This window comes from Callithrix jacchus, chromosome 10, assembly GCF_049354715.1.
Source record: "Callithrix jacchus isolate 240 chromosome 10, calJac240_pri, whole genome shotgun sequence".
Classification (NCBI taxonomy): domain Eukaryota; kingdom Metazoa; phylum Chordata; class Mammalia; order Primates; family Cebidae; genus Callithrix; species Callithrix jacchus.
The window spans coordinates 100,579,103-100,867,460 of NC_133511.1; the positions used below are offsets into that span (position 1 = coordinate 100,579,103).

Below are 288,358 nucleotides of genomic sequence, written 5' to 3' on the forward strand. Positions count from 1 at the left end.
AGAAGCTATTCGGGAAATGAAGGGGAAGATGAGCCTAAGATTAGGATAAGCTTAAAGTCTATGTAAGAAGCAGTTAGGGGCCGGGCGCCGTGGCTCACGCCTGTAATCCCAGCACCCACCTTTGGGAGGCCGAGGTGGGTGGATCACAAGGTCAAGAGATCGAGATCATCCTGGTCAACATGGTGAAACCCCGTCTCTACTAAAAATACAAAAAATTAGCTGGGCATGGTGGCGCGTGCCTGTAATCCCAGCTACTCGGGAGGCTGAGGCAGGAGAATTGCCTGAACCCAGGAGGCGGAGGTTGCGGTGAGCCGAGGTTGCGGTGAGCCGAGATCGCGCCATTGCACTCCAGCCTGGGTTACAAGAGTGAAACTCCATCTCAAAAAAAAAAAAAAGAAGAAGCAGTTAGAACTCCAGGTCCCCTTCCTTACTCTATGTAACTGAATACTGTCCTTTTCCAATCTCAACAAAAGACCAGAATTTATTTTCTGGAGATGAGGAGATAGTCTCTCTTTGAAGGGCAACAACAAGTACACAGTTGACATTAGAAATACCACACTGAGGGCCAGGCATGGTGATGCATGCCTGCAATTCTAGCACTTTGGGAGGTCGAGGAGGGCTGATTGCTTGAGCTCAGGAGTTAAACAGCCTGGTGAACATGGAAAAATCCTACCTTTATAAAAAATACAAAAATTAGCCAGGCTGGTGTTGTGTACCTGTGGTTCCAGATACTCAGGAGGCTGAGGTGATTTGAGCCTGGGAGGTCAAGGCTGCAGTGAGTTAAGATCACTTCACTACACTCCAGTTTGGGTGAAGAGTAAGACAGAGAGAGAGAGAGAGAGGAAAAGAAAAGAAAAAAGGAGAGAGAAAGAAAGAAAGAGAGAGAGAAAAAAAGAAAGAAGAAAGCAAGAAACGGAAGGAAGGAAGGAAAATCATACTGAAAAAGTGAAGCCATGCTTACGGTGCTGAGATTTCCTGTCCTCTCCCAGGTTGGCTCTCAGAATGCTGGCAACTAGGCATATGTTCTCCAGGCAGAAGCTCAGTGTTTCTGGGGAATCTTATAAGCCTGAGAGAAAATTCTAAAAATATTAACATGGTAGTTCCCCAAGGAAACGGCCCAACAAAGCAATCTGCAATGAAGATCGCATCTCAAGCCCCACCAGGCACCCGGGACTCTCAGTCAGCTTTCTGCAGCTTAACTCTCACACATGAACAGTCACCAAGGAGCACCAGGCATTTGGAGAAAACATCTAATGTTAAAGTCAGGGACTAAAAAAAACAGGAAAAAGTACCTTGACAGAAAAGAAACTGCTTAGAGGAGGAAACTTTTTCTAATAAAGTCACCGATACCCTCAGTAAGATAAGAGGAGATGGTATATCTATAAAGCAGAAACATAACGCCAGGATAAAAAGGAACGTATAGAGAACACCTAAAAAAGCAGCTTTTTAAAAATGTAAACCTGAGAGCACAAATTTAAAAATAAACCTCACAGAAGGTTTGCAAGATAACATTCAAGAAACACCCTCAGAAATAGAGCAAAGCAAAGAAATGGAAATAGATGGGGAACACACTGGGAAGACTGACAGTCCAGGAAATTTAACATATAAATGCTGTAATACAAGTCACAGGAAGAGAAAACAAATAGGAAGCAATTATCCAAGAAATAAATCAAGAAAATTTCCCAGAACTTTAAAACATGAATATCTTGACTAAGGACCAAGTGAGTACTTAGTAAAATGAATAAAAACAGACCCACAGTAATGCATATTATCTTAAAAATTCATGACCCCTGGGTCAAAGAGGTGATCCTATCTATGAGCTTCTAGAATCAGAATAGAATCAGACTTGGCAACAGCCACATTGGAAGATAGAAGACTATGAAACAGTGCCTCAAAAGTCTGAAGGAATTATTTCCAAGCTAGAATTCTAGCTTAGTTAAACTATAAATTAAGTATAAGGATAGAATAAAGACATTTTAGGAAAGCATAGTCTCCAAACTTGCTCACGCATTCCCAGGCAACTCCCAAAGGATGTACTCCATCAAAACAAGGGAGTTACCAAGAGAGGAGAAGACCTCAGTTTCAGGAAACAAAGTAAAGGGAGTTCTTAAGATGATGATAAGTGGAGATCCCAAGATGACGGCTGTATAGCAGGTCTAGAGAACAATCAAAGTTGGAGTACTGACTAATAATTAAAACACTCAATGTTTTGCCCCCATTGACCTCTAATTAAAAGGAAAATTATTTTTTGTTATATTCATTAACTACTGATGCATTAAAAACTGTTCCAAAATTAGTCACTTAAAATAACAAGCATGTATTTATTTCTTATGCGTCCACCAGTTAGCTGAGTGCTTCTGCCGATCGTGGCAGGACTCACTTAAGCATGACGGGACTCATGCATTTGTATGTAGCTAACAAACAGGTCAGCTAGAAGCTGTCTGATCTCATATGGCTTCATCTGGAATGACTGGGGCCTTTTCCCATCTGACTCTCACATGCCTCCAGCTGGCTGGTCCAGGCCTGGCAGGGTTCCAAGTAAGAGCACAATCTCACAGGTCCTTTTGAGGCCTAGGCTCAGAACTGGTGCTCATCATTCCACCATATTCTATTGACCAAAGCAAGTCACAAGAGCAGCCAGATTTTAAAAGCAGTAAAATAGATTCTATCTCCTAATGGGAGAAGCTGCAAAGTCACATTGCAAAGAGTATGGTTACAAAAAAGCCAACTATCAGGGTCATTAGTGCAATCAATCTATGATAGACATGTTGAAAGATTCTTGTGCACAAGGACACCTCTTGTGTTTATGCTTAAGATACACTCACCATTTGAGCCATGTTGGCAATAGCTTTAACTTAGAAAACCATAAACAACTTTATAAATCCCATGCTTATTGGAAAAGGAAGGAGCACAGTCTGTTTACATGTGTTTGGGAAAGTGCTTGGTATAGTAGAAACAGTATAAGCTTTGGGATCAGACAAACTTTGGGTTTTAACAGTGATTCTACCACTTACTTAACTATGCAACCCTGTTCACACATCTTAAATACTCTGAGTCAGTAAAGAGGTAGTAAAACCTTCATAGGGTGGCTGCGAGGATTAAATGTAATAAGTACGTGGCAGTGCTGGGGGTCTATTAGGTTCTCAAAACTAGTAATTCCTACCTGCCGTCGCCCACATACGCACAGTAGGTACTTAACTTCTTCCTTCACCATTTCCTCCAATGTTCTGAACTCCAGCTTTTACAAGTCGGTTACTATTAACTTACAGTGGCTGGAGACGATTTATTTCAGAATCTGAAGCTCCCCATGAAGAAAGCCCTTCAATTTCAGTCGAAAGGTTTCTGCTTTCACAGCAAGGCTAATAAGCAAGGAGTCCAGGAAGCAAATAGCTGGCATTCACTGATTAAACCTCGGCCATCCAAGTTGCGGCTGCAGGTTAACCGAAGTTGGGCATCCACCCACGGCTTTGATCACCACGTCCAGGATGTTGTCTTGCCCCAGCCCTACCCGAGATGAGCTCATTTTCCCCTTTCTGGGTAGACCTCTTTACCTCGTCCATGCGTCATTGTAGTTCTTACTCTGCTATTTCATTAATCTGCCTATGAGCCTGTCTCTTCTACTATACAATGAGCCTTTCAGTAGCAGGATCTGGCTTTGTGTATTCTATGCACAACAGAAAACCTATCTCAACAATAGCTTCAAAAGTTACCATCTACTGAGCACTTAATGAATGTCTAGGTTTACACATCTTTGAGTTTCCCTTACAACCAATGAAGAAGAAATTCCTATCCCATTTTTAACAGGCGAGTCACCTGAGGGTACAGAGAAATTCATTATGGTCCCCCAAACTTGATAAGTAGGAATGATAGAACCAGGAATAGAGCTCAGCTCTGTCCGAAGTCTCTGGCTTAACACGCCTGATTGTCTATTGGCAGAAGTCTGGTAAACTGAATTTGCTGAAGTTAAGACATCATCTCCAAATGTTGCAAACTAGGTCAGTATTCCGGCGCTCTCTGTGCCTGGTGGGGCCCAAGGAGGCTTTCAGAAACCACTGAAAACGATGAGTGCGCTCACCGTTTAGGCCACAATAGCAATGGAATTAATTTAGGAAACCATAAACAACTTCATAGATGCTGTGTTTATTGGAAAGGGAAGAATCAGTACCATGTAAATACGGCTTTTGCTGTGGTGCTCTGGGCAAAGGCTCAGTGGAGAAAAAAGTCTGGCTGGGCATCCGGCCTCAAGCCCCATTCCTTGCCTGTGTTGACACCTGGCCTTGAACACCAGTTGTTTGCCTCTCAGGGCTGCCCATAACCTGGCTCCTCAATCTCGCCCATTAGGCTTTCAGACTGCTGATCTCATTACGTGATGACTACTGTTTTCCAGAAGTCTCGTCTAAACCACTTCCTCCTTCCTCTCTCCCTAAAGAGGAATAACAGCAACCTCAGAAAAGGTGGCTAAAGTTTACTTTTAAAAAATAACCACCTTTTAAAATAAGACTCTCAGTTCAAATTCAACCTCAGCCACTTTTGTATGACATTACACAAATTATTGAACAGTTCTGTGCCTCAGTTTCCTTATCTGTAAAATGAGAATAATAATCTCTACCAAATGAGATTATATATGTAAAATGATGGAATATAGTAGGTGAATACAGGTTTCTCGCCCTCATTTCCGCCATCTTCAACACTTTCCTTGTGTGAATACACAGTAGGGATCTAGATGGAATATGAACCATGATTTGGGAGAAGTCAGAAGTATTCTACGAATTTCTAAATCTCTCCCAACCCCTTTTAAGCATTGGGGTCTGAAAAGCCTACCCTCTCCTGCCCTAAGTTTTCCAAATAGCATTAAAAAAAAAAAGACTCCCCCTCCTAATTTCTAGGGAAGGGTGGGATATGCAGGTTTATTATTACCAATATCTATTACAAAAAGGCTCTGCCAGAGCCAAGCTTCAGATAGGGAGAGAGAAGAAATGAGATTGAAATCCCAAGGGCCTAGCTCTGGAGATCCTGAAGGTCCCAGACCTTGGTAACTCACCCATGCAGAAGTGGAGAGACAGGTTTTCGGTAATCAAGGCTTAAGGGCTTCAAATTTCAGCTTGGGTTACTAGAGTTCAGTAAGAGCTTTATTTTCTATTTTCTCCTCCTCTAGGATTATTTAAATCTCATTAAGAAATGAGAAAAATGCCAAGAAAAATGTCAGAGGGGTAAAAATTGTCAGAGGGATGCAAAGAAGAGTAAGATTTCAAACAATTATTCTGAAAGAAAGTTAGTAGCTATTTAATAAGGGCTGTCTATGCAAATAGCAGGTATTTAAATCATCATAGGTATAAAGTAACCTCAAAAGTGTCTCAATAAAGACAGCATCTTTCCTCCAAACCTCCGTGGGTTTTGCTGGCTGCATTTCCAGAGCAGCTTTTCTTGGCCACACTTCTCTTCCACTCTCCGAACGGCTTTCACTGGGCTTGGAGGCACAGCAGCTCAGAAGTCCGAAGTCTGGCCTGAGGGACAGAGTCGTTGGCTGCGCTGCGCTTCCTCTCAGGGCAGTGGCACATCTGGGACCTCTCTCAACAGGCAAGGGACCTCCAACTCTCTCTTTTAGATCACTTCCCCCTTGGACAAAATTTAGACCTTGGTGTCAAAACTGATTGAGAAAAGTGTAATGTGCTCATCTGGCAAGCGAAGAGAGTAATGGACATTTTCCCATCTAGTTTCACGTCTTTTGCAAACACTTGGTTTTCTTTAGTATTATTGTTATTATACTTTAAGTTCTGGGATACATGTGCAGAATGTGCAGGTTTGCTACATAGTTACACGTGTTACAACCACACGTGCCACGGTGGTTTGCTGCACCCATCAACCTGTCATATACATTAGATATTCCTCCTAATGCTATGCCTCCCCTAGCCCCCCACTCTCCAACAGGCCCCCGTGTGTGATGCTCCCTGTCCATGTGTTTTCACTGTTCAACTTCCACTTATGAGTGAGAACATGTGGTGTTTGGTTTTCTGTTCCTGTGTTAGTTTGCAGAGAATGATGGTTTCCAGCTTCATCCATGTCCCTGCAAAGGACATGAACTCATCCTTTTTTATGGCTGCATAGTATTCCATGGTATATATGTACCCCGATTTCTTTATCCGGTCTATAATTGATGGGCATTTGGATTGGTTCCAACTCTTTGCTAAGATGAACAGTGCTGCAATAAATATATGTCTCTTTATAGTAGAATACATGTCTCTTTATAGTAGAATAATTTATAATCCTTTTGGTATATACCCAGTAAAGGAATTGTTGGATCAAATGGTATTTCTGGTCCTAGATCCTTGAGGAATCACCACACTGTTTTCCACAACAGTTGAACTAATTTACACTCCCAACAACAGAGTAAAAGTGTTCCTATTTCTCCACATCCTCTCTAGCATCTGTTATTTCCTGACTTTTTAATGATTACCATTCTAACTGGTGTGAGATGGTATCTCATTGTGGTTTTGATTTGCATTTCTCTAATGACCAGTGATGATGAGCTTTTATTCATATGTTTGCTGGCCACATAAATGTCTTCTTTTGAGAAGTGTCTGTTCATATCCTTTGCCCACTTTTTGATGGGAATTTACAAGAGAAAAACAAATTTTACAAGAAACTGTTTTCAACCATCTTGTTGGCAATCTCTGGCCTGTTAATAATGTGCCCCCTAGTGGATGTTTTAGAACATCCCCCTTTGTATCTGTAGAAATTGAGTCCCTCCACCTGGATTCAGTCATTGAATCCTCAAGGTAAAACCAGGAAGAAGAGGGTGAAGGTGGGTGCCCTTGCACTCAAGGCTTAGTGGGGATTGGGAATGGTGGTGGAACTGGGTTGCCTGAACTGGAACAAAGTGTTGGGGAACAACTAATGGTCCACGTTTTCTTTTTAATCAACATTTTGTGTTTTGAAAAGAATTTATAGATCATGAAGGAAACATTCATTAGTTGCAGTTTAAACATTTACTGAGTGTCCACTACATGCCGGACACTGTGCCATTGCTGCACTATAGATCCTTGTCTGAAGGACACAGATAATTGTAGCCAAAAACCTGCTATGACAGAGGGATATATAGAGTGTTGATCGATAATAGCTGAAATTGAGCATTTGCTATCTACTTGGGCACTGTCTTAAGCATGCTGCATGTGTTAACTAAGTTATTTAGCCTCTGTGGTTAAACAGGTACGGTAGAACATAGCTTACAGAGTTATCAGAACTAAACAAGGTAACATCTGAAAGATCTTAAAACAATGCCCGGTGCAGACATGCTAACATGAGAAAACTGAAATGATACTCTGCACAACCTTGTGAGATAAAGTGCCATACTATCTTGCATCTACAGATGGAGAAACCAAGGCAGAGGGAGCATAGTCACTCTGCTAGTAACCGGCAGAGCAGTCTGCCAATGTCAATGGCCCAGAGCTAAAATGGCATGCTCTCTTAACTCCTATGCCATTTTGCTTCTGCCTGAACATACTGACTCTTTTAAGAGGAATAGTTTTCATTCAGTTCTTAAAGAAGGCTGTCACCAACACTGGTGAGCTATTAAACAAGTGTCCAAATTATTGGGGACACTAAATCACTTTGTATCTCTTAGTCGATTCTAAGTGTGGTGCAGATTACTTGTTCATTTGGTGTTCGAGGAAAAGTTCAATAATACGCCAAAGCTTCGTTCTCAGTTTTCATTTATAATGAAGCTCTCAGCTAAATAAATGTACTAAAAGAATGTACAACTACTCAAAGAAGAGGCTGGTTTATTTGTTATCTTTTATGTTTCCTGAAAAAGAATTTAACATTAAAAATGCGAAAGTAATGGTGTACTTCATTTCTATAGAAAGGTAGACAACCAGACATCTGTTTCCTAGTAAATTCTTTCTTCCCAGAAATTGTATGCTGAAAATATTTTCTGTTCCAAAAAATATCATCTAATCTTGTTAACAAACCACACAAAGGGATTACATTTTAAGTCTTATCGTTATGACTGGATGAACTGAGATTTTCCCTCTGCCTACAGGGTTTAGGGAAGTGTGATTTGGAAAAGATATTTTTTATTGTCAAATAACAATGAGGTGTGTGATAAATTATGTCAGAGGCAAGGGGGGAGTGAATGCTTTTTTGGCATAATAAGTCCAGGGTATTTAATTCTGCTAGTAAGAGTGTCAAAATGAGTAGGAGAAAATGGTATATGTTACACAGGTTAGAACAGAGAGTTTCTGAAAGAAATTAATCCTGGAGGTGGTGAGATGTGCTTGATTTTAGGTAATCCAGGGGAAACCCAGTATCACCCAGGGTGGGAATCTCTCACCATGTTTTTCCTGCTGCCTATGCGCTCACCCTTGGGGATTCAAGTTATCCCTTCTCCCTGTGAAGTGACTATCACTTGAAGGAGAAAGAGTTGGCATCCAACATGGAAGGCTGGGAAAGCTGAGGGGGCTGACAAAGCTGAGACAGGCATAAGCTGATTACAGAGGTTCCTGGATATTTTTTGGAACAGAAAACATTTCCAGCATAACATTTTTGGGAAGAAAGAATTTTCCTAGAAAACACATCATAAGAAGTAAAGAATGAATATAATACTGGCATAAACCCATCATAAAGTCAAAACAATTTAAGTCACTGTTAAGTTGGAGGCTATCTGTATTTCTGTGGGAAGGGGTCTTGGGTATAAGGAGAAAGGAAGGGTTGTGGGGACACCATAGGTAGATGAGGTTAAAGGAAGAAAAATGAGGGACAAGAATTCAAAGGAGAAGGGCTGGGCATGGTGGCTCACGCCTGTAATCCCAACACTTTGGCAGACTGAGGCAGGTGGATCACTTGAGGCCAGGAGTTTGAGGCCAGTCTGGCAAACATGGCAAAATACCATCTCGACTAAAAATACAAAAATTAGCCAAGCATGGTGGTGCACATCTTTAATTCCAGCTACTTGGGAGGCTAAGGCACGAGAACTGCTTGAAGCTGGGATTCAGAGCTTGCAGTGAGCCAAAATTGTGCCACTTAACTCCAGCCTGGGCAACAGATTGAGACTGTCAAACACACACACACACACACACACACACACACACACACACACACGCGTGCACCAGCTTATGTGACTCAGGGGTAAGAAAACCTGGTCCCTTTCCCTCTATTTCACCATTACTATTATTATGCAAGGCTTTAAAAAATCAGTAGCTGAGTCTATAATTTTCACATTCAGCTTCACTTTTGCTGTAATGTCCTCTGCATCTAGAAGAGTGCCTGGCACATGGGTGCTCAGTCATGGATGTTGAATAAATGCACAAATAATAATAGTAAGAGACATGGTACATGACCCCCCCCCCCAAAATAAGAAGGCAATTAATTCACTGGTTTTGTTCCAGGGGCTCTTCCAGGGTATTTGGATTGGATAAAATGTCTGCTTACTTCCTATCTAAGTCAGCCTAGAACTGTAGCTGAGAATATATTCCTCAAGCCAGCTGCTAAACAGCTAGTAGAATGGCACCAAGGTGCCAAAGTGGATCTTGCCAGGGTGTATATGAGTTTCTTCTAATGAGACGGGGGTACTAGAGGCAGTTAAACACTGGCCTGGAGCTGCTCACTGGGAAGCAGCAAGAAGTGTTGCTTCCATTTGGAAATGAATATTCCATCCCACACTTCCAATTAAAGTCAACAGATTGAATACACTCATGTGTTTTCCTTCCTAATAGTTACTCAAATGATCATAAATGCATCACAGAGCGTAGACTCACAAAGAGATTGGAAGAAGGGACTTTAGCAGAAAAATATTTCAAGAGATTCTGGAAAACAGTAAATGGCAGAGGAATTCCTGATTTAGCAGGAAGATGTCACTTAAGTGTGAACAGAGTGAAAGCCTCTGAGTAGAGAACCAGTTGCTCCAGCAGAACCCTGGAGATGCTTATGAAGCAGCAGCTGGGCAGATACAGGGATGAGGAACACAAAGGATTCTCCTGCCCAGGACTTTGAATCTCCAGCAAATCATACACAGAGACAAGCAAGAGATGAAGAGAGATTCACAGCAGTAGTGACACGATGGCTGTGTCCAATGGCAGAGCTGGTGATGGCAGCTGTGGTGGATGCATCTGGCAAAACTAATCTGCCTCCCAACCTTTACATATCTAACAAAAATAAGTTTAAGGATGTGTCTTTCTGCCTCAAGCCTGACCGACCCAAGGTACCCACAATTAAGGCCAGCCTTTCTGCCCTGATACTTGCTTACTTGCTGGACATTATACCTGAGGGCATTGTAGTTGATATATTTAGACCTCAGTCTCTTCACTGGTAGAAATGCATATTAAGACATGTAAATACATATAAAAATACTCGTAGACCCATGCCTGGCACCTAATACATGTTCAATAACTGTTGCATAAGAGCATCCTCCACTAGGCATTTCCCCATTGCAAGAACCCAGTTGGACAATGGAGACTTCTGTCTCTTCGGGGGTAGCTAGAGATTCACGTCTTCAGGGGATAGCTAGACATCCATTCCGTGGGGGTGGAAATAAACATGTATGTTAGTTTTTGGTCATTTTTAATCAACCAGTCCATTGTTTAACTTCCAATAACATAGCTATTTAAAAATCTCACTTTTAATTTGAAATTGGTGCAAAAAAAAATAACGTTTTGTAAATCTGAAACTCTCCAGCCCCACTCCTAGGAAGCTATCATAACATTATATCTTCGGAGATCAACTTTACCTATTCTGGCATTTCCTTCATTCTGCCTTTGGTGGTCTTTTTTTTTTTTTTTTTTTGAGATGCAGTCTTGCTCTGTCTCCAGGCTGGAGTGCATTGGCACGATCTTGGCTCACTGCAACCTCCACCTGTCTGGTTCAAGCAATTCTCCTGCCTCAGCCTCCAAAGCAGCTGGGACTACAGGTGTGCACCACCACATCCAGCTAATTTTTGCATTCTTAGCAGAGATGGGGTTTCACCATGTTGGTCAGGATGGTCTCAACCTCTGGACCTCATGATCCACCTACCTTAGCCTGCCAAAGTGCTGGGGTTACAGGTGTGAGCCACCTCACCCAGTCAAAGTCTTCTTTAATGATCAAAGTCTTCTCTTTTCAGGACAGTTAAACATCATTTTCATAGGTACAATTTGTTACTAGCACATAAGAAGTGTTTTATTTTGTACCCAACTGAGGTTACACCAGAGAAGATACATCTAAGATGAAACACCAGAGCAGGAGATAAATTTGCTTAATGTGCTGGGCTCAATGGCTCACACCTGTAATCTCAGCACTTTGGGAGGCTGAGGCGGTGGATCACCTGAGGTCAGGAGTTTGGGACCAACCTGGCCAAGATAGTGAAACCCAGTCTCTATTAAAAATACAAAAGTTAGCTGGGCATGGTGGCACGTGCCTGTAATCCCAGCTACTCAGGAGGCTGAGGCAGGAGAATTGCTTGAACACAGGAGGCAGAGGTTGCTGTGAGTCAAGACTGCACCATTGTATTCCAGCCTGGGCAACAAGAGCAAAACTCTGTCTCAAAAAAAGAAAAAAAATTGCTTAATGTATCAGGCAGTTGTTTGCAGTACAAACAACTAAAAATTCTCAGTGGCCTAAAACGAATAAAAGTTTATTGCTCATTCATGCTATGTACTCCTCACGGGCCACAGACAGATTCTCTCATCATAGTCACTGAGAGACCCTGACTAATGGCACAATTGTGATCTAAAAATGTCTCTCTTACCTGCCAGAGGGAAAGAGCGATTTAAGAAACATAAATACTTGTAGAGCTGGAAGAGACAATTGCTTCTTAATCCCCAACAATACAAGATGAAATAGAGAGATGCTTTATGCAATAAAAGCCAACTCAGTCTCAGAGGTAAAATCAACTCAAGTGCTGCTTGGTCATCACATTCATTGTTAAAGCCTCTGCATGAGCTAATGTGGTATCCAGCATATTCTTTCACTTAAAAAAATAGCTAAGGGAAAAATCTAAGGATGTGTCTCCCTGCCTTAAGCCTGATTGACTCAAGGCACCCACAATTAAGAAAAAGGAACACGTTTTTAAAAAGGCTGTGGTTATGGCTGTTGGCATATATGTCTAATTAGAGTCAAAAGATAAAGGCCAGCAGAGATGTTGAGAGTTGTGATGCCCCAAAACTATAGAGCTTAATTAGAAAACTCTGTAACTGTTCAAGACTTAAAATGAACCTTAACTTTCTGTGAGTATAAAGCAGAGGGTCTTACTGAAGAGGAGATTATTTCCTAGTCTTCTCTTTAGATGCATCAACAAAGTATAATGGAAAAAGAAGGACTTCCTAGAAGGTGATATTAACAGCTATGGGGAGAGACAGGGAGATGAAATAGGGAAGCTCTCTCAGGGGCCAGGTCAGAATCTAATAAAAACATTTTCCTTATTGGCTGGATGCAGTGGCTCACACTTGTAATCTCAGCACTTTGGGAGGTCAAGGCATGTGGATCAGTTGAAGCCAGGAGTTCGAGACCAGCCAGGCCAACATGGAGAAACCCTGTCTTTACTAAAAATACAAAAAGTTAGCTTGATGTGGTGGCACACACTTGTAGTCTCAGCTATTTGGGAGGCTGAGGCATGAGAATCTCTTGAATCCAGGAGGTGGAAGTTGTAATGATCTGAGATCGTGCCACTACACTCCAGTCTGGGTGACAGTGAGACTCAGTCTCAAACAAACAAACACACAAACAGAAGAATTCCTTATTTATGGTGTAAGCGCTCTGTAATGTCTGCCCATCAGGATTTCTGAAATGCTATGGCTCAGTGACTTAAGTCTTTCAGGTTTCTCCTTTCCAGACAGGAGTATTTATGGTAACTGAACTGTCCCTGTTCCAACATTGGAGTGTGTGTGCCAGGGAAAGGAGGAAATGGGGCTGCAGAAAACACGTATTTTCGTTAATACATTTTTGAGTCAATAGAAGCCACATCTGTAGCACATGTGAAAACTTCCATGCCTCTTGCCAAGTTCTTAGACTGTGACCTTGATGTCATGACTGGATGAGACTTTCATGTGGACTCCCTTGAAGAAGTGAGTTCATTTTTCATGTGGGAAACAGAGTCAGCTAATCCGAGGTGACCAGAGAAGTAGACTGTGGTATCATATTTGTGCTGTTCACCAAATATTTCTGGATCTCTCTCTGCTCCCCAGCCCCCCATTAACCCCAACCCCCATTCTGAGAACATGGTGAAATTGCATTTTGTTATCCCTTGAAGCTGGGTGGGATTATGTGGCTAGATTTGACCAGGCCAGTGGGTTGTAAGCTGAGGTGACATTTAACCGCTCATGTAAATTTCTGGAGCTCTTTTTCCTCACCAGCACACCAACACAAGCCTGTTTAAAAACAGCTGCTGGTTGTCATCTGGGGTCCCTGTGTAACTACGGAGATCAGAGCCTTCTGTTGACCTGCAGTGGGACTGTGATGCGAGTCAATAATAAGCTTATCCTGTTGAGACCATTGAGATTTTGATATTGTTTGTTGCTGCAGCACTGCTCATCCCATCTTGACTGATAGCTATAGGACAAATATTAGTCACTCCCCCTTCCCTCTTCCTTTGCAGTCCTTTATAATCAATTTGGATTCTTTCCTAATCTGCCCAGATAGTGTCTAAGAAAATTCCTCACTCCCAGTTGATGAGAGTTGATACTCAAGATGACACTCCTTGGCCTGTTTACTTAGCAAATGCTTTAGGGAAGAGCATATGTTCTGCTTGGGGCCAACTAGTAATGGGTACATCTATGGGCTCCAGTTAGTTTTTGAGATCTCTCTACCATACATGGGTTGAATGATTCCAGGAGGCAGGCAAGTAGATGATGCAGGACCTATGAAATAACAAGCACGGCCAGTCTTCTTTGAATGCCCTAAAGTCCCACGCACAACTAAGACTTCAAAATTAGGTATCAAGGGAAGGTGCATGCAGCACAGAGGTTCAACCAGTATCAGAAACTGACAACGTGGCAATATACTTTCTGGGTTATTTGGGAAAACAGAAGGAGCAGAGTAGAAAGCATTGAAACTAGAAAGACTTCCAGGTCACCTTCTTCTTAGGTGTGTATGCTTCTTTCTCTGAATCTCAATTTCCTTATCTGCAAAATGGGGAGAGTGATAGCATCTGCCTCACAGACTTGTTATGAGGCTAAATAACCTACATAAGAGCCTGCCACATAGTGGGCACGTGGGGAATGGGATATTTAGGAGATGCTGGTGCACTGCCCAGATCCCCTTCCTGGATTGGTACACTCAGAGCCTAAATGCTGTGTTGACAGCTAACAACTCACAGCTGGCCCCTCTCCCGCAAATGGCTTTCTGCAGTTGGGAGCTGCCTCATCCTGGAGGTTACGCCTTCCTCCCATAGGTAGCCCACAGCCAATGGCTGACTGAAATGAGGGCTCAAAGATAAGCTTTGTTTCCTCAAGGGGTCAACTCAAAGTTAATTTCCCTGAGACTATCTTCCTGCTCAGCTCTTTCTCTTCCCTGTCCTGCTTCCCTCATGCCCTTTCAGAAGCCTCCTGAGAAGTACTCCCTCAAGAAAATCCTGTGAATTTGAATTTTGCCACAGGGATCCCAGCCTAAGAAAATGAATAACTATATTATTACTAATCTTATTATTAATCAATGATTTATTATTAATAGTAAATAGCAGAGTCTTAAGGTTGTGGTGATGCCCTGAGCTGCTGAAAACTACAGAGGGCACCATTTTGAGATGATTCTATCATAGCCACGGAGAAACTCCCTCAATCAAAAAATACCCAGAAGTTCCTCCTGAGATCTGCTCTTGAAAGTGCTGGGGGAGAAAGCAAGCATCATTTGTGAAGGAACACAGGGCAAAGAATAAAGGGATGATGGGAAAGAGCTGCGGGGAACTGATCAACTAAGGGCATTCTGGAGGGTTCTGCTGGGTGGGTACATTCCACAGAAATGGCCTTTCTCATGACATTTGTCTCAGCTAGTCCATGCAAGGCTGTGAGCTGGGGACTCCCTGAGGGACTCCTCCAACATGGAAAAGAATTGCTTCATTTCTGGATGTCCTGTTTCCCTTTGGGAGGACCAGCTCAGGCTCCCATCTCAGTGAGAGGCCACTTGGGTCAGGCTGAAACTCCCTTCCTTTCCCTGAAGAAATGCAGTGCCTTTTCTCACTGTTAAGCCTCAGAGACAAGACCAGTAACAGAAGATATCTGGAATATCACATAACGCAAACTGGTAATGCCCAAGAAGTTCCTCTAGAATAAAGGAGGGGTTATCCCAGGCTGGGTCAGGAAAGATCATGGTTTACTAACAAAGCTCAGATTTGGGGGAGGGCAGCTGAACTGTGGGTTACGTGCTGGTCTCCATGTGATATGGTTGGGAAAAAGGCCAAATTAGGAGAGAGGAGGCATGACTTCTTCCAGCTTGGTCACAAAAAGGTGATGATTGGTAATGCTAAGGAGGAAAATAGTGATGATGAGGATGATCGCGAGATGATGGTGGTAGCTGTCACTGACTGAACCCTTACTATGTGCCAAGTACAGTGCTAACTACTTTATGAATGTTCTCATATGAAAACCTCTGTCTCCTAGGCATGATTAGCCCCATTCTACAGATTGAGGCTAAGTTAACAATCCAATCACCCATAGGTAGGAAAGGGATGGAACCAGGACTTAACCTTGGTTTGTAACTGAGTTACCTCTAGTTCGTTAAAACTAGGGTATCTGTTTCCTCATTTGCAAAAAAGCATGGGCTAACGATCTGGCTTTATAATCTGGAATGATCTTTGTCCTCGTTGCCAAGATGAAAGGACAGTTTGGAATCCGGTGGAGAAGGAAGATGGTGTTCCAACGGAACTGTTCACTCAGAGGAGGCAGTTGGGAAATTCTATCACTCCTCCCTTTGTGAGCAGTGTGTTATTCAGGCCTGGAAAACATCTGAGAAGTGACAGAAGCTGTTGGAGAATTCCAGGGGAGCAAGGTCACTCAACAAAAGGAGTAAGGAACAGATGACTGCAATTCTAAATTTGCCTTTTTTCCCTTAACTGGAAGCCACTGGATTTTTCCAGACAATGTTTGGAAAGCTAAAATCTGATTACCCCAAATAACAGACACAAAAAGATGTTGAGGCTTTACATATTCATTTGGCTGGTAAAAAGGAAAGGGAGAACAGTGAAATAATGTTTCATTTATCTACTTTATGGAATTCTTCAGAGTTTGACGTCGCTACTTTTAAATGTTTGAGAGTAAAAACAGTATTTTCATTAGATGGCTTTACTCTTTTAATATTCTTTTTGGACAAGCTGTGTGGACCCAGTCCACACTCTGGAATTTGAGCCTGACTCTGTGGCTCAGTTTTTCTTAGGATAACATGGAAATTACATGTGATCTCTCACTGCCTCAGTGGAAGAATGAATTAATTGAACTTACCAGAAAGAAGAATTATTGAGCTAAAAACATTTGTGTTTTTGCCAGGGACTCCACAGTCTTCTCTCCATGCTCAACCCCTGTCAAACGTGTGGGCATCTCCACCCACACCTTCCTGTCTGGGCTGAGAGATGACAAGTGGGAAAGCTTCTCATGAAAGCTCTCCTGGAGGTGCCTGAACCCTCTGTCACCTGTGGTTCTTTGGCGTACAAAACACTGGCATTCTGTTTATGTCACTGTGCCTAGAAGGAGGTGCCCACTCTACATAGTGCACCCTCTTTACAGGCATCGCCCTTTGTGGTTCTACAATCCTCCATCACAGGGCAGGGGGTTGCAATGGACTGAATGCTTGTTTTTACCCCAAAATTGATAAGTTGAAATCCGAACCCTCAAGGTGATAGGATTGAGAGGGGGGCCTTTGGAAAGTGATTAGGTCATGAGGATAGAATTCTCACAAATGGGATTAGAGCCTTTATAAAAATGACCCCAGATAGCTCCCCTGCCCTCTTTCTGCCATGTGAGGATATAAGGAGAAGTGAAACCAGAAGAGGGCCCTCCCCAGAAAAGACCACGCTGCCACACTGATCTTAGACTTCTAGCCTCCTCAACCGCAAGGCACTGATTTCTGTGGTTGAAAAAGCACTCAGTCTATGGGGTTCTCACAGCCGGAACTAAATTGGGGGTGTAGCTGAAGGAGCTCCTGGCCGTTCTTGGGGTAGGTAGAAAGACTTTTTTGTGACTTCCTGTAATTTCTTCTGTCAAATCACAACTCACATTGAAGCAAACAGCCCACTGATGTCAGCTAGAGCCTGATGGGCCTCACACATTATATTGGTCCTTAAGAGATCAAAGATGAAGTAGGCTCTGTTTTGCTCCCATCGGATCTATGCTCAAAGGCCTCATCATTTGAGCCTGAGGAAAGAAGGCCTCAGCCTTGCATCTTATACTCCCCTCCTAAAAATGGTCTGATTTTGTTTATCTCAGTATCCCTGTTGGGAAGATGGACCCATAACACAGCCAGCAATGTATGGATCACCTGGGGATTACTAGCAGTGCATGGATCACCTGGGGATTACTAGCAGTGCATAGATCACCTGGGGATTACTAGCAGTGCATGGATCACCTGGAGATTATTACTAGCAGTGCATGGATCACCTGGGGATTACTAGCAGTACGTGAATCACTAGGGGATTATTAGCAGTGTGTGGATCACTTGGGGAATACTAACAGTGTATGAATTATTAGGGGTGCCAAATGGTTCACAAGTGGACTCACTGATGGGGCTATGGACAAATGGGCAGATTTGAACAGGAACTTTTCAGTCACATACACACAGGAGACATAGATGACAGTGTTCATAGAAGTCCCATTTGACATAGAAAAACACCTGGAAAAGAGCACATGTCCACTGTCCAAAAAAATGAATAAACAAGACATGGCATATTTCACATGCTATCATGCTGTTACACAACCATGTAATGAACAAACCACAGCTACTTGAAACAACACGGATGGACTGAGAAACACAATGCTGAATAGAAAAAGAGCCGTTCAAAAAGACTATATGTGGTATGGCACTCTTTATAAAGGTCAAAAATAAGCAAAGCTGGTTTGGATACACCTATGTGGGAAGTAGAAAAGAAAACAGGGAAATTATAAATACAAAATTGCAAGTAGCAGCTTCATCTGGAACGTAAAGCATGAGAACAAGGTAAAGGAGGAACACGGGGTGAAGGAATGATGTTGGCGATGCTCTGTAGCTCTTGCACTGGGTAACAGACTTGCGGGCTAGTATCTCATGCGGCATAAGACTGAGATACAGGTTACAGAGATTCTTTTGTAGATATGAGATATTACATTAAGATAGTAAGATTAGAAAATGGAAATAAATCTGTAGTCATGATGACTTACCTGGGTAAAATAATTCAAACTTCAGAGTTCAAAAGCTTAGAAGAGACCTAGTTGAAACCCCTCATTTTATGTATGGCAAGATGACTTCCAAATTGGAAATACATTCAGCCACAGCCACATGACCCTTCAGTGACTGGGTGGAGACAGAATTCCTGTGTCATCACTCTCAGTCCACAATTACCCTTTCCCTACTTACCCCTGTAAATTCCTTTTTATTTTTCCTTTTCATGAAATGGTAACTAAAAGCAACACTTAGCTGGCCCTCACAAGGGATGGATTAAACACCTCTGATCCAGAAGAACAGGGAAAGCATACTCCTTGAGCAAGCAAAGCCAAGTCTCTCTCTGGTTATGTTGCCTTTGGCAGGAGTGGGAGTGGCTGATTTGGACCTAACAGTGTACATACTAAAGCATTAAGAAGTTTAACTTAACTCTAATTTGTGGCTTTTTGCTATCTTAAAATAAAATGGTGGCTCAGAGATTTACTAGTGAGCATATTTTCTGCAATTATGATTTTAATAACATTTTGAATGTGGATGGGATGTAGACCTGGCTCTAAGGGAAGAAGAAAATGTGTCTTTTCAAATGAAGTGTCCATTTTCAATATTTTATTAAATTACTGACAGTGGTGAAAAGAATTGTGGTGTATCACATTTATGTATTTTACTTAAAATCAAGTATTTGCCTCCTTTCCCCCCCCAAAATAGAATGAGATAGAACAAGTCAATTAATCCAGTCCCTCTACTGTGGGTGCCCTAGAGTGTGGCCCAAGAGTCTGCCACCCTCTCTGTGGGTCTCTGTTGCTGGACCTGCACCTTTCAGTGCATTAGAACTCCACCATACTGAGTGCGATCCTGCTGTTGAAGAGCATGCATTTTATTTCTACAGCATCACCACCTAACGCTTGCCCCTTACTTCCATGGTCATCCTTCCAATACTGAGGGGAAAACTTGCTATGTTGAACTTGTTGAGAAATGAAATGTTTGTATACTATCCTTTATGAATGATTTAAAAGATTTCCATGGCCTGATAGTCATTAGAGCTATTCACCAACTATTTCTAATTTTCTTCCTGTAAATCTGTTGAAGTTGCACTTCCTTCCTTTCTTGAAGTTAGATGGAGCTTGTGAATTGCTTTGGCCCTTAAAATATGAGCAGAAGTGAGGTACATACATTCAGGGGAAGCTGTAAGAATCCACGTAAGATTTGACACGTTCCTCTTCCTGCACTGGCAGCTGCAGCAGCAGGGAGATGGAATCTTCCTCATACATCCTGAGTGAGGATAGCACAGAGCAGTCTCCCAGCCAACTGGTAATGGACATATCACATGAATAAGAAATATACTTTGGTTGTTTTAAGGCCCTGAGCTTTGGGGGCTACCCCATACTGGCTGATTCATTGATTATACAGCATTTAGTCCAACTCACTAACTTGAGATCACAAGACATAACTCCAGTATATATTCAGGCTTCCTAGAAAATATTCATTTTAACATTGTAGCCATCAATTCATATGTTTCCACAAAAGAAACACTACTACATAACCAACAATTAGTCTAAAATGGGAATTAAAGAAGAGGCAACAACCAAAGAAATTGGAATCCACATTTATTGATGAGAGATATATACACAGAAGTTAAAACACTTAGTGAAATATTGGATTCACAGGTTATTTCCAGTATATAAAGAATATCCAGTTATTTTACACATGAAATGTTACAGTAATCAGTCCACATTGTAAGAAAGCTTAGAAAGCTAAAGGCGAAAACAAAAGACCTCAACTACCCAAAATGTGCTTCATCAACAAGGCATTTTCTAGTACCATATATGAGAAACAATTCAAAAATTAGTTGAAGATTTTACCTGTTTGCATTCATTAGTCTTTGAACACTATGTGCTATAGATGCTCTGTGCTACGTGACTTCAGACCAATGGGGATCATGAATGTGAGGAATACAATTATTTTTATCTTTCGTTCTGGACATACAAGAATTTTCAAAGAGAATCCTGCATAAAGCCCAGTTTTCTTTCAGTGGGTATTCCATATTAAATTTGAAAAGAGTTGAAGAAGCCACATTTTCAAGGAAAAATTAGCCTGTCCACCGTATATCTTCATATGAAAAAGCCACTGCAAATTAATGTGCTTCGTGCCCCCCTGGTGACATCATAGGCTTTACCCTTCTTGTGAAAAGAGTAGGGCACTAGGAGTTCCCTATAGCACATGGCTATTTCTTCTCTTCCTGGGGGAGAAGAAAGGGGTTATAGGAACTATAGATCTCACAGCATTGTTTTTAGTGATAATTACACAGAATATGAGAACATGTGCTTTAATAGGCAAGTGTATATTTGCATTAGTTAATCCCATCTTCGGTCATTCAAAACATGCACACAGAACATATTAGGTAGAGGAGGTCATACTCCCTCACAAACGTGGGACCTGTGCTTCATCGGTTACCCCTCTACAACCCCCTAAGCTGTACACTGACTATTCCTGTGCTTCTAGTGCTCTACGTTTTTGCAGACAACTGTGAAGTTCACAGCCAGAACTGTGCTTCTGTGGGGTTTCACCTGCATGTCTATTTGCAGTTAGTTAGTCAGCAAATGTTTTTCCTGTACCCTGACTCAAAAAGCCAAGGGAGACAAGGCTCTTCAGAACTTTTCAGTCATGAGCATCATGATGAGTATTTGGCAACCAGAGAGGCCGACCTTTCTCTAAAGACATGATGCTAATATGAACAGGGGCAGACTAACTTTTTGTCTCTCTAAGCCCAATCCACCAAGCAAAGGAGGACTGTAGATGAATGTTCTCATTCTAAACCTACTTAAGCCTAGGTAATCAAAAGTTCTACAGTTGCATTCACCAGGTATTATATAGACATGAGATGACCTTTCACTAAGAACCAGGACATACACCCAGCCCATCCCTGCTCTGAATTGTGTATTTACAAAGGTGCTGGACACACACAGACTTTCAAACAATCATCAGTACAAAGGATTTATAGATAAATTCTTCACTCATATATATCCCCAAACCACACTGAGAAGGGGGAGAAATGCTTCACGGCTAGTTATCTAAGTAGGAAAAGAAAGGTTTGCAGATCACCGATCAACATGTCTACTGCATTTAGATGAATAGCCAAAAAATAACATATACATTAAATTACAATACATCTATACACCATTTCACTGAAATTACACCTAGATCCCTACATTATAGCTACACAAAGTGCATAGGCACTGTTCTTCATGCGTGAACCAAGTGTCAGTGTGTACACACAAGAGCTTCATGCTTTGACAGCTAGCTGTACTTGAAAATAGATACAATTATTGCCAGTTGAGGGTACATCTAATCTGCTTGTTTAATGAAGAGCAGGTTCAAATACATACCAATATGCTTTCTATGTAACTGACTACTTTTTGAGCCATGATAAAAATACTAGCCCTACCACCATCTCAGAAAGTATATTTGGCGGAAGGACCTCGTCTTTGCAGTGGCTATTGTTTTAACTTTCGGGGAAGTTACATAGTCTGTTATTCACGTGAGAACAGAAACTACCTGGGCTGCTTCTAAACAATTTCAATATGATTCTAAGCCCCCATTTCCAGCCCCCAGTGATACAGTATTGCCTCATAGCTGGTTCTAAAGAATTTTTAAACTTTCTTTAACAATGTGTGCTCAATTCACATAACAATGTGACATTTACTACCAATTTTCTAGGCAAGAATTAACTGCAACAAATCTGTCCTGATTTCATCTTGAGCACTGATCCTCAGTCTCTGCTATTCAAAGTTTTCCTAAGCCAATTTTCACATAAACATTTAGAAAGGTATGAAACATTCTGATCTAGAAATGATCCTACTATTAACACGTTGTCTTTGATAGTCTTAGAGAAAAGCAAAGTTAGAATGCTCCGCTGGAAAAACAAGGCCTGGTGTCAAAAATTTTAAAAATCAGCACCATTCCTTTAGTTAAGAAGATGAAGTGTTTAGATGCGTATCCTAACCAGCTAAGGGTTTTAAGCAATTCCTTGTTCTTAATGGTTCGTTTTGTTCATTGCATCACTAAGGACTGGGTTCTTAAATTTGTCAAATGTGACTACACAGTCAGGAAAGAATTGATAGCTCTAAATTGCTGAAGAAACTTCTTGTGCTCTAGTTATCATTCTACATGTCCGGTTATATAGAAAATACCATAAGAAAATATGTCTGCAAAATTACAGATACTAAATAGATTAGTTCAGTCTACACTGAGTTCTTCATAATTTCTGATGAATAGTTACAAACCTATAACAGTATTAAAGGATAAATTAATATTAAACATATAATATCCAGGTCTATAAATACATTTTCTAATGCTCTTTATAAATAATAGCAAACAAGCTAGGGGATTTGTTTAAAAAAATGTAAGACTGGGCTGGAGGAATTTGTGGTTTTAGGGTGCAATACTGATCAGAGGGCAATATGTTACCCCTGGTAACACAGACTCTTACCAGGAAGCCAAAATATATCTGCTGGCAACAAGATCAAGTTAGATTCACAGTTTGCCAGCTCTCTCCTCAAGCTGTAGAAAACAAATAGAAAAACAATATATAAAAATCCTCAAAAAAGTAGTTTTTTTATATACAAATCTCTATAGTGACCAGATAATCTGATCTGTGTTGTGCAACATGGAGATGCAATGCTGAGGTTTTTCCAAGAGAAGGACGAAGGGAGGGAGTTAAGGTGATTTGTAGAAAAATGTAGATGCCCAAGAATGAGTTTCTATAAGGGAAGTAACTCTCATGGAGTATCAAACCACCAGACAGCCAACTTTCTGATCATGTATCTCAGGGAATTTGCTCCATGAGTCCGCGGGGGAGAAACCTCAGAGATGTGCTGGACCAACTTCCTTGGCTAGTGTGTGTATTTGCCCCCCCACCAAAGGCAACAGGCTGTTTCCAGGCAGGCAAAATGGTTGCCATGAGAAGAAATAATGCCCCAGAGGGAGTGAGGCTCTGCCTGCATCATCTCCACCTCCACAGGAGATGATGACAAGGGTAACAGTCAGTTGTCTGGTTCTAACACTCACCTAAGGATTGGGGGTGTCTCCAGAGGAACTGAGGACCTGTTGCTACCCATTCTCTAGGTCAACTGCTGACTCTACAAAGCAGTGAGGTCTGTTCCAACAGCAGGTTTTATTCTCAGCACAAAAGGGCCCTGTGTAAAAACCAGAAGGACTTTGTAAAATAGCAAAACGAATATTTGGCCTGGAGGTTGGAAAGTGAAGCAAGGCTGGACATAGAAAACTGATATGGTTTAGGATAAATGAAATGGGGGCTTAGGGGCATCTCTCACTTTCTACAGGTTCTTATCTGGGTCAGTGAAGATATTATGCTCATCTTGCTGTCTTTGCATCAAGTTTTTTTGCACTAACGGAAAAAAAACAGCCAACAAACAAAACCCAATTCTTTTAGTCCTAGCTTTACATCTTGCCCCTGCAAATACTGAAGAGCTAAAGTCTTCTCTAGCAATAAAGGAGTTCACAACACAATAAATACCAACTCTTGTCTACTTAGCAGAAATTTGGGCAGAGAGCAAAGGTGCCAGCCATGGCCCATTGCAGCAGTCCCGGAAAGTGCAAGAGGTTGTTTAAAGATCATGGCTGGAGGCATGCAGCTTGTAGAGCATGCATTGTATCCCACTCACCCTCGAAACTCATCAGACCTTGAAGAGGGCAATGATAGTCAGAAAATTCCATTCTTCTAAGAGTGTCTCGTCCTGCAATGTGATGCCCAGGATAAAAACAAACCAAGAGGGAAATGTGAAAATGAATCTGGGCTTACTTATGAATGGATGTGCATATCTACATACTGGCAGAGAAGGGAAGATATTTACAAACAGTTGTGATTGTGTAAGTCTTGCACCAAATTTCATAAGTGTTCAAGGTTATTTGCCAAAGGCTCTCAAATCCCCATACTGGCTTGGCAGTTAGGACTGTTGGAGAAAAATGTGTTTTGGGTATTCAGAGTGGGCTCTGTTGCTACAGCAGGAATGATACGACAGCTTGAGTGAGGCTATAGGTTCATCCAGTCCTCTCATGGTGACCCTGGAAGCATTTTTCCCTGAGCCAAATCACTACTTCTATTAGGAAGATGAGTTTAGGTAAAGGAAACTTTTATTAAAAAATATTTATTGGTGTCTCAAAGCATCAAACTGTGAATGAACATGGCTATCTTCCAAGCTTGTTGTAAAACATCAAATGAATGAGGCTTGAATTTAATTTCTCCCAAAGGGGATGAGAAAAATCTAAATTGATTATTCATTGTTGTGGGCTTCTTCTACTTAAAATGTAAATAGGTCACATTTTATAGTAGGAAGCCTCTTAAGAAGGAAACAAAGCCAAGATCATAAAGCATTGGGCTCACAGGGCTGGAAAGGGATTTTAATCACTTAATCAAACCCCTTCACTTTTCATATGGGAGAAAATGAGGCTTGGACATAAAGTGACTTGTGTAAGTCACACAGCTAAAAATGGGCAGAGTCTAAATCAAATGTTCCCTCTACCAAACCATGTTGTTTCTTACCATCTCTGTATCATTGCCTGAATTAGCTGTGTTATGCTATGAAGTTGGATACTGTTTAATCAAAAGTCTCTTATCTATTCTAAAACCAAGCCTCTCACTAACTGTGTGATGGTTACTAAGCTGACTGGTGGTAAAGTAGCAACAATAAGTGGAATGATAGGAAAGGAGGAGGAGAAGTAGAAAATTCGGTTTTCTTTTAGGGAAAATCATAAGCAAATGTTTCATGAGCAGCTGGAAACTCACTCTATGCTTGCACAACAGTCTGCCTCTAGTGCCACCTGCCTGGATTGGCACTCAGTGATCCTTCTAGGCTTAACCAGAAATTACTACAGATACTGGGACCATTTATCTTCTTTGACAATTACAAAACTCTCACTCCAGAATTCTTTCAGGCTGTTTGCTTTTAACTTAGTCTTCTTATGCACCCAGACTCTAGCATTCTTTTTTTTTTTTTTTTTTTTTTTGACAGAGTTTCACTCTTGTTACCCAGGCTGGAGTTCAATGGTGTGATCTGGGCTCACCGCAACCTCCACCTCCTGGGTTCAGGCAATTCTCCTGCCTCAGCCTCCTGAATAGCTGGGATTACAGGCACATGCCACCATGCCCAGATAATTTTTTGTATTTTTAGTAGGAACGGGGTTTCACCATGTTGACCAGGATGGTCTCGATCTCTTGACCTCATGATCCACCCGCCTCGGCCTCCCAAAGTGCTGGGATTACAGGCGTGAGCCATCACTCCCGGCCGACTCTAGCATTCTTATTCGAAGAGCAAGTATGACAATAACTGAAAATTTCATTTGGTCCTTTCTCTTGGTGTGGAATGAGTTTGGTTACAGAGTAAGTAAAGCAAACCAGCAGCTCAGACAACTGGATAGCCCTAAAGTTAGTGAGCAGCTAAGTGAGAAGAACCACTTCTACTGGGGTATAACTGCTGTGCACTTTTATCATCAAACCAGTTGAGAGCTGATGAGACTTGTTTTTCAAGAGTCGGAACTATGGAGAATTCTCTCTGAGCGTGGATATACCTACTTGGATTTATTGCTGCATTCCATGAATATTGCACAGGTAGCTGAAATTTTGATTCTGAAAAAGTAAAAAACTATAACATAACTTTTGTTGTTGAGAGCAAAGGGATGTGTAGTATTTGCAAAAACATGGCAGAACTGGGTTTCCTTTGGAAAACACAGTAAATGAGATTCCCAAACACTTTACTCCAAAAGATCTTCTTGACTAGATACATTTGCAAATGACACATTTCTCCATGCACACGTGGAAATGACCAGAGATTCTCTAATCAACAGGTCATTGGGATGCCTGCCATCACCTATTAGGAATCTCCCCATGATTTGAATTTTCCCTAAGCCTTTCTCATATTCCTTGAGTCTAAATCCAGGATCTAGGCATTTTTTGGCACCCCTTCTTTCAGCTTTCACGAATATCCAGGCTGACTAGTGGTTCGAGAGGAGAAAGAACTATTTGTCTTTTACAGGGTACAGTAATGTCTGCAGGCAGCAAAATCACAGGTTGTGTGTCTATCCTCAGTAGGAAGTAAAAACTGAATCTGATAGCTATGTATTTCAGATCTCATCACCTAGAGTCCTATGTTGAAGATCTGTGGGATCTAGATGGTTGCCCTGATTTTCTGATGCTCTCTGTATGGGAAGCATGTCCCCGAAGATCTAAGGTAAAGCATTACCCTGCAAGGTAAGCTATTCTTCTCACTGGTTGGATTTGATTCATTGAATTTCAGTAAAGAATTAGGTGATGATTCCACTTGGGTTTCTCAAAAGACAAGTATGAGAAAGAGAAGGATTAAAGTCTATTTAGTTGGCTTTCTCTTGAAATGATCCTGACTTCTAAAAAAAGTGAATGAGTCTATAACAAAATGGCATTGCCAAAGCCCTGATTTACAGACCTTACAGGATGCAGTGTAAGTATGTTTCTGGCCTGCTGTAACTGTATATAAATATAACATTTATGCATTATCAAACAGTAATGGACTATTACAAGCATTCACATCTATGTTGAACAAATTAGAAAAAAATCTATACATATAATTGACAGGTTAAATGTATTCTATTTAGATAAAGGTTATTAGAGGTATACCCTGGATCCATTTGTTCTGTTTATGGCACATATGCTGGGCAAAGAAAATCCCAAATGGGCATAGCATGGGAGAAATAAATGAGGTCTAAAAGAAAAAAACAGAGGACATAGACATATGTCAACTCTACGTACATCTTGGATTTTCAGGCTAGTCCTGAGTTCAAGAAACTGTTTATTAATATGACTTATTGAATTTCCAGATGAATGCAATTTTCTAGAGACTTCCTGCATACAGTAAGTCTCAAACCAGAAAAACTTGCTTTGTGAAGTTGTGTACCTTGTTTCCTCTAAACACGTCTGCTGATATATTTACATGCTAATAGGATAGCTAGGAAAAAGTGGGAGACAAAACACACCGGAAAGGTTTTCAAGCAGAGTTTTGAGAAGACAATCCTGTGACCACTCCTTTGAGAAACATGCCCCTGTATAAATGCCAAAGTTGGCCTTCCACAGCAAAAACAATGAGCTCCTAGACACTTTGCCTAGAGCCTCCAACTTACCATAAAAAAGCTCTTGGGAGCACCACTTAAAGAAAATCCTAAACAGTTTCACAGCTAAACCCGGGAACTGTCCCCTTGGTCCACAGCGTTTGCTGTAGAGAATACATTTTCTGCTACTACACTTGAGCATATCCCTTGATCATCCTGTTAACTGCCCGTCTACTGATAATAAAGACCAATGTCACTTAAAAAGCAAAAATGAAAAGTTGCCTAATACTGTTCAGTAGTGATCCTTATCCAACAATAACTAGGGTTTAGGAGACAAACATACAAGACACATGGAATCTCATGTCTCTTGTATGTTTCAAAGGTATCTGATTTGGAAGAGAGAAGTCACAAGGAATAGATAAGAAACGGTATTTGAGGTCCATAAACACTCTCATCTCAGAGAATTTGGGTTCTATAAACCATGAATATCTCAGCATCCCTCTGCTGGTCTCATATAATACACCCTACTCTCTCCCTATAAACAAGGTTCTACATACTTCTTAGAGTCAAATATGCTTTATTTCTCAATGATTTAAGTCCCAAACTTACTCCCAAACCCAGCAACCTTAGGAAAATACTGTACGCTATTCAATAAAAAAGGATAGTAGGGACACTAAAAATTTAGCTTGTATAACCAATCATTAAGGATTTGTTGGCTGCCTACTGCATGAAAGGCACTGTGCTACACCAATTACATTATTTATTCCCTAAAACTTCACAGTCTTAAACAAGGTTCCATCTGCGAAGTGGTACAGAGCCATCCTTTGTTGCCACATCATGGTTCAAGGCTGCCTGGACTCTGCCACAGGAATGTCACATTTATAGGGCTTTGCACAGATGTTTGCTTTTTGTTCCTTTCCACTGAGAAGATGGAGGAGGAAGACTGACTCTGCTTCCAACTGTGTTCTATACCTGGTTTTATGTGCTTTGATAGAAGATAACAAAAACCTTTCTGCATATTAGATAAATACGTATTTTTGTTTCATCAAGAGATGACATTAAAAGAGGCACAGCCAACACAAGTGTCTTCCATGTGTGAGGACAGTAAAATGATCAGGCTTCCCAGGATGATGAGATGATGACTGAAATAATTTGCAGATTAAAAATGTCTTTTTCATTAGAAACTCAAAAAATAATCTTTTTGGTTAAACAAAGCAAAACATAGACCAAATAATCTCACTTGATTTTACTATACCAGGTGAAGGCAAACCAAATATAAATAAATTTGAATATTTAACTCTGGTTAAACTTTATGTTGACTGTGCTCTCTTAATTTTGTCAATATGTACAGTGGTTACATATAAAATACTTCCTAATCAATTATCAAATTTAGAGAGCATTATGAAACATACCTTGAAATTTAAACCATTGTTCTTACAGATTACATAGGGTAAGGCAGAGACATAGTAGGTTCTTTAATCAGCTGCCTTTAAGGGCATGGCTTCCTCAAAAATACTCTGAAACATTTTACTTAAAGAGTATATGGAAGATAAATTGTCAAAATTCCCTACGACAGGTGTTTGCTTTTAATCAACCTATGTCTAAACTCTACCAGACATTTTAAGGGGAGTTACTTCTAGAGGCTTTTTAACAGAATCTCTTGTGCGTAACAAGGCGAGGCATGGAGAACACTTTGAGGAATAACACACTGTGTGTTTGCTCATTATCCCAAGTCCCTGGAGTGTACCACACTGCTTTACACATGTCCCCTGGGAAAAGAGCATCCACATTTCTGCATCTTGGGAGAACAGGGAAGCTGGCAAGAACGTGTCTTCAATTCAAACTGATTCCTCCAGCAGCATCCATTCAAATAATAATACAAGTGAGAAAATTAGACGGTTATAAAGCATTATTTGGCAAAGACACAGCACCGTGCCTGTCATCACTGACTCACAAGAGCTCCTCTAAGCCTCAGCTAACAGATTAAATAAACATAGAAATAGATGCATTTTTTTCCTTTTTAAAGAAAGCTTGTTTATATCATCATTTACCATAGGATACGCTGGGGAGTTTATTCAAGAATTTGCTGAGACTCATCTCCTTATTTCTCACGTTTCCAAGGTTCTTCCTCAACACTGCAGTCGGCTGACTTTCCATTGGCTGCCAGAGTTACCTGAAAATAATTATCATCAACATCCAGCTTACAGGCCATGAACCAGAAAAAAGCCCTGTGCGTTATGTGGAGAAGCACCAAATCCAAGGTTATACTACATGACTGAAATATTAGTTTTAAACAGAGTTCTTTCAAAATTGAATTTGAATCTGTCTTGGGTTTCAACAGTGATCTGAGAATTTTAAAAATCCATATTTGCCTTGGGAGTATCAATGTATTAAAGCTACTTTGCAATTTGGGGAACAACTTCTATGTTTTTGATAGCTACCCAGTGATCCAGCACACAATAACACAGTCCTTAAAATATAGTGCCCATGTGCTACTCCATACAACCACAGAGGAAGAAATCCAGAACTAGGCATCTAGTTCTACTCATGCATGTGAAAGGTTCAGTTGCAATGGCACCAGGTAGATGGGCATACGTGTCCTATTTTTAAATCAGAAATCATGACGTTTCAGCTGTGCCAAATAAGCTATCCCAGCTTTAAAAATTAAAGAGAAAAGTTGGGGGAATTAAAAGTCTGAGATCAATGACAATGTTTATCTAAATGACTTCAATGCAGCCATTTAATAATCATATGTAATTACCAGACCATCTGTATTATGCATCCCTGGCTCAAAGTGAACTGAACCTTTATGCAGAATAGGAGGTTTTCTCCTCCATGTCTAAGTAGTTTTCCTAGCTTACCTTCTGTCTGACTGTCCTCAACGTCATGTGCAAACTTAAACCCACGACTGATATTCCACATAATGGAGAGACTGGATTTATGAAAGCATTAGAATATGGAGACATGACAAACACAGCAATGTTTGAAAGAAATCTTTCTTCTTACCCAAGTGGAAGTGAAATGCATGCATCATGACCACATACAACATGCTAGGAACAGAAAACCAAGTGCCCTTGAACGAATCAAGTAAAGGAAAATAAAACCATTTATCCAATCCCCATTAGCCCCCATTTTTTTTTTTCCAGAAAAACAGACCATGCAATTAACAATGACTGTTCCACATGCGGTTATTCTGATTAAACTTGAAAAAGTATTGTGTAACTTCAAACTACTATTACCAGGCAAGAGTTTGAATACACAGACCGACAAGACACAACAATGTTTGAAATGGTTAAAGTTTTGACCAGAGCTGCAGCAAATTTGTTTCCCTTTCAGTGAACTGTCAAGAAAGACTGCCAGGGACAGAATGTCTGCCTGGAGAAAGTTGCCTGTTCACTATGACCTTGAATGTGACTATTTGGCTCTCAGTGATGAACCACATCACTAATGGTACAAAATTATCAATCATAGTGTGGTGCCTTTGGAAGAGCCAGACAGCACTTGGTGGGAGGTGTTTTTGTTTTGTTTTTTTGTTTGTAAATACTGAGGCCTATGTTTCAAATGTATCTGGGACAGCAGCTTTTCTGTCATTTCCTTTCTTGGCTGGGCTAAAGAAAGCTAGGACTCCATTCCCCAACCTAGCCCATCCCACTCCTCTCTGCTCCAAATACTTGGGTAATAGAAAAGAAAAAGAGGAAGGCATTGGCAGCAAGCACTGACATCTCAGTTTTTAAAAAGTGGGAAATAGAATTAACCATAAGGAAGTTCAAAGGAATAAATAGATGTGACCCAGATATCCTCAGAAAGGGTGTAAATTCATCTCCATGGCTCTGGGTGTCTCCTTCCCACATCATCATCAACACAGTTAACTGATTTAGAGTGAGAAGAATCAACTTGCTTTACCTAGCGAAGGCTGAGATCAAATAGCTTTCACTGAGCTGAACCCAACCATTTCATTAAAAATGTAAACAGCTGAAATAGTTGATAAACCAACAGAGCTATATTCATCATCTTCAAGATATGCTCAGTTTGACCATTGCCCACCTAAATGCTAATTAACCAATGAGTTTGCAGGTGGTCAGCTGGCTAGCTATAGAGACTGAGTCACTATCTCCACGGAACTGTCCAGCAAAAAGATTATCTGAAATATAGCAAGGACTAAAGATGCTAAAATGATACATTCAACCAATATTTATTGAGCCCCCTACAACATGCCAGACACTGTTTTAGGTGCTGGGTCACAGTAGTATAACTGGGGACAAAGCCTTACTCCTAATGACCTTACTTTCTACTAATGTGGATAATTCACAAACATTTTCCTATAGGGCTTGAAATATTTTGCTTTAAAAAATGAAGCAAATTTATCCTGCTGTGCTTGATGTCCTTCAAAAACAAATACAGGAAGTCTGAAATCTAAAGATATCTCCATGCCCACACACCTCCTTTTTCAAAAAGTGTCCTACAAAATATTAAGAAGCCTCTTGAGAAACTCCAAAAGGACCATACACAATTAACTGCCAGGATTCTTCTCAAATATAATTATGAAATTTTTAAAAATTGTGATTTTTTTGTTATACATAATTTTCCTCATATGGCAATAATTTGAGTTCAAGTCTTATCACTATTACAACACTGTACATTCTTTTTCTTGTCCTCTAGTGCCTAATTTATGGCTTTATAGATAATAGACATTCAATAGATACTTGATGAATAATCAAAATATAGGATCTTACAGGAAGGAGACAGGGGCACTCAACCAAACCTTACTAGGCACACAATAAGTACTTAAATATAGTAGAACATGGAGCCATTCACAAGATTACTGACCCTTGCGGATTTAAACTAACATTTTGATGGGGAATAATCCAGCCCTTCACTCAGATATGGGAAACACTAGCTTTCCAGGAGAATGGTTTATGCCCTTTAGGTACATCTGAATTTCTAATAATTTGAATCATTTTCACTGAGGCAATTAATACACTTATGCAATTGCCTCTTGATGGGTAGCTTTCCTCCCTAATTTGTATCAGAGTCCTTGTTCTCCCACATATGTATCCTACATAGAGAGGACAAGCAAAGGCCTGTGCTAGTTCACTAGAATTCTGGACCTATGTTATAATCCAGCAAACAGAATTGCTTCTGTGACACCCTTCATTGCCCAGCAAGAGCCATGGTATGACATGTATTTGTAATGACCCAGAAATAATATAGGAAGAAATTAGTCATTAAATGTGACCTTGTCAACAGAAGTCAAAAAGGTACCAGAGATCTCTGGGTGGGTTCAGACTGTCCTCAGCTGCTGTGTGAAATCATCTTAGCAAACCAACCCCTAGACTTGATTCTGCTCACCTGCCAGGGTTTCTCCAAGTTTGCTTTACTCTGGTCATGACATTCTGACTTTGACAATGTCAGATTAGTTACAATGAAGGCTAGACAGAGCTCATCAGGCTTGAAGAATTAGCACCCAACAGCTTGGAGGAGAGCCCAGAACATCCATGCTGCAGAAAGATGGCGCGGCCAGGCAGTATATGAGATGTAATGTTTTTAAAATGACATTTCTGGATAATTGTCCTGAAGGATAGCTGTTCTTTACTTGAAATTGTTTACTCACTTTTGGAGCAAGGTACTCTCAGGTCAAAATTCACCCTTCCCACAAAAATAGTTAAGAAAAAGATAGTTGTGTAAAGTTATGTGGGCACATTTTTGACCAATATGTGATATATAGAAAGGAGGAATATCTGTCCTAGGTTCATCAGATGATGCTTGGGAGTTCTCTTGATGCTTCATCTGAGGAATCAAATATTTGAAAATCAGCAAAGCTCTACAAACCACAAATTCTTGGGCAAAATATTCAAGGTAACTGGTCAAATTAGTCAAGTGGGGTGGATGGGGAAGTCAGAATGGTTGTTGTACACCACATGGATAAAATAATCAACTGATTGACTCTTTCACTGTCAGACCTGTTGATTTCCTGCCAAGTTAGACACAGAATTAGATGATCTGGGACTCACAGAAGCTTGGGTTACATGATTCTTTAGGAAAATAAATGTGACAATAATACATGCAGGGCGTTATGGTTTTGTTTGTTTGTTTTAAAGAAATGAGCATGCACTACTATATACAGGTCTCAATATCCATGAATGGGAAATGTACCTTGCACTCATCTACTATGACAGAGTTGTGTGCAGCATAGACACACTGATTAGAGTTGCTTTCCCTGTGGTTCTTCATGTCATCATAAATGGATTGAGTCTTGGTCATTTCAATATCTTCATGCACTCGATGCTGGGAGTCAATGGTATCCAGCTCAGACTTGGAGAGGTGATAGACTATCCCAGCCCCAAATGAGTCACCTACAACATTGACTGAAGTTCTCATTCTGTCCCTGGGGACAAAGAACAGAAAAGATTCAGTGAGGAAGCAGTATTATATGGTAGTTGAGAAGTCAAGGTCTAGAGTCAGAGAGACATAGGGTTGAGTTCCAGCTCTACCTTTTGCCTCTGCCTGATCTGGGGCAAGTTACTTAACCTTCATGAGGCTTGACTTGCTTGTCACCTGGAGATGGTGCTTATACTTCTCTCATAGACGGTGTGAAAATTCAGTGAGTTAATGTACGTAAAGTGCTTAGCAAAATGTCTGGCAAATGGTAAACATCAATAACCAGTCGCAAGGGAAAAGTAGGAGGAGGAGGAGGAAAGAAAGGATGAAAGAAAAACAGTGTGTCCAAATCAGAATTAGTACACAGGCTCCAGACACACCTAGCTGAGTCCAGAAATCCCTCCTGATTTAAACTGTTCTGTTTTTGAAGACACTACACTATCTCTGCTTATCTTACTTATTAGTAGTATTGGAAAGACTAACCACCTGTGAACTTTCTCATAGTAGAAAATGTATTCATTTCTAGGAATGGAAACTAATTCTTCCTTTCTCCCTGCACCCCCTTCCCTCACACACAGACACAGCTGTTAGATAAGAAATCCAGTCATAACTTTCTCATTGAACACTATGTGTTATGACTGCATGTCCTGAAAAAAAAATACTTTATCTTGCTCTACTAACCTAAAAAATTTGAATCTTCCAGAGTGTTTCAGGAACCAGGGAATATTAAGAAAATCTTTTTCCCAATCTTGTGTTGCAAGTTTTGACTTGAAAGTATGATGGCTGATAACCCTCTCTCTTAGAAATACAGTGCCCGGAAAGAGTAGGTTTTGTCCTCTCAACTATCAGTTCAAGCCAAATCAGTGTGAAGAATCCTTTTGGCCATGTTTACCAGATATTCAAAGTCTTAAAAGGAAGGATGCTGGAAAACCACAAAAAATGTTTTTAAAATGTTTAAAATGAAGGAGTAGACGTAAAGATGCTGCTGAGGGCCGGGCGTGGTGGCTCAAGCCTGTAATCCCAGCACTTTGGGAGGCTGAGGTGGGTGGATCATAAGGTCAAGAGATCGAGACCATCCTGGTCAACATGGTGAGACCCCGTCTCTACTAAAAATACAAAAAATTAGCTGGGCATGGTGGCGTGTGCCTGTAATCCCAGCTACTCAGGAGGCTGAGGCAGGAGAATTGCCTGAACCCAGGAGGCGGAGGTTGCGGTGAGCCAAGATTACGCCATTGAACTCCAGCCTGGGTAACAAGCGCGAAACTCCGTCTCAAAAAAAAAAAAGATGCTGCTGAGACAGTCTTGGTCCAGGACATTCTAGCTTTCAATTCAAAGAGTATTCATTCCAGGCAGAGAAGAAACCTCAATTTGTTCTTGGAACAAAGACTCAAAATAAATTCTAGTTGCTATTATCAAATCTATTTCTTATTGGAGAATAAAAAGGACACTCCACTAGGAAGTCTGGCCTGGCTCCCTTGCAAGGCCAGTTGTTTGCAAGGTATAAGCTGGTGGTCTTTCTAATTTCAACTAGAAAGAAAATATGTAGGAAAAAATGTGCTCAGAGCTGGAGTTTAACTCTCATGGGCATCTTTCCATCTGAGAATGCTTTTGCGCCTCTTCTGCTTTGGAGAATCTGCCTCAGGGTGACTGGTCTACACCTGAATGAAGACTGGGTCTTGGAGGTTATCCATAAAATCGGCCACTTGGAATAGATTGCTAAGAAGCCCAGTATGTGGGTTTAGGAAGGAATGCATGATAGTAGCTAAGAAAAAGCATAGACGTTAGAGGCAGCCTGATTTGGATTCAAATGCTAGCTATGTCCCTTACCTGTGGGACAACCCTGATCATACTTGACATTTGTGAGCCTTAGTTGCCTCATTTATAAAATGAAAATAATAAAAATCTCCGAAAAATAAGGTTGTTGTGAAGATTAAATAAGATAAAGTGCTTACATGCTTCCAGAGATTTAATAAGAACTCAAAAAATTATTTCATCTATAATGTATGATTTTAATATTATAAATTATATCAAATCAATTCAAACACATTTGTGGCAGCTTCTAGGTAGCTCATCCAAATATGGCTAGTTAAGTTACTCTCTCCCTCTGAAAACATTAACCCTATTTATAGCACAACAACTTCCATGTCGAAACTCCCAACTAACTAGCTGACCTATGTGCCTGTTAGACGGTTGCGGTCTAGTTTGGAGCTACTCCACTATACTTTCATTCCCTCCTGGAATGAAAGTCATATATCAGTGAAAGGAAAGTAAACTCCAGACCCCCAATTTACTATGCCAAAATGAAAAAAAAAAATAAGCTGAAAGTTGAATTATGCAAGAAACTGCCTTTCCTTTTGTTCCTAATCTAATAGTTAAATATCTCCACCGGTAGCTACTACTCTTTGTTCACCTGATCTTCTGCAAAGCGCCGCCAATTTACTGAGCACAAGACAAATACATCATTGTCTATTCCTTACCAGCTTCTTTTCCCTGCCAACATGTGGATTCAGTAATGTGACCAGACTCTTCCTTTTTTCCCACCAGTCTGCTTTTCCACTTTAAATATGGAATCCCTCAGAATCATCATTGGAGAAAAGTACAGGCTGCAGACTATTTCTGTGATTCTGTATTTCTTTTTGGTCATGTCTTTAACCTTGGAAAAATAAACTTCTAAATGGATTGAGACCTGACTCAGATACTTTTTAGTTTACATATCCAATACCTTTGCCCCATTGCAAAATTCCAAAGAATGCCAAAGTCTTCCAGAGCAATACTCTGAGTACCCATTGATCTTATAGCCCAGAATAATCTGCATTATTGGCAAAAAAAAGAGCCCAAAGGTAATGGTGGTGATGGTGGTAGTGATAATGATGATATTTAAATTTATATCACACTTACTACGTATAAGAATATACTTTATAGGCTGGGCATGGTGGCTCATGCCTGTAATCGCAGCACTTTGGGAGGCCAAGGTGGGCAGATCACCTGAGGCCAGGCATTTGAGACCAGCTTGGCTAATGAGGTAAAACTCCATCTCTACTAAAAGTACAAAATAAGTTGGGCATGGTGGTATACACCTATAATCCCAGATGCTCAGGGGGCTGAGACAGGAGAATCACTTGAACTTGAGAGACAGAGATTACAGTGAGCCAAGATCATGCCACTGAACTCCAGCCTGGTGAGAGAGGTGAGATTCTGCCCAAAAATATATATATATACTTTATAGATACTACCTTATTTAATCCTCGCTATAACTCTGAAGAGGTCCTATTACTCATATTTACTAGGTAACAGAACTGAGGCCTGGAGAGATTAGTGGCTTCCCGAAGTCCCACATCCTAGTAAAGGCATACAACAAATGTGAACCCAGGCAGTACCATTCTGGAATCCTCCATCTGCCACATGTTGAGAAGCACCCTGGAACTACACAGCCCTGATTTTGAATCTAGCTTAGCCACTTACTAATTGTGTGATCTTGATGACTTACTGCTGTGATCTGAATGTTTGCATCCCTGCAAAATTCATATGATGAAACCTAATCTCCAAGGTGATGCTATTTGGAGGTGGAGCCATTGGGAGGTGATTAGGTCACATGGATGGAGCCTTCATGAGTGGGACCAGTGACTTCAGAAGAGAGGCCCAACAGAGACTCCTTGGCCCTTCTACCATGTGAGGTTAGAGTGATAAACATAGCTGTCTATGAGGAAGCAGGCCCTCACCAGACACAAAATCTGCCAGTGCCTTCATCTTGGACTTCCAAGCCTCCACAGAATTGTAAGAAATAAATTTTTGTTGTTTATAAGCTACCTGGTCTATGGTACCTTGTTATAGCAGTCTGGATAGATTAAGACACTTGCTCAACTATAATTTTTCTCATGTAGCCAAAATAACTATTAATACTTCATAGAATTTGGGGAAGTTCAGTTCCTAGCCCATGGTTGACACTCATTATGTGCTGGGTCGTTCCCTTATTGTGAATAACTCCACTCACAAACCATCTTCTGAACAAAAGAATAAAATACTATGCTAAAGGGTTAATGACATTTTCAGTTTGATACATCCATTTCCACTCAAATCGTTGATGTAGGTTTACAAACTACGGCTTCTTCAACCTTTGATATCAAATCCTTCCTCTCCAGAGGCACCCACTGAAGCGGCCAAGTTTTTGGAACAGGGTTTCTGAGTAAGCTTTCCTCACATTTTTTTTTTAACTACCACATCTCTTCCAGGCCATCAGATCTCCCCAAATTTGAAAAAGAACTCTTGCCAGTGAAATAGCCATTAGGACAGGAATGAATGGAAGACAGAGTTGTACAGACTAAAAACAGAATGGCCAGACGCAGTGACTCACGCCTGTAATTCCAACACTTTGGGAGGCTGAGGTGGGCAGATTACTTGAGGTCAGGAGTCTGAGATTAGCCTAATCTCTACTAAACTCAGTCTCTACTAAAAATACAAAAATTATCTGGGCATGGTGGTGCATGCCTATAATTCCAACTATTTTGAAGGCTGAGGCAGAAGAATCATTTAAGCCCATCAGGCAGAGGCTGCAGTGAGGTGGGATTGTGTCACTGCACTCCAGCCTGGGCTACAGAGCAAGACTTGGTCTCAAAAATGAATAAATGAATGAATGAATGCATGAATAAATAATAAATAATTTTTTAAAAAGAATAAAAGCATATTGATGCTTTTATTTATTTATTGATGCCAAATCAAGATGGAAAGGGCCCTGGACCTAGGGTGAGAATGCTAACCCAGGGCTTTTGATTCCCACTTGAGAAAATCACTTTTCACCTGAGCATGAAATAAGGATTGAGGCTTAACCCAACCTCACAGGAGGTTGTATTAAGTGAAATAAGAGAAATATTAGACATGCTTTAAGTACTTATTGTAGGTTACATTAATTGAACCTACATGAACATTAAAGTGTTCCTTTTCTTACACTGTCAATAGCTAAGTAGAAAGAAAAAGAAAACATCAACTCTAATGCTTTCTGAGTTCTTTGTTAGTGAATTTATTCATTCAACAGATGTTTAATGAGCATCTTAGAGTGTGCAAGGGCACTATGCCAATTGCCTGGGCAGTAAAAACCCTACTCACACTCCCTTTTCCCCAAGAACCCACATACTCTTTATTTGTCCATCTCCCCAACTAGAGTGAGATAAATGTTCAAACAGAAGTAAGTACGGAGTGCTACAGGGTCACGTAGGTAGAACACTTTATCACACTTGAGTCCTAAGAAAACGCTTCAAGTAGAAGTATTTTGAGTTAAGCCCTAAGGATGCCTCCAAGAAAATGAGCTAGAGAGATGAGAGAAATGATGTGCATAAAACCTAAGAGGTAAGAACACTTAGAGGAATTCAGGATGGCTAACAAGTATAGTGAGAGATGCAGAACATAAGAATTAACCAATTATGTATGGCCTTAGCCAAGTTCAGGAGTTAGTCATTGTCTCAAGCATAATGAAGAACCATTGAAAGAAAAGATCATGTTTGTTCCATTGTGAAGAACAAACTAAAAAAAGCCTGAAGGAGTGAAATCCAGTTCTTGAGGATACGGTGTGTTTGGAGAAAGACGGATTTGAGCAGGACTCAGGAGACAAAATTACAGGACTTGAAGACTGATTGGTTACAGGGAATAAAAAAGAGGCAAACATTCTTCTCAGGTTTCTGGTTTGGGCAACCAGTAGACAGTGTAACCATATGTAGGAAGCATGATGAGTAGAGTGGGAAAGATTCTGGCTTTGGCTTGGACATGTTGAGGGTGAAGCATGTGACTCAGTTATGAGCAGATGCCCTCCATATGGCTGGTAGTATGAATTGATGGTCAGGAAACACATCCTACATCTCAAATGCAGTGATAATAGGACTTATACCATAGAGGCAGCTGAGGATGCCACAGAGGTGCTTAGTTAACCCTTGGAGAGAAGGCAGAGTGAGAAAAGCAGACAATCTAGGCTGGAACACTGAGGTCAACCAACATTTAATGAATGGGTAAGATAAGAGCCTGCAAACGTGAAAGGAAACTAGAACAGTTTGGCATATTGTAAATAAATGGAAGTATCCTTCCAAAATAGGGGTGTGGCAAACAATGCTAATTATTATGCAGGGATCAAGTGAGATGAGGGTAAGAAAGTTCTTTTGATTTTAACAACAGAGGTCACTCTATTGGGCTGGCAAGGGCAGTTTCAATACAGAGGCAGTGATAGAAGCCAGCTCACTACGGGCGAAAAATTGAATGCGAGGTGAAGAAATGGAGACATTACCTATAATTAGCTTATTCAAGATGACTGATGGAGAAAGAAAGGAGAGGAAATGGCTGATAAAAATGGAAAGGAGATCAAATTTTTGTTTTAAGAGGTAGAAGATTTGAACATGTTTCAATCAACACGAGAAGATGTTGGTGGAGAAGAAGTGACTGAAGATACAGAGAAGAGGGAATAATTGATGAAGTTAGGTTCCCAGGAAGATCAGAGAGGTGGGAAGTCCAGAGTGGAGATAAAGGCCATTTCCTTTGGTGGAGGGACTGTATTGCATCACTACGGAAGGGAAGGAGTCAAAGGCAAGGTTTTGAAGATAGGTTTCTAAGTGAGAAGGCAGGAGGTTAAAGAGGATCTGTTAAACAGCAAGCTGTTAATTTGGATTAAGATTCTGGGAATCATCCCAGAATGCCCACCCAGGAGGTAGGTCATGGCTGTGCTGCATGGGTCTCCCTTTCTGAAAACGCTGCAAGGCAGAACATCCTTGAGGCTGCCAGGGGAATGTCTGACCAACTCTGGGGAAGTTTAACTCAGTCCCAGAGCAGGACATGAGAATTTGTGGCTCATGTGTGGGAAGTTCCTCCACAGGGAAAGTTTCATTTTCCCTAACAATCATCCCTGACCACTCAGGAAACCCTGGTCTTTCGTGTTGACCTCACTAGCTTCAAGCCTTGGTAAAAAACAATTTAGAGTGTGATGCCATCTTTGGGTCTGGATGATGTGTGTCAGGACTGAAAGAAGGGGATGGAGATGAAAGCAGACCTGAATTTCATGGGTTTTCTACAATGACATGGCTATGCTTTAGAGGTCACCAGGAACCAAAAATGAGAGAGGGCCTTCACTGAGTTATTTCACACTGAGTCACTGGGTCTGGTTGACTGGAAAAAAAAAAAAAAAGCATCAAGGTACTCTGTCTCATCTTCATCTCTCAGTCTAAATCCTCTAGCAGGGAAATGTGAAATCATCTGGAAGTCCTGGTTCACAGAGACGAACAGGGCTGAGGGAGCTGGGTCACCCATAATTCATCTGGTGTCTGGCATTGGGTAGAATCATATGAAATTGCCATTTATTTTGAAATAAAAAGGTCAAATACTGGCATTTTCATATGGTTCAACTTAGTATTGATGGAAACAAAACATAGCGCCTGCCTCTCAGGATGCAGGGTGCTGAAGGACTGTCTTTAGGGGCAGAGTGTGCGGCAGAGGGGTCACTTGAGGCCCCAAACCTGAGGAGGAAGGCTGGCACAGCTCTGGGCATTCAAGGGCTAAAGCCACATGGTGTTAGAAAAGGAGAGCCACATAAATACTGGCTAAGAGCGTAAAGTCAGATTCCAGCCTGGATGACAATCCTGGCTCCAGCAGAAGAGATTTCTTAGCCTGTCCTCTTCAGCTTTCTCATTTGTAACATATGAAGAGTGATACTTGTATGCAAGCATGTTGAGAAGATAATAACTGCTAACACGTATTGAGTGCTTGTCAACCAAGAGGTCCTCCACCAAGGCTCTGTCATATAAAAGGCTTATATGACCCAGAAGAAACTTCTCATTATATTACCATTTTTAGTCCAAGTTAAAAGGGGATCAGAGCATTCTCTCTTTATTCCTCCACTACACCTTATCCACACTCTTCTTTTTGCACCTAGCAGGCTCCACTGGGATTTCTTGACCCCATTACTAGACTGTAAGCTCCTTGAGGGCTGAAGCTATGTTCTACTTACTTATGACATGGGCTGGGCAGAGGAGAGTGGGGAGGTCGGTATGTGGAAGGAGAAGGACCAGGATGGATTGTGAGTTTAAGATTTAAAAGCATATTAGTTCTAGAGACACAATTGGTTTTTGTTTAGTAAACATCTGGTTGGATATTTTGGTGGTAAAAAGTCAGGTTGCAGGGTATGATCTAGAAGGTTGAGGAGTGAGGCACAGAGAGAGCAGATTACTTTATGGAAGAAAAGGAAAGGCGTGTCCAGAGAGCTGGGGAAAGATCCAAAGATGGAGAACAAGGAGGCCCAGGGGAAATTTCCAGGAGTGGGGAATGCTAAAAGATTTTTTTAAAAAAAGAAATGGCTAACATTAAATTTTTATTTTATTTCTGTGCTACCTGAAATTATTAACAGTGAAACAGCACTTGAGATTCAACAGTAGGTGAAGGGGAGATGACTTCTTTTTCATTTTATTACTCTTGAATTACATCCTTCCCTTTTCTATGGACACACATTTATTTTGTGATATATGAGAAAATGATTTTGCCGTGCAGAATTAGAGCCCTACCCCCATCCTGTTTTGATCTACAATTATACTGCCTTAAGTCAGAAACACCTTGGTGAGAGAGAAAGGACTTAGTGGAAAAGGGGCCACATACTATGGTGAGGTTGATGAAGACTGGAGATAAGATGTAAAAAAGAGAATTCAATGGAAGTGGGAATCAAAGCAAAAGACTAAGCGAAACATAAGCCCCTAAAATCATCAAATAAAACCTTAATGTCTCAAACAATCTCCTTAAATTGATAAGCAACTTCAGCAAAGTCTCAGGATACAAAATCAATGTGCAAAAATCACAAGCATTCCTATACACCAATAACAGACTAAAAGAGAGCCAAATCAAGAACAAACTGCCATTCATAATTGCTACAAAGAGAATAAAATACCTAGGAATACAACTACAAAAAGATGTAAAGGACCTCTTCAAGGAGAACTACAAACCACTGCTAAAGGAAATATGAGAGGAGACAAATAGATGGAAAAACATTCCATGCTCATGGTTAGGAAAAATCGATATTGTGAAAATGGCCATACTGCCCAAAGATTCAACACTATCCCCATCAAGTACCTATAACCTTTTTCACAGAACTAGAAAAAACCACCTTAAACTTCATAAGGAACCAAAAGAGAGCCCAAATAGCCAAGACAATTCTAAGCAAAAGAACAATGCTGGAGACATCACACTACCTGTCTTCAAACTATATTACAAGGCTGCAGTAATCAAAACAGCATGGTACTGGTACCAAAACAGAGATATGGACCATTGGAACAGAACAGAGGCCTCAGAGGCAATGCCACACATCTACAACCATGTGATCTTTGACAAACCTGACAAAAACAAGCAATGGGAAAAAGGGAAAGGATTCCCTTTTTAATAAATGGTGTTGGGAAAACTAGCTAGCCATGTGCAGAAAGCAGAAACTGGACCCCTTCCTGACACCTTACACTAAAATTAACTCCAGATGGATTAAAGACTTAAACATAAGACCTGGCACCATAAAAACCCTAGAAGAAAATCTAGACAAAACCATTCAGGACATAGGCATAGGCAAGGAGTTCATGAATAAAACACCAAAAGCATTGGCAACAAAAGCCAAAATAGACAAATGGGATGTATTTAAACTCCAGAGCTTCTGTACAGCAAAAGAAACAATAAGTAGAGTGAACTGGCAACCAACAGAATGGGAAAAAACTTTTGCAATCTACCCATCTGACAAAGGGCTAATATCCAGAATCTACAAAGAACTAAAACAGATTTATGAGAAAAAAACCAACAAACCCATTCAAAAGAGGGTGACAGACATGAACCAGACATTTTCAAAAGAAGACATATATGAGGTCAACAAACATATAAAAATATGCTCAACATCACTGGTCATTAGAGAGATGCAAATCAAAACCACATTGAAGTACCATCTCACACCAGTTAGTATGGTGATCATTAAAAAATCTGGAGACAACAGATGCTGGAGAGGATGTGGAGAAATAAAAACACTTTTACACTGTTGGTGGGAGTATAAATTAGTTCAACCATTGTGGAAGACAGGGTGGCAATTCCTCAAGGACCTAGAAATAGAAATTCCATTTGACCCAGCAATCCCATTAAATCCAAAGGATTATAAATAATTCTATCATAAAGACACATGGACACGTATGTTCACTGCGGCACTATTTACAATAGCAAAGACCTGGAACCAACCCAAATGCCCATTGATGATAGACTGGACAGGGAAAATGTGGCACATATACGCCATGGAGTACTACACAGCCGTAAGAAATGATGAGTTTGTGTCCTTTGTAGGGACATGGATGAATCTGGAAACCATCATTCTCAGCAAACTGACACAAGAACAGAAAATCAAACACCACATGTTCTCACTCATAGGTGGGTGTTGAACAATGAGAACATGTGGACACAAGGAGGGGAGCATCACACACTGGGGTCGGTTGGAGGGGAATAGGGGAGGGACAGCAGGGATTAGGGAGGTTGGAGAGGGATAACATGGGGAGAAATGCCAGATATAGGTGATGGGAGGATGGAGGCAGCAAAGCACATTGCCATGTGCATACCTATGCAACAATCCTGCATGATCTGCATATGTACCCCAGAACCTAAAGTGCAATAATATATATATATATATGTATATGAAAAGAAAAGCTTAATGTAGGAATTAGTTTTGTTTTCCACCAGACATGAGTGGAGGATAAGTCAGTCAGTTATGGGGGGGGTGTGTGTGTGTGTGCGCGCACATGCATGTGTGTAGGTGCACATGTATGTGTCTTAGATTTTCAAAACAGCAGAGCTCAGATTAGCACACCTGAAACACCCAAGGACATCCACATCATCTGGACTTGAATCCCAGTTCAGCCATTTAATATCCACTAAATTGAGATAAGCTCCTTCTTTCTGAACCTGTTAACTCAACTGTAAAGCAGTGATAATACTATTAGCTGCTTCACAATTTGCTGTGACTTTTAAAGAAGCCCATGTAAAGTGCTTAAAACAAAGTCTAACACTTAAGAGGCACTCACTAAGTATTAGCTGTTTGCATCTTACATCCTTTTAATCTGTTTTTTGAATGGATGCATGAACTGTCAACAGTTACTCAAAAAAAAGTAGAAGTGCTCACATACCCACAACCAGAAACCCCTGTTTTTCTTCCCTATCTCTAGTTCACTGCTTCTGAAAGGGGGAGTCCCTGAAGATTGCATCATCAGAATCACCTGGGAACTTGTTAGAAGTGCCAATTCTCTAGTCCTGCCTCAGATAAATTTCTGGGAGATGTTGGAGTTTGAGAACAAACGCTCTATTCCCTCCAGAGAGGAATACTAATGCGAGGAGCTTCAGAGCAGTCCTGGAGGGTGGAGGCCCTTTGAGGTCTTCCTTCTAAATGCCATCCCAACTATACTCCCTAATTAGCACATGTAAGTTCAGAAAAGATCTCACCAGCAGATTCTTATGTGGGAATTGGGCCATAGGTCTACTTGGATTTCACTTTATTTTGATTTTCCTTTTCCCTCCTGTAGCCAGTCCCAGTTATTTATTACCTCTTCCTGGTATTGGCTCCCATTTATCACTCCATCCTGCCTCCTTCAGAGACTCTGAGGTGTCAGCGACGTCTCTCATAAATATGTGCCAAGGGCTCCTGACACAAAGGGCTTCTTGGACCCAGGGGAAGGTTCTGGTTTTAAACAGTCCCACCCATCTGGTGCTCTAGGACTCGGCATTTTCAGCGCTCCGGAATCTTGGTTTTCACCATGACATTTACAGAGCAGCTAAGCCTCACTGTTGAGAACTATCCAGGGCTTAGAGGGCAGTAACGAAGTTGGCTGGCCTCCAGCAGTTGGCAAACACTGTAACACACTAAATGTCACTGTGGGCTTTGTTTGGTTTTAAATGGAAAAATTACTAGAGTTATGAAAGCTTACAAACCTTTGCTAAAGAGGAAAAAAAAATACCCCCTTTTCTTTTTCTCTGCTTTTCCTCCACGGATTACTTAACTAGGGAATGGCCAGGCTCCCATGCACCCCATCTCATCTTAGCCCCCACCACTTACTCACTAATGAGCACCCAATAGCCACAGAGCTCACAACCAAGAGCTAGTTTCCAGAACTCCTCTTGCTGTTGAGAATGTGCCACCATTACTAATTCAAAGCAGATCTGACCTAGCTACAAACTACGATGCACATTTTCCCAGGATCCTCTGCCCTTCCTGTTTCTTTTTCCTCTTAAAAGAAATGCTCATGCTTATTTGTATATAAATATTCATCCCCAGCAGAATTCTACTCTAGCTCTTAAAACTGGAAGGACACTCAAAGGCATTGAACTTAGACTCTTGCTTCCACACTGATAGGTTATTGTCCCCATTATACATATGATGTAGCTGAGGCTCAGAAAGTCACCTGCCCAAGGTCCTATAGAGTAACTGCAGAGCTCAGAGCCACAGCTCCTGCCTCTTAGACTCTCTTTTTCTTGATCACACTTCTACCGCCATCTAAGATCAGAGCCCCAGAACTGGAGAACAGCTCTTCATTTGCTCCTTTCTTCCCAGCTCCAGCCCAGGATAGGGTTTTCTCTTACATGATTTCATCAATATAGTTAATCCAAATGTATCATCCTTTTTAAAAACAATTCAGCCAACTCCTTCCTGCTGACACACTTCAGCCCTGGAATTAGGACACTCTGCTTTCCTTTGCAAGTGTAAGCGTGTGAGCACCTGCATGGGGTGATCTGGGAGGACCCGGCCCTCCTATTTCATTTACTAACATTTAGGTCAGAAGTAGGCAGGGTTTTGAATGTTTCATGAAGTGACTCGCATCCAACAGGCTTGAAAACAAATGCCAAGAAGGACCAGGGCCCACACTGGCAGACCCACTGGGGCTGGAGGACTTGAATTCTAAGAGTGGCCAAGACCTTGATTGTATTCCATTTGTCCCCATTGAGGCTATTTGTTTTATTTTCATGCAGAGAAAAGAAAACAATGGGTCAAAACAATTTCTCTGGTCAGCATGCAGAATCAGGTGTGTCTTAGTTTATGCTGCTAAACAAAATACCTGAGATTGAGTAATTTATAAAGAACAGAAATTTGCTCAGAGTTTGCTCAGTGTTTGCTCAGAGTTCGGGAGGTTGGAAAGTCCAAGGTCAAGACACTGGCATCTGGCAAGGGCCTTCTTTCTGCATCATGACATAGCAGAAGGCAGAAAGGCAAAGGCAAATAAAGAGAGGGCAAGAAGGGGCTGAACTCTCCCTTTCTTAGTGCGCCAACCCCACTCAGGTGGAGCCTTCATGGCATAATCACCTTTTAAAGATTTCACCTCTTAATACTGTTACAATGGAAATTAAACATCAACATGAGTTTTAGACTGGACAAATACTCAAACCATAGCCCAGTGGGTGGCCCTAATAAGTGTGTCTTCTCCAGCCTTTCCAACTCTGGGCCTCTCTGCTCCTCCTCCCCACTGTTAGAACTGCTTAGTACAAATTAGGAAGTTGCTTGGAGTTAGGTGAAGTACGCTGACCTGGCCATACAAGCTCAGGAAAGAGACTCAACCCTTCTGACTCCTGGTTTCCTCATCTGGAAATACAACATAGGGCACCTTAAGGATTAAATGGAGACAGATGCAAAGACATTATGGTACCCACCAAATATCAGCCCCTTTTCCTCATTCCTGATCATATTAGTACATTTTTTCCACTTAAGGGCATTTGGATTATAATGGTGGCGGGGGGCGACCTCTATAATAATAATTTTTCAAAAGATGAATCTCGGCCAGGTGCAGTGGCTCACGCCTGTAATCCCAGGACTTTGGGAGGTCAAGGCAGGCAGATCACGAGGTAAAGAGATCAAGACCATCCTGGCTAACATGGTGAAATCCCGTCTCGACTAAAAATACAAAAAATTAGCCGGGTGTGGTGGCACGCACTTGTAGTCCCAGCTACTCAGGAGGCTGAGGCAGGAGAATCACTTGAACCCAGGAGGTGGAGGTTGCAGTGAGCCAAGATCACGCCACTGCGCTTTAGCCTGGACGTCAGAGTGAGACACCATCTCAAAAAAAAAAAAAAAAAAAAGATGAATCTCTAATGGAGGTTTAAATAAGTCCAAGAAGAAACAAGGCAATATTGTTGCAGCAGGCGAGGGACCCTCAATGACGACACACATTGAAAAGACTTGAGAGGCAGAGTCAAGGGTTTAAGTAAGCAACAAGTCATGGGGAAAGCCAGCAGAATTTAAATGGCTTCCTTTGTCTTTTTTCTCACATGGAAGGACCCTAATTATCACACGGCAACAAGGTGGTTAAGAGTAGCACATGGTTATTGAGCCCCTACTATGTGCTGTATGTGGTTTCTGGCTCTTAAAATCAATGGCAATAAATGTCAGAAAATTTGTTACTGGCAAGTGAGGTAGTTTGAAAAATAAGCATGGGCACTTTAGCCTTGGGCCTCTGGGCCACCACTTGTCACTCTGTACCTCTAACATTGAAGGCTGTCATTGCTGGAGGACCTATCATTTAACTCCAACGCTGGACAGGAGGCATCAGTGTACATCTCACAGAACATCAGAACCCAGGTGGACACTTAGAGGGGATCCATTCTAACCCCCCTATCAAGGACCATCTGGTTAGACTTGCCCACCTTTGTGAATGGGCAGTGAGTCTTCTACATGAGGCAAATGTCCTTCACTGGGATAGGTAGCTGAACTGCCATACATGGCCAAGTTCATGTTTTTCTGAATGGGAGGCTATCCATCTTGCTCATCATCTTTTACCACCCCCTGCCTCCAAGAGTACCACGCATACATCCTTGCACTCCTGGTAGCCTCATTGCCTCTGTGAAGGCTGGCCTTGATTGTAATGTCATGTTTCCCCCTCTACTTACATATACCTGAGAAGCTTTTACCTACTGGTTATGGTTCAGCTTAGCTACACTGCTTTTAGATGCTTGAATGTGACCATAAACGAGAACTTGGCAGACTCCAGAAGCAGGCAGGTCCAGGGTTGACTCTCTGCCACTCCCAGGCCCCTTTACCTCTATAAACCTCAGTGTCCTCATCTATAAAGTGGGAATAATAATGTGGAAATTTCAAGGTTGTTAAAGAGGAAAATGTAAAGTGCTGGTCTAGTAGCTGGCACTTAGTGAACACTCAAATTCAGTTCCCATTTTCATGTTTCTTGATATTCTCTGTTCTGTCCTTCCCTTCTTGACTAGGATGAAGGCCTCTCTCTACCACTGTGCTTATATGTGTGTGCCATGTTTTAGTCACTTCATTGAAGTGTAATTTACATACAACAAAATGTACCCATTTTAAGTGCATGGTTTGAAGCATTTTGACAAATGTAGACACCTGTGCATATCTATGCATATGGAACATTTCTGTCACTCCCAAAGGTTTCCTTCTGAGTTAATCTCTATGCCCCTATACCTGGCCCTAAGAAACCCCTCATCTCTTTATTTTTATTTTATTTATTTATTTATTATTTTGAGACGAAGTCTCACTCTGTCCCCTAGGCTAGAGGGCAGTGGCACAGTCTCGCCTCACTGCAACCTCCACCTCCCAGGTTCAAGCCATTCTTCTGCCTCAGCCTCTCGAGTAGTTGGGATTACAGGTGCATGCCACCACTCCTGGCTAATTTTTTGTATTTTTAGTAGAGGCGGGGTTTCACCATGTTGGGCAGGGTGGTCTCCAAAGCCTGACCTCAGATGATCCACCTGCCTTGGCCTCCCAAAGTGCTGGGATTATAGGCATAAGCCACAGTGCCCAGCCCCAACTGATCTCTTTCTATTGCTATGTGTTACATTGTCTTTTCTTAGAGCTTCATATAAATGGAATCATACAGTACATATTCCTTAGTGTCTGGCGCCATTCATTCAATATAATGTTCTGAGATTCTTTGAATGCATCAGTAGCTGGTTCCTTATTATTGTGCTTTTAACTTTGCATCACAATTTATCTGATTCCTCCACTAGACTGTGAGGCCTTCAAAGATTTCATTTTTTTCTTCTTTGGTTCTCAAATAGGTATCCAGTAAATGTGAGAGGGAAGGAGCAAGGAAGAGTAAGGGCATTGCCATGGGGATTGGCTGCAACCTTTCCATCTGTCCATCCCTGGGAGGCAGTACTCTCAGTCCCAGCAGAACCCCATCCACAGGCACTTACAGCAGCCAGTCCACAGCCACCAGCAGGCTGATGTCCTCTGTTGGCAGGCCCACAGCTGTCAGAATGAGGAGCATGGTGACCAGCCCGGCACTGGGGATACTGGCCGCGCCGACGCTTGCCAGGGTGGCTGTGAGGCTACGAGAACAGAGAAGTCCAGGTCATGGGAATGGAAAGAATCTTAGCAAAACCAATTCTGGCAATTTTAAGCTCTAATTTTCCTGCAGCCATAAATTTCACCCCCCAAACCCCTCCCCTCCCCAACTCTCCACCAAGAAATAGAGGAATCTAAAGTAACAAGGCTCAGGAATTAGGGATTAAGGCCTATTTGGATTCTGCTCAATTATGATATAAGCTTATAAATTCATGGATTGGAGCCTTATTCCCATCATGCTATCCAATTAGTCTAATATATCACAGGGCTCAAATAAGGTAAGCATAACTCTAAAAGCAGGCAATGAAATATTAAAGAAGAAAAACAAATCACCCTTAATCCTCCCATGGAAATACAACTGCATTCATTTCTGCTTACACTTTTATGCCTCTGTGCGCACCAGAGACTACGTGGCAAGGGTCTGAGAAGGCCATTGCCAAGGTTAACATGAGAACTCAGAATAGCAAATATCCAGACCCAACCGAGTGGACATCAGGGGAAGAAATCAACAGATTCCAAATGACAGTAAGCATCAGGCACCTGGACGCCTCACCATGGGCTGCAAAATACATTATTCAGAAAGAGGATGCCAAGAAATGATAATGAAGGAGAAGGATGCTTTCTTTCTGAAGCATCTCATCAGTTCTTTCCAAGCAATGCCAGGGGCACACCCAGCACCATTCTGAAGTTTGTCTCTGGGAGAGCGTTAATCTAGAGTTCAAGTGCACTGTCTTGACACCAGGGAGCCTGCTGTGGTCCAGCAAAAAGCAATCACTCTTTTTTTCTTCTTTTCTGGATGCCATTTATACAAAGCTGTCATATCAAAATGTAAGATTACTTTGGAAATATGGATTCCTAAGTTTTTTTTGTGGGTTTCAAAAGGCAAGGGGGCCTGCTTTCTTTGTGATTGTGAAATCCTAGAAATTTTATAAGCTGAGAGGTAACCTTTCAAATTGTCTAAACTAAATCCACGCCATCAGTGTGATCAAGCACAGAATCCTGGGGTCTTATCATCGGGAGGGACCTGAATATACCTAGTCTTATGTGTACCTAGATGAAGTTCCCTGGAGAGCCTGTGGTTTGAGCTGTTTTTCCCGTATTGCCATCTTTCCCAGGTTTAGGCCCCTCCTTGCATAAACCCTTCCCTAGGTGTGATCTTCAGACCCCATCCATGACTTTGCCTCCCCCACCAATGTGGAGCTGGTGTCAGAGCTCAGATAACTCCAATTTCCTTGAATCCATCCGGGTCACTGGAGGTACAGTATGGAGTGCTCATCAGTGAAAGTTCTGCAACAACCTGAGTTCAAATTCTAGCTCTGCCACTTAATAACCACATGACTACTGCCAACTTAACCTCTCTGTGCTTGATTTCTCATCGGTAAAGAGGAGATAGTAATGGTATCTCGCTCATGGGGTGGTCAGAAGCTTTCAGGAGCTAATAAATTGAAAAGCACTTAGAAGAGGCCGGGCACATTGCACCCCCCCCCCTCCGCCCAGTAAATGTGAATTGTTTTTCTTATCAAGAAATCTGTACAGGACCAGGCTGCTTGCAATGAAAACTTTCCCTCAAGCCCCAAGAGCTGGAAGATGGGAATTCTCAACCATTTCCCAAACATACAGAACACCAGGGAAGGGGAACTCCCCAAGTTCCAACAGTCTTGACCTTGACTGTATTACTTACAGCATCAGTTGCTCTGAGTCACTCCTGCATATCCCTTTGCACTGTGGCCAATTATCTGGTTATCTTTTGGTTGTGTGAGACAAAGTCTTATAAAGATAATTCTTCCTAGAAGTTGCTTTCCCCTCTTTTCCTCCACCCTAATATTACCCTCACCCTGCCGTGGACATCGTGTCTGTCTGTGAAATTCTAAGCCCTGCCAGAGCTCCTTGGGCAGTGATTTTCTCTGCCTCGCCTCATTGCTTTCTGCTTTGCCTGGGCTTCTACTACCCTGGCTCACTTCTCTAGGGTTCCTGGAAGCTGTCAAGATACCAGACACAAAATATCAGATGAGACCCTCACAGTAGCCCTGCAAGGGAAATACATGGGAACACCTGCTTTCACCAGGAGGAAAACATAGATAGGATGGGTGGAGAAATTTAGGTCACACAGTTTGAACATGGTCTGCTGGGCTTTGAAGAGTGGTCTGCTTGATTTCAATGCCATGCTGGCCCTTCATGGCCTGGATCTCTCCCTATATTGAAATTCCATGAATTAATAATAATGCTGAGAATTCCTAATCACTATTTTCCTACATGCAGTGAAAGGAGAGGATGAAGAATTTACTTGGAAGTGCAGCACGAACACAGATTTGGCTATTTTCCTCCAAATAAACTGCAGGCATGAAGCATATACACCCGTAGTGTGTGGCCCAGAGGTAGTCCTTGAGGGGTCTACAATTTAGGAGGATTTAACTGAACTCACCCAGAGGCCAGAGATTTAAACGTGTATGGTAAAACTCATCTTTTTTCAAGTGAAAATGTTCAGTAGTATCGCTGTTAATATGAGAAAAACCCTGCATAGATAAATTTATATAATTTAAGCACAAATGCAATCACTCACTGGTCCATTCTCCCAACTCAAAGTTCCCATCTAATAGTGGGAACTTAATGGAAAACATGGTTACCATCTTGACCAAGAGTTGAGGGACAAGAAATTACCTTTGCTTGCAAAAGACTTCATTAAGAAGCCCTTTTCATCTTTGAGAATTAAAGTAAGGGAGGTTAGCAGTCTCATGTGATATCTGTTAGGACATAATGTAGAGAGGCTTGATCTTCTGACCTAAAGTACATTTTCCATTGTCAGTAACATCATGGTACTCATGATGTCACTGCCACCTTTTCCTTTAATATTCTAGGAGTATTTTGACATCATTAATAATAACATCAGAAGCTAACACTTATTGACAAGTGACGATGAGCCAGGCACCATGTTCTCAGCCACCCTAGAATTTGTTATTGTTCCCATTTTGCAGATGAGAAAACTGAGGATCCCTTATAGTATATAATTCATGGGGTAGTTGTGAAGATTGTATTATATATAAAAATTATTATTTTGCAACCCAACAGTATAGTATAGTGGAGGCAGTGTGTGTAATGGTTAAAAGCACAAACCCCAGAGTGAGGTGGCCTGGGTTCAAACCCCATTTCTGCCTCTTATAAACAGTGTGATCCTGGGCCAATTACCTCATCTTACTCTGCTTCATTTTCTCCATCTGTAAAATATAGAACCCAATCCCTACTTTTTAGGGCTGTTTCTAGGATCACAAATTAAAATTTTTAATTAAAGGAAGCATATGTCAGCATTTGGAAACTTGAATTGTAGTTGTTCCTCTAGATGGCTGTGTGTGATCTATTCTCTGAGCCTCTGTTTCCTTATCTACATATGAGGTGAGATGATTTAGCAAAAGAACCTCTAGGAGATGTTTCAGATGATACATTCTAGCTGATTGAATAAATGTGATTGTTATTTCATGTTTTCATATTATGTGTGTGTGTATGTATTAAACATGGTGAACCTTTTCTTTTCTCTATTTGCTGACTTAGTTGCTAAAGTGAACTCAGATGCATACGGGATATTCATGAAATCTTCTGGAATGGTTATAAGGTGAGAGGAGAAAGCTGTGTTTCTACAAAAATGTCTCTGAGCTGGTTGAATACCTCAGAGTTAGATCAAGCACAGGCTCTGAGGTGGCCATTCCATGGCAGTATCAGCCCCTAGAACACATAGAGGACATGATTAAAGGACACTGGGCAGTCCCTGACTTTGACTTTTTAGCAATCTGAGCATGTAGAGACATCAGACCCAAATGGGCACTGCCTTTTGCGAGAGATCGTTTCCTAAGAGAAGTGGGTCTTCTTAAGAGGGGGCCTGGCCCACTAAGGGCCTACAGGAGAATAGACTGTTGAATAACATGAGCCAACCAGGCATAAGCTTATTACCAAAGTTTCTAATATAGAGGTTGACAGTGCTGCCTGGGGTTTGAAGTGGGAGAAAGAGGCTAGTGCCTTAGCTGGAACCAAAATAATATTGCCTCTTCTAATGCCCAATGGAAAAAATATCAATAAAAACACTATTCTAATGTATTTTTTTTTGAGTCCCAGTTGGAAAGCAGAAATGACCTGTGGTTGAAAGAGGTAAATTTGACTTGTGTCTCTGGCACCCACAGCCATGAGACCTAGGTTTGTCAGATAATTTCTCTGAGCCTCACATGCCTCCTCTGTAAAATGAGGATAATGACTATCTCTTCTCTTCAGGACTGCTGGGCATGTTCAAAGTAATGTATGGAAATAGTCTGCCACCTCAGAGGAACCAAAAGAATGGAGTGGTTATCATCATGGAGGATGAAAGTATGTTCCAGTGTCTACCTCATTCATTTTCTGAAGTGAATCACCCAGGCCTGGGCTGTTCTAATATTTGGAATTCTCTTTCTACTACAAGTATATCTGTCACATGGAATGTGACCCACTTATTCCCTATGTTTTCTGATCCTACAGAATCTTAGAGGGAAAATAAAACTTATAAATTGTTGAGTCCAAGACTGACAAACTCCCATGTGCTAAAGGGCCAAGTTGTGGTGACAGGTGCAGCAGACTAGGCATAAGTAATAGGGAGCAGGGGAGACTGTAGGAAACTGAGGGGCAGCTATCTTATAAGAGGATAAATTTCTAATCTTTCACAACATACTTCAAGCAAACAAAGCAACACTCTGGGCTGGGAGTCCATCCATGAACTACCATCTTGCAGCCCCAAATTTGGAATACCTTCCTTATTTATAGATAAGGAAATTGAGACTGAGAGCAGGGATATGACATAAGTTAAGGCAGAAATTGGCTTCTGGCTTAATTGAAATGTTTCGATGGGTTGGGGGTGCTAATATTAAAGTGATGATTGCAAAAAGCTTCATTTCATGCTATAATGTCTATATAACGTTGAATGGGTTGAAGTCTGATATTTTCAATGACTTAACCTATAAATAAGAAACTGAAGTGTTGGCTTGGCTAATAGGTGTGGTCTTTATGGTGAAGCAATGCGTTTTTAATGATCTCTTAGGAAAATGTTCCTTCTGAATTTTTAAAATGATGAATGCACATAAAAATCACTTTAGTAAAAGCAAAACTATGTGCTATTTATTTGTAATAAAATCTTATATGTCATATTGAGGAACCTCTTCCAGTATTTTGTCATTTCTGCTATCACCCTCTGGTGATGGACTATTGAAGGGAGCATATTTTAGTGAAACAAAAATTGGATCCAGAGTCAGCTGATGTCGGCCTCAGTTACAGTCCTGCCAGATCATTACTGACGCTGACTTTACTCAGTCATGCTGTAGCCATGGACAAACTACCATGCCTCTTGGTGCCTGAGTTTCTTCATCTATTAAATGGGCAAATAAATTACCCTGTCTACATCACAGAATCACTAAAAATCAAATAATATCCAATTTCTAAAGCAAGTTGACATGTGCAATACAAACAGGCAGTAGTAATGAGTCTTTTTTCTTGTCACAATGTTTTCCCTTCGAAGGCGGCCAATAATTCCTCTAATTTTATTCCCTTCATTGTCTTCCACCAGCAGAACTGAAATTCAAGTGGCCTCTGTCACATGGAGTTAGTGTGGAGGGGGAGCAGGGTAGAAGGTTGTTTTTGTGTTTCACCCCACCCTCCTCACCTTACAGTCACAATCTGTCCTCCGTCCAGCACAACACCATTCATTTGGGCTATAAAGATGGCGGCCACGGCTTCGTAAAGGGCTGTACCATCCATGTTAATGGTTGCTCCAACAGGAAGGACAAATCTAGTCACACGCTTATCAATCCCCAGATTTTCTTCCAGGCAACGGAAGGTGACAGGCAATGTTCCAGCACTGAGACCAAAGAGAAAGAGAGAGACAGGGTGATGTCCACTTTAGAGGAGCAGGACAGGGCACAAACTGGAATGTCACTTCCAAGTTTTTCCTGTTTTGTTTCAGTCAAACAATGTAACATGCAGAAAAGCAGTATCTGGAGACAAATTAAAAACTGGTGAGTTGGAGGCTCAAATTCAATCTTATTAAGATGCTAATTGGCAGCAAAATATTTTCGTTGGTTCTAGTTTTAGAGATATACTCAGAATGTCAAGTTTTTTTCTTTTTGACACTGTTTACATCTTGGATTTGATATTGAAATGTATCTGATTGCCCACATTAATTGGGTTGCAAAAAAAAAAAAACAACACCCAAAACAAAAACCACCTATAACAGAAAAGAATCAGCTATCAGCAGTAAAGTGGGATGAGTGATTTTTGAGTAACCCATAATTTCGTGCTAGAAATGCTGTTTCCAATAAAATGACTACATGGATTGTATCCACTCCCTGGAAATTGCCCTGACCTGGGCTTACTAATTTTTACAACAATAAACATGTCCAGCACCCTTCAGCATGAACCTGAGCTTTGAGAAATTCACTGGGGAAACTCACAGATAGTCCAACTCCCCAATATAAGCTTGTGAGCCAATTCTACAGTCACTTCAATGGCATGGAGCAGGAAAGCATATGCTCGGTAGCAAAGCAAAGATTAAACATAAAGTGACTTCACTCCCCACTCCTCCCAGGCCCAGGTTGTGAATTCATGGCCACATGACCCAGCCTCAAAGGCCAGAATTCCTGACATGTTCATATGTTTTCAAAATTGAAGACCAACAAAAATAAGGGTTGCTAAAGGCCAGCAGAATATTATTTCCATGTGGATAGAAGTGCATGGGAGGGTGAGTGGATTTGCTGCAAAGTTTATGTAGAAAGCAATGCAGAACACTCAGACTGCCATGGGAGTCCTTCATGGTTCATCTGCTTGACTTTTTTCTGTTCAAATTTTAGCAAAGTGAATTAGAAAACATGCAATGCAGACAACATTTGGAGGTGTTTTCGCTCTTGCATTTACAGCTTTTGTCAAAGTTCCCTCCTTCTACTGGTCAGAATTAGTGACAAAGCTGGACATAGATCCCCGTAGAAGTCTTGGTTTCTCAAAGAGTCAGAGAAGACCATCTGCTTCATGGAAGCTAAATGAAATGAAGATTCCAGGGCCTATCCAGAACCAACGAATCAGAAGCCCTAAAATAAGGGATGCCCAGATGTGCATCTTATCAAACCACTGGCACACAAGCTCTTAAAACAACCCTAGGAGAGCCAGATTTATCTTACCAGAACATTCTTCGTGATTTCAGGACAGGGTCTGCCTCATTTCTCCTTCTTGGTTTTGGGTAGGAAGAAGAAATGTTTGTTGGGGGACATCTCATAACTAAAATCTTGTAAACCCAGGGCAAAGTTGGAGTCTGGCCTCATTCGCATGCAGGGGATGCCATCAGACCTGGCTTGTTGTCTCAATGAGAGGTCAGTGTCCCTTTCTTCCTCTTACCCAACCCTTTCCTGGGCCCTTTCGAAAGGTTGCCAGGACACCAGGTCTGGTCTGAGCTGATTGCTCAGTTATGGTTGGTGGCCAGGATTCTCAGGACACATCTGGGATTGCTGGAATACATGTATATTTATTATTGCATTCATTTTTCAAAAATGTCATCAAATGGTCTTTGGACAATTAAGTAGACTGGGGAAAATGATTGGTAAGGTATAAAAATATCTTCTATTTCTCTACTGGACAGGATCTCTTTGTGTCTTACAAAACCCACCCACCCGATCAAACTAGGACTTGAGGATTTGAATTTCAAGCTTTCCTGTGTGGATGGGCTGACATTCCACATTGTTTTTTTGACTTCTGCCTCCATGGACATGTGACCGTCTTCAAATGTTGCTAATAATAACTGTGAGATATTTGAAATGCTTATTTTTTTCCATATTAAACAGCCTGCACTGAAGTTGGAGGGATGAGGACAGTCAGTCTCAGGCCACCCCTCCATCTGTCCTCCCTGACACCAGCCTCTGGAACCATTGAGAAAAGCCTGTCAACTACCCACAACATCTTTATTCTATACAAGGGTCAAGGAGGCAGGAAGGATACTTAGTGGGCTGTCACTGGGTTTCGCATTTTTTCTTCTTTGTGACCACAATGGCAAAGAAACTTTGAGTTAATTCTTGGTATATGACTCATGACACACGGCCTTTTAAAAAAAGAAATTCCACATCCAGGCAAAAGCCACATTTTAACTAAATATTAAAACCACATTTTTTTTTTTCCCAAATGAAATACAGGGTTAGGAGAAGAAATTGGTCTCATATTTGCAGCCTTGGTTGGATAATCTGAGCATTTGTCTCTGATTTAAATACAAATTTGGGCCATCCAAATCCCCTTAAGATTCACCTTGTCTTATAAAGTTACTGAAACAATAGTCTAGTCATTCAAAAGAAAATAACAATAATGTTTTTGAAATAGTTTAAAGATCTAAACCATAAAGGTATTGGAAGAAAATAAAAAGTCATATTGTATTAACTTGGAAAAACTATTCCTAAGCAAAATCTAAATTCCAAATTCTAAAGAAAAGTATTGACAGCTTGACTAAGCACAAATTTAAAACTTCTAGAGGCAAAAAGCACAGTAAATTTTTAAGACAAATGTCAAGGGCAGAGGAGCATTATTGGCAAGAAGTGACACATGAGCTAATATTCTTATACAAAAAGAGAGCTTAAAAATCAATCAGGAAGGGACAAATACCCCAACAGGAAAATGACCAAGTTCACAAACAATTCTCAAGGCAGGGGAAAGGGGAGGGGAAAGAGAAGTAAAGATAGGCATATCTCATGAGATTACTTTTCACCAATAGGATTGAAAAGCATCAAAGTGACCAGTAGTATCCAGAGCTGGCAAGTAAGTGGGGAAGGGCACACCCTCAAACCCCAGTTAATGGGAACATACAATAATAAATTTTTCTGAATAGCAATCTGGCAACGTACTTCAAAATCGTCAATGTGCATACCATTTGACTCTGAAATTCCACTTATCCTGAGGGGATCATCAAACTTGCAGAGATGTGTGTGTAAGGATGTTTGTCACAGCTTTGTTTAATAGACATGCCTTAAATGTACAATATCACTGAGGTTGGGATGGGGTGGGGTTTGCACTGCAGTACATACAGAGGATTATTTTGCAGTTTAAAAAATAGTAGTAGAGTCTATTGCAGTAGATACAACTTTTATGATATGTTGACCAGTAAAAAAAAAAAAGCTGTTTGTAAAATTATACACACACACACACACACACACACACACACACACACACACATAAATAGTAAGAGCTGGAAAGGTATATAACTAATAAATAATTAAAAGGTTATGACCAGTTATCACCAGGTGATAGAATAATTGGCAAAGCTCATTTTCTTCTTCAAAATTGTATTCACTGCCTGAACTTTTTCACAATCAGCCTGCGGAAATTTAATTTAATTTTTGTTTTCTGGTTATGAGCCTCATATGAGATAAAGTATGAGATACGAGGCTCACAACCAGAAAACAAAAATACAATTAAAAACCAGGTTGTCCCCCCACTCCCCCTGATTTTTTTTTCCAAATGGAGAAGATCTGTATGGAGATACTTAGTCATGGGAAATTTATAAAACAAAGAAGGAAATTTTGAAGTATTTGCCTTCATCTTTGGAAACTGGGTGCAGAATCTAGATCCCTAAGATTGTATATATTCCAGCTTTGCCTGAAACCCCATTTTCTACTAGCGCCGAATCCTCATTGATTTGCAAGATGCAAATTTAATTTGACTTTCCAGGTAGTCACCATCATAGGTCTGTTAGGTTGCTTAAGGGAAACCTGACTGTCTGCTCAGTAGCTGGAGCAGCAGGCCCTGCTGTGTCACGGAGTGGCAGCTCACTGGAAGTGCATGGGCACAGGTTCTGCAGCAAGAACCTGATGATGAGCTACGGGTTTCAGAATTTGCTTGCCTCCCTGCCACCTGTTTCATGATTCAGTCTTAGTTTTGTGACCCAAGGACATGTGTGCAGAAATAAAGCAATGATTGCAAGCTGAAAATAAAACACTAGTCTTAAAAATTCTCAATTGTAAGGCTGGCCTGCCTTCCTTCCTTCCTTCCTTCCTTCCTTCCTTCCTTCCTTCCTTCCTTCCTTCCTTCCTTCCTTCCCTTCCTCCCTGCCTTCCTTCCCTCCCTCCCTGTCTTCCTTCCCTCCCTCCCTCTTTCTCTCTTTTTCCCTCTTCTCCTCTCTTCTCCTCTCCTCTCCTCTTCTCTCTCCCTCCCTCCCTTCCTTCTTTTCTTTCTTTCTTGATGGAACCTCACTTTGTTGCCCAGAGTGGAGTGCCGTGGCACAATCTCAGCTCACTGCAACCTCTGCCTCAAGCTATTCTCCTGCCACAGACTCCTGAGTATCTGGGACTACAGAAACCTGTCACTGCCCCCAGCTAATTGTTGTATTTTTAGTAGAGATGGGGTTTCACCATGTTAGCCAGACTGGTCTCAAACTCCTGACCTCAAGCGATCTGCCTGCCTCGGCCTCTCAAAGTGCTGGGATTACAGGCATGAGCCACAGTACCCAGCCCAGTTGTAAGCCATTTCTTACGTATTTCTTCTTGTTCATTTTCTGGGTTGTTTTTGTTAGATTCAGTCCAAGATAATATTCCAAAAAATGATTTTTCTCTGCATATCTCTGGGGTCCTCTTTGGCTTTCTAGGCACTGGAACTAGGTAATATATGGGGAACTGATTCTTCATCAATGCCAAGTTAACTCTGGAGAAAGATAATCCATTAGAGGTTCATATCGAGGTCAAAGACTTGGCTGAATTTTGTCAGAAAAATCTCACCTAACATACCATTTACTTTGTAAAAGCTATTCTCCTACTTCTGAAAATTTATTTGCCAAAATCTTCAGGGTAATATTCTGCGATAGCATTTTCCAAATCACAGGTGAAATATTAATTGAAAAGCATCCTGTTAAACTCCCTTTGGAAGACATTTAAAACTAAATTAATGATACAAGTGGAAAATTAGGCATGCAAACAAATAGCATGCATTTATCTGAAAAATTTAATGTGAGATCATATTTCCAATATAGTTGCAAAGCAGCAAAAATGTTCATCAGAAGGCTCAGAAGATCCTAGAAGGAGCCAAAAATTCAAAGCATTCACCTTTTCCAGAAGATCTTAGCAATGTGTGCCAAGTGTTCTTGTTGAACTTTGTGATGGGAGAGTTTTAAGAAACAAGAAGTGGCAAAGAGGGCAAAAGAGTGAACAAAGAGAAAGGTGATTTGTTCTCTACCTGGAAGCGGTGCCCAGAGCAGTGATCCAAGCTTGGAAAATGCCAGCAAAAAAGGAGAAGGGGTTTTTCCTGGTCACTACAAAGTAAATCAAGGGAAGAAAGATGCCCCCGTGGATGATGAGGCCTATGATCACTGTTACCATGTACATTCCCAGCTGCCTAGCAACCACTTCTAAGTCCTTGATTGCAATGATCTTCCCACAGATCAGGCAGGCGATACCCAGGGGAGAGTACCTGAAAAACACAAAAGAGAAAAACAGCAATGAAGAGATCATTATGGGATTCAGAACCTGGGCTTCCTCTGTACCTCACCCTGAGGAAAACACTTGGCTTTACTGTAGCAAAAAAAATAAAGAGTTTTGCTGAGAGAGAGGGTCATGAGATTTTACAGATGTTACTTTTTACTTTATCTCAACTTCCTTAACCAAAATCTGTTTTTTGAATCCAGTGGCACCTGCTCTGCTGAAAAGTCCAAAGGCAAACTCTGTTGCTACGGTGAATTCTACGAATAAAGGAGAGACCGTCTTTTAGCTTTGCTGTCAAGTTCACAGTGAGAGACCCAGGTGTGTCGCTGGGAATCTTGGTTTGATTTGGGTTCTTCAGTTCTTTCCTAGAAGTTTGGGAATGACTTTTGAGCTTTTTAGAAAGCTGTAAACTGGAATTTGTAAATTTGCATTGTTTTTGCCTTGGAAGATAGGGAATATATTAAAATGAGAGAAAGAGTAAGAGAGAGAGAGAGAGGGAGAGAGAGAGAGAGAGAAACAAGGAAACCATTTGAGCCAAAATATACATTTAGAGAAAGGTGGTTTTATGACTTCTAAGTCTGAAAGTATTTTTTCCATACAATGCCGGCGACTTTCATTGTGTTTTAAGCACTATGGTGAGAGCTGCTCACACAGTTCGTCACTTAATTCTTACCACAACTCGAAAATCTAGGTGTCATTATTGCTACTAGGCAAATAACGAAACTGAGGTTAAGAAAAGCTTAACCTCAGTTAAGTTAAGCTTAATCAGCCCAAGACCAGGAAACCAGGAAATGAGAGAACATCTCAGGTCTGTGAAACTCCCAACTGGGGGATTTTCCCAACCAAGATAAGCCACTTTCGCTTAGTGAGAAATCACAGCTCTTTGTAGATAAGCAATTTACCATATACTAATTCCTATATAAACTGATATTACAGTTCTATCTTATTATTACTTTATAAAGAGTTTGGAAACTACTCACTCTTGGGAAAGCTAACTATTTTCTCTCTCAATCCAAATATGTTCTTCCCATATTTGCTAAAATCCTTTATTATCCAGAATGGTGTTGTTAGGGCATTAATTTGTTCAGCCTGTGACAGTTTCTGGCTGACATGAAAATATTTGTGGGAAGGTTGATACCTTATTAAAAATTAACAAACTTAAGAGAAAGACTATGGGGAAAATGAAGTCCCAGATAAGGCTTCCAGCAGGGGTCAGGGAGTCAGGAAAGGCTGCTGTAATTGTAAGATCTGTACAGACTTGCAGTTGTGCCTGGAGAAAACACTTCCCTGGGTTAAAGAAAAAAACATGAGTAGTAGATGAGAGACACATGTGTGACGATTACATAAGACATGGTGCTCGTCTCATCACTTATCAGCTATTAGTATGTGACCATGGTTTGTGGCTTATTCTCATTTTACAGATATGGATGTCAAGGCTCAGAGAGGCTAACTCCAACCTTACGGATTTGTTGCGAGGATTAAAGATTTGAGTATGCATATATGTGTGCTGCTAAGAACCCCTCTCGCATCTCTGTCATTACCATTATTTCTCTGAGTCCCGACAAAGGAATTCTTTGTAGGTTCTGTTTTCACACATGTATCCCATGTCCTCTCCTCACTCATGCTTAATAAGTCTGAGTTAATGATGCTTTCTAGAACATCTCATGGGATACCCAATTGCAAGATGATTTTATAGCAAAATATTCTCTCAAGAGGAACCTAATCCTGAAGGAACTGATCTGTAACTGACACAAATTAGTTAAACATTGGTATAGCTGCTCTCTTCACATATGAGCACCTGGCCTGAAGCTTCCACATTTCCTTTCTGTGGGGTGCAGGCTGGCCAAGTTTGAGGATTGCTTCCCTAGACATTAGGGAGTCTGAGACAAACCTGTGCTCATGTCATTAAACCCTTGGCTCTCTCACCAGTTTATATTCTGCTGGTGTGCCCATAGTCACAACATCTCATATATTATCAAGGTAGTCTCAGGAACCAGCACTTTGTTCACCGAGACTGTAAATAACTAAGCAGAATGCACCTTCCTATAAAGCCAAAAAGCATTTATCTTCATAAACCAAGATATCAATTCTTTACTAAGCACCAAGCATCTTTTAGAGATGTCCAGAAAAACACAACTATAAGCTGTTCTGGGTGTCATTCAATTTTCCTTCTCTCCTGGGACAAGCAATTTGTAGAATGGAGAGAAAATGCTTTCAAGGCTCTTGGCTAAAAAAAGACTAGCTAGAGCATCTCCTGGAGAACGCATTTCAGCCACAGACAGATGGACTAGAGAGAGGTAACAATTTACCTCTGGGGTACTTAGCCAGCTGGGAAAAGCATGAGCTTCTATTGTAAGTGGAGAGTGTTAATCAAAGGCCAGAAAGTGAAGTGTTAGGGTTTATACATATGGCAAGCAGAAGCCCTTGCTAACTCAAACACCTCGATCTCTGGGACTGGTCTGAGCATTACGTAGAAGAAGGAAAGAGCCTTTGTTCTGTGAAGACTTTTAGGGTCATTACTTTCCTGTGCGTATTTTTGTTTTATTTATTGATTATTATTTTTTATTTCTATTTTCTTGCTCTGTTAGCCAGGCTGGAGCTCAGTAGTGCAATCATTTCTTGCTATACCTTGACCTCCTGTGCTCAAGCAATCCTGCCACCTCATCCTGAGAGTGGTGGCCATGTGTATGCCACCACTCTCAGCTAATTTTTGTTTATTTTTATTTTTGTAGAGATGGGGGTCTCACTATTTTTCTCAGGCTGGTCTCAAATTCCTGGCCTCAAGCAATCCTCCCGTCTCCGCCTCCCACAGAGCTGGAATTACAGGTGTGGCCGACCAACTGCACCCATTTTTAAAACAAATAACTTAGGTCTTCACTCTGAAACTGGAGCTTTCGGGTTTCTGGGTTTCCATTCAATGAATTATCTCATTGAAAATGGCATTCTATGGAAAAGGAAGGGCAAATGCCCAGCACCCAAGGCTACCACTCAAAGCTTCCGAGATGAAGCCAACAATCAAAACCACAAACTAAAGTGCATAAAGAGGCTGAGGGCTTCAAGGAGAGTTCTGAAGCCAAATAATGCCCAGTGATTGTTGGTCCAGTTTCCACATTAGAAGGAAACGGCTAGAGAGCTAGGGAGAGGAAATGGGTCCCATGCTGCTCTTAGGCTGGTCCTGTTCTCTGTTTTCAAGTCCACAGATTTATCCAGGACTGGCCTGTGGAATCTTTTTCCTACTGCTGTGTCCATTCTAACCTCCACCCACTTTGTCCCTCAGCCCTTGCCAGCCTAAGGGTCCCACCAAGATCCCCCTCCCAGGACTCCACAAACACCTACTCATCTATAGCAGGCAAGCTGCCTAGAATTCAATCCATGTCCTTGTGTCAGAAACTCCCAGCTTCCTGTTAACAATGTGATTCCCGGGGCTTACCACATACCTATGGAGTCAAAATGTCCTGGAGCTGGCCTTGGGGCATTCATAATTTAAACAAGCTTCCCAGGTAATTCTGATGTATTGGAAAACCAGTATTCCAAGAAAACAAAAATCTTGACTGCAACTGACGAAATGAGGATATTACTTGGTGACCTTTTGGAAACCATTTACCTTAGCTCCAATTTCTTCAGGATCTTTGAGGTCTTAACTGACTGGAATAATTCATTTAAGGTTTTCTGGTCTGGGACAGATGATGGGACAGGCATTTGGAGTGGAGGTAAGCTGAGGGACTTTCTCAGCCCTGCTGTGAAGCCCCTCTGGTTCTGTCCCACACATTTCCAAGAGCTTATCAACAGAACTAAACACATTCCCAGAGTTGCTGAAAGGTGCTGTCCATGGTCCGAAAATATCACAAATCTCCATTTTTCCCAATCCATTTAGGGATAGGTGTTCCAGCTACCCAAAAAGCGATTTTGTTAAAAGTTACCATTTGTGGGTTAGAATGCTTCATCAAGACAGAGTGAAAAGCAGTCTGTACAGCCACCAGGCTTATTATTCTTCCAGGGACTTGCTTTTGCAAGTAAATGAAATTTCAACCCATCAAGGTGCGCTGCAGGACCCTGAGGGATCTGCCTCCTGCCAACCTTTCCAACTTCACCTCCTTTTGCCCCCTTTCACCAACCACACTCCAGCCTCTCTAGACCTTTGTTCTGATCCTCAAAAGCCTTTCCCTGCCACTTCTTCTCCCTGGAACATCCTCCCCTCAGTTATTCACCAGGTTGCTTGGCTCACTCTGCAGGTCTTCATTAAAGGTCACCTTCCCAGACCGTACCATGTGGCCCATCACTTCTCCCCCCGTCACTATCGCTCACTATTTCATGCTATTTATTACTATTTGAATTAGTAATAAGTGTTACAAACACAATTTGCTCACACTTGCTCCCTTTTGGTTTTCCCTCTCCCCCTTCCCTAGAAATATAAGCTCCATGAGGGCCAGAACCTTTCTGTCTTATTCACCATTATATCACTAGTACCTACAATCATTGCCTGCACAGAATAGAATATTTATTGAATGAAAAAAATGGATGGATTGACAAAGATTCTTTGTTTGACTAAACTTCAGTTAGGCTTCTGAACCTTCTTCTGGGCTCTTTGCTAAACCTTATAAAATCCAGTTTATAAGGTTATCCCTTTGAAAGTCCCTCAAAAAACTCTGCTAAGTTCAGTTAGCAAGAACCTCCACCCTCAAAATCTGATCACCCTCAATATCTGATCAGGTTCTTCAGGTGATGTCTGGTCACTCTGTGGCCTTCAGCAAGAATCCTGTGGGTCTGGCTTAGCCGGAATCCCTCTTACTCCAGGACATGCACTGCCCCCACCGTGTTCCATGGCTATAAAGTCCCACTTGCTCATGTTGTACTTGCAAGTGAGCCCAATCTCTCTTCCCCACTGCAAAATTCCATTGCTGCAGTCCCTGTGATCATTGCAATGGTCTTGAATAACATCTGCCCTACTGTGCTTTAACAAGTGTCATTTAATAGTTTTTTTTCTTTAACAGTGTGGATTGATGGTGGTTTATTGGAAGAGTAGGCAGAGATTTTACTTCTTGTTTTATGTTTCTATAGGGGTAAGATCATGAAACATTTTACTTTCTGTGTAAGTTTTTCAAATTTTGAAAAAAAAGTTTTAAATAACTTCATAAGAAAATGAGGATATGAAAATCATACAAAAATTAAGGGGTTTTCAGGCTTCTGAAAGAATTCATGAAAACAGATACAAAGGATATGGATTGAAACTGATGATAATCAAATAACAGCAAACAGCTGTTACTATAATACCAATCCATGTAAAGTGCTTAGTTTCCAGCACAAAGAAGACACTTCATGACTGTTGGCCATTTTTTTTTTTGAGAAGGAGTCTCACTCTTTCCCCAGCTGGAGTGCAGTGGTGCAATCTCAGCTCACTGCAACCCCATCTTCCAGGTTCAAGCGAGTCTCCTGCCTCAGCCTCCTGAGTAGCTGGCATTACAGGTGTCTGTCACCATGCTCAGCTAATTTTTGTATTCTTAGTAGAGCTGGGGTTTCACCGTGTTGGTCAGGCTGGTCTTGAACTCCTGACATCGTGATTCTCTCGCCTTGGCCTCCCAAAGTGCTGGGATTACAGGGTGAGCCACTGCGTCCGGCCCTGGTCACAGTTTTAATTCTCACAGCAACCTATGCCATGGATGCTATAATCATCCCATTTTACAGATCAGAATCTTGAGGTTTAGAATGTGTCTAACTTGCCTAACATCATACAGCTTGCAGTAGGAGGATCCTGGATTCAATCTAGTCTGAAGTAAAAAAAAAAATTGATGTAGGTATCACTTCTGTACAGCTCCACAACATTGGACAAGTAAGCCTCTGTGCTTTGTTTTCTCATTTGGTAAATGGGTTAACAAAAGCACCTATTTTTGTTCAGTACTATTGTGAAGAATAGATGAGCTAATGCATGTGAAATAATTGGAATAATATTAAGTATTTAGCAGGAATTTGGTACATTTAAGTTATTTCATAACAATTTTCTCAAGAATAAATGGGTTAGTACATGTACTATAACTGAAATAGTATGGAACATATAGCAAGAAGTTAATTTTAACTTATATTATAAAAATTATTATATATTATTATATAATATAATAGATATCACAATATATATATTAATATGTAACATACTATAATATATTATAATTAATTATATCATATTTAATAATTACATTATATAATTATTATAGTCTTATATTTTGCTATTATTATTATTGTAACTGCTGCATAGAAAAGAATTCTGCTTTTTTAAGCTTTGAGGGGTCAAAGAGCAGTTGACCGTTTTATCCAGAACCTTGTTACATACATCATTAGCAAATACTGATTCTGACGAAGCGGCAAAAGAATTAAAGAAATGTGTACAATTGGCATCTCATGTCATGTGATATCCTCCTGACTATGAGCCTAGATGAGGTAACTAAACAGCTGTCAGAAATCATTCTAAGGTCTTATTCCTGCCTCACAACCACTTTTTACCTCCCAAGATGATAAGTATTTAGGAGTTCTGGTTTCAATGAATGGGAAGCTTCTTTTTTTTTTTTTTGAGATGGAGTTTCGCTCTTGTGACCCAGGCTGGAGTGCAATGGCGTGATCTCGGCTCACCGCAACCTCCGCCTCCTGGGTTCAGGCAATTCTCCTGCCTCAGCCTCCTGAGTAGCTGGGATTACAGGCACGTGCCACCATGCCCAGCTAATTTTTTATATTTTTAGTAGAGATGGGGTTTCACCATGTTGACCAGGATGGTCTCGATCTGTTGACCTTGTGATCCACCTGCATCGGCCTCCCAAGGAAGCTTCTTAATTCATACCACTACCCTCCATCCCTGGGTAGAAGGGAGGCTACACTTCATCCCACTGACTCATCTGATATCCTAGAAGATTCCCTTTCCTGCAAGGATTTAGTGGAAATCACATTGGTATGGATGTAGGAAGGACACACATTGCCCATGTTACTGGCATCATATTACAGAAATATCTGCTGCATATTTGGAGTAAGGATGCATAATCTGCTAGAAATTCTAGGAAAACAATGGAAGATCCTAATGTTTAAGCAAGATACTTACTCTGCGTTGCGTATTGTCACGAACTAAACTCTCTGAAGGACTAAAAATATGTTTTACTAAACTACCATATTACCAACTCTTCATACAAAAGAAATATTCAGAAATCTAGCATTGCCTGGGAAGCTGAAGAAATCAGTACAGTCATAAAAGAGAACATGTTATTTTACTAGCAACCTTCCTGTGTTTTAAAAGCACCCTAAAACAATGATCTGAACAAGCCAGGCCTGTTAAATATCATTCATGAAATAGTGAGGAGCATCTTCTTGATCTGAAATCTTGGAGCTTTCAGCTATTCCACTCATTCCTAATGTTTTAGTAACAATCAACTACGGGCACATTGCCATGTTTGCTTTGTGGAGATAAAAAATAGGAACGGATTTTTGCCCTTGTGAGGTGGGGTGGGAGACAAGGAAAGGAAGAAGAGAAAAAGCAGCTGGAATTTCCATGAAAGACACCTACAGAAAAGTGGAAAAGGATCAGAAGAGGTTTGGCAAAGAAGGTGGGTAGTCCTGTAACATGCAGAGAAGGGGAATCGGTAACCCAGAATTCCTGTGGAAAAGAGAACTCGGGTGTGACTCGGTCTAAGAGTGGTTTTACGTTTTTCTAGGCAGACATGCAGGACCATCCTAGGGATGTGAAACAAACGCAGGTAAAAAGCTTTCTGTCTGATGGATATGGGACACCAGACGTTTCCAGTAATCGAAGGTGATAGAGCTTCCATGATGAGAGAGAGTCGATGCTCATGCTCTCCTAGGCTCCCTAGATTTCAGAGTCACTGACTATAAACACATGTATAAAGAGGAAACAATATTGCTTAACAATTCAAACCAAAAAATCTACCTGCTTACGCATCAAGAATTTTGATACCAATATGAACTACAGCTCTTTCTCTACCTAGCCGTAATATTCTTAGGCAAGTTAATTATTAGGTTGGCACAAAAGTGAGTTTTTAAAGTAATGGCAAAAACTATAATTCATATGTTGAATTCATATGTCCCTCAGATTCATATGTTGAAACTTAATCCCCAGTGCAGTGGTGTTAAGAGGTAAACCATCTGGGAGGTGATTAGGTCATGAGTATGGAATTCCACTCTTCAATGCTCTTACTAACAGACATTTGAGGGAGCCTGTCTTCCCCTTCTACCACGTGAGGACACACCTGAAGTTGCCAACTAACAGGAATAGGCCCTCAACAGATACCAAATCTGTTAGTGTCTTGCTCTTGGACTTGCCAGCCTCCAGAAGGGTGCGAAGTAAATTCCTATTGTTTATAAATTACTCAGTCTAAGATATCTTGTTATATAGTACATGGAAAGGACTAAGACAATGCCTGTATAAAAGAGACCCCAGAAGGCTTTCTGAATCTCTTTCCATGCTGAGCGAGGTGGCTCATGTCTGTAATCTCAGCACTTTGAGAGGTCTAGGTGGGAAGATCACCTGAGCCGAGAAGTTTGAAATCAGCCTGAGTAATGTAGTAAAATCCTCATCTTTACAAAAAAAATTAAATTAGCTAGGCATAGTAGTGTGCTCCTGTAGTAGTTCCAGCTACTTGAGGCGCTGAGGTGGAAGGATCACTTGAGCTGCAATGAGGGAGGTTGAGGCTGTGGTGAGCCATGATCATACCACTGCACTCCAGTCTGGGTGACAGAGTAAGGCCCTGTCTCAAAAAAATTATAATAAAATAAAATTCAAACAAAAAAATAAATACCTTTCTAATTGAGGACACAATGAGAAGCTGGGCTGCAACCTGAAAGAGAGCCCTTATCAGACCCAACCATACTGGCACCCTGATCTTGGACTTCCAGCCTCCAGAACCATAAGAAAGAAATTTCTGTTGTTTCTAAGCCACCTAGTCTTTAGTACTTTGTTATAGCAGCCCTAACCAGGACAGTTACATAAAAATATACAACCTGCTCTCAACTTGCTGGCCATACAACAGAGACAGTAGGTTAGATTTAGCCCAAGGGGCATAATTAGCCTACTTTAGTTCTAGGGGAAGCTCTAAGAAAGATATTTGCAACCCTTTCTCCAGGCCTTTCTGGGAAGACATTTGATCACCCCATGCCAAGGTTTTTCTGCAGGGAGAGCGCCAATATCCTCTGGGGACCCCCAAGGCTTTCTCATCCCACTGCTGAGAAGTAAGAACAAGGCCACTTACCACATGATCATGATCACTAACTTCATTACAATCTCATTCAAAATGTTGAAGAATTCCACCATCAGCTTGGCCTGATCTCCCATCTTCCCCATAGCAATGCCAAAAGCAATGAAAAACCCTATCAGACCTGTTGGGTGAATCACATTACACAGAAGGACAAATTACAAAGAATGTATTTTTTTCTCCCTCATTCTTTACCATTCCCCAATATATAGAGCCATGTTCTCACTGCTGGTTACCCTATGAATTAGACATTTTTTTAAAAAGCATTATATTTCATACTGAGTGCAACTTTCCTCTGGATAATTATGGATTTCTTGAACATTTTCCACATGTGCAAGTTAAACTGCAAGCAGTGTTAGGTCCTGGAAGAAAATGAATTCATTTTCATTCCAAACTAAAAGGTGCTCTCTTCTTTCTCCCCTCACTTATGACATCATGTGTAAGCAGATTCCATTATTACACAGATTAACAAGAAAAAGCTTATTGGGACTTGGGGATTATCATGCAAACTTTGGAGCCAACATGGAAAGAGCAGAGGCCAATTAGCCAATAAAGTATTTGCTAGAGTTACATCTAGCTTGTTTTGGTGTTATCCCAAATCAATGCATGGCTGCTATGTTCCACTCTTATAAAATCCTAAATGTAAAATTATTTTTTATTACTACACACATAAAATGACAGGGAGAAAAAATATTGAAAATCAAATGGAAAGCAATAAGAAATATAAAATTCCAATGTATACAGTTTTTTAAAATGTAATCTGTTATTTATGAATTTGTCATAATTGTTTTCAAGACTGAAATGGTTAGAATGCTTTCTTTTTATTTTAGCTATTTTTTCAGGATTATAAAGACAGAATATAGATTCACTGTCAGATTTTGCTAGTTCCTAGTCCCTCAACTCTATTCTTCCTTCCCTTGACATTCTTGACTTGTATCTAAGTTCAGCCTCACATCAGCCTCCAGGATCAATCCTAACCCCATGAAGGACATAAGGAGCTTCATCTCTACCCTCTTCATGTCAGCATCACACTGCACTAGGTCTTGGACCAACTCCAATATCCAACTATGAGTCTTCTGTGTTGGCTTTACCTCATCCCCTGCACATGTGGTCCTGGGAGTCTGCTGTACACTTTAGTTCCTCCAAAAATAGGCCTGGCTTTGCTCCTCCTACCACTCATGTTGGTCCCTTCCACTCTGTTCCTCGGTATCTAATGCTCAGGCCTGGAGTCTCTCACCCCAATGCATCCAAGGACTGGGGCACACTGTGCAAGGCTTGCAGGTGTTTCCAGGACTGCCTGGGGGCTGTCTGGATTTCTCCCATCCAAGTACTAACCAGGTCCGACCCTGCTTAGCTTCTGAGAGCAGACGAGATCAGGCACATTCAGGGTGGTATGGCCATAGATGGCTGTCTGGATTTCTAATTGCTAATCCCCATGTGCTCCCTGACCTCTGACCCCTGATCTAGTATTGCCAGTCTCGAGGTCTCAATTCTGACTACTTGTATGTTCTATAAATCAATGTTGCTATACCCTTGGCTACAGGACTTTTCTTGCCCACCTGACTTGTTCTCTTACTTTGAAGTATAAGCCATCTTCTCTTTCCTCCTTTCCCCACACCTAACCTGCTCAATTTGGCAGTCCCAATTCCCAGTCCCTCCCTATTACATCCAGTTTCCAATGGCGTCCGGTTATGCCTGAAGTCTTAACCTGTACCTTGTAAAGTATAGCATTACAATTTGTTTCTCTTAGAAGGAAATTCCTTCTCTCTGAACCTTCGACTTTACTCTTTCCCTAGTCATCTAACACACTAACCCCTTTACAGCAAGCACATATCAACTCAGGTTGTCTAACTACCCTTTGATGGATCCTTTCTATCTTCAGCAAAAAGAATCCGGCACTTGCACTTGGGGTTGCTAATACTTCACATTTAGTATCTCCTCTTTTTGCTCTCAGCCAGAAAGCTTGACAAGTGACTTCACAAGTGAGTTATTGGCCTGGAAAGACAAAGGCTTAGGGAAGATGAGATTCAGGACAGGGGGAACTAGTTCTGCAGTAATGTACAAATGAATTTCAGGCCATTCCCAAGTCCTTCTCTCAAGCGCATGGAGAGAAGTCTGCTAGGTGGGTTGTGAGAAAGAATCAATCTGAATATTCTGGGTGAGAATAGCTCACATTACTCAGTTAATTTCATTTGAAATTAAGAGAGAATGCCCAAGGTATCAAGGTCCCAAAGAACTGGAGGAAAAAATAACTCCACTCAGTGTCAGCAGAAACTGGCCATATCTATGAGGGATAGATTTTTAAAGGAGCAGTTGGAATTGATTTAAGCAGTTGGGAGAAGGATAGAGCACAGAATTGTTTCTGGATTTTTTTTAGGAGGGAAATGGGTCCTTAAAGAAGTGAGAGGCCAGAGCTGGGGTTGTATCTTCACGTACTACAAGTGCTTAATCCTTGGGACTTTCCAAAGCCAAAAAACAGAAAGACAGCAAAACAAACAAATAAAAAAGCCACTGTCTCCACCCTCAGAAGACCATGGAAATAACCTTATTTCAGCCATGATTTGTAAATGGGAAGTTTCTCAACAACCTAACTTCCCTTGGCTTTCCAGAGCCTTGATCTGTACTTGGATGGAAACTGTATTCAGCTTGTAATTTTTCTCTGTAAACATTGCCTAATTGAAACAGCTCACTGGTATGGGGGTGTTACATTCCAACAAAGCCCTCTTAGACTTGGCCACTGAGGTTACAGAGCAGTGAGTTGTGTTGAAACTCCCCAGTAGAGCCAAAGGTCCTGTGACTTCCCAGAATCCACAACCAGGAAAGGCTTTGGAAACAACCAGGAGAGTCTTTGAATGATTCACTCCAAAGCTCTGGCCCCATTGTTCATGGGCCTCAAGCTCCTCCAGAGTATGGGAAAGACTGAAGAACACTTTGACAAAAGGGGATTGGGTGCCTTAAGTTGTGACCCACCAGAAAGGACCATGGGGGAGTTAGGAAGGTCCTGAAAGGGTCATAGATATCTTGGCAGTGGTGGAGAAGAGCTGCTTAGTGGTGGGTGCTGGGGATATTTGCAAAACCTCCCAAGAAGAACTCTCCTTCTTTCTCCTTCCTCCTTCCACCTCTCATCTCCCACTGGTTGTTAAACAATGTTTATTGATCTTCCATCAACTGCCAACCTAGTCAGTTCATCTCATTCTCACTCTCATTCACCCAACCTGCTTCCTGCCAGGCCAAACAAAAAAGATCCGCTTCTGCTTCTCAGTGACTATGCAATTCTGTTCCCTCTCTTTCCTCTTTCTCTCTGCCATTCTGGATGGCTAAGGAGTAGGCTTACCAGATTTGGAATGAAACAGACAAACAAGACACTCAATTACTTTTTGCATTTCAGGTAAGCATTGAATTTTTTTTTAGTATTATTATTTCCCATGCGATATTTGGGACATACACTAAAAAACTATTTGACTTTTATCCAAAATTCAAATTTAACTGGGCATTCTGTATTTTATCTGACAACCAAACTAAGAAGACAAGGTCATGTGATCTTTTAGATGACAATGTGAAAGGACTACTGAACTCATTCATCTCTAAACAGCTGTCATCCAAACCTTTAAAAACTGTGCTTGGATAAATAAAAATACTTCATCCATTCAGATTTACCATTTCTCCCAAGTTTTTGCCAAATGCCCTATTTCCTGTCTAGAGGACACCATTCTAATGGTGGAGGTTATGGAAGGAAGTGGACCCACTGAGTGGGAGGGGAGCAAACTGGGTAGATTAGAGCCGCTCACAGGGTAAGAAACCTCTGTCCCTCATGAAGGTATTTTCTTATTGAACTCGTCAGCTTTCCACCCACTTTGAATGATGATCAGAGCTCATAGGGATATAGCACATGGCATGTGCTACTGTGCCCTATTCACACAATCACATTTTATCCTCACAGTAATCTACAAAATAGATACCAATCCCATTTCCATTTTACAAATGAGGCTCAGAGAAATGGAGCAATTTGCCCAGGGTCAGATCACTGGTAAGTGGTCCATACTGGATCCAAACCCAGGTCTGACCAACTGCAGAGCCCAAAAACCTCTAGGATGGCATGCTTAGAGGGCACTGGGCTAGGAGAAAGGGCTCACTGGGATCCCAGAGAGTAAAATAAGATAATCTGTAAAGCTCCTTTGGTACCTACTCCAACACTTTACAGTCCTGGTAGCATTGCTTTGCTGGCAGACTATGAGAGCTGGGTGGTCCAGCCTCTGCACCTAGCACAGCACCAGCAGCTTTTAAAACATGCTTAAGAAACGAAAGCAATGGATGTGTCACTTAATATCCAGACAGTCAGAGAAAGTGATTTTCTAACACCATGCAGAGAGTCAGGGAATGTGCCCAATGGCGGTGAGCTCCCTCCTTTTTCCCACATCCATGCTGCCCTGTCCCTTGAAGGTCTTCTCTGCCCTTCTCCCTCTTCCTTAAATGGCTCAGCTCTCAGTCCCAGTGACCCTCAAATTGCTCCCGAGAGAGAGCCTCCTGCTCCTCCTAGAGGACAACTGAATCATCAGTTTTCTGAGAAGGGAGTGCAGGAGAGCCCAGCCATTGCCCGGGAAGCAGAATCCCGGGCCACCACCTTGCGTACCTAAGACATTCATCCCGTCCTTGAACTCCAGGCCCTTCTTAATAACCATCTTAGTCTCCTCCGGCACCTCCGGCACAGTCTCGTTCAGCAGAGAGACAACAGCGCTGGTTGCATTGGCCTCGTCTTCTGGCGGTGGTGCAACCAGGACTTTCTTCGTCACTGTTTGAATCTAATAGAGTGAGGGAAAAAAAGGTATAAAGCTGAGGTTTGGCCTAGAAGTTAAAAAAAAAAAAAAGCCTGGCTACTCATATATTTTTAAATGCCCAATATGTTAACAATAATTAAGAAATGCCAAAGCAAGGTTATGAAAACAGGAGAATATTTTATATATCTGTATTTAGCAAAGTGGTGTTTTATTATACACAGTGAGACACAACTGTCCTAATCACAGCTCATTACAGACTTTTTCATGTGTGCAAATTTATGGGGCACATGAGAAACTTTTTACATGTTTTTACATAATGATCAAATCCGAGCATTTAAGGTGTCTATCATCTGAGTACAATACACTTTTTAAGTATAGTCATCCAACTCTGCTCTCAAACACTGAATGAATTCCTTCCATCTTTCTGCATGTTTACACCCTTTAAGTTACTTCTCTTCATCTTTTCCCCTTTCCCCCACTCACCCTTCCTAGCCTTTGTTATCTAGTTTTCCCCTATTTTTCCACGTGTTCAAATATTTTAGCTCCCACATAAAAATGGGAAATGTAATATTTGCGTTTTCATGCCTAATGACACGATTTCATAAATACAGAATTTATGAAAATAATTTGCAAGTGTACTGTAAGTAGTGTGATCAATAATAAGACACGAGCTTAAACTTGGGGGATAAATATCTTCTTTCACTCCTCTGATTGTAGCTCAGAATCAGTATCAAATGCCTAACTTGGATGCTCTTCACAATTGTGAGACCCAGTTAGATGGTGCTCCCAGTTGTGATGGTCCTTCCAGTTGTGATGGGATTTGGGTCTGGTTCAGAATAGGAAGCCTTGGCAGGGGTCAGATCAGTAACTCACAATCCACCTGTTCCCCCACCACCACCACCCCCGCCACACTTGGTCCCCATTGGACAGGGGCATCACAGGCCACCTCAGTTTGGGCTCCTTCTAGAGCTAGGCTCTGCTGGAAATCTCCATCTGGGCACCAAGAGTGCCAGCTGCCAGCAGCTACCATGGCAGGAGAATTTGCTCATATTTCAGATCCAAATTCAAGGTGGGAAGACAGCTGCTCCTTCTGGGCAGTGATGCCAAGCCTTGCTCAATGTTCCCCAAGCATCTCTGTCAGATGACTCACAAGGAACCTCTCCCGCTATTCCTCGACATCCATGGCAGTGGTCCTATTTTTAAAGGTGCCAGGCACCCTACATGCAGAGTGCTATAAAAATTCACATCTGAGCCCAAAAAACACCACCTCCAGGGGCATTAAAATAGAACTCAATGCAGAATCCTAGAATGTCAGTGCCGGCATGTAGTAGGTAACAGATGGCTGAACCCTGAATAGATAGGGAAAAAGATGTATGGGGAAGTCAAGTGACTTGTTGGACGTCATGGAATTATGGGCAGAACTGGGACTTCAACTCAGATGGCCTCACCTCCACTGAGTTATTTCCACAGTTTGTGCTGTATGTTAAGCTCTAAAGAACAAATCCTACTGTAACTGGGCCCCATCGAAAGCAATGCTGAACTGACCAGTTATCTGAAATAGAAGGCAAGGGAGATCAGTGTTCTCTGAGGTAAGCCAGGGTGCTCTCTGTTCTAGCCTGGCCATATGCGCTTGTGCAGGGAGAGAGGAAGCCTAGGGCCAGCTGTTTGAGGGGAGAACAGGTAGCCCACCGGCCCCTTCATTTGGGCAACACTGGTGTGAAGAGCAAATGCAATAAGAATCAGAAGAGAAGCTTTCATGAACAGCAGAGCCATGCTCCCAGGAAAGAAAAGGGGACCAAAGCCAACTGTCGACCTACCCTTAGGATGCTAAAGAAGCCAAAGTTTGGTTTAAAAAGAGAAATATTCATGCATCTAAATGAGTGATGGCTGTCAGGATCAGGCAGGAGGCCAGCTACTACCTGTTTTACATCCATTAAGTCTTGTGTCAACAGTAGCTGCTGGACTCAAGGGCACCTTGCTAGTTAGTTGCTAAAGCAGGACTCGAGATGAATTATGTTTGACTACAAAAATCCAGATTCCAAATAGCACAGGCCAGTGGCATAAGTTGAAGCCAAGGAGACAGCAACACTGAACGCAGGCCTAGTTCTCTGTCTGAGTTCCTGCTTCACAGAAACTGTTTGGTTGTACAACCAAGGACGGTTTTTGACTGTTTTGTGCTGCTACCACAAAATACCTGACGTTGGATAATTTATCATAAACAGAAACTTGTTTTTTTATCATTCTGGAGACTGGGAAGTACACAGTGAAGGAAGGTATCAGTATCTGGAAAGAGCCTTCTTGCTGTATCGTTATATGGAGGAAGGTAGAAAGGCAAAGAGAGGCACAAAGGAGCCAAGTTCATCCTTTTATAGCAGCATTAATTCTATCCATGAGAGCAGAGACCTCATGGCCCAATCACCTCTCCAGAGGGCCCACTTATCAATATTGTTATAATGGCAACTAAATTTCAGCACGAATTTTGGAAGAGACAGACATCCAAAGCACAGCAGGTGCCAATTCCAGTCTCCCTGACCCCAAGCCACCATCATCTCTCACTGTAAAACCTGCAAAAGCCATAAACTGACCTATTCACCATTTTTTCTTATCTACATACAGTATATAGGTAAGTGTGGCTGCCTATAACTCTGTCTATATCCTTAACTTCCCCTGGCCCACCAAGTCCTGCCCGAGCTGAGTTCATCTTCCTCCACTTACTATACCCCCCTATTGGCCTCACACAGCCTCCTTTCTCTTCTCTGAACATGCTAAGTACTTTTCAGCCTCTGCACATCTGTGCCTCTGCTGAGAAGCCTCTTTCCCCAGCTTTTTATAGGCTTAACTCATTCTGATCCCCTATCATCTCAGCTCAAACATCTTCCCTAGTTACCACCCAGCCTATTATCCTGCCTTTAGCCTTCAGAGCACACCTGTTTAATCTCTAAGTCTCTTCTGTGTAGCCCTGATGGTTGTTTTGGTCTGCCTCCCTCCCCTTTAATGTAAGTGAGCTCCTTGGGGCAGGGTCCTCATCTGTCTCCTCCCCTGTGGCATTCTTATGCAAAGCAGAGAACCTGGCAGCCCATCCTGCTCATAAGTATTGGCTGAGTGAACATACACAGATCACTGAATTTTCTGGAGGAAAAGAACCCATGTAGGTTCTTAATTGTTGATTTAATAGTGATTTAATGTTGTCAGGCCATATCTTACAGCCAGTTAACTCTCTTGGAAATCTCACTTTGGTTCAGAGGAAGCCCTAAATAGCAAGCAAGAGGCCTCCCCACTCACAAAGACACAGGGACCTGACTTGGGCAAACCGGGACAGCTCATCTTCCTTTTTACATCTCTGTTTCTAACTCTGGTCAGGGAGCTCCCTCCACTCAAGAGAGGTTATTTTAAATCACTTCCAGCTGTACTCATGGACACAGAAGACGCCTCTCGTGCACCCTTTCTCTCTTGAAATGTCATGTCCCTTTATAAGAGTTTCCTGTCCTCAAGTCCTCTTCAGTGCCTTCCTCCCAGGCTTAAGGAATCTGTACCCATCCTCTCCCTGAGGTAGATTCTATGCCATTCTTCCTCAGATTGTCCCAACCCAAAGGGACCTTGATCCTGAACCTCCTGGGGGACCAAGGCTCAGTCCTCATATGAATTTTGGCAATGGAGAGTTGGGGTCAGGGCCAGGTTGGGGCAGGGAATGGCCCAAGTCTCTATTCCAGAGTGGCAGACAGCATCCCTTGTCATGGGCAGCTGCATGCAAAGACTGCCCATCCACCACAGTGCTCACCGAGTGTGAGCGTGACCAGCTCCACAAAAGCTCACTCCAAGACCAGAGCAATAGCTCCAAGAGCCTGCCTGCTTCTTGGTTCTGCCTTCCTTCTTGCACAGAGCATGGCCATGACCAGGCACAGAACTGAGTCCAAATCTGTCCTTCCTAACCCTTCCTATGCTCCCCTTTCCCCAAGTCTACTACTAGCTCAGTCTCCTGCAGCTGCTATCCCAGAATGCTCTTTCCAAAATGTTAAGAATAGACGGCACTCAACTGCAAGCAAGTCTCACTCTAAAGCAAGTCGATTCATCTTTTTGAGCAGGCTGGCTGCAGGGCAAACATACCATATAGATGGAGCCCAGTAAGCACCTTCTTCTCCAGCTTATTTCTGTTTATTTCTGCATCCAACTTCTCTGGCCTCTAATGGTTTCCTTTAATATAGGTCCATGCTACATGTGCCACTAAAATGGCATCTGAAACCAGGGAACATATCCCAACCCAGTGTAATCTGAGCTCAGCGATGGTTAATGACTGCATTTGGAGACGACGAGGAATACATTCTTTTCTTCTAAGCTACCTATTTTCTAAGCTTATTCTTCTGTACTTGGAAATGGCTGAAGGAGACTGCTTCGTTCTAGCTTAGTTCCCACCTGGGCTAATGGGAACTGGGGTGTCTGGGGTGTGTTCTAGCCTAAGCTGGCCTTGGGGTAGAAAACAGGGTAGTAGATGGGGCCTACTCAGGTAACTCAGTGGTTCCACTCAGCAGAATCTCCTGTTTTAAAAAGATCACAAGTTTAAAAGAATGTATAGGCATGTATGAGCAAGCAGGAGTATGCATTGCTAAGACTCTGTACCCACTGCTACATACTCTTGTAGTGCCATTTTGCAACAGCCAGCAGACTCAAAATATAAAACTCCTTGTCAGGGCATTTTCATTTCTTCTAGGAATTTGTCCTTTAAAAATATTATGTAATCATGAAAAAAAGAAAGAGATGACTTTAAAATACTCAAGTGAAAAAGTGAGATGCAATGTTGTATGAATAATGGAGTACTATTGGGTTGAATTTTTTTTTTTTTTTTGAGATGGCATTTCACTCTGTCTTCCGGGCTGGAGTGCAATGGCTCTGCTCACTGCAACTTCTGCCTCCTGGGCTCAAGCCCTCCTCGGCTCAACGTTGCCTCAGCCTCCCAAATAGCTTGGATTACAGGTGCCCACCACCACACCTGGCTAATTTTTCTATGTTTAGTAGAGATTGGGTTTCACCAGTTGGCCAGGCTGGTTTTGAACTCCTAACCTCAAATCATCCATCCACCTCGGTCTCCCAAAGTGCTGGGATTATGGGTGTGAGTCACCACACCTGACCTGGGTTAAATTGTTTTAAAGATTATGTACACTTGCATATGTGGCAAGAGAAAACTATAAGGGAGGAAACAAAATTTTCAACATAAGTAGTTCTAGAGAAGGGGAAGAAGAAGCTTCCAACTTTTACTTTATGTGCTTCTAAACTCTAAATTTTTCACAATCTGCATGTATTACTTCCACAATTTAAAAAATACCCATTGTGCAGAATCTCCACAATATCTGTATTTTTAAGAAATACAAATTCAGTATTTGCATTTCTTAAAAAGTGCCATTGGTGGTTTAGATTTACTGCCAAGTTTGAGAACCACTGTGTACTCTAGAAGGTTGTGGGCAAGGCTGATAAAAATATGCTCATGGATGACTCAAAGATGCATTTCCCAGCCTCGTGCATAGAAAGGAAAGGAAGAGATAGATATAAGGAGAGAGAGGAAAAAAAAGGGATGACAATCCTAGATCAAAAAGATACTAAGTGAGCTGGAAAAAAGGGGAGGTTTAAAAAAATTAAAACCAGGAGACCCCAATCCCAAGATCCTGCCCTAAACAACCTCATAGAATCCCTGGGCCTAGACAGAGATAATTACATATTAAAAAAATTTCTACGCAGAGTTAGTCTGTTAACACAGACTCTAAGTTATCGCCTCGATGACTTAGAGGACTGCAGAAGAGAGAACATCTGAACCCTGGGTTACCTGTTGAAAGCAGGCTTGGACAAGGTTTTCAGGGAAGAGATTGCGAATAAGGTCCAGGAAGGCATCCAGGCTGGACACTTCATCGTTCTTCTTCCCAGGTCCCAGCTGCTTCTTGAGCTTGGGATTCCCTGGATGGATAGCCAAGACCAGAATGACCCCCAGCACTGCGGCGATGATGGTTGTGGACATGTAATACACCATGGCTCTCGTGCCCAAGCGGCCACTAGCCTTAGCGTCCAGGCCTGACAACCCTGGATTGAAAAGAAATGCAGAAGGATTAATTCTGTTACACTTGTGTTAATGACCTGCGTCTACATTTCTATGACATTGGCCCATATTACTCAAATGTGTTAATGGTTGATTAAATGTCCTCTTGTAGTCTTCCCTCCATATCCATGAGGAGACAGGTTCTAGGACTCCCAACAGATACCAAAATCTGAGGGTGTTCAAGTCCCTTATGTAAAATGGTATAATATTTATATATAACCTATGTACATCCTCCTGTCCACTTTAAGCCACCTCTAGATTGTTTATAATAGCTAATACAATGTAAATGCTATGTACATAGCTGTTATGCTATATTTTTAAATTTTTATTATTTTGTATTTTTTTTAATTAGTTTTTTTTTCTCAAATATTTTCAATCTGCAATGAGGGACTCACAGATATGGAGGGCCAACTGTACTGAATATTTGGTCAATCCCACAGTTTATCATTCTATTATCCAGGGAGATTTTCAAGTTTTTACAGAACTGGGAGGGTTGGAGATCCTCCTGTTTAGCATTTACAAATGGTCTGTGACAACTGTTTTTGTCAGTCTGCAATAATGAGTTAAAATAAAGTTGAAGACATCCCATTTTTAATTTTGAGAGGATGTTCTTTCCACTTTTTTGTTTTTGGTCTTAACATCTCCTTTCTTTTATGAAGCAATGGTGCTGGTACATGCTAGTTTTTAACTCATTTATTTATTCATGTTTTAATATCTTCACTTAGAAAACTAAAAAACTGGTAGCTCTGTGCCACTCTCAAAACGTCTTTTGAATATATTAGTGGTAACTGACATGAAGAGTCTGAGAATAATGATTTCGCCCAGCCCTCTCATTTCTCCGAGGTGAACAGCGAAGATCCACATTTCTCAGCCTCATGCAGGGATTAGAGAACACCCTGTGAAGCACCCTGCTAATGGTGGGCACTTCATCTATACCTAGGGAGGTTAGAGAAAATTCCAAGCAAGTCACAAAAACTCCAGCTCCCTTGGGTTTTTTTTTCAGTTGCTTCTTCAACGTCTCCACTTCCTGGTTTCAGTTCCTGCTTTTACCAGAAAGAGAGATTGAACCCCTTTCTGGTGGTCAGTCCTTTTTGCTACGGGGGAGGAAGTTAGTGATATGAGTTGCTCCAAATTAAGCTGACCTATTTATGGCATATTTCTCTTTACAACCTAAAGTCTAATTCTAGCCGATGGGAGCTAGGTTTTCCCACCAAGTTGGCTAATGTATGACCTGTTAACAGGCATAGAGAACATTTTCTCTGTTTTAGGGAGGAGTATTCATGGTAAATGCATCCTTTCACTTAATCTAGCTCTGCATGATAAGATCCCACTTAGCCCCTAAGTGCCTGATCCTGAGTCCCAGCATTTCGAGCACTGGAGTCACTGGTCAACCAGCTGATGCCAGTTGACCAGTGACTAACAACCCAGCTTAGCCCCTGAATCTCCTGGAGTAACCAGAGCCTCTCCCACTTCTTTCATGAGGTGACTAGTCCAGGGGGGAACTTCTCCAGATCACTTAGCTAGTTGGTACCCAAATATGGACCTCATCTTCCTGCCCTTAACTCAGAGCTGAGTCTCCAAAGGGCACCAATTTATACACTGTTTGAGCAATATTATTTGGTAGGGAGCAAACTACTAGTATAAGCCCACAGAGGAGAAACAAATTCTTTCAAATAAAGTCATTAATTCTTTTAGTCAAAAATAAGTGAACATGATGTCACATATTAGAAGTCCCTTTGTTTTGAAAGACTCAGAGGGCTTTCATACATAGCATTTCCTTTTCTTTTAATGCCAACCTTCCTCCATTCCCAGTTAAATAGTAGACAGTTTCCTTTTCCATTTATTACTTTTATTAGTAACTGAACAAAATTTAGAAAAGTGAGGAAAGTAGAAATTAAAAAATAAATCACTAGAGGTATCATCACTTGTAATGTATGGCTGTGTTTCCTTTTCATCTTTTTTCTTGGTTGGAGAGAAAGACAAATAGATTGACTAATTGATGGTGAGCCTCTTTTTTATCTTTTTTTTGAGACAGAGTTTCACTTTTATTGCCCAGGCTAGAGTGCAATGGCACGTTCTAGGCTCACTGCAACCTCCGCCTCCCTGGTTCAAGTGATTCTCCTGCCTCAGCCTCCTGAGTAGTTGAGATTACACACATGCACCACCTCTCCCGGCTAATTTTTTACTTTTAGTAGAGACGGGGTTTCTCCATGTTGGTGAGGCTGGTCTCTAACTCCCAACCTCAGCTGATCTGCCCACCTCGGCCTCCCAAAGTGCTGAGATTACAGGTGTGAACCACTGCGCCCAGCCAGCTTTTATTTCTTTAGGGTTAATTATCCCCATTTCAGAGACAGGAAAACCAAAGCTCTGAAATGAAATGACAGAGACGAGCACATTCACTCTACCAAATTCAGATTCTACCGTCAATCCAAAAGCCAGAGCTGGAGTATGACCCATGTTAGCCAGGCAGTAGTCAGGTGGTCTTACCTGTGATTAAGCTGGAGATGATTAGAGGCAGAATGAGCATTTTTAGCATCCTCATGAGTATATCCCCTGGGAAGGCTATTAGCATAACCACATCAGGGTGGATGGGAGATGCCAAGCGAAGAAGCCCTCCACATACTGCCCCCAGGATGACACCTAAAAGGAAGGGGAAAAGAATCTGGATTTATTTTTTGCCCTTGTCAAATGACTAACAATTCTAGACACTTATTTCAGCAACATTGACCTTTCTCACACTTTAGCCGTATTAGATGATGAATAATATGTGACAACAACAACAGTAGATAAGTGAAGCTGATTTTGATGACTAGCGAGAGAACGTTCTGTACCTCCAACTATTCTAAAAGTCAGCACCCAAAGAATCAAGGAGAACCTTCTCAAGGCTTTATGAAAGTGCACACTGGCAACTTGACTCCAACTTATTTGAGGCTATTTGTCTACTTGGAGCCAGAAATTGTCCATAGAAATAACCCACAAGGACAATTATTGCTTCCTCGCCCAGCCCAAGCTTGGCCCCATGGGATGGCATTTAATGTGTGTCTTCTCATTGTAACTGGAGGCCAGATAAAAAGAACATTTAATTGACCAACCTAGTATGAATTCTACTTTTTTTTCTTCCTGTCTATTTTCTTTGGCTTCCAATAATTTCCCCATGGCTCACCCTCAAGGCTTGTCCTTAATGTCTATGTCCTTTTACATAGTTTTTAGATTGCTGCTTTTATGGGAGCTCAAGAATGGACTCTAAAATACATAATTTTGGAGGAAACAATTGAGGCAGAGATGCTGGCAGGGACCTTTTCTTTACAGACTGAAAGATTCCACAAGAAAAATTTTAGATCTCTGCAAATGGGTGGCCAACATGAATGAGCCTTGCAGAAACCACAAGTTGGGTCATAGTACCACTGGCCATAAGGGAGGAAGGGAGTCCCAGGAATGTGGGCTAAGATGTTAATTTCATGGATGTGGAGGGAGCAATGTGGCTGCAAGCCTGATTTTTTTTTCTTCTGCAGGTGAAAATCATATTCTCCAGCTTCTTCAAGTTCTGTGATGAATGAGTTGTGATTATGTGGTGGGTAACCTTTGGAAAACCCAACTATGCCTGTGGTTTCTTATTAAGTAAACTTAGCTATGGAAAGCTCCCAGTCCTGACCCTGAACCACTGGCAACCAAGACGACTGCCTCAAAGGAAAGGCCATGGAATGGAGGGGTGCTGGTAGGTGTTTGGGGGTGAGCGGGTGGGAAGGACAAATTCTTCATTGCTTCTCTGTGTAACCTAAGTGAGAGCTGAAGAACAAGGGAGGGATTGAGAAAGGAAATGGTGTGGTTGCCATTACAAGAAACTTCAGCTTGCCCCATTTTCAATAAACCCTCATGGAAAACCTAAGACCAAGATCGTGTCAACAGCGTGAGAACAACCATCATCTGGGTGAGGCCTGAAGCAGAGGCGGAGGACTTGCAAGATAGAGCTGGAGCAGATCAAGGCATTGAAACAAACATCTTCCACACTGACCTCATTAGATAATGTGCCCAAATTACCTAAATTAATGATGTGTCTGGAGAAGCTCAGACCTTGGGAACCATTTTAGTGGGGTTTTGTGCAATACCTGTGCTTATCTTGATGCAGGTGGTTCTCTAACTGTGGTCCATGGACCACTGCTTTGGAATCACCCAGAAGGTTTGCTAAGATGTAGATTGCAGGGCCTCATTTCAGATGGTCCAAAACAAAGTCTCCATGCGTATAGGAATCTGCATGCCAACACTCTCACAAGATATTTATTTGCATAAAATCTGAGAACTACTAGAATCCAAAAGAGAATGAATGGCTAGAGGAGGTGAGGAGGAAAATTCTATCACTGAAGTCTGGGCAGAAAGGGCCCTAGACAAACCACGTGGCTTCCCTTCTAGTGGAAGGGCTGGCCACTGAGACCTGCTGCCCCACAGAGCCTGGAGACGCCCAGAGAAGAGGGGGCTTGGGGTGGGGTGGTGCAGGTACCTACCAAACACCGTCAGGGTGAGCAGGAGATTCTTTCCCAGCTTGTTGCACAGGCGCAGGCCCAGGTGCCGGTGCTTGGGTTCCTCCGAGCCGAGGTGACTGTCGTGCATTCGCACTTCCACCTGCTTGGGCATATTGTTGGCACTGAAACAGAAGTGAAGGCAGAGATTAGAGAGACTGGCACATCCCCTATACAGCTGCAGGGGCTTGACTAGTAGAAGCCTCTCCAGGCACAGTTGGAAACTGGAACCACCTGCAGGAAAATAAAAGTAAGTGTGACTCAGGACACACCGAAAACTGATGTGGATCCTCGCAGTAAAGGAAAGTAATACCACATGCAATGGTAGCGACTTCCAAAGAGTTGCCCCCCACGATAACTTGGGGAGGGAAGTTACCATGTTACAGAGCCTTTACGTGAGTCTTGAACAAGGCTGCAAAGGCTAAAAGAAATAGAGATCCACATCCAGATAAGTCTGGCTCCGTCACAACAGCAAAAAGGTGACTTTTTCTGGAGAGTCATACTGAATTACATCAACATTCAAATGTCTCTAAGCTCAGGTCTTCCCCATCCTGGACATGTAAAAATCACAAAGGCTGATCATCCAGGGTTTACTTCTTATATGGAAAAGATAGTTTACCTAGTGAAAAAAAAAATTCAATCTATTGTGGCTTTTAAAAGGTCACCTTCATTATCATGACTGCTAAACTGGCTGAGAGCTAATAGCACTTAGAGTCCAAGAAGCATGGCTTTAAGGAGTATTTTAATCACCTCCAGCAATGGATGCAGCCCAGCCCTTTTCTGGGTAAGCCCCAGGTAAACCTAAGCCATCTTGGGAGTCTGCCCAAAGGAGCTCTTACCAGGGTAATGGGTGTACTTCTCCTTCCTCAGCTTTGCTATTTCCCAGGCCAAGAAGATTTTGGATAGAAGCCTGGGGATTGCCACAGTGAGGCCAGTTTTTCACTTTGACATCTTAGGACACCTTTTTCGCTGCTATTTACAATCACCATCATTTGGTAAAAGAAAAACAAAAACAAGCCTTTCATACCTAGAAAGAGAGGTGTCTCTGAACAGATGACAGCGCTTACAAGGAGGTATTGCCCTTATCCAGACATTCTTGTCACAGACTGGAGAAACCTTCCTTTGGAACCAACACCAAGCTGCAGACCAGTGTTTTGGAATAACTGGTTATAACGGGAATAGTGTAGGTTTTGGAGTCAGAAGGCCTTGGCTTCAAATCCTGACTCTCTCTTGCTAGCTGTGTGGGGTGTAGAAAGAAAAGCCTGATGCCTACTTCATAAAAATTAAAATTATGCTAGCATGGTACCTTTCTCCAGTGTACACAAAGAAGAGACACATAACACCCATCAACTTCATGACAGAGATGACATTTAGTTTAGGGGCTTAACCCACTTGCCCTGCCATTCCAGAAAGACACCAAGAACGTAGCTTCCAGTCTCAGAGTTAAGACCTGGAATCCAAATACAATGACTTGCTTTTTCATAACAGTCTGTTTAATATACTTGCTAACAAAATGTTTTATAATTAGGAATAAAGTTGCATGATCAGACGAGAATGTTAGTCAAAATATAAGCCTCTTAGTCTCCCCTTAATGGCCTAATTTTCTACTCATCTAGTTAATTTCTGAGGCAACTTCTGATTTCCTGACATATGTGTGTACTAATGACCACTCAGACTGTCTGAAAAAGAAAATAGGGTATGACTGCTCACAGCAGGCGGCTGAGGGCCCTTCTGATCAGTGAGCAATGAATACCATTTCCTCCCATCGCCAAGTGAAACAGACAGAAAATTCATTTTACAACACAGCAGGGGGAAATGATCAAAATGATCTTTTTAACATGGATAGACCATATTTTTATGTTTGCGATGGGATCCTTTTCCATTTTCAAACATTTCTCCAACCAGTCATCTGAAGCTCTAAACCAGGAAATGTTGAGCAAAGAATGCAGGTAGTTTGTGTTCTGAAATGGTGAATGTATTTCCATAGCCAGTTCTTGGCAGAACTCTCCAGTCCCCTTGAGATCATTAATCTCCTTGCCTTCTGCTTCATTTGAATCTCTACTGCCATTGAAATGAGAAGCAGGCACATGGTCAGTATTCAAGTAAGACTAGGAAGTATTGAAAGCAAACATTCTGGCAGGATCCATATGATGTAATGGAAGTGTCAGACATCGAAACAGCCATGTCAAAGTGAAAACACACAAACATTAGGTTAGCATACACACCCAACCCAGCAACGTGATTGGATGCCTGTGCCCCACATTTCTTTGTTGTACAAAATTGCTTCCTCTTTAATGGTTTGTTTTTTAGGCCGTAACAAAAGGTCCTGAAGCCCTGAATTAAAACAGCCACATCAAAGTGGCTGTATCAAAATGCTATAAACCCACAAATATTTATTGAGAGAATTCCTGTGAGTTGCCCTCTTTGAATTAAACAGATATGGAAGAATTGTAAGAGTTCCTGATGTTTGCACATAGAAAATAATTTCTAAGGTCAATCAGGGACTCGGTTTGCAGCTGGAAACACAGAGTCCCCCTAGAACTCTTTGTAAAAATTCTAACTATTCTAATTAGTCTAACAAATCACTACATCTCCCAGAACACAAGGAGAGACTGACATGGGAACTATCACGGAATATAGCGTGACAGAATATTATATAATATAGAGCTGCTTCTAAGCCTATATATCTTTAGAATAAGATATAAGTTACAAAAAATGTGTTTACACACAGAGCTATATAAATACTAATTGCAAACACACCTGGTAACAGTGACAATAACAGGAATAACTTGTATTTATTGAATGCACTCTATGAATCAGACACTATACTCAGTAATGGCTATGGTACAATCCTTACTCTTAAAGAGCCTTTACTCAGAGAGGAAACACAAAGCACAGTGTACTGTAATTGTCTGCTTTATGTACAGGCCATGAGCAAACTTGCAAAGGAGTCTATGGGAAATCATAAGAACAGTGCCTAGCCCAGGTTCAGGGAAGAGGAAGGGATATTCAAGAAGGGGTCCCAGAAGGGGCTGAGACCTGAGTCAGAGCTTGAAGGATGGATTTAATTTAAATGCTTACATTCTCCACCAGCCTATGAGCCCTGGAGGCCAAGATTGTGATCTTTTAACACCTACTATTCAGTGCTTAATCAATGTTTGCCAAGAGAAATTGAAAATTGAAAAGCAGCTCTAAAAGGGCTCCTTGCTTGGCCCTGGGAATAAGGCCTTTCTGCAGACAGACTGGCAGCATGCCATTTCAGCCAGATTCTGACCATTCTTGCATTTATTCCACAAATTTCTAGTGGGCCTATATTACAGGCCCCATACTATTGTAGATGTTAACAATATCGCAATAAACAAAAAGAGCCTTTGATATCATGGAGTGTGTACTTTAGTGAGAGAACAAATACATAGATAAATACATTTTAAGTGATGAGAAGTGCTCAGAAGAGGGTTTATATTAGTTTGTTCTCACTCTGCTAATAAAGACCCACCCAAGACTGTGTAATTTACAGAGGTTTAATTGACTCACGGGTCAGCATGGCTTGGGAAGCCTCAGGAAACTTACAATCATGGTGGAATAGGAAGCAAACGTGTCCTTCACATGGCGGTAGCAAGGAGGAGAAGTGCCAAGAGAAAGGGAGAAAAGCCCTTTATGAAACCATCAGATCTCGTGAGAACTTACTTACTATCACGAGAACAGCATGAGGGTAACTGCTCCCATGATCAAATTACATCCCACTGGGTCCCTCCCATGACATGTGGGGATTACTGGAACTACAATTCAAGATGAGATGTTGGATACAGCTAAACTATATCAAGGGTGAAGGAGAAGGAGAGTATGTGAGGAGGCAGTGTGATTTTGTATCAAATGTCCAAGGAAGGTGTCTGTGATGAAGGGACATTTGAATAGAAACCTAGAAGAAATGAGGGGTCTTCTCAAGTATTTTATGCAATTTGTCTAGGGCTCAGCAAATAAATGGAACATACATAATTTGGAAATTTGTCTTATTATCTAAGTCCTAAAACTCCCACCCAGATGCACCCCCTGGGGTCCACATGTTGATTTTTACATGGATTCAAATGAATATGTAATAAGTAATGCTGGGCCCTATCACCATCGTGAATATGATGAAGTTTAAATGACTATCTCAGCTCTCCCTAAGAAAAATGGTTACCAGGAAGAGGTGAGTTGGATACAGGTGGAAAGCCTAAGGTCAAAACCAGCAGGTTTTCTCCCATGGCAATGAATAGAAAGTGCTAAACCTGGTCTGGGAAGTCCCCTGGATAAACACAGTGAGTCATGTCCAGTGTGCACACTTACCCCCTTACTAATATTCCCTTCCTACATCCCGTGGCTCTGCACACAGAACAAAGCAATAAACCCCAGGTGGGATTTGGGTCCACCAAATCCATCACGGCTAATGCTCTCTGACACTGCCCACCATCTCTGTTTCTACTTGAGTGTCTCCTGCATGGAAGAACATTAGCGATGCAATGCCTTAATGTTGGAAATTTCAGTGTGCCAACTCAAGTGGCCTCCACTGCCCAACAAAGTAAGGCCACATGATGGGACAGCTGTTGGGATAATTAAAAACTTTTAACAATGAGCCCATAATTTCCTTCAGTCTTAGCCTCTCCATTGAATTATTTAAACAGCTGTTAATTTTGCAATCGCTGCCCAGTTCTTTCTCATGCAAATCCACGTGAGTCCTCTTTCAAGGCAAGCTCAGCTTATTGTGCAAATCATCCTCTGTGACTCAGAAGGGAACATGTAATGGGGCTAACGCTAAGTTTTAAATTATTCTCAGAACCTGCTTTTCATTAGCATTCGATTTCCTTTGCTTTGCCAAGAGCCTCTAATAACAGGCTCATTAGATGTGATGTTAGATTCAGATTTCCTGCTGCACACTTCAGTGTCACCTTAGCTGGCACCACATTCTTTTTTCCACCTTTACCGATTCGATGAGGTGGCAACAGAACATTCCCCAGGGAGCCTAAAAGCAACTGGTGTGTTTCTCCTGGAAGATGTGAGATCTGCAATGGGCTTCACTCATCTGTTCTTCCACTGCTGACATCTAACCTCTCCTAAGACAGTTGGTGTATTTGAAAAGAATGCTGGAAATACCAGTGGTGTCAGCTCAAGCACCAGGAAGCAGAGGCAGAGATTTCAGCTTTGATTGTCCCACATCCAGGGTTTCCCCCAGCTCCCTGAAGAATGCCACCCCTGCTGTAAAACGGCCTGAAACTCTAAGACTTCCTGGCATTTCCAACAGCCTGCAAGTCCCTCCACCCTTCCTAGATCCTAAAAGACCTAGTGTAACTGTGTGAAGGATGCTTACCGACCACAACGTCAGTCTCTCTCTGACAGATACTGTGTTGTTACAGATCCTGCAAATGAAACTTAAAGGGTCACAGCCACCAACGTCTCCCTCAGTCCCTTCTTCTGTTCATTGTGTCTTCAGAGTGTCCATTTGCTAAATCACAAAATTCCTTTCTGGTTCTGCTGGTGAGGCACTCCAGACTTCACAAATCTCTTTACTATAGCTTCATCGAGTACATCCGAGGGGCTGGCTAAAGAATACAGTTTTCTCCTATCCTGAATCATGATGGGATTGGGCCAGGATAGCACTGGAAGTCAGGAAGTCTGTGTTCTAATTTCAGGGCTGCTGCTAAATGGGTGTGTCAGAGGAAAAATCTGAGGATAAAATGGATGTAACATTACCTTCCATGGTCAACAGACAGTAGGATAAACTGCTATGAAGTGGTAAAAACACATTCTTAATGTAAGATATCAATAAGGTTTAACTATCAATTTTGGCCCATTTTTATTTTTTAGGTCCCATTCTCTTAATCTGTAAAATGGGAGGGTTGAATTAGAAATTCTTTAACATTCTAAAATTCTGTGATTCTCTAATTGTCCAGGTGGGGAAAAGGAGAGTAATGGCACTCAGTTCCAAAGATGTGGGTTCCATTCTAGGTATCCAGGATGGAATAAGCTTAGAGCTGACTATGAAGACAAGTTTTTTCATTCACCTTGAGACAGCCCAGTAGCTGTACCACAACAGCTAGAGAAACAGCTAGGGAAAGGCAGAGATGAGAGAGAAACCAACAGCAACCATAACAACAACCATTTCTTTATGTCTTTGTGTCCATTTTAACCTTTACTATCTCTGCTATGGAAGCACGTTTTTCTAGGGACAATAAAGCTGAGTTTGGGGTCAAATTCAGTACACAATTCAGACATGAGCATCTTCTAATTCCTTATCCATCCTTCACCCATTCTCAGTCTAGATGTCTAAGATGGGCAGCTCAATGCCTTTGGAACACAAACAGGTAAACTGGCATTGGGACCAGCCAAGTGCCAAACTCACCACTACATCACTGAGAGACCACCTACACCAGGCACAGTCAACTTCCGTGGAACTGGTGAGGTGGCACTCATAAAAGATAAAACAAGAAATTGAAGGAGAAGAGTCATTTCTTCCATATCACTTCCTAGGCCCAGTGGCCCAAGCCAGCTAATGCCACGAATGGCAGGTATACAGCCCGCCGAGCCTTCAGGTGTCCTCACACAAGCTGCAAAGACAAAGTAGCAGGAGACAGTTTTCAAGGGATGAAAAAAATTGTATTTGTTTGGCTTGGAAACAGATGTTAAAATACCAGCTCTGATTAGTAACTGTCCAGAAGGCAACTTGGTGGAATGCATTTACATAATTACGTGACCATTGATTCTTGGTTAACATGTCCCTTTTCTGGTGGTGACTGAGATAAGACATTTAGCCCTTTGGACAAACCACGCAACTCATTGGGCCATTATAGAACTCCAGTGAGATACTATCTATGAAAGCGCCAACAAAGTAATATGAAGTAGATAATCAATTTTAATATCCTTTCTTTGTCTGAAATCCCTCAAATGATGCAAAATGACCATTAAGAGAGTTTACTTATGGTTGAGTTTTAGTAAATATCCTTGCCAATATATTCGTGCTTGTGCTTTTTATAGATAGAAAGTCCCAGAGGATTCAGAGTGGGTGGGAGCCTGGGAAGGTCCCACTGTCATCATCCCCACTATAACGGAATGACTGGATAACCTCTCAAAGAACATCAGGAGTACAACCTTAAGGATACGGCCTCTGACTTCAGTGAAATCCTTCCCTAGGCAGAGACTTAAGCCAGCTTTGACCCAACAAATTTGCTCATTTCCAGATAGACTCACCACCCCAAACAAAAATAAGACACCAAGGCACAATGAGCCTCCAGGGCCCAGTGAGAGACTGAGGTTGGGTGTTTGATCATCCCAAATTGGGAACCTCTTCTAAAAATAAAGATTATGCCATGGCCCAGGAACACATTGGCCAGCCCAGTCCCCAAAGGCCTGTCAATTCTGAAGTAATGGCTACCCGCCTCTGGTTCATGAAACAACATGAAAACACGTTTGAAAACTTCACACAACTTCAGTAAGCCGAGGAGGATTCACATGGTGTGCACTCTGGGTTTTGAGCCAGGGGTAACTTGACCCCTTTCCAGATGAATAAGGCAGCCTTGCCTTGAAGCAAACTCTCCACTAGCTAAAACATCCTCCACCCACCCTCTAACCCAGCCTTCTTGGACTGACTTCTACTCCTTCCAAGTAACTCAGGCATGACTTCCCTCAGGAAGCCTTTGATGATTCCCAAGTTTGTAGATACATGTCACCTGTGCTCTCAAGGTATTTTTCACAGTTTACTTGTATGTTTTCCCCACTAGAACATAAACGTTTTGAGGACAAACTGTGTCTCATTTGACTCTATCTCTACCATGCCTTGCATCCTCCTAGCACATAGTAGATGCTCACTTAGTGTGTGCTGCATAAAGGAATGAATGAATGGATGATTAGGTTAAAATATGCTCTAGTCACAGGTTCTTTGTGACACTGTTCTAGAGGCTAGTGGTCCAGAAGCCTAACAAATCTGGGAAGAGGAGAGAAATTAGAGAAGGAAAATCAGAAATGGCTTCAAGTGGTGAAGCTCCATCCTGTAAGAAGCAGGGAACACCTGCATTGGGAAGCTAGTGCACAGCAGAAATGGGCAGGTCAGCACCACAACAGGGCTGGCTCGTTTCTGCTGGTGGTTGCGATCCAGCTGCCCTGACCAAGGTATGGCGGCCTCAGTGCTCCCAGCAGTCTTGAGGGAAGAAGGAACCAGAAACCATTTGAGGTTCACCCAACAAGGCCTTTGGGGAAATTGATGAGGACCTGGGGAGATGCACCGGTCCCTGAAGGATCTCTTAGAACCCAACTACCAAGCATCAACATCTCTAAATCTGGACCTTCCAAAATGTGGTCCTTCTGCCGTATAGCATGAGTACTCATTCTCCTTCCAAGCGTCACTGGAACCCTGATCTTGAGATTAAAAGAGCTCCAGATTTGGCCCTCAGGCCTGGGAGTTTCTTCTAGCCTCTGAAGCTTCCCAAACTGAGCCTTTCCAAGCAGTCTCCCAGACAGGAGTGACGGGAATGCTGACTAAGAGGTGGCTTACTTAGCTGCAGCGCCTTCAGGCACTAGGCAGAAACTAGGTGAGGTGCTGTATACCTTAGCCAGAATTTCTGGGTCTTTTGATCACACCTTACAATTGCTTTTCTTCAGCACAGTCTGTCTCTTTTGTCTCCCTTCTAGACTGAGCAGCCAACCACACAATGTAGCATCAATCCCAAGCAAGAAGGTAAGTCACTATCACCACCCTGCAAATAGCAAGATTTACCATGGCAGGCATTCAAAATGCCACACAATGCTTTTGTGAGATGATGTTTAAGATTCCCTGGAGACCTTCAAAATCACCCACTTTTGGCTCCCAGAGACCCAAATTTCCTCCTTGAGAGGCCTGTCCCTTTGGATTCCACCCAAGGACCTAGATTTAAGCCAGAAACCTATGGAAAAAACAACCCATTCACTGACACCTTAGTGTAAAGGAGATTCTCAATCCTTCCCTAAAATAGAACTGTCCGGAGGAAACTCTTAATATAGGTACTGGCCAGAACCATATCCAGAAGCCAAACAAAAAGAGATGTCAAAACATAAATGACATAAACTTTGCCAACTGCATGTCATTGCCGGGATCAGTCTTGAAGTCAACTGTGTTTGAAATTCTGAAGACTCCACAGGGTTTCTTGAATGCTAGCAATTTTATCTTCTTTTTAAATCCAGATGCTTGTTTCACATATGTGTTTAGCTTGCGACAATTAATCACTGTTATCATGTAAGATTTGTGTGCTCTTTTTGTCTGAGTGTTATACTTGAGTTAAAAGTTGAAAAAGCGGCAAACTTAATTACGGTGTTAGCAGTAAATACATTTAGTGCATCTGTCTTTGGTCCTAAATGGCGGATTCCCATACTGGTGGATTTGCCAGCAAAAGAACAGGTACTAATTTTGCCCAAAAAGCACCTTGTACTTTGGCAACATGTAAACATCTCCTTCATGCCCATAACAGCAAAGAACTCTCACACAGTTCCTTTCTCGTCTTCCATAACAGAAACCCAAGCAGGTTCTTCTCCTTCTGTTCATCTTTTAATCGTAGACAATAACCAACATTTCATCAGTTTAACTTTCCAACAAATAAGGTGATAATATCATTTGTGTGGTTTAAAAAGCATTTTTGCATTCATTAAGAGTTAATGACATCCCTGAGAAGGAAGGATTATTCTGTCTTAGAAATGAAAAGACTGAAGCTCCAGAAGATTCTGAAACTTGCTCAAGCTCACGAAGCTTAGAAGCAACAGAGTTAACCCTGTGCTGTCCTTTGTCTTTGAGTCCAGTGTTTTATGGGCATACCCTTTCTAGGGGTGTTTGCAGAGCAATGGACACATTAGAACTACCATCTATACCAAAGCACTAGGTAGCTACTTACATGACTTGCATTCTAGCACGTGGAGAGGGAAGATAGAGACGGGAGGTGCTGCTAAATGACAGAAAAGGCAGAGTGAGCTCTGGGAAGCTATGGCCTTATTGTCTGCCTTGGACAATCCATGCTGCTGGCGCCATGGCCCCAGATGTACCATCATGAGAAAATGGCATCCGCTCAACTGACTCCTCCCTTCAGCCAACCGGGGCACACAGGAACCATCCTATTCCCACTGACTCAGCCAGCACCTGCTGCTGTAAAATAACCTCAAGGGTTCACTCCAACTCTGGTCCTTCACCAGGAAGGACTCCCTAATGTCAGAGGGACCCTAATGTCCGGTAACTGGTAATAAGAATAATGATAATGACAGTAATGATGACAGCAGCTAACATTTACTCAAAACTGACTTCATACTCGGTATTTTTCCAAGTCTTCTTGTGTATGAATTTAATTTATACACAAGAAGTCTCACAATAACCTCAGGAGATGAGTACTATTATAAGCAACCTTTACTGAAGGAAAAACAAAGTCATCGAATGGTTAAGTTACTTGCTCAATGTCACAAAGGTAAGGGATGGTAGAGCTAGAATTTGAACCCTGTCAGTCCTGGACTTGGAAGAACTGGTCAGCACACTCTCCCTCCAGCCTGAGAAAACTCGTTCATTATATTAGGCAATTTCATGCTAGCAATAGACACTGGCACTGAACGTTTGACCAAAAGAGTGATTTTCCTGTCAGGGGATGGGGAGCACTCCAGAGAGAAGAGAGTTAACACCTAGTCCAAGCCAGAGTTTGATCCAAGAGCTACATGCAACAGTCATGGAACCCTAGAATTTCTGGACTAGAGAGGCTTTCTGTCCCCTCTCAGTCTCTAGACAAATGATTTTCTGGTCTAGTGGCCCCAAATCTGTCTCTGGACCACTTGTTAAAAATACAGATCTCCAAAGCTTATGTCCACACAAAAACCTGCACATGGATATTTATAGCAGCTTTATTTATAATTTCCAAAACTTGGAAGCAACTAAGATATACATCAGTAGGCAAATGGATAAACCATGGTACATGTAGACAATGCAATATTATTCCTCACTGAAAAGAAATGAACTGTCCATCCACAAAAAGACATGGAGGAAAAATAAATGTATAGTGTCAAGTGGAAGAAGCCAATCTGAAAAGGCTATATACTGTATGATTCCAACAATATGACATTCTAGAAAAGGCAAAACTATGGAGGGGCATGGTGATGAATAGGTGAAGCGTAGAGGACTTTTTTTTTAAGGCAATGAAAATACTTTGTATGGTATTTTCTACTATAATGGTAAATACACGTCAGCATACATTTGTCCAAACCCACGGAACATACAACACCAAGAGCCAACCCTAATGTAAATTAAGCACTCTGTATGATAACGAGGTGTCAGTGTAAGTTCATCGGTTGTGATAAAGGTACCACTCTGGTGGGGCATGTTGACAGTGGGGAGGCTGCACCTGAATGTGAACTGGGGCATATGGGAACTCCCTGTATTTTCCACTCAATTTTGCTGTAAACCTAAAACTACTCTTTAAAAAACGGTATATTAAACAAAAACAAATAAAACAGAACACAAAACAGATGTCCAAGCCCCATCCCTGAATATTCCAATTTAGCATGTCTGGATGGGGACTAGACCTCTGAACTTTTGCAAAAGCACCCTGGTGACACTGCTGCAACCAACCCACATACTGATGTCTGGTCAACGCCGGAACAGGGGCAGTACAGGGCAGCTCATCACTTCTACTCTAATCATCCTACCGTTGGATAGCTCTGACTAGTAGGAAGTCCTTCTTTTATGGTGAGCCTATATCTGTTTCCCTGTAGCCTTTACCCAGTTATTTTTCTACCTTGTAGAGCTACTTAATAATAACAGCTACCGTCAGACAATGTTCTGGATGCTTTACATGTGTATTTCATTGACTCCCCACAACACTCTCACAAGATAGCTGCTTTTTTTTTTTTTTTTGGAGACAGAGTCTTGCTCTGTTGCCCAGGCTAGAGTGCAGTGGTGTGATTTCGGCTCACCACAACCTCCTCTGCCTCCTGAATTCAAGCGATTCTCCTACCTCAGACTCCCAAGTAGCTGGGACTACAGGCATGCACCACCATGTCCAGCTAACTTTTTGTATTTTTAGCAAAGACAGGGTTTCACTTCTTTATAGATGAAAAACTGGAGGTCAGAGAAAAGAGGACATGTGCTCCACGTCAGGCAGTTGGTGAGTAGATGAACTGGGATGGCAACCCTGCACGGCCTGAACAAGGTGCACACACTTAATCATGACACTTACAGAAAATGAAGCTGAATCCCTTCTCCATCGACCAACCTTTGAGGCCTATGACGTTTCTGCTCAGGATTTTCTTTTCTCCAAGTCTGTCACCATCCTGCTTAGAGCACCCCAAGCCATTTACTTGCATGTGCCTCGTAGACCTGCACACAACCTTCCAGGTAAGGGCTGGCCACTTCCCCACTCCCCTAAGCCCATCAAAGACCTCCTTTCTCACTCTCACCCTCTAGCATGTCAGACCCTACCAGAGCTGAGGCTTCAGCACTGCCTTTGAAAAACTGAAGGGCATAGGTAACTTCACAGTAGAGAAAGAAGGTAGTAGGGAGTACTGGTAATGAATAGAACCATTTATTGACTTTTATTCTGTGCCAGTGATAGGTAGAGTATTGCCCCCACAAATGCCCATGTCCTAATCCCCAAAACCTGTGGATGTGTCAGGTTACACGGCAAAGGAGCTCTAAGGCTGCAGATGCAATGAAGGCTGCTAATCAGCTGACTTCAAGATAGGGAGACGCACCTGGATTTTCCACGTGGGACCAGTATAATCCTAGGGGTTCTTATGCATGAAAGAGGGAGGCAGGAAAGAAAGGATGGCAGCATGACAAAGACACAGCCCAATGTTTCTGGCTTTAAAGATAAAGGAAAGGGCCATGAGCCAAGGCATGTGAGAAGCTTCTAGAAACTGGCAAAGGCAAGGACACAGACTCCTCCTCTGAGTCTCCAGAAAGGAATGCCCTGTGGATACCTTGATTTTAGCCCAGTGAGACCCAACTCAGACTTCTGGCCTCTAGAACTATCCGATAATAAGTTGCCTTGTTTTAAGCCTCTTGATTTGTGATCATTTGTTACTGCAACAATGGGAAACTAATGTAGTAGCAGATCTTTTGCTAAGTGTTTTCTATACTATCTCATTTGTTGTTTACAACAAGCCTCAGCAGAAGGTGATAGACAGGGAGAGTTTCCTATCCATGGAAATGGGCTCAGAGAAGCAGCATGCTCAGCCAGATACCACTTCTCAGCCTCCCTTCCTGAGACGAAAGCTGAAGTGTTTTGCTCCTCCCTTCTTCACTTCCTCCTGCCCTAGAGAAATGCAGACTAAAGTAACATCTTTCTTCCTTAGCCAATCATGTGTTTACAAGGCTCAGCAACACCATGCCTCTAAACGGCTTCCATCGCCCATGGAAGCATTTCAAGGCCTCCCAGAGGACTTGTGCAGCTCTTTACTTTGGTTCCTTCTAATGAGCTGCTAAATTTGTGGCTATCGAATGTGAACTAAACATCCAGTCCCTGCTGATCCCACCAGTCCGCTCAGTTTGCTGACTGCCCAGTCTCTTCTCAACCAGTTTGATCTGCTAAATTTACAAGTGATAAACTGAGCCATCCAGTCACCCCTGAAGGGTAATGTTCTCCCCAGGAGAATTTCTTCTTAAAAGAAGAACATGCAATTCTCAACTCTGGTAGCCTATGGAGACAGACTGGTTCACAGGGCTTTGTGCTGATGTGGCATTACAGTCTACAGGTCCAATACACCCTCTTGCATTATCCATTCCCGTCCCACCTCTTCCATACACAGATGCAGTTCATGGTGTTTGGGAAATATATTACTTTGCACATTTGAACCTGAAATCTTAATTGACTTTTTGATGTTATCTCTTTGAATAATCTTTTCCTGAGCCCCCAATCTACTTTCGTGCCTCTAAGATCTTAAGTTGCACAATTCATCACATTCATATGGTTTGCCTCTCCCATTAGGCCTTAGACTCTGTGACGGAAGGGCCATACATCTGTCCCTTCCAAGGGCCCTGCCCATGTTAGATGCTTAATAAGGATTGTTGATAGACTAGTGATTTGGAGGTACTAAGGGGACCCAAGTCTCTATGGACTGGGAAGTGCCTCTGACAGGGAGTGGCAGGACCTTCTCAGCTCAAGCATCTCCTTTAGACAGAAGCCCAAAGAAAACACAAGGAAAGAATTAGGAAACCTAAAGTCCACCAGAAGCTCCAACTAATGTTTAGTGACCTTGCCAAAAGCAACTAGGGCTTCTAATTACCACAAGTGATCATGACTTGAATTCTTATGCACTTCCTGAAGTCATTCCAGCAGCACCACGTCTTTTCAACAGCCCTGGAAGTGGTGATGATGTGGTATGCTGGCTACTGGGTCATTAACACCACTCAATTCTTTAGCAACTGAGGTGAAATGTCTTCATCCCAAGTGCCTTGGAAGAAAGGCTTGTTTCTGCTCAACTTATAAACTCTTAAATTTATCATTGAGGATAGTTTCTTCCTGAGTGACTTATCTGGTTGACTCTTAAATTATGACTGACTTGTTGACTAAATTGTGACTATCTGGTTGACTCTTTTTTTTTTTTTGAGACGGAGTTTCACTCTTGTTACCCAGGCTGGAGTGCAATGGCGCGATCTCGGCTCACTGCAACCTCCGTCTCCTGAGTTCAGGCAATTCTCCTGCCTCAGCCTCCTGAGTAACTGGGATTACAGGCATGCACCACCATGCCCAGCTAATTTTTTGTATTTTTAGTAGAGACAGGGTTTCACCATGTTGACCAGGATGGTCTCGATCTCTTGACCTCGTGATCCACCTGCCTTGGCCTCCCAAAGGGCTGGGATTACAGGCTTGAGCCACCGCGCCCGGCCGGTTGACTTTTAAATGATCAAAGCAAGGAACTGTCCTGTTTTTACTTGAATCCTCTGTATAATGACATGTACAATGTCAGGCACCTAATAGGTCTTCAGCAAAAACTGGTAGATTGAATTACATGCTAGGACAAAATTAAGAGAGAGGGGTCAAATAAGACCTGCAGATAAGTCCAGATAAGATCTCTGGACTCAAATATATCCTAGGGCTTTGAGTTAACACAGAAATGGAAGGCTTTTTTGCCATTGACAAATGTGCTTTCTTCCTCCACCCACCATCTCCCCATCTGCCCTGAGCATACACTCAGCCCATTGTCCTTTATCTGAGAGCAGATCTGACTCCACAATCCATTAGGGAGAAATTGCTGTTGTATTTTAAGGGGAGAAAGGGAAGAAGTCTGCATCACACACTACCCAGAGAACATACAATACAATTTCAGTTAAAGCAACTTTGTTCTTCCTCCCCATACTCTTCAGAGTGTCTCTCCTCTTTCTTGTTTACTTCATTTCTCACTCTTAAGTTCTTTAGCCCACTGAGCTAAACCTGATGGATCTTCAAACAGCTACCAGCTATTGCTCAGGTCTGCCCCCTGGAGTGATCTCATTCCCCCATCCACACGCGGTTTATCAAATATTTACTCTCTGAACAGGTGTCTTTCTCAGCTACTCAAATAACATAACCTTCGGCCGGGCACAGTAAAGGGGCACAGTGGTTCATGCCTGTAATCCCAGCACTTTGGGAGGCCAAGATGGATGGATCACCTGAGGTCAGGAGTTTGAGACCAGACTGACTAAGATGTTGAAACCCCATCTCTACTAAAAAAAAATACAAAAATTAGCCAGGTGTGGTAGTACATGCCTGTAATCCCAGCTACTGGGGAGGCTGAGGCAGGAGAATCACCTGAACCCGGGAGTTATTCATCTTTTTAAGGTAGGGATTCCTTTTCTTTTTTGCTAAGCAGTAACTTTAACAATGTTAATGATGAAGAGTTGGAAATTTATTCTAAAATCCTTTAATTTATAGTAACATATTGTTAATCATTCAAGTGTTTCTTTCTCTCTCTCCCTTTTTTTTTTTTTCCTTGAGACAGTGTCTTGCTCTGTTGCCCAGGATGGAGTGCAATGGCACAATCTCATCTCACTACACCTCTGCCTCCCGGGTTCAAGCAACTCTCGTGCCTCAGCCTCCCAAGTAGCTGGGATGACAGGCATGCCCCAGTATGCTGCTATTTGTGTGTGTGTGTGTGTGTGTGTGTGTATTTTTAGTAAAGATGGGATTTTGCCCTGTTGGCCAGGCTGATCTTGAACTCCAGGCCTGAAGTAATCTACTTGCCGAGGCCACCCAAAGTGCTGAGATTACAAGTATGAGTCACTGCTCATTTAAGCTTTTCTTAAGTAAACTTCAACCCACTTTGTTTCAATCTTATTATTGAAAGTTACTAAAGGGTTTTGTCCACTTACAATGATGAAAGCTGGCTTCCTGAGTGGCAACAATCAGATAGAACTGAGACGTGATTGTCCTTTACATAGGCATGGATTTTCCAGTCTGCCACAGTCCCCACCATTCCTTATTGCCTCCTTGACACCAATGCCAAGTGTTAATTACCATTTATCATCAGGCCTCCATTGCTGTCTTTCTGAAAAGAGGGTTAAGAGGAAAGTAAACTGTTTCCTGATTTCATGTGCATACCTGCCTGGCTCTAATTAAGTTAGCAGCCCTTGTCCCTTTTGGTTCCATCGTTGTACAGATGGGAGCTTTCTTCGTATGCTTAAGTAAAATCTTCAAAAAAGGAATGAAAATGTATTCACCAGGCGACAAGTAGGTAGGGAGTGATTTAACAGAGCGAATCAATTGCTGTTACTAACGATGTCACATAATTTACAACTTTGAGCAAAGGTTCCCAGGGGACAGGTGTAAAAACAAAAGCAAGTGATACGTCATCTCACCTTCCTGAAAGCAGGCAGAGGCAGTGCTTTGAGAATAACCAATGACTGAATGGACGTTTACAGGTGGAAGAGTAGGCCTTCACTGTCTTCTCTGCATGGCCCCTTATCATCAGTAGCTCCAAGATTAGAACTCTCTAGAGTAATGACTCAGTATCTGCTCAAATGCTGAGACATGACTTCAGCCTTTTCTTTACCGGCCCACTTTGGGGGACAGGGTGTGAAGATTTGGTGGGTTGGACTCACAGCTTGTAGAGTCTGGCTGGACAGCAGTTTGGTTTGGTTTTGTTTTGCAACATCCCTTAAGACAGACATTTGTACAATATGAGAAATGACTATTAGTCATTTTACAGATGAGAAAGCAAAGTTAAGTAACTTACCCACTGTCAAGTAGCTAGGAATATTAGCTGGGAATCACACCTTGGTCTGTCTTCATCCAAACCCAATCCCTTTTCATTACAATATGCAGTTGCAAGAACCTGGTAGGTTTTATTTTATTTTATTTTATTGAGATGGAGTTTCACTCTGTTGCCCAGGCTGGAGTGCAGTGGCACGATCTTGGCTCACTGCAGGCTCCGCCTCCCAGGTTCCAGCGATTCTCCTGCCTCAGCCTCCTGAGTAACTGGGACTATAGGCATGTGCCACCATGCCCAGCTAATTTGTATATTTTTAGTAGAGATGGAGTTTCACCATGTTGACCAGGCTGGTCTTGAACTCCTGACCTCAAGTGATCTGCCCACCTTAGCCTCTCAAAGTGCTAGGATTACAGGCATGAGCCACTGCACTTGGCCAAACCTGGTACTTTAAGATGAGAATAGCATTCTCCCATATTTTGTTATTTACAGCAAGACAGACATAGCCTTCAATTGTTCAAAGTAGTTGAGAGCACGTGCATTGATGGGAGGGGGAATGTGTGTATTGTTTCATGTTGTTTCGTTTTGCCACTCTCAAGCAAACTTCTCCTTCTCCAGTATCATCAACATACCCAGCCTCAACCTCATAGCTGCTAATTCTTCACAAATACCCATGAAACGTACTTATCAAAAGCTATATTTTCCCCAAGATATTGGCTATATAGGCAGCTTCAGGCTAAGTCTTTTCAAACTTCAGCCATAGCAACAGCAGTTGCACAAGCAAGGGCAGCTGTGATGAAGTCACTGGGAACAAATGAGCAGAGGTCCCAGTGCTCCTCTGGCCTGTAATCACTCCTCACCACTGGTTCTCAGGCTGCATTGATGATCTGGACCCTGGGCGTGCCATTTAGCTTAACTATACAGCTGAAGGAAATGTTCAGGAAAGGATGTTTGATTTGAGATTTTCCTTTGAAGAACACGAGGCTTCATTTTTGAAGAAAGGAAGGCAGACTATCATGGGATATTACCAGGGTCCTCACAACAATGCAAAGCAAAATCTGATCCCGTCTCACCCGGGTGTGGTGGCTCATGCCTATAATCCCAGCACTTTGGGAGGCCAAGGCAGGTGGATCACTTGAGACCAGAGTTCGAGACCAACCTGAAGAAGAGGGTGAAACCCTGTCTCTACCAAAAACACAAAAATTAGCCAGTCTCATAACCCAGTCTCAAAAAAATTAAATAAATTAAAAAATTTAAATAAAATTTTTAAAAATCTGATTCAGTCTCTTCAGATATCCTCCCACAGAAGATGCTAAAAAAAGGTTTCTTACATGGTACATATACACCATGGAATACTATGCAGACATAAAAAGGAATGAGTTGTGTCCTTTGGAGAGACAGGAATGAAGCTGAAAGCCATTATCCTCGTCAAACCAGCACAGGAACAGAAAACCTAACACTGCATGTTCTCACTTACAAGCAGGAACTGAACAGTGAGAACACATGGACACAGGGAGGGGAACAACACACACTGGGTCTCTCAGGGGGTGGGGTGGGGGGAGGGAGAGCATTAGGAAAAATAGCTAATGCATGCTGGCCTTACTACTTAGATGATGGGCTTATAGATGCAACAAACCGCTATGGCACAGGGTTACCTATGTAACAAGCCTGCACATCCTGCACATGTACCCCGCAACTAAAATTAAAATTAAAATTAAAAACAAAGAAGAAAGAAAGGTTTCCCAATGATTTCTATGTGATCCCTTTGAGGGTGACCCAATCCGTGTATTAACTGTATGCTCTGAACAGTTGCTTTCACCCGATGGGCTGTGTTATTAACAGTACTGATTATACTCTCAACATTTATGGAACATACCAGCTCCAAGATAAGTGGTTTCCTTTATTTGATCCTTGAAACAACAACTCTATGAGCAAGCAGGAGGCAGGAAGAAACAGGTAGAGTGCTATTTTATCCTTATTTTACAGACAAGGAACTAAGACCACCAATGTGCCTAAAATCACCTCGTAAGCTGCAGAATCACATAGCTACACCTACATTGGTCCAACTCCAAGCCCCTAGTTTGTATGACTATGCTCAAGTAACTAGGCAGTCAATTCAAATACTCCATTCTTCAATTTTACATTTATAACTTACTAGCACTCACAGTAGGGGTCAGTATCTCATAGCTCACCATATGGCCTATAAAGCCTAAAATATTTGCTCTCTGGCCCTCTACAGAAAAAAGTTTGCTGACCCTTGGCTTAGAAGGATAGTAAATCAAATCCCAAATTTTCCATTCAGTTTACTGAAGTCTCTGTAGTACTTGGGACCAGAGATTCTATCACTTTTTTTAACTCAAGAAAAATATTTCATTGCATTGATTTATGTAAATGACCGAGAGTAATGAAAGCTGGAAATAAATTTTGGGGAAAATAAGAGCTAAAGAGTTGTGGTTGTAAAATATCCACCTCCTGAATTACTGTAGAGCTGCTGGTTAACCCAAATCCAGGGAGGGTTTTGCCAGAATCATGAAGAATTTTGTGAATGGGTCTACATTGAATATAGAGAACAGTAGCCACAGGCCTCTCTGTATCCACATGATGGGGGATTAGAGGAGACTCCTCCTTCCAACATGCAGCCAAACTGAAGACTAGCTGTTTAAATGGCTGCCAGCATGCTAAGCCAATCGAAATAGTGACAAAGAGGGTAGTCAGAAAGGCAGTGAGTAACTATTCATTGTTTTCAAACATGGCGAGAGGCGTTTGGTAATCTTTGTGTGAAACAGACATCTGAATCATCTCAGCAGCAGGGAGTTCTCATGAGTCATGTAATACATGCTAGTCTCAAATGAGTTCTTTCCACCAGCTCAGGAATCTTACCAACACTATCAACAAACTACTCAGTATGGATCTGAAACTCAAGGAATATCTATCTAACTACACCTGCATGTTCAAAAGTACTAGAAGTACCATGGTATAACATATCATGGGTGTACCATAGACTTTACCTATAGGGCAGAGTCCTTCAAGGCTGCAGAAGAAACAGCTTTGCAGCAAAAGCTGGAAACTGCAAAACTGCCTCAGCTTGCTGTGTGAATCGGTGCGTGTGCTGCCTCTTTTCTGAGCCTAACACCCATCTATAAAATGAGATGCTTGAGTTGGATGCCACTGCACTGCCTTCCAGCTGTCTGAGTATGTGGAGGGGAAGCTCCTCCAACGGTGTAAAAACAATTCTGGAATACACTGCCGACTTATGACTCATAATCCGTCATTTCATTATCTAATTAGCATTATAATTACCATCAATAGTATCATTGTTATTATCCTTATTCTAGCATCAGTAATAACAATATAAGAATAGCCAACATTTGTTAAGTGCTTTGCATGTGCCAGATCTTATTTGTTGAGGTCTCTGGAACATGTGGGACCAGAAGATTGCATAGACCAGGAGCTGGCAAACTGTAGCCATGGTCTAAATCCAGCCCACAGCCTATTTTTATAAACAAGGTTTTATTAGAACATACTGAAGCCTACTGTTTACCTATTGTCTATGGTTGCTTTTTCACTGCAAGAGTAGAGTTGAGTAATTGCAACAGAAACCCTAAGATATTTATCTGACCCTTTTGAGAAAACACTTGTTGACCTCCTTCTTTTAGGCACTACATAGCAAATCTGTTTTTTGTTTGTTTGTTTGTTTGTTTGTTTTTTGCCTGCCTAGTGTCTGCTTATTACTCTTTTGGTTCTATCCTCTCAACTTGTCTTCAGGGCACTTCCCCTTCTTAATCCCATCCCAGTGGTTTGGATGAAACTGACCCATGCCCATCTCAGGCCTGGCGAATCAGGTTACTCCATCCCTATGATCACATGTATTTGTGGGTGAACACGTGGACCAAGTTAGTCCAATGAGATGTAGTCCTAAGACTTTGGCTAGAAAAAGTGGGAAGGAGGAGCTCTTCTTTGCTGAGGTTTCTCACCTGCTAGAATGTGTCCAAAGCTGCTGGGAGCTTATAAGGGAATGACCTGCCTGTGTTTGAAGACAAAGAGATATGGAAAGAGAGTAAGTCCTAATAATAAGATTTTAGCTCCTAGATCCAGATATGCCTCAAGTTATTTCTAGACTCTTTGGTTAATAAGCTAATACATTCTCTTGTTCACTTAAGACAGACTAAGTTTGGCTTCCATCACTTGCAACTAAAACAAAGCAATCCTTTGAAACAGACATAATTACTTTACCCACTAAGACAAACCTGCTCAAGATCACATAACTAGTAACTGGCAGAGGCTAGGACCCAGGTCTCCACTGACATTTTCAACATGAAAGGGTCAGCATCTAGAGCTCTCTAGATCTGGCTAGAATCAAGAACAGAACCAACAAGTGATTTTCCTGTCTTTGAACTGCTCTCTAAAGGGCAATTCTTTGGGGATCATCCCATTTTCTACTTGTGACTGCCCCATGCCAAGACCCAGTAGAGTACTGGCTTCTCAGGCAGTAATTTGAGGGAAGTTATGATCAAGAGTGATGTCATAGCCATTTTTCAGCTCTTCATTCTTGCCATTTAACTGGGAAAAATTTTTGCTGGAGAGGGAGTTGACCTCCCTCCTTTGGGATATTTAGTCATTCAGTAAGAAACACGTAATCAGGGAGTCTCAATGTGGTGAGCAAGATTGTGGGTCAGGGCGCTTCTGTGTCAAGGAGTAAGTTAGGACAGATTTTGCTGAAGAAGGGATTTCATAAAATCAAACCTAACTGGAACTATCCATTCCGCAGGGCATCTTCTTATATTGTGTTTTGAAGGGGATTCACTCCAGAAGGAAACATGCAGTGCAGGGTATGGAAATGAAATCTCTCAGGGAGCTCTTTGGTTAGTGTGTGGCTTCATCTTACATTTTACCAGCTGGAGGACCTTATAATGAGGACTGGGTCTCAGATAGGCATCCTGGTGACTCACAGCACCCTCCGTCAGAGGTACACTGGCTCAACACACCACATCAAATGAGAGAATAAATTCAAATATTTTTTGATGATTTCCAACTATGAAAGTTCAGCATAAGTTGGATGGACAGATGGATAGATGGAGGGATGGGTATTGGATAGACAGAAGATTGACAAGCATAAAAATATACACGTATAATTGTATATACAGAGATTATAAGTAATATTTCTGGAAAGATCATAGGAAACTGCTGAGAGTGGTAGCCTCTAGGGAGAACTGAGTAAATGGGTATCTCAAATGAGAGGGTAACTCACTGATCATTGCATTCTCCTTAGCACTGCTTAAATGATTTCCCATGTGCATTTATTGCTTTTTCAATGTCAGGATTAAAAGTAAGAGGGAATTATCTGAAATATATTTAACGACAAAGCCCTCTTGGTTTCAACCCTCAATGACCCTAAAATTCAAATGACTAAAACCCCATTTCCTCAGGCTTTCTTATTAAGCTTTTGTCCTTGAGGCTTTGTAATATCAGCCATGCAGAGACACTGACATGAGCTCTCTGCTCACGTGTCACTTCTCTGAGCAGAGAAGAGCAGCAACGGGACCCAGCTCGTGCCAGGCAAACACATTACACGAGACTTGTTCATTTGGTGTCTGCCTTAACTCAGTGCCAAGCCAGAGGTAAAGGGCAAAGGGTGACAGGAAAGAATCCAAAATATGGGTCACAAAGGGCTCTAGTCCATCTGGGCACAGCTGGAGCCAGGACAGGGCATCCCTGGCACAGAGATGAAAGAGCTCTCTGTAGTCTTGCCTCCAAGGGGACTTGAAGTCCTTGGAATGGTCTGAGCTCCCTATCTGCTTTAGTATAGTCAGTGGACAACACTGATCACTTCAAAAGAATGGGAAATGAAACAGAGCTGTCCTGCACAATTCTGAATCACACAGACATTCCGTAGGAAGAACCGGTGTCTGGCTTTAAAGCCCACTTCTACCCCTTTCTAGACGTATGATCCTCAGCAACTCACTTAGGCCCCCAGAGCCTCAGTTTCCTTATCCATACAAAGGAAGAAGATTGCAGCATAAATTAGATGCAATTAGTGCCAGCTACAAAGTAGCAATCAGTATTGTCCTAGTCCCCCACTCCTCTTTGGCATTTCAGAAGTAAAGGGAATGCTCTTTTAAAGAATTCATTGATTGAAAGAGACAACAGAAAACTCTGTCAAAATGAACTTTCTTAGAAAACTGTGCAGACACTGAAGTGAGACCCAGCTTCTCTGGACTCTTACGTAACAAGTTACATAAGGGTCATCTTATTCCCCCAGTGTGCCCTCTGGGATTATGGTGTGGAGGCTAAAGTCAAAAGGAAATTATGTAAGCATAATCCTGGAAAATTGACAAACAAAGCAGTGACCAGTTCAAGAAGCAAACCAGCAGTATGTTACTGTGAATCTCCCAGACACCACGGACTTATATCAAACATAGATTGAATACATTTGATTGAGAGTCGGGGAGGGGATTGTCGAAATAGTTTTTAAATGGTATTTCGATATGCCAAACTATCTGAATAGAGGCTGAAGCTGCATTAGAGCAGCATCTGTTGAAGATTCCGGTTCCCCCTGTGATGCTACATATTAACCTCTTAATTGCTGCCTCCTAGGGAGGTCCCAGGTCAGAGAGGTAGAGGGAGAAGTGGGGGTAATGAGACTTGGAATAGAGGGAAGTGAATTTGGGTTGGGGCACTTTGCCAACAGGTATTTAAGTATTTATTACCTACCAATACTAACAAATGAAGGCATACTTTAAGTGCCAGCTGCATGGCAACCCTTGAGAAGTGGCATTTCTGAAATAGTCCTATTCATGAAAATGTTTAAAACCCTGTTAAAAACCTACTAAGGTATAGAGCATCACAAGCAACATACAAAAACATTCTCAACCACCTTAACAGTCAGGGTAGAGCAAGTGAAAATACCAACTTTTGCACATCAAATTGACAAAACATCTTTAAAAAGTTGACAACATCTGTGATTGGCGGGGACAGGTAAATTTAACACGGGAGTCCAAGCCGGTACTGAGTGTTGGGGGGAGTTTGGTAGTTTCTGTCAAAATTTAAGATGTGCAATACCCTTTCACATCCCAAAATATTTTTCTTAACATCCATCTTGAGAAATGTGTATCTCTGTTCACAAAGATGTCGATTCTTTGCAGAATTGTTTATCACAGTAAGAAACTGACTAATAACCTAAATGTCATCAATAGAGGAGTGCTTACTAAATTCTGATATATTTTGATACAATAAAAGTGTACCTGTTAAACAGAATGATGCATTGCTGCGTGAACTGATATGGAAAAATATGTAAGATGTAACTAAGATGTTGAAAATCGTATATGCACGTGTACATTTGTAACGTTTGGAAAGAAAAGTTAAGAAATGATAGGTAAGAATTATCTCTAGAAATGGATGAGGGTTTTGGAGACAGGTATGTAAAGAGAGATTCTTACATATTTTTGCAGGGTTTTGGTAGGTGTTTACTTTTAAAAGGATTAGCATGTTCATGTATCATGCTGTACAATTAAAACTACTTTTGAGAAATGGTGAACAGCCATCTGAGATGTTTGGAAGAAAAGAGCATTTGTTTTAATGCAGGAAAATATTAACTTTTAAAAGATGAGTCTAAGAAGCTATCATTTATAAAGGAAGTTACCATGGATGTAATAAGCAGTGTGTGAAGATTTACCTCCAAGCTCGCCTAATGCAGATACTGACAAAAGGTAACCTTCTGCCCAAAATGCTTCTGAGGTTTATGCTTGAAAATCAAAGCAGTTTGTCCAGAAGAGACGACCAGAGTTTATTTCTCTCAGAGGTAATGTACCTCTCAAATGAATGTGGTTTTTTGTCTGTTTGTTTTTTTCCCTAGTTCAAAAGGAGGCACAGCATAACTTCTAGTATAATACCTTTTTTTGCCTCCTGCAAGATTAGAGAAAAATGGCTGGGTGTGGTGGCTAACACCTGTAATCCCAGCACTTTGGGAAGCTGAGGTGAAAGGATCGCTTGAGACCTGGAGGTTGAGGCTGCAGTGAGCAGTAATCACTCCCCTGCACTCCAGCCTGAGTAGCAGAGTGAGACCTTGTCTAAAAAAAAAAAAAAAAAATTAAAAAATTAAATGAAACTTAAAAAGATTAGAGAAAAATGCAGCATCTCTTTTCTGAACCTTAACCCTACTCATTCAGTGACAGAGGCAATTATATCCCATTCACACAGAAGTTCATGCATCAGAAAATACTAGCCCAAAGCTGGTCTTGACCACCTGTATTCAACTCCTAGGACATCGTTTCCAGAATAGAACACCTATGGTTCTAGAGTGGAACTAGAGTTTGCAAGGGGGATTTCTGTCACTGCCCTGCTCTGATACAGACAAGTCACAAACACCACACTGTTGTGTCAGACAGGAATAATATAGAGTGCCTACAGGAGAATAGAAAATTCCAGGCAGCAGTTTCACAAAACTAGCACAAAGGAAACTGTTGAAAGAGTAGCATAGGCTAGGGGCCGATAAAAAACCCTGAAAAACAGGATGTGGTCCAAGCTGGCTAAGACTGACAGGAGCCAACATAGCACTGGATTTGACCTAGGTTTCACCTAGGACCTCAATATATGCTCATCAGCGTACCAAATCACACACCCATCAGCACCATGACAGTTCCAGAAACAACCATATTTGGTGTAAAAATGGGTGGCACCTCAGTTCCAAGAAATCTTCACTTTTTCTCAGGAAACTTCATGAACATTCTACTCCTTGGTTAAGGAAACTCACAAAGGTAGAGGCCTCAAACCCTGCTTGGCATGACTTTCTTGAGTACACATGCACTCCCCTTTCTTGAGTGTGTACTTTCACTTGCAATAACTCTCCATAGTTTCACTGTTTTCCTAACTAGTCCTTGAATTTCTTTTCACTCTGGTGTCAAGAGCTTGGACACCAACCAGGATGGAGGTCCCCTACGAATCTGGGGACCTCCTGTAGCCCATTGGTAGCAGTACTATTAGCATCCTCATCTTCAAATGGAGATAACCTATTATCTGCACAGATAATAATAATATCCAGAAAAATAATAATATCTGTGCCCCAGGATGTGGCCCCTTCATTTTTACACAGGCACACACACACACAAATCTGGTGTATTCAAAAACCGAAATTAATAATACACGTACAAGCATTGTGAAATCCCTGAAGACTTCTGCCTGAACATCTACTGCAATGTCAGGTGATCATTTCATAGCAGATGAAATATCTGGAACCCAAGACACATGGCTGAGAAGTAGCCCCACTGAGAACTCAGATCCCTTTTTTCCCATCATTAAAACTTTTTTTTTTTACATTTGAGAGCTAAATATAATCTTAAGTTATTAATTTGTTCATGCATTCACCCATTCAACAGATATTTGCTGAGCATCTTCTCTGGGCTCGGCATTGTTCTATATGCTACAGTAGAGCAGTGAACACCACAGACACTTACATACTGAAAGAGGGAGGTAAGAACAATGTCTTATGGGCCGGGCGCGGTGGCTCACGCCTATAATCCCAGCACTTTGGGAGGCCAAGGCAGGTGGATCACGATAGAGACCATCCTGGTCAACAAGGTGAAACCCTGTCTCTACTAAAAAAAAATACAAAAATTAGCTGGTCATGGTGGTGCACGCCTATAGTCCCAGCTACTCAGGAGGCTGAGGCAGGAGAATTGCCTGAACCCAGGAGGCGGAGGTTGCGGTGAGCCGAGATCGTGCCATTGCACTCCAGCCTGGGTAACAAAAGCAAAACTCCGTCTCAAAAAAAAAAAAAAAAAAAGAACAAACAATGTCATATGGAATAAGCACTGTAAAGAACAATGAAGCAATGTACTAGTGAGTGGGATATTTAAGGTAAGGTGGTCAGGAGGTGACATTTAACCGGTGACTTGAAGACACTTATAGTGACCATGTGGATCTTGGGGGAAAGCATTCTGAGACGGAACAGCAAAGGCAAAGCCCTGAGGCAGGAGCAAGCTTGGTATATGCTAGAGCAGCAGCAAGCGCTCACTACACAATGCACAGGTCAAATCCTATGAGTGCATGCTTAATGGGATTATGGAACTCTCCCCCTGAAAATGCGCATACAGACAAACTTGTCTTACAATTTCAGACTGCTGAAGACCTTAACCCACAGCCCCTGTCAAGATCTCTGTTCTATTCCAATCAGGTGTTGCTTCTGACAAGGCTCTGAGGCTACAAAAGGCTGAGTCCTGGCTGCCATCCCTCACATGGTGAAAGACAGAAAGAAGGCCAACCTCCTTCTTCAGATGATGTGCTGGTTTTGAATTTCAAAAAGAATGGGAGACCCTTCCTGCTATCTCAGCTTCAGGGACTGAGAAATTATTCTGGAGCAATGAGAGCATAATCTTCAGCCTGCTCACTCACCCAATCTGTAACAGGAAGGGCTTCTGGAGCCCTGAGCACCTGGATTGGATCAAATTACATGCACTCTGATTTGGAAGTGAGCTAGAGGAGCTTCCATCCAATTCCATCCAATTAGGCTTAGCACCTCTGATTCCAACAGTGAGCATGTAACTGAGAAATATTTTTGGTTTGTCTCTAAGTGGAGTTTAGAATGCCCCAAGGGTAAAAAAAATAACATTCTTTTTAAAAACAATAAACAAGCTGATTTAAGCAGCATGCTGAACCCAAGCAACCCAGTCCATGACGCTTGGCCTGTTTCATGCCAGTATCACGTATGCCGCCAAAGGACTCACAGTGCTAAGACCATCACACCTAATAACCCTTGCTAAATACCAGGGTTCCAATTACAGCTCCTCTGTAAAACACTTCATAAAATGTGCAGACCTTGCTCCTGCTTTTGCAAACCCAGGCTTGCCCTCCTTTCCTTCTCTCCTGGGTTCTGCAAACAGCCTTCCAGCTTTCAGAACTTTCTGCTGAGTTTTGGGGAAACTGGGGCCACTTACCTATGATTGCACTGTCTAAGGATGGCATCCTCTTTGCAGAGGAACTGCTGGGTGATTTCATTCCCTGCTCTCTGTGCCAATCATTACACCATTCAGGAAGGTAGGCACGTCTGCTGTGAGCATCTGACTGTTGGGACTGGAGGGGGACCAGTGATGGGGACAGGCAGAAGAGGGTGAGCCTGAAGTTACCTTCCCACACCAATCACACCATGAAATACCAACATAGCACAGAGGCAGAGGTTACCAGAGTTAACTATAACCCTCTCACCAACCAGATTCTTTCCCTATCTCTTAAAAAAAAAAGTAAAGAAATAGTTTTATAATATATTTTCCAGATTAGCTAAATAATACACATTTTGTCTACAGAAAGATACAATGATGAATATGAAAATTACCAGTAAATCCCACTGCCAGGAAAATCTAAGTAATAGCCAATGCTTGTAGCAAGAATTATTTTAAATGTTTTATATTCATTTAAACTCACTTTTTAAGTTAAACTTCAAAACCTCTCTATAAAGTTTATATGATTTTAAGACCCATTTTGCAGGTGAGAATACCAAGTCACAGAGATTAAGTAACTTGCTCAAGGTCTCACAGTTATTAAGCATAAGAGCTGCAATTAAAACCCAGACACATGTTCTTAATGCATCTTAGCCATGACTGCTCTCTGTTTGAGGCATCCATTTCCATCGCAGCTCCTGCTGCTCTGGGGTCCAGCGTATAGCAGGGACTTCTCCCTCCTTTTGTCTTCATGGGCTACTCCTTCCCCTGCCAGCTCTGCAACCCTTTGTGAGCCTTCCCGAGAACCACACACTCAAAAGAGTCACCAGCAAACCAGACAGGGAAAGAAGCTGCCTTTCACTCAACTCGGGATGTGCTGAGCATCTGGCATACCAACAGGATTGAGAGGATACAGTGACTGGGGCTCAGCTCTTGACCATAAGGCATTCAGTCTAGCGGCAGAGACTTGGCCTATAAACATGAGTAACTAATGACAGAAATGTAAACAGACTCCAGGTTCCTTGAGGGCAGGTTCATAGCTACACGGTAGCTCCTCCTTAGAGGAGGCAGTCAATAACAGTTTGTTGAGTGACTCAAATGTAAGATAGTGAGATCCTTGGCTCATGGCACTTGTTATCTTCTGAAATCATAAAGAAGTCAGAAAGGGCTTTCTCAGTGAAATGACAGTGAAACGGAGACTCAGAGGGTGGATATGATGAGATAAAGCAGCAAGGAGGGGCAGGGGCACATGCCAAGGGATGGGAGCAGGACTCCCCATGGGTGCCCCACAACTTGGACCTGGGATGGAAGAAGACCATGTGCTCACAGCAGAAGTTCTATGGCAAGGAGCTGGGACTGGAGAGGGGACTAGAAAGAGAAATAGGGTCAGATGATAGAAGTGCTTCGGTGCCAAAGGAGTTTAGACTTTGGGAAAAAGACATCTCTGAAGATGGATTTGAGAGTTAACTATTTCAAAAAGCTAGTAAAAACTGACATAAGAAATTAGCTCTCCAACTGAGAAAACAGACAAGAAAAAAGATTTCAGGAAGGATCAGAATTTAACATTGCAAAACAGCCACTTCTGATGGCTATGAGGAGGAAGAGGAGTCCCCAGAGGTCAGACAGAAAGGAGGCATGAGAGCTAGAAGGTTGAAGGAGAAATGGTACGGGGGTTCTGCATAGCGAGGTTACTGTTGGACACCCTCATGAATGGAGTCTCCTGGTCTGCTCTAAACAGACACAGTGACTCAGTACACTCTCTGTTGAGCCTCTGCTCCCCAGTTCCAGTGCCATTTAGGCCATTTTAAACATAACAAGATCACAAGCAGATTTCATCTCTTGGGCAAAGTTCAAATCAGTGATAGTGGCTGCTGGAGCCATGTGTTGAGAAGGATTCCAAGGCTGAATCTTCACTTAAATTCAGATTCAAAGTGAATTAATTCTATGATTAATTAGCAGTATCTGCCATGGACACAAAGTTAAGAAGTGGACATATGAGTGCTTATATTTGCCTTCCTTGCTTTCAATAGTTTGCATTCATTTGATTTATTAGATATGAGCTTATTTAGAGCAGTGATTATATTGACCTTGGTACCAGGCCTTGTGCCAGGCTGGCACAGGAAAAACAGAGATCACTGTGCTAAGCAATTTTTAAAAAAGAGGTGAAATCTTGCCATGTTGTCCAGGCTGGTCCCCAACTCCTGGCCTCAAGTGATCCTCCTGCCTTGGCCTCCCAAAGAGCTGGGATTACAGATGTGAGCTACCACACACAAGCACAGATGTTTGTTAAATGAATGCCTTTGTTCCTAAGAAAAATGAGGACAAAGAAGGTGGTCATGAGCTTCAGGAATGCAGAGGTCACAAAAGGTACCTCTTCCTCTCAAGCCAGCTTCCCATTTTACCTTGCCTGGGGCCAAGCTCCCTGTGACAAGTCTGGGCTGCACCTGGGTGAATTTGGGCCTTTCTTGTTCACAGAAAGTGCCCAGCCCACAGACCCTATCCCCTCATTGCTCTGTAGGAGGAGTTGTTACTAACACAGCTAAAAGATTCTTGAATTCATGAGGAAAGCCTCTGCAGAAATAGGCCTGTCAACTGGTGCTATGGCTGAAGCACTCCTTAGCCATCTGTTTTTATATAAGAGAGGTGTGGAACGCAAGAGCCAGAGGCATGCTTGGTTTGGCCTCCCTGGGGTTGGTGAAAAACTGTCTAGAATTGGAGTGGGTCAATGGACACACATTTCTGAGGATCCCACCTCAAGTATTTATTGATGAGCAAACCTAATAATTCCTTTTTTTCTCAGCCCTTGATAGGGTGCTTGCATGTAGCAGATACTCAATAAATGAGGCAGAAACATTACATTTAAAGAACTCCTGTCACAGACAGGGAGGAAAGCAAACAGGGAAGAAGTCATGTCCGAGAGGTAGATAATGCCCTAAGGGGAGGGGAGGAAGCACATGACCAACTGATGCAGGTACATGTCAGCACTACTAGAATTAAGAAGACAGAGATTGAGCATGGTGGCTCATGCCTGTAATCCCAGCACTTTGGGAGGCCAGGGCAGGTGGATCACCTGAGATCAGGAGGTAGAGATCAGCCTGGCCAATATGGTGAAACCCCATCTCTACCAAAAATGCAAAAATTAGCCAGGCATAGTGGCTTGCCCCTGTAATCCCAGCTATTCGTGAGGCTGGGGCAGGAGAATTGCTTGAACCTGGAAGGTGAAGACTGCAGTGAGTGAGATCACACCACTGCACTCCAGCCTGAGTGACAGAGTGAGACCTGGTCTCAACAAAAAAAAAAAGGAATAAGACAGAGACATTGATGGAATCATTGGAAACAGGTTCCAAAAGGAGAAGAGTATCTGCTGAGTTTGGAAGACTATAGGTGGACTTGCTTTTTGTTGGAGGAGAAAAGGGGAGAGGATACCTCAGGCAGAGGAAACAAAGAACAAAAGCTCAGAGCAGGATGGGAAAGGCAAGGTTCAGAAAGGTGGACATAGAAGGAGGTGAATCTGGCAGCAGCAGTGAACAAGACTGGAGGCAGGGATGTGGATAGGGCCGCTGCGGGAGCCCAGGCACGGAGGAAGGAGGCCCGCAATGAGGTGTGGACTATACAGATGAGATCAAGATGAAAACCAGAGCCAAATCAAAAGGGAGAATCACAAAAGAATCAAAAGTACAAAGGGAATCAAAGATCAGATCACAGAGAATAATAAATAAAAGACAACAACAGAGGAAGTGGTGATTTTCTATGAATTCTCAGAGGCATGGATTCTTTCTGTGGCCTACCAATGACCAAACCTTGTCCAGCAAATGCCCAGGGCCTATAAGCCAGTAATTCTGATGTGTACATCTTACAAACCCTGTGGAGTTGTCTTCCTCATCTCAGCCCTGCTTCTTCTGTCTTTTACTCCCTCCCTTTACTGAAAATAGGGAAGAGCTCTTCCCCTCCAGATTTTCAGTGCCTTTCGCTGCAGGCAGCCACCCATGTATCTGAGAACATCCTACCCTCTCCCATATCAAAGATAAGTACCTGGGCTGGGCGTGCTGGCTCAAGCCTGTAATCCCAGCACTTTGGGAGGCCGAGGCGGGTGGATCGCGAGGTCAAGAGATCAAGACCATCCTGGCCAACATGATGAAACCCCGTCTCTATTAAAAATATAAAAATTAGCTGGGCGTGGTGGCGTGCACCTGTAGTCCCAGCTACTCGGGAGGCTGAGGCAGGAGAATTGCTTGAACCCAGGAGGTGGAGGTTGTAGTGAGCCGAGATTGTGCCACTGCACTCCAGCCTGGCGCCTGGTGACAGAGTGAGACTCTGTCTCAAAAAAAGAAAAAAAAAAAGATAAGTACCTAATGAAGTCAAGCATATAAGAGATCGTGCTTACTTCTCATAGGACATCTGCATTTTAACGGAACCCTAACCCAGATTCTTAGATTCTCAGTAGGTGTCTCCAGGATTTCCTATGAGCCGCATGCCTGGGAGGGGATTGAGCGGGGAACACACAGTCTTTGGGCTCAGGGAACTTAAAATTTAGTAGTTGAAAAGGCCATTCTTGTCTGTTTTGTACTTATCTTTTCCAGCAAGGAGTAGAAGTCCTATATAGTTAGAGACCTGTGTTTGGGGTAGATACAAACATGGGCTCAAGAGGCAGAGAGACCTAGGTACCAATCCCAGCTCCACCACTTAACAGCTAAGAAACTTTGGGTGAGTTTCTTCATCTCTCTGAGCCTCAGTTTTTCTCCTCCATGAAATGAAAGCACTAAATGAGATCACCCATACAATGGGCTCAGTACAGAGGCACTTGTTATATATTCAATACCTATCTGCTAAGATGTGCCAGGAAATACCAGAGGCCCACTACTGGTTTTTAGAAAGTGCAGACTAAAAATCAAAGAACAAGAAGACATCTCCCAGACCCTAGAGGCTAAGTGAGTTTCTGCCTTCAATTTTCTTGTTCCAACTACGTATTTACAGATGAAGAAACCTAGGCACTTTCTTATTCTGTCTTGTTTCATCTTGTAGGATATGGGGGTGGAAGACGGCATCAACAGTTGTTGAGCATCTATATTAAGTCCAGCATGGAGGTAGACATTGTCATGGAGTTTGTCTCTTTTAATCCTTGCAGCACCCAAAAGCTATAAATGTTTACCCCAGATTAGGATGAGACGGTAAAGAAAGGCTGAGGTTGTGAATCTTGCCCAAGGTCATATAATTAATTAATGAAGTGCAGAGCTGGGATTCAAACCCAGGTCTCTCCAGTCACCACATGCTGCTTCCTAGGTCCTGACTTGAGTCAGACCTTAACCCCAGGCACCTGGGGATCCTTCCATAGATACACCAAGATAAGATTTAATCTCAGCTTTTAAATTTGGGACTCTAAAAAGCTTGGCTGATGCAACAAACCCTTTGATGATTGATTCAAATATTTCTAGCTGCCCCATCAAGCCTATCAGGAAGATGCCTGGGCTGAGATTGGAGCTGCTCCTCGGTCTGAACCCAGACTTCCTACCAGGCAGTGAAGTGTCCTCAGTTCATGGCCTGGAAAATGAAATGGAAGGAGCCATAAAATTCTATTTTTTTGATTTCCCTAAACCTTAAATACACCTTCTCTCTGAGAAAACATATGAATATTAAAACCCACCAACATTTTTACTTCATTTGAAAGATTATCTTAAAGAGTGAACCCATCTACCCACTATCCTCATGCAATGGAATCAGCTGGCCCAGTCTTTTTTGGAGATTAATAATAATAATAATATACTAATGATAGCTAAAATTCATCGAGTACTGAGTAAGGTACTATCCTTCAAAAACCCAATGAAATGCATAATATCATTAGCCCCACTTTATTGATGAGAAAACTGAGGTTTAGAGGGTTAGGAAGTCTAACCATGATCAGGCAACTGATTAGCGCCAGAGACAGAATCCAAGCCAGGAACACTCTACTTATGAGCCCATGCTCTTCTCTCTGCATGATGCTCTCCCTAGCAAACTTCCCACTCCTTCTCTGCCTCCCAAAATGACCAGAACATCTCTGCTCTCCCAGACAGCATTTCAGCTCCTCCTGAGACCATGGAGCCTATCTGAAGAACACACCAGACCAGGGCACTTTCCTACTGACATGGACATGTGTTCCTCCAGACACTTCACCCACTCAGCCCAGGCCTTAAGGCGGTTTATAAGCTAAACATGGTCTGGTTTTCAAAAATGAACCCATCAGATACAATATCATTGGGAGTACATTGTGTGACATTTAAAAGGTAAGATAGAAAACTGTATATATACTCTGATCATTATTTTATTATTTTTATTTTATTTATTTATTTTTTGAGATGGTGTCTTGCTCTGTTGCCCAGGGTGGAGGGCAGTGGTGCAATCTCAGCTCACTGCAACCTCTGCTTGGTTCAAGCAATTCTCCTGCCTCAGCCTCCTGAGTAGCTGGGACTACAGGCGTGCACCACCACACCCAGCTAATTTTTGTATTTTTAGTAGAGACGGGGTTTCACCATATTGGCCAGGCTGGTCTTGAACTCCTGACCTCATGATCCACCCACCTCGGCCTCCCAAAGTGCTGGGATTACAGGCGTAAGCCAACATGGCCAGCCCTGATCATAATTTTTTTTTAAATTGTATATTGCATCCAGAAAAAATAGGGCACAAAAGGTTCCTAGTGGCTATCTGTGAATGATAAAATGATGGATGGGTTTTTATCTTGTTAATGTTTCCAACTTTCTACAACAAAAATGAAGTCATTTTTATAATCAGAAACAAAAAGTTGCTAAAATAAGCTAATTAAAAATTTTTTTAAAAGTCCATGTGATTCAGAGTAAAAACAAAGAACTACTTAATTTATAAAGTAACTTTGTTGGCATACGTTCCATTTTCTTGCTACTTACACACCATGCCCTGTTATGAATGTCCACTTTCATCTAGTTCCACTCGGTTTTCCAGCCTGCTTCTGATGCTGAGGGAAGAATGTCAGTATTGGGAGTGAATTACCTTAACACATCCACGGCCCCTTTCCAGCCCAAGGCATAGCCTTCTGCAGAGCAAAGGTTTAATTACCAAAAGCTCTGTGATGCAGTTAGCACTATTTTTGGCTGGCAGGCGGGGCAGGTTAGCTCTTTATCCATCCCTGCCTTGGCTGAGCCCCAGAGGTCACAGAGAGAGAGCATGTTCACCATCTCAGGGCCAAGCCTATCTTTCCAGAAGCCATTCCAATGCTGCCTCCTGAGAAAGCAGCAAGGCCCTAGTTCCCATTTGCAATGGAGTGGCACAATTTCTCCTCCTGGTAGTCTCACTCTGTCTAGAACTGCAAGCTGTTTCGGGGTATGCTACACTGCATCGAGAGAGAGCTGCCCTCGTTTTCGATTCCACCTTACTGGGTACATTGCAGAGGGTTAGGCTGAGATGGTTGGCAGTGAGCTCATGCACGGCTAAACTGCACCATGCAAGAAATGAATGGGAACTCAAGGGATTGGGAGTCAAGGAGCTAGGGAGGAAAGAGGAGGGGTTTGAGCAGGAAGCAAGAGATTCTATCAACATGGTGGGGAAGCACGTGCCTGGGCAGCAGAGATGGCCAAGGAAAACTCTCCCAGCTGGCAGAAGTGACCACAAGAAACGTCAGCAGAAAAACAGTGACAATAATAGCAATAATCATTTCAAGACCAACTTTGAATTTTGATATCTTCTGTCCTTGCTTCTAAGATAGGCCTTTTTTTTTTTTTTTTAAGATTTAATGTTTCTGAAATTGGGATGCATTTTATAATCAATACAGATATTTATCTACTATGGCATTTATCTTTATTACTTGAAAAACTATTACTACACTGTGAGTGCAATTTACAACTAAGGGTGACTTAGAATGGAGTGAATGTGGCTGTTCAGAAACCTTCTAATAGAGACAGATGGGGTTGGGCTGACATTCTCCTTTCGTTGTCTCTTTAATCTTAAGGTTTCCACTCCCTTAACCATTTATACAAATGCGCAGAAGCAATGCCTCAGCTTCTCTTCTTCGCTTGGAAGACTCCTGCTCATCCTTCCAATCTTGAATCAAATGCTGCTTCCTCCAGGAGCCCTCCCTGACCTAACTGAACAAGTCTAACTCCCCTGCTGTTCTGTGTGATTGATGGATGTGCATCATCCCCCCTAGACTGTACCCTTCTTGAGAAGAGAACTCGACCTTGTTTCCTCACTGCTAAATCACCAATTAAGAACACAATAGGATTTTCAATAAATCTTTGCTGCATTTAAAAATGTGAGTCTCTAATAGAGAGTCTGAAGACAAATGACTGATTCCCACGTCAGATGATCAAAAGTTTCTTTCAGTGATCCTTGGCAAATATCCCTAACAGTAAGGGTGGACATGAGCTAGACCTTCAGGAAAGAAGAAAGTCTTGCCATCTTTCTATCAATAACAGATCATGTTGGTATTTAATTAAATGCATGTTAGACAGTATTTAGGCATTTATTATTATTTGTGCTTTTTGCCCTACTGGTTCCCTGTGAATCCTTACTCCTATTTAAATTACAAGCCAAAGCCTCCCTTGAAAGGATGTTAAGTAAATAAAGATTATGACCATAGCATTCAGTGCAATATTAATACACATTTTACACTTTAAGGAGGGAAGATTTCAACAGACAGCACCGTTAGAATGGTACTACTAGTTAAATATCCTATAATCCTAGCAAATACTGAGAACAGTTTCATGCCTAGAAGGGTCTCTAGAAACCCTTGGGTCTGACCATTTTACAAATAGAAGTCCAAGACACAAATCTGTTACCAAATGGCAAAGGTATCCTATTAGTGGCATACTGGGACAAGAGACCTTCTGAAATAAAAAGAAAATCTCAGCTGGGCTCAGTGGCTCCTGTCTGTAATCCCAAAGCTTTGGGAGGCTGAGGCAAGAGGATTGGTTGGGACCAGGAGTTCAAGACCAGCCTGGTCAATATAACAAGATTCTATATCTACAAAAAATAATTTAAAAAATTAGCCACGCATGGTGGTGCATACCTGGAGTCTCCACTACCAGGAAGTCTGAGGAGGAAGAGTTCCTTGAGCCCAGGAGTTCCAGGCTGCAATGGACTATGATCACACTGACTTTCCCCAACCTATGTGACAGGAGACTGTGCTTCTTAAAAAAAAAAAGTCCTGAGATCAAAGAATCTGTATTGGCCCACCTCTTCTGATGCTTCTTTTTTGCCCTAACACAGTGGTTCTGAGCCAGGGGCAATTCTGTAATATCTGGACACATTTTTGGTTGTCATTACTAGAGGAAGAGGTGCTATTAGTAAGAAGAGGCCAGGGATGCTGCAAATCATCCCCCACAACAAAGAATTATTTTGCCCCAAATGCCAGTAGGGCCAAGGTTGAGAAACCCTATCCCAACGGATGTCAGGGAGGCAGAGGAGCCATCCCTGGGCAATTGCTCACACTTCGCATCCCCAACTGCCCCCACCTCTGTCACCGAAGAACACATCTGAGATTTTTGCCCCACATACTGAAGTATGTGCCTACTCTCATGAACACAAATAGACATGAGAAGACTGGCCTAGCCCCAACAGAAACATGACACATCTTCCACGAGCAGCAATCTTTCCGAATTTCCTCAAATCTCATTATACATTTTCCCATATTTTAACATTTCTGAAAATGGAATGTGTCTCATAATGAATGTAGTTTCCCTTACCCCGATGCTGTTATAAAATCTCTTAGAAACGATTACATTTATAATCAGAGAAACACGGCAGTTTAAATCATAATGTATACATAGAAATACAAACAAACAATAAAGCATGATGTAAAATTTGCTTGGTTTCCAAGGATGAAACATAAGGCTTCGGATAATTTTTCCCTTGTGGCAGCCCCTTTGGCTAATGTGAGAGTTCAAACTCTTCCACTTTGTTGGTAGAGAGACCTAAAGCATGATAGACTTTAATCTCAGGATGAAAGAAGACCAAAGGTAAGAATGTCTGTGGATGAGACCAACCATGTTGAGCTCACTTTCAGAATCTCAGCATGAGAAAGACCTGATCTCCCTCCTCCCAACCCTTCACTACCTCCTCCCACATCTTCATTCCTATAATCCTCTATGGCTTTTTTCTGTGTTTTTCCATAATTTGCACCATTTGGGGTGATTAGCACTTGGGAGTGTACTGGAACTCACTGGGAAAGAAGCATCCATGGGTCCTGCCTGCTGCAAAACATCAGCAAGTGGCCAAGACACCAGCTGTAGAGGGAGTGAGGCCAGTTTGAGATCCAGTCTTAACATCTTAGCTGGTCAGGTGTGGTGGCTCATACCTGTAATCCCAGCACTCTGGGAGGCCAAGGTAGGCAGACCACTTGAGGTCAGGAGTTCAAGACCAGCCTGGTCAACATGGTGAAACCCCATCTCTACTAAAAATATAAAAGTTAGCTGGGCATATATAAAAATATAAAAATTAGTGGTGGGTGCCTGAAATTCCAGCTACGTGGGAAGCTGAGTCAGGAGAATCACTTGAACACAGGAGGCAGAGGTGGCAGTGAGCCAGATCATCCCAATGCACTCCAGCCTGGGCAACAGAGCAAGATTCCATCTCAAAAAAAGAAAAATCTTAGCTGATGGTCTCTTTGAACAACTTAGGTAACTCTGTGAGCCTTGGTTATCTCATATGTAAGGCGCAGCATATAGGTAACAACATGGTCCACTACAGAGCTGTTTTTCTCTTTAGTTACAAACAAAATAGTTATGTAAAATACATGGCACATGGCCAACTTCCCGTGACAGTTATGTGGCCTTCTGAGCAGGTTGTATGATGTCTAGCAGTAATGATTCTAAAGATTTCATAGCTTTGTACTTAGCTACACATTGGGAGTTCCTGAATGAATCGAATACCATCAAATACACATAGATTGGGGGCCTCCATGGTGTTTTTTTTTTTTTAACAAATTCATCCTCACAAACTTATAATCAACCCATACAATATCACTAATTGATTTTGAACAGTGATGTTTTGGGCAGGTGTTGGTTTGTTCTATAAAATTTCTGGGAATAAAATCCTTGATCTAATTGGTGTCCCCCGATGGTAGAAAGTCTTAGTCGAAAATCTACTAATGTTCCTGGGCATCTCTGGCCATGTATTATGGCAGTGTACTTGCTAAGGTGGCTAAGACTCTAGGCAACTCCCAGCTCTCCTCTGGAACCCTAGGCAGAAGGCCCTTGGTTACAATGTAGGCAAAAATGGGGTGCATTCCAAGACAGCTGCTTTCAGTCAAGAATATAATGTAACTTTTCTCCGGGGCAGCAAAATTCAAGGATCCTTCTCAGATACTTGAAATTATTTCTGAGGGTCTGGAATATTCCTTTGCTCTTGTCATTTAGGCTTATCTTGAAACATTTAGACTAAATAAGTGAATGGCACTGACAGATGTAAAATGTCTGATAATTTAGAGAGAGTATTAAGAAAAATGAGGGAAAATGAGAATAAAAGCAATCCTTATTCTTTTAAATATAAAGTCATTATGTGAGTTTTATTACATAAAAATATAAAACTAATTTTCTGATAACATTATTTAAGTATTGTTATTTCAGGCAATAATTAACTTTTTACTCATTTGATTTATACATTTTCATTGCAAGCATTGTATCTCTTATTATAAAAATGTAAGAGTTTTTTTAAAAGCAAATTCAAATCCATTAATTTTAGATCTCTATTAAAAGCAGAAACCTAAATCAATAACTTAAATCAGACAGGAGTGGGCTTTTTGCAAACAAGTACATTCAGACATCATGGATAGCAGTATTAATCAGCCTTCATCTTTCTCAAAATGGGTGTTACGCATTATAAATCTGTTCATGTTCATGAACCCGATGACTTCATTTTGGGAATATGGTGCATGGAACAATCTCTAAGTAAAATAAACGCAATACAAAGATGGTCATTTGCAGCACTATTTATAAAATAAGAAACTGGAAACATGCACGTTCGATTCCTGCAAAATAGTTAAGCAAATGACACCACAGCAATAGTGAAATATAACAGAGCCATTAAAAGATAGAATTCCTTACCCATATTCTCAAATGGCAATCTACTGCATGTACATAAAGCTGGGCAAGTCAGATCCTATATATTGTCCACACAATATAAGAGTGACCATTAGGACAACAACCAGGGCTAGAAAAAAAATTAGAATAAGAATTTTATAGTATATTAAAATGGTTGAAGTTCTTTTTCTTAAAAAATAAAAAAAGTGGGGCAGGCTGGGCACAGTGGCTCATGCCTGTAAACCCAGAGCTTTGGGAGGCCAAGGCAGGCAGATCACTAGGTCAAGAGATTGAGACCAGCCTGGCCAAACCCCATCTCTACTAGAAATACAAAAATTAGCTGGGCAAGGTGGCATGCACCTGTAGTCTCAGCTACTCAGGAGGCTGAGGCAGGAGAACTGCTGAGATCACACCACTGCACTCCAGTCTGGTGACAGAGCACAATTCCATCTCAAAAAAAAAGACAGGGGCAGCCTAGAAAACAGATGTGAAGTACGTAACATGATCTCAAATATATACTGAAGTATGTTATGACTAGAAGAGGATACAACGTTTCAACACTGATTATCTCCAGTTGAAGAAATTGCAGGTGACTTTTTCCCTTATGTATATATTTATATGTTTTAATATTTTTCTGCAATGAGCACATAGAACTTTTGTGGTCATAATATAAATTGCCTTTTTAAAAGCTGCAACTATAAACAAATGAACTTCAAGGAATTCTTTTTAAACAGTAAGGAGAAATAGGCCAAATGTGAACAGAATAAGTAATTTATATTATGACAGTAAAGAAAATTATCAGGTTCTTCACAACTTTGTATCATCCACATTGCCAAGCAAATACAGAAAGCCCTTGCTCAAATCCAATTTTTCCAGACTTTCTCAATTTTTTCTAGTTTCCTGAGTTACTGCTATTTGCAGTTTCTGTTTCATTTGACTTCTTTATTTTTTTTTTAATCATCATCTATGACTTCTGAAAAGAGAAACTAACATGTAAAAGAATAGAGTACTGAATATTGTCCCACTTCTGGTAAATCCTAAAGCTGCACCCAGAACCTAGGGAACACTGAATAATGTGTTGAGGGATAAATAAGTACTAGTCATTTTCTTCCAATAAGGGGAGAAAGAAAGAGTAATTTGAAGGAATAAATAAATAGCAATCAGGAGGCAGTGGTCATTGTAACACCCACACTCTGTTGCAAGAGGAAAGAGAAATACTTAACAAGGACCCAGAGTATAACATGGGACCAAATATCTTATGCATTTAGTACTATTAAAAAATATTTTTTTCACCACAAAAGCCAGGCCTGCTAATTTTCCCACCAAAACAGGCAGCAGAGCAACATCACTGACAATTTGCTTTAGATCTTTGGACCCAAGAGCTTTGACAGCAGGGGAAAGTGGTTGACAATAAAATCTTAAAGCCACTTCACTTGCAAGTGGAAATATAGGTATCACACACCAGGGAAATGGCGGAGCCGGGATTCATGAATTTTTGTTTGAGTCAATTTCTTCACAGTGATAGCTGAAGACACTAACATTAGAACCTCTAGAAAGAGTATGATGCTCAATGTAGACGATGTATTTATTAAGGACTGTATCACACACTTCTGGGTGCTTCAATTCTCTTTTTCTTTTTTCTTTTTTTTTGAGACGGAGTTTTGCTCCCGTTACCCGGGCTGGAGTGCAATGGCGCGATCTCGCCTCACCGCAACCTCTGCCTCCTGGGTTCAGGCAATTCTCCTGCCTCAGCCTCCTAAGTAGCTGGGATTACAGGCACGCACCACCATGCCCAGCCAATTTTTTGTATCTTTAGGAGAGACGGGATTTCACCATGTTGACCAGGATGGTCTCGATATCTTGACCTTGTGATCTACCCGCCTCGGCCTCCCAAAGTGCTGGGATTACAGGCGTGAGCCACTGCGCCCGGCCAGTGCTTCAATTCTTTAAGAAGCAATCATGGATGATGATTTTGATTTTTTTTAAATGCAGCTTTTTCAAGTCACCACTCATCTGCTATACTGCAGAGAAAAAGCTCTTAACCACTTTAAAGTTTTCCTAGCCAGTGTTTTGATCTCAGACATCAAAAACTGTCCCAATGACAACTGTCATTTGGCTCGAGAGCCCAAGGTCACTATTTGTTTGGATGTTGTGTAATCATCAGAGTAAAATCATCATCAGTGTCACATTATCAATATGTTATTTAAGCAGTCATTTAAAGGGAAATCATTCAATATGAAAAATAGAAATATCACTGATTCTTCCATTAATTCATTCGACCTACCAAGTGCTTGGCTCACTGCTAGGCACCAGCATGCAGGGACCTGTGGATTTTATTCAGCATCCTAAGATGTTTCAGAAACCAATTGTTTTTCCTGAAAATCAGATTCTATTTCCCAACTCTTACTCCCTTCTCTGAGCCTCAATGTTTCTAAGGAAGATCTGATTCACAGGAGGGAAGTCACATTATTTCAGCTCCTGAGAAAAGCAAGTGTCTTTGCCAAATACCAAAATAGGCTCTCATGAGTGTCATACTGTAACCTATTTTTCTGCCTTTTCAATTCTGCTCCTTCTCCAGGAATGCAAACTGATTCCTCCCTTCTCATCACCCCTCACAACCCACCCTTATCCCACCGGAGATTTCTGACCTGACCATTCTCTCAGCTCCAGGAACGTGCTGGCCATGTAGTGCTGTAATGAGCTCGGTCTTTCATCACACTCTGGCCATACCACAGAGGAAAAGCTTTCAGGTGCTTTAAAGTTTACCTACCCAGTGTTTTGATGTCAAAGACGTCACAAACTGTCCTATTGACTGCTGTCATTCAGTTCCAGAGCCCAGGGTCACTGTTTGTTTGGATGTTGCGTAATTACGGGAGTTAAAGACATCATCAGTGTCATCTTTGGCCTTTGATTCCCTTTTCTCTTCTTAGGCAAGAACTGTGACTGTTTCCTCCCCATGTTTCGTGAATTTCTACTCAGTTATCCCAGCAGTCCGCAGGTAAGCCCCGGAGCCTGTTGGTAGCTCTGACACCAGATGATCCTCCCCGGGTACCTACCTTTACTTCTCGAACACCGAATACCGTCCTTCCAACCCCAGTAACCATTAACCATTTCATCCCTGGAACACTTGCTCTTTGACATTTAACCCTGACCCAGTAAAGTACTCAGTCTTTAACTTCTAAATCCCAATGTAGAAGAAACTAGCTCCTTTTAAGGCCCAGAGATGTCCCAGCTTCTGATCTTTTCTTGATGCTTAAATTCTAAATGTTCCATAGCTTAAGTTACTCCTTGATTTTGTGGAAGGAACCCTCTTTGTTTTCTAATTAAATGTAAAATGAAAGGTCAACCTGTTGTTTTGAGGCTAGGTTTGGACACTAGTCTCCATGCCACCTTCCATGGCTTCCATAATTCATAGCACCATTTCTCAGACGTGCCTTTCAGAACACTAATCCTCCGAAATGATCCTGCATTTGTTTTATTTATTTATTTATTTATTTATTTATTTATTTATTGAGAAGGAGTCTCACTCTGTCACCCATACTGGAGTGCAATGGTGCAATCTTGGCTCACTGCAACCTCTACCTCCCAAGCTCAGGTGATTCTCCTGACTCAGCCTCCTGATTAGCTGGGACTACAGGTGCCCATCTCCACCCCCAACAAATTTTTGTATTTTTAGTAGAGATGGGGTTTCACCATGCTGGCCAGGCTGGTCTTGAACTCCTGACATCAAGTGATTTACCCACCTCACCCTTGCAAAGTGCTGAGATTATAGGCGTGAGCCACCGTGCCTGGTCTGCTCCTGTATTTTAAGGTGAAGGGTCTCAAATCAGATTGGACAGAGCTCCCCTCTTTTGGAGGCTAAGAATATACATTAGTTTATTAAAGGCTTCGAGAAGTTCTGCAGCGAAGAGACATTCAGCTTGGTTTAACCAAGTCATACCCAAAGTTACCTAGAACATGTTTACTTTTGGTTTTATTTTTCATATGTAAGAACTATATAGATGTATGGATTTACTGATTTGAGGAACGTCCTCTGAAGCAATTGTCTTCTATATAAAGATCAAGCTCCCTCACATAATGTCCAAGCTGGCCTCGGCTACTTCTGGAGCAGGCCTTCATTACTCGTTCCTCTTTTCTGCTTCCCCCATCCCTTGTCAGGCATCAAAATCTTCCCCACTGTGGCAATCCTTTAAGTTAAAAAGAGGAGACAAATGGGTGAGAACACAGAGGACCCTGAGCCTAGGCTACAGAGTTGGATTTAGTCTTGTGGTAGAAAAGAATGAAGGCTCGTATTGACTGGGTACGGCGGCTTGCACCTGTAATCTCAGCACTTTGGGAGTCTGAGGCGGGAGGACGCCTTGAGCCTAGGAGTTCAAAACCACCCTAGACAACATGGCAAAACCTAGTCTTCTACAAAAATACAAAAATTATCTGGTCATGGTGGTACATGCCTGTAGTCTCAACTACTCTAAGGGCTGAAGTGGAGGATCACTTGAGTCTGGGAGGTCGAGGCTGCAGTGACCCATGGTCACACCACTGCACTCTAGCCTGAGCGACAGACACAGTGAGACCCGATCTCAAAAAATAAATAAATAATTCAAGGCTTTTGTCAGCAGATTGGTAGGATGCAGTATAGAATTATTAATCTGACCAGAGGTTAGCACAGAGAATGGAGCTTCAGTTCTCAACTGGGATAGGTGATGGTGGGGATTGGGCCAGGGGACTATTTGAACCATCATCTACTCCAGACAGCAGATGCCCAAGATGTTTTGCAGGTGACCTGATGCAGAGCTTGACTCTGCACCATCCCCACAGGTGTCTGAATCACCTAGACACACTCCTCACCGTATCTGTGGCTCTTTCAAAGCGGTCTCTGGCCACTCTCTGGGCCATTTCAATCCCAATCTGAAATTTTCACAGGAGATATGACATCTGAGACAGAACTGTACTTCAGTTGGTTCCTAACAGCAGCCACAGATAAATATGTCAAAATAAAGAGTCCCGTGGCCTGCAGTGGACATCTTTTGGAGCTCCACCTGGGATTCCAATACTACTTTCAACACTCATGAGCTGTGTGACCTTGGACAGATTATCTAACACCTGTGAACCTCAAATACTATATTATACAACAGATGATAATAATAATAACTATTCACAGGACTGTGGTGAAAATTAATTCCATCAATACATGTAAAAGTGCCTGGAATGTGGAATGCAACGCAAGGTAACTATTATGATTATCCTTACTATGTATTTATTAATTCCACAAAAATTTATTGGGCAAAACAGCCATTGACTTTATGAGCCTTTAATGGCCTTTGAGTAGCTTTGCTTTTGAGAGTCACCATGGGAATCCATGGCAAATCCACAGCAAACTGGATTTTCAAGTCTCATGTTTTAGCAGCCAGACTATATCCAAATTCTAGTTGCAACATCTATTCCCCCTTTTGGTGACATTTGTCACTTTAGGACAATGATACTTGCTAACCTTCACTGAAGACCTAACTATGTGCCAGCCACATTCTAAGTGCTTCACATTTGGCTTGTTTGAATCTTTCAAAAACCTGATGAGGCAACACTACTATTATTCCCACTGGGGACACAGAAGGCACCGAGAAGCTGAGCAACTCATTCAAGTTCACAAAGCAGGTCAGCGGCAGAGCCTCAAGGTCAGACTCCTGAGCCTATGCATGTTACTATTGCATGCCCTGCCTCTCACTGGAGGGGCTTACTGCCTCTCTAGAGAAGGGAAGGTGTGCAGCATGAATGCCATAACGAATAGGAAGTGGAGAAGCCAGGGGTGGCTGCAGGTGAGGCTCAGAAAGCAAAACCATCTTTTGAGTGTTGTAGAGAACTGACTGTAGAGAAAACAAGCAGTTAATCAATTAGTCAGGCCCAGCCTGAGCAGCATTAACATTCTGCCCCAGACAACAGTTTTGGGGTTGCTCCAGACCATGGATATCTGAGTAGGAGGCAGACAGCAGGTTGTTGCCTGAAGCCTGGGACCCAGCTACAGTTGCTACAGATGCCTCTTTTTCTGGGTTGCCAAAGGTTTTGTAATTTACCAAAGTGGGCGCTCATCAGAGGGTTTCAAATTTCATTTGGGATACAGAACCAGAGAATCCCTTCAAATACCTCTAGGCTATGGAATTCTAGGATGCAAGTTCCCCCGGGGACATCTCTAACACATCTGGCTTGATCTTAAAATGACAAACAGAGGAGCTAGTACTTAGAGCACTTTCTGTCAGCCAAATGCTTTATCCTGAGTTCTTCCAGCAACTCTCTACACAGAATTATTATCTCCACCTTGCTCATCAGTCAAAGAGAGAGAAAATAACTTGCTCCAGGACACGTGGCTGACAAGGTCTGGAGCCAGGACCTGAGCCAAACAAAGAAGGAAGAAAATGATATCTGGGTGTAGCATTTGGTACTCAATAGGTGCTTTGAACAGGAGGGGTGTCATACTTTTCCTTCACTGATTGGTTCTCATTCAAGCATCTACAAAGGACCAGGACACAGAAGTGCACAAGACAGGCTAGGTCTTTGCCTGCACTCAGTGGTATTTCCTGTTCCACCAAAGATGAGGGTGTAGCAGGTGACAGGGGCACAGGCAGAAGGAGGATGACCCTCAGGCCCGGGGACCCTGCACTGTTTTCCATTGCTGCCATCCCATGCACAGAGGCTGGATGGAAAAGCAGCTCTTAGAGTCTGCTCCCTCTGACACTAAGAACACCATATGTGTCCCTGCCACAAAGGGAGAGAAGACACTCCCCGCTGTTCTGGAGGTGGTGTCCAGGAGGCTGGCAAGCGGCCTCTTGGCATTTATTTCAATAGCTGAGGGTGGGGGCTGTGGGGAGAGTTAAGCAATGGAAAGTTTTCCTTTGTGCTGTCCTCATTTCTGGAAAGGGTCAATTTGGAGTGATTCATCATCTACCCAACTATACTTGCACTGAGAAGCCAGCTCAGACACTGATTAAAAATACATCTCTGCTCACCTACCTTCTTCTTAATATTCTGTAAGTGTACTAAGGAGCCTCAGTCAACAGTAAAAAATGTTCATTTACCCAGTAGTAGCTACACTGGCTCTAATCATTTGGTGAATGTGGCTCTCTACCTAAAGACTTGATTTTCTTTTCAAAGGGCTGTGGTAAAATGCTAAGCACTAAACAATCCCACAAAACAATTACTTGCTTAACAGTCTGCTGAAGTTTGAATACCACTCACTAACTGCACACATTCGGTAAGTGATCTGATTTCCCTGAGCCTTCGTTTCTCATATGTAGAATGGAGATCATCAGAATACCGATTGCAGTCCTAGATTAATACATATATACCCTCACGATGGCGTCTGGAACATCACATGCACTCAATATGAGTTAGCTATCATGATGCACACCCAACCTATTTCTTAATATTTATGATAACAACTGTCATTTAGTCTCTTACTGTGTGTGCCGGGTGCAGGGCTGAGGGCTTATAGACATCACTCAATTCAGTCCTCAAGACAACCTGTGAGGTGGGTATATTAAGCCCATTTTACAGATAAGAAAATGGAGAAAAAGAAGTCCACACCTGGTGGATGGCAGAGCAGGGCAGGTCCATCTGAATGTACAACCAATGATGTATAACCTCATGTTGGTTTAGAGGAAGACTGTGAAGCTGGCAAGAGAGAAAACCTTATGATCTCTGTTTAACAGGTCAGGAAACTGAGGCAGAGAGATGTCAGGGACAAAATCACATCCAGTTTTGTTTGAAAAACATATGGGATAAACAGCAAAGTGGATGGGTCAGGAAATGATACTGAGGAGGCTGAGGAAAAAGCTAGCTTTCTCCCTTGACTAAAATAAAAGAGCAAAGATGTTTCTGACCCTTCTGAGACTGGGTTGTATCCATGCCATTTGGGCAACTCCCCTAAGCGCCTCCAAAGCCCGTGACATTGCTCCTTATACAGGATCAGTGACATGGTAAAGCTGGTCTAACTACGGCTCTTCCATGAGCCTGGCTCTGAGGTCAGCATTTCCAGCATGAGTTTCAGTATAGCATTACCAAGTCTCCACAGTCACCAAATATTATAAACAGTGCGAGTTCGAATCCTTGTCCTAAAATCTGCTCCAAGGAACCCCAAACCAACACAGAACCAAAGTAACACATGCCATTTCCAAGCAGAAATATTAACTTTTACATGTGGGATCACTCATCTTAAAAACTCCTCTTCATCCTTTAAAACCTTGCTCTGCGGTCTCTACCTGTGCAAAGCCTTCCCTGACCATCCCCAGCCTGCAACAAAAGTGATGTTTACCACTCCTGAACTATTTCTCTTTTCTTTACCTATTTCAAATTGTTGTTACCCAGGGTGGAATGGCCATTAGTTTATATGCCTGTTTGTCTATCTCTCCCATCAGGCTGTGTGCACCTCCATCCTGGCATCCACAATTTATTTCAGTTCTTTGGGAATTAGCAGTGCACACATGGTCTACATCAGTGGCTTTCTACAGGGGTGATTTTGCCCCCCAGGGCCACCTGGCAACACCTGGAGACATGTTTGGTTGCGGCAACTCTGGGGTGAGGGGAGGGAGGCTATGGGCACCAAGTGGGCAGAGGCCAGGAATTCTGCTAAACATCCTATAATGCATAGAATAGTCCTCCACAGCAAAGAATTAGCCAGCCCCAAATGTCAATAGCGCCGAGGTCAAAACACCCTGGTCTAGATGGCAGCTCTCAGTTAAGCATCTATTACATTTACTGTATCAACCAGAGTTTACTGCACTTATGAATCAGCACTCAGGACCAGTTGCCAATTGTGTTTTGGTTCTCAAATATTTGTTGCACTTCTGTGGGAGGATTATGCTTCTCCATCCCTGAAGACGTGCTTTGCCACATGAATTCCTTTGGACAAAGAAATATGAACACGTCCCAGATCCTCTCAGTGCCCCACCCACGTCCTTCCTCCCTGTCCCTCTAATGCACTCCAGCCAACTTGCAACTGCTAGCATCTACGTGTTTGAGAGCTTTCTCGGAAGCTAGAAGGGTACTCCGTGAGTGTGCACACAAGCTGGAAGTGCTGGGGAATTAAAACTCCTCTGGAGTAGCCCTCAACCCATGTCTGGAAGGTTTGGTTGTGTAAATATACCAGCTCCCTTGTTCCTCAAGAGGGTAATTCTAAAGCACGTGATTTGCCCTGTTTTCCGGAATTTCTCCATGGGACTGACTGGAGTTGCCCACAGTAGTAGCAAGCTCTCCTGACTGCCTGCCTTGTTTCATTTCCCCTCTCCCCAACTGGTGTTTCCTGTATCTCCCTACTAATCTGTACGAGTTTGAATTTGTGTCCTAAAATCTGCTCCCAGGAGCCCAAACCAACACAGAACAGAAGTAACACATGCCACTTCCAAGTAGAAGCATTAGAAACTTCCCCATGGTTCTGCTATTGCTCTTTTCCCCTCTGGTATAAGAGCAGCATGGCCCTGACTATTTCACCAGCCTGGGTCCTAGATGAAGGAGATGTGGTAAATGGATGCAGTTGGCCTGCCACCAATGTGTAGTAGGCACAAAAAGCAAGGTTTTGCTGTTGGAAGTCACTAAATCATGGGAGTGCTTGTTACTGAAGCATAACTTGGTCAAAGCTGACTAATACAGGTCTTCTCACTCCTAGGGAGATCTTCCTGACTCTATTATAGCAGACTTGCTACTTACCTCCTAAATGTTACTTATCTAAGGGTAAAATTCACATCGCATAACCCTGTCAGCTTCTTGATTTGGAGACAGTTATTTAGCTCCTTCTCTTTGTGGAATTTCCACAAAGCAATGCATGGTGCTTTGTGTTGTTCTGGAGCATTGGTGAGCACTTACAGACTGGTAGATTTGACCCTGAGCTGTCTTGGTTTAATCATGGGCCAGTGCATGCCTGGTGGCTGTTGTGGGAAAAAGAGACTCAAGATGAGGAACTTGACACAGAAACAGATGAAATCATTATTCACACTGCAGTTGCTCTCAGCCAGGGTGACCTTGGGGAAATGCCTTCTGCATCTGGGTCCTCATGTGTTTAACACAGGATCTGACCCTGAGCCTAAGTTCTGTCTCCGGCACTCAGCTTCTATGGCTCAATGAAGACCAAAGCAGGCGCCATTTTCCCCAACCCCTGCTTTATCCATCAGCCTTCACAAGAGGCTAAATTCATACCCAAAATTTCAGAGGAAAGTCTGTTTCATCTAGTTCATAAACAGCTCATTTCTTTTCTCCCATGAAGAGATCAGAAGAGAGAGTTACATTTTTCCTTCTCTCTCTCCTTGACGTTTATTATGATCCATGTATTACTATCAGCTGAAAACTGCTCACAGGCTGTGACAGCATTTCTCATGCTTGAGTCATTCATGTTCAGCTTCTGTTATTTTTGCCCTATCTGAACACCACCTCTCTTTAACACTGACTGATTCTTTGTACTCCAATAAGTGTATTCTAAGATGAAACTTTACATCCATACTGTCAGTAAAAATCCAGTATCACTTGTCATTAATAGAAGGTGGAAGTGAAAATGAACATGACATGAGATCCTTTTTTATTGAATTCTATCGAGATATTGTTGTCTGCTAAGCCTCTGCCATCTGCTCTCTCTTTGTTAAAAATGGAGGTTAAAAAGTATTAGGACAGTGTTGAAGGCACGACACCACCTAACCAAGGTTTGTCATCCTCAGAAAGATTGAAAGAGAACTGAAAAAGGAATAATTTTCTCACCCCGTGATAGGAAGTGACTGAATCCCTCATCAGTGCACCCCCAATCACCTCATGTGCCTCTAAAATCATCTTTCAATTAATTACAACATCCATTTCACACTTTGAGTAAAGCTGTATGATTTCCCGGGATCTTTACTCAGGTATGGTTGAACTACTGACAACGCAGAATTTACAGCTTGTCAGCTGCAGGTGTGAGTCCTCCTCTACCACTTCCTACCTGTGTGATTTTGGGAAAGTCACTTAACCTCTCTGAGCTTCTCTTTCCTGGTCTGCAAAATGGGGATAATCATAATCCCTACCTCTTAAAAACTTCCAAACAATGAGTAGCCTGCAGTCATCTTCAATCAATTATGGATGCCATTATTATTGATTATCATCAAATCTATATAGGAGGTATTTTAATATTCATTGTACACATAAAGGAAAGTCCAACTGAGTAATCTATCAAGCTCACGTAGCCTTGCTTTTCCCACTCTGCTAAACCACTAGTCTAAGTAGCAGCAAGAGTTGTCATCTATATTTTAAGTCAGGATGTTAATTCTTGCCCTGTTTTATTTTGTCTAGCTTTGCAGGCTTCCTTAGTTGCCTCACATTGAAATACAGAGGACAATGGTGCATAGACATAAGCTATTAGCCGAGGCAGATTCAGGCCCTGCCGTGATGGCCCTGACATGTCTTTGGCCGCCAAAGCATGCCAGCTTGCCCTGGGATATACCATTTTGTGTAAGAAAGCAGATGAGGACAGAGGTCTTGTCTAACACCACTTGGAGAGGTATCATGAAGTGCAGAGCCCTGCCACTGACATTATGATGAGGGTGGGATGGACAGTGCCATTCCTGTACCTTTCTATTTTTAATGTTCCATTTCTACACTTCTCGTCTGATTTTAATTAAGCTCCACTTCAGATCATCGCCTAGAGAGAAGACTTTAAAATTATAGAAAAGCACAAGTCTGGAAGAGCATGTACTACATGTGCTGCCTGCTTTCCCTTCCAGAGGCTTCTCCCTGGTCTTAAAACATCAAATCCTGCTCTGGGGTGGACAGTGTGTGAGCAGCAAAAATAACACATCCCAGGATGAACTTTTTCCTCCCCCTGCCTTCCCAAAGACTGGAGGCTCTAGAAACCAAAGTAATAAAGAGGGTTTTTTGTCGTGTAACTCAAGGTGATGGGAGGTGAGAGATTGAATGCCACCCTTTCAGTATAAAAATTGTAAGTTATATTTTAGCATCACTCATGAGGTCTGATTGTATTGCAGTTTTCCGTTCTCAGGCTAGAATCAGCTCACCAAGCTCCAGGTTCCCTACCAGTTGCCTTGAGGCTCTCTCCCACCCGCAAACTGAAGCAAAACATAATGTGTAAAGAATGAATGGAAACCCATGCTGGAGGCTGGAAATAAAAAGCCATGGGGACTTGGGATAAAGAAGCTACATAGTCTGACATTTTGTTGATGCTTACCAAAGCACTGTCCCAAACATGAGATCTTTAGATCTACCAAAGCATGACACAGCCACATATACATGCCTAAAAAGAACTTGGCATTTCTACTTCAAGCTTCCATACATTTATTCTGAATTTTTATTGACTGCCTCCTGTGCTCTGCCTTGTGGGTGACACAAAGCTGACGCTGACCTTGCCCTGTAAGAACTGATTATCGTCGTCATTGACAAGGTGTGTGTATTCAAGCAGGAGCTGGGGCAGGATAGCATGGCAGTAACTCGAATACATAACTCACGCTAACAAAAATCATAGCATGAGGACCCCTAGCCAGTCAAGTAAGAAATAGCCCAGATAGGAATCAAGTGTCTGGTTGTCAAAAATCAAGAACTTGGGATAAGGTAAAGTAAAACTTACCAGACTTGCAAAATTGGGTGGGAGTGAAGAGAGAGGACACATCAGTCAGAACAGCATGGGCAAGAGCATGGAGGGAAAAGTATACGCAACCCTATAATAGGCTGTAGCATAGGTGTCAGTCACAATAATCATTAATACTTAGGATGCACTTCAACCATCAGCCAGGCAAGGGCTTTATACAGAGCATCCAATCTAACCTGCACAACACCTTGATGTGGAAATACGGTGTTACTTGCCTCATTTTTCAGTTGAGGAAACTGAGGCTTGGCCTTGCTGAAGATCAGGTATGTGATCCTCTAAGAATTGGGGGCTAGGTTTATGTGATTCCAGAGCTCACTCTCTTTTGGGAAAGCGACGAGGCAACAGTGACCACAGAATATTCCTCTACCACTTCCTAGGTACCTTTAGTGGTGGCACATCATCAGTGCCGGGCCAAGCCTCAAGGAAGGGGTCAAATTCTCTCTTCTGAAATAACGACCTAAGTTACTTCAGCTCTCAAGTGAACAAGGACAGTGGTGATTTTGGGTAACTGTGCCTCACTAGCCAAGAGAAAAGAAGACTGGGGTCTTAGCAAAGAAGACTGAGACTGGGGTCTCAGCAGCGTAACAGAGGGTGTATATGGGTTGGAAGAGAAGCCCAAAGAACAGATGAGTGTTATAAGGTGTACTCTGGTTTCATGGGAGGTAGAGAGCAGCTCCTGCCCAGAGCTAAGAGTGAAGAGGAAGGCTCAGTTGGGGAATGAGGGCAGGTGCAGGAAGAGGTGAGAACACTTTCCATTTTATGTAAGAGGCTGTCTCACTGGAGGCAGTGGCTGGAAGAAAAACTGGATGGGCAGGAAGTGAAATCCCCAGTGCTGAGTATCTCTCCCCTGTGTCCCAGCAGCCAGGTAGAATTTCCATGACCTCCCAAGCCAAGTAAAGCATGAACTGCACATCCCCAGTGGCCCAGGAAGAAAAAACATGGCTAGGTCATATGTAAGAATACATGAAATATATGAAAACTTGCCCTTCTTATTTGGATAAATCATTCAATTTCTGCCAGGGTACAGAGAGTCCCAAAGGGTAGCATCTTCCTCTCTCATTCACAGGGTGAGTTTGGAGCTGTTTTCTTGGAGAGATAATGGGCAGAGTTGACTCATCTGTGTTCACTTTGGTTCAGCACCTGTAGGTCTCGTGGCTACCCTCTGTGAGAACCCTTTGCCTAATTCATCCTAAAGCAACCCACCTTGACCTCCCACCACTGAAACTCCTGACATGAGCCCCACTTCTTTGCTTCCCATTGTTTAATTTGCCTCTTGTTTATGGGCTCTCCTCATGACTTTGATACAGCACCAACTCAGCTCCAATCTGCATTACCTCCCTCCCTAGTGACACAGGCAAGTATCCACCATGGTCCAGCAGGGCCCTCAGTACCTCCTCTCTCAGGTTTTACTGATTGTTCTCACTGTCCGTCCCCCTGCCACCATCTTTCAACTACAAGACTTAGTGACCAGTGGCTACTGGGCAGTCTACAACACTGGAGCAAAGTGAAGCTAATGGGTCCCCTGAGAACTGAAACCTGAACCTGTGACTTCATTTCCCTTAGTACCACCAGGGGTGGGAACACATCCATGCTGCCTTAAAATGTTTGCAAAGGGAGACTCTGTGATCTCATTTAATGTTTTTAGGAGAGGGTAACATCTGCAATGATGCTTGAGAGACTTTCATAGTTTCGCTTCTTCATTGAACAGTTAGAAGTCCAATTAGCTGAATTAACAGGCTGACTTCTTGCTACTTAAGAGTGTACTCAAGCAATCATCCACTTCACCCAGGAGCCAGAAACAAATGCAGAACCCCAGGCCTCACCCAGACCTGTGGAATGAGAAACCACATTTCTAACAGAATCCCAGGTGAGTCTTGAACACATGAGAGTTTCAGTAAGAAGCTATTCTACCTCCTCTTGAAGCTCACTCAACCAGGCTACAGGTCAAAATTTTGTTTAATTTGAAAAAGCAAATGCAAAACAAAGTGATAGTGACCTGAGAGTTCTGAAGCCATTAATACTTCTGGGCAGTGCATGAAAACACCTTGGGGTCTGGCCCAGGATCTGGCTCCCCCATCAGCTGTAGTGCCTTCACCACTGTCTGCAGCTACCAAACGGGAGTGCAGTGTAGAATGGAAGGAAGTGAACAAAGAAGTGACTTGGAGGGAAAGCAGAGAAGGGATGGAGAGGGCAAGGGAAGGAAGTATCCCTGATAAAGAGAAACTACAAGGCTGCCTCTTGGCATCTCTTGTCTCTTAGGAGCAGATGCATCTTTCAGTCATTTTCCAGCTGGACCTAGACCCACTCACTTACAGAGCCTTCATCAACAACTCATGCCACCCAGCTGATGGCTTTATTCTGCTCTGCTCTCTTGTGGTGTCACCATGTGTATTGGTCCCCTCTCTCCTGCTTTGGTGGCTCTGGGGACTGGCCATTCAGCCACATGACAACTCCCAGAGCTAGATTAACTTTTCTGCTTCTTTTAGTATCTTCCAAGTACACACTCCATATAATTTATTTGAGATATTTATCTGCAGTTTCACAGGTGCTTATTGCAAACTTATTCTCAATAACCCAGAAGAAACTAACATGAGACCAGACACAAATATGAGTATGATGCTGTGGGTGGCCTCAAGAAACTCTCAACCATAGTAAGAATTATAATCAGTAACTTCTTAGTATCATAGCAATAATTATAATTGAAGAAATTATAGATTATAATTATAATCAATAAATATAATCAATAATAAATTATAATCAACTCACAGTAATAATCTACAATCAATAATTATAATCAATAACTCTTATAATTGTAATTAATAACTCAGAATTATAATCAATAACTATTTTTCACCAGGCCCATTCTAAGCCCTTCATTTGGATTAATTCACTTAATCCTTAAAATAAGTTTGTGAGGTTAATATTTAAGCAACTTCATTTTACAGATGGAGAAACTGAGGCACAGAGGATTTGGGTAACTTGCCTGATTCATTAAGCACATGGTAGTTTGGGATGCAAACCCAGGCAGCCTGGCTGGGGCATCTGGCTTCTGCCCACTGCACACAGCACAGTCAGAGATTCAGGCCTGGGTACAACTCAGGGATCCACATTTCAAAAGCACTGAGACCCGCCTGAGCTATGTGTGGAGCACTGGGACACCTCCTCTCAGAGACGGTGACTTGATAGAGCCTGGAGGGGCAGGAGGGGCCCTAGTCACAAGATGAGACAAGGGCGTGTGAGATGGTGGCCACCTCACTCACTGCCCCTTCTGCAGGAGCAGCTGTCCTTTCAACACCTTCTTTCAGATCTCAAGGCCCACAACCAAGTGCTGCTGTTTCCATAACCAGGTTGGGCCCCCTCATGAATGGGACAAATCCAGCAGGGATGCCGGTCACGATCATCTGCCCCTAGACTGTGCCCCATGACAGGCCCCAGGGACCAAGCAAAGGTATGCGGAGCAGCTGGTAGAGGGAAGGGGTGAGCCCAGGCTGTGGGTGAGAGTAGAAGGTGGAAACAAGGGTGAGAGAAGCAGAACCAAAGGTTGAGGTACAAGGTGAAACTAAATGGGAACGCAGGGAAGACTCCAGAAAATGAATCGATGTGAAACAGGGAGAGAGCTGCAGACTGTGCTACAACAAGGTGAGGGGCTATGGGTGCCCCATCTGTTGGGCAGTGGTGGTAGGGCTAACACAGCATGGGCAAGGGGTCCACTTGCCTGAGAACTGGGCAAAGAGCCATTGCCATAATACAGAGCACTGGGTCAATGATTAACACACACTAGAAACAGCATCCCAGAGTCATATAAACCAGGAGGCAGAGGAAACAGAAATCAGATCATGGGATTAATATAGCTCAAGTTCAAAGCATTAACTCTGAGCCAGGCACTTTGCTAAGTACTCCATGCAGATTACCTTATTTAACTCTCACGTGTAGTGCCTAAGACCGTAGGCTCCAAAGCCAAGTTGAGTTTGAATCCTGACTCCTCCATGTCTTAGCTGTGTGATCTTGAGCATGTTACTTAAACTCTGTTTCTCAGCTTCCTCATTTGTGAAGTGGGATCATGTTAGTAGTTATGTCATACAGTAGTGATGAAGATTAAATAAAATAATAGAGGTGACATTTAAAGTAGTGCCCTGCAGAGAATAAAACATCATTACATTTAACGATACTTATTATTACTATGATCAGCCTCTTTTAGATACGAAGACACTGAAGCAGATGAAGTTCAATTATGGCTGAGAAGCAAACCCAGTCAGTCCTTCCAGAGAAGTTGAATGTGTCATCTGCATGCTTTCGCCACTTCACATCAATTCCGAGGAACAAGGAGAAGAGAGGGGACCCATGTTAGAGGTGCAAAACCCCCAGAGTATTACTCCCATCTCACAGATCAGGAAATTGAAGGTCAGAGGGGTTAAGCAACTTCCCAAGCAAGTCAGCAGTAAAGTTGGGATATGGAATGGAAAACATGAGTCTCAAGAAACTGTAGGCATCTTTTTCCTTTTCAACTTTCTTATTTCAACCAATATGGAACTGGCTATTTCTGCCAAATCATCACTGGTTTGTTCTCGACTCAGAGAGTGGGCTATACAGGTCAGCCAGGTGAATGCCACAGAGCATGTGCTACATAACAGATGCTCTACATCTGTCATTCCATCTGATCATTCCCAAAGGGGGATGATGATCCACTCTATCTTCATGAGATAACTGAGGCTCAGAAAGGCTAAGGAACTTGTCCAGCACCAGACAGCTAAGTCGCTGTGTCAGAACTTAAGCCCATATGTGCCTGGTGGCTGAGGTCTGTGCTCTCTTCATTCATTCTGTTTCCAAGGAAGGCTCACAAGATGAAAAAAATCATCAAGTAGGTACCAAGAAAAGAACCTCCCAACAAACTGTAAGAAGTAACCTGCAAAGGTAGGCCTGACTAGGCATATTCATGCTGATTATCCTGTTGATTTTGCCTGCCATATTTGTCGAATCCAGATGATTCAGATCCTAAACAAAAAGGATAGTTTTTGTTTTGTTTTCTCATTTTACATAACGACATGTTCTAACTTATCTAGAAAACTGCAAGTATTTTTTTTCTTTATTCCATTGTGGGCTTTTCTTTAAGAAACACAGCTTCACAATCTATTTCACCAACTGGCCATTGTTAAATAAAAATACTTCCATATGGCAAATGGAACCAGCATTGTCTGGAACTTGGAGGTTCCTTCAGTAGTTTCAGCCAGAAGAATAAAGCCATTCAGAAGCAGACAAACTCCCTTAAATCCAAGCCCCACTGATTGGTTTTACACTTGGAATCGTAATCACCACCACCACTGCCTCCCATCCCAAAAGCCCTTCTACAGTTACGAACTCTAAATTCTGAAAAGGAAAAGCAATATGCAAATTTAGAAAAAGGCAGAAACCCCAGCTCCTAAAGCCCAGGCTCAAATCCAAGTAGCTTGATGCCTTTGCAAAGCATTACTTTAGGGACTGATTATTCTGAAACGCTGTTTGGGTGATGATACACAAGACACCAGGGCCCTGCCTCTTGGGAAGTCAGCGATATTAGCTAATGGCTGCATAGTAGACATCATTCACCAAAAACAGAAGAAATGTCAAAAAGATGCTAACTGGTCTGAAGCAGTTTAAAATTATCACCAGACCCGGGCTGATTGTTAAAATCTTTGTCTCCAAAAGAGCTCACCCTCACTCACATCAGCAATTTGTGTCTTTAGGAATAACTCTAAAAATCCACTGCCCTTTTTCATGAAAACTAAGAATCACCTAATATACGATTAAGAACTTTTTCAATGCATTGGAGATAAGAAGGACAGGGTGAAAAGAAGCCTGCCTGTAACCGAAGCTCTCAATTGGATCGGTAAGTCTCGTGCCTCAAACTCACTGCTCGCAAAAGCAACAAGAGTGCAGCAGGCAAGAGTGTCTCCAAATGAACATAAAACCTGTGGTTCTCTTCAGTTAAGCTCTATGAAAAGCTGTCCGTAAGGATGCAGGTAAAGTTGGCAATACCTGGCCAGCTTGGAAAGGATGCAAAGCCAACGTGGCTAAATGTACTTATGGAAGGGGCAGGAGAAGATGGAGGGGTAAGTCTGAAACTCCACTGTCTGTGAATTAAATGCATTAAACTTTGTGGCACAGAGGGCAGTGCCCGGCACATAGGAGGTCTACGTAAATGCTAGCCTTTGTTGTTGTTGCTGCTGCTGCTGTTATTACTAACACAATTTTCAGGCTGCCCCAATTCACAAAACTATTCCAAATCTCTTGCCACAGTTAGTCAATGCAATTTCAATAGGCAACACAGAATTTTTTAAAGCCAGACATGAAATCCTGGGTAAGCAAACTCCCATCTACAAAGAACATGGCACCCCTGCCTTAGACATATTCCTTGGGAGAGACCACCTAGCAATTTGGGAGCTTAGAAGCCTTTACTTCAGGCTTAAGAACATGCCAAGGACTCTCCATGAGAACCAGTCTAGGAAGAGAAAAGACATTTGATTGGCCATTTCAATGAAAAGCATACGTCCGGGGCACACACGCTTCCTCCACTCACATATGGATGGAAACAATGCTAAGTACATTCTGTCCCAAGAACTTACTCATGCTTACCCTTAAGGCTTAACTTTTTAATTTAAAGCCCAGGATCCTGCCATAAACCGGCCAACCAGAAGCTTGCTCTGAGAACAACTTCTGGGCAATCTGTTACTCATGCGGCAAATCCCAGCAGCTAAAACAAATGCCGTCCAGACATCCCCAAAGTTGGTTAGAAGCTATGGCCTCTTAAAATTCCTCTTTCTGTGATTATCACTAACAACATCTAATAGATTCCATTTAACCACCAACTGCAAAGATTTTACTTGCACACCAATACTGGGTCAGGTTCATTATATTAAGCAGATACCTAATTGTTCCAGGCAATCTATAAAAGGCCATACCTGTTTTGATTCCCATGTTTTTATAATCCATCCGATTTTATCATTTAATCCCTCAGCCTGCTTTTGAAAAACCCAAGAGCTCAGTGGTTTGATAAGACAACCAATATGAGGCAATTTCCCAAACTGTAGATGCACAGCATGCAATACCAATACCCTCGGCTCCACAGTCCTGTGAAATGAAACACCTCCTTGAAATAAGAATATCCTGATGCTCTGGGTGGTTCAACTCCACCTAAGGATTCCATGGAAAGGGCCTTGCCTTTTCTTTGCTTTTGAAAAATAAGCCGGGTTGTGGCCCTGGTCATTGTGAGCACTAACCTTCTCCGAATGTGATCCTTGGGCCTCTTCATGGATGCATATGTGAGAGTTATTGTAGGTGATCTCTTGTTAAAGAGTTTTATTTTAAATCCCAGCTAATCTGTGCTGCTCCCTGGATTGGTCTGATCTCTTCATACATCCTAGTTCAGGTCTATAGCAAGCTGCTAAAAGACAGTGCAGACACGTTTGCTGTTTGTTTCCCTGTTTCCCTTTCTTCCAATCAATTCTGTTCCATCAGGAGATCCCTCTCTTCTGCATAAAGAGATACAGAAATAAAAACAAAATAAATAAATAAAAGGGCTGCATCAGTTGCTGGTTCTCTCTATAGTGACAGTGCTAAGGCAATTTAAAGAGGTGAGTGTGTCGGTGTCTGCACAGGCAGCCTCAGTGCTTCGCTGTTTGTTTTGAGTGCCTCTGGGTATTTTTAGAATCTGTAGGGAGAAGCTGAGCTGCACTGGATAGCTGTTATGCTCCTAATGACACCCTGAGCTTAAAGAAGTAGGATTTACAGTGACTACTAGTTTCAAGCCACAGAACACATTTGACAAAATTACACATATGTGGGAATGGAGGTAGAAGAAAAGAGAAGAAAAAGAAAAGAAAAAACCTTGACAAACTAAGTTGGAATGAAGAATTACAGAGCTCAGGTATAAGTGACTCAATTATGAAATTTTTTAAGAGTTTGCGGTAGCCACATATATTTTCCTCCTTTCCTTCTTTTGGTTCTTTTCTCTCCTTTTCATCATTCAGGCATCTCTTTGGGTAGCCACCACATTCCCTGTGGTCCCAATGTGTGTTCCCATTGTGTGATCATCATCACATGGTGATCCAGACCAGCCAATCAGAGTAACTAACCCTTTCCTACAGTGGTCAGCCCACGAATGGGTGTGGCTGAAGCCCAGCCAATGAGACTCCTTTCTGGGCCTCTTCCTGGAAGCATCAGAAAAGAGGTACTTTTTATTGCTGAAGTCATTCACTCTGAGGATGCTGTAAGCTTTGAACTGCCAAAAGCCATCATTGCCTGAAAGGACAACAGCCCAGAAGAAAGCCCAGCTGAAAGATGGGGAGAGGAGCAAAGTCTAGATAGCCTTTCAGCCCTCCATCCACTGTATCCAAAGCTCGCTGAATCTCTAGACATCTGAGTTACCTTAGCCAAAAGATCACCCCTTCTTTCTCTGAGATCCACCAAGAACAGCCAAAAAAGTCTTCATGTAGAGTGATCAGTAGCTGTCAATTTTTAAAAACATCAGAGGGATATTAAAGTACAAGCCATAGCTTATCCATTCATGCCTATCATGCTGGTTCAGAGGACACAAGCCCCCTCACCAAGACCCCCAAACTGCCCTTGTCTGCCTCAGAAGACAGGTGGGAGATTCCAACCTGATTCTACTTTGCACTTCAGAAAAACAAAGGGTAGTATGTAGTTCTCATAAATGTCAATATTATACCTTTTATTGTCTTTCCCAGAAACACAAAACTATGATAATTTTCATGTTCTGCAACAGTGAGTACTGATCTCTTATCACATAGTCCCCTTTCACTGAGTGAAGTGATAATGAAGAAAATGATGATGAAATTGTAAAAATACACAAAGTCAACAAACAGTAACTATATCTGTACTTACATGATCGGTTGGATTCCCACAAAAACCTCATGAAGCAAGTATGATAACACACCCATTTTACAGATGAAGATACTGAGGCTTAGAAAAATGGAACAACTTGTGCAAGATGACACAGCAACTAAGAACTGGAGTCAAACTTAGCTCCATGTTCCTACAAGGCCTGTGGTAAATGATTATGCATTGCTGTCTTTTCACGGAATCACCCACTGCTTGTTGGACCTTTACTTGCCATTTACTTCCTACTGTACTTTCCATGTCAACCTCTGAATATTTTCACTATTACTGAGTTTCTATTAAACCTATTTTGTTTCTTCCTGATTCTCTTACGTTTGATTGCCTATCATTCCATAGAGTGCTTCTTCAAGATGAGTCACAGAGGCAACTAGACCACTGAAATCTTTGTTTAGCTAACTTATAATGAAACTCTATGAATCCATTTCATAGGAAGAAGATACATGATATTTCCAAAGGGACAAATCATAAGTGTTAACGTTTCTCCTAAGGCCGTGCACAGTGGCTCATGCCTGTAATCCCAGCACTTTGGGATACCGAGGTAGGTGGATCTCTTGAGGTCAGAAGTTCAAGCACAGCCTGGCCAATATGGTGAAACCCCGTTTCTATTAAAAGTATAAAAATTAGCTGGGCATGTTGGCAGGCACCTGTAGTCTCAGCTACTTGGGAGGCTGAGGCAGGAGAATCACTTGAACCCGGGAAGCGGAGGTTGCAGTGAGCTGAGATCACGCCACTATGCTCCAGCTTGGGCAACAGAGCGAGACTCAGTCTAAAAAAAATTATCCTAAAATGTAGGTGAATGAACTAGATGATCTAGATCATGCTTTAGACCCTTAAGGTATGACTGTTTCCACTTCTCTAGGAGTGAAAAAAGCTTAAATGCTTCTTTTGAACCTGAATCTGAACGCTGATCCTGCTTTTCTCACCTGCAGGCTACAAAAGCTAAAAGCCTACCACCATCTAAGAAAATTATCAGACATATAGAAAAAAAGTATATGCAAAGATGTTCACAACAGTGTTATGAGAGAGAAGTGTTAGAAGTAACCTACATGTCCTGGAGTAAGGAATCAGTTAAGTCAATTGTAAAGTGTAGCTGTGATTGAAAAACACCCAAACTGATAGAGTATTAAAAGTTATATCAAAAAAGAATACAGTGGGAAAACTCTGGCATAATCCTAAGTGAAAAAAGCATGCTTGAAAACACTATGTATTGTTTTACACAAACATAAAGGGATATAACTAAAATGACAACAGTAACGGGACCTGAGTGATGTAATTTTCGTTTTGCTGTGTTGCCTTCTGCCTTCGGTTGAACCTATTTTTTGTTGCTGTTATTTTTATAATGATTATCATGAAAGAAATAAGCATTAGAAAATGCTATATGGCTTAAGGAGATGAAGATGTTATGGGATTATCAGAGAAAAGGAAAGTACAAGCAGCATGTGCCAGGGAAGGAGCCCAGCTCTGGAGCTGACTGCTTGGGTTTGGATCCTGTTTCTGCTCCTCACTAGTGATGTAACTAGGCAAGTTACCCAGCTTCTCTGTGTTTCAGTTTCCCTGTCTATAACAGGGATGGTAAGAATAGTACCCACCTCATGGGGTTGTTCTGAAGATCATACAAGCTAACATACATAAAGCATTTCAAACAGTTCTATTATAAGTTGTTGCTATTATTATGGAATAAACCACTCAAGAGCAAATACCCTGTCTTTATCATCTCTATATCCCCAGCATCTATCCAAGTGTCTGGGTTATGGCAAATGCTTGATCACTGTCGGCTGGGTGGGTTCTGGAGGGCAGTGCTGATATTTTGAGAAGTGGCCACTATGATACCATGTCACTCAGTGTGTCTGTGGTGTGACATCTCCCTCTAGACTCCTTCCTTGGGGTTTCTTCGTGCTGAAGGGATGGCAGTTGTTTCACTCACTTGTTTGGAGTACTGACAGTTAACAAGATAAAAGGGACAGAAACTGTTCTGCCACAACATAGCAAAGTTTATCAATGGCCTGCCATCACCTCCTCTGTTCCAGTCAGGACATTTTTGGTTGCTTGAAAGAGAAATACATTCACCCTAGTGCAAATAAAAAAGGAGAGCATCATATTGTTAAGTGTAGATGTCTCATAGAATCCAAGAACAAGAAACAAAATAGTAATAGAAGCTGTCTTGTCACACGTAACTTAAACCAGTGAGTGGGTGATTCATCAACGAAGTCAGTGAGATCTAGGAATGATTTTTTTAATACCATAATTTTATAAATATTTTAACTGAAAATACATAAAAACGTTCATTTGTCAAACTTTGGATGACCTCAGATGCCACATGGAATATGGAAGGTGATTATTCTCATCCGTGCAGGTTGCTCCTGGATTGTCTGAATTCTGATTTCATCCTTTAATCTCATGAATCTTTTTTAAAAAGCAATATACAAATAATGGATGTGACCTTCCTCCTTCTTGAATAAGGAAGACCTACTCAGACCATCTGTAAGACATATGGCCATAATTCAAAATGACAAGTACATATTAGATTTAAGAATCTTAAATGAATCTCAGACAGTTTCAGCTTTAGGCTCAGTGGATTAGAAGATATTGATTCATCACTGAAGATTATTTGCTTGTTGAAGTTACCTATGCACTTGACCTGTAGCATATTCCTCAGTGTACCAGTTTCTGAATGTTCAGAAATTTCACTGGCTTTAGAGAAAAGGAGTTTCATCACAAAAGTCTGGCCACTTATATGCTTGCTCCATTGGACAATTACACAAAGACTTTGAACCATAGAATTTGAGGAATTTAGAAGGATCTTAGAAAGCCCAGTAATCAACCTCTCTAAAGCCAAAAGAGGTGACAGTAAGATGCCAAGGATAGGAAGCCCATGGTCTCAGAGTCTCGGTGCAGGATGGCTTCCCTACACAATTGTGTACCCAATAAGTAACCATCTGGCTAAATATGGCACCAATTGTAGAAAGGCAGTTGGTTAAATTTCCCAGATATATGTGGTTTATAAAAAGATAGACTAAAGAAGTTTGATGATAAAAATGTATGTACATATTGAATGATTGACAACATACTATATTGGGATAATACAATTTCTAGAGGCCCCAGAATGACCCAGCAAGACAGTGAAATAGAAATATTCAAAAATAAAAGGTTTCCCCTCGCTCCATTCTAAGTTGTCGTTGAGAAAGTCCAAAAATGTCCAAGCTCAAACCATCCCTGCCCTCCTCTCCTTTTTATGAATTAGGGTAATAGATGGCTTTTTCAGTACATAGAAGAGAGGTAACAGGTGTTTATAATCTATGACAAGCACATATCAGATAGTTTCCCATTTCATCCTCATCACAACCCTGCAAGGGAAATATTATCTCCCTTTTATCAGGTGAGTAAACTGAGGCTAAGAGAGATTAGGCAATTTTTCCAAGGTCACACAGTGGGTCTGTCTATTTCTAAAGCCTAAAGGTTTTGCAGTGCTTTGCCTCCCATTTTCCCTAGGTAGAAGAACCTGCAGAAAGGTATGGGTAGCAGTCAAATGGTTTTCAGAACACCTTAAAGCGACATGGTTTGGGACCTGTAAGTTATCTCAGAATACCAATTCCACAATGAGCCAGGCTGGTCATCTGCTCTCCTGACTTGATCTTTCCCCAAGGTATCCTACATCAAAGACATGGAGCTTGGTTTTATTTCTCTCTGGTTGCTTGGATTCGCCTTAGCATCTTCTAACCAATCTTATATCATCATATATTATTATAATAGTATTTTTTTCTTGACCCTACAGGTTCTCTGGGTGAAACTCTGTGTGGAATTTGTCTCATCAGAGTTAGAAGAATTTAGACAAAGGACACAGAAGCAAGAAGCACAGCGAAGCTTTAAAAATAATGACACTTGGCTGGGCATGGTGGCTTATGCCTGTAATCCCAGCACTGTGGGAGTCCAAGGTGGCTGATCACAACATCAGGAGATCGAGATCACCCTGGCTAACACAGTGAAAATCCATCTTTACCAAAAATGCAAAACAAATTAGCTGGGCATGGTGGCGCAGGCCTGTAGTCTCAGTTATTCAGGAGGATGAGGCAGGAGAATTGCTTAAACCTGGGAAGCAGAGGTTGCAGTGAGCTGAGATTGCTCCACTGCACTCCAGCCTGGTGACAGAGCAAGACTCTGTCTCAAGTAAATAAATAAATAAGAATAATGACATTTTTCTTTTCTCTGTGTCTTAACCATGTTCCCTGCTATATTTCTTTCACACACTCAGGTTTGTTTTTTCCATGGAATATCTAAATTCTTAGGCCTATCTTGTATTCTCTCATTCCTCACTCTTTCATTGTGCCAGAAAAACAAGATGTCTTTTAAAATAAATATAGTTTCCAGATGTTGACACCCTCAGTCACTACTGTAGTGAAGTTCAGGGATGCCAGTGTAAACCAAGACTCAGCTGAAGAAAAGTGCTAATGGAAAGGCCTCAAGATGGTATTACTCACATGACGATTTCAAGCATTTTCTTCTGAAAGAAATCAAAAGAAAATCCATTTTCATTTTTGAAAATTCAAAAAAACCCATCAGTTTAAAAGGTTGCGTTTTGAAATCATAACAGATTTCAGGTGATTCAACCTTCAAGAAATATCGATATATGGTTTAGGGATAAATCATTTAAAAAGCAATAGCTAACATACTAAAGGGCTTAGTGCGTGCCAGGAACTTCTCCATATACTTCCTATGCATTTATCCTCACAACCGCCCCTAAACAATGTTGGTGCTACCATTAAACCCATTTCACAAATGTGGAAACTGGGACTTAGAAAGCTTCCGTAAATTCTCTTAAAATTATTTTGTCTGATAAGCCCGGTGACTAATCTGCAGTGCTTTTCATTTTTAAATAAGAACAAAGGGCAACAATGATTTACAACCTTTTTTTTCTTTGTTATTTGTTGTAGAGATGGAGTCTTGCTATGTTACCCAGGCTGGTCTTGAAATCCTAGACTCAAGCAATCCTCTTGCCTCAGCCTCTCAAAGTGCTGGGATTACAGGCATGAACCACCACGCCCAGTAACCTGCAAAAACAGACTTTCTGACTTTCCCATTTTCTGGCACCTCCCCGCACCTCCATTCTCCTGTGGAATTGGTGTATGAACTTAATTCTGGTCAATCAGTTGCTGGAGATGGCTGCCTTAATGTGTGGGAGATAATTCTCTAAGACAAAACAGGTCAAATCATTCTGGGGTAGGGGGTGGGAAGAAATGCCAGTTCAAGATGCTGCTTCTGGAAAAGTGACTCAGAGAGGGGCCCAGTTTTGTATGCAATCCCAAAACACCAGGAACATGGGGTCTCTGGCCACTGAAGAGGCTCTCATGTCAATGGCCGGCTTGTCGGGTTCTTTCCCACACTGGATGAGGAGGCAAGAATATCCCCTGCTTTTCCACACTGTGATCGTGCTTGCTACAAAAGCCATATTTTACCTTCCTCTGGAGAGTAACGGGTATGTTTTCTGACTATGCTCCGGACAAAGCTCATTAATAATTCACTTCTGGATAATTGACGGGAAAGTGTTTGGTTGCCATGGTAACAGTTGAAAGGCCTGTTTGTTTTTTGTTCTTTTTTAAAATAATGTCTGGGCCATTTTTTTGTGAATGTTGAATTCCTGACAGAAATCATACATGTATAAGGCAGAGATGTGAATGCGTAGGGAAAAGATACCTTTAAAATGCAGTCTGTACACCATTAAGCGTCCGGACCTTAAAATAAGGGAACCAAAATGTCTTTCTCCGCTTCTCACCACACCCTTCTGGAAGGAGGAGGAAGTGGCAAAAAAACAAAAACACACACATCATTTCTAGACTCAATTAGCTATGTGATGAAAACGTATTTATATAAAAGTTCATATGTAAAAGCATTTTTCACACATGAACTTTTTTTCTTAATGAACATATATTCTTGTAACTAATTGTTACTACAACTTTATGAGGTCAGCATTATCATACTCATTTATGGATGGGGAAGCTGAGTCTTAGAAACCATGGCCTAAGCCTCACAGTGTTGAAGTGGTAGAGGCAGAATTTATACCCAAGCATGCCTGAATCCAAAGACTGTGTTCAATCTCCGTATCAACCCTCTGGGAAAGGAGGAAATGGGACTCAATTAGGAGAGTGGGGTTTACCCAGGATTTGTTTCCAGAAAATGGGCCTTCAATAATTTATACTGAAAACACAAAGACCTAATGAGTCATAGATTTATTTAAAATATTTTCATCCCATTGCTAAAGAGCAGGCAGAAAAAATGAGTTTTATCAATTTCACATTTTCATCTTTTATGCAACTACATGCCAGGCAAAACAAACTCTTTTTCATATCATTCTAAATAATCTCAGACATGTTTGTTTTCATTTGTTTGTTTTTGTTTTTGTTTTGTTTTGAGACAGTGTCTCACTGGAGTACAGTGGTGTGATCACGGCTCACTGCAGCCTTGACCTCCTAGGCTCAAGTGATCTTCCTGCCTTAGCTTCCTGAGTAGATGGGACTACAGGTGTGTGCCACCATGTCTGCCTAATTTTTTTGCATTTTTTATAGAGACAAAGTCACCCTGTGTTGCCCAGGCCGGTCTTGAACTCCTGGACTATGTGATCCTCCATCCTCAGCCTACCAAAGTGCTGGGATTACAGGCATGAGCCACCATGCTCCACTCAGACTGTCTTTATGGAAAGTAACACCCTAACCCAGATTGCAAGCATGTACAGCCTGTGCCTCCTTCACCTTTGTTTCCCAACACTATGTTTCTGAGCACCTTCAACTGCTCAGAAAGGATGAGCATGTCAAATTACCCTAAATGAACTAATTCAGAAACAGAAAACCAAATACCACATGTTCTCACTTATAAATGGGAGGTAAGGGCCAGGCACGGTGGCTCATGCCTGTAATCCCAGCACTTTGGGAGGCCGAGGCGGGTGGATCACAAGGTCAAGAGATCGAGACCATCCTGGTCAACATGGTGAAGCCCCGTCTCTACTAAAAATACAAAAAATTAGCTGGGCATTGTGACACGTGCCTGTAATCCCAGCTACTCAGGAGGCTGAGGCAGGAGAATTGCCTGAACCCAGAAGGCGGAGGTTGCGGTGAGCGGAGATTGCGCCATTGCACTCCAGCCTGGGTAACAAGAGCGAAACTCCATCTCAAAAATAATAAAATAAATAAAATAAATAAATGGGAGCTAAATATAGGGTACACGTGGACATAAAGATGAAATAATAGACACTGGAGACTCTAAAAGGGGTGGGTGTGAGGGTTGAAAAATTACCTCTTTGATGCAATGTTCACTACTTGAGTTCGGGTACACCAGAAACCCAGTCCCCACCAGTATGCACTATACCCACGTAACAAACATGCACGTGTACTCCCAAGTACAAACCTAATTTAATTTTTAAATAAACTAAATACGTAAATGACCAAAAACTGAAGGAAAAAAAATAATTGTAGAAGAGTCAGTAAAAGAATCAATAAGAGAATGAAGTGCTTTAAAGCAACACCTTGGCCGCGTGCGGTGGCTCAATCCTGTAATCCCAGCACGTTGGGAGGCCAAGGCGGGTGGATCACGAGGTCAACAGATCAAGACCATCCTGGTCTACATGGTGAAACCCCGTCTCTACTAAAAATACAAAAAAAATTAGCTGGACATGGTGGTGCGTGCCTGTAATCCCAGCTACTCAGGAGGCCGAAGCAGGAGAATTGCCTGAACCCAGGAGGCGGAGGTTGCGGTGAGCCGAGATCGCGCCATTGCACTCCAGCCTGGGTAACAAAACGAAACTCCGTCTCAAAAAAAAAAAAAAAAAAAACCAACACCTCTTTAACTCTTATTTCGTATATTCGAATATTCCAAGAAAAAATGACTCAATACTTAAATCACTGGATAAATTGGCCCAGTTTCCCATTCACATGCACAAGTAGAGAGCCCAGCAGGTGAGGGAGGAGCTCAAGGCTGAGTTCATGGAGTTCCTCATTCTCGTTCCAAAACTACTTCTCAGGTTTCTGGTCTTTTTTTTTTTAACTATCAGTATTTTTATTATTTTGTGTGTGTGTGTGTGTATGTGTGTGAAACCGAGTTTCACTCTTGTCGCCCAGGCTGGAGTGCAATGGCATGATCTTGGCACACTGCAACCTCTGCCTCCCGGGTTCAAGCGATTCTCCTGCCTCAGCCTCCCAAGTAGCTGGGATTACAGCCGTGTGCTACCATACCCAGCTAATCTTTGCATTTTTAGTAGAGGCAGGGTTTCACCATATTGTGCAGGCTAGTCTCGGACTTCTGAACTCAGGTGATCCCCTCGCCTCAGCCTCCCAAAGTGTTGGGATTACAGGCATGAGCCACTGGGCCCAGCCAAGGTTTTGGGGTCTTAAGTATTTCACCTTTCAGGATTTCCATTTGCTATTTTACAAATGAGCGTTCTTTAAAACTAAGAATAGAGATAGTCCACTACAGCCCACAGGTCAAATCCAGCTTGCCATCTATTTTTGTAAATAAACTTTTACTGGAACACATTCTTGCTCATTTATTTACCTGTTGTCTGTGGTTGCTTTTGTGCTGCAACAGCAGAGTTGAGTCATCATGATACAGACTATATGGTTCACAAAGCCTAAAATATGCACTATTTGGCAGAAAAACTTTGTCAACCCCTAAAAGAACATTGGGTGCTTATCATCTGCCAGTCACAATTCTGCAGAGTATCATGACTCAGTTTTACAAAGGAGGCTCTGGGCCATTAAGTAATTTGCCCGAGGCCACGAGACTGGGCAACAAGTCACAGAGCTGGGATTTGAACCCTTGCCAGTCTGACCTCAAAGCCTGTGCTATCATCTCTACCCTGTGTGTACCTTCCCATACACCCTCCAAAACCCTTCCTATCCAGACACAGCCCTGAATTCTACCTCTATAGCAGGGAGAACCAATCAGCCCACCTGACAGTCAGCCAGTCTAGAAGAAAATGGGAACAGGTTTGACTGGGGAAGAAGGGATCTCCTCAGGGAATTTAAAGATTGTTAACTGCTGTTTTAGTTTTAGGACAAGTTAACTGCCTTCTAATTGCCATGCAAACAAATACCGCTCAGGTGTGACCAAAATTTAAGCATTTTAAGTCTTCCCTTGCTTCGGTTAGGAATTTTCCTTAAAACAGCTTGCTTTTCACTTTCAACGCTCATACCTAAGGGCTTCAAACCTCAGATTTGATAGCTCTGGATATCCAAAGTCACTTTAAAAAAAAAAAAAAAAAAAAAAAAAAAAGCATGGGAAAGGCTGCAAATGTTTAGTAGGGCTCTTTTTAAGTGAAAAAGCTAATAACAAATAGTATGTGGAATGATATCTTGATAAATAAATAAAAATCACTCATAACTGTCCTATTCTATGTGTTTGTTCACATGTGTGTGCTCTGAACCCCTCTCATAGCATGTTGGGAATTCTTTTTGCTTACACCTACTTTTAAGTGTTTGTACAATAAAAAACAATGTATTGCTTGCGTAAGTTTTTGTTTCCTGGTTGAAGATGCACATTTTCTGTTTTATTTTCTAAGTACACTGCTGAGCTTTTGCTGTTTTCTACATAGGAAGACACAGAGAATATGAACTCACCCAGATACAGAGGAAAATCAGGATCTTTCAAGGTTCAGACAGGTAGGGCATCCGGCAAGAGTGGGGCTGCAGCGCCCCCATGTGTCTAGGGTAGTGGAAGTCACCAGGAGTAGGCGGAGGAAGCTGGCTTCAGACGCTTGGGGCCAGGGGATCTGCCTTAGGGACTATGGGAATTCCCAGAGCCAATCAGCAGTTAAATGCTTGCTGAGTTTATTTTTCATACTCCATCTTGCCAAACCAGAAATCTGAGAGAGCTAGAGCTCCCAAGGCCCACCCTTTGGCTGCCTAAATTAAGGCTCAGGGGTTCCCATATTTTTTTCCCAGTGGCCGTGGAGGATCTTGGGAAAACTGTCTGGAAGGGATGCCAAGTCCCTCCCAGTGTCTGTTCAAGCGTGGCACCCTTAGGACCTCCCCTTCTGGAAGATTCAGCAGTGCTTGGATGGGAGGGTAGATAAATGTGGCATGAATCCATTTGGAAGGTTTTATACATCTTGAAGTCTCAACTTTAGGTGTGTCAAGGGGGTATTAAGCACAATGGTGCTTAAATCATAGTATATTTCAAAATAGCCAACTTTTTCTAAGCACCTATCTACCTATATGTTCCAGCACTGGTCAAATGAGAGATGACCATCATTATAACCCTCTAAGATAGATGCTATCATACCTACTTTACAGTGGGAATCTATGAGGAACCTGAAGCTCCAAGAGGCCAAGTCATTCATTGAGTAAGTATCTGGTTCCAGATTCAAACATCTCTACGCTCCCTCTTGGTGCCAGGTGTCCCGTGTGAAGGTTTAGGTCAGGATGTGGTGCTAGCAGGTGGCAGAAGCCCAAGATGCATTATCACCCAGGGTCTCAAGCTGCTGGGCTGCATGCAGCTGCCAGATGTGGCTACGTCAGTCTCCCAGAGGGCTGCACTTGATGCCTAGCAGAACAGCAGCCTCTCTGGAAGGATCTGTTAAATGCATGAATGGCACTGCCTTTTATTGCAGCTTGAGCTGGTCCCAGGAGACTCTTCTGATTTCTAAAGCTGCCACGATGAAGACAGAGTTCAGCCTAGCTCCTGACCTCTCCCCATAGTGAATGCAGGAGGCCCTTTCCCAGTCACTTCAAAGCTAGGTGGTTGCAGGTGACCCACAGCACCCAGACCTCCCATTGTGTGGCATCTGACACCCCACTCTTCACTTCTTTCCACTGCCTATTGTCCTGAGCAGAGATGGCAAAACAATTCTAAACTGGTGTTCACTGCTAAACCTTTAATCAAATTAGGATTTGGCAGCTGGGAAGAGGCATTCAGACAAAATGTGAAAGGATGTCTTACAAGCGTGGGGGAAAAAATCACCAACCACTTTTCCTCCCAGCTTTGAACATTTCCTTCAGTGATTTGTCTCTCCCCTCAACCCTCAAAAATAGCCAAATAAAAAGTTATAAAAATCAATAAAGCAAGTGTCTTAATAGTGGTTTGCTCAAAATGCTCTGGTTTTAAAGAATGGGGGAGAATAGAGACTCCCTTTTATCACTGAGGGCCTGTTTCTCATATTTCCTCTTCTTCCCTGTGACTTTCTGCTGGTGGAAATGGCTAGAGAAGGCCCCACGGCCCTTAAGCCTCTTCTATAACCAGGACAAAGCATTCTCCAGTCCCCTCATAAAGGAAGAAGACTTTTCTGTTCAACTGAGCCCTTCCTTCCTCCCTTGGCAATTTTCTAGCTTCTTCCCTTCTATCACCTCCTTTTGTCTCCGCCCTTGACCAAATCCCAGCCTCAACCCCAGAGTCTAACTTCTTCTTTAAAGTAAATTCCTCTTACCCACCCGCCAGCTACAGGCATCAGAGGAATCCTGGTTTTCTCATGATGTTGCTGCAAAGGCCTGAGGTCCACACTCTGTCTCCCACGTGCCTTCAGACACATGTGGAGGGATCAGAGACACATCAGAATGGGTCTCCAAAGCCTCAGCCTGCTGCTCAGGCACCACAGGGATCTGCCCCATTGCTCTGGGTGGCTGTGATGTTGGTGTCCATAGACAGCAGGTACACCGATTTGGCAGCCTGAACCTGCTGGAGAGAAAGGTCACTTTTCAAAAATATGGAAGTGCAGATAACTCTTTAACTCTCCTGATTAAAAAAAAAAAAAATTACCTATAATCCCAGCACTTTGGGAGGCCGAGGCGGGTGGGTCACGAGGTCAAGAGATCGAGACCATCCTGGTCAACAAGGTGAATGAAACCCCGTCTCTACTAAAAATACAAAAATTAGCTGGGCATGGTAGTGCGTGCCTGTAGTCCCAGCTACTCGGGAGGCTGAGGCAGGAGAATTGCTTGAACCCAGAAGGCGGAGGTTGCGGTGAGCCAAGATTGTGCCATTGCACTCCAGTCTGTGTAACAAGAGCGAAACTCCATCTCAAAAAAAAAAAAAAAAAGAAAACAACTGGGTGACCCAGCAGAAAAAGCCAAAATAAGTCTAATAGGCTGACCCCTTCTGTTTCCTAGAGATTTCACGCCATTGCCCCACCTTCATTTTTTCCCAGTCTGCGGCAAGGCCACCATCCCACCAGCCAAGGATAGGCTGGAACCCCAGATAAACAAACCTGTAGATCTGATCTAGTCAGTGTGAGTGGCCAGGGCCAGATGGCCCAGAGGCTTGGAGAGGCACAGTACTGGGTGCTGAGTCCCATTTCTGTTGTAATGTTAAGCCACTGGGCATGACATGGAAGCTGAAAGATGAGAAAAGGTCAAGGCACAATAAAGCCAACTATTCTCTTGTAGCAGATGAAGGATACAGCTGCAGGTATGTTGCCTTCTAGAAAAACATTTCTCTCCTTGGTAGGTCTACAAAGCATCTGTACTCAGGGGTCTGTGTGCCCTGTGAACAAGCATGAGTCAATGCTCAAAGGGTCCCAGGGCCCTGGAGGAGAGTGTCCTCCCTGCTGGTGCTCCCAGCCATGCTATCCAGAGTGATTAACTCAGACTTCAGGGACAGCCCCCTGTGAACAACAAGGGGCTGTCCCTGAGCAGGGAGGGCAATGGGCATCCACAGTGGACAGGAGTGGGAGTTCTCCCCGGAGAGGGCTGAAAGAGGAGCACTTCTCCTCCTCTGAGGAGGATAGACCTCAAGCCAGGCACCAGCACAGAGCTAATCTCTCAGGCGAGTTCCTATCAAAAGTTTAGTTTTTTTTTTTTTTTTCTCTTAAATTCTGAGAATAGCTATTTTTAAGATTCTCTCTCTCTCTTTTCAATCTTGGATAAAGCCCATACATTGACAGTGCCCTTGTGTGTGTTAAGCTCTGGGGAATTAAGGGACAGGAGAGCAAAGGGAAGTGTCACTCTTCCCACCTGACCCCTCCACCAGGACTGTCCAAAGGAGCAGCATGACCTTCAGGGGAAGGTAAGAGACACCGAGACCCCCGCATAGCCAGCACCCAGGAAGGAGAGGCCCAAGGGGCGGTGACAAACACAGTGAAGCAGGCAGCATGCGAGTCTCCTAAAGCTTGGGTACTCAGCAGGAAGAAGCAAACCTCCAAATACACCTGAGCCACGGGCTTATACTTTTGCTGGGCTTCTACAGACTGAATGTTTGTGTCCCTCCAAACTTCTTTTTTTTTTTTGAGGCGCAGTTTCACTTTTTATTGCCCAGGCTGGAGTGCAATGGTGCAGTCTAGCTCACTGCAACCTCTGCCTCCCTGGTTCAAGCGACTCTCCTGTCTCATTCTCCCAAATAGTTGGGATTGCAGGCATACGCCACCACTAATTTTGTATTTTTAATAGAGACAAGATTACTCTATGTTCGTCAGGCTGGTCTCAAACTCCCAACCTCAGTTGATTCACCGGCCTTGGCCTCCGAAAGTGCTGGGATTACAGGTGTGAGCCATTGCGCTCAGCCCCCTCCAAACTTCTTATGTTAAAATGATCACACCCATGGTGATGGTATTTGGAAGTGAATTTTGGGGAGATAATTAGGTCATGCAGGTGGAGCCTTCATGAATGGGATTAGGGATTAGATCCCTTATAAAAGAGGCTGGAGAGAGACCCCTCATTCCCCTTCCACCAGGTAAGGACACAGTGAGAAGGCACTATCTGTGAGGAAGTGGGCCCTTGCTAGACACTGAATCTGCTAGCACCTCAATCTTAGACTTTCCAGGCTCCAGAACTATGAGAAATAAACTTCTGTTATTTATAAGCCACTCAGTTTATGGAATTGTGTTACACCAACCCAAACAAAGACATGAAGAAACTCCATTTTCTTCTTTCTCCCAGTCTTTAAAACTCACAAAGCATATTGTGAGATATGAAAGAAGGATTGCCGATCCAGAAGCCAGCAGCACAGGCAGGACTAAAACCTGGGTCTCTCAACATGCTTTGACTGTGGGCCTCAGGATAACAAGGGTGCTAGAACATTCCAAGTCCATCCACAGTGATGACAAGTAAAGAACCATACTCTCTCATGCAACATACAAGCCTACTTGGCTTTCATCTCCAACTTTCACATGTGCTGGCCCCTCTCACTTTTGAAGGGGATAGAAAAAAAAAAATGATCTGACGTGAAATTGACTTAGACGACAATTGATGGTGAAGTGGATAGAGAAAACATGGTACATATACACTGCAGAATACTACGCAGCCATAAAAAGGAATGAAATCATGTCCCTTGCAGCAACAGGAACACAGCTGGAGGCCGTATCCTAAGCAACTTTATGCAGGAACTGAAAAACAAACACCACATGTTCTCACTCCTAAGAGGGAGCTAAACACTGAGGACAGATGCACACAAAGAAGAGAACAACAGACACTGGGGCCTGCTTGAGGGTGAAGAGTGGGAGGAGGGTGAATATCACAAAACTATGTATCAGGTACTTTGCTTATTAACTGCATGATAAAATAATCTGTACGCCAAACCCCTGTGTCACGCAATTTATCCATGTAACAAACCTGGACATGTACCCCTGAACCTAAAAAAAAAGTTGGAAAGAAAAATATATATATGGCCTGAGTTGGATCAAGGAGACACAGCCCAAACTTGAAGCACTAATAGGAAATGGTCCATTCATAGGATACTAAGCCTACAGCAACACCACACTGGGTTAAGTAAAGGCTGCTCAAATAGGTTATTGGGGTCCACAGTTTATCCAGGAATAGCAAGTCATACCACTGCCCGACTGCATCAGAGAGGCAATGTCAATTACCTAATCTTAAGAGCACTGACTAAAGGCAAAGTCTTACCCTACGCAGCCATTGGCTTAGCTTCCATTGCATTGACTCGGCTCTGCTGTGAAACACATGAAAATAAGCAGAGGGTGTTTCCGCAGCTTCCTGAATGGAAAGGAAGGACAATACACTAAACCCTGCGTTCCCTGCCTATGGCTGGGTCACTATCAGATTCTAGGAGACACTTCAGTTGAGGGAGTTTATTTGCATCAGCCTGTAAGTTACTCACAAAACAACAATGTTCAGCTTGCAATCTGTTCCTACCAGCGTGGAAAAGGCAGCCCTACCCACAGATGCCTTTAACATGGCCTTTCTGTTCTTCTTTCCTCTTCCTCTTGCCCCCACTTCGCTGTCCTCCCGATTTAGTCTGCCTTTATCCCTAAGAAAGCCAAGAGTTGGTCTTTACCAACATTTGGCCTCCTGCAAATGCCTCCTAAGGCTCATGGGAAACTAAAGCAAGTATTTTTAAGTACTCTAGTTATAAACATCTTGAGCTTGACTTACCCAGATAATTCAGCCATTTTGTATGATTTTTCCCTGTTTGATTTCTCTAAAAGATTTCCTCAGTTCTCCATTGCACTTTGTTATGTAGATGAACCACCATAGAATGTAGAACGTAGGTACAAAATCAAGAGAACCACAGCAGGAGGTGGGGCTAGGAGAAGGAGGAGGCAATGCTGGGTCTTGAGACAAGATAGTTATGAACAAGAGAATCAAACCTGGTAATGATGATGCTGCAGATATAGGATGCCTTTTCCATTTGTACGCAGTGTATTCGATCATCTGTTCCTACTCAAAATAGAGGAGATATTCAGCTCTTTCCATTTGCAGGGCCAAAAAGAAGAAACCAGCACTGAAAGTCAGGAGCCATCATTTCAGAGAAAGTACTCAGTAAAAGAGAGCAAAGTTCTTAGAAATACAATCTCAACTCTGCACAATTACAGATAAAGAAATAAGAGAATGTGCTACAATTTATATTTTAGGAATGACAATTTCAGCACAGGCTGATGTAGGATGTCAGAGAAGACTAGGGAAATATAAAGATCCCACTTAGGAAAAAAAAAATTCACCAAATACAGAAGATTTTGTTTAGTCCAAACCTGGCCCAAGATTTTGCCATGTGATGAGGAATTCAAAGTGAACCCCAGAGCCATTTGATACCACAATTCCCAGCAAGAGACACAGCGGTGAGGGGGACTCAAAAAGACCACTGCGTTGGAGACTCTCCTGCCCCTTCAGACACTGGCTAATTGGCAGCATGTGTCAAAATAATGAGTATGTGCACCATTTGACCCAGTGATTTCCCTTCTAGCAATCTACCCTAAGAAATATTGAGACAGGTCAGCATAAAGTGACTATGCAATATGTTTATAATAGTGAAAAAAATAGAAATAAGCTAAATATCCAACAATAGGAGATTGTTTGTAAAAGTCATGGTATATCCAAAGAATGAAAACTACATACAGCCATTAAACACGTTTATAGATTCACTTATTAACATCTGTTCACAACACATTGCTAAATAAAAACTGTAGCTTGCAAAAATCTGTAGGTTATGCTCCCACTATAAAAATGTATTGACATGTGTATATGCATCTGAAATAAAATATGCCAATGTTAAAGACATTTATTGATGGTTAATGAGATAAATACTGTGGGTTTTTTGAAGATCATGCTTCTGTCTAATTATATAGATTTCATCTAGGATGAATAAATATGTTATGGATAAACTCTCCACCCTTACACAATGGTCCCTTAATATGGCTTGCTCCAACCACACATATTATAGGTATATCCATGAAAAATCAATCCCATAACAATTTATAGAGAGATAAATTTTTTTAAGTCTAACTACTTGATTCCCAAAAAATAATCAAATAGAAGTCTTTCAGTGCTTGCTGGTAAAAAGAGTCAAATTCTGTAAAATATTTGAAAAGATTTATTCTGAGCCAAATATGGCCCGTGACACAACCCTAGGATATTCTGAGAATATGTGCCCAAGGGGTCAGGCTATGGCTTGGTTTATACATTTTATACATTTTGGGGAGACATAAAACATCAATCAATACATGTAAGGTGCACATTGGTTTGGTTCCAAAAGACAGGACAACTGGAAGCAAGGAAGTATGATAGATAGATTCAAGGATTTTCTGATTGGTGATTGGTTGAAAGAGTTTATTTAAAGACCTGCAGTCAATAGAAGGGAATATCCAGGTTAAGATAAGGCATTGTCGGGACCAAGATTCTTATTATGCAGATTAGGTCTACAGGTAGCTGACTTCAGAGAGAATAGACTATAAGTGTTTCTTATCAGACTTAAAAATGTGCCAGACTCTTAGTTAATTCTCTCTTGGAGCAGAAAAAAGAAGACCTGGAAAGGGAACAAGATTTTCTACAAAATGTAGATTTTCCCCCACAAGAGACAGCCTTCGCAGGGCATTTCGAAATGTTAAAAAATATATTTGTGGGTGAAATACTTTGATTTCTTTCAGGATCTGTTATCTATCAGTAGATATCTTATTGCTACGAAGAGTCTCTTCTGTCACTCTTAAGGTCTCTGTGTTAATGTTAATGCTGGTCAGCTGTGCCTGAATTCCAACTAAAGGAGGGTATAATGAGGCGTGTCCAACCACCCATCCCTATCATGGCTTGTACTAGTGTTTCAGGTTAGCTTTAGAATGATTTTGGTTGGGAGAAGGGGTCCATTCATTGACTTGGGAGCTTAGAATTTTATTTTTGGTTTACACATCCTAGCTGCATGCTATTTTTTTAATGTTTTATTTGGGAGATGAGCATTTTTTTCTATACCACATACATTCCTTTTATCCATGTACCTACTTACCTGCTAATTGCAACATTCTGTCACATATTTCTCAGTCAGACTCATCTTGACCTTCGAGATGCTTTAAGGGGTTGGAAATCTTAAAGCACCACTTGTTGATATTGGTGAGGGTAGACCCTCAGTGTTAAAGGAAGCAACAGTCATCCAGTCCACCCCCTCCTTCCAAGGCTCGGGGCCCTCCATGATGCCCCTGCCTAGTGGCTGCCTGACCTAGGCTTGAAACCTCGTTTTCTCCTGTCTCCCACCCAACATCAACTGAAACAATCAGCTATAGTCTTAGAAAGTTTGTGAATGAATGAATGAATGAACAAATGAGTGGAAAGTCAGGTACACCTTGTTTGGGGAGACTTTGATATTATAGGGTTGTGATATAACAAAAAACATTTGGTCTTTGTCCCAAGTTCCCGGCATATGGCTAAAACCTTTGGGTGACTTTTGTATGTGAATGAGATGACCAGTGGCTGAAGCTTCAGGATGGGTACTGCTCACCAGAAAAATTGAGGGTTAGAACTTTCAGTGCCACCCACAGGTCGAATTAATCACCAATGGCCAATGATTTAATCAATCGTACCTATGTAATAATCCCTCCATGAAAACCCCTAAACAATGCAGTCTGAGAAACTTTGGGTTGGTGAGCACATCCAGGAACTGGGAGGGTGACCCACGCAGAGAGGCACAGAAGCTCCGAGCCCTTCCCCGATACCTTGCCCATGGCATCTCTTTCACTTAGCTGTTTCTGAGTTGCATCCTGTATAATAAACTGGTAAATATCCGTAAAATGTTTCCCTGTGTTCTGTAAGCTGTTCTGTGGAATTACTGAACTTGAGGAAGGTGTTGTGGAAACCCCCTGAATTTACAGCCTGTCAGTCAGGAGTACCAGCAACAATCTGGGACTTGTGACTGACACCTGAAGTGAAGGCAGCCTTGTGGGACTGAGTCCTCAACCTATGGGATAGCCACAGTCCAGATGGATAATATCAGAATTGAATTGACTCGCAGGACACTCGCCTGGTGGCCCGAAAGACACCGTGCATTTGGAGTCAGAAGCGTTGTCAGTAAAAATAGTTATGGATTAAAAGCACCTAAGAGAAAAATCTTCAAACAGCCCTTCTAGTGCAAACACAGCACTCACTTGATCAAAGAAGCCCAGGGCCTACTTTCTAATCTTATCACCTGTGGCTCTGTGGGAAAGAATTAGCAAACATACCTGTGGGTCTGCACCAAGTGTTAGCAGCCTAATTTGCAAACTCAAGAGACTGAGGGATAACCCCTTCTAAGTTCAACAGACTAAAAGGAACACAGTAATGCTATTCCAAGAACAATGACAGCCACCATCACAGGGTCTTCTATGTCCCAGGCACTATGCCAAGCGCTTCACATACACCCTGCCTTCATCCTTTCCAAAACCCCATCAGGTGGGTGATATTGTCCTATTTAACAGATAAAGAAACTGAGTAAATTCCCTGAAGTCACACAGGTAATGAGTGGTGGAACAGGAATATTTGCCTAGGTCTTTCTGCCTACAAAACACATCCTCTTAACTGCCGTGCAACACTGGCTCAGAAGCTGTTTTATGAAAGTATCGACTTATGAGAATATTCTACTGCACTGCCAGAAGGCAGATTGTCTCAAGGTCATCTGTCATCTTTACCATGTTCACTGTCACCAGTAAGAGGATTTCATACAAGCCTGCACACGTGTGGCTTCCCTGTAGGACTGCCTACATAATGTGTGGGTCTACACATAATTTGTGCAGAATGAAACCTTGAAATCCCCTTGTCCGAATTAAAAATTTCAAAATGATAACAGCAGAGCCTTAAACCATGGACTGTCTAAGTCACATATCCATAAAGCAGGGCCTGCTTCCCAGGGTTCCCATATTTATGCCCAAATAATCTAAGATTCTCTTGATGGAGAAGCCAGACATTCTTGAAGTACAGAACTCATCCACTGAGCTCTTTGGTTGCATTCATTTATTTATTCAACAAATACCCTGTGATCTTATGGCATGAGAACTCATGGGTTAATTAAAAATGCCCCCTAACTAGACACTAGAGCCACAGCTGGACAGAATCCTGATTTTCCTGCTCCCTAAAAATAAGGGAACATCTTTGTCTTGCTGACTTGGCTCAGCAGCTTAGCTCAAAGGCATAGGGGGAAAGTCCTCTTTTTTTCTCTCTCTCTTTTGAGATGGACTCTTACCCTGTGACCCAGGCTGGAATGCAGTGGCACAATTTCAGCTCTGCAACCTCTGCCTCCCAGGTCCAAGTGATTCTCATGCCTCAGCCTCCCAAGTAGCTAGGACTACAGTTGTACACCACCATGCCCGGCTAATTGTTGTATTTTTAGTAGAAATGAGGTTTCACTGTTGGCCAGGCTGGTCTCGAACACCTGACCTTGTGATCCGCCAGCCTCAGCCTCCCAAAGTGCTGGGATTACAGGCAAGAGCCACCGTGTGCAGCCGGGAAAGTCCTCTTTAAGCAAACATATGGATGCATGGACCAGTCCCTGCTTCATCACGGCCACCTCAGCTGCACAGAATCCTGATATTCCTGCTCCCAGAAAACAAGGGAACATCTTCCTCTTGCTGGCTTGCCTCAGGAGCTTAGCTCAAAGGCAAAGAGGGAAAGTCCCCTCTAAACAAACATATGGACACAGACACAAGGATCAGTCCCTGCTTCTCCACGGGCACCTCTTAAGGCAGTGTACCCTTTAACAAAAACACATCATTTTCACTCCTATTTTAATTTTGTTGCTTGCTTCCCTTTGGGTTGGAAGCTAGACTTTGGGGGTGGCTGGTAAGTCATTTTGAAAAGACCTGTTTTCATGCCTCCATTCCTGTGTTGTTGATTTTGGGGCCTTTCCAACCCTTTCCAAATGTGTTTTCAATCCCTTGAGTGCCTAGACTTCCTGCTTTAAAGCCCTCCCTTCCAATCCAGGATTGCCCCATTCACCTTAAAACATTTTTCAATAACCCAGACAAAACCAGGCTGAACATACCCGAGCTCCGGAACCAGCAAATCTCGTTCCAACCCCCGCTGATGACTCCCAGGGGAATCCAAGAGGACAAAGACAAGGATGAGGATAAGGACCCAGGATTTGGGGGTGAATGGCAACTGCTGTCAACTCGTTTTCAACCTTAGCCAGTTGTCCCAGGTGTAGCCTTGGCCTCCAGAGAGCTGGTCCCCAGTTGTTACTCCAGGTCACTTGGAATATAAACAAAGTGGTTGGGCTTCCCTTCTTGGAAATCAAGACAAAGCTGGTGCCGGGCCTGGGAAAGAAGTAATTTGCCGTCTTGCTCTCGCTTCAAAGCAGCAGGAAAATTCAGAGCTGTGGCTCAACAGTGCCCCCTGCTGCGCAAATTGTTCAGGTCTGTCGGACCACTGGAGAATCAAATGTGAATTTTGTGTTGAGATCTGGAGTTTACTTGCCTTGAACCCCATTGAGAGTCTTCAGAGGAAGAGAGAAAGCAAATAAAGTAAAAATAAAATCTGTATATTCTTGGTTCTCTCAACTAACAATGGCTTCCCTATCAGAGCAGACAACAAAACCCAGCATCTCGGCTTTGACTCTACTTTCACTTCAGAAACAGCAGTTTGCGTGCCCTAGCTCTGAATCTAGGAGAATTCTAGCATTTTCCATCAAGATGATGAGGACAGCTTCAGCTGAAGACCTTCCCATAAGGCTCAGGAAGGGGATTTTATAAACTGGTCTTTCATCCAATCACAGGACTCACACTGTGAAGACTCACACAGTCAAGAAAGAAGATGCCAGCCATGGCTTTTTTCTCATATCCCACCAGGATGCAATAAATATCCCCCAACATGTCCAGTCACCAGAAAACTCCAGAAAAGAACTCCATTTCAGGAAATATAAGAATATCCAACATTTTTATTTAGGATGCTGGAAAACACACATATCAACTACAAGGTATTATTTCTAGATCCATAGAAAACCAGAGTAAGGAAACTCTATTGAAACTGATTAAATATACTAAGTGTCTCTTTAATAGTCAAAAGATTGGCAGGACATGGTGGTTCAGGCCTGTAATCCCAGCACTTTGGGAGGCTGAGGCGGGCAAATCACAAGGTCAAGAAATTGAGACCATCCTGCCCAACATGGTGAAACGCCATGTCTACTAAAAATACAAAAAAATCAGCTGGGCGTGGTGATGCGTGCCTGTAGTCCCAGCTACTTGGGAGGCTGAGGCAGGAGAATCACTTGAACTCAGGAAGAGGAGGTTGCAGTGAGTCGAGATGATGCCACTGCACTCCAGCCTGGTGACAGAGGGAGACTCTGTCTAAAAAAGAAAGGAAGGAAGGAAGGAAGGAAGGAAGGAAGGAAGGAAGGAAGGAAGGAAGGAAGGAAGGAAGGAAGGAAGGAAGGAAGGAAGGAAGGAGGAAAGGAAGGAAAAAGAAAAAAAGCTAAAAGATTAACGTAACAATGTTGTCTGCTTCTGGTAACTTTTCTTTTTCTAAATCAGTTTTCAAGCCCTGGATGTTTTTTACTAATGTAATTGAAAAATCAGCTCTGACTTAAGAAATCCCTTCTTTGTATCTGAACATCAAATTACTCTCGCTTCTCTTTGTTTTCCTTCACAAAGAACAAGGAAAGGAAATAGACATGATTCTAAGAGGAGGCAGGAATGCTGGGAAAGACAGAGGATGAGTTCAAAGACTCCTCCACTGAGGAAACTTCACTGCATTTTAAAAGAACTGCAGATATAGGAGTTTATAATTTTCCCAGACAGCAGCATGCAGACATGATTGACTGTGACAAATACATTTTTGGCTTCACTAGGTGAGCTGCTGCCCAACTGATTATTCTCGTAACCTCCTTGAACCCTATTAACTCTTAGCAAAGAGTAATTATTGACTGGTAGGCAGGAATGGGGACGTTCAATTGACCACCAGACCCTTACCAAGATGACCATGTCCCAACAAGTGAAAGGACATGTTTTCTCAACCTTGGATCTGTTGCCTCCTACACTTGTTCCCTTCTGTCGCCTTTATGCACTTGCTTATCTCTTTTGCAAAACAGGCAATTCGATTACGCTAACATTCATCGTGATAATGGTAATAAGGTGAGGCACAAAGAAATTAATGTAGCCTTGATCCTCAGAGAGATATCAGGATAATGAACAGACAGACAAGAAAACACTTTGCACACTCTGTTATGATGAATTGCTGTAAAAGAGGTCTGAACGAAGTGTAGTAAGGACGGTCCCTGGAAGAGGCACAGCTCAAACATCACCTCTTCTGAGAAGCCTTCCTCCTTCTCAAGGCTGACAAGGATGAGAATTCAGCCAACGAATGCTTACTGAGTGCACTGCAATTAGGATCTAGGAGATGTGATGATGAACTAGTTCTCAAAGTGCTTACCGTTCAGTGAAGGGGTAGATACAAACAGACAGATAAATAAAATATGTAAAAGTTGTAATTGATGCAGAGAAGGAAGCAAACAGGGATAATGAGGTAGGACTAGGAAAGGGAGACCTATTTTAGGCGGAGTGGGAAGAGGAGGCCTCTCTGGAAATGGCATTCAAACTGAGGACTGCAGCATGCTTCAGGATCAGATGGTGACAGTCATCTGTGGAATGGTGGTAGGTGGAGGGTTGAAAGTGGTTCTGGAAAAGAGAATGCAAACTTGGGCAAGACGGTGGGAACTGAGGAACTGAGGTAGAACTGAATAGGCTTGTAAGTTGAGGCTGAAGGATAGAATTTACTGAGATGGGAGAAATTTGAGAGTGGGAGAAATTTGAGAGTTTGTAGGAAAAAAACATCAAGAGTTCCATTGTACTTCAGTAATTTCCAGATATCTATGCATTGCATAAATGGAAACAACAATTAGGTTGTATGATATATGAATCCAGAACCTGGAATAAAGGTCTGAGATAGAAACATAATTTGGCAGTTATCAGGATGCATATGTTATGCAAATTCCCAGGAAGTGATTCAAAGGGAATGCAGAGCCCAAGAGAAGACTGGGATTAAAACTGAGTTCAAGAAAATTTTCACAGACTATGCAAGAGCACAGATGAAGGGCTAAGGGAAGAAAGAGAAGAACTACAACTAGGGAGACTTAGAAACGATTAAAAAGGTAAATATTAAAGAAAAAAAACAGCAAGCACTACTAAAATATAGCTAACTCTAGCTTGCTGAGTAATGAGGCTACAGAAGTAAGGACAAGCTGGCTGCCCCATCTGTCACTCCACGGATGACCAGGGTTGATGATGTGGACTTGACCGTCTAGGCAGGCAACCATTTCCTCCCTGTCCCTTCTGAGTTGTGCTCCCCTATGCTGTGGAATCAGTCTCACAGAGCCACCCTGCTCTTCCTGCAGGAACCCCCAAGTGAGCAATGAATTAGCCTTGGGTTCTAACTCTTCCCTTCATCAGTATCTTCCACAGAGAATTCAAGACCTCGCCTTCATTAATCAAGCCTCTCCCTTAGCAGATGAACAGGCTTATAGCATACCCAGCCTAAAACTAAAACAACCCAAAACGTAATCCTGCTCTCACCTGATCTGCTTTCCTAGTACCATCTACCTCTTGAATACTATTTATGGAAAAAAATAACTTGCATTCATTTTCTCTCCACCCATTCTCAACCCACACCAACATGGCAGCGGCTGCCATCACTTTGCTGACCCAGCTCTGGCAAAGGCCAGTGATGGACTTCAAATTGACTAATCCAATGACCACTTTTCAATCCTTCCATGATTTGACCTTTCCATAGCGTGTGGCAGTGTTAGGCACTTCAAGTCACCTGCTCACTCCTGACTCTTCTCCTTACTTCTCAGCACCCTGCATCCCGTGAATCACCTCCCTCTGCACATCCTTGGATACTAGAGCTTCCCAGAATTCTTCCCTCAGCCCAATTCTTTTCACTAGCTTCATACTCTCCGTGGGTGATCTCCCTTACATCTGTAATACAAATAAAGGCCCCAGCCTCTCATGACGTTGTGTGGGTGAGCTCCCTTATGTCTATAACGCTCCTTAATGGCCCCAGTCTCTCATGACTCCAACTGCCCAGTGAGCATCTCTACTAATATCCCCCCCATCACAAATGCTGAGCCAGTATGCTGAACCAAATTCACTGTCTTCTTCAAATTTAAATTATCTCCTGAATTCCTTTTCCGCACTTACCTCATCCCCATTTGCTTAATTGAGAAGCCTGAGAGATGGCTTTAAGCCCTTCCTCCTGCTCACCCCTATTGCACTTAGTCACCAAGTCCTTCTAAATATCCTTAGAGCCTGGTAAGCCAAGTTCATTTCTATTCTTACTTCAGGTGAAAATCTCCCACCTAAATTATTGCTGCCATCTTCTAACTGGTCTCAGTACCTCATCCCCCTTGATGTGGTTTGGCTGTGTCCCTACCCAAATCTCAACTTGAATTATATCTCCCAGAATTCCCATGTATTATGGGAGGAACCCAGGGGTAGGTAATTGAATAACGGGGCTGGTCTTTTCTGTGCAATTCTCATGATAGTGAATAAGTTTCACAAGATCTCATGGGTTTATCAGGGATTTCCACTTTTGCTTCTTCCTCATTTTTCTCTTGCTGCTGCCATGTAAGAAGTGCCTTTGACCTCCCGCCATGATTCTGAGGTCTCCCCAGCCATGTGGAACCGTAAGTCCAATTAAAGCTCTTTTTGTTCCCAGTTTCAGGTATGTCAGGTGTATTTAAGGATTTTGTTCTTATTGTTAATAAAGTCATGTGTTTGTGTTATGGGAAAGGAGCCACTGGTCCAGGGAACAAACAGGTTAAAAGTTTTTGTAATAATTTCTCTGACAGTGAATAGTGAATCCCTCATACCCTTTTATTTGACTGTTACATTCTATGTGCAAAATGTATTTCCTAAATGTAGATTGAATGTAAGCAGTGACATCTTTACCCATAAACTGGAAATATGTATAATATCTATCTGCCATGGTCAATAACAGAATTGTAACTATTAAAAACAGGCAAGAAAAGAAAAGAAAGGCAATTTCCAATGAGATTTGGTTGGCTTGCTCTACAGCTGAGTCACTGGGATTAATGTGCTGTGCTGATAAAAACACAAACACAGCGATACTCAATGTCTTAGTCTCAGAAAGCAGAGTCAACAGGTGCAAGAAAATAAGGAAAAACACTCATAGAGATATAATCTGCAAGGCCTTGGGTTGTGTGTACAAAAGTGTTCTTTCACCTCTGAACATCTTAATATTTACCAGTGGAATAGAGTAGAGAAATGTCAATATATACATACCTCTGGCTTGAAGTTGACAGAATACCTGACTTCTTGAATCAACAGAACAATGCAGTGAATATTCCAGAAAGGATTTCTCTAATTCATTGTTCACTTTTCCCCAGGTAAGGACTCCATGGGAAATGACACTGGTAGGAGTGTGAAAATGGCTGCTGTCAACACTGAAAATATCAATAATAGCTACATTCTTGTTCCCAATATATTTATTTATTATCCATTCTGACCCTTTCCATTATACTCACCACTCTAGATAGAAATTAGATTAATGTAACTAATCTCTCTAAGGCAGAACCTTCAGATAACCATCATTCCATTGGACACAGCACCCTTGGAAGGACTGGAATGAAAAGGGCTTCTGTCATCTGTACTTGGTGACTATGTGAGACATAGCTAAAACTGAGGAAGACGGCTGGGCATAGTGGCTCATGCCTATAATCCCAGCCCTTTGGGAGGCCAAGGCAGGAGGATCACCTAGTCAGAAGTTCAAGACCAGCCTGGCCAACATGGTGAAATACAGTCTCTACTAAAAATACAGAAATTAACCAGGTGTTGTGGTACACACCTGTAAACCCAGCTACTCTGGAGGCTGAGGCAAGACAATCACTGGAACCTGAGAGGTGGAGGCTGCAGTGAGCTGAGATTGTGCCACTGCACTCCAGCCTGAGTGACGGAGCAGGACTCTGTCAAAAAAAAAAAAAAAAAAAAAAAAAAACTGAGGAAGATGATGACCTTGCATTCTCCCCAGAATCCACTTTCCCTGTCTTAAAGGGCAGACAAAAAAAAAAAAAAATGACTATTTCTGGAGAACAGGATTGGGGTGAGAGATAGTCTTTCACTTTTTTACTTCATGCCATTTTGCAATATTTGCGGTTTTTATTTTTTAAGATACGGCTCTAAGATATAGCTTTATTTATTTACTTATTTATTTCTAACAAATAAAATTGTATGTATTTATGGTATATAACATGATGCTTTCATATACATATACACTGTGTAATAAAATAAATCAATCTAATTAATGTATCCATTGCTTTACATACTTGTCACTTTTTGGTGGTGACACCACTTAAAATCTACTATTTTCCCAATTTTCAAGTACACAATCCATTGTTGTTAACTGTAGTCACCATGCGGAACAATAGGTCACTCCTCCTGACTACATGAAATTTTGTATCGTTTGACCAGCAAGGTATAACAGGTGATAGCTTTATAGAGGCCTGGATATTCTGATCAAAAGCAACCATATTCATTATTTTATTATCTTTCAAACATTTGAATTTGGAAACAATGGCGGATACTGTGATATGCTACCCAGATCCGTATCCCGCCACGGGACTGAATGATTCATTCGCCCAGCTGCTGGGCATGTTGGATAAATGACAGCTCTTAAGTATATTTCCCTCCCAAATCTTGCCCTGTACCCAGGGCCGTGTCCCCTGCTCTAGCACAGCTCTATTTAATGGCTGGTTAACACAGGGGTAGAAAGATAAAACCTCTTTCCTCAAATCTGGATTGTTCTGAAGGGCCATCCCTGTTCCAGAGCTCCTTGTGGTAGGGAGGCTTTGGTGTGACTGTTTCAACCTCTCCCTCTGCCCACCCTGGCTTCCTTCACTCCTTCATGAGGATTTATGTTGAGAGCTCCTCCCAGTAAACTCCAGGCACACAAGTCTCCATCTCAGAATCTGCTTCCTGGGACCAACCAACACCACCTTAACCCCAATGTATCAATATCTGTGAAAAGCATCTAAAGTTCAGTGCTGCCAGACTAATAGATAATGAGTTCTACATTTGAAATGTTAGCAATTAATTATGATCTAAAATCAATGATCTTTCCAGTGCTAAGATTCTACGATAATTTTACAAATGTCTGCTGATTGATGGCATTGAGTTCCAGAAAAATACTGAGGAAGTAGATTCAGTCTATAATTCCATTACTCTCTAACCTATTCTGAGAAATTAGCCCAATATTTATTCTTTACACTTTTTCTAGACCATATATTGCATATAAATAGAAAAAATGATAGCTGAACCAATCCCCCAGGTGCCATCAGCCACTTTAGAATGTCTGAGATGTATCCTGTTGGTTGATATCCATCCATTTCACTCTTGAACAGGTTTGTCTAATTGGGTTTTGTTCACATTGATTTCCATCCACTTTCCTAACAAATCCACCAGATTCCAACTGTTCCTTCATAATTATTTTTTTTAGAGACAGGGTCTTGCTATGTTGCCCAGGTTGGAGTGCAGTGGTTATTCACAGGCATTGTCATGGCTCCCTGCAGCCCCCAACTCCCAGGCTCTGGAGATCCTCTTGCCTCAGCCTCCTGGGTAGCCAGCACTGCAGGTGCACACCACCATGTCCAGCCCAACTGTCCTTTTAAGTAAAGATTGAGATTAAACACAATCTGTAGCTCTTAGTTTTCCCTAATATCTAAGAGAAAAGAATGATTTTCTTCTTTTCTCTCTCTCTCTCTCTCTTTTTTTTTTTTTTTTTTACCTTATTTCCCTTCATGTACTACTCCTTCTTCCATTTGAAATTCTCTGGTTTGATGTCTAAAAATAGATCTGACAATCATTTTCAATTACCTAAACCTATTCTTACTTTTTTATGGTGTCATTTTATTTTGAATGTCGCATCTCCACTCAAAGAATAACTTCGTTCTATAATAATTGCTGTCCTTCTTAAGGTATCGACTCTTAAATTCTTATCCTTTAAGAATTTAAGATTGTTACATTATTTTTTCTTCAGAGACACTTGGCTGTCCTGCTTTCTTTGAATGAAATTACTGAAGACACCCACTGGAGCAAAAAAAAAAAAAAAAAAAAAAAAGAATAAAAAATAAAGGAAGGATTCATGAAATTTTAAAAAAATGTGGATTAATTACAAAATATGGATAATATGAAACACAGTATAATTAGACGACCAAAAACCCAGTAGGCACATAAAATCCAAAATTCCCTAAGTTTCAGATTTTCCATCTGTAAAATGAACATAATTTTCCCTAGGAGTTTGTCAAGGATGTAATAAAGTCACATATATACAGCCACATAAGCTTGGCTGATCCAATTTGTATTTATTTAGGATGATATTGAACACTGTAGATATATGACAATTGCCTCACTTTTACCAAATTCTATACTCGGTGGAGAAAGTTTTTATAATCAAAAGAGAACAAAACGCCATGGGACTTGGGATTCCTTAAGGATTGAAGGGCTTCCAAAGGGAGTCAGACCACCAGTGCGGACAAAGTGCTGACATTACTGCCATCTGTTGGGTGATTAGCAAACTGTCCCACTGTTTAAAACGTTCAAAAATATGGCTTCTGGAAGATTTCTTCCTCAATTCAGAAGACATCCTTAGCTTATCACTGTTTGCATCTGCTGTGAAATAAACATCATTCCCACTCCTAGAGGGGCAAGACCAGTAGCTGTTTCAGGAAATAGCATAAGCCACAACCCTAAACAGCCACACCTGAAGACTACGAAAGAAAAAATAAATTCCAGGGGTTGCTATATGCTCAGTTACATTTGCCAAAGCACATACCCAAGGCTCAATATCCCAAAGGATGGGACGCATGTGGTCATGCCCTGGGCTCTTTCAAAGCACTGCCTCTAGACCAGACAATGTTATTGGCTTTCTGACAACCAAACCAATAATTACAAAAGACCTCTCCATTGAGTACAACCCAGAGTAAAGTTAAAGGAAAAAACAAGAAGTGCTTGGTGGTGGTGGTGGTGGAGGGGGTGGGGGGAAATGTAGCCTGAATGATCTTTCCTTACATAGAAGTGAGATTTTGAATAATTCTTCAAATCCCAAACCACCAGGCAATGGTATATACCAAGAGGGTGGAACCCATGCTTTTAATCTCTCTATAGCTTCCTTGGAGAGGTAAAGGGTCAGGGAAGTAACATGAGAAAAGTAGTCCCAGAACACACTGTGCCAAATCTGAAAGGTATATGCCCTATCTCAAGAGACAGCCATTTCTCAGCCCCAGTCAACCCCTGTCCTGCTGGACTAAGAGGTGTGGCCTAGTAACTGTGGATCTGGATCCCAGAGCCAGAATGCCTGGGTTGAAGGCCTAGCTTTACCACTCACTGGCTGCAAAATCTTGGGCAATTCATTTATTCTTTCCGTGCCTCAGTTTCTATACCTGTAAAATGAAGCTAAGAGCATCCCTGCTGCATCATATTGTTGTAGGGATTAAATAAATTAATACACATTAAAGTGTTTAAAGCCATACTGGGGTATAACCACTCAATAAATGGTACCAAGGTAAAAGGGAAGGTTCTTTGCCAACAGATCTCCCAATTTCTAAGAGAAGCCAGAATCAGGATTTTCTTTAAGGTAAACCATTTTGAAGTATAAGTGAACAATTGAAACGTATTCAAAAATCCTCTGTAAGCCTAAAAGAATATACCCATGGGCCACATACAGTCCACAGGCACTCAGCACCTCATGTCCAATGCTGGGAAAAGCAAAGCTGGAGGCAGACAGGTCTCAGACTCACTTCCAAGTTCATCACCAGCTCTGTGACGCTGACAGCACAGTGGCTGGGAACTTGGGACGGCAGAACCACACAACAGAAAGTCCTGTGCCAGATTACAAACAGCAAGTGACAGATGGCCCCCCGACCAAATGTAAAAGAAAGTACTCGCAGTGATTTAAATGAAGCCTCTAATATAGAGGGGGGCATGCGGGCAGTGTCTCCCTTCTTGACCCCAAACACTTCATTCAAGGTCTTTAACGTTGCCGGCATCTATCCTAGAGACCAGGATTGACACAGATCAAGTCCAGCTGCCAAATCGAGTTCATTCCCTTCATTCCATTTTCAAAGGACAGTCCTTGCTCAATGAGTCCACACTCTAAAGCAACTGATGAGATTGCCAAATACTCCAGACGGCAGTTCAGCAAACAACAGTTATATCTGCTCGTCTAAGTGAGACATTAAATAAACGAATGAAAAATAAATATCAACATCATTGAGAAACAACAATTTTTTTTAAAGAAAAACCAAAGCACTAAGAAAATGAGGTCTGCTCTTTAAAATTTTAAAGATCTTCCTTTCATCCTCCTTTAATACTGCAGGCCCATTGTCTTTTCCGACATCATTTAAAACCAACCAGACAGATTTATAACGAGATGCTAGGCCTTTTCTATTCTACCGACAAATATGCAGCCCATCTGCCTCCAATCAATGATGGAGCACGTGGAGATAGAGCGATGAGATATTTTTAAACATTCCTTTAATTAATTCATTGCAAGGAGTTGGCCCTTAGAGAGTTGTGGGGTGAGGGGCGGGCAGAGGGAAGAGAGAGCAAGCTCACGATCCCGGTAAATAAAAAGATTTGCCATAATCTGGATTCTAAAACCCTTTCTATGAAGCATCCTGCCTGCCCCCCAACAAGCTGTTAAGGGCATGAAATCAAAAGCTGCAAGCAAGGCAATGTCTGGTGTTTGGCAGATGTTTTTTCAGACTGCAAGGACAAGTTTTTCAAATGCAAACAAAGCTAACACTTTATTTTGAGAACGATGCCTCTGCTTACTCTTGCTAGAAGATTTAGTACTATCAGTGTTTTATTAGATTACAATAATTGTAGCAAGCGATTGAAATGAAGACTAGATTCAGCTCATTCCAAGAGGCAAGCCAGTCCAATGGTGGAAAAATTTAGTAGGAGAAACTACTTAAAAGGGGGGAAACCAGAAATCAGGGCATTGTGTGACACAGCCACGGAGGAGAGCAGGGAGGGGAGGATTTACATTGAAATCATTCTGTGTTGAGCTTCAAATTATGAAAAAGCTTTGCAATTCTGGAACTGTAGGATTTATGGCACACTGACCCAGAAATCTCACACTTAACTGTTAAATATATTGCTCGTGCTGAAGCATCGTCGCTGAAGGACTTCTCCTTGTCTGACACATCCCTTAAAGCCAACGCCAACGAAGGAGACACACGGCACCTCACTGCGTTGCATGGAAGAGGAAAAGAAGTGGCCGTTGATACTGATGAACAGACCTGTCTTTTGGTTTTTAATAACATGTTTCCTCTGGATTTAGAAATTATTTCCTGAGAATTAAGCTTTGAATTACTCACAAGAGACTGTTTTAGTAAACATGAAATGGTTTTCTCATAGCTCTACTAATATCTATTTTACCCAAGGAGGCTGATTTCTATATTATTGAAAATGAGAAAATGAGAAATGAAAATTCCAGCCAAGCCTGAGGCATGCAACCTGCAAACCCCTCTAGACCACAAGCCTCATATCCTCCACTCACTTTCCAATAAGTTTGCTCTGTGGGCTCTTCCTCCAGCTGACCTCAAATTCATTCCCAAGGAGAGAAGGAAGAAGGCAATGGTTATGGCTTGAATTTATTTGCTTGAAATAATAAATTCAAGGGGTCTCCCTTGCCAGGGTTTTCCCACTGTCAGCAGTTTTCTGTTTTCCTTTCTCTTTAAGTCAAACTGAAGCTCAGGCCCTCATGGCTGACTTTCACCCTGACCCCTTGGCCCCTGGGAGCTGATCAAAGGATGGATTGCCTTGGGTCTCTGACATACAGAGTGACCTAGCCATCCCCAGCCTCCAAGACGATACCTCTAAAATGCCTGCCTCTTCAGCATCTGGGCACTCCACTGTGACCCCGTCAGTAATGGACACTACTAGCCTGTCTGCCACCAACTACTTATAATTTCTTTCCAATTTGGGTCAGGGCCCTAAAATCCATCTCTGTAATTTTAGCCATGACAGGGGACTCAGAAAAAAAGAATGCTCAACTACCAAATTAGACCTTGCTTTGCAGGAAAATACCTCTCAGGGCCTGGGAACTACTGAAGAGTTCACTATTGATTATTATAGAAACCAGATGCTAATAATCTCAATTCCAAATAATCAAAGCTCTCAAATAACGAGAATGTGCTTTCCTATCCTCTGCACAAGCAAAGACCAAGTGCACAGATTACAAAGAGAATATCCTAAAAGGCAATTTGCAGGATACGTATGCCGAAAGTTTGAGAAAAAGCCGGGAATCTGCCTCAGGCATGCCCAGCACACATCGTTTTCAGATAACCCCAAAGCTTTGTCAAGTCCTGAAATCTTTCTGGAAAGATGGTATTATATTCTCTATAAATAATTTAATCCTTAAAGTCTATTCTTATTGGACTGCCTACTTCACAGAGTTATTGGAAGAATCAAATGTGATGAGGTACACAAATGAGCTTTGAAAGTGGAGTGTTAAACAAACATAAGATGTCACTATTGCTTCTAATAATTATTTAGAAATTGGTAATTAACATGTTCTGCTGCTGCTAATGACATCACCAAATAAATGTGAACCAGAATGATCAGTTTCCCATATTATCCTATCTCCCAAACATTCTGGATCAAACAGAGTTGAAATGAAAACATATAAATTGAAAGCATATAACTATATTGCTATTTTTGCTTCCTTCTAAGTAATGTATGTTTCAAGGAAACAATTTCAATACTGTTAAAGGACAAAATCTAACAAAGGAGGCAGCCTGAAGAGTCTTAGTAAATTTTCCTTTACATGGCACATTAACCAAAGATGTTAGAAGGGGCAAGAGATCTCACGATTCCACATGAACAATTTACTAATACAAATCCTTGACTGGATGGAGCTAGACTTCTAAAAGGCAGATCCCAGACTGTTTACATTTCTGTATACCCCCGACTCAGAGTTCCTCCCAACAAGTGCTCAGTAAATGCTCCTGGAAGAAAAGAAGAGAAGAAGAAAGGAAAGACCAGGGCTTCTGAGAGTGTCACCTGCTCATCAATTACTGCTGTTAAACAATAATGGATCATAGATCTTCCTATATTTGTTTCCCAGCTGTTCACCTTTTCTCAATTCTTTCATCTCTTAAATAAAAGTTCCTTTGAGGAATCTTTTCTTAACCATACACAGTACAAAAGATGGGATTAATTGGATGGCAATCTTTTTAAAATGCTGAAAATCACTTTGGCTTTATATTTCATGTCAAATCATTTGGCAGCTTTCATTTAGAACAAAAGTGAACTAAACATACTCAGTTTGGGGTTGTCCTAACCCCTCCTACTCTATCTGGCCATCAAAATAGGGAGTGAGTTGGTCGCAGGATTTGAAAGACTAACATCATCCATCTTGTCCACAGATGTTTTCCACCCTTGCCTTTACAAGCAAGGATAAGTCTAGAAGGTCCCTGAAGGCAACCAGAAATGCTTTCATATCTTTTCTAATATAGAAGCCTTTTTAATTAGACATGGGAAGGTACTGATCTTGATCCATATGGGCTCATCGTATCTATTTCTAGAGATCTGTTTTAGCACAAGGTACCACCCTTCTTGTACACAGTTGTCTTCCTGAAACATCTTTTTGGAGAAATAATAATCAAAAAGTCCACACTGCAAAACAGTGAGGGCAAAGAAAGAGAAGAAATTTAATGCAGTGACAAGATGCCAGATGTTTGGAAGGACACCGGGGTACAGAAAAGGAATGAGCTCCTTCTCCTGGACACAGAGAGACAGTTTGAGAAATATTTTCCTTCTATTGGAGGTTGCAGTCTAGAGATCTGGCTTTGGATACCAGCTCTTCACGCCTGCTTAGAGATCCATTCCCCTGAAACAAGCCTGCAGAGTTGGTAAAATTTCTTAGGAGACACTGGAAAACGCCAACACCACCGCTGGAGCCCAGAGAAGCCCCTGATATTTGCTTTTCACATAACATGGATCCTGTGATCTCTTGCAAGTGACCAACTGCAATTTTGAGAATGAGCCAAAGGGCTGAGCTACCCAGTCTTTTCATGGCCATTCAGGTTCTACCAACCCCAAAAAGTTTTCTGGGAGATACTGGTCCAAGGACTGTGTTCATGGACCTTTCCTTTGATGTGTGAGTATTCAAAGAATCCTTTTGTCCCCTGAAGCCCCCTCTGTCTCTTGCTCAAGACAGTAATCCTTAGTTGTCACTGCGAGGGAGCTTTCCCATGCCAACATCGGTCTCGAGAGGCAGGACAGGACTCCAGGCCCTCGGGCTGAATAGGAAAGTCAATGCTATTCCTGCCCGCTGGAGTCTGGTGACTCCTGCCCTTGTCCCAAACCACGTTTTCCCGCCTCCTCCTGGGAAGCACCCAAATCTCTTCCACCCTTCCTTAGAGCTAGCCAGGGAGATTCCGCCTTCCAGGGACAAGGAGTGCGATCGCAGCGGGCCCAGCACCTCCAGGACGACTCCGTAAACCTGGAGTTCAAGGCCGCGCGCGCTGATCCTCGCCCCGCCCCAGGAGCCGGTCCTGGCTCATTCATTCCCGGCCGGCCCCACCAGTCAGTTGGCGTTGGGTCTGGGGCACCTCGCCGGAGGCGCTGCTACCCCCGCGTCTGCTCACACTGTGCCCAATCCCTTATTGTTTTGAAATCTCAAAAGTAACCTCAAGAGGATTTCTTCCTCACACTCTCACGCCCCCAACGCACCTTACCCTTTTAATCAAAATAAAACAACCCTCCGCCTCTCGCATTTTCAAAGGATTAAGCAGCAATCTCCAAGAAAGAAAATCAATCTCCTCCTCACCGTCGCACCCCCAGCGAAGCCACTGCTCCGCCACCACCTCCGAGGCCCGCCGCCGACGCCTCTCTGTCCCCATCCCGGATAGGGGCACCACTACCCCGCGCGTGGCCCCGCTTTCCCGCGGGTACAGAGAAAAATCCCCTCACCCTTCCGTGGATGCCATGGTCTGGGGAACGCCCCCTCCTCTTCAGCACTATCCAGCAGCTGCGGGCGAGGGAGAGAGCGGGCGCCTGGGTGAGCGCGAAATTGCGGCCAGGAGCGATATTTAAGGGGCGCCTCTGCCCGCCCTTCCACCCGCCTCCGGGGTAAGCCCTTTAGCGCCTCAACGGGCACAGGAGGCTACTGCGGGCGCTAATCCGGGTCCCGGCTCTCCACGGCGCGCTACCCGCGCTCCCCTCCGCCCGCGGGGATGGCGCTTGGCTGGGAGCTCTGGGGGCTCCGAGGGCTGCTTCCCCGAAACAGCGAAGCGCCCAGGGCTGCAGGAAGGAGCACACCGGCGAGGCGCCCCTGAGCCGCTGCCACCTGTGCTTTGCTGCGGGGCTCGCGGGCGCGGCGAGTGGCGGGAGCAGAGAGTGGTGGCAGAGGCCGGTGAGCGTGCGTGCGCGTGTGCGGGTGTGTGTGTGCGCGCCGGGGGAGGCGGTGGAGGCTGCTGCGCCCTGGCTCGGCGCCGGCCGGGGAGGGATTGCAAGGTTTAGCCCCGCCGGAGCTGGGGATTTGCAGGCGATCCCTCTCTATTTTCGTCGAGAGCTGACATCACCCGCGCCGCCGCCTCGGGCAACTCCTTTAACCGCCGCCCCCCGCCCCCATCTCCAGACGCGGTCCCTCCTCTGCCATCCCTCCCCCCAGCCTCTCGCCATAAATTAGCCAAATAAGAAAAGAGGCCCCGCCGCTCGTCCGGGAAGGCTTGGGCAGCCGGTGGCAGGAGCCCAAGATCTAAGGAGTCGCTATTGTTTCCCCTGAAGACCGCGTGGCCCCGGGTCACCCCGTGCGGGGTGAAGCGCAGGCGACGGCGCAGAGACCCGGGATGCCCCTCCGTCTCCGCCTCCCTGGAGCAGCCCCTGGCGCTGCCTCCTCACTCCCCGGAGCACCCGCTTCAACTCCCACTCACCCCCAAGCTCACAGGCAGGCACACCCACCCCATCCTCCCACCACTGGGGGGGGGTCCCAGGCCCCTCGGAATCGAGCTGCTGAAACACGCTGGTGGTGGACCCTAAACGCGGCCCAGCTGCGCGCCCTCCCCCGCCGAAGCCCGAATAAATCTCCGGCCTTCAATTATTCAGCGAGATTAATATTAATGCAGCTCCCTGGGGGCGGCGGGCGGGGTGCAGAGGGGGACCGGGGTTTTTTTTTTTTGGCGGAGAGAGGTCGGCCTCGCGGGGGCGCGGGCTGAGAAGCCGCAGAGTTGGCGGAGGTGAGTGGCGGGGGACGCTTCTCTACCCACTCGGCGCTGCTCGCCGCTTGCTTCCGAGTCTGGGGGCGGCCCGCGGAGACAGATGGGCTTGTGCTAGGGAGAGTTCGAACCTCCTGGATGGCTTTGCATAAAAATGACGAGACCCGGGCAGCTTTATTTCTGGAGCACAGCAGGAACCTAGGGCCCCAATACCTGCCGACCCTGTGACGGCAGAGCAGGCAAAGCCTCACTTTCCTCATCTAGACAATGGGTCCCAGAAGAGCTCACTTGGAGGGCAGCAGTGATAATTAAACAGACTCTCTTTTTCCCCCGGGGTAGGCGCTCTTCGGATTTGCGCTGTTCTGGACCTTGTTAGTCGATGGAACGCGGCCGGCCACGTGCAAACTCTGAGCAGGTCCTCGGAGATGGTGCTAGAGGAGCGGGAGTCCCAGCAGGACCGATTGATAGTTAAAATGTCAGGTGCTGATAGCCTAAGGCTTGAGTTCTTCACCACCTTCTAGCGGAGTAACCTGGGGCAAATTCCTCCATATCTCTCTTCATCCCATCTGTAAAATGGGACTAAAAGTCTCCCACTTCTCTGTGCTAAGAGAACTAAATGAAATGGAGAAGACAGGTAAAGCTCCTAAACTGGCGTTTGGCACCCAGAAAACCCTCCAAAAATGTTCGGTGCATTCTAAGGGTTCTTAGAAGATAGTTCATTGGGCAAAATACGCAAGTATGAATAGACAGATGAGAAAAATAAGCAAAAGAGAGAAAAACATATATAATAGAATTTTTAAAACTCTCTGCTCACCTCCTTCCTTTACTCTCCTTTCCAAAATCTGAATCCAAACGTCTTCCTCCGTCCATGCCTTTCTCCATCTCTCCCCTTCCCTCTTCTCTTTCAATCCTGTCTGCACCACTAGACAGGATTCTAGTGGTTCCTGATTCCTTTAGAACCATTCTAACTTTGCATTTTCTTTATTTAAACAAAAAAAAAAATCTCATAAGCATCTCTTCATCTTAGGGCATTTGACTTTGGGTACTCTTCCAAAAAAAAATTATTGTTTAACCTGGTAAATGTGTTTTAAAAAATAATTTGTAGATGAAAGGCAACCTTCTTTCACTTTGGTATAATGCTTGACACTCTCTCCTCTTAAGCCCTGTCAAGAGTGTGTGACTTTAAATCTGAAGTTGTCACATATACAAACTTTACAGTCTCGTATTCTAATTTTACAGTGTAGGGATTTTATTTCCCTTTCTGCTGAAGTGGCAACTGGAAAAGAGGCCATCGGAATCTCTCCCAGATCTAGACATTAATAATCCTAGTGGCACCACTCTGCTGTTAGCAGCCCCTTTAACATGAGCATGAATGAACTACTCCATCACAATCCCTTCATCTCACAGGCTTCGGGGGCTGGGCCGCGCCATTCATTCACACTCACTGCCAAGAGCAAGGCACCTGGTGGAACATAAACACAAGGTAAAAGGAAACAGAAAAAAGGATAGAGTTGTTTTCACTTCTTTAAACATCCAATATAAAACCTCTTCATTATGTTTTCAATGCTCAGGACATGAGAGAATCCAGCTGAATCATCTAGCATGGCCAGATTAGATGGGAGTCATCATTCCTGCTTGCCATTTTTTCTGTAAGCCCTGACATCCCGTTCTATGCTTGAGAAACATTTGCACTCAGCTGCCCTGGAAGACCAGGTCTGTTAAGTCACATGGACTATGCCACAGATAATTCTGGCTAACAAACATTAGCTAGAAGAAACTGGTTCTCTTTCTTCATGCCAGAGGGCTTTTGCCAATATTCACACCAATTATTTTTTAACAAACTGGAGCAGTTATTTTCAACACTGGCTTCCCATTAAAACGTTCTGAGAGAGCCTTTTAGAAAATAACAATACTCAAACCACCTTTCAGAGATTTCTGGTCCATCCATCTTGTGGGGTTGGGGGACTGACTTGGGTACTTTTTAAGGACTTCCCCAGGTGATTGAGTCCACTGTACAGGCAGAGTTGGGAAACACTGGACTAGAAGTAGTTTAACAACATAGAGAAGAATCTAGAAATAGGGCCCCAAGAAGTAGTTGGAGCATGGTACATTTAGCCTTTGGAAAGAAATTGCTAGGGAAGATTTGATGCAGAGCTGATCCTCTTGCCTTTAAATACAGGAAATGAAAAACTTCCCAGGCAAACACTTGTATGTTATTCTAGATAACCAATGTCAGCAGCCATAAAAACACAGAGTTTTCTACTTATATTGTGCATACGCAGAGCATTGATGGTAAGCCACTGTACAGCATGCGATGGTGCCGAATAAAAACTCAGCTCTGGATCAGACAGTCCTGTGTTAAATACTATCCCTGCCAAGTATTAGACTCTGTGTTACCTTATTCTGGGCACAAGATCTTAGCTTCCTCATCCCCAAACTGGAGAAGGTAATAATGGCCATCATCAGGGCTGTCATGAGGATTAAATGGGATGTGTGAGAAATGCTTACATCTTTTTCAGCTCATTAGAGAACCACCCTAGACACATGGGAACAGCAGCATTCACCCAGTGTAATTTACAGCTGAGCTGTCTTGAGAACCTAGCATCCCCACCTGCCGTGTGATCCCCAAGGTTTCCTGTTAATCTTTAGAGCAAACTACAAGTCTCATAGCTGGCAGTAAATTAATAGAACCTTGGAAGAAGAACAGAACAAGGCCAACCCCACAAGCTGCAGGAACGCCTTGGAATTTGCTGGCATCTCTCAGTCTCCTGTAGGGACCCCGTAGTCATGGCAAAAGCAGAAGACTGACATTTGCATACAGATTTACCTTTCTTTTTTTTTTTTATTTTTTATTTGAGACGGAGTTTTGCTCTTGTTACCCAGGCTGGAGTGCAATGGCGTGATCTCGGCTCACCGCAACCTCTGCCTCCTGGGTTCAGGCAATTTTCCTGCCTCAGCCTCCTGAGTAGCTGGGATTATAGGCACGCACCTCCATGCCCAGCTAATTTTTTGTGTTTTTAGTAGAGACGGGGTTTCACCATGTTGACCAGGATGGTTTCAATCTCTTGACCTCGTGATCCACCCGCCTCGGCCTCCCAAAGTGCTGGGATTACAGGCTTGAGCCACCGCGCCTGGCCTTACCTTTCTTAAGTCTAGTTCATGGGTTCTCAAACTTCAGCATCAACAAGGACTACTCTGCAGGACTGAATATGAGAAAATCAACTGTATCATACTCTGATAGGTGAAGTAAGGGATTTTAAAAATGAATCTTGATCATAAGGGGTTTTTTCTTTCTTGCTGTATTGATTTTTGACTGAAAACCTAAGCCAAGTTCCCAGAAGTGAGTTACTATAGTTGAGTTAAGGTAGTGTGGGAGCTAGAACTTCGTGGTAGTCGCACGATCTTAGCATTTCCTTAGTAATTCCTATGTGCATAATGTATTGCACCTTATGTATTGTACCTTGTTTCATTCTTAAGATGATCTTCTGCAGAAAATATTATTAAACCACCATTTTACAGAGGAGAAAACTGAGGCCAAGAGGAATTAAGGAATTTGCCCAAGGTTAGACAGTCAGTGGTTGTATTTGTTTTTTAAGTGGTTGCATTTGTTGTACTTTTCAGCTAAAAAAGATGGCATATTTAAATTAAGTAAATTGTGGTAAGTTTAATAAAGGAGTCATTTAGGAGGTTGTGGGAGGGAGTAGGGAAACTCTAAGGGACAGGGCAGACTCCCTGGGCTACTAACAGTAGGGAACAATTGCCCATCCTAAGCCAAAAGGAGGTACCAGGACCCAGAGGAGCGTTCTCCATCCAGAAAGCCACTTGATAGGAGCTGAGACCTTTGTGGCCTTAGCTACCTGCTGGAAGGGAACCTGGAAATAAACACTCCAATCCTCACTTCCCTCCAGTCCTTCTTTCCTCTCCAGAGCTCTATACTGGCCAAAGCCAAATGGAAGCTGGAGGGCAGGAGAGTCCGCTGAAACAATTCACATGCAGTTTTTTCAGTTCAACCTCCCTGAGAAACAGAGGATGGAGGAGGGTGAAGAATGACTCTACAGGGCCAATGGATAAAGCCAGATTTGAGTGTAGGCAGTCTTCCGGCAAAACTCTTGCTTTTAACCTCCCTGCTATGCAACTTAGGAGGAGGATATTATCATTATTGGAACAGGTAGCCCCCATAACATGTGGGACCTCTCTACTATGGGGTGTTCTAGCAGAGAAACAGACTGTGTCAGACCATTTACTAGATATCAAAAGAAGGCATATTTATACCATGGAAGAAGTCACAATATGGCCTCAAATTTTCTGTCCTAAATGCTGCATTTCTCAACATTCTTCTGCAATTATTGTAGGAGTTTAATTGGACCAAAGAAAGGACAAAGATTCTCCCTTCTATTGTGCTCTTCTAAGGAATTCATCCCTGTCTTGGCTCTCCTTCAGAATGCTTCAGATTGGCCATTGCAGCTCCACATAAGGGAGGCTGGGTGGGAGGGAACTCCTAACAGAAAAGAGAAGTGGAAAACAAAATTGCTTTCCCATGAAAGGCTGCTGAATAAAACCATCCCCCTCATGATGACAACAAAGGAGAAATGTTTCAATGTTCAAAGTTTATCAGAAGAAAGTGACCTGGAGAGATCAGTAACAGCCAAGTGACCCAAGGGTTAGCCACTCAAAAGTCACCGTCATTTAGTAATGTCTGAGAAATATCAATTGACTTTTCCCCCCAAGTGCAATTACTGTTTCATCTGCTTTGCTTTTTGAGATGATTGATGCTCTCCAAAACTTGGTAATGAGAAAACTAACCACCATCAGCTCGTTAAGTGGGGCATTCATATTTGTGGTTCTTTGCAAAGTCAGGGCCACTCTGGTCACAGATTTGTCCTTTCAGACTTTTCACAAAGGTTCTTGGTAAAGTAAATCTAGGCTTTGGAGTTGAACTGGCCTGTGTTCAAATCCCAGTTTCTCCACACATGACATTGGGTAGGTCACCTAATCTCTTTGAGCCTAAACTCCCTCCTCTGTAAAATGGAAATAATTTTTGTAGCTTCAAAAATTACATATGTAAAGCAGATATCACAGGTCCTGGCATGTACTATGAATACACTGTGTGAATACAGTGTCTGTCCTCTGCCTGCCTAAATGACCAAGGAATTATAAGCTGTGTGTCTGGATCTGTCTTTAACACTTTCACCCTATCATTAACTACAAGACTAGACACCTTAATATTTTTTTTGAATTAAGTAAAACAGAAGACATATTAAAGGCTCCTTCATGAGACAACTAATACGAGTTTGCTAGTTTTCAAAAATATGAGCTATTTTAGGATGAATGAAAATTATTATACAGTGTTCCAATTTCAGAGGAAAGATACTATTCCCTGATAATGTTGGCTCTGAAGCCAAGAGCATGCAAGAGAGAAACTGAAGAATCCTGAAACTAAATTGAAAAGGTTTCAGAAAAAGAAGTAGGTTTGGAGCAGTTAGTAGCTGGGGGAGAATGTTCACAGTGGCAGCACCAGGACATTGAACTAAGAATGTCAGTGTGGCCACAGACATTATAACAGTCTTCAGAATTAGACCAACCTGGTAACCATCCATCTTGACCATGTTTGGAGCAGCGAGATTCAAATTGAGTTCATCATTCTTTCTTTCCATTTTGAGTGACCTTCAGTAAGTTACTTAACCCTCTGAGCACCAGTGGGTATAGTAGTAACCCCATCCACTGGGCTCATATGAGAACTGAATGAAGCTATGTCACGTAATGCATCTAGCACAGTTCCTGGCACACTGAGCTGTTATCATCTTTATGATGTCAGCTTCCTAGCTGCTGGCACTCTCATCACCCAGAAGATTGGTGGTAATGCTTTGGTTTCAACCACACAGTACAGCTACAAATGAGCCAGCCTGTAGCCCTGTCAGTCTGGTGGTGGTCACTGAATAGAGACTCAAGGGAATAATCTGCCTTACGGGTATTTGGAGCTGTAAGATACAAACTGAGTTCATTCACTTTTCTTGTTAACACACATTAGCAAAAGAGAAGTCAGGAGTTCTATTTTTACCTCACTTTCTTAGCTGATGAGAAAAGAGATATATTACTTCATAGAAATCTCAGTTCAGACTGAGAGCTTGGCCTAAATATAATCCATTCTGCAGGCAGAAATTGTCTCATTAAGTAGAGAGCTTGGGAAGGCTGACACAGTGGATAGCTACGCTTACTGCCTGATGAATTCTACTGGAAAGAGTGTGAATTCATCCCGTTTGTTTAGTATAGATGAAGAAAGGAGACAATGGAAAAAGATGAATTGTGAATTCTCAGTATATCATTCCCTCCGTCAGCATTTCTACTACGAGATGACTTGAGACTAAATGTCAGGGGTGGTGCAAATTCTGTATGCCCACCATAAAAACCATAACATTTTGAATTAGAACAGCTGTCTCCTTTTTAACTGCTTGATCCTGTGTAAGGTGGAAATACTCTTTGAGAGTGATTGCTGCTATTTTAATTTCTACCCCCAGTTTCTCCTAACCTTACAATGATGGCCAGTAATGCCTCCACCTTCCCCCTTCCCTTTGTTCTGCTAGGACATCACAATATTCCGTAGTGACAGCCTCGTGAGGAACAAAAGAATGGATGTTTTTTTTATCTTTGGGGGGATTTCTTTGCTGAACAGCAGCTCACTGTGATTAAATGCTAAGTGATTTGGATAAAGGACTGAATCAAGGACCCAAGCTAGAATCTGATGACCTCAGAAAATCCAGCGCTGTGATTCTTGTTCTATTTTCTCTGCTCGCTTCTTTATGAAATTCCGTGGTTATTCTGAAAGAGGCTGTGTATCACTTCCCAAAAATATTTTTCTTATAAAATGATTTTCCTTAATAAAGAAGGAGAGAGATAGCAACCAGGTAATTTAGTTTTAAATTGAGATTACTGATTCAGAGTTTTTTTTTTTTAATCAATGACTAAACGACTAAATTATGTCTTTGCATAAATGCAGTGAATTGGAAGTTATCCCAGTTCACTCTGAGGTTTCATTTTATTAGCACCTGGATACTGCTCCATTTATAACACCCTGTTCCTCTTTCAATGGAAAATAAACAACTTTTCCTAAATTGCATATATTTAAGCACTGAGAAAGATTGTCCTTTCCTTTTCATTTGTGCGGAATTACTTTTTCCTAGAAACCATAAGTTCAGAAATGTAACAGCGGTTTGCTTTCCTCTAAGAATTCAGACTTCAATGTATTCCTCACCTGAGAAAACTATTCCCTAATTTTATCTACTGACTTTTTTTTCTTTGTTGACAAAGCTCTCCATCAAACCTAGTCCAAGCCTCTGGATAAACACTCAGTGAATCGGAATACAAACGTGAAGTGAGCCCTAAAGAACTCAGCCATTGAGACAGTCTTCTTAAAATGCTGGGCCTCAACAGCACATCCGGGCAGAGCTCTGCCAGGGAAAGCAAGTCCTGGTGCCAAGAAAAGCAAGGAGAGACCACAAATTGCTACCAAGCCACTCCAAAATGTTCTTTCCAACAGCCCCGAAAAGATAAACTTCCCCAAGCCCTGGGGATCCAAAGTATTTCACTCAAAATTTTCACAGGATACTAAAGAAGGAGAAAAAATAAGGCAGGAGTAAAGATATGTGTCTTACTTCTTTGGCTCTTCCACTGGCTGTCAGCGTTCTTCTTTTAACTCATCTGATACCATTTAAGATAATTCTCGGTTAGAACAACATGCAGTTGTATCAATGAAATGAGACTCAAGGTCTTCATTCATGTTTAGGTTAGGACAACACAAAAACCCAAATGCAGGCCAGGCACAGTGGGTCATGCCTATAACCCTAGCACTTTGGGAGGCCAAGTCAGGCAGATTGCCTGAGTTCAGGAGTTTGAGACCAGCTTGGCCAACACAGTGAAAGAAACCCTGTCTCTGCTAAAATAAAAAAGTAAAAAGTTGAGTGTGGTGGTGTGTGCCTGTAGTCCCAGCTACTTGGGAGGCCGAGGCAGGAGAATTACATTAACCTGGGAGGTGGAGTCGCAGTCAGCCAGGATCGCACCACTGCACTCCAGCCTGGGTGACAGAGTGAGACTCTGTCTCCAAGAAAAAAAAAAAAAAAAAAAAGCACATTCAAAGCCTTGGGTTCTACCGATGGCTTGATGACTCCACTAATAATTCCCAGTGCACATTCTAGGAATTCATGCGGTTTAATATATACTGTGTGGCCCTGGCAATGTCCTCTCATCCAGTTCCCCCAGCTTCTAAAGTGGCCTTGCATGGTGTGACTCCATGTCCAACCTCACATCACACTGTTCCCCTCTTCACACTTTCCCCTGCAGCCTTCTGCTTTTCTAGAAGTTCCTGAAATATACCAGGAGCCCTCCACCTCAAGGTATTTGCACCTGCTCTTCCCTCTGTCGGGAATGCTCTTCCTCACTCCCTAACCTTGTTCTGGTAGTTACCTCCTTCTTGACGCAGCCATCATTCACCTTTCCAGGGAGGCAAACCATTTATCATATCCCCTACAGATTAAATCAGTTCCCCCTGCTATAGATTCTCACAGCATGCTGTATTTTCCTTCCTAGTTCTTACCATGGTTTCTAATTTTGCATGTTCTTCTGGGGCGATATGACTGACAGCCAGTGCCAGCCTATTTTGCCCACCTTTAGTGTTCCGAGACCTTTGGAACATCAATAATTTTTGCTGATGAATGAATGCCAGACAGGTGGAAAATTAATGAAATCACCATGCTGAATTGAATTCAGAATGGAAGATACTTAATTGATGAATATTCTGATATAGGAAGTAAATGTGGAAGGCCCATTAAGTATTGGGCAGATGATGAATTTGACAACATGAAAATTCATAAATCCCACAGAACTGTGAAGACTCATATTCAAACCCCATACTGCAGAGGATAATGGGTACTATGCCGGAAAGGAGAGATTTGGATGGCTGCAAATTTCCTGCTTGTCCAGCTGAGCCTGGTTCTTTTTAACAATTCCAGCCTATACCATCCCTAGCCCACCCCATACACATACGCATATGGGAAAATGTATTTTAAAAATTACGGCAGTCCCTGCAGTGTCTCAGAAATCTATACAGACAACTCCCACTTACACAATCTCATTGCTTCTTGCTCTCACCCTTCTTGGTTCTTCCAATCCTTGCTTCACTGATTTCTACCCATTCTTTCCTGTTATTGACCCCACTCCAAACTTACTTCCGCATACTTGGACCTCAACAGCATTCTAAAACTTCCTTTCTCCTCCCCAATCCCTCATAACGTTTCTCATAACAGGTTTTTCAACCTCCAGTCTCCTCCTCTCAAAGAATGCCAACAAAACAACAACAGCCATAATAGCAGCCAATATTTGTAGAGTGCACTGGGCCAGACACTGTCCATATACTTAATCTTGAATGCAGTATCTTGCTGAATGCTAAATCCTCAAAAATTGTCAATCACATTTACAAATGAGATGCAACTGTAGGATAGAGATTGGGTGTCATGCTCAAGGTTATAAGTGACAGAGCTAGGATTTGACCACAGTCTCGGTCTTTTAAGCACTGCCCACTGGCTAGTACAGCCATCCTGACAGGCCTTTCTAGAATGCCACTTCTATCCTTTCACTCCCTTGATGACATCATAAAGAGCTTGATGTTTGCAAGTGGACAATCAGAAACCCCTAGCATTTGAGATCTACCACCAATGGGCTTCGCCTTGGCTGGCCAACCTGACTTGTCACTGTAATAAAAGGTTAGTGGTGGAAAACAATCTGCCCTTCCCCAAGACAGCCCCCTCCATGTTTAATCTTATGTATTTTCCAAACTCTTTCCTTATGTACAATATCTTCCCTCCTTCCTGTTCATCATGCCAGTGACTTGATGAAAGTTCTAACTACCTGTGAATGAAAGGTTTACTATCCTCGAATGGCCCCTCTCTCAATTCCTTTTGGAGTTAATGTAAGAAAATACAGTGTGAGTTGACTACCCAGTTACTCATGAAAAGTCCATTTTGTGTATAAATATGATCACTCCAAAGGAAAGTGTTGTTTAAATCATATAGATTTTACCTAAAGTTTGTGTACCATATGATAAAATTTATTTGATACATAAAATTTAGTAAAATCTGTATGATGAGGGAAGATGCTTTTATACATATAGAGATGCTCCTCAACTTACAATGGGGTTCCATCCCAATAAACTCATAATTTGAAAATATCATTAAGTCAAAAATATATTTAATATGCCTAACCTACTTAACATCATAGCTTAGCCTACCCTACCTTAAATGTGCTCATTACATTAGCCTACAGTTGGACAAAATCATCTAATAGCCTATTTCACAATAAACTATGAAATCAGTATCTCATGTAATTTATTGAACATGGTTCTGAAAGTGAAAAACAATGGTTGCATCCATACTTGAAACATGATTGTGCTGAGTGCATCTTGCTTTCATACTATCATGAAGTTCAACAGTTCTAAGTCAAGCCATTGTAAGCCAGGAAGGGTCTGTATATTCATATGTGTATATGTGTGTGTGCATATATGTATATACACATACATATATGACTGTGTATGTGTGATTTATAATATATAGTCAATGCCTTCCAGCCAAAGACCACTAGAAACGTACCTGGTAATTGAACAAGTTGGATTTTTTCTCCTTGCAATGAGGCAACATGTACATCATGGGGAACTATGGGGTGTCTCCTCAAGAGAGCATTAGAAAAAATTTACAGGATTTGAGTTTCTGTTAAGTGGTCTTAGGTTTCAAGGTGGGGTTTTGTTCTGGATTGGATGCTGTCAGGAAGGGGGGGTGATTCTATAATTGATCATGTAATAAGTCTTATCTAAAAGGAAAAAGACTATAAAGAGGCTCCCACTGTAATTGATGAAGAAGCAGCCGTCCCTCGTATTAACTAGGAGAGGGGAATATTTGGCATTTTTGTAGTTTACATAGTCACTTGGCTTTTGTCTGTTTTTACGTATGAAGTGGTCTTGTTCGTATCTTGACCCATCACAGTCACAGAATGATCCTAACAGGTATTGACATTCTGTGAGAGTATTTATCTTCAACAAGAGAACATCACAGTCTCATTGGAAGTGCCACATCAACTCCTGGGCACCAAAACCTAGCTGTCAGATGTCAGGGGCTACATGGATACATAAAAAAAAAAAACAAAGCAATCACCACAAAAGAAATCAGAACCAAACTATTCTAGATGAAGCAGGAGCTTTCTCTGGCACTCCCTGAAGGTGTCCTCAGTTGACAGCCACTTTTCCAGCATTAGTATTCCATGACTTGTGACGGCTTCGTTCCGTGTCTGCTTAGGGCAACTGAAACTAGGTTGCAGAATTACCTTCCCTGTATGGTTCCAGGTTAGAGTGAGCACAAGAGAAATTTACATGAGATTTGGAAAGGAGAGTGAAGCAGTGACTACTTTCAGGCTTTGAGAGTTGGTAGAGCACATCAGACACTGTGGCAGCTCACAAACAGTGTTACTATCTGTCAGCTCACCTTATTGGAATGAGAAAGCCCACAGGCCCATAGCTCCTCCAATGCCTGCTGGAAATCCTTCTCTGGCTTCCCTGAGTCCTGGACTAGGTGATTGTGCAGCTATGAGCAAAGGGCACCCACTTCTACTACAGGTCACTCACGTCATGGAGGCTGGAGGCAGCAAGAGACAAACACAGGTTTCCACTTGTCCTTGCTTTGCTGACTTCACATCCAGTTTTCCTTCCTTACCACTGGACTGGTTGATTTTAGGTCCAATGCCAGAAACAAAGGCAACAGTCTTGCACAGGACTTCTCCATCAGTGGCCATGATTTTGTGTGGTTATCATAATCCCTTATTGTATACGACTCTTAAAAGTTATGATTCTCTGAAAAGCCCCTGACTGATATATGCTCAAGATTTCTAGCTTTGGAGTTCTAGGCTAGCAGGCAAGGGCTCTGTTACAAAGAGAGATAGACAGCATTCCGATAGCAGTCAGATATGGCCAAGGGACAAGCTGTGTCTGATTCTCTTTGCCTGCCTCAGAGTCTTAGGTGAGTGTGATCAAGTGTTCATAGCCCACAAGAGCAGTGCTAGTGTAGAAAGATCTAAAGGTGGTGGCAAATGGCCAAGGAGCCATGAACCAAGCAGACTGGGATGTTATTACCAAAATTGCAGGCCAGCTTCAGCTTCTGAGGGGGCCAGAGTCATAGCTAAGATGAGGTACATGTGAACCAAATCCGAGTAGTAAGACAAGAAGAGAAAACAACTCAAGTAGTAAAGAGAGTGTTACAAAGAAGTGGAGAATATGATATTCCAGGTGGAGGGTCAGGACACAGTCAGGAGATGGAGGGTGTGGGCGGGTATGTGTAGAGTGCCTCCCGAGGCAGTTGTTGAGCTGTGCCTAGCTGAACAGTCCTGACCCTGCGGGCACTACCGGCACCAGACTATATACCATATATTATATTCATTGCTTTCCACAGCATCTCACTTAATTGTCACAGTTACCACAACAAAATCTCAAGATTTTATTATGCCATTTTGCCAGGTGATGAAGCTGAGGTAGAGAGGCTAAGTAATTGCCCAAGGTCACTTTAGAAAAGAATTTAAAAGACGGGAATTTGAATTCAGATCTATCTCTTTAATCCAAGTTCCATTACACCTTTTAAGATCCAAGCTTTCTAGGCTTAACAAAGAAAAACCTTTGAGTGACCTGATAAATATTTATAGACTCAAATCCTCCAGCCTCTGTCAAGGCTTCAGTTGATGACAACCTCAGGTTAAGCTGCTCACCAATTCCTGACCCACTGACACGGTGAGAGAATTAACACTTACCATTCAAGCCACTAAGTGTTGGGTAATTTGTACGCAACCATTGATAACTAACACATTGATCTTTGATTAAGCAAGGATGATGGGCATGGAGGGTTGAATGAAAGGAGGAAGATGTGACTTATGGAAAGCCCCAGGAAAGGCTGACAAAAAGAGAAAGTAGAAGAAATTCTCTTCTGGCTCATGGGATTTTGTCAAGACCCAGACATGGCGGGAGACAGGTTGGGTAACAAATAAAATCCTCACCTCCTATCTTAGGCTAAAGCCCTTGAGTTTTCTGAGACACATTAAGGGAACGAGGGAGTTCCTGTTTGTGTCTACAGGAGGTAAATGTCTCCCAGGATGTTCTGTAACAAGCCTGGGCTCTCAGCTCTCATGTGGTATGGAAAAGACCAAAAAGTTCCCCCAATTCCCCAAAGGAGGAAGAGGAGGTTGTTGAGAGTGTGGCTGGGCAGTTGCCAGAGAAGGTTGTCACTGTGGCCATAAGGCTGAGCGACCCTGACCAGGGCCAAATAGGAATTATCACCAGATGCCAGGAACACTAGTTCCAGCAGGAGCTGAGGAGCTGAGGCTGCAGGAAGGAGTGCTGGGCCCCGTAAAATAGAGAACATAGCACAAGTTACACTAGTTACAGACTCTAGCATTAAATGTCAACAAATAAAAGACCCACCACACACTACCCAAGAACCAGCAAGAACTTAGGGGTCCCCATTCTCATCCCAATGCTTGAAGGTAGGTAACCCTCTAAAGCACCAGCCTAGTGAAGAGAACTGGCGAGGAGAGCAGGGGAGAAAGGGTGAAAGAGTAAGTCACCCCAAAAGGAGGGTCAGTGCCAGGATTCCTTAAGGTGTCTGACTAGACTGAATTCATTTTCTTTCCTTCACTATCCAGTGGAAGGTGAGGGTGAGGCTTGAGAGAAAAATCACGTAAGTTATAGACGACAGTGAAGCTACAGTTTCTTGGCATTTCTAAACCTAGTGTGAGTAAATACATGACTTCAATTCAGATGCTATAAAAGCATTCTATGAAGATTTATGGAGGTTCAAAGCAGGACTCTGTGCTGGATCTAGAAGATGAGAAGCAGAGGCAACCTAGAAATTATCTAATCTCTGGTATTTGTCTCTGTTTGTGCCTTGTGGGAGGGTACCAATGTCTCTCCTCCCTTGAGGGGCCCATGACCCACCAAGCTCTAAAAGCTGGTATTAAAAAGATGGCATTGGCTTTGTCAAACACACTATTTGGGAATGATAGCTCTTGGCACTGTTTTAAAGGGCTATCACCAAGCCATCAGCCCTGATACGTGTAGTTCCTAGAAACAGCATACAGAAATAAGAGCATAGCACATTTGTTTTGTAGGTCAGAAGCCAACCCTTGTTTTATTAAAATGTGTACAAGAGATGGGGAAGGTAAAGGACCAGACTGTACTGCTGCACATACACAAAAGCAGGTGCCACATCCAGGCTCTGCTGCCCTGGGCTATCCCACAGGCAGCTCTCTAGAACTCGAGAGCCTCTAAACGGGTCTCATGAAGCCCAGATCTTCCCTGGTCAAGTTGATGGCATTCATGTCACTGAAAGGTGGGGAAGGCCACCAGGTCAGTAGAGTAGAGAGGTTTTCTATATGGTCTTCTTTGAAGAAACTTAGTTCTTGCAAGCCCTGGCATCTTCCAATTGGCTGTCCTAGTAGTGGAGGAGACATCAGCCTATGAGCAGTACAGGTCTACTCACCCTTCACTGAGTTTTGTCCCTAAAGTCAGAAGCCCTGGCACAGCCAAGTTCACAGGCAAAATCACACTTCAGGTCACCACTGCTTCAGGCAATGACACATGTATAGATGGATGCACAGAAATGCTTCTCAAGGAGGGTGTGAGCCTGGTTCATTTCATATTTCTTTCAATCCAGTCTTTAAAAAGCAGCACCTTGGTGAAGGCAGTGGAGAGAATGTGGCTGCATGTTTTATCATAGCTCCAGCTGACTAGTCCCATCAGATGCCAACGTGGCTCAAGGGATGCTTGTCCTGGAAAGGACACAGCCGCAATGCCTCCTGTCTCTGCAGTACAGATATCAGAAGGGGCAGCGGGGTCCTGTCTGGCACAGAACATGTTATCGGTGACACTCACTGGGATGCCATGGTCCTCATGCTGCTCCTCACACAGCAGTGAGTCCACCACGCTGACCACCCCGGAGCGCAGTGTGTCATTCTTGAAGCCAGGGCTCCTCATGTCTGCCAAGACATTCCAGCCAGCCACAGTGATGTGGGACTCCTGGAAGGAAGTGCTGAGGTCCCGACTGGCAGCGAGGCAGATGGGCTGAACTCGAGTGCTGATGCGGGCTTTGTCTAGGAGCTTTAGAATGGCGATGTCAGTGTCAAGCAGGATAGGATCATAGTTGGGATGCAGAATAATAGCAGAAATCTACAAATGCAAGGAATGGGCAGTGACAGTGAGGAGCCAGCTCCACAGTAGACAGGAACAGGCAAGTCTTGGGGATAAATTATTGGGAGAAAATGTCTAAGAGGCAGCTACAATTATTTGGAGACATTTTGCTGAAGGAATCATGGAAAGCAGCTGCTCTACTTCCAGTGTTGCAAACTGAAATGCCTCCTAGGGTCTGGAAGGGAGGATTAAGTAAGTGAAATGGACAGTTGAGGCTGCACACCCATCCAAGGTGGGCAGTGGCCACGTCACTGCAGTCAACCACTCCATGCCGAAGCGGGACCAGCATTCTAGTTTTGCTAGAAAGTGAATTCCAAATCTTTAAGTGAAATATCTTGACATCAAACAATGCTTGCAAATAAATAAATGATTTAAAATATGTGTCAGCACCATCAAGGGACAAACCCTCACAGGCTAAGTTTTCAGCCTCTGGTCCACCGTAAACATTTCATTTACCTTCAAGCCAGCAAATAGAGTCATGCTTAGCATGTTCCACAAGACTTTTCCACCAAGTCCTTCCTAATTTTCCCAGTCCTTGCTGGTCATGCCTTTTGATGGGAGCCTCTAGGAGCACACATCTTGTAAAATTTTTAGGTATATGTTCTATTACCTCAATCTTCTTTGAGTACATTGCCTTAGGATTTCTCTTGTGTCACATTGATCATGATACATTGGTCTGTCTCTCCCACTCAACTGGACTTTTCAGAGAAAATAAAACATGTCCTGTTCTTTTCTGTGCCTACTTACAGTGAATGGCACATTGTGGTGGCTCAACAATAGATGGACAGGTAGGTGGATAGATGGAGAGATGGATGGATGGATGAATGGATGGATGGATAGATGGAGGGATAGATGGAGGGATAGATGGATGTATGGATAGATGAAGGGATGGATGGAAGAATAGATGGAAGTAGGGATGGATAGATGGATGGATAGACAGATGGGTTGGTGAATAAAAGAGAGGTAGGGAGGCAGGGAAAAATAGACATATGTTGTAACTTTGTTAGGAGTATATCTTGGGTAAAACATCTCTGTCCTCAAAGCCTACCTAGGAAAGTACCCAAATGTTATAGGTGGTTAACCTTTTTTATTAAAAAAATATTTATTGATAATCTATTTTGAGCCAGGCACTGTGCCACGCAGTGATGGTACAGTGACAAATCACAACATTCATGGAACTAACAGTTTCAGGCAGAGCCAGCCATTAAACAAATAATTTCACTAATTTTTAATTTGTCACAGTTTATGACATACACACCTAGGTGACATATGTTACTAGGAGAAGTACATTTTACTCTTAGGTGATTAACTTTTGATGACCAAAATGATAGATACATTTGCCTCTATCTTGTTTATAAATTAATCAAGGTGGAAAAAAGCCTCCACAGTCTTTCTAGATGCCCCCGTCTAGTATCTGTCCATGTAAAATATTGAATACTCCTACATGCCAGGCTCCAGGTTGGCTGCTGACATGCTAAGGGGACAGGGCTTGCAAGAGCCAGAGCCCCAGCTTCCATGTATAAGCCCAGGCCCCCTCTTACCCGCAGGCTCTGGATGGTCTTCTCATCCCGGTCATCATCCCGGTAGAATTTCCCCAAAACAACTTTCAGGTCTGCTGTCTTGATCATGGTGACCTTCCCCAGGTCAGTAACACAGTGGGCAGCCACCACCACAGTGCGCTCATTCACCAGGGCACCGCTGCAGATCAGGAACCATGCTCCCTTGTGTAGGCCACCATCATGCACCCCGCTGGTCCTCCTATAGATGGCCGCCTGCCACGGCCAGCGCAAACCTTGGGTCTTCAGAGCAGTAACATTCTCAATTTTCCCGCAGACTATGGAGAAAGTACCAGCTTAGTAAGATAAATTCAGACTTTGTCATCCAAAGGAGAGTCTGTCACTCAACCAGAGAGCACAGATCCGAAAGGTGAACCCTATGGGTGTGATGACCGCTAAGCCATGTAACCTGGTTTTCTTCTCCCTTTAAATATTAATGAACCCTCTTTGACACAGCTGGCTGTAAAGGCTAGGGCTAAAATTGGAGGCTTTGCAGTCAAATGAAATCTGAGTTCTGATCCCAGGCACTAACTAACAATAGGAATTTGGGTAAGTACTCTAATCTTTCAGAGCCTCTTCTTGCCTGTAAAATGGATAGAGCAATAACAATGGTCTCGCAGAGCTCTTCAGGAGACTGAATGAGATGGTACATGTAAACAAACTCAAAATATCGTGACTATCCTCATAGACATGACAACAATGAACTAAACCATACTGTTCTCCTTTCACGAAGAGGATGGGGAAGGCAGCTTAGTAACTGCAGGCCCCTAATCCAGATACTTCCGCATATTATCTCAGTATTCATCATCATAACCTTATGATGTAATTAATACCTCATTATGTTTTTTGTTTTTTGAAGCAGAGACTCACTCTGTCACTCAGGTTGGAGTGCAGTGCCATGATCTTGGCTTACTGCAACCTCTGCCTCCAAGGTTCAAATGATTCTCCTGTCTCAGCCTCCCAAGTAGCTGGGTTTACAGGCATGTGTCACCACGCCCTGCTAATTTTATTTATTTATTTTTTATTTTTGTCTTTTCAGTAGAGACAGGATTTGACCATGTTGTCCAGGCTGGTCTTGAACTCCTGACCTCAAATGACCCACCCACCTTGGCCTTCCAAAGTGCTGGGATCAGAGGCATAAACCACTGGTCCTCGGCCTAGTACCTCATTGCTTAATAATAAGTACCCAAGCCAAGATTATATAACTTGAGGCCCTCTGGCACCTTTAACCCCTTCCATACTTTGTGACTTAATGACCCTTTCCTCCAAGTAAATATGATAGAATCACCCAAGAAAGTATGACTCTAAGATTTAATGAGTCAATTTCTCCTGAGTAGTAAGGTTAACCCAAAGGAAAAAAGCCAAAGCGATAAAACTATGGAATTTCAGCTATCATCAAATTAGAGAAAGCATTGGAGATGCTTTCTCAAAAAGTCTTCAACAGAGTTAATGGTTTTTCACAGGCAGCTGTGAAAGATGGAAGATGCTCCAGCCCGAGAATGAGCCTTGACTCACTAGGGATGCAGGATGGTGCCCGCCCACTCCACTTCCCAGTCCTCAGACATGTCCTCCGGCTGCTGCCCAGGCGGCGGTAGAAGGGTGAGATGCATTCATACTGGAGCTGGGTGTGCAGATGTTGGTATCCTGTGGGCAGATCGCCAAAGGGAAGGGCTGGCTTCTTGGTAGGGGCGCTCTGCAGTTTCTGCTTGCTGAAGGCCACTGAGTATAGCTGGTGTAATGGTGTCTCCCTGGGTCAGGACACATGGGCCCAGAGAAAGAGCAGGGAGAGAGAGTCATTGTGGCCTCTTTAGCATCATGCCATTTCCCATGTAGATACTTCATTACAGAAACAGAAAAAAATAAATCTCTCTCTCTCTCTCTCTCTCTCTCTCTCTCTCTCTCTCTCTCTCTCTCTCTCTCTCTCTCTCTCTCTGTCTCTTGAGGCAGGGTCTCCCTCTGTTACCTAGGAGGGAGTGCAGTGATGCAACCTTGGCTCATTGCAACCTCCATCTCCTGGGTTCAAGCAACTCTCATGCCTCAGTCTCCCAAATAACTGGGAATACAGACATGCGACACCATACCCAGCTAATTTTTGTCTTTTAGTAGAGATGGGTTTTCATCATGTTGGCCAGGCTGATCTTGAACTCCTGGACTCCACCTGCCTTGGCCTCCCAAAGTGCTGGAATTACACGTGCAAGCTACTCCGCCCATCCAAAAATGGCTATCTTATTCTCTATTTCTCTGTCTCTGTTTCTGTTTCTCTCTCTCTCTGTCTCCCTCTCTCTCTCTCCCTGTCCCTCTTTCTCTCTCCTTTTCTCTCTCTCTCTGTCTCCCTCCCTCTCTCTCTCAAACATACACACACTTCACCTCTCCCACTGAGCAAATTCTCTTGCACACTTCAATCTTCATTTTATTTCTCCATGTCTATTACTGGCATGATTCCAGCTGCTTAAGATTTTTACCAAAGAGAATAATATCTGGCATAATAGCTGCTATCCAAAGGTACATTATACATGCACACACAAAGAAATTAATTGCAACATTAAACAGAAAAGGGAGTTAATTTGAATAAAAGAAATCTAGATATTGTTTTTCTCCAAATATTATCATAATGGGGCAATATTCAAAATTGACTCGAACTAAACTGTGTTGATACAGCAGCTTGATTTAGCAATTAGCAGATGTAATTAGTACACCTCAGAGAATAAAACTTTCTCTTGGGGCACATTGATTGGGAGAAATATGAAGCGTTGTGTATGCATGGGAAAAAGGAATATTAAATGAGCCCTGAAGCTGGAGCCCCCAGAGACCACTCAGGGATTCTTGGGGAAGATGTGCACACATCTTGCAGGCTGTGTTCATTTTCTACTGGTACCTAATGACTATCAACTGAAAAGTTGAAATTCCTTTAGGAATCTATGTTTTCATCCCTGTTTAGTGAATGGAGAAAGCAAGCCCAGAGAGGTAAGTGGAAGTGTGCAGAGGCACACAGTAAAGAAACTTGGTACCCAAGGCAGTGCTTAGCAGTCAAAATTTCTACCCTGGTGTCCCCACCATAGCAATATGATATTGTCATAAGAAATCTATTTTATATACAGTGCTTGGCCCAGAGCAAATAGTCCAATCCTCTTGATTTCATTAAACAAATCTTTAGCTCACATTTATAATCAGGTCTATAGCTCAGGGTGGTCTTGAACTTGCAAAGAAGCTCCTCCCTTGCCCATACAAGGTCTACAGTGGGCTCTTGGGTGAGGAGCTGGCTGCTGGAGATAGGAATACCTTCCACTTCAGCTGCCTGTCTTCCCAAAAGATACTTAAAACCAAGTTTCGGTCTTGCTTTTTCATTTACTTGAAAAACCTGGCACCTTGCCTCCCAACCTTTCATTAATATTGCTTTAAAAACAGGAAACCCAGTAGTCTTTTTGAATAGTGCAGGGGCTGCTCTACAGCATGTCTCTTTGGGAAGAACAGGTTGGTCCCACTTATTGGAGAGTCCAGCCCAAGGAAATCACACAGATCAGGAAAGAGGGCAGAATTTGAATTTCACTGCCACCGTTTCCAAGGAAATGCCTTGCCCCTGAAAGGGAAAAGACAAAAATGGAATGAGACAGCCCTGAGGAGGGGTGAGAGACTGATGGATATTCTGACTTATTAATATTCTGGGGAACTTGGCTGTGGTCACCAGAATTCACTGTTACTATTTCTAACAATAGGTTAGAAATCACTGTATGATGATTATGTGTCCAAGGTGCTTTGCCAGGATCTTTACATAAGACTCAGTCTAGTGCGTAAGACAGCAGTCCATGAAGCCAGATACTGTATTTACATCCTGGCTTTGCCACTTCTAGCAATGTGACATTGGACAACTTACTTAATGTCTCTGAGCCTCAGTTTACCCTTCTCTAATATAAATGGTAATAAAATCTGTAATAAAATGGTGATAATAAAAATACCTACCTCAGAGGTTATAGTGAGGATTAAATGAACTAAGGCAGCCAAAGTACTCAGAAGAGCAACTGACATAGAGCAAACATGCAACAAATGCTAACTATTATGTTGCATATAATCCTTAAAACAATCCCCAGAGACAGATTTCTATGATTATCCCTACTTTCAAAAGAAAAAAACTAAGGCTCAGCAGGTTTAGGAACTTGCCCATGAACTCACCCAAGAATGCCTAGCACTAAAGATAGAGGCACACTTGGGTCCTAAACCTTTGTTTGTCAATCGAATTCATTCACTCAATAAATACTTACTGAGTGCCTACTATGTGGCATGTATGTTTTAGGCACTAGAACTTTCAGCATGAACAAAATATATCATGTTCCTGCACGTGTACCTTTCAGATTTCAGAGAGAGTAAGGGAGACAGAAATTAAACAAATAAACCCTTAAGAAAAAAAGGTAAGTCAACAGGTGGAGAGGGATGCTAAGATAGAAACGGAGTAAAGTCTAGAGAATTCTGGGTAAAGAGGTCCACTAGACAGTCAGAGTAAATATAGAATTGCTATCTTTAAAAGGATAGTTAGGGACGGTCTCTCTGTTAGGCAAAAACTGAGCAGAGAACTGAAGGAAGAGAGGCATTAAGCCTTACTGAGATGTTGTAGAAGCAGGTTCCAGACAGGAGAAGTCAGAGTTCTTTCTAAAGCAGAACTGTGCTTGGACTGATAGAGGAAAACCAAGGAGGCCCGTGTTGCTGGACTGGAGAGAGGGAGGAGGAGAATGTAGAAGAGATGAGTAGAAAGGGACTACTCCCTCCCCACCAGATGGACCCCACCTTTGTCTTCCCAGGAGAAAAGCGGGGCACACTAGAGGGTTCACATCCCTCTGCATGGCTGGTCATTGGTCTCTAGTCCTTGGGCTCCCCAGACTGCCTCATCTCATTGGTTACTTTCAAGCATATCTTCCTAAATTATAGCTGGCTGTGTTTAACAGAAATGTAATCTCCCTAGAAGCTGTCATAACAAGTACATGGTAATTTCAGGAAGACTCAAGGATTCAAGTCCATTTTCTCAAAGATCATCTGAAAGTCTTGCTTTCCACTGGCCATGTACTTTCCCACGATCCAGTGCAATTTGTACATCTTCCAACAGTTGCTACCTCTTGGCTAAAGGCAGCTGGCTAATAAGCTTCCATCTAACAACCCTATTCTTTCATGACCAGTTAGCACTAAATGTCCCTAAGAAACCTCAGACTGTCTTTAGCCAAACACAAATAGGGAAGGGGAATGGTAGGGGAAATACTCATTAGCCGTCAGGGCAGAGTGCAGGTGTTTCAACCTCACCTTGACTGCACCTGCATTGGAAGAACTCTCCTTCTCACCAGGTCTGAAATCTTTGGTTCTCGGCAGGCTAGAAATAAAGAAGACACTGCTGCACGATCCTTTTTCATATTGACTGTTCACATCATTCAGTTCAAATTCATACCTGACCCCTACTTCTGGACACCCAGTGCCCATTCCCCAGGCTCTCAGAGGCAAGACACATCAGTGAAGCTTGAACATCTCACTTTACAAAAGAGCTTGCTGCCTTTCATCTTGATTGACAGTACCCTCTGAAGAATACAAGAAGAGCAGATGCCTCTGAAGGGCTGCCTCACCTGAGTGATTTAGGACAATGGCATCATAAATTAGGATCATCTGTTCACATGAATAGAATTAGCAAACTTGATGAAAATGGAATAAAAGTCAAAGTGAAGGTTCTAAAACATAGCCCCCACGGGGAATTAGAAGGTTCTCTTTTGACACCAGACAGCAGTGTCAACCATAGATAAGTCTTGGAAAATTGAATCCTCCATGTTCTTTCTCTGCCGTTAAGGCCCCTAACAATCACTCGAGGGCAATTCAAAGCCCAGTTTAATTTTGTTGAAGTCTTTCTTTCTTCACCAGTGAAAAGGAATCCTTCCCATCTCACTTTCCCAATCAGGCAGCCAACATTCATCTAATTAGCAACTTAGAGAACTTCGGTTGTATTAATTTGTAAGAGAAGAGTGGACAAAAATCTCCAAGGACATATGTGACACCATTCCCATACTTAATGAAATAAAAAATCAGAATTTGTGCTGGTGGAGATGAAGGTCGCTTCTGGCTAAAGTCTAAAGTGATTTATTCTTTTCACAAACCATTCCCTTTCATTCCTTTTCCCATGATTCAGGTTGTTGACAAACACCCCGAAGGCAAAGTGGAGGATTAAGGCAATTATCTGGATAATCTAGGACAAGGACATGTTTTCTTCCCAATAAACAGCCAGATCATTGTGGCCTGCCCCCAAATAGAGACGCTGTTAACCTGAAGCAACTAGTGAGTCAATTCAGTGAGAAACTATGCCTCCCCACTGCCAATGGGGAAGGTTCAAATTTCTCTATACGATATTCCACTTTTCTGTCCAACCTACATATTTAAGTTTACCTCCTAGATTCCCAGATTGCCTCACTTTGAGTTTACCACGATGACTTCACTTCTGCCTACACCTCTTTTTTTTTCCGCTGTCTTCCATCTGGAATACCAACCCAACTCCTCTTCACATCTATAAATCCTCCCCAGCTTTCCAGACTGGCTCCAGTCCTACTGGATTCATGCAACTGTCCCTATTTCAGAAACATCTATCTCTCCTTTTGCTGAACTTACACCACTCCTCTCATCCTATAACTATCCCTTGAATCTACAAGGGTTTACTCTCTTTGTTTTTAAACACCTTCAATCTTAACATCTTCAATCCTCCCCCTCTATAAGCTGGCAGGGATGATGCATCTATTTTTTTCTTTTATTTCTTGCATCAGCTTAATATTGCATAGAAAGTAGATAAGTGGAGCTATGTAAATGCTTATACATTGCCTCAATTCATACTTGGATTTGCATATATTAAACTTAGCCCTGTCATCTTTCCTAAACCACTCTGATAACTATATTCCTCTTCTTGATCACCTCAAGGTGTTGTGATTAGGGAAAGTAGGTCCTTTTGTGGTCCCTCCCGCCCAAAAAAAAGCAAATGTTTTTAGGATGGTTTCCAACCTCAGAGTTACATATGGTTTCAGAAAGAACTTAAGAGAGAAAGGCATTTTTTCCAGGTGCTTAAAAACATGCAAAGGAGCTACCAAAAAGTCTAGCAACGTCATCTATGTCTATAGACTTCAGAAACAATTGTAAATTACCTTTTATGCAGATGGGCTGTTTCCCTGACCACTCTCCATTCTGCTGGCAAGTTCTTTTCTCATTGCCACTAAGCACATAGGAGTTGTTACAAAAAAAGGACATGATGGTACCAATTTTAGCAGAGTGTCCATTGATAAGTCCAGGGCCCCCTGTTATTTTCTTGTACCCATTGACTGGAACCCCAGGATCTGAGCAGTTGCTTTCTTCAAGTACTAAAAGAAAGTAAAAGACAAGGAAAATTGTTAAAAGTCTGAGTTATTCCATTTTAGAATAGAATCTTTCATGTTTCATTGAACTAAAAATACAATGATATAGGACCTGGTGCTCAAAAGAATTACTAAAAGAAATCTTTTAATAGAAAATGCATGTGTTAGATATGCCTTTCCCTTATTTTCATAATTTATTCTTAATTGAAAAATATCTCATTCTATAGATGATTAAATTTGATGCCAAATCTGGTTTTCACATCATCTTGTTGTTCATTTCTTTCTCAAACTGTTGGAGCTAGGCAGCCCTGGATAAAATAAATGTCTCATCTAAATTTTATTACTGGTATACAAGGATTATTGTTTTTCAGTGTTATCGTGTTATCTCCTTCATTCTTTAAAGCTTGGGCAATCAAAAACTATTCCATCCCCTATTTGTATTGTACCCAGAAAGTAGAGCTGTTTAGAAATAAGAGTACATACATGAACTCTTATTTCCCTAGAGATTAAATATAAAATCTAAATTCATTTCATGTATGTACTGAAACATTGAAAGTTAAAAAATACTAGAGAACAATAAAATTGTAGAGACAACAATAAAATTATAGAGACAACAATAAATTTTCCTTGTTCTACAAATATAATTTTCCATCTAAGTATTTGATATTTATTACAGAAGTATTTCTATTCTTTGACTCCTATTCAACAGCTACTTAAAGTAGAAATGGCTTCAGCAGCTCTTCTGGGCACTAACAGGATTTTTAGATATATTCTGGAAATATAGGTAACATATTTCTTTCAACTATAGGTAACATATTTCTCTCAAATAGATTATGGCACTGTATTGAATATGACTTGCCTAAGGAAACAGAGTCCCCATAGAATTCAAACTTTACTTGATTTGGGTACCAATCACTCTATCAGACTCTATCAGCTTCCCTACTTTCTTTTCTCTTTGCTTTTTTTTTTTTTTTTTTTCAGACAAGATCTCACTCTGTCCCTTAGGCTGGAGTGTAGTGGCACAATCTCGGTTCATGGCAATCTTCATCCCCCAGGGTCAAGTGATCCTCCCACCTCAGGCTCCTGAGTAGCTGGGACCACAGGCACACACCAGCTAATTTTTGTATTTTTAGTAGAGATGGGGTTTCACCATGTTGCCCGGGTTGGTCTTGAACTCCTAAGGTCAAGCTGTCCACCTTGGCCTCCCAATGTGCTGGGATTACAGGTGTAAGTCACCACAACTGACTCCCAGTTTTTTTTAAATAAATAATTTCAACTTTTATTTTAGATTCAGTGGGTACATGTGCAGAATTGTTACTTGAATATATTGCATGATGGTGGCCTTTGGGGTACAATTGATCCTGTCAATGGGCATTGATCATAATATCAGCTAGTTAGTTTTCAACCTTTGCCACCTTTTCTCTCTCCTCCTCTAATAGATTCCCTGGTTTCCCTAAAATCGTTTATTCTAAGACACAGGCTCATCCCTATAAAACAGTCTCTGTGCAATGCAATGATGCTTTTTTCCTCCTTTCCTTCTTTTTAATTTTAAGTTTCGGGATACATGTGAAGGACGTGCAGGTTTCTTACATAGGTAAATGTGTGCCACGGTGGTTTGCTGCACCTATCAACCCATTGTCTAGGTATTAAGCCTCACATGCATTAGCCATTTATCCTGATGCTCTCCCTCTCCCCACACCCCCACCACCAACAGACTCCAGTGTATGTTATTACTCTCCCTGTGTCCATGTGTTCTCGTCATTCAGCTCCCACTTATGAGTGAGAACATGCAGTGTTTTGTTTTCTGTTCCTGCATTAGTCTGCTGAGGATAATGGCTTCTAGCTTCATCTTTGTCCCTGCAATGGATATGATCTTGTTCCTTTTTATGGCTGCATAGTGCTCCATGGTGTATTATGTATTATGTTTTCTTTATCCAGTCTATCACTGATGGGCATTTGGGTTGATTCCATGTCTTTGCTATTGTGAGTAGTACTGCAATGAACATACATGTGCATGTGTCTTTATAATAGAATAATTCATATTGCTTTGGTATATATACCCAGTAATGGGATTGCTGGGTCAAATGGTATTTCTGGTTCTAGGTCTTTAAGGAATTGTCACCCTATTTTCCACAATGCTTGAACTAATTTACCAACGTTGTAAAAGTGTTCCTATTTCTCCACAGTATTTGCAGCATCTGCTGTTTCTTTACTTTTAAATACTCGCCATATGACTGGTGTGACATGGTATCTCATTGTGGTTTTTATTTGCATTTCTCTAATGATCAGTGATGTTGAGCTTTTTTCATATGTTTGTTGGCTGCACAAATGTCTCTAAAATTCATAAGGAACCAAAAAAGAGCCCATATAGCCAAGATAATCCTAGGCAAAAAGAACAAAGCTGGAGGCATCATGCTAACTGACTTCAAATTATACTATGAAGTTATAGTAACCAAAACAGTATGGTACTGCTACAAAATCAGTACCTTTGAGAAGTGTCTATGCCCGTGGCCCCTTTTAAATGGGATTGGATTTTTTTCTTGTAAAGTTGTTTAATTTCCTTGTAGACTCTGAATATTAGACCTCTGTCAGATGAATAGGTTGCAAAAATTTTCTCCCATTCTGTAGGTTGTGTTTGCTCTGATGATAGTTTCTTTTGCTGTGCAAAAGCTCTTTTGTTTAATTAGATCCAATTTGTCAATTTTTGTTTTTGTTGCAATTGCTTTTGACATTTTTGGCATGAAATCGCTGCCTGTGCCTTTGTTCTATGTGGTATTCCCTAGATTTTCTTCTAGGGTTTTTATGGTTTTGGGTTTTACATTTAAGTCATTATTCCATCTTGAGTTAATTTTTGTATAAAGTGTAAGGAAAGGGTCCAGTTTCAGTTTTCTGCATATGGTTAGCTAGTTCTCCCAGCACCATTTATTAAATAGGGACTCTTTTCCTCATTGCTTGTTTTTGTCAGGTTTGTCGAAGATCAGATGATTGTAGATGTGTGTTCTTATTTCTGAGGTCTCTGTTCTGTTCCATTGGTCTATGTGTCTGTCTTTGTACCAGTACCATGCTGTTTTGGTTACTGTAGCCTTGTATAGTTTGAAGTCAGTTAGTGTGATGCCTCCAGCTTCATTCTTTTTGCTTAAGATTGTCTTGACTATATGGGCTCTTTTTTTGGTTCCTTATGAATTTTAAAGTAGTTTTGTTTAATTCTGTGAAGAATGTCAATGGCAGTTTAATGTGAATAGCATTGAATCTATAAATTACTTTGGGCAGTGTGGCCATTTTCAGAATATTGATTTTTCCTATTCATGAGTATAGAATGTTTTTCCATGTGTTTGTGTCCTCTCTGATTTCCTCAGGCAGTGGTTTGTAGTTCTCCTTGAAGAGGTCCTTCACTTCCCTTGTTAGCTGTATTCCTAGGTATTTTACTCTCTTTGTGGCAATTGTGAATGGGAGTTCATTCACCATTTGACTGTCTGCTTATCTGTTGTTGGTGTACAGGAATGCTTGTGATTTTTGTACATTGATTTTGGATCCTGAGACTTTGCTGAAGTTGCTTATCAGCTTAAGAAGCTTTTGGGCTGAGACGATGGAGTTTTCTAGATATATGATTATGCCATCCACAAACAAAGACAATTCAACTTCCTCTCTTCCTGTTCAAATACACTTTATTTATTTTTCTTGCCTGATTTCCCTGGTCAGAACTTCCAGTACTATGTTGAATAGGAGTGGTGAGAAAGAGCATTTTTGTCTTTTTCCAGTTTTCAATGGGAATGCTTCCAGCTTTTGCCCATTCAGTATGATATTGGCTGTGGGTCTGTCATAAATGGCTCGTATTTTGAGGTATGTTTCTTCAACACCTAGTTTATTGAGAGTTTTTAAACAGGAAGAAATGTTGAATTTTATCAAATGCCTTTTCTGTGCTTATTTAGATAATCATGTGTTTTTTGTCTTTAGTTCTGTTTATGTGATGAATTATGTTTATTTATTTGCATATGTTGAACCAGCCTTGCATCCTGAGAATGAAGCCAACTTGTATGTAGTGGATAAGCTTTTTGATGTGCTGCTGGATTTGGTTTGCCAGTATTATATTGAGGAGTTTTGCATTGATGTTTATCAGGGATATTGGACTGAAGTTTTGTGGTTTTTTTTTTTTCATTTCTGCCAGATTTCATTTTCAGGATGATGCTGGCCTCATAAAATAAGTCAGGGAGAAGTCCCTCTTTTCCATTGTTTTGAATAGTTTCAGAAGAAATGGTACCAGCTCCTCTTTGTACCTCTGGTAAAATTCAGCTATAAATCTATCTGGTACTGGGCTTCTTTTGGTTGGTAAGCTATTTATTAATGCCTCAATTTCAGAACTACTTATTGGTCTATTCAGGAATTCAGATTCTTCCTGGTTCAGTCCTGGGAGGGTGTAGGTGTCCAAAAATTTTTTCATTTATTCTAGATTTTCTAGTTTATTTGCATAGAGGTGTTTATAGTAGTCTCTGATTTTTGTTTGTATTTCTGTGGAGTTAGTGGTGGTATCCCCTTTACCATTTTACATTGTGTCTATTTGATTCTTTAACTATTCTCTTTCCTTCTTTATTAATCTAGCTAACTATCTGTTTTATTCTTTTTTTTTTTTTTTTTTCCAAAAAACCATCTCCTGGATTTGTTGTTTTTTTTCGAAGGGTTTTTGAGTGTGTCTCTATCTCCTTCAGTTCTGCTCTGATCTTGGTTATTTCTTGTCTTCTGCTAGCTTTGGGGTTTGTTTGTTCCTGGTTCTCTAGTTCTTTTAGTTGTGATATTAGAATATCAATTTGAGATCTTTGTAGCTTTTTGATATGGGCATTTAGTGCTATAAATTCCTCTCTTAACATTGCTTTAGTTGCATCCCCATGATTCTGGTATGTTGTTTCTTTGTTCTCATTAGTTTCAAAGAACTTCTTGATTTCTGTCTTAATTTCATTATTTACTGAGGAGTCAATCAGGAGCAGGTTGTTCAATTTCCATGTAATTGTGTGGTTGAGTGAGTTTCCTAATCTTGAGTTCTACTTTAATTGTGCTGTGGTCTGAGAGACTGTTTGTTATGATTTCAGATCTTTTGCATTGCTGAGAAGTGTTTTACTTCCAATTATGTGATCAGTTTTAGAATAAATGCTATGTCATGCCAAGAATGTTATCTTTTGTTTTTGGATGGAGAGTTCTATAGATATCTATCAGGTTCACTTGATCCTGAGCAGAGTTCAAGTCCTGAATATCTTTGTTAATTTTCTGTCTTGATAATCTGTCTAATATTGCCAATGGGGTGTTAAAGACTCCAACTATTTGTGTATGAGAGCCTAAGTCTCTTTTTAGATCTCTGAGAACTTGTTTTATGAGTCTGGGTGCTCCTGTATTGGGTTTAACTATCATGTTTAGGATAGTTAGCTCTTCTTGTTTAATTGAACCCGTTATGATTATGAAATGCCTTTATCTGTTTTGATTTTGATGGTTTAAAATCTGTTTGCCAGAAACTAGGATTGCAGCCCTGCTTTTTTCTACTTTGTATTTGCTTGGTAAATATTCCTCCATCCCTTTATTTTGGGCCTATGTGTGTCTTTGCATGTGAGATGGGTCTCTTGAATACAGCACACCAATTGGTCTTGACTCTTTATCTAGCTTGCCATTCTGTGTCTTTTAATTGGGGCATTTATTCTACTTACATTTAAGGTTAATATTGTTATGTGTACATTTTATCCTGTCATCATGTTGCTGGCTAGTTATTTTGCAGACTTGTTTTTTTTGTTTGTTTTGTTTTGTTTTTTTGAGATGGAGTTTAGCTCTTGTTACCCAGGCTGGAGTGCAATGGCGTGATCTCGGCTCACCACAACCTCCGCCTCCTGGGTTCAGGCAATTCTCCTGCCTCAGCCTCCTGAGTAGCTGGGATTACAGGCACGCGCCACCATGCCCAGCTAATTTTTTATATCTTTAGTAGAGATGGGGTTTCACCATGTTGACCAGGATGGTCTCGATATCTTGACCTCGTGATCCACCCACCTCAGCCTCCCAAAGTGCTGGGATGCAGACTTGTTAATGTAGTTGCTTCATAGTGTCATTGGTCTATGTACTTCAGTGTGTTTTTGTAGTGGCTGGTAACAGTGTTTCTTTCCTTATTCAGTGCACTTGCAAGGGAGGACTGGTGGTGACAAAGTCCCCCAGCATTTGCTTGTCTGAAAAGGGTTTTATTTCTCTTTTGCTTATGAAGCTTAGTTTGGCCAGATACGAAATTCTGGGTTGGAAATTATTTTCTTTAAGAATGTTAAATATTGCCTCCCAGTCTCTTTTGGCTTGTAGATTTCTGCTGAGAGATCCACTGTTATTCTGATGGCCTTCCCTTTGTAGGCAACCTTGCCTTTCTCTCTGGCTTCCCTTAACATTTTTTCCTTCATTTCAACCTTGGCAAATCTGATTATGTGTCCCGGGGTTGATCTTCTTTTGGAGAGTCTTGCTAGGGTTCTCTGGATTTCCTGAATTTGAATGTTGGCCTGTTTTCTAGGTTGGGGAAGTTCTCCTAGATGACATCCTGAAGTATGTTTTCCTAGTGGGGTTCCATTCTCCCTGTCTCTTTCAGGTACCCCAATCAGTTGCAAGTTTGGTCTTTTTATATCATCCCATAGTTCTTGGAGTTTGGTTTGTTCCTTTTCATTTTCTTTTTTCTTCTCTAATCTTGTCTGCCTGTCGTATTTCAGCAGGATAGTTTTCATGTTCTGAGATTCTCTCCTCCACTGGGTCTCTGCAGCTATTGATACTTGTGGTTGCATTGTGAAGTTCTTGTGTTGGGTTTTCAGCTCCATCAGGTCATTTATGTTCCTCTCTAAAATGGTTATTCTGGTTAACAGCTCCTGTAGTGTTTCATCATAATTCTTAGCTTCTTTGCATTGGGTTAGAACATACTCCTTTAGCTCAGCATGTTTATTATTACCCACCTTTTGAAGCCTACTTCTGTCAATTCATCCATCTTAGCCTCAGTCCAGTTCTGTGCCCTTTCTGGAGAGGTATTGCAATCATTTGGAAGAGAAGAGACACTCTGGCTTTTTAAATTTTTAGCACTTTTGCATTGATTTTTTTCTCATCTTCATGGCTTTATCTACCTTCAATCTTTAGGCTGCTGACCTCTGGGTGGGATTTTTATGGGGTCTTTTTTGTTGATGTTGTTGTTGCTTTCTGTTTTCTTTTAACAGCTAGGCTCCTCTTCTGCAGGGCTGCTGCAGTTTGCTGGAGGCCCACTCCAGACTCTATTCACCTGGGTCCCTCCCGCACCTGGAGGTATCACCAGTAGAGGCTGCAGAACAGCAAAGATGGCTGCCTGCTTCTTCCTCTGGGAGCTCTGTCCCATAGGGGCACCAACCTGATACCAGCCAGAACTCTCCTGTCTGAGGTGTCTGGCAACCCCTGTTGGCAGGTCCCACCCAGTCAGGAGGCACAGGATTAGGGACCTGTTTATGAAACACTCTGGCTGCCTTTTGGTAGAGCAGGCACACTGCAATGGGGGGAATCCCACTCATCTGTACTGCTAGCCACCTCGGAGCCAGCAAGCAGGAAAGACTAAGTCTGTTGAACAGGAAATCATGACCGCCTCCCTGCAGGGCCTCTTCCCCAGGAAGACTGGGGCTCTGCCCATAAACCCCTGGCTGGAGTTGCTGGAATTCCTGCAGGGAGGCCCCACCAGCTGAGGAGGAATGGATCCAGATCCCACCTAAAGAAGCAGTCTGGCCACAATCTGCCACAACCACTGTGCTGCACTGTGAAGAAGTCTTTTCAGTCCAAACTGCCCAATCTTTCTAGACCAGCAGGGAAAAATGGCCAACTGAAACCACAGTGATCGCTGCCTCCCCTCCCCCTGGGAACTTGGTCATCTTAGGCAGTGTCCAGTCTGCTGCCACTGGTCACAACCCAAGCAGCCTCTGAGAAACTGCATAGCTCTGTGCTTGAGACCCAAGGCCCTGGCGATGTGGGCTAATGAGGGGCTCTCCTGATCCATGGGTTACACAGATCCATGGCAAAAGTATAGTTTCCCTGGCAGGGTAGCACAATCACTCACCCACCTCCTTTGTCTGGGGTGGGAGTTTGCCTTACCCCATGTGGCTCCTGGGTGGGCCATTGCTCCACACTGCTTTTCCTCACTCTCCATGGGTCATGCCAACCACCTAGTCAGTTTCACTGAGAGAACCTGGATACCTCATCTGAAGGGGCACTCACCGTTTTCATTTTTCTCAGTGAGAGCCACAGACCAGAGCTGCTTCTAATCGGCCATCTTGGCCCCCACAATCAAGCAAATAATAGGCTTTCTTTCCTGTAACTGTCCCAATTACCTTCTAAGCAACTTACTTGCTTGCCTCCAGGAAAAAGAAAATCTCCATTCAGATAACACCTCTGAAATATTTGTGAATTTAAAATAACTAACTTTCCTATGTACAGCCTGGCAAGGCTGCAACAATTAGCCAAATTACTGGTTTGTCTACTCTAAGACTGTCCATAGACTAAATGGAAGTTGATCTCAATGATACTCTGTATGCTTTTGAACTATGTAATATCAGCAATTTTTCTGGCAGATGAATCCAAAGCCCTGTTTTATTAATAAGTATAAGAAAGGAACCCCACTAAGGAAGCTGTTTAAAACTACTGTGATGGTATAAAAAGGGTAATGTGTTTCTTGATGCTTCAAGTGGACTCAGAAAACTCCAGTGCTTATATTTTCAGAAATGCCTCCATGATGTGGGAGGAAAAGGCAGATAAAGCAGTCCATGTTGCTTCACTGCTGGTCCTAGTTTCTAATAGCACAGACTCATTTATTCTGAAAATTGAGCTCACTAAGCATCCACCGGGACTCACAGACTAAAATCGTATCAAAAAATGTAATATGTTAGGCCTGAAAGTTTTATAAAATGGAACTTGTTGCAGACATAAACATTGGGAGATTTCATTTAAAAATCTGTATTACTCATTTCTGACATAATTCAAATTTGAAACTCTGGGCCTGTATTCCCACATAGCGATAATCAACGAAAAGTGTCTTTGCAACTCCAGTTGATTCATCACAACTTCCAAGGGCTTCTGGTTCTAGCAGGGTGTGAATCTGTAGCCAATTCGCTTACTAAAGGGCTACAATTTGTATAATTTAAGTGGAGTTCCCCATCGATTTTGACCATTGTAGACAGAGCTCATGGCCAAGAAAAACTGAGTGATATTTAACACCAGTCTTGGAATACTGAGGGAAAATGAACTATACTCTAACCACATCTGCTGCAGCAGAGGATAAGAAATACTTTCTATTGTTGGCTTTGACAGGTAAGCCTGATAGTTGGGTTTTTCTGCCCTTGGAAGGAAGTGCTTTCATGGTCCAGTAGGCTCCCACGCCATTACTTTCCAAATGCAGGGTTCTAATAGCTCGCACCCCTACTATATTTAATGTGGATTTAAGTAGCAGAAAATTTACAGGGTTTTTGAGCCCTTGAAAGTAACAGAGATTTAGAACAATTTAGATTATTTCTTTCTTTTATGGAGCAAGCTTTGAAAGAAGACTTAAAGAGAAACTGAATCAGGACATACAAACAACTCTGCCCAAGGAATATAGCTATATTTCCATAAGGCTTAGATGTGTATTCTTTTATAATCTGGCATTTCTGAAATCATATTACATGTGATATGTACTTTTCATGTAGTATTTTCTTCCTCACAAACCCAGAACAGCTATAATTAAATCCATGGTGCAAATTTAACTTGATGAGATCTTAGGATGAAGAACTATCAGAATCAATATTTGGTTTTAAGTTATTGCTTATGGAATGTCATCAGGATAGAGCCAAGTGATGTTTCTGAGTTAGGATTCAGTAAAAGGTACAATGTACTGAGAGGGTGTGTCCCCCTCAACATTCCTATGTTGAAATCCAAATCTCCAATATCATGGTATTAAGATGTTGGGCCTTTGGAGTAGATTAGGTCGTGAGGGTTGAGCCCTCAAGAATGAGATTAGTGCCCTTATTAAAAAAGAACCCAGAGAGCTCTCCCACCCTCCTTCTGACACATGAGGATACAGTAAGAAGTCGAAGCAAGCCCTCACCAGACAACGAATCTTCTGGCACCTTGATCTTGGACTTCCCAGCCTCCAGAACTGTGAGAAATAAATGTTTGTTGTTTAAGTCACCCAGTTTATGGTGTTTTCTTGTAGCAGCCCAAAATGACTAAGACAGAAGGCAAGACTGAAAATCAAGAGAAATACAGACAATAGAAACACATTTATAAAGAATACAGATAATGTTATCTGATACTACTTAAAAATAACTATGCTGAATATGTTCAAAGAAATAAAAGACAAGATTGAGCTAAAGACTGGAAACCTTAAAAAAATAAATGAAGAAAAAATATGAAATTGAAAAGTATAATGTCAGGAATTTAAAGCTCAGTAGATAAGTTTAATATCAAATCAGACACCACTGAAGAGTATTAATAAACTAAAAGATGGCTTTAAAAAACTAAGAATGAAGCAAAAGAGACAAAAAGATTTAAAATATTTGGGAGAAAAAATAAGGGACATAGGGGATACAGTGAGAAGGTTAAATAATAAATATAATTAGTGTCCAAGAAAGAGAAGGGAATGAAAATGGAGTACAAATAATATGCAAATAAATAATAGCTAAAAATTTTCCCATACTGATGAAAGACACCAACCTACAGATTTAAAAAGTTCAAAACCAGATAAATATGAAGCAGCCAAGGACTGGAGGGGAAACTAGAACATACTTTAAAATAATTACAGTTATTACCTCTCGTTTATAATATTAAAAATAAATTTTACTTCTTTATAATTTTTTCCAAAGTTTTGTAATTAGAAAATGTGACCCTAAAAGTTTGTTATTTTTGTTGTTTCTGGAGTTTTTAAGTACATATTAAGAAAAGTGGCTTGGGTCTCCCCCACCAAGTGTCTACATCTAGCATTATTCAGTCTTTCAAGCCTATCTTTATGTGTTCCCATAGTCTCACCACCCTGTACAAATCTCTTTAATATCTTACAGTATTATATTAATCATAGAGTAATATAATTTTCTATAAAATTATTTAAATACACTTATTCACTAAACTCTGATGGAAAAAGAATGGCCTTCAGGATCAGATAGATATGGGTTCAGATAATCATTTGGTTCCCCAGTGTCCAGAGCAAGCACATAGTAAGGGTTCAGTAACTATTTGTTGGTGGGTGGAAGGGATAAAAGGGGAAATCTGTTCATTCTTCCACTTAAGGAACTAGGGTCTGAAAAGATTACATAAACTCTAAGGCCTTGCTTTTCTCATCTATAAAACAGGATAACACTTACCTGAGTGGGCTGGTTCTGAGAAGTAACTGAAATAGCACAGTTTCCTTTTCCCTTACTTGCCTTTGTTCACAAAGCACCCAACTGCCTTTAAATGCCAATTTCCCAAATACATCTTAAAGAAAACCCCACAGAGAAATATAAAGGCCCATTGTTGGGCCTATTCAAACATAATGCAATATACCAGTCCATTTTCTGGGCTCCTGGTAATGTCTACCCACCATGGGCTTCCATACCTCATTCTGAGGTGTTGATCAGACTTCTGAGTGCCAACCACAGTGTCTGTACATTCGTATCTTTTAATCCTGCACTATAAAGCCTTCAAATTGCATCCTACATCCAACAACCACTGAGTATTATTTCCTCTTATCTCTCATTTATTTTCTGTACTTCCAAAGCCACACTCTCTCTCGTGATGCTTTTGAAGTGAATTCTAAGACTTGCTCTCCTTTAGACATCTACCTGGAGGGTAGATAGGCCATCTGCATCTCATTAGAGCTCCTCTCTAGGGTCAGATTTCAAACGATATATATATTTTTTCCTCTTCATTCTCTTTTCAGAAATCTTTGTATCTCCCCATTGAACAGATTTATGATTCTTTCCTATTTGGGTTTTTAATAAATGTTTCATTTATCTTCAGTGGGATGGGTTTATTGGTTTAAAGTCAAATTAGAATTTAAAATATTTGCATTTCTAGCCTGAAGGAGCATCAAGGTCCTGCTTCACTAAGTGAAATCCTCTTTGATTAATAATAAATAACACATTGCCCTGCTACTTTCAGGAGTCATCCTGGAGAGAGAAACATACTAGGTTTAGCATGCCCTTACATGCTATTGCATGAAAAAAATAGTAATCAAAGGTGCATTTCTCTGGGATATTGTTTCAGATAAATATTTAAAGAAAGACCTTCCTTATTTTTGTTTTCTTTTTTCCTCCAGGCAACTGTATGAGGTGGTTCACTGTCATGCCACTTTACAGAAGCGTACGTGACGGTTTGGGGATGACTCTATAGTGAACACCCAGGTCTCCCAGATTCTTTTGCCAGCTCAAGGCACCCATTCCTCAACTTCAATATGAGTGCTTTGCAGCTTAGAGCCTGCACTTACAACCTTCAGAGGACTGCCCTTGGGCATAGCCACCACCCTGCACTTCATGTGTGCACTTCCTATGAGCTGAAAAATACCTAGGAGATTTTTGTCCCCCCATGCCCACCCCAGAGTTGCCTGTAAGCAATGACCAATGGGTATGGAAGTTTAGCAGCCCAAATAGTGTTGTTCCTGGAAGTGTAAATTACACTCCTCAGAGCCGCAGGAGATTGGGTTGAGTCTGGGAGTTCAGTTGAAAACACTCTTGTTTGGTTCCATCCCCATTCTTTCTTGCTTCCCCAATTCTCTTACTGATTGATCCTGAGAGTGCTTCCTTTGATGACTCAGTTGGACCCAAGTAGGTGACTCAGGGTCTGCTTGTGAGGAAAACTAACCTAAGACAATTCTGCTGTTTTCTTACCCCTGGACATCAAGGTCCATCATTCCTTCCCTCAGTCTTACTCCTGGAAGTGATGATACCACAAAGAGGCAGTTGTCTTAGCCCTGGGCATCAGGCCCTGCATGCAGCACTCTTGAGTGGTGAAAAGATCTTGGGGAGTATGATTGGCCAAGCGAGCAGAGGACCTCCAACCTCCACAGATAACACTCAGCTCAGGCTCCGGGCCAGTCCCACACGAGCCAAGATGTTTTACCTGAAAGAATTAGGTAGTCTAACACATTGGGCTTCCCTAATTAAACAGTGTGGACCTAAAATCTGCCAGGAGATGATTCCTTCTGATGATTTGGTGCTGTCTCCATAAAGCAAGTAAACTTTTTATGAATCTGGGGCACAGAGGAGGCCTCAACAATGACAGTGACTGCCTTTTTCATGAGCCTGAATTACAGGTCTGAGAGATTTCAGTGGATTCAAGGCAAGTAAAGTGACATCCTTTTCTCACCTATCTGATTGTCCTACTCGACATAAAAGTAGCTGAGATGACCAGGTCCATAAATTCTGTAGAAAGTGAACATGATGATGCAGATATCAGGGAATAGCTATATCAGGACAATGTGGAGTTATTTTCAGGAAAAGTGGTTCCTCAGTGCACACTCATGACACCCATTTTCTGTGCCCTCCAGTCAAATCAGTAATATTAAATGTGTGAAAAGGAAGTTCACACTCTTCATTCCTAACCTAGGAGTGGATGCCCCCTCCATATCTTGCAATAAATACAAAACTCAGGGGTAGATCCCAGCTGTGGTGAGACAACAGACTTCTTTAATTTATTGCTATCCACCAGTATATGCCTGTCTATAATGACTGAATGAATCTAGAATTTTCATATGAATATATGTTTTTTTCCTTTTGCTTAAGTCTCCAAGCCATAAGTTCAAATTTGGAGATGAGAGCTACAAAAAGTCCCTAGGAGCCAAAGAGTTCAAGCATTGCTTTGCCTTTCAGAAGTTCAGAATGTCACATCACACAGTATAATGAAATGTTATTGACTATTGATTTAGTTCTTGGATCTTCACACATTTAACGAGTGCCTCCTCTGTGACCACTGAATAAGGCATTGGAAGATGATTTTCTGTATGTTTGATACAAAAATTTTTTATTTAAACCCTGAAATAGAAGTGATGCCAGTTCAAGCTATTCTACGAAGGTGTTTTATGCTTCTCAAGGCTCTCAGCTCTCTCCAGCCTCACTTAAACACTCAAAAAAAAAAAAAAAAAAGATTTGGGGCTTTCCTTCCACTTGTTTATTCCCCAGATCAGATTTTTACCCAATACAATCTTTTTCAATCAAAAAAGAGAGTTAGTAGTTCAACTAGTACTTGAAGGGATGTCACTGCAGGGAACTCAGTTTTACTTCTTTGGGTCAATTCGTCTCATTCTGATCAGAAAAAGAGAAAGTCAGAGAGCAAGAGTGGGGAGAATAAAATATATAATTTTTTTTCACTTGCATCAATTCTTCCTAAGTTCCTAGAGCCTTTCTTAACTTTGCTTCTAAAATTACATCAGAGGATAAGTCGTGGACCAAGGAATACAGTAAAGATAAACATGGGTACTTCGATGAATTTGAATGGGGTGTGAGGTCTCAGTCAATACTAGCCAATCCCAGAAGCTGACGGTAGTCTGGATTGCAACAAAGATTTCATAAGGTGCAATTAATTGAAGTGGGTTCATACCACTTAGCCTGCCGTCCTCCCTGAAGGGAAATTTCTTAATCTACAAGTAGAATGCTGAGTTAAATGGAACCAAATTCTAATTTAAATGCTTCTGCAGAGAATAATCATTGGAGATTTGTTGGAATTGGAGCTCCCAGTTTTATCCTATTTGTGTTCTCCCTGTGGTACTAGGCAGAACTGTTGATGCAGAGGTCACCATTTAACCAGGGCACATTTGTGTAGTTAATGCAGTATGGACAGTTGATCAAGGCACAATTACAAGAGATGAGACAATTAGAAGAGACCCAGAGACACTTCTTTATGATGGGAACAGCTATTTTCCAACCACTGTTTGAAAATTCTGCATGGCAGAGTTTGAACAAACCCTTCGTAACATTCCAAATCCTCTGGGAAGTATTAGTGGCTCTCTCCACAAATATCACTGTAGTCTCCACTCACTCGCATGACCTTACAAAGGACTAGGCTTGCTCTCATGCACAGAGAAGAGCGTGTGCATTCACACATATGTATGTACAGAATATCAATTCCTAGATCTAACATTATTTTTTAAATCAGCAATCCAGATGATTCATATTTTGAGAATCCTTCAGATAATGCAACCCTAAAATATCTGTTATTCAGCATTGATCAAAAGCTTATCTAATATTTTAGAGAAATAACCAGATGGTGATCTACCTGACTGTGGTAGTTAATTTTATGTGTCAACTAGACTGGATCATGAAATGCCAGATATCTGGTTAAGCATTGTATCTGGGCATGTCTGTGAGGGCATTTCTGGAAGAGACTCGTGTTTGAATTGGTAGAATGAGCAAAAAGGATTGCTCTCCTACAAAGTGGACAGGCATCATCCAACCTGTTGATGGCCAAAACAGAGTGAAAAGGTGCAGAAAGGGATAATTGGTGTTATCTTTCTGCCTGAATGTTTGAACTGGGGCATCCATCTCTGTCTTCAGCACTCTTGGTTCCTAGGCCTTCAGATGCTGACTAAAGTCTACATCATTGGTTCTCCATTCTTCAAATTACATCACTAGCTTTCCTAGTCTCCAGCTTTAAAGACAGCATATTATGGGACTTCTCAGCCTACATGCTTGCGTGAACCAATACTTCGTGTTTGTGTGTGTATTTATGTGTGTGTGTAAATATACACACACATATATATAAATTCTATCCGTTCTGTTTCTTTAGAGAACCATGACTAATACAAAGCTTTAGACCTCTATTAAGTTAGCTCCTCAAAGAGACACCTTCATGAGGTGTCTTAGGTTGAGTTCCTCCAGAAGCTGCCTGTGAGACAAGGCTTTGAGTGCAAGTAGATTATTTAGGTGACCATGTTCGGAAGAACCAACAGTGGAGTGAGGGAAATGAGACAAGGATTATTATAAATGAGAAAGAAGATAAGACTGCATTATCAAGCAGGTTACCACTGGGGTAACTGAGGCTGAATGCTGTTTAGAAACTCTGGGAAACAGTATGGATCATGCCTCATCTTTATCCTAATCACAGAGGAAGGGATATGAGTTATTAACTACCAATTGCCATTAATCATTTGCTGAAGGATGATGAGATTAACATTAACTTCTCATACCTCCCATTTGCCCACCTGTAAGGGCCTGTGGGCCCTGAGAGCCAGAGGAAGCTGGGCGGAAGGAGATGAAAGTGCAAGACATTTGGGTTGACAAGCACAGCAATGGTGTACGCATGACGAAGTTCAGCTGCCTTTTCCTTTTCAGGAAAGGGAGAATGGTCTACTTTTTAGAAAGATATAATATTTAAAAACTAACATTTCTATAATTTACAAAACTGAAGTGAACATTTCCTCAGCACCCACCCTTAGATAAGGGGAGGAAAGGACTGGATGTTAGAATAATATCAGCAATGGTTGCATCTCCAGATGAATGTGGGTTCACTTTCTTTTAATCTCCGTCCCATCTAATACTCTATTTTTAAATTATTATTCTTGTTCAGCTGCTACATTATTTTATTTTACTTTATTGTTTATTCCCTGCTTGCTTTCAGAGTTTGCAGTGATTTACAAAGTTATACATAAAAAAATGCATTTCTTTTTTGCAGATATTATGTTAATGAAATATTTATAATTGCCAGATACCACCTTAGCTAAAAACCAAGTCAGGCATGATACTATTCTGTTTCTTTAGTAAGAGCTGGGTTTTGGTTCTTCACAGAACTGGAAAAAACCACCATGAACTTCATATGGAACCAAAAGAGAGCCCGCATAGCCAAGTCAATTCTAAGCAAAAATAACACAGTGGGAGGCATCGCACTACCAGACTTCAAACTATACTACAAGGCTACAGTAATCAAAACAGTATGGTACTGGTACCAAAACAGAGATATAGACCAATGGAACAGAACAGAGGCATTGGAGGCAACACAACATATCTACAACCATACAATCTTTGATAAACCTGACAAAAACAAGCAATGGGGAAAGGATTCCCTGTTTAATAAATGGTGTTGGGAAAACTGGCTAGCCATGTGCAGAAAGCAGAAACTGGACGTCTTCCTGACACCTTACACCAAAATTAACTCCAGATGGATTAAAGACTTAAACATAAGACCTGGCACCATAAAACCCTAGAAGAAAATCTAGGCAAAACCATTCAGGACATAGGCGTAGGCAAGGACTTCATGACCAAAACACCAAAAGCATTGGCAACAAAAGCCAAAATAGACAAATGGGACCTAATCAAACTCCACAGCTTCTGCAAGGCAAAAGAAAGTCACTAGAGTGAATTGGCAACCAACAGAATGGGAAAAAATTTTTGCAGTTTACCCATCTGACAAAGGGCTGATATCCAGAATTTACAAAGAACTCAAACAGATTTACAGGAAAAAGACAAACAAGCCCATTCAAAAATGGGCAAGGATATGAACAGATACTTTACAAAAGAAGACATATATGAGACCAACAATCATATGAAAAAATGCTCATCATCACTGGTCATTATAGAGATGCAAATCAAAACCACACTGAGATACCATCTCACACCAGTTAGAATGGCGATCATTAAAAAATCTGGAGACAACAGATGCTGGAGAGGATGTGGAGAAAGAGGAACACTTTTACACTGTTGGTGGGAGTGTAAATTAGTTCAACCATTGTGGAAGACAGTGTGGCGATTCCTCAAGGCCTTAGAAATAGAAATTCCATTTGACCCAGCAATCCCATTACTGGGTATATGTCCAAAGGACTATAGATCGGTCTACTGTAAGGACACATGCACACGAATGTTCATTGCAGCACTGTTTACAATAGCAAAAATCTGGAACCAACCCAAATGCCCATCGATGATAGACTGGACTGGGAAAATGTGGCACATATACACCATGGAATATTATGCAGCAATCAAAAATGATGAGTTCGTGTCCTTTGTAGGGACATGGATGAATCTGGAGAACAACATTCTCAGCAAACTGACACATGAACAGAAAATGAAATACCACATATTCTCACTCATAGGCAGGAGAGGAAAAATGAGAACACATGGACACGGGGAAGGCAGTACTACACACTGGGGTCTATAGGGGGGAATAGGGAAGGGACAGCATGGGGGGAGATGGGGAGGGATAGCCTGTGGAGAAATGCCAAATGTGGGTGAAGGGGAGGAAGGCAGCAAAACACACTGCCGTGTGTGTACCTATGCAACTATCTTGCACGTTCTGCACATGTACCCCAAAATCTAAAATGCAATAAAAAAAAACAAAGAGCTGGGTTTTAGAGCCATCAGATTATCTGAGAGTTCCAGCAAAGGAAACAGATCCAAAGTCAGCAAAATTTATGACTGTCATCTAACTTGCAGTAAGGGCCAGGGATGGAGGGATGTTTGTCTTAATTTTTAGCAAACTCTTGGCATCTTCCCATTCTCACTTGTCACCAAAATCAAGGAAACAACTTGTGACAGAATTTTGGTCCTGTTTAGAAAAGGCATTAACTTCTCATCACGGCATTGTTCATCCTGGAAATCTGAGTTAACACAAGGCCAACTCTTAGAGACATCTGTCACATGGCCTCTCTTCTCTTCCTCACTTCTTCCTGTTCAGCTTATATTTGAGTTTTGTGTCTCTGGACCAAACCAAATATTTTTTACTCCCAGGAAGGTCTTCAACAACCAGGAACAATGACACCAACTGGTGATGTAATTCCCACTGAGAACTCTTTTTATCCCTTTCCAGCCAATGGAATTCTTGATGTTTTCCAGCCCTCTGTGGGTGTGAATGAGAAATTCTCGTTCTCACTCTATGTGAAATTATGCTTGGATTGCACACACTGTTATTTTTTCATCCGGCAGCAATTTAAAGGCTGAGGCTTACAATTAGCTATTTGATCTTAATCAGTATTGTCCTTGGCCATGGTACACTATGTCTTTCGGATACCACTTTTCCGGTGTTTGGATGGCCTATTTAATTAGACAGCTGAAACTGCCTGTGCCTAAGAGACAGGTCAACTTGGAAGTTTTTTTGAAAAGTCCTGGTAATTTTGTTTCTTCTTCAAAGTCAATGTGACACATTCCCGTTTGGTAGCGTACATGGGTAACCTATGTATGCCTTAGAAACTTTACCATCCTCTACTGAATCTGCTTGGTAGAATTAGTTTTCTTGGGGCTTCCCAAATCTCAGAGGATTTCTGCTTCAGCTCCTTGCGGGTGGGTAATAACTCTAAACTACTTGGGGAAATGTTCCCTAGTGATATTCACAGCCAACTTCTCAAACTATAAGAAACATTTGCTAGGAAAAATGACCTGAGCTGAGCAATTCTGTTCTGTTTTGCCTTGGGTATTAAGTGAATGACCTTGCAGAAGAGTCCTGGGATGCTAAGTACATTTGAGTCCTAGGAGATTCCGCCCAGTTCCTGGCATACTGGAAGCATGTAGCAATTTTCATCAGCACCATCACTATTACCAAAAGCCTTGCTAGAAGAAGTTGTAGCTGGAAACTGCATGGCATGTAACACTCTCCTAAGGACTAGGAAAGGGCTAAGATTGGGATTGTTTTATAGCTTTGTCAAAAGGAGGGGAAAATATATACTGTATAGCCCTTCCTTATTTCCCCAGTGCCTGGTACCTAGTAGACACTCAAAAAATGTTTAGCTGGATAAATCTGCAAAATGCAGATGATCAAGGTATCTGCTACATGGGAACATTGAAAAAATAAATGGGCCACATCACATAAAGCACAGAGCCTGCCTATATTAAGGATAGAGAGAATGACTATTGTTTAAGAATACCTTGCATTTTGCAAAGAGGAAGCTTTCATTTTCTGACACAGGAGGAGGGACATGTAGTTAATGCCCCACAAGGGGAGGGATACGTGGTAAATGTCCCACAAGGCAGATGCCTTTAAGGCAAAGTGGGGCTCTCTAACCACTGCCAACAGGCTGGTGTCTGCCATGGGCCCCATAATGTCAGGGATGATTGTTTCCAACAGAAGTTAATTGTGCTATACTCTCGCTGTTCTTATATATTCTTTGCACCCTCCTCCCGCAACTCTCAGTAGGCAGTCCAGCCCAGTTCTAATGAATTACCTCTTAGCCCAGAACCAAAATACAATCTGCCTCCCACATTAAGTCTTGTCTCAGTGACCTCATCTGCCAAAGCAAAATCCAAAAGGGCCTTGGCAAGAAGCAGACAGGTACAAGCAAAGCCTTAGCAAAGCCATGGTGCATCTGGCCCTTTCAACAGCGATGAGTGCTCTCTTCCCAGCTCTTGCAGGTAGTCTTGCTGCAGTACTGTTTATGTGGCCTCACCTTGGTATTTGGCTAGAATGCTGTCCATGCTGAAGTAACTGCTGAGCAGACAAATGCACCCCTTATGTGACAAACCCCAAGCCTCTTGCGCTGCATGAGACATAGCAATGTTTTGGTCAAGAGGCCACAAGACCTATGGAGCTCAGTAGAGTTCGTACTAAGATTTCCCCTGGGCTAGGTAGACCCAAGCTCACCTAATAGGATTGATCTAAAAGAAACATTTTTCCCCAAGTTAAACACACACACACACACACATACACACACACACGCACACACATACACACACACACACACACCTTGGGAACCATACAAGGGAAGTTTCTACTATGCTCAGTGACAGCCTTTGTTTTTTGGCTCTAAATCCAAATGGGAAGGCATCCCTCTGAATATACCAAGGAGGACATCAGAGACTCATTTCATATTAGGGAGGGTGAGTAGATGAGAGACCCAGGTAATGTATAAGAAGAAAGTGGCCTACTAGCTAATGGTCTTCCTGGGCTCCTCCACTCTCCAAAGGCTCTGGGCTATCAAGTGCATTGGGTTAAAGCCATGGATTCCTTGGGATTGTTCTCCATGGAATTAGCCCTATACCCTTCAAACCCTCTCAAGACCGATTGGTCCTTTTTTTTCTCCCTGTCCCTTTCACTGTTACTCTGGAGTCTTATCTCCAAAATGACCACCAGGGGACTGATACAGCCCACCCTAAATGAGTGACTACTAAAACCCCATGAGAAAAAGGGATGCTGACCAGATAACATGATGCTTTGAGCAATCTGCTCTGAAGTGTCCTAATCTAGTTCCTCCCCAACATTTCTCTATTTATCATTTCTAACAGCCCCCCCACCCCTTGAGGTTGTCCTCTTGAATGAAGACAATTCAACATGCCTAATGTGAGTGTCTTTTCCTGGGATCCCATATTTCTTTATGACAATGACACTGGCAGCACCTACTTCTTTTAAAACCAGATCTTTCTTGCCTGTATGCTGGTACAGTGGTAGCAATATTTTACGTTTAGCAGTGGTTTGGGGAGGTTTGCAAAGGAACCTTAGAAAGTCTTGGGAGAGTTTTCTTAAACCCTGGGACTTTCAGAAAGTTATGTCACAATTGTCTAGATGGTAGAAACTAGTGTTGTGGCCCTAGTCCCCTATCCAGGTAATCCTCTACTTTCTGCCACACTTTTAAATGGTCTTAATGTGGAATCGGAAACAGTGGAATGGCTCCTATTACTCAACTCAGTGCCTTATATGGATTATCTCATTCCCTCCCTGCAAACACCTTGAGAGGTATTTGGTGTTATTTTTCTGGAATTTATAAATGGGAAAACTGAGGTTCATAGCAGCTCAATGACTCACTCAAGGCTGCCTGACTAGTTAATTGAAGACTCAAGGTCAAACCACGGTTTTTCTGGCCACAGATCCCAAGCTCTTCACCCTGGGGCGTACCATCTCACAATGGACGAAGATACACCTGTCTTCCATGTGTTAAGGATAAGAGAGGACTTAGAACAGTGAAAAAGGCAGTAAGTAATTCCATTTTTAAATTCCTCCCCCCTCAGAGATTTCAAAATCATTTGCAATAATTCCACCTAGACTGCAGTATATATATATATATCTTTCTGTGATGGAAGAGATGATAGTTTACCCACGAGGGGTCTCAGCACATTTTCACTGCGTTGGTGTTCATGTTTTCATGAAAACCCCCAAGTTTCTAATTGCTTATTCTGATGAGAAGTGCGGGTCTCTCCTTTGAAGCTAAAGCATAAAGTGTGCCTCTCAGCCTGGGCTATTTTCTTCCCAGGCCTCAGGACAGGCCAGTGGGAACCTTCTGAGACTCCAAAACCCAAATGAATCCAGATTCACCATTTTTCTTTAATTGGTGGAGGCTGATTTGTTTTGTTCCAAGGCGCGTCAGAGCCCGCAGTGTGAGCATTGTGCCCCAAGAGTTAGCCCGTTTCATCGTCCTTCATTAGGATGCAGGGGGAAGCCCAGGCCCGTCAACTGGGCCAGGGGAACAAAGGCAACATGGAAATTAGAGCAGGACGATGAATCCCTTGCTCTCCACTTTTTCAAAACAAGACTCTGACCATTTACACGAGGACCCATTTTGTCGTTGTGTTCCATACAAAGAAACAGGAAACTTCAGAGGGAAGAAGGAGCCCCGGTTTCCTACACGGTGGCCCACGGAGGCTGGAGGTTGCTGACAGTTTTGGCAAGAGGCTAGCTTGGCCTCAAGGCAGAGGAGGAGCTGTTCCCCTTGTTATGCTTCCGAGGAGGTCACCCAGGCACTGGGGGATGTTTTTCCTCCTTGGGAAGCAATCTAGGGCAGGTGAGGCCTGGGGCGCAGCCCTTGAAGACTGTCCCATCAGGGGCTGTCACATCTTCTTGACCGCTGGAACTAGGCCAAATCTCACCAATTATTTTGAGTTCTTTCTCTCCTATCCCACAAAACTCCGAAGGAGACATTTCTCCCCAGACCAGTGGAATTCCTTTGAAAATAAATTCATTTCCAACTTGACAAGGATAGATCCTAGTTTCTGAAATGCAGGCCCCAAGTCTTATTTTGATGACAGGTATTGATAATGAATGGCTCATCTTCTAAATTGCCGAAGGCTTTTAATGACCACAGTAGCTCTCAAAATCAAATTACATGTACCCTTTGAACAAACAGTTCAGCATCTACGAATTTATCTTACAAAAAAATTTCTATGTGTGAACAAATAAATATTTGTAAGGATATTCCTTGCAGTGCTTGTCATAATAGAAAATATTAAAAGTAATATCAAGTCCATCTTAAGGATTTGGATGAATATATAATTATATTAATACGTCCATCCATACAATGAATATTCAGCGAGCAATCATTTTTTTAAATCAGTATACTAACATGGACTGATTTCAAAACAATACCTGCAACATGGGCATTGAAAATAAATTGAAAAATTGTGTGAAAACTTAATTCACTTTTGTTTAAAACAAGGTTTCTCAACCTTGGCACTATTGATCTTTGGGTCAGATAACTGTTGTGGGGCCTGTTCTGTGCCTTGTAGGATGTTCAGCAGCATCCCTGGCCTCTACCCACTAGATGCCAGCAGCACACCACCTCACTCCTACAATTATCACAACCAACACTGTTTCTAGACATTGCCAAATGCTCCCTGTGGGTAAAGATGGAGAGGAAAACCACCCCTGGTTGAGAACCACTGGTCTTAAATAATGACACATAGATCACTGAGGTTTGCACACCATAGAATAAAAGTCTAGAAGAATATCTATCCATGAAGTTTCTTACAATGCTTCCATTGGGAGCCAGGATTGTCCAGGAAAAAAACAATGTTCTCGTCTGGGCGCGGTGGCTCAAGCCTGCAATCCCAGCACTTTGGGAGGCCGAGGTGGGTGGATCACGAGGTCAAGAGATTGAGACCGTCCTGGTCAACATGGTGAAACCCTGTCTCTACTAAAAATACAAAAAATTAGCTGGGCACGGTGGCGCGTACCTGTAATCCCAGCTCCTCAGGAGGCTGAGGAAGGAGAATTGCCTGAACCCAGGAGGCGGAGGTTGCGGTGAGTCGAGATCGCGCCATTGCACTCCAGCCTGGGTAACAAATGCGAAATTCCGTCTCAAAAAACAAAAACAAAAACAAAAAAAACCAAGGTTCTCTTTTTACTCTATATATCTCTGTACTGTTTAGTTTTTTGACATATATTTCTACAATTAAGTACAAAATCTACTTCTATTCCATGCCACTCACAGACATACACATACATAAGGAAGATAAAGATGATTGCTTCTATCAAGAGACCATACATCAGAACTCTCTTTGGAAAAGAGAAACAGATGAGCTTTACCTGGGAAGCGAAGTCCTTCAAGAGGACTCACTAATAGGACATGAGGTAACCAGAGTTTACCAGTCAATCATCTGGAGTCTCACCAAGGCACACAGCAAGTGCCACGTCTTAGAGATTGCAAACTAAGTGGGAAATGTGAAATTATGGCCTCTGGTTTTGAATTTGATGGGGACTAATGTCTTGCATTTTCTCCTTCAAATCACTCATCTGCAAAACTGAGCATCTACCTTTCCACAAAGACTTGAAGAGAGAAATCATGAAAGCAGCACCTATGAAACGGCTTACCCTCATCAGATCTGGCACTGCATAATTGAAATGATTCTCGTTAATATTGATTTTGGTGCTTTTAAAGCTATTTTTTTAAAAAGAGCCTAGTCTAATTTGGGCACTTCAGAGTTTGGGGAATCCCAGATGCTTGGGTTTCTTCCTAATTTCGAAATAATTCCCTCCAGGATTTTTTTAGTTTGTTGGTATCCTCATGAGGAAAACAAGGAAACAAATCTTTTCCCTCTTTTTTGCTTTTCTAACTGATAGAGTGCTCTGGAAAAATTGCTAAGGTTTACTCATAAATTATCATGTAAACTGCCATAGCCAGTTTTTGTGATGTGTCCCCCACTGAGTTAGTTAAAACTCATGCCGAATTTCCTAGAAGGAAAAACAAACCTGGATCTTGTAGAAAACAGACAAACAAGAAACATATAGTCTCCCCACATTGATATCAGTAAATGACATATCAGATATCGACCAGTAACACCTTCACCTAGCTATAACTACATGGTACTAAAAGAATTATGGCTTTTGAACAATATTTTGAAAACCAGCAAGGGAGAATTTTCCTGCCCATCTATGCTGATGCTTTAAAGCCATTTGAGACAGTTTGTGAATTGTGTTATGAATCAGTTCATAGTGACTTATTTTACATTCCTTTTTCATTATGTTTCTTTTTTTCTTGGTGGAATAACAATGCTGAGAAATCTGTTTTGACTCACAAGCTACTCATGAATATTGTAACCATAACTTTTGGACCAATTTATTTTTCTTTCCTAATTTGACTCAGCTTCCTAAAGGCATTTTGGTTTTATCTGGGGATATTTTACTTCTTTCCAATTTTACTTTTGTTTATCAAAGCACTGTATAGTTCATTCATCAAGAAATTAAGCCTTCCCTTTTTTCATTTCCTCCTCTGAATCTAAAGAGTAAAGCTCAAGATTTGCCATTGTCAAGAATCTAGAGTCACTACACACCAATTCTTGAAGCCAAGAGAATGCAGCCTTTCTCTGCTCTGCCTTGCACACAACACAGCAGGTTCAAATGAGGCAAGAACCACAAAGCAGAACATCATTTCCTATGCCTCTAGCACGGGCATGCTCAAGTCAGCTGTGCCAAGCCAGAGCAAGGATGCTTTCAGTAGAAATCAGTGGTACACACAGGGAACCACTATGGAAACCATGGTTTCCATTTGCATTGTTTGCAAGAAAACATTAGTGAAAATTAATTCAAGACATGTACAAACTTTAGAGAATATAGCCAGACCAGGCTGTTAGATGACCAACAGAGTACTTGTGCATACTAGTTTAGAAGTGACCATAGTAGACACTGTTGGTGCTGTGACCTCAGGTCTATTTTCAGTTTCTGTGGGCCCTTTTCCCTGCCCCATCCTATGGTATTTTACTTCCAATGGCCCGTACCTGTGACTCTTTCAGGGAACTGCTCAGGGGCTACTGGAACCACTTTGCCTATATGCATAGAAAGCCATGTGTGCCCAGGGTTTACGTCTTCCAGTCCCCCAGGGCAGCCTATAGCCAATGACTGATTTCTGTGAGTATACGAAAGCCCAGCTCCCTTGCCTTAAAGCTAGGACATTACTCTAAGGAGTAATGCACATTCCAGATCTCATGAAAAGTTAACACTGAGGTTGGTATTTTGCCTAAAATAGCACCCCTACTTGGCCTCCTTCCCTTCCCAAGCCAGCTTCCCACTCCCCTATCAGCTTCTCTAGGGAGCCTGTCCTTAACACTTCACTTATGTACGCATTCTTACCTCACAATCTGCTTTGGGAAAACCTACCTAGGACACTATCTGTCCTCCTTTGCTCTCTCCCAAATTCTTGTTCTTATGCACATGATGATGGCTTTCATCTGTGACACCTGTTTTTGATTTGGTAACCAAGGCCTTATATATGACACGTGTTAAAACATGAACATATAGTTTGCCATCCAATTCAAGACACTTTGCCCAAGAAAGAAGATGTTATTGATAATTATGCTCAGCAAAATGTATCAACTGAAAGTATCCCTGAAAAACTGGAGCGCATGGTCACCCTACATATCTACCACCCTCATTGCAGGGCTTTAAGTTGTGCAATAACTCACACTGGAGCCTGTGAATGGTGCCTGGAGTATAAATCTAAAATACAGATATTAGAATGAACAGGGATACAGACTGAGCATGGGAAAGTTTGTTGACGTTGTCTCCGTGTTTTTGAGCTCTGAATATTACTGGAAGCCATTGTATCTTTCGAAGAGGTATTTGCAGCAAGTGAGGGTTGGAGATGCCAATGGAAAAACCTAAGAAATTGTAGACAACCTGACTCAGAAGCAGCCATGCCCTCCTGAGAACCACTCACTGGAAGTCACTACACTGTGCACCATCTTGGACAGACCATCCTAGACATCAAGAAACAGTAGGTCCTGCAAGCTCTTAAAATCCTTCCACACCAGCTCCATGTAACACCTTAACTCCCACTTAGGAAGCATACTCACGATTTTCACAGTGCTGCCCAGTATAGCCTGCCAAGCAGGCACACTTGTAAGATCCAGCCTTGTCAAGGACACATGTGCCGTCATGGAAACAAGGGGATGAGGAGCATGCTGTAAGAGAAAAGGCATCCCTCAGTGCCACTGTGCATTGAGTCAATGTCTTCAAGCCCAGAGTCTTGACTGAAGTCTTTTAATTGCTTATTAAAGTCTTCTTGCAATGTTTTTTATTCCTTTCACTGAATTCATGTTATGATTATTTGAAAATATGTAAAACAGATACTCATTAAATATCAAATGTTGGTGACATTATTTGATTTTTTGAGGGCCCCAGAAGCATGCTCAACAGTCCTGTAGTCTGAAGACCACAAGGCAATGCAGACAAGAACATTAACCTGGTGAAAGTAGAACGGTACTTGTATCTCTCCCGTGGGGGTTTCAGTGGACAGAGATATCCTTGGATAGCTGAAGACCATCTTTTTTCAAATAAAAGCTCAGCATCCTGGGTACTGGGGCAATGTAACTGGAAGATAATCTTTATGACGCTGTTGAATGTATACTCAATAATTTCCAAACCTACATTCTGTACTCATCATTCCCTTGAGATGCTGATAGTCTTTTGATGCCTATTTTATAGACGGCAAGTAGAGTATAAGGTTATGCCTAGGTTGGGCAGCTGTTGGGCTATGGGATCCAATATGTTAGGGAAATGTTGCTGACATTCAATGCTAATTAACCAGATTTCTTTACCGGGGAACTTCTCAGTTCAATGCCCTAATATACATTGTGAGTTTCCTAATATACATTGTGAATTTCAAGCTTATTTGACCTCAGAGCCTGCATTTTACAGGGCATCCTGGGGACTATTTTTCTTAGAAAAGCCTTTGAGAAACACTCATCTTTGTGTTAACCATCAATGCTACGTTCATTTATCCCAATGTAGAAGTATATCCCTTGGCTCAGTTCAACAAATCTGTATTGCGTACTTGCTCTGTAGAAGGCACAGGAGAAATACAAAGATGAACAGGACATCCCATTTACCAGATTAAAGCTACATGAAGAAAAGCATATAACGACTATGACCTAAAGCATTATACAGTTAGTGTATTATGAAGAAAGAAGAGACGATGAAACAAGGGCAAAGTCATAGCTCGCTGGAGCAAGAGAAAAGATTTAGGAGAGGAGGAAGAATGTAGTCAGGACTGTGAAGAATGGGTTTTGATGTGCTGGTTGCAACCAGGTGACTTTCCTGAGACTTTCGTGTCATACCCTATGAATAAGAAAGCCTTAATAATCAGAATGTCATTACAAGTTCTCGCCCTCAAGTGAACAAACAGGGATGTTTGAAAAATGGGAAGTGGTACTGTTTGACTGTATTGATAAAACGCAGGCTGGTATTCCCAAAGTTCTCCAGGGGAGGTTGAGGAGGTCATTTCAGAGGAGGAAGACGTTCTCCTGACCCTTCCTCAGTCCCAGAGTCACGGACTAGACAGCCACTGCTACCCCTACCTGGCGTGCCAACTGTCCTAAGTGCCCACAGATGCATCTCACATGGGACCTTGCTCAGCCTAAGCCTGCAGGGTGTCACCAAGGAATGAGGATTCAGCCACAGACTGATTACACCACAGCAGCAAAGCATCAGAATTCCCAGGCCCTGCACAGTGCCATAGGGTGCTGGCATGGGTGGAGGCAGACACAGAGACTGTAAAGAGCTCCTGCTGAGAGCTCCTGTAGGCAGCATCCTAAAAGAGGGCAGACTGGGGAGCAGGGTGTGCTGGCCTTGCTGAACAGACAGGACCGAAGAAACACTGATTATTCAGCGCTCCCACCTTCTTTCCTGAGACTTTCACGTCGTTCACTATGAATAAGGAAGCCTTAATGATCAGGATGCCGTTATAACTTCTTTTCCAATTCAGTTTTTTTAAAAATCAAACTTCAAGCCTGTGTTTATTTTGTAAAACCTGATGTGATTCGATCTCAGGACGATGACTGCGAGGTGATTCCTCAGGACTGAGCGTTTGTGTTCAGTTTGCTCAAACCCTAATCTCATCACAGCAAGAGTTACAGTCAGGCTTAGAGTTGCTCAAGTCAATGACCTTTCCTATTGTGGTCTTTTAATATCTACTTTGTAGATGGCAAGTGGAGGGTAAGGGTACGCCTAGGGTTGGGCAGCCCTTGAGCTCTTACTATGTACCAGACTCTGCTGAGCACTTCATTTGTTCTGTCTCTCAGAGCCTCCTGAATGGAGCAGGATCTAATGTTACTCCCTTATCACTGATTAGGAAACTGAGGCCCAGAGGGGTAGAAGAACTTACCCAAGGTCGCATAGCTTGATCTGTCAGGGATCTAAAGCCTATTTGTACCCAAGCTGTTCGGCTCTAGAGCTCACACAAGGGGCCCTCTCTTGTGTGAGCTCTAGAGCCGAACAGCTTGGGTACTAATCCCTGGTTCTGCCCCTATAGCTGTGTGACCTCCAATAAGTTATTCAGCTTCTCTGTGCTTTAGCCACCACATTTCCATAAGGGAGATAATTCCTAGCTCTGATTCTGCGTGAGCTTTTCTGAAATATACCTTGGTTTTTGTTTTTTTTCAGTGTGTAGGCTGTTTCTGAGAACACAGCCTGCTAGTTTTAATAAGGCTGAGAGGGAGAAAGGGACACGGAAAGGAGATGTTTGTCTGGATCAAGCCACAAAACGCCAAATTTGTCTCCTTGGCCTTTACCTGTGATCTCCTCAAAAATGGCATGGAAGCCATCGAAATTCTTGGAGCCATCGGAATGGAAGAGGACGTGGAGTGAGGATCCCGTGCTCTGGACAGGAGCTGGCCGCTCATTGCCACAGACACGCTTGATGATCTGGCTGTCGCGGTTGTCTCCATCACGAACCTCAACATAGTCATACTGGCACATGTAGTCAAACTCCAGGCTCAGCATGACAAACCTGTGGGCGGACAGGGTGATGGAGGGAAAAACGTGGGCCCCGGACAGTCCTGAGACCACTGGGAATGTTAAAGGCCAGATGAGGAACAGGCCTGAGGAACAGATGGTGCCACTGGTCTGATCTGATAGGTAAATGGTCTTCAGAGGTTGACAAATTTCTCTTAGCAGAGGAGTATGTATTTGTGCACTGTTTGCACGTATGTGCACGTGCAAGTGCATGCCCAGGTGGAGCGAGGTGCCATAATCCATGCAGAGAACCTTTACACGTGTTGGTCTCTTTTCCAGGGCCATCGTTCCGCCCAGTCTGCATAGCTGGTTCCTTCCTATCCTCAGGCCTAAGCTTAAATATTCCATCTTCAAAGAGGCTTCCCTGACCACTGTTTCCAAAGAAGATCTCCTGTTTTTCTTATAATATAGACATGAATTTTAGCTTCTTATATTTATCTCCTTGACTTTTTGTGTGTGTATGTGTGGCCTGTCTTCTCCACTAGCCTGCAAGTTACTTGAAGTCAGGGAGGGACACCTGTCTCATTCCATGGTTTTTACAGTGTCCAGCACAGTGTCTGGCCTGTGGAGATGCTACAGATATTGCCGAATATATGACCGAATGGGTATTTTATTGCACTTTTATAGTTGGAGAATGAAACAAAGCTCATGTTGTTTTGCAAGACTAAGTAAAGGAAAAAACAACAACAACAAACCGCTGCACACTCTTCTGTTTGATGGAAGAATCAGAAGCTAGTTATCTTCTAGGTGACAATAATCCTCACCCGAAGATTAGAGAAAGTAGCACCAAGTCAGAATTTCAGGGGTTACGGAAACCTGATACATCCGTGCTTATCTAAAAGGGGTCTTGGGCTTGAAAACATGGAGATACACCAGATTGGAAACACAGAAGATGACGTCAAGCCCGATTCCAAGAGACGAGAAAAGAAGCAGCCACATCCAAGGGCAAGAGAGGCAGAAGCATTTTTCAAGGATTCCCAAGGGAATACCTATCAAGTTCACAAAATGTGTATCTGTATCTTCCCCTCCACACTCCAGAGAAAAAATAGAAATAGACAGGCTCATAACTGCTGCCTGAAATGTTGGGAGTAGGGATATTTCTGCCACGTATAGTAAAAACCCAACATGCCAGCATCAGGGAACACTGGAATATAGTGACAATCAGCACATTGATTTTAAGTGTTCTAAAGGGTACTACTAACAAAGTAATCCAATAACCGAGTTTCATCAGTGTTTACTTCACAGAAGGTTGATCACAGAGCTTTTGGGGTGTAAGTCCTGGGAATCGCATTTCGGACAGCATGCTCTGACATCTAAGAGGACACGTGATTTCCTATCCAGATGCCACCACTTGCTCAATGTGCATCTTGAGGAATCCATTCCTTCTCTTGGCCCTGGTATGTTTGTCTGCAGAGTAAGGAAGAGGCTACCACGTCACAGAAACCACAGCTTTTTCTGAAGCTGAGGAGACATTGCAATTCTTTACGTTCATGCATTCATTTGTCCATTTGTTCACTTACTGAGCACATATTTGTGGAGGCCAGCTCTGTACCAGACACTGTCCTAGGTGCTGTCAGCATAGCAGTGCCCCAACTACTCACTAGGCACGTGCCAGCCCTCATGGAGATTAATTCTGGGTTAGAGGATAGATAATAAGGAAGGAGACTGAAAAAACAATGTAATTTTAGATTGCTGAGTGCTGTGAGTCCAATTAACCGGGTAAGAGCATAAAAAGTGACTAAGGTGTTAAGTTTCTAACACAATGTGGTCAAAGAAGCCCCATCTGAGGATGTGATAGCTGGCAGAGGTTTGAATGATGCAGTAGAGCCAGCCATGTGAAGGTCATGGGGCAGAGTGGTCCAGGCAGGGGAATCTGTAAGTCCAAAGGCCCTGGGGTAATGATGAGGTTGGCATGTTCCAGGAACTGAAAGGAAGCCAGGGATGCTACAAGGTGGTGAATGAGGGGGAGAGTAATAAGATCCGAGGCCAGCAAGGAGAGCCTGTGACAGATCCTGTGTGGGGAGCAGTCTAGATTTTATTCCAAGTCTATAGGAAGACACTGAAAGGTTTCAACAAGAGAATAATGTTGGATTCAGATTTTGAAGGCTCCCTGTAGCCACTCTGTAGAAATGAGATGGCAGAGCTGGCAGGAGTGGAAGCCAGAAAGCCAGTTAGGAGGTCATGTCAGAATTCCAAACGGAGATGGCGGTGGCTCGAAGTAGAATGGTGACAGTGGTGACAGAGAGACATGGATGGACTATTTTTCGAATAGGAGTTTGTGGTGATCTGGTGGCAGGTGATGGAAAAGGGGCATCGGAGACACCTGCCGGGCTTTGGGCCAAACATCATGCCTATGCTTCCCAGTGTTTCCATCATTTTTATTATCCCTGGCCAGGTGCTCCAGACTTCACTAGAGGAGAAGAAATCCACACATTTCTATGTCTCCCTAAGGCCCTTTTCCCGGCAGCTAATAGGCTTCTCAATCCTTCACTGTTTTGCTATTTTAGAATTTCCTTTTGCATCTTGGACTTTGGAGAAGCTCCTCAGAGGCCCAGAGGGGACCATTTGTCTTGGTCCCTGAGCTGCTGCGATATTAATGTGCAGCACTTAACACCTATGTTTATTATCCCTGCAGACCCAGGCTTGAGCCCACTGGGCAGAATAGAGTGGTTCACCTCTTGTTCCTTGAGGAATCCTCTAGGAATCAATGAGACTCACTCTCAACCCCAGGTCCTCAGGGAGTGGAAACACAAGCTGTCAAGCACTAGTTTTGAAGAGGAGGATTGAGAAGGGGACCTGTTTTGTTGGATCTTTCTAATTCAGGGTACCAGGTTGCCCTTCCTGGAGGACAAACAGATATTCAAGGAGCCAGTAGCATTACCTGTGTCCATTTATCCACCAAGAAAATACTTAGTGAAAGCCTGTGCCCTAGAGGATCAGGGATTTGAAATCTGTTCACTTTCACCACTGAGTTAAAATGAGAAGAGCTAAATGGACAATGACCCTAGCCATCCTAGGGGTGAGTGAGCCGCTTTCCCGTTAGAGAGGAAAAGGGGAGGTGTTTTCCAGGAGAGAGAAGATACACTGGAGTCAGAAAGCAGTTCTTCGGCATTTATTCATGCAACAAGTATTTATCATGCAACTATAGTGTGCCATAAACTGTTCCAGCACTAGGATGCAGTCATGAACAGTTCTTACAAAACAGGACCCTCGTGTAGCATGAGTTACAATAAAACAGGGTCTATACTTTGGACTATAGCATAAACTAACCACTTGCGAGGGCCCTAAAAGCACCATAAAAAGAAATGACTCTTCGTCCACACAGGTGAGAGAGTCAGTTTATTTGTTGTGGGATGTTTGCTTTTTTCCGAGAGCCCCAATTAAAGGAGCTGTGACAAGCATCACCTCCAATCTAAAGCATAATTCTTTGAAAGTTAGGCCTGTGCCTTTTACTTCTTTACATCCCTCCATAGGAACCAGCGCAGTCCTGAGTGAGGATGAAACACTGTTTAAGATGTGTGCATGGGTAGATTGCGCTCAGTATTTTGCTTTGTTGGTGTTATTCCTGGGTCAAAACCATCTGAGCCCCACAGTTCTAAGGCGATGATGACAAGCATTTAGTTGGCTGTAGATCCAGCCTGGTCTTAGCCCAGAGACTCTCAGAGTGGTAAAGAGAAAGCCTCCAATATATAAAGGTTCCAAAGGATCCCAGTGACCAAGGGCCTTCCATCCCATTGCCATGTCCTTATAACCTCAGACTCCCGAATTCTGGCCCCAGCTCCTTACCTTAGTTGGATGATAAACCCAGGTTTAGCATGAATGGTCCATTCGCAGTGAGCATTTAGGGGATAGCTTTCCAACAAAATCTGACCCTTTGGGGCTCGCAGAACCTGGCCGCATCCTAAGAAGAGAAGAAAAGATTGGGACATAAAAACGGAAGTCAATAGGAAAGAGCCTGGAGAAGGTCTCAATGAGATTTTCAGTACGTGCCCCACCCCTGAGAACAGGATGAATAAGGAAAAGGAAGAAGGACATTAATATTTCTCAAGCAGCTGGCAACATGCTAGGTAATTTACATAGATTAATTCATTTAATCCACCCAACAGCTTGGGAAGGGAAGTGGTGTCCTCACAATTTTCCAGCTGGGAAAACAGATAGATAATCAGAGATAGACAAACAGGTAGATAATAAATAGATAGATAATCAAAGAGTTAATAAATAACTTGTCTAGCCACTAAATGACAAAGAAAAGACTCAAACCTAACTGTGTTTGGATATAAAGTTCAAGCCACCCTATCATCCTTCCTCTCCAGGCCTGACAAATGCCAGCCACCTACCCCTATCTCAAAAGGCTCAGAAAGTAGACCCTCCCCATAGCTCTACTCTCTTCCCTCTCCCATTCCAGGCAGGAAATCTATGCATTAATTTATTCTGTGAGCAGTCATGTAATAAATACCTCTTTAATGCATGACAGTGGAAAGGAGAGATTATCTCCAAACACTTGGACCGAATTGATAATTTTCTCATTTTTTTTCTTGCTCCCAACCCCTTTTGTTCAAATAAACTCTTTATCAAGATCACCAATACAACTAAATGTATCAAAAAGGGGCTCCTGGTTAAAGCAGAAGCAGGGGCCCAAAACCCTCTACCCCACCCTTACCTAGTCTGTTGAGTTACCTCCAAGGAATCCCTAAGATTGGAAAAACACTGGACTAAATGGTCTTTACATTATATCATGTTTTCTAGCGTGACGATAAGCACGGTATAGAAGATGCACTATATTTTTGTATCCAAAAAATTTGGGGAAAACATCTTGAATTGGTTTTATGGAAAAATTACCTGGATCATGAAATAAATGATATCCTCTACATGAGGGTGGCATACTATGATCCTTGGGTCAAATACAGCCCACTGCTTGCTTTTGTAAATAAAGTCTTATTGAAACACAGCAACACCCATCCATTTATGTATTGCCTATGGCTGTTTTTGGACTATCATGGCAGAGTTAAGTAATTGTAGCAAGAGGCAGCCCCATAAAAATGAAAATAGTTACTATCTTGCTGTTCACAGAAAAAGTTTACCATCCCTATTTCTATACAGAAATCCAGATTGCCATTTTAAACTGGATACATAGTTATATACAATAACTCCCCAAAGTATAAAAATTCATAACTAAAAATGAAAATATTATCAGTGGATACTGCACCATGGCAAGATGACAGTAGCAATATTTCCAGTGTTAGGAAAAGAGTCCAAACTCCACTTTTGACAAAGCTATGAGGTCTGAGGCTTATGACTTTTGTGAAAACTACTGCTAGGTCATACAATCTATCTCTTCACTAAGATCTTAACTGCTGCTGTCCTGTGCCAACAATGGGAAGCATCTTCCACTATTTTCCACTTGGGACTCCTGTCTATACCCAACCTCCATCATCTCTCTCTGTAATCTCATTCCTCCTTGATCTCCTGGTGATATGGTTTGGCTGTGTCCCCACCCAAATCTCATCTTGAATTGTAGCTCCCATAATTCCCACATGTCATAGGAGGAACCTAGCAGGAGGTAACTGACTCATGGGAACGGTTACCCTCATGCTGTTCTTGTGATAGTGAGTTTTCATGAGATCTGATGGTTTTAGAAGGGGTTTCCCACCTTCTCTTGGTACTTCTCTCTCCTGCTACCATGTGAAGAAGGATGTGTTTGCTTCCCCTTCTGCTGAGATTGTAAGTTCTCCCTGAGACCCCTCCAGCCTGGAACTGTGAGTCAATTAAATCTCTTTGCTTTATAAATTACCCAGCTTCAGATATTTCTACATAGCAGAATGAAAACAAACTAATACACCTGCCACTCACCCTTGTCCCCCAACATTCTATTGTCCACCCAGCCTCCAAAGCCACCTTTTAAATAAATGAATCAGATCACATCATCCTCTTGATTCAAGCCCTCCAACAGTTCTCCACTGTACAAACACCTTCCTAGGACATGTGCAGCCCTGCCTTGCTGGCTGCCTACATCCACTCTCCTCCCAGTCTCACATGCTACTCATCTGCTTGTCCATACTGCCCCAGATGCAGCCTGCTTTCTGTGCCCAACTCTAGCCCTTCTACCTGCTGTTTCCCAAACCCAGAAGGTTCATCTTCTTCTATATCTCTTTCCTGTAAGAGTTAAGCTTACAGGATGGCACCACTGCACTCCAACCTGGATGACAGACCAAGACTTCATTTCAAAAAATATAATAATGGAAATAATAAGCTCGACTGTCACTTCTTCAAAGAGGCCTTCCCTGCCATCCAGCTAAAATAGGCCCTTCGAATTCTATGGTCAGTACGGTCACTCTGTTTTGTTTTCCTCATAATACACATGCCTATTTGAGATTATCCCCGTTACCTGCTTACCGCCTTTGATAGAGCTCGGGTCTTTTCTAGCTTGTGCACCTAGAATAGTAACTGGCATATAACAGGTGCTCAACGCATATTTGTTGAATAAATGGATTATGATATGATTATAGCCCAGGCACTAAAGCTTTGCACTTTCTCATTTAATCTTCATAAGAAACCAACGAGAACAACATTCATCTCCCCATTTTCTAGATGTGAAACATTAAAGGTGGGGAAGTTAAATGATTTCCCTAAACCCAGATGCCAGGAAGTTAGAAGACTGTAAATCATCGTCCTCACGGTAAAGCAGCGGTTAAGAATAGCGACTGCAGAATCTGACTGCCCTTGGTTTGAAACTCAGCTTGATGTTCCCTAGCCGTGCAGCCTTGAGCAAGTTACTTCCTCCGTCAGAACCTCAGTCCACTTGAGTCAAATATGAATAGAAGTGGCAGCTACTGCATGTGGTTTTGTGAGGCTTAAAGTAAATTGTGCATGGAAAACTCTTCGCAGGAAAATTAGTAAATGTTAACTGTTTATACTCGGCGGCAGAGCAGAGATTCGACCTTGGATCTGTTTAGTATCAACACTGAGTCTTTGCTGGCATGTTAAACTGTCTTAGGGGCATTCTGACCCAGTCCTCTCCCACTCCATTTTAAAATGGCAGAATTTTTCCACCCCTAAGAAAGTTACATGGAATCTTTGCCCGCTCCCGTTTTGAAATGCGTGTTCCTTCTTCCTGCACACCTCACACTCCTCATCGCCCCCTTCTACCCATCTGCTGCTGGGCTACGGAAATGATATGCGGGGGTGTGAGAGACAACAAAAGAAGCCTTCCTGCACAGCCCCCGCCCCTCAGGGACTGGCAGCTTCCCAGCCTGCAAGGTGTTAAATCCCAGCTCCCTCAGCAAACCTCCTGCTGGGCACCCTAAGTTAGAACCAGAAGCAAACGCTGCCAGCCTGCTCCCAGTTTCTTCTCTCCATATGGAAGCTGGATTTAGACAGCTGCGCCTCAGGCCCCCCCCCAAATCCAAGGGAAGGCAGTGCTCATCCCCATTTAGGCTTCCTTGGCACATCCATTCGGGCTTTGGCCAGCTCCAGGGTCTCTTGCAGCCTCTGGAGGGCTTAGTCCCCATCCTCACCCAGGTGCCCGATCCCTGACCACGTGACATGCTGGACCACCTGTTCCTGCAGGCTCACGGGCTGTCCTTCAGAAGTAGCCAGGATTCTGAACACATGCAACATCTCCATTCTTCTTAATGAGGTTCCTTTTCACTCTGAAGGGGAGGGCAGAGTTGGCCCCAAGATGGGGAACAACTTCCAACCAACCAGAGACAAAGGGGCCACTTCTCGGAAATGTGTTTGGAAGAAGGAATATTAGGGAAAGATCAAGAGGAGGAGGGAGCTGCACTCCCTCCCCACATCACGGAATTCCTTCAATTCCCTCTCCACTCTTGCCTCTACTTGGAGAGCTGGTGAGCCTGGGTGCAGGGACAGCCTGACTACACCTCTCTGTCCAGGGCAGAACAGTGAACACAGCTGAGTGTCCCTGCCAAGGAAGTATCGCTGGCCAACCTAGCAGGTGGTCCTGAGTCTGAAAGACCAGAGCAGGCCAAAAGCCTGGAAGACGTGCTCAGATTCCTTAACAATGTCTTGCTACAGCAGGTGTGTGTGTGTGTGTGTGTGTGTGTGTGTCTGTGTGTGTGTGTCTGTGTGTGTGTGTGTCTGTGTGTGTGTGTGTGTGTGTCTGTGTGTGTGCGTAGTGATATCTGTCAGTGAAGCTGGACTGTGCCCTGAGTTCTCAAATCCTGGCCTCATCTCCAACTTTGCCCCATGGCTACATGCCCAAACAGGAGGGACAGCTGGATAGACTCTGCTTCTACAGAACTGAAAGGAAATCTTTATTAATTTCTAGACCAGTAAGACAGCTGGAAAATACCCTCAACAAAAATGAACACTCCTAGCCTCAGACAAAAGTCTTCTTATCTTCAGCATGTGGGGCAGGGGAGAGGGTTGCAGGGAGACACCCACACTTCTAAGAAGTGGTTGGGTTTTGTTTCTTTACGGCTTCCTCTTAGAAAGAAAAGGAGGACTTAAAAAAAAACATTCAGACTGAGAGGCAATTGTGTTTTCTTTCCTCCTTCGAAGATGACACAGTCTGTGAGGCCAGCCAGGGTCCAAATCTTAGTTCAGCCACTTACTAGTTGTGTGACTCTAAAAAAGTCCACTATGTTTTCTGAGCCAAGGTCTCTCATTTGGAAATGAGAATAGTTGGTACATAAAAATGCTCAGTAAGTAGCAACATGTATTGTTATTTTTCTTGAGTCATGTCTGGATCTAAGGCACTGACTGTTTTGCCCAGGAATTGCAGGGGAAAGCTCAGGTTCTGATCCACTGCTCCAGGGCTCATGAGAGTCTCATCTCATCACTGGCTAGAACCCTAAACCCATCAGGCTCACCATCCCAGACAGTGCTAGCAGAGCCAGGCCTGGATGATGAAGACCTCAAGGGCCTCTTACATCAAGAAATGGCTTCACGGACAGGATAAAAGAAGGGGCTCTGGGGCTGGCTTCTGAATTTGCATCTTGGCTCTGCCACTTATAAGTTGTATAACAGAAGAAAAGTTACTTGCCCCTCTGTGTCTGAGTGTCCTCGTCTGTCACATGGCTGTGACCAGGGTTGCAATGGGGATTAAATGAGTCAGTACAGGAAGGTACTCCGAACGATGCCTGGCTCATAGTAAGTGCTAAGTGTTGGCTTTTATCAGTGGCTCAGGTGTTCATCAGGAACAATGAGAAGTACAAGGCTCAGCCTGTGAGTTGACCTGTAACCCCAATCCACCTGATTCTATAATGATTGCTTACAGAATTGCCTGCATCTCCCATGATGCAGTTCCATGAGAGCAGGGATATCTTCTGTCCTGTTTATACCTCTATCAAGTCAATTACCATAGCTATTAACTAAAGTCAATTACCATAGCTATTAACTAAATGAATGGTTAGACCAAAAAAACAATTCAAACTTATTCCTGTCCAATCAAACCATTTTTTAAAGCCTCTACCACCACCCTATGTCAAATGGCCTGTCCATTTAGTTGAAAAAATGGTTGTCTAGAAAGAACAGTATCTACCACTTTGCTGCAGAAAAGTCTTTCCTTTCCCAAAGTTGTCAGGGTTACCACAACACACTCACATGAAAATAACCCTGCTAACACAACTTAATGGACAGGGTCTGGCTGGGGTAACACAAAGAGTTAAGATTGTTAAATACTTTCAGTCTCTTTCCCTGTGCTTCAGTTTGGTTGATTTCTATTGACCTGCCTTTAAGTTCCCTGATCCTCTCTTCCATTGTGACTAATAGGCTGTTAATCCCCTCCAGTGAATGTTTGTTTTAGTTCAGATAATACATTTTTCAGTGCTAGGATTTCCATTTTGTTCCTTTTTTTTTTTTTTTAATACTTTCCAAATCTCTCCTAAAGTTTTTTTTCTTTCTTTAAATTATTTTACTTTAAGTTCCAGGATACACCTACAGAACATGCATGTTTGTTACATAGGAATACATGTGCTACGGTGGTTTGCTGCACCTATCTACCTGTCATCTAGGTTTTAAGCCCTACATGCATTAGACATTTGTCCTGATGTTCTCCCTCCCCTCACTCCTCATCCCCCAGCAGGCCCTGGTGTGTGTTATTTCCCTCCTAGTGTCCATGTATTCACATTGTTCAGCTGCCACTTATGAGTGAGAACATGCAGTGTTTAGTTTTCTGTTCCTGCGTTAGTTTGCTGACAGGATGATGGCTTCCAGCTTCATCCATGTCATCCATGTCCCTGCAAAGGACATGATCCCATTCCTTTTTATGGATGCATAATATTCCATGGTGTATTATGTACCACATTTTCTTTATCCAGTATATCACTGATGGGAATCTGGGTTGGTTCCATGTCTTTGCTATTGTAAATAGTGCTGCAATAAACATAAAATGTGCATGTGTCTCTGTAGTAGAATAATTTATATTCCTTTGGGTATATACCCAGTAATGGATTTGCTGGCTCAAATGGTATTTCTGATTCTATACCCTTGAGGAATCACCACACTGTCTTCCATAATGGTTGAACAAATTTACATTCCCACCAGCAGAACAGTGTAAAAACGTTCCTATTTCTCCGCAGTCTCACCAGCATCTGTGATTTCTTGACATTTTAATAATCACCATTCTGACTGGCATGCTTTGAGTTATATTTCTCTATAATCAGTGATGTTGAGCTTTTTTTCATATGTTTGTTGTCCACATAAATGTCTTCTTTTTTGTTTATTTGTTTTGAGACAGTGTCTTGCTCTGTTTCCCAGGCTGGAGTGCAGTGGCACAATCTCTCAGCTCACTGCAACCTCTGCCTCCTGGGTTCAAACAGTTCTCCTTCCTCAGCCTCCCAAGTAACTGTGGTGGTGGGTGCCACCATACCTGGCTAATTTCCATATTTTTAGTAGATACAGGTGTTGGCTAGGCTGGTGATGAACTCCTGACTTCAAGAGATCCACCATCCTCAGCATCCTAAAGTGCTGGGATTACAGGCATGAACCACCACGCCCAGCCACAAATGTCTTCTTTTGAGAACTGTCTGTTCATATCTTTTGCCCACTTTTTGATGGGGTTGTTTGCTTTTTCTTGTAAATTCATAGAAGTTCCTTGTAGATTCTGGATAATAGACCTTTGCCAGATGAGTAGATTGCAAAACTTTTCTCCTATTCTTTATGTTGCCTATTTGTTCTGATGATAATTTCTTTTGCTGTGCAGAAGCTTTTTAGTTTAATTAGGTCCCATTTGTGAATTTTAGCTTTTGTTCCAATTGCTTTTGGCATTTTCATCATTAAGTCTTTGCCCATGCCTATGTCCTGAATGGTGTTGCCTATTTTTTTTTAGGGTTTTTATAGTTTTGGACTTTACATTAAGTCTTTAACCCACCTTGAGTTAACTTTTGTATAAGGTGTAAGGAAGGGGTCCAGTTTCCATTTTCTGCATACGGCTAGCCAGTTTTTTCAGCACCATTTATTAAATAGGGAATCCTTTCCTTATTGCTTGTTTTTGTCAGGTTTGTCAGAGATCCAATGATTATAGATGTTTGGTGTTATTTCTAAAGTCTCTGTTCTGTTCCATTGGTCAATATGTCTGTTTTGGCACCAATACCATGTTGGTTACTGTAGCCTTGTAGTATAGTTTGAAGCCCAGTAGTGTGATGCCTCCAGCTTTGTTCTTTTTGCTTAGGATTGTTTTGGCTAAATGGGTTCTTTTTCGGTTCCATATGACATTTAAATGACATTCTAATTCTGTGAAGAATGTCAGTGGTAGTTTTATAGGAACAGCACTGGATCTGTAAATTACTTTGGGCAGTATGGCCATTTTCACAATATTGATTCTTCCTATCCATATGGATGGAATGTTTTTCCATATGTTTGTGTCCTCTCTTATTTCCTTGAGCAGTGGTTTATAGTTCTCCTTGAAGAGGTCTTTTACAGCCCTTGTTAGCTGTATTCCTAGGTATTTTATTCTCTTTGTAGCAATTGTGAATGGGAGTTCATTCACAATTTGACTCTGCTGATCTGTTGTTGGTGTATAGGAATGTTTGTAATTTTTGCTCATTGATTTTGTTAATTTTTCATATTTTCATTCATTATATTTATCTTTTCCTGTCAATCTTTTACTGCATTTATTTTAAAGTTATATAAAAGTTTATTGTTTGGAAATTTTCATTTCATTATCCATGCTCTATTTCTTTTGACTGGTTGCTCTCTTGAATGTAGATCTTATTTTCTTGCTTCTTCACAACAGGAGATCTATTGTTTCTTTTGATTGGAAACATCCTCTCCTCTATTAGGCTGGTGGGAGAAATGATCAGGGATGAATCAGTTTGACCCAATCAAGAATTAAGCTGATCTCGGGAAGAACTGAAGCTATAACCTCACCAGAAAAGTCTTGAAATTCAAACCCCATAGACCTAAGGAAATCTCTCTTTGATTTTCATCTCCTTCTTCCCCCAGCTTCCTGCAACCCCATGACTACAAGAATGAGGAGCTGTGAGCCTGTGAGATAGCGAGACGTTGAGAAGCAGGCTTGTGAAGCTGAAAGGTGATAATATCCCAAAATCTTCTGCTTCATAGCCTCATTCCAGCCTCTGCATGCACAGCCAAATTCCATTTAAGAAAATACTTGCCAGAGATGATTGTCTTTGCTTTGGGGTCTCCTCTAGATTTAAGTTCAACTGGTCAGCCCATAGATTCCAAAATTTTCCTGGCTCCTCCTCCTCCTCCTCCTCTAGTAGCCCCTTTCCTGTACCTGCCCTGCCCTCAACCTTAGCAGCTGCCTTCAAGTATGAAGCATTCTGAATCTCTTGCTCACCCTGGAAGAAATCACCCCTCTGGAGTTCAGATTCTTTTAGATTTCATATTTACAGAAATATTATGACTTTAATGAAAATTGTTATTTTAATTTATTAACCAAAGATATCTAGTGATTTATTATTGTTTGAGCAGGTGGGAAGGTCTTTCATGTCCTTCTATATCTTCACCAGAACCTGAGCTATGATTGATGAGGTCTTTAACAACATAAAATTCTCTACAAAGATTTAAACACTAATTCTCTGGGGTCAAACAGCTTCAGCACATAAAATATAAAACACTATTTGCCATGCAATACTTTGCCTAGGGAAGACTACCTCCTTGTGTCCAGTGCGTATTCTTTAACCTTAAGGACTTATCTTTTATCTTTCTTCTCTGGCCCTATATTGATTTCTTCCCCTGCCCCCCCCCCCCCCCGCAAATAATAAGAAACAAATAGAGCTCATTTCATGGCTCTTGTTTATAAAAATAGCATCCACGATTTACTGAGCACTTACTATATACCAGACCCCATATTAAGGGATTTATAGACAGTTCTTCACTTAATATTCATAAAAACTCTGAGGGCCACTATTGGGATTCCAACTTTGTAAATGAGGAAACTGAGATTTACAAAGATTGGGGTAACGTTGACCAAAGTCAGGAAAGGAATAGAGATTCAAATCCAAGCCCAGGCTGCTAACTGCCACCTAATACTAACCCCAATCTAAATTGACCGGGGCATTGTTCTTTTTGGAAGCATCAGGACACAAAAGGCTGGAGTGAGATGAGGCAGCTTTCAGTGACTCCACCCTAGGTGATTCCTCAGTTCCCCTGGTGGGCAGCCCCGAAAGTCAGTAACACACAGCTTTGTAAGCCTTCTCCCCACTCCCCTTAAGTTTGCTCTTAATCATTCCTGCTTATAGCTCAGGAATCAGCCTGTGCAAATCCTCTTCCTCTCTGATAACTCTTGCCCTACAAACAGTTTTGGGCATGGCTTATGGCCAGTTCCTCTGTTCCTCTGCCTCTATCCAAAATATGACTAAGAAGATAAATGTATTAAGAACCTATAATCTCTCTCCATAAATCCTCTCATCTGGGTTGCTTTCCTAACCTCCTTAGATGCCCAATATCCTCCAGGGACTGAAAGGCTGGTATCACTGCCATGCCAGTGAGAAGTGTGGCATTCTGGGTCGCTCTTGGGCCCTCCTGCTGCTCATCTTTTTTGATAGCCAAGGAACTCAGCCTATGACAAAGCTAAACCGACACCACTCTGGTGGTCAGCAGTGGAAGTCAGCAGAGTGGTTCCACTTCAGAACTCAACTTTTGAGTTTAAGAAACCCTAAGAGGAAACCTTGGTTTAGACTTTGGAGATCAGCATCTCTAATAGCCAGCACTCAAATCGCAGTTCCTAAATACAGTTTCCCACTATAAGAAACCAGAATGCATGGAGAAATAGCTCATTCAAGACCTGGGCATAGAAAATCATGGTGAACTGGAAACATTTGAGGGGTAGGGGTAGAATGTAAATAAATGCTCAAGGAGCAATGAGGTGCAGCCAGCTTGAAGGGCCAAATCTGAGATGATCTAAGCATCAAAAGAAAAATTATAACACTATGAAAAAGAAAAAAATTAAAATTTATGAGTCTCATAGTACAGAAAAAGAGAGAGAGCCAGATGTTGGAGAATGATAAAAAACTGGCGAATTCTGGTAAGGAGCATGTGGATGTATACTATTATTTCATTTCTCTGTAGAATTGAAGTTTTTACATTAGAAAGTAGAGAAAGGTAGAAAGAACGGTTCTTTTTAATTAATTGCAGTAAAGTGCCACTAGCTCCTAGTCTGGATATTCTGAGATTACTAAACCCATCTTTCTTGGGCAGAAAGATGTGAATGAGTTCTCTCCTGGGCTCAATAGACTCAGGCCATTTGCCTATTCTCCTGGATAATACAACCTGCCAATGGTTATGCATGAATCAATTGCGTAATAAATTTAAGGTTGTCATTAGTTAGGTTAATATCACAAACATTGTCAAGAACAGTAAGCAAATAAAGGTGCTACTGCATCTGTTCGATGCCAGATGCTCTCTAACTCACACATAAAACAGATCCTTCTGGCACTTGCCTGCCACTCCTCCCTCCTTCTAAGGTTCTGTATGGTACTCAGGAAAAAAAATGCCCAGGCACTTCAGAGACTCTCAGTAGGAAGCGCCTTCAGCATAACGTTGTCTGAAAGGATCGCTTGGGCGCCATCTAGTGGGAAAATGTTTGCACTGCCATGGGGCTCCCGAGCTGTGTCCCAGTCATACACAGGCCACCCTTAATACAGACAGGCAGCATAATGCCCAGCACTAGGCAGGCATTAAACAAAGAGTGAAATGAATTACTTCTTCCTAGGTATTCCCTGCACATTTATTTAGTTCAGTATAAGGCGGGGGTGATAAGAACCTAATAACATCATATGGATGTCTTCTTATGGTCAAGCCCTGTTTTCACAGACGGATTGTAAACTCATTGCAGAATCACTGTATTCCCTGGACCAGCCCAGTGCTCCATAAGAAATGCTCTATCAGTGCTTAGGGCAGTGGTAACATACACTGTGTGGAAAGAGACTTTCAGAACAAGCGTAATGGAATTGAACAAGCACAATTGAACCAACACAGAATCAGATAGGAACTTGACCATTAGTTTGTTTTTTAAATTTCAGAGCACTGACCACATTCCATTCTTTTTAACTTAAAAAAGTTCCCCTCTCTAAAGCACAAGCTCTAAGATGTCAGGGACCAAGTTCGTCTTGCTTATTATTGTATATCCAGCACCTAGAAGCATCCATTCAAGGAATAACTTTTGGCTGGAAGGGGTAGATTAATGAATGAAGGCATCAGCTCTCTGTTCTTCTTGCCTATGTGGTAGACTGGTTGCTTTGAGTCAGCTCTGCTGTCCTTGACAAAACCTGGACCCTCACATGGACACGATCACCAGCCCAACCAATGAGGCTCCATAAACAGCCTCTTACACCAAGGTGCAACCCAAGACTCAACAGTAGGTGCTGTTTAAAAAGACACATGTTCAGGATTTCTGAATTTTAATATTTTCCATTTCATAATGTTTGGGTGACTGCTATTCATCTGTTTTGTTACCATTTGCTTTATTGACCTCCTGCATGCAAATATTCTTTCCTTTCTGTCTCCTGAACAAACCCACTTACTCACATGGAGTGATTAGAGTATTGTTTAGAGATATTCGTCCAGCCCTGCTTCCTTCTTCCCTGCTTCACTGATTGGGAACTTAGCCATGTGACTTCTTATGGCCAGTGGAATGTGGGTGAGTGTAATGTCTGCAGAGGCCTTAAGTACACCTGTGTGTTTGGCCTGGCCTCTTGTGCTTCTGTGGCCCACCCTGAGAAGAGCATGGCCTGATGGCTGCTGTCCCTTCAGCCTGGGCCCTGCAGCCTGCAGCACAGCCCAGGCCAGCCCAGTTGAAATCAGCGGAACCCCTGCCAACTCACAGACCCATGAGACAGAAAAACAAACATTTGTCCTTTGAGATTGTTAAACAGAAAAAGAAAAACTGAACACTTTATCACCACCACCCCCTGAAAGCTTCAATTTAGAAACTCTACTCTCCGACCATAATACCCTTTCCACCTACATGTTCCCTTACGTTATTACTACCAAGCCTGCTTTTCCACTTAAAACCTCCTGTACCTATTCCCCCTCTACCCTAACCCTAACCCTAACCCTAACCCTAAGGACATGGTTTCATGTCCTTCCCAACCAGGGTCCCTGGTCAGTCACATCTTAGCCTATTCTTGGATCAACAAAACAATTGGTTTTACTCACTTCCGCTACTGCACTTCTGGAGAGCATCAGCCAACATCGTAACTGGCTGCAGCACCTCCGTAAGTGCTCCGTCTTCAACTGGCTCCTCTGTCTTGCTTGGACATGCTTTAAGCTTAACACCAGCTAGTGCCTTTTCTTGTTCCTCAAGTGGCTGCCCCAAACCTTTGGTACTTTCAAGCCCCAGCCTCACTTCTACTCTCTTCTCAGCAGAGATTTCATTCCCTACTTCCCAGAAAAAACAGGGGAACTCACCAGCGGGAGGCAGGCTAGGACTGTGGTTAAGAACAAGAGTAAGGGGTCTGGAATCGCCTGGGCTTTACCCCTAAGTGTATGACCTCAGGCAAGTTACTTCACATCTCTGAGCCTTAGTTTCATCGTCTATAAATGGGAGTATGTATTTTCATAGGGTGATTGTACAGATAAAACAAGACTTTGCACATAAAGTGCTCAGCACAGTTTCTACCATATAATTACTGAGAAACTGCGTATGCTACCTATAAATAACTTTCTCCCTCCTGTCTCAGCCTACCTCGGACAGAAAAGGAAACTCCCTCTCCTTTAACGCTCACTTTTGTTCTTGATTGCACAGAAGTTCTTCTCCTTCAGGATAACATGGTCTTAACTTTTTCAACTATTCTGACTTAAGTATCTTGAGTCTCCCCTACTGACACATTCCTCACATTAGCTTAAAACCTGTTTAACTCTTTCCCATCTTTTGTTTGTTTGTTTTAAAGAGACAGAGATGAGGCCCTGCTCCGTTGCTCAGGCTGGAATGCAGTGGTGCAACCATAGCTAACTGCTGCTTCAAAATCCTTTGCTGCAGAAGTAATCCTCCCTCCTCAATCTCTTGAGTAGCTAGAACTACAGGCATTCACCACCCTGCCTGGCTAAAGTTTCTTAACATTGTGTACAGACGGTATCTTGTTTCGTTGATCAGCCTGGCCTTGAATTCTTGTCCTCAAGTGATCTGACTGCCTCATCTTCCCAAAGTGCTGGGATTACAGGTATGAGCCACTGCACCTGGTCTTCCCCATCTTCACTGGCATTTTTCCACAGCTCTTTATTTCTCACATAAACTATCACCTTGATTCTCCCCTTCCTTGCCTGATTAAGCTTATTTAAAAGTTGTCTGTATTCTGTATCTCCACTTTTCCCTTTAAAATCTTGCCTTTTTTTTCCTTTAAACAGTATCTCTCTCTGCCCAGGACAGAGTGCAGTGGTGTGGCTAATTTTTGTATTGTTTGTAAAGATGGGGTTTTGTCGTGTTGCTCAGGCTGGTCTCGAACTTCTGAGCTCAAGCGATCCACCTGTCTTGGTCTCCCAAAGTGCTGAACTTTCAGGCATGAGCCACTGCACTCCACCAAATCTTTATATGAAACTGCTATTGCTCGGGTTACCAATCACATGCTAGCCATCAAGTACAAAAGCCTCTTTACTGCCTCCATCCTATGTGAACTTTCTGACTTATTTTGAAACACTGCCCCCAGCTTCCAGAACCCTACTCCTTCCTGGTTTTCCTCCCATCTCTCTATCTTTTCCTGTCTCCTTCCTGGTCTTCTCGTCCTTTCCTTTTACATCTGTTGCTATTTCCTCTGTCCATGGTGCTCTGTTCAACTCATTCTTCCACCTATAACAGCCATATGCATATTTCAAGTCTCCAAAATTCTCTCGAGCTCCACAAATCTATTTTCTACTGTCTACAGGGTCTCTTATAGACGTCCAAATTCCAACATATTTCAGTTGGAACTCACCTTCTTTCCCCACCAAACCTTTTTCCTTTATCATTCACTTAACAGCATCAACTTCTAGAGAGTTGATCAAACTAAGAATTTGAAAGGCAAATTCTCGAGACTCCTCACTGCTGCCTTCAGCGAGTCTTGAGTCCTGTCACTTTCCTTCAAAGCTCTTCTCACTCTAGTCTCCCTTCTTCATCCACTGAACCACTGCGATCGCACTCCTGATGGCGACCTTTGGATATGGTCTTCCTCCACTCCAGTGGAGTTGTGCTACAACAGTTATCTGTCAAATGGTACTCCCTGATTAAGCCATCCATCATTCCAGAACCATGTCCAAGGTCTGAGCCCTGGCACACTTCACAGTCAGAGCTTGCCACCCCTAACACCACCACCTTGCTGTAATCACACCTGATCTCACATGCTTCCCTGAACACACCTTGCATTTTCACACCTTGACCATCCTATCCCCCTGCCTGAAATATCTTCCTGTTTTGCCAGCATATGAGCAAAGGCACAGCTTGATCTTCACCTCCTGTCTGAACCTCCTCTCCCTGTGATTAACTGTTTTCTTACCTAGTTCTCAGAGCACTTGGCCCATCCCCTACTTCACCACTCTTCCTTGGCCCCCACTGCACTTGGAATAGCATCTAAATTCCTTACCTAGCGTACCTTCCTACAAAGCTGTATTAGTCTGTTCTCACACTGCTAATAAAGACGTACCTGAGACTGGGTAATTTGTAAAGGGAAGAAGTTTGATGGATTCATAATTCCACATGGCTGGTAAAGCCTCACAATCATGGTGGAAGGCAAAGGAGAAGCAAAGCCGTGTCTTACATGGCAGCAGGCGAGGGAGTTTATACAGGGGAACTCCTGTTTATTTGTAAAACCATCGGATCTCGTGAGACTTTTTCAATACTATGAGAATAGTATGGGGGAAACCACCCCTACGATTCAATCATCTCCACCTGGCTCCACCTTTGACACGTGAATTATTACAATTCAAGGTGAGATTTGAGTGTCAAACCACATCAAAGGCCATGCGTGATCACACCCCTGCCTACCACTCCAACCCCATCAAATCCCTCTTCTTTCCTTCTCATGTGCACAAAGAGCAACCTTCCACATGATCCAGAGGAAGGAAAACCCAAAGTGATCTTATATAATCCAGAGATCAATGTGAAATCTAAAGCTGAGCACTACAGCTCTAATTATGACTATCTTAAACTATTATTGAAAGTAGTTTTATCAAGCATGGTGGCATGTGTCTGTAGCTCCCAATACTTGAGAGGTTGAGCAGGAGGATTGGTTGAGCCCAGGAATTTGAGGCCAGTCTGGGCAATACAGTAGGACCCCATCTCAGAAGAAAGGAAAATAAAGGAAAGGAAGAAGAGTAGTTACGTTTCTGAATCACCTACCCATTCAGCAATGAAGGCGCATATAGGATAATAATGATATATTTGTTACATTAATTGAGGTTTTACTCTTGTTAGAGCATTAAATGCTTCACATACCTCACCTCATTTAATCCTCAAGTCAACCTTGTGAGATAGGTAGCATAATTATCACTTCTTAAAATAAAAAAAAAAATAGCTGGGCATCAGCTACTTGGGAGTCTGAGGCAGGAGAATTGCTTGAACCCAGGAGGTGGAGATTGCAGTAAGCCGAGATCACATCACTGCACTACAGCCTGGGTGACAGCATGAGACTTCATCTCAGGGGGAAAAAAAGGACACGGATATTAGCAAGTTAGATGACTTGTCCAAGGTCACGCTGGTGGTGATAGACAAAAACATTATTTAAACCCAGGTCTGTTTCATTCTGGAGCTTGTATTATGCTCATTATATGAAACAGTCTCCACAGAACAGCTGCCAAAGAAGACCAGGGTTAAATCTTGCAGCTAACCTACCCAGACCATAATCTGCCAGGTACTGAATTGAATTTACTAGAATCCACCTAAAATGGCATCGAAGTTTTAAATCTGCAACCAAGACCAACACTTTAAAAAGTATCTGTATTATAAATAACTGAACTCCCCAGTTCGCCTGGAAGTGCCAACGAACCCCCTCTCCTCCTGATACAGTTGAGTTTCTCAGCTGCAGGCTGTATACCTCATCCTTAGCCATAGGATCTTGAAACTGATGGTATTTCAGTACAGATTGTATCAGTGAAATACACAAACCTCACTTCATCCTCCATCTCTGTAAACTGGAAATATCATTCATAGGAGTAAAATTTGACTGTAAGACCATTCTGCTTCCAATTCAAGTAGGAAACATATCAAATAAGTTAGTGAAGTCACAGCAATTTGTACATTGCTCCAGATAGACTGTTAGAGCGACATTCATCAATCAGGGCACTGCAGAGAGGAATCTTGGACTGAACGAGAGATTAGATTTCCACTCCATTTTCAAAGAATTGTTGAAACTCACAGAACTCTAATAAAAACGAAGTAATTCTTTCAGCTCAAGCAGATCCCAAAAAGAATTCCTTTCCTCAGACAAATGGCATGCTGGCAATTTGCTGTGGGTTCCAGGAATTTAATTCGGAATTCATGAAATTTACCAACAGAAATTCGTATGTACAATGCACGACAGACAACATTTCTGAAGATGTGTTCACTGTTTGCTGACCAAGGCTACCATGCAATTGCTTCGGAAATGGATAGAGCAAAAAGCCTTGGCCTCACTTAGAAAGAGAGACTGAAGAATAGACATAAACCTCCTGTGGCCAAGAATTCAAACAAATGTTCCCAATCCACACCTTACAGATGGAAACCCATGTTTGTTTTTCTAGTTTTACCTAGAAAACCCTCTGGTTGCAGGCTTTCCAAAACTCAGATTCCAAGGAGATAAACATTGGTCTGTTATAAGCCGAGACTCAGACACTGTGCACTAGAGATGGAGCTAGGTCAAGGTCTACTTACGCATGCAGTCTCCTCCGTACCAGCCTGCTCGGCACTCTGCACAGTAGAACCCCTTCACATAGAAGTCATCCAGGGTACCCCCCCAAGAGCCATTTCGGCAGCTCTTGCAATTTTCAAAGATGGTACAACCTGAAACATTCCCAAGAAGAGGAGTGTTAGTCCAAAGCACATGCGGGTTCTGATCAGCTGCATGGGAGCACAACTGTGCCTTCTCGGGGCCCTGTCTCAACTAAGAGCATCTGGGTCTAGAAAGGTGTCAGAGTCCTGAGGCGGAACCTCTCATCTCAAGGAAACTACAGAACTTCTCGCCTCAAGGTTGAGACCACCCTTCTAAACACCAGGGTTCAGGCTGGGGAGTTTAGAAGGGTGGTCTCAACCAGCTTTCCAAGTAGTGGCTGGTGTTTTAAAGTAACATGAAATTGCCTGCAGGAAAAGGAAGAATCTACCAATATAGATTATTTTGTATAAATTTGTTACACATTTATTGTGGAATTTTTAGAAAATTTAGACCAGCAAAAAGAATTAAATTAAAAATATCTAAAACCCCACCATGCAGACTATTGCTAACAGTCTTTCTCTGCCTATATACTCATACATTTTTAAAATTAGACTTATACTACATATGGTACATTGTTTTTGTAACTTACTTTTGAACTTAATAATAGATAGTAAATATCTTCCTGTGCTATTACTCAGGCTCCCCCCGCCCCCACCAGCAGGCCACACCAGAGGGGTTTGCGTGATTCTCCAGCAAGGACCAGTTCAAACACATGGTCCCTTGAGGGAGCGGAGGTCATAAGAAAAAGTACAAATGATTCAATCCCACTTAACAAGACAGAGAACTAAGTTCTGGCTCTGCCATTGTGCAGCTCTGTGTCCTTGAGCAAATTGTTTAGGCTTTCTGTGACTCAGTGTCCTCATGTGTCAAACCGGGTGATATGATTTGGATCTGGGTCCCCATCCAAAGCTCATGTTGAAATGCAATCCCCAGTGTTGGAGGTGGGGCCCGGCGGGAGGCGACTGGATCATGGGAGTGGATCTCTTATGAATGGCTTAACACCATCCCCTTGGTACTTCCTTGCAGCAGTGAGTGAGTTCTCTTGAGATCTTGCTGTTTAAAAGTGTGTGGCACCTCCCTCTTCTCTTGTGCTCCTACTTTCACTCACACCTTGCCTTCCTCCATGAGTAAAAGCTGCCTGAGGCCTCCCTGGAAACAGATGCCACCATGCTTTCTGTACAGCCTGCAGAACCGTAAGCCAATTAAATCGCTTTTCTTATAAATTATCCAGTCCTGGGTATTTCTTTATAGCAATGTGAGAATGGCCTAACACAGAGATTACACATTGTATCTACCTCTTAGGGCTGTTTGCATTTTTAATTAAATTAACACAAGTAAAGTGCCTGCACATAGCAAGTATCTGTAATACGAAATACGAACTCTTATGCCTGCCATTGCAGATAGCATGCTCAATTTTAACTGCCTATTATCTGTTTTCCTATAATAGATTCAAATCAAGCACTGTATCTTGTCCAACATTGTCAAGAATCCACAGCACCTAACCTAATACAGTGGCTCCTGCATAGTAAGTGTTCAATAAACATTATTTGAGTGAATGAATGAAGGAAAAAGGAATGGCTAATCCAAGCTTCTGAACTTCCTAAGATAAACAGCATTTCTTTGAGCTGATAGTATGTTTCTTTGCTTTTGGCTGAAATTAGGTATTACTTAGGCTGTAGTGTATATACATGTGGTTGCTGTAGAAGAGACTCATGACCCTCTCTTTCCACATCATCTTGATTTTGCTTCCCTTCTTCCAATGTCTTCTTCTATTAGAGAACATGAGTTGTAATACAGTTGGCCCTCCGTATTCACAGGTTTACATCCATGGATTCAACTAACCATGGCTAAAAAATACAGTATTCACAGAATGCAGAGCCCCGGAGTTCCATAAGGCCAACTGAGGGACTTAAGCATATGTGGATCTGGGTATCTGCAGGGATTGCGGAAACAGTCCCTCATGGATATTGAGTTATGACTATGTGATTTGTCAAATTCCAGTAGTCATGTGACCCATAACTGGGTCCCTGCAGGGTCACTGTGCCTTCCAAAGACTATCTTCACTCACATGCCAATTCCCCCTCTTTAACTCCCTATCTCATCACCACTAAGGAGGCAAATGGACTGAGTCTGCCCTCAGCAGCTGTATTAGCCTGTTCTCACACTGCTAATAAAGACATACTTGGGACTGGGTAATGTATAAAGGACAGTGGTTTAATTGACTCACGGTTCCACATGGTTGGAGAGGCCTCCAATGGTGGAAGGCAAATGAGGAACAAAGTCACATCTTACATTGGTGGCAAGCAAGAGAGCATGTGCAGGGGAACTGTCCGTTATAAAACCATCAGATCTCATGAGACTTATTCACTATCACAGGAACAGCATGGGAAAGGCCTGCCCCCATGATTCAATTACCTTCCACCAGGCCCCTTCCACAACCTGTGGGGATTATTCTAATTCAAGATGAGATGTGGGTGGAGACACAGAGCCAAACCATATCAGCAGCCCTGGCCAACTCTCTTTCTTAGCATAGTCACATCAGAGTCCTTAGATGTAAGCAAGATGAACAAGGCTATCCTAAAAAGATGCTAAAGACAGAAATAATAAATACCCAGGGTGATGGATACCCTAATACTCTGACTTAATCATTACACATTCTATGCAAGTAACAGGATATCACTTGCACCCCATAAACATGTACAAATATTATATATCAGTCAAAAAGGAAAAATACGCTAAATAGTTCACAAAGTTGCTAGAAGGGCCAGGGGACCAAATGCAGAGCTGTACAGACTCGAACTACAGGAAACCACATTGACCCAGTGAGGACCCTGGTGCTGCCAGATGCTACTAGAAGTCACCATTGACATTCCTGTCATTGGTGTCTCTGGATCCTGATCCTCCTCCTCCACTGCCAGAACAGGGAGAAGATCATTATCTATCATAATGACAGAAATGAAAACTGAAATCATCTGAGATCCCACCTATGAGACTGGCAAACATCCAAAATGACACATTCTGTTGCAAGGCTTAGAGAAAACAGTACTCTAACGCACTGCAAGAAAACAATGCCAAATGGATGGAGAAAACATGGCAAAGCAGGGCTGGGAAGTGACATATGCACCCCGCTTTGACCCAGTGATCCCTCTTCTAAGAATCTACCTCGTAGATACAGTGCAAAAATACTAAGTGATATATGCCTAAGGGTAGTCTCTGCAGTATTGTTAACAGCTAAAGGGTGGGAGCAAACCAAATGTTCAAAACTGTGGTGATCCACACAATGCAGTTACACACAACCATACAAACAAATGAAGAACATGGTTTTATACTGACGTGGAGTGATTGCCAGCATATATTGGTAAGAGAAAAAAGCAAGACCAGGCACGAGGGTTCGTGCCTGTAATCCCAGCACTTAGGGAGGCTGAGTGAAGTGCCTGCTGAGGAAGGCAGATCACTTGAGCACAGGTGTTAGAGACAAGCCTGGGCAACATGGAGAAACTCCACCTCTACAAAAAATACAAAAATTGCTCAGGCATGGTAGCATATGCCTGTAGTCTCAGCTACTCAGGGGGCTGAGATGGGAGGATTACCTGAGCCTGGAAGGCAGAGGCTGCAGTGAGACATAATTGCGCCACTGCACTTCAGCCTGGGTGACAGCGTGAGACCCTGTCTCAAAAAATAATAATAATAAGAGAAAAAAGCAAGATGGTTAGCAATGCTTATGGTATGCTATCTTTTGTGTAGGAAGGGAAAAATATATATGAATATACAATTGCTTATATTTTCAAATATAGAAAACACATAAAAACAACAATCCTATTTGTTTACCAAATAGATGACATCACAAAACAGAGAAAGAAACTATATCAACTGATTTTAAAATGTAGTATTTTGAATGTACATATTGAGTGGGAAATAACAGAAGGTCAAAATCGCCACAAAGAAGTAATCACTAGAAGGTCTCATTTCATCCAAAGATACATTCATATCACTGGGACCATTTCCCAAATGTCCAGCTCAGAAGCCAGAGCATCAGGCTTCACTCTGTTCGTCTCTTCCCTCTCCTGTCCCACCCAATAGATCTCCATACTCAGATCTCAAATCCCTCTACTTGTCTCCATCCATAGAGCTTCTACATTTATTAAGGTCCCCGTTACTTCTCTCCTGCCTCTAGTCATGCCTGTCTTCCAATCCTTTCTCCGTACTACAGCTAAAGAGAAAAATCTGCTTTCCCTTCTTTACTAAAAGATTTCTAATGTTACCAACATATCTTTAGCATATAACTTAAACTTTGAAGCACAGCTTGCAGAGCACTTTAGGATCTGGCTCCTGTTCCTCCCTTCAGATCGCTCTCTCTTAATCTTTTCTCATTCTTTCATTCCCTCTTCCTCTCCCTCCCTCTCTCCATCTATCCAGGTCTCTCTTCATATACACACTTCTCCCGCCAGACTAAGCTATTTACATCTCCCAAAACCCCATGCTTCCTCTTGCCACAGGACCTGGGTACATGTTATCCCCTGTGGCTTGACTTCTTCTCCTGATCCCCCTCACCTTGTGTAGTCTGCTGCCCACCTTCTCTAACAAGTCTTCACTGACTTTCCTCCCACCTGCCACATTCCCATCCATGCTGCCATAGTACCCCATGCTTCTCTATCATAGCACTTAACTACACTGTATGGTAGCTGCCTGTCCTCCATATCCACCCTCCACCCCAGGCTATAAGCTCTGAGAATGCTGGAAGTGTGTATTTTGTTTTATCGTTGTATTCCCAGTACCTGATGTGGTACATAAAGCTGGTCAGTCTGCTTGTTAAATGAATGAGTGAATGAATGCAAAGCTTTACAAGTTTAACCCTGAAAAGAGTTATGGACTCCTTTCATTCCTGTCCCTTTAGTTAGAATGAGCTGACTTGTGTCACTTTTCATAATCATGGCACTACAGCCTCCTGATGGCTGCCTGCTGGAATTCAGGCGTTCAGCCTGTTCCTGTTCATTACCTCCAACAACAAGAAGGCAACCTGAAGTCTCCCATTCTACACTTACCTGGGTGTATCAGGCAGGAATCACACTCATTCTCCTCATTCCTGCAGCAAGGGATGGTATAACCCACGACTTCCTTCTTTCCAGGGCAGACACACTCAATCTGATCATATTCACAACACTCCCGACACATGATATTCCACTCAGCTCCAGGGCAGGCTTCATTAATGACTGTGTACTCTGAAATGGAAAACCAGCAGGTGAGGCTAGGTCCTGGTAGGGAGTGGAAAGACTCTTAAGTAATCTACTACTAAGAAGCAACCTTGCCCTATAAATACATTGCCCTGCCTAAATGATAGAGAAGACCCATGTGGATTCTTCCCAGGCTAATGTCTGCAAAGCAGGGAGACCTACCCCAAGGAGTATTTGAAACCATCTATTGGAGCATAGATGAAATTTGTTATAACTGCTGTTCATTTTTATTTTTATCTTCAAAAAAATAAATCACGTTTCATCAATATTTAATCTAGGTGAATTGGCAACAGAATATATACATATAATTTATAAACCAGCAGACATCTCTGAGGTGTCTACGCTGATTTATATTCTTGTTGGACTACATCAGGCCGCTGTTTATTGCTACATAGGTTGTGCACTGCACAGATCCATAGGGAGCCATTAAACTGCACAGCTACACAGTGCAGCCCAGGCGTATGGACCACCAGAAAGTTTAGAGACCAGTCTCCACACCAGGCCATTCAAGTACAAGGCCGATTGCCAAGTAGAGACTATCATTCCTTCCAAACTTGGCCCCTCAATTTTTCAGCATGCCATTTTCATAGTACCTTCGAAGCGAAAACTAACAGAAAAAACAAAAAGTACCTTAATTAGTATGTTTGGGAGAATTTCAGTGTTTTACAATGGTGAACTCATTAGCCCAACTTCATTCAGGCGCCTAGTGCAACTGAGTGTTCTTTCCCATAAGAAAAAAGCATCCCTTTCTGGGCAAGATTTTTTCTTTCTCATTTTCTTTTTTTTATATATCCCTTCAGTAAAAACAAAAACCATCTGGCAAAATCTACAAGAAGAATCAGTCAGAGGCTGCCCAGAAGAACTCAGGCTAAGAAACAGACCTGCTAGTTTTGATTTACTCTTCATTTTCCCCACTGTCCATTTCTAAGAATTTTGCACAAAGATGACAATTACAGCTAAAACAGATTAGATATTTGAAGAAGTGAATCTGGACGAGATCTCCACAAAACCTCCCCAAGAAACTTCAGGCAGGAAATTTCACCAGCATGCTTTGTAGGCCCACATAAATGAACTCTAGCACCCATAGTGGCTTCTAAACCCTTGAATTTTATAGTTTCCTCCCCAAATTAGGAAGCGTGACACAGGGTTGATCACTCTCAGTTTTCCAAGTACAGCTATTTAAAGAAACTATCATCATCTACTCTTAGCCTCAGGTCATAAGAACATGCTAATGTCATAAAAGGCAGCCACTTGCACAATGATGGACAGTTATTTAAATGGAATAAACTTCATTTTATGAAAATTTGACTTTTTAAATCATTTTTCCATAAACATTTGTGAACCAGAAAAGATCCTTACATCGGTATTTGGGAATAAATGGCTACATCTTCATAGCATAATCCCCAGTGAGGATTATTTCCACCACTACTATCTGAGCCCCTTCCGGGAGACCACTGTGACTTACTTAGCTGCACTTCCCATTTTTCTGATGTTTTGCTGACAAAACGAATGACTTCTAGAATCTGGGTGATAATTTAAAGGTTAAAAGTAAGAAACAGCAGAAGGAAACATAGGAGTAAATCTCTATCCATGATGTTGAATTTGGCAATGGATTCTTAGATATGACACCAAAAGCACGAGCAACAAAATAAAAATGAATTAGACTTCATTAAAATTAAAAATGTTTGGGAAGCAAAGGACATTATCAGATAAGAGAAAAGACAATTCATAAAATAGGATACAATATCAGAAAATATTTCTGATAAAGGCTTGATATCCAGGACATATTTCTTTTTTTTTTTTTTTTTTTTTTTGAGACGGAGTTTCACTCTTGTTACCCAGGCTGGAGTGAACCTCTCGGCTCACCGCAACCTCCGCCTCCTGGTTTCAGGCAATTCTCCTGCCTCAGCCTCCCGAGTAGCTGAGATTATAAGCATGCACCACCATGCCCAGCTAATTTTTTTGTATTTTTAGTAGAGACGGGGTTTCACCATGTTGACCAGGATGGTCTCGATCTCTTGGCCTCGTGATCCACCTGCCTCGGCCTCCCAAAGTGCTGGGATTACATCCAGGACATATTTCTAAACTCCTACAAATCAACCATAAAAAAGACAGACAACACAGTTTTTTAAGTGGGCAGATGACTTGAATAGACATTTCTCTAAAGAAGCTATATAAACGGCCAACAAGCACACGAAAAGATGTTTAACATCACGAGTCATTTGGGAAATGCAAATCAAAATCACGATGAGCTACCACTTACTAGAGTGGCTATGTTTCAAACCAAGGGAAAAAGTGGAAAACAAATGTTGGCAAAGAGGGAGAGAAATTGGAACCCTTGTACACTGCTGATAGAAATGTAAAATGGTGCAGCCCCTGTGGAAAACAGTTTGGCAGTTCCTCTAAAAGCTAAACAAAATTAGCACATGACCCAGCAATTACTCTTCTAGGTATAGATTTTAAAAATTGAAAACAGAAACTCAGAGATACTTGCATACCAATGTTCATTCACAATAGCCAAAAGGTGGAAACAACCTAATTTTCCATCAAGAGACAAATGAATAAACAGAATGAGGTATACGGGCTGAATGTGGTGGCTCACACCTGTAATCCCAACATTTTGGGAGGCCAAGGCAAGCAGATCACTTGAGGCCAGGAGTTTGAGACTAGCCTAGCCAACATGGTGAAACCTCATCTCAACTAAAAATACAAAAAATTAGACAGGAGTGGTGATGCACACCTGTAATCTCAGCTACTCAGGAGACTGAGGCATGAGATTCACTTGAACTTAGGGGACAGAGGTTGCAGTGAGCCAAGATAGTGCCATTGGAATCCAGCCTGGGCAACAGAGCAAGATTCTTGTCTCAAAATAATAATAATAAAGGTAATAATAATAAATACTATTAAAAATGAGGTACAAGCATACAATGGAATATTATTCAGCCATGAAAAGGAATGAAGAGCTGATATATGCTACAATATAAATGAACCTTGATATCATGTCAAGCGAAAGAAGTCAAACACAAAAGGACAAATATTGTCTGACTCTACTTAAATGCAATAGGCAACTTCATTGAGACAGAAAGTAGATTAAAGGTTATCAGGAGCTGCGGGAAAGCTGAATGGAGGTTGTTGCTTAATAGTTACAGAGTTTCTGTTTAGGGTGGTGAAGTAGATGGAGATGACGGTCTCACAATAACAGGAAACTAACGCCATGGAATTGTACACTTAACATGGCTAAAATAGCACATTTTCTTCGCCTTCTCTATCCTTCCACTCCTCTGATTATCTGCACTCTGCTTTAATTACTCCATAGCTCTCTCTCCCCTCATTGTACATTTGTATCTTCCTACAGGTAAAATGCTTTTGTGTGTCCATAAACCCTAAGGCCATGTTGACCACCCTGAATTTTTGGTAAATGGTGACTGATCAAGTAGATGTCAATGTCCTGAGGTTTGTTACTGCACGACATTATAACGTTCAACTTCATCTTTCTCACTGCAAGTAAAAGATCTAAAAATTCTAACTCCATACAGCTTTCTTTTTTATATAGCTTCTTTTTCACATAGAAAAAAATCATATTTTCAAAGGCTGAGAGAATGAAGGGAAGCCATCCAGTTAGAACGAATGACACACCCAATATGGAAATAAACACAGGCCATATGCACAGGACAAAAATCAAGCTTGCCTGAAAGAAGCAAAGATTATGAATCCTGCATAAATTATTTTTTAGATCACATGCTCCTATCTGTGCCAACTTTTCCTAGTGGAATGTGTATTATTAATAATATGCTGTAGTTGCTAAATCCATGTGGTATATAGCCCGCTACTCAAGTTTTGGTATTTGCAATACCAACAAGGGGACACTTTATGTTTTATATATATATATATATATATATAAAACCACACTTTTTTAATTGTGAAAAGTGGTGGAGGGAAAGTGAGAAGGAACAAATTGGTTAGAGGCTCAAACATGGTAGTCAACAGACCTGGGTTTGGAATCTCCCTCTGCTAGTCGCCTTGGCAAAGTTACATTAATCTCTCAGCCTCAGTTTAGCATCCAGTAAAATGAATACATTTTCTCCAGTTTAGGCCTGTTGAAAATACTAGACAAGATAATGCATAGAAACAGCTTAGCACAGCACCCAGAATGTACTAAACATTCAGAAACTAACAGCTTAAAAAGGAAAAAAGAAAAACGGTAGAGAATGTTCATATTTCTCAAGGATATTGTTTTTTATGCATGTCAGATCAATTTCTTGCTTAAAATGGTCGCTTTGCTTCCCATTGCTTTTGGAATTACCCTCAAATGCTCTGCCACAGCCCACGAGGCCTTTGAGGCCTATGCCCACTACACTCCATCCACCTTTTTCTGACCACTGTTTCTTACCTTCTCTCTGTTTCTCAAAACTACTAAGCTCTGGCCCACCTTGGGACTCCACATTCGCTTCTCCCAAGGCCTCTGACACAGGCCTTCATGTAAATGACACCTATTCAGAGGTCCTCCTTGGCCTTTCCCTCTGAAATGCACACCCCTTCTATCCCATCCAACGTTATCTCTGTCTCGGTATCTTATGTGTTTCATTTCCTTGTCCTTACCACAATTTATAACCATTTTCTGTTCTCATTTCCCTGCCAACTGTCTGCCTCCCTTACATACCCATAAGCTAACAGGAGTCACATCAAACTTGTTCACCACTGCCAGGGCGGGGCTGGCTGGCACACAGAGGTGCTGAAAAAGCAGCTATTGAATGAATTCAGCCTGAAATCCAGAACTACTCTTCCTTCAGAAGTCAAATATTTCCATCCAGTGGGTTCAGCTTGGAGCCATGAGCCAGGAGAGCCAACTTTGTATCTAACTTGTTGATACCAGAGCTGGGTGCCTTTCCTCCCATGGTGAGGTGTCTAGACATGGGGGTCCAGGGGACCTGCCTTTGGTCCATATACCTGGAACCCAGACCCCACCCTGTACAGATCTATGTTTGTTCTGCTCTCTGAACAGCAAATATGCCCATGGGTGTGGCTCATGCCTCACCCCCTCCCTCTACACCCTTCGGCAAGCACTACATCCTTCTAGGTTTTCTAAGAATTTTGTAAATACTAATAACTCAAGGGTGCACTGACAGAATAAATAATTTACAACTTTTATAAGATTCTGTATATCAACACAGAAGGCCATGTAAGGTTTGTTCCACTCCCTGTTTTCCGCTAAGCAGCAGATTTATTCACCTCCAGCCTATCACATATCAAGGGCCTCCCTTTCACCCAACAATTAATTCCCTAAAATAGCTTCATTGCCATTTCTCTTGACTCCAATGAGCAAGCCCACCTCTGCCCTCTTTACTCCATTATTATTTACTTTATAGGTAAGATCCATCTCAGTCCAAGGGAATGACCCCAGGGAATCCTGGCAGAGGGATTTTACAGACGTGACTAATTTAAGAATTTTGAGATGGGAGGCGTATGCTGTATATATCCAGGTGGAACCAATGTAATCACAAGGACCCCTGTAAGAGGGAAGCGGGAGGGTCAGAGTCCAAAAGGAGATGTGCCAACAGAAACGGAGGTTGGAGTGATGTGCTTTGAAGATGGTCTATGGGACCACAACCCAAAGAGACAGGTAGCCTCCAGAAGTTAGAAACCGTCAAGAAACAGATTCTCCTGTGGAGCATCCAAAAGGAATGCAGCCCTGCCAACCCTTTTATTTTAGCCCTGTAAGACTCATTTTAGACTTCTGACCTTCACAGCTGGAAGGTGACGCACGTGTGCTGTTTTAAGACACTAAAATTGTGGTTATTTGTTACCATATCAGTAGGGGACTAACATACTGGGACTTCTAGAAGGAAAGGTTAGGCCACAGCAAGTCATTGAGCCACTCTGTTCCTCATTTTCCCCATTAAGCACAATGCCAAGAGCAAGGGTGAATCAATGAACTCATTCTTTCATTCTACAAGTATTTATTGAGAGTTGACTACGTCCCAGGCAAGAAACGGATAGCTGGAATACAATAGAGAAAAAATGGACACCATCACTGGCCTGATGGTGCTGACAGTTCAATAGAGAAGACATTGGTGAAACAACCCCACAAATACATAATCATAAACCATGATAGGGAAAACTTAGAATGCTATAAGAATGAATGAGTGGTTATGAAGGGGCATTCACACCCAATCTACAGGCCTCATAGGAGGTTTAAATAAAATTACAAAAAAATCCATCTACAGCTATGCATTACTTAGTGACAGGGATATGTTCTGTGAAATGTGTCATCAAGCAATTTCATCGCTGTGTGAACATCAGAGTGCATTTACACAGACGGAAGTGGCAGAGCGAACTATACACCTACACACAGACTACAAACCTGTATAGCATGTTACTGCACTGAATACCACAGGCAACTGTGGCACAATGGTAAGTGCTGGCGTATCTAAACATAGCTAAACAGAAAAAAATAAATACAGTATAAAAGATTTTTAAAATGGAACAGGCTACTTACCATGAACAGAGTTTGCAAGACTAGACATTGCTCTGAGTGAGTCAGCGAGTGAGTGGTGAGCAAAAGTGAAGGCCTAGGGCACTGTTCAGTACTGCAGACTTTGTAAACACCATACATTTAGCCTACACTCAATGTATAAAAAACATTTGCTTCAGTAATAAGTTAATCTTAGTTTTCTGTAACTTTTTAATTTTGTAAACTTTCTTTTTGAGACAGGCTTTCACTCAGTCATCCAGGCTGGAGTGCAGTGGCACAATCTTGGCTCACTGCAACCTGTTTCCCAGACTAAATGATCCTCCCACCTCAGCCTCCCAAGTACCTGGAACTACAGGTGTGAGCCACCAGGCTTGGCTACTTTTTGGTTTTTGTTTGTTTGTTTGTTTTGTTTTGTTTTTTTGTAGAGACAGGGTTTTGTCATGTGGTCCCAAAGTGCTGGGATTACTGGCATAAGCCGCTGCACCCAGACAATAAACTTTTAATGTTTACTTTTTGAGTCTTTTATGACAGCTCAAAACAAACACATGTACGGTTGTACAAAAATATCTTATTTCTTTATAGCTTTTCTTCTATATGCTTCTTCCCATTTTTTAATTTATTTAATTTTACTTTTAAAACTTATTTGTTGAAAACTGAGACACAAACATACATATAAGCCTAGGCCTGCACAGCGTCAGAATCACTACTCCCACATGAGTAAGAACATTCAACGTTTGTCTTTCTGTGCTTGCTTATTTCACCTAACATGATAACCTCCAGTTCTATCCATGTAGCTGGAAATAACAGGATTTCATTCTTTTGTATAAAAGAATACCATTCCCTTATATATAGGTACCATATTTTCTTTTTTTTTTAATCTTTAAATTTTTTTTATTGCATTTTAGGTTTTGGGGTACATGTGCAGAACATGCAAGATAGTTGCATAGGTACACACACGGCAGTGTGTTTTGCTGCCTTCCTCCCCTTCACCCACATTTGGTATTCCTCCCCATGCTATCCCTCCCCAGCTCCCCCCCCACTGTCCCTCCCCTATTCCCCCCAATAGATCCCAGTGTGTAGTGCTCCCTTCCCTGTGTCCATGTGTTCTCATTGTTCATCACCCTCCTATGAGTGAGAATATGTGGTATTTCATTTTCTGTTCTTGTGTCAGTTTGCTGAGAATGATGTTCTCCAGATTCATCCATGTCCCTACAAAGGACACGAACTCATCATTTTTGATTACTGCATAATATTCCATGGTGTATATGTGCCACATTTTCCCAGTCCAGTCTATCGTCCATGGGCATTTGGGTTGGTTCCAGGTCTTTGCTATTGTAAACAGTGCTGCAATGAACATTCGTGTGCATGTGTCCTTATAGTAGAACGATTTATAGTCCTTTGGATATATACCCAGTAATGGGATTGCTGGGTCAATTGAAATTTCTATTTCTAGGTCCTTGAGGAATCGCCGCACTGTCTTCCACGATGTTTGAACTAATTTACACTCCCACCAGCAGTGTAGAAGTGTTCCTATTCCTCCACATCCTCTCCAGCATCTGTTGTCTCCAGATTTTTTAATGATTGCCATTCTAACTGGCATGAGATGGTATCTCAATGTGGTTTTGATTTGCATCTCTCTAATAACCAGTGATGATGAGCATTTTTTCATATGTTTGTTGGCCTCATGTATGTCTTCTTTTGTAAAGTGTCTGTTCATATCCTTTGCCCATTTTTGAATGGGCTTGTTTGTTTTTTTCTTGTAAATCTGTTTGAGTTCTTTGTAAATTCTGGATATCAGCCCTTTGTCAGATGGGTAAACTGCAAAAATTTTTTCCCATTCTGTTGGTTGCCGATTCACTCTAGGGAATGTTTCTTTTGCCGGGCAGAAGCTGTGGAGTTTGATTAGGTCCCATTTGTCTATTTTGGCTTTTGTTGCCAATGCTTTTGGTGTTTTGTTCATGAAGTCCTTGCCTACTCCTATGTCCTGAATGGTTTTGCCTAGATTTTCTTCTAGGGTTTTTATAGTGCCGGGTCTTATGTTTAAGTCTTTAATCCATCTGGAGTTAATTTTGGTGTAAGGTGTCAGGAAGGGGTCCAGTTTCTGCTTTCTGCACATGGCTAGCCAGTCTTCCCAACACCATTTATTAAATAGGGAGTCCTTTTCCCATTGCTTGTTTTTGTCAGGTTTATCAAAGATTGTATGGTTGTAGATATGTTGTGTTGACTCCGATGCCTCTGTTCTGTTCCATTGGTCGATATCTCTGTTTTGATACTAGTACCATGCTGTTTTGATTACTGTAGCCTTGTAGTGTAATTTGAAGTCCGGTAGTGTGATGCCTCCTGCTGTGTTTTGTTTTGCTTAGAAAACAAAACACAGCAGGCTATGTGGGCTCTCTTTTGGTTCCATATGAAGTTCAAGGTGTTTTTTTCCAGTTCTGTGAAGAAAGTCAATGGTAGCTTGATGGGGATAGCGTTGAGTCTGTAAATTACATTAGGCAGTATCGCCATTTTCACAATATTGATTCTTCCTAACCATGAACATGGAATGTTTCTCCAGCTGTTTGTGTCCTCTCTTATTTTGTTGAGCAGTGGTTTGTAGTTTTCCTTGAAGAGGTCCCTTACGTTCCTTGTAAGTTGTATTCCTAGATGTTTTATTCTCTTTGTAGCAATTGTGAATGGCAGGTCGTTCTTGATTTGGCTCTCTTTAAGTCTGTTATTGGTGTATAGGAATGCTTGTGATTTTTGCACATTGATTCTATATCCTGAGACTTTGCCGAAGTTGCTTATTAGTTTCAAGAGTTTTTGGGCTGAGACGATGGGGTCTTCTAGATATACTATCATGTCATCTGCAAATAGAGAAAATTTGGCTTCTGCCTTTCCTATTTGAATACCCTTTATTTCTTTTTCTAGCCTGATTGCTCTGGCTAGAACTTCCAGTACTATATTGAATAGGAGTGGTGAGAGAGGGCATCCTTGTCTAGTGCCAGATTTCAAAGGGAATGCTTCCAGTTTTTGCCCATTCAGTATGATATTGGCTGTTGGTTTGTCATAAATAGCTTTTATAATTTTGAGATACTTTCCATCAATACCGAGTTTATTGAGGGTTTTTAGCATAAAGGGCTGGTGAATTTTGTCAAAGGCCTTCTCTGCATCAGTTGAGATAATCATGTGGTTTTTGGTTTTGGTTCTGTTTATGTGGTGAATTACATTTATAGACTTGCGTATGTTGAACCAGCCTTGCATCCCCAGGATGAATCCTACTTGATCGTGGTGGATAAGCTTTTTGTTGTGCTGTTGCAATCGGCTTGCCAGTATTTTATTGAAGATTTTTGTGTCTATGTTCATCATGGATATTGGCCTGAAGTTTTCTTTTCTTGTTGGATCTCTGCCAGGTTTTGGTATCAGGATGATGTTGGTCTCATAAAATGATTTGGGAAGGATTCCCTCTTTTTGGATTATTTGGAATAGTTTCAGAAGGAATGGTACCAGCTCCTCTTTGTGTGTCTGGTAGAATTCGGCTGTGAACCCGTCTGGACCTGGGCTTTTTTTGAGTGGTAGGCTCTTAATTGCTGCCTCAACTTCAGACCTTGTTATTGGTCTGTTCATAGTTTCGGCTTCCTCCTGGTTTAGGCTTAAGAGGACACAAGTGTCCAGGAATTTATCCATTTCTTCCAGATTTACTAGTTTATGTGCATAGAGTTGTTTGTAATAATCTCTGATGATGGTTTGAATTTCTGTGGAATCTGTGGTGATTTCCCCTTTATCATTTTTTATTGCATCTATTTGGTTATTCTCTCTTTTCTTTTTTATTAATCTGGCTAGTGGTCTGTCTATTTTGTTGATCTTTTCAAAAAACCAGCTCTTGGATTTATTGATTTTTTGAAGGGTTTTTCGTGGCTCTATCTCCTTCAGTTCTGCTCTGATCTTAGTTATTTCTTGTCTTCTCCTAGGTTTTGAGTTGTTTTGATCTTGCTCCTCTAACGCTTTCAATTTTGATGATAAGGTGTCAATTTTAGATCTCTCCTTGCTTCTCATGTGGGCACGTATTGCTATATATTTTCCTCTAGAGACTGCTTTAAATGTGTCCCAGAGATTCTGGTATGTTATGTCTTCATTCTCGTTGATTTCAAAGAACATCTTTACTTCTGCCTTCATTTCATTGTTTATCCAGTCAACATTCAAGAGCCAGTTCTTCAGTTTCCATGAAGCTGTGTGGTTCTGAGTTAGTTTCTGAATTCTGAGTTCTAACTTGATTGCACTATGGTCTGAGAAACTGTTTGTTATGATTGCCATTCTTTTGCATTTGCTGAGGAGTGCTTTACTTCCAATTATGTGGTCAATTTTAGAGTAGGTGTGATGTGGTGCTGAGAGGAATGTATATTCTGTGTATTTGGGATGGAGAATTCTGTAAATGTCTATCAGGTTTGCTTGTTCCAGGTCTGAGTTCAAGCCCTGGATATCCTTGTTAATTTTCTGTCTGGTTGATCTGTCTAATATTGACAGTGGAGTGTTAAAGTCTCCCACTATTATTGTGTGGGAGTCTAAGTCTCTTTGTAAATCATTAAGAACTTGCCTTATATATCTGGGTGCTCCTGTATTCAGTCCATATATATTTAGGATCGTTAGCTCTTCTTGTTATATCGATCCTTTTACCATTATGTAATGTCCTTCTTTGTCTCTTTTGATCTTTGTTGCTTTAAAGTCTATTTTATCAGAGACGAGAATTGCAACTCCTGCTTTTTGTTGTTGTTGTTCTCCATTTGCTTGGTAAATCTTCCTCCATCCCTTTATTTTGAGCCTTTGTGTATCCTTGCATGTGAGATGGGTTTCCTGGATACAGCACACCAATGGGTCTTGGATTCATTCTCTTCATCACATTCTGGTACACCTATCAAACGTAGATTAGGTCTCTTCACATAGTCCCACATTTCTTGGAGACTTTGTTCATTCCTTTTTGCGCTTTTTTTCTCTAATTTTGGCTTCTCATTTTATTTCATTGAGTTGATCTTCGACTTCTGATATCCTTTCTTCTGCTTGGTCAATTTGGCTGTTGAAACTTGTGCATGCTTCGCGAAGTTCTCGTGTTGTGTTTTTCAGCTCCTTCAATTCACTCCTATTCCTCTCTAAGTTGTCCATTCTTGTTATCATTTCCTCAAATCTTTTTTCAAGGTTCTTAGTTTCTTTGCATTGATTTAGATTCTTTTAGCTCATGGAAGTTTCTCATTACCCACCTTCTGAAGTCTGATTCTGTCATTTCATCACATTCATTCTCTGTCCAGCTTTGTTCCCTTGCTGGCGAGGAGTTTTGGTCCTTTGTAGGAGGTGAGGTGTTCTGGTTTCGCGTGTTTTCCTCCTTTTTGTGCTGGTTTCTTCCCATCTTTGTGGATTTATCCACCTGTCGTCTGAGTGGTTGCTGATTTTCCGATTGGGTCTCTGAGTGGATGTCCAGGTTGTTGATGATGGAGTATTTCTGTTTCTTAGTTTTTCTTCTAACTGTCTGGCCCCACTGCTATAGGACTGCTGAGGTCCACTCCAGGCCCTGCTTGCCTGGGGAACTCCTGTAGCAGCTGCAGAACCATGAGTGTTGCTACCAGATTCTTCTTCTGCTATCTTTGTCCCTGGATGATGCCCGCCAAATGTCAGTCTGATCAGTCCTTTGTGAGGTGACTCTTTGGATACACAGGGGTCAGGGAGCTGCTTGAGGAGACAGACTGTACTTTATAGGCGCTCAAGTGCTGAGCTGTGAGCTCCATTGTTCATTCCGGGCTGCTAGGCAGGTACGTTTAAGTCTGCTGCAGCAGAACTCATAAAGCCCCTTTTTTTCCTCATTGCTCTGTCCCGGGGAGTTAGGGCTCAATTTATGAGTATCCGTTGCACTGTCCTGCCCAGCAATGGGGCAGTCTAATCACTGCTTGCCTGCAGTGGCTATGCTGAGCTGCTGTGGGCTCCGCCCTGCTGTTGTGGGCTCCACCCTGTTGCTGTGGGCTCTGCCCTGCTGCCATGTGTAATTCCCTGTAGTCCTGTTTATATGGGTGTGCCCAGCTCTGTAGTGGTGGACTTTCTCTGTTATTGTGGGTTGCCCTGGCAATGGCAGGCTGCATCATTAATGGCAGTGTAGCTCCATAGGGGTCGAGTGCTTCGGTAATGGTGGACACCCCTCCCCCTCCGAGCTGCACCATCCTGGGTTCCGCTGTGCTTGCCATGAAACTCTCAACCCCGAGCATTTCCAACTGCTGTTTTGTTTGTTTTTGTGGGGGTGGGACCCGCCGAGCCTGATCACCTGGCTCCCTGCCTCAGAGCCCCTTTTTTTTTTTTTTTTAGTTGAGCAGTTGACTCTCTCCCAGGTGTTCCAGTCGCCTGCTGCAAGGGCACTGGGATCTGTGTGATTTCCCATGCAGCAACCCACTGCGCCGGCTCAAACCTCATTGCTGCCAGGGAATCTCCTGGGCTGGCTTTCTGTTTAAGTCTCATTTAATCAGATGAATGTGCTAATCTGCCTTCCAAAATCTCCAATTGCCGGTTTAACAGGGCAACCAAACCAGCGTATTTTGTATGGAGTGTCACTGCACTGCAGCCTCAGCTCAAACAGCCACGCCAGCCCAAACAGCTGCACCAGCCCAAACTGCCGCACAGCCCGTGGGGCTCTTACACCTGGGAATCTCCTACTCTGTGGACAATAAAAACCCGTATGGAAATGCAGCGTCCACTCACCCTCTGCGGATTGACTGAGAGCTGCAATCCTGAGTTGGTCCTACAGCCATCTTCCTCTGAACCACCACATTTTCTTTCACCAGTCATCCACCAATGGGTACTTAGGTTGATTCCATATCTTTGCTATAATGAACAGTGCTGCAATAAACATAAGAGTGGAGATGGCTTTTTGATATATTGATTTCCTTTCTTTTGGATATATTTCCAGTGGTGGAATTGCTGGATCACATGGTAGTTCTATTTGTAGTTTGCTGAGAAACCTCCATACAGTTTTTCATAATGGCTACACTAATATACATTCCCACCAACACTGTATCAGGGTCTCTCTTTACATCTTCACCAGCATGCTACTGTCTGTCTTTTTGATAAAAGCCATTTTAACTGGCTTGAAATGATATCTCATTGTGGTTTTTATTTGCATTTCTCTGCATTTTTTTAATCTACCTGTTGGCCATTTGTATATATACCTTTGAGAAATGTCTATTCAGATCTTTTGCCCATTTTTAAAAATTTAAATAATGTATTTTGTTTTTTTAAGTTCTGGGGTTCATGAGCAAAATGTGCAGGTTTGTTACATAGGTAAACATGTGCCATGAAGGGTTGACTGCACATAGCAACCCATCACCCAGGTATTAAGCCTGGCATGCATTAGCTCTTTTTCCCAATGCTCTCCCCAACCCACCTTCCTCTGACAGGCCCCAGTGTGGGTTATTCCCCTCCTGGTGTCCATGTGTTCTTATTTTTCAGCTCCCACTTATAAGTGAGAACATGCCGTGTTTCGTTTTCTGTTCCTGTGTTAGTTTGCTGAGGATGACGGCTTCCAACTTCACCCATGTCCCCACAAAGGACATGATCTCATTCCTTGTTATGGCTACATAGTATTCCATGGTGTATATGTACCACCTTTCTTTGTCTAGTCTACCATTGATGGTTTTGCCCATTTTTAAATCAGATTATTTGTTTTCTTGCTATTGAGTTGTTTGTGCACTTTATATCTTCTGATTATTAATTCCTTGTCAGATGGATAGCTTGCAAATATTTTTTTTTTCTGTTCTGTGGTTGTCTCTTCACTTTGTTGATTATTTCCTTTGCTGTGCAGAAGCCTTTTACCTTGATATATTAATAATTCTGTTTGTCCATGTTTGCTTTCATTGCTGTGCATTTCAAATTTTTGCCTAGGTAAAAAATCTTTGCCTAGATCAATGTCCTGAAGCATTTCCCCAATGTTTTCTTTTAGTAGCTTCATAGTTTCATGTCAGATTTAGTCTTTAATTCATTTTGATTTGATTTTTGCATATGATAAGAAATAAGGGTCAAGTTTCATTCTTTTGCATATAAATATCCTGGTTTCCTGGCACTATTTATTGAAAAGACTATTCTTTCTCCCATTGTATGTTCTTGGTACTTTTGTCAAAAATGAGGTGGCTATAAAAAATGTGGATTTGTATCTAGGTTCTCCATTCTGTTTCATTGGTTTATGTGCCCGTTATTATGTAAGTACCATATTGGTTTTGTTACTACAGCTTTGTTGTATACTTTGAAGTCCGGTAGTGTGACGTCTCCAGCTTTTTTTTTTCCCTCTTGCTCAGGATTGCTTTGACTATTCAGAATCATTTGTGCTTTTATATCAACTCTAAGATTGTTTTTTTCTATTTCTGTGAAGAATGTAATTGGTATTTTGATTAAGGGTTGCACTGAATCTATAAATTGCTTTGAGTATTACTGTCATTTTAATGACATTAATTCTCCCAATCCACAAGCATGCAATATCTTTCAATTTTTCATGAGCTCTTTAGTATCTTTCATCAGTGTTTTATAGTTTTCCTTTTACAAATCTTTCACTTATCTGGTTAAATTGACTCCTAGGTAGTTTATATTTTTTGGACCTATTGTAAGTGTATTTGCTTTCTTGATTTATTTTTCAGATTATGTTGGTTTTATTTTTGCACATGACTACATTTGCAAAAATAAAACCAGTTCCCAGCAATATGGAGGTGATGGTTTGGACGATTTTGTAACTTTGCTCCTTCCCCTCTGGTTTGATAAATCCACTATCTCTCTTTCTCCTCCAGCTTGAGCAGAGACAGAAAAGTACCCAAAAAATTAATGTATAAGAAATAGATACATCAGATGTCTTTTGAGAAATATTTCAAGTTAACCAGCTAAAGAGATTTTCAAATGCAATAAACAGACAAGAGCAACAGCTTGCATTTCTTTCTCCATTTACCAGAATTACATTTGTGGAAAGTGCACATTGGCCATTTGCCTTCAGCTGCACAAATTTCAGGGAATTTCAATGTGGTGCTAAGGGCCAGTTCCAGAAACTAGGATATAGAGCAATATCAACAGCAGTAGAAACTATTCAATGTTTCCTTACCTATACGCTTTTTAGCTAAAATGTTTTAAATTCTTTTTGAGACAGAGACTTACTCTGTTGCCCCAGCTGTAGCACAGTGGTGCGATCTCAGCTCACTACAACCTCCACTTCCCAGGTTCAAGTAATTCTCCTGCCTCAGCTTCCCAAGTAGTTGGGATTACAGGCACCTGCCACTATGCCCAGCTAATTTTCTGTATTTTTTAATAAAGGCAGGTTTCACCATGTTGGCCAGGCTAGTCTCAAACTCTTGACCTCGTGATTCACCCAGCTCGGCCTCCCAAAGTGCTGGGATTACAGCGTGAGCCACTGTGCCCAGCCGTTTTTAAATTCTTAATGCAATTTAATCTTCAGCATGATCTAGTCAAGTTGCTAATGCATATTCTTTTAAATTAAAATTATTTAATCCAACTCCTTCACTTTACCAGTGAAGAAAAGGGCGAAGTAGGGAAGAGTTGGTCATATTTATTGAAGCAAAGAAAATGCCAAAGAATCTTTTTTAGAGAATTAATTCTGGGAGAAAAGAGAGGTCCACAGAATTCCAGAGGTAGGGAGATGGGCAGTGACAAGCCTGCTACTTAGCGGGAAAGAGCCAGGCCAACTTCTAGTTTTCCCATCTACTAGAATTGAGCAAACTTTACTTGGCTTTTCACATTTAAAGGCAAAGCCTTATGAAAGCTGCAAATGAATTTTACCTTGTCAGTGCTTCCCAATAAATAAACACAAAGAACTCATAGAGCCCCACATGGGATAAACTAAGACACTTAGAAAGCAAGCATATGCCCATGATCACAGCAAAATCAAGCTTAGGGGGTTCTGGGTGCTACATGCATTCATCACTACCTCTTCCACTGAATAAATTCTTTTCTTTATAAAACACTTTAAGACTTCATTTTTAGAGCAATTTTAGGTTCACAGCAAAATTGAGAGGAAGGTATAGAAATTCCCCACATGCCCTCTCTCCCACAATTGCACAGCCTCCCCTGTTATCAACATCCCCACTAGAGTTGTGCATTTGTTACAACTGATGAATTTATATGGACTCATCATCACTGGAGCCCAGAGTTTACACTAAGGTTCACTCTTGGTCTTGTACATTCTATGGATTTGGACAAATGTATAATGACATGTACCCACCATTAGAGTATCCTACAAAGTAGTTTCACTGCCCTGGGCATGGTGGTGGGCACCTGTGATCCCAGATACTCAGGAGGCTGAGGCAGGAGAACCGCTTGAACCTGGGAGGTGAAGGTTGCAGTAAGCCAAGAAGATTGTGCCATTGCACTCCAGCCAGGTAACAGTGCGAGACTCCATCGCCACCCCCCAAAAAAAGTAAAGAATTCTCTGTGCTCTGCTTATTCATCCCTGCACACACACCCCCCATGGAAAACAGTACACATTTTATTGCAGAAAAAAATTAAAAGAGTTTCTCATGAAAATCTTGGGAAAATAAAGGAAAGTCTAAATGAGGGAATTAAAGGTATTCAGAAATAATGTCAGTATTTTGATGTCTGTCCTTCAAGCCGTGTTTTCACTGGGCATATACAACCACATGTAGGTATTCATGAATGTGTAAACATAAAGTCTTATCACCTCTCAAAATTGGTAACATGTTTTATTTTAGAAACTGCTTTTTTTCCTTGTACCATGAACATTTTCTCTTGGCATTGAATAGTCTTTACAAGAAATTTTAAATTACTGCATAATGATCCTATGTGTGTAAGTGCTCCCCGACCCCCTCTTTAAAATCAGGGTTAAAAAAATTAAGAGAGCTGCAAAGTATTTTGGTATTATAAGTCCAAACACTTCTCTCAACTTCCATGGCTACAGACATGGAATCTCCTACCTAGAGTGGGAAGTCTAGCTATATTATCTCCAGCCCTGTTTCTTCCAGATTTCACTTTAGCAAACCTAAGACATGTAACCTCTTGGTCCTGTTTCATCAAGCATAGCAAAGCAATGAAAAAAAAAATGCTGACCAATTGGCACAGGTTCAGCTTTCATATAGTTGGTGAACAAATGAATGAATGAGTGAGTGAAAGAAAGCTGTCATCATCATCATCATCATCATCATCATCATCATCTTGTACAGCCCTTCACAGGGCTGACAATGTGCCTTACAGATTTCCAATACTGGTCTGTTTCTACTTCTGACAAACAGAGAAATATGTAATCCCTCACACAGCAGGGGCTTACCTATGCAGGACAGGAGCAGCAAATGTGACTCTTAGCCCTAGTCTCCAAGTGCAATGCCTTCAACATTATATTTTAAGAAAATACATTGCCATGAGGGCTGTTAAAGTCAACCTGAAAAGACTCTGAGGATTCTGTACAAACACAAGGGTCAGACTGTTCCATACCAGATAGAAACATCAGATGTCAGACTAAAGGCCCTGGCCAAGACCACCCCAGGCAGTGGCAAAGAAAGACACTTTTGTCATGTGTCTGCTCCTCTTCCTTGATGTTAAAACCTACCTTTGAGTCCACCAAAAACCCCACAGCTCTCCCATCTAACCACATTTAATTAAAATTTCTACTGAGGTTTTATTTTTACAGTCTGCATTCTATAAACCTTCTGAGACCAGAGGGAGAAAAAAGGACATGGGAATCAGAGAGAGATACGACTAGGCAGCTTGGGCCTCTCACCCATCCCCACTCACTGCCCCCTCATCTAGTGCTGTCTGAATCCCTGGTATTGATGTCTAAGCAGCATACAACATTCCTAACCGCTGGAGGATCTGACCGCTGCCTCCATAGGGCTGATGACACTGACAAGGCCGGGCAGGAATGATGAGACTGTGAGTCAGAGGGGACAGATTGCTTGCTGGGGCCCTTGGTTAGTATATCCCTCCCCCTGAGCTTTTGAGAGTCAACCTGTCACCAAGTGACCCTCGGTCCAGCCTGGCTGGATCTCAACGTAGGTGACCTCAGTCTTCCCCTTCCTTCTCACAGCTCCTCCTGTTAACAATATATTGACAGCTGGAGAGTCAAGGCCTTCATCACCCCCCTTTGAGTACCAGGAGTGATACAACTTTCAATGGATTTGCTAGAATTCTGGTTTTTGATCATGTACCCTGGGGAGGGGTAGAGGAGAAAAAATGAATGTGTTGCTTTCTTTCCTTTCTCATCCTTTATTCAGCACACCATCTCACACTGTGGCTTTTTGTTCACCTTCCTCTACTCCCAGCACCCACTAAGGATATATATGAGCCCTTAACACATACCAGCTCATTGTATTCTCATAACCACCCTTTGAAGTAAGTTATTTTCTTGTGTAGCAGATAAGGAAACAGAGGGTAAATAAACTGACCCAGGTCACACAGCTTTCAGGTGAAAAGAAAGATCAGAACTCAGCTTTTTGGGGCCAAAGCCTTGCTCTTTCCGACACAATACATTGGTTTTTGAGAGTTCACACCTCTGACTTCACAGTTGAAGAACAACGCAGCATTGGTGAAGTAGAAACCCCTAGGAACGAGGCTGCCCAAATTCGAATCCCAGCTCCGCCAGTTTCTGAGTGGCCTTGGGTAAGTCACTAAAGTTCTATGTGTCTTAGTTTTCTCATCTGTGTAATGGGGGTAATAATAGTACTTCTTCATGGTTGTAAAGAGTATACAAAACCAAATAACAGGAAAATGGTTGGGCCAGGCATGGTGGTTCATGCCTGTAACTACAGCATTTGGGAGGCTGACGCTGGAGGATCTCTTGATCCCAGGAGTTTCACACCAACCTGGACAGCATAGCAAGACCCCGTCTCTAAAAAATACAAAAATTAGCTGGGCATAGGGCCATGAACCTGTAGCTACTCAGAAGGAGGTTGAAGCTGCAGCCTGGGTGACAGAGTGAGACCCTGTCTAAAACAAAAAAATTAAGAAGGAAAGTGGCTAGCAGTGTTCAGTAAGCATTTGGTGTTACTATCATGTTGAAGATCAACAATCATGCTCTGAGACGTATCAGTAATCTATTCAGAAAAGAGGTCTACTTCCAATAGAGACACCAAAGGAAAGTTTAGGGGAGGTGTTGTTATACTCTAAAATTACTGAAAATGGTTGATGAACAACGTGTTTCAGATCATAATAGCAAACACCTTCATAGCACTTTCTATACACCAGACATGGTTCTAGATTGTTCATCCATAACAACTTATTTAATCCTTACAATAACCCTATAGCATAGGGAAAATTAGCCTCTCTATCTTTTTTTAATTTTATTTTTGTATTATACTTTAAGTTCTAAGGTATATGTGCAGATCGTGCAGGATTGTTACATAGGTATACACATGCCACAGTGGTTTGCTGCATCCACAAACCACTGATGTCATCTACATCAGGAATTTCTCCTAATGTTATCCCTCCCCAATCCCCTCACCCCCTGCTATCCCTCCCCTAGCCCCTCTACCCCTCAACAGGCCCCAGTGCGTGATGTTCCCCTCCCTATGTCCATGTGTTCTCATTGTTCAATACCCACTTATAAGTGAGTACATGCGAACAACTCTATCTTATAGATGAGAAAACTGAGGTTCAGAGGGGTTAAATACTCACAAGTAGTAAGTAGCAGAGACAGGATTCAAATCCAAGTAGGCGGTTTCCAAGGTCAGAGAGCATTAACCATCATGCTGTTCTGGCTCTCAGGTATGTCATTCATAATTCTGAATGGCAACAATAGCCATAAACATACATGGAGAACTTGCTCTGAGCCAGGCACCGTGCCAAGTGCTTTCCATGTGTTTCTCTGTGCTTTTTCATTTAGTTCTCACAATTGCATTCCTGTCTTGCATTTTATATATGAAGAAACCAAGGCACAGAAAGATTAAGTACCTTAATCACGGTTACACAGTAAGTGGCAGAGAAGGGATTCAGTCTGTGTGCATCAGAAGTCCATGCTATCATCTACAACACACTCCCCAGACCACCTGTATTGAAACTACCTGGGATGGTCTTTTTCATGGACCACAGTCCAGACCTCTTCCCTCAGAATCTCTGGCGGTGGTATCTATGTCTCTGCCTTTCAAATAAGCATATTCCTTTGAGAATCACAGCCCTATAAATGCTGCTTTTACTATTTCCAAGAGAATGTGTTACCAAAAAAAGGCACCTTCCTTCCCTCCAGTCCATGTAAGGCTGTACTTCGCATTGGTTCTCCCTTCCCACTTGTCTAAATATAAAGGATAATAACCCTGCCTTCTTAATGATCTTTAAAGGGATTCTGACCTTCTGAGCTATACTCCAGACCCACGACCCTGGAACCTGCCCCTCCTTTACGCTGCTGGACAACCATGGACAAGACACCTTGCCACAGCATTTCCCCAAAGCCTCAAAAAAATGGAAGCACAGGGATAAGATTGTTGATGTCACTGTAGCTGGAAAACACAATGAGCATAAAGGGTTTTGGAAGAAAAAATGCATATTTGTCAGACATAACCATTATTCTCTGCAGAATTTAAAAAGACACAGATGGCCAAGGGAGCGAAGGAGGCGAGATGTAATGTCTCCTCCAAGGGCCCACACATACATGGCCTTTTCAAGCAGTCTGCTCATGTTTATATCACGGCATTCTGGGCTCCTCCCACTTGCTTTTACATTTCCTAGTCTCTTTTCCCTAATCCGTCTTCCATTTATCTTTCCCCTGCTGCTTTACTTTAAAACAGAAATTCCACATCCATATCCAAAGGGAACAAAACCCAACTCTAGGAGCTTGAAGGAGCCCCCAGTTGCCATTATCCTCAACAACTGTGGTGCTGGAAATCCTCGAAGGACAGCTGCTTCTGGGTTATTTCAAATGTTGGAATATGAGCTGAATGGGTCTTATTTTTATTACATCGGTTACCATAAAAAATAATTGAATAATGCATCTAAAAATACTTGGCTGCCAGGTGTGATGGCTCATGCCTATAATCCTAAAGCTTTGGGAGGCCAAAGTAGGAATGGCTTAAGATCAGGAGTATGAGACCAGCCTAGGCAACATAGCAAGACACCATCACCACCCCTGGTTTCCACAAAAAGTTTACAAATTAGCTGGTCATGGTAGCACACATCTGTGGTCCCAGCTACTCAGGATGCTGAGGTGGGAGGGTCAATTGAGCCCAGGAGGTCAAGGCTGCAGTGAGCCATGATTGTGCCACTGCACTTCAGCCTGGGTGACAGAGCAAGATCAAGCCTCAAAAGTAAGTAAATAAATAAATAAATAAACCTTGGCAATATAATTCAGCAAATATATCAATCAAAGCACTAGAATGACTACATTAATAACAATGAAATATAAACTATACCCTAAAAATCCAATCTTGTTTTCCCCAGACTCAGGAATTCTACAAACTATCCCACCTGTTCCTAGTCTTGCACATTCTAAAATCTTCTTTCTGAGTCAGAGTACATTAGAACTACATCAGGGGTCTTGATCTGCCACTGTCTACCTCTTTGCCAAAAGCTTCCAGAATTAGTGTTACTGTCCTCCTATCCAGATTCCCCTATGTGAAGCAGAAGCCAGATTTTCTGTCTACCAAAGGCAGCTGGCCAACAACAGATGTCAAGTGTAGAAAAACGTTGAGCTAGGGTGATGCATTTGTAATGGCATGTCCTATGGGTCCCGAAGCCCTGAGCTGACAACAGCTTCAGGCAGGCTCGTCCTTATTATAGTTACCTCCCCCAGCCCTGCAAGCTAGGACAAGATGAAGGGAAACTTCTTTTTGCCGGAGGATTCCTGGCTGGCTCTAAGCTTGAATCACCACTGGTGGATGGTCATAAGCAACGTCTCATCTGCAGACTTTTAAAGGGGCCTCAGTATTTGGAGTGGAACATCATTAACCCCAAATCATCTATTCTATATTATCCCTCACATGCCTACAAGAACCTACCACCAGCCCTATTTCAAACACAGAGAAATGAAGCCACGGCATTTAAAAGGCATTTTTCCTAAGGCTGGAAGGTGGGTGCATATTAAAACCAAGGAGAAAAAGCAAGTATCAACAGATAGATATATGCCAAGTCTTTGGGGATTCTTTTTTTTTCTCGGACAGAGTCACAGATGAATAGAATGGGACTTTGGACTAAAGTGAGCCTCAAGAGGATCATATAAGTTTCATCCAATTATAGACGAAAACACCCAGTATCGCTCGTTCTCAATTCCTCGTGAAACTTGTGTAGGAATAGCAGAAGAAGGAAGGGGAAGAGTATATGATGACTTTAATTTCTCGAGTATTCCCATTTTTCCAGGCACTATGTTAAGTATGTTAAATGGATTATCTCACTTAATACCTGCAGCCCTCCTATGATATAGACACAATTATCCTCAGTCTACAGACTGAAAGGTGATAAGGCCACATCAGCGAGAGGAAGTAACTTGCTGAATAAAACTGTTCATAAATGACAAGATTCAAACCCTGATCAGTATTTCAAACCACAGTACTTTATACCCCATGCATGTGCACATACATACGTATACACACACAAATATACACCTTATATGCAAACTTTCATGATTCTGTGTGCATGCATGAGTAAACTTATATCCATTCAAGAAATCTATATCAAAGATGAATCTGATACATATTCAGTGGGGGATGAGAAGATCATAGCTTCCCAAAATGCACCCAGGCAAGATGCCCTTTAAAGGAGCAGCTGGTTTTACTCCTCATTAATTGTCGCTGCAGTCATCATCTGAAACAAGTCTGGGCAGAAAGA

The 288,358-nt window shown here is 42.2% G+C and overlaps 2 protein-coding genes and 1 long non-coding RNA gene across 27 annotated transcripts in view; 1 reads left to right on the top strand and 2 right to left on the bottom strand.

Moving 5' to 3' along the window:
• Positions 1–19,890: 19,890 nt before the first annotated feature.
• On the bottom strand, positions 19,891–185,450 carry SLC1A2 (solute carrier family 1 member 2). Of its 11 annotated transcripts, none has more exons than XM_078340846.1 (13): positions 185,378–185,450; positions 184,282–185,175; positions 179,485–179,588; positions 86,129–86,268; positions 84,117–84,269; positions 81,363–81,613; positions 75,406–75,574; positions 70,773–70,899; positions 61,292–61,525; positions 55,764–55,958; positions 49,945–50,079; positions 33,550–33,781; positions 19,891–29,569 (listed from the first exon to the last, which is right to left on the bottom strand). In XM_078340846.1, exons 4-13 carry the CDS (start codon positions 86,256–86,258, stop codon positions 29,498–29,500), a joined length of 1,698 nt encoding a protein of 565 aa, XP_078196972.1. In that variant the 5' UTR covers positions 86,259–86,268; positions 179,485–179,588; positions 184,282–185,175; positions 185,378–185,450; the 3' UTR covers positions 19,891–29,497. The 11 variants fall into 11 exon arrangements, with proteins under 11 accessions (XP_078196972.1, XP_078196967.1, XP_078196969.1 ...); XM_078340841.1 differs by having other exon boundaries at positions 146,100–179,588; XM_078340843.1 differs by lacking the exon at positions 179,485–179,588 and having other exon boundaries at positions 184,310–185,175.
• Positions 185,451–194,249: 8,799 nt separating this feature from the next.
• The window catches only part of LOC128928978 (uncharacterized), a 97,834-nt gene continuing 3,725 nt past the window's right edge, over positions 194,250–288,358 (top strand). For 2 of the 11 annotated variants that reach the window (XR_013523375.1, XR_013523376.1), the window contains exons 1-6: positions 194,250–194,315; positions 202,845–202,980; positions 230,462–230,566; positions 260,921–261,087; positions 261,342–261,419; positions 284,112–284,206. This is a non-coding gene — a long non-coding RNA (uncharacterized LOC128928978). Of the gene's footprint in view, positions 194,316–202,844; positions 202,981–230,461; positions 230,567–232,797; positions 235,954–238,871; positions 239,022–250,997; positions 251,086–255,910; positions 256,181–260,920; positions 261,088–261,341; positions 261,420–268,480; positions 268,985–284,111; positions 284,207–285,879 lie in introns of those variants that run through there. The other 9 variants (XR_013523377.1, XR_008474751.2, XR_008474754.2 and 6 more) reach the window with 9 other exon arrangements.
• Positions 198,736–288,358, bottom strand: part of PAMR1 (peptidase domain containing associated with muscle regeneration 1) — a 98,753-nt gene continuing 9,130 nt past the window's right edge. For 2 of the 5 annotated variants that reach the window (XM_035262354.3, XM_035262356.3), the window contains 11 exons: positions 264,937–265,113; positions 259,837–259,965; positions 242,379–242,493; positions 238,370–238,587; positions 235,655–235,762; positions 218,821–218,871; positions 208,530–208,742; positions 206,665–206,731; positions 202,897–203,129; positions 201,367–201,659; positions 198,736–199,804 (listed from right to left, as the gene is read on the bottom strand). In XM_035262354.3, coding sequence (XP_035118245.3) covers positions 199,268–199,804; positions 201,367–201,659; positions 202,897–203,129; positions 206,665–206,731; positions 208,530–208,742; positions 218,821–218,871; positions 235,655–235,762; positions 238,370–238,587; positions 242,379–242,493; positions 259,837–259,965; positions 264,937–265,113 — 2,141 coding nt within the window. In that variant the 3' untranslated portion in view covers positions 198,736–199,267. Of the gene's footprint in view, positions 199,805–201,366; positions 201,660–202,896; positions 203,130–206,664; positions 206,732–208,529; positions 208,743–218,820; positions 218,872–235,654; positions 235,763–238,369; positions 238,588–242,378; positions 242,494–246,106; positions 246,442–259,836; positions 259,966–264,936; positions 265,114–288,358 lie in introns of those variants that run through there. The other 3 variants (XM_035262355.3, XM_035262357.3, XM_078340840.1) reach the window with 3 other exon arrangements.

Excerpts from the sequence above, each read along its gene's own strand:
- SLC1A2 (XM_035262358.3), bottom strand. The coding sequence starts at position 185,445 with ATGGAGAAAGGCATGGACGGAGGAAGACGTTTGGATTCAGATTTTGGA. Across the intron at positions 86,269-185,377 it reads AAGGAGAGTAAAGGAAGGAG|TGCCAACAATATGCCCAAGC; the intron begins GTGAGCAGAGAG and ends CTTCTGTTTCAG. Across the intron at positions 70,900-75,405 it reads GGACGGGATGAATGTCTTAG|GTCTGATAGGGTTTTTCATT; the intron begins GTACGCAAGGTG and ends TTCACCCAACAG.